The following is a 288,358-nucleotide window of genomic DNA, read 5'->3' as shown; positions in this document are numbered from 1 at the left end:
TTTCTTCTTTGGACTTGCCCTTGTCCATAGCTTGGTGCCGCCCATCCTGCTAAGGGATCCTTTTCATGTGGAAATTGGCCTTTTGCTGTCTTGCTTAACTAGACCTTGAAAAGGTGCAGTGAGGTATAAGTTCTGACAGTTTTTGAAATTGGCCTGGTTTCATCTTGCTCCTAAGACTGGGGATGGGAAAGAAGGTTGACCTCTACCAGTAAGGTATTCTTATAAGTGTCTGTCCTGACCTGCTAATGGAGGTGAATAGCTTTCTCATAGTAAAGTCTGGACTTGATAAAATTGTTGCTTTCTGTTCTGGATTCTATTAAAATGGCTTTGCACCAAGAGAATTCAGCCTTCTGCCTCTTAGACCCAATCATATTCTTACCCAAGATGTCTGGAAACAAGCAATGTTACAGTTGATTACCAAAAATGGTCAAATTTCTCACACACCACTGGGGTCCAGTCAAATACTACACCTTCACAGCAACTGACAGCACTTGAATTATTTCTAATATTTTTCCATCTGGGTGACTTCATAAGTATTTAGCAGTTTTCTTAATCTGAGATTAGTCTGGTGTGATTTGCAGAACTTTGCTTGATTGGGTAAATGTGTGCAAGGAGTAGTGATAGGAATGACACTTGTGAACTGAGATGCTAATTTATATGTAAACTCTGATTTCTTTTTCAAAAATTTTTTTTTTTTTGCAGATTAGAAGTTTTAATAAAAACACTGAAAAGAGATGCTGTACATCTGAACAAGCTGAAGAACATTTATTAAGAAGTTAGCAAAACAGTAAGTAAGTACTTAACTGGAACATCAAATTGGTGTGCCTAAAATAGCACCTTGTGACCCAGGTCCAGATTTCTGGATACGCATCTTTGACAAGCACCATTTCAAATATGAACTAAGGTTTAATTCCTGCAGGGTGGTACCATTCAAAAAAACAGAGTGGGAGGGCAGTGTTTGCCGATGTGTGAACCTTTAGAACAAAAGAATGATAAGTAGCTCTGTTTGGTCCTGGGTTTTGAGGCTTTTAAAACTTTACCCTTACAGGATTTGGGAACCTTTTTTTTTTTTTTTTTAATTATTTATTTCTAGGTAGTTCCTTCAGTTTTCAGAACAAATTGATAGAAACATATTTGGTTTTAGTACATTTTTGAAACTTGCTAATTTTCTTAAGGTTTGTTGTGAAGAAAGAGGGGAGATTTCAACCTGGATTAGTTCAAAATATTACTTTGGCAATATCCAAGCACCCAACACTAGTGTCATTACTGAGAGTTTTACCTGACATGCAGCCTATATCACAGTTACGCTTGGATAAAATTCAGCTCACCAGATACCATGATGATCATCTTGCAATATTCTCCATTTAGTATTCTAATTTATGATGTGTTCTGAATCAAATAATAGTTTTGCAACAAACATCTAGCATTCCATTTACAAAATACACTCTTATTGATTAAATTAAGGAAAAAGGAAAAAACGGAGGTATTCAAGGGGAGCAAATCAATTAACTAGGATTAATAATTGCATTTTAAAATGAAAATACCAATTATTTTCTGAAGATTATTGTACTGAGTAACTCAATTTTTGTAGTTTCTGGACTAGATCATATGTAAACTAAGAGACTATTTTTCTTAAAATTTCTTAAAATAATCACTTAAGAGTTGTTTAAAGGCAGCAATGTATCTGTTCCTTTAATGACAGGACCTTTTTCTGATTCATGATGATAATTATTGAAAAGCAGTCCTTTGAAGACCACTTAGTTTTCTAGACATCTAGATAAGCTGACTTTAACCGATAATAATTATTACTCTGAAGTGGAAATTATTGAAAACATGTAGAGAAATTCCAGGTGATACTGAGCTGTCATCAATGATATTTTCTAGATTGATAACCTAGAGATGACTTCCTTGGGCAGTCATGCTGTCTGTGTATGAGCATGTCTGTCCATCTGTCCCTGATAACTTTTTGTGTTTGTTCAGTTTGAAATAAATTTGATGGAGAGCTAGAGATCTTAAAGATATTTCAGTTCTGTGAATCCTAGGAAAATAAGCAATGGTTAGAAGAAAAAGCTCTTATTAATACTCCACTGAGGGGAAGGCTATAATGTGATCTCACCCTTTATTAGAAACCAGGGAAGCCACATAAGCTATCAACCTTAGGGCACAACTCTGCAGGAAAGCAGGCTTCATTAATTTTGCTCCTCCAGAAACTGGTTGGCTTGGTTTGGAATCAGATTTTCTTAAAATAAAAATTCCTATTTCTGTGGGAAAAGCCCACACAAGCAGCATAGAAACTGACCAGCTAGTTTACAAAATTTACGTATAAATAATGCTGTCAAATGTGCATGCTAATTTGGAAAAAGGAGTAAGATACTATATCTCTTTCTAACCTGTATGTTCACAGTAGATTACTAACAAAAAAGCTACAATTTTGAAGAGTAAATAATTTATAGTCAATAAATTCCCGATCAATGATATCAAAGTAGTTTACTGTCATATGAATCCTGTGCTGGTAATGTTGGGTTATAGTGAAGTTTGTTCTACTCATGATAAAAGTGTGGAGAAATTTATTATAGAATCTCAGGAGAAAAATGTGTCTGAAAGAGAGCTAGAGTTTATCTAGTCCTACCTCCTGCTCAGAGCAGGGTGAGCTTCCTAGTTAGATGAGGTAGCTCAGGGCTTATCCAAATGAGTTTAGAAAATCTCAGAGGCTGGAGATTCCACAGCCCCTCTGAATGCCCATTCTAATGATTAAACTCTTACTTCTTCTTTATGTCCATTTGTAATTTCCCCTGATGCAACTTGTGACTGTTGCTTTGTATCCTTCCACTGTGCATCTCTGAGAAGAGTCAGGTCCTCTTCTCTGTAATCTCCCTTTCCATAGTGGAGGATTGTAGTTAGTTCCTCCTTTTCCCACACAAACCTGAAGTCCTCTTTTTCAAGCTCAACAAACCCATTTCCCTTAGCCTCTCCTTATGTGTGCATGTGCTTTAACCCCGCAATCATCTTTGTTAACCTCTAGACTCCACTCTTACACTGGAGGGTCTGGACAGGGTATCTCAGATGTAGTCACTCAAAAGCAGAGTGGAGAGGAATAATCACTTCCCTTGATCTGCTGATTATGCTGTTGCTAATACAGCCCAGTCCGTGGCCAGCCATAGAGGGGTGCACCCTTGTTTGATTTGTCCACCAAGGTCCCCAAGACCTTATCCTGCAGAACTGCCACCTACCCGGTTGGTCCCTAGCCTGCCCTCCTGCATGGAGTTGTTCCATTCAAAATGAAGGCCTTTGCCCTTTTCTTTGAACTCCGTTAGGTTTCTGTTATCCCATTTTTCCAGCTCGATGAGATCTGCAGACTTGCTGAGGGTACATTACATTCATCATCCAGGTCATTGATGACATTGTTATTTTTTGATCTGTTGACAGCTGTCCTTTGAGTCTTTCACATTTCTCACCAGTTTCAACTCCAGCCAAACTTTGGCCTTCCTGATTCTGTTCCCGCTTGCTCAGGTGATATATCACTTAGATATATGGCAAATTAGTCTGATTCAAGGAAGTAAATGTTGCATCAAATCTACTGAGTTCCTACAGTGGGAAAAAGCATCTCCATTTCCTCATTGGATTCAAGGAACTTGATTAAGACTTGCCTTTTCATGATTGTTCATCCATGGAGTTCTACCAATCTTTGAATTCATATACTCTGTAAAAGAGAATTTGGGGAGATAGCACAGATATACTTTTGAATCTTCTCTTTATGACTATGATGGACAATACTTTTGTACTTGGCCCTGCTGTTTGGGAGAATCTGATGTTACATATCTGGAAAGTTTCTGTTTCTGACAACAGATTATCTGGGGGGCTTCGAATCCGTATAAAACTTGCTTGTTATCTCAGGAGCACATGGTGAAACAGAATTTTCATCTCATATACAAAAGGACGTATCTGGCTCAAGTTTTTGTTTGTTTGCTTGTTTTTCTTTTCCATAAAGAGTTCTTGTTACTGAATTATGCATGTCCTAGATAGGAAAGAAGATATTCTTTATGGGAATCATATAATATCTCTGGACTTCACACGCATGAGGAAAAGGCAGCAGCAGTAGGGTCCAGTATGTTGCAAGAGTTATCTGATCACATTCTACTTCACTAGTTAAAACTAGGGAGGGAATTTGGGCTTAAGCAGACCAGCCCATCATGAGGAGTTGAAAAGTATGCTTTACAAGTAGCATATATGTAGTTGTAGCGTATATGTAGTCAGAAGACTTAACATGCATTAACCTGGAAACTCAAAGGTGAAAGTCATAAATTAACTTGCTGTGGACAGGTGTTAAAACTGTCACTTACTACACAGGTAGTGTGTACAGTAGCTTTTAAGTCTAGTCAGAAAAACATCAAAATGGGGATGTTGCATGTTACATCACCAGAAAACCCTCTTTCCTTGTCCTTTCTACTTGCCGTTCTTCTACTTAGCAAAGCTAAGAGAATTGAAGGATGGAATTTTGCCATCATTCAGAGTTCTCATTTTATAACTTTGTCCTTTTTTCATATTTTCTTTTTCATATTTTTTAAATTTCTTGTAGTATGTACTGGTGCCTATTACTAGATATGTAGCTATGTGTTTGCAAGAACCTATCTACTTTCTCATTTCTTACCTTCTCCTTCAGGTTAGGTTAGAACAGCCAATCATGAATTTAGCACAAGACAGAGTCTTTGAGTTGACTCACCCAGTAGCACATTTATGCCTTGCTGGATGATTATACTCACAGAGTATTTGAGAACTATCCATGATAAAATTAGGGATTTTTGTGCACTGATCTAAAAACAAAAATATTCAAAAACATACTTGTATTATTCTTTCTATATTTATCCGAAAGCATTGTTTCTGGTATGCTGTCAAAATTTTCCCTATTGGAGAAAATATTTTGAAAGATAAATGCTTAGTATCTTTGGAGGCACTAATATAAATGAAACCATTAAGGCACTTATTTTTATGATACGGAATATCCTCTGAGCTCTTGCAGTTATGACCTTTTATTAGGTGAAAGCTTAAAATAGGCAAGGAATGAATGCTTTAAGGTACTGTTTCATCAAATGACTAAACATTGTAATACATCTGTCCTAAAAATCTCATTAGAATTCCTACCAAGATACTGTAACTTATTCCTGCTTTTGAGCTTATGAGTGTTTGCATCGATTTTGATAGGCTTACTGACACTTAAAGTTGTGCAAGTGCTCATATATAACCTTTGTGAAATTGTTTCAGTAGTTATACCAAAAATCAATATACTATCCTAAAATATTGAAAAATAGGATTTTTCCACTAGTTACATGCACACCATAGAGGTTTAGTAAGAATTTTTAAATATGGAGCTTGCTGGCAATGGCTCTGAGTGCAATCTTCATGTCTTTTTTTTGCTGGGTTCTTCACTTTGTCACAAGCTTCTACAAACATATATTACAATTGCTCTAGCTCTTCATGTAAATTTATTTTCCAATTTGAGTTACTTTTATTTATGGTGAAAGGAACGAGGACTGTAATTAGTCCCATGGCTTGATCCTTTAAGGTCCTTTTGTAGTAAGCTGTACTCTCTCAGCAGTCCATAATGGCAGCTTCTTTTGCAAACAGACAAGGTATCTGTTGTTATTCAAAGTAATACATAAAATATCACCTGAAGTGACACTAGTTTCCTGGCTTCTGAGACCAATGCTGAGGGCTTTGAAAATTGCAGTCACTGATGTAAAACATGCTATGATGGAACTCCTTGGGAACTGTAAAAGTTTTTTTCTTCACACATTCATCCAGTAACAACACTGATGCAGTATCTAAGTTGTGCATTCATAATAATTATATATATTTAGTGTATGTAGATTAATTCATCCACCAAAACTGTGTAAGCTGCAGGCACAATACACATGCATTACTTCAAGTCACTCTTGCAAATGCTGCAATTGGTTGCAGAAGTTAGAGTATTTATGGTACTGCATCAGTAGAAAAATTAGATGCCACTTTTTCAGAACAGCAAAGATCTGTTTGTGTTTATTCACAATAGATTTTTACATTTGTAGCTGGTCATAAATAAGCAATGATTCTAAATCATTCTGTATATGAATATAGTGATATCAAATCTTCAGTAGTCCATGGGCAATATTTACCAAGTGTGATATGCTTAAACCGGCATCTTGCTTTTTTTTTGCCAGCTTCAGTTTTAATTTCCTGTGACCATGGGTAGTAGCTTGACAATTATTCTGTTGGAGAATGTTGAAGTTTCATAATAATGCCATGTTATCGATAAATACGTCTACATTAGCTCAAAGTAATACAAATCTAACTTGCATACAATTAAATGATACTTGGATTCTAATAAGTGATACCTAGCTGATTTTTTTTTTCTTTTATAATGTATGCACCTGTTTTCAGTAAAGCTGTTAGATAGCAAGGATTTATTACTGGCTTAGTTTGAACAGTATTTAATCAAAATGCAGTTTTTGACAGGACTTGTCTTGGCTGCTGTTTGGATTTTTCAAGCGCTGTGCTTGCTAGGCACTTGGCAAAAATGCGGAAGAAATGCTTCCTGTCCCACAGAGTCTATAATACAAAAGTCTAATCCAAAGTCCCTTTAAATTAGGGAAAAAAGAATACTTCTTCTTTTTAGTTATTTATAAGAGATTTCTCATATTGTTTTCGGATGTTATGTTGTGTTAAAACTTCAAAAAATTGAAAAATAAAGCTGGAATTTAATGTGATTGGAAGTAGTCTGTTATCTCTGCAACATTATTCTTTAAATGGAACTCAGGAGAAAATGTCCAACTCTGTCTGTGGTCCTAGACTTGTCACTTGGGTTACTAGGTTCTTGGCACAAATTGATATGCAACATATTTGCAAGATAATATGTTCATAAAAGTATGCATTTAGCAATGTTAAGCCAATATGTTTTGCATAGTTTAAAACATCTAAATATTAGTATGGATATTAGAAATTAGGAAGAATGTAAACATATTTAAAAGATTGGAACTCAGCACAGTCAAGCTAGTTGGACATCTCTTGGTATTGACACATAACATTTTGTACTTCAGTGATATACTAAACTCATTTCTTTACAGTGACAGAAAGGACTTAAGTTGTACTATGTGTTGATGCTGTAAAGCTGCTGACACAAATTCTGTTTTAGGTTGTGCTGAGCAGATAGTGAAGTTCAGTTGGAGATACTACTTCTGGTCACTTTAAAAAACAAAAACAAAAAACTACTGTTTACTGAAAACTGGTGCAACAAACTTCTATGGCAAATCACACTGAGAAGATTGCAAGTCACTACAGTGACAGATGAAATTACACTTAACTACCAGCTATTGAGTCACTAAAGTTAAAAGGAAAGAGGCAGTTTTATGTTATAATTTGAAATAGAATTATATTGTGGGATGAATGTCGTCAAATAAAACTTTGTAAAAATATTTATGTAGTAGAGAGTATCCGAAACTTAAGGTATTTTGTGTATTTGGAATTTGCCTGTCCTGACATGTGGTACTGCTACCAGAGGAATCTGTGATAATGCCTTCAATCATCTGTATAGATCCTGCTATTATTAGAATTATTGGAATTATTGTATGTCTCCACATCTTCAGTTCTGTGGTATAGAAAAGTAATGATGCATTGCCCTTTGGATTTACAGGGCTTTACAGACTCTCATGCTGGCTGCAGGAGATGGTAGGCAGACAGGTTTGCTTTGTAGTTTATTGAATGGAAACACACAGCACTGGATGTTTCTATCTCATGATTTTCTTTGTCTTAAATAGGAAGTAAACTACCTCCACTAGTTGGAGATATATTGATGTTGCAGATATAACAAAACATTTGATCATGAATTATTGGGGATGGGATGAGGAGGAATTCTTCTGATTCTTAATTTTGTGCCCTGAAGGTGTGATGCAACTCTTCCTGAGACTGATGAGAGTGTATGTAGTTTACCAGGCATTGAATTGAGTTCTAACCACTCTTATCTTCGACACCTTGGCAATAGGATTTTCGAAGTAGTCTTCCCTGTTATTCTGAAATGTTAGTTCTGCTAACATCAGTTACCGGTTTCTTGCTCATGTTGCCCAGTGTGCGCTGCATCTTCCAAAAGCAGGCCAGCTGTTTATCATCAAGCTGTCACAGAGCACGTCATGGCTGGGACCCCACAGTGGGTGCTAAATGTGTGAGATTTTTGGTATGCACATGTACTAGCTAAGGCCTCTACACATCTCATGAAACAGGCATCAAGTAAACAATTTACAGGGGAGCAGTCAGAAGTGTGAGGGGAATCTGGGTTGCCATCTATAGAGTTCTGCTGCCGCCAGTCCGGAGGTGTCACTGAGGATGGACTTTTAGACCTAGCTTTGCAGTCTTAAACAGGGAGGGCGGTACTTAAACAAGCAGTTCCACTAAGGTTGCAGGATTTTTGTCTTTAATTTTTACATCAGGTCTATGGCTACTGCTTGTATGAAAGCTACATTAAAAAAAAAAAAAAAAAAAGCTTAACAATTCAGAGGCCTGGATAGCGACACTTTTGGTGGAAATTTTATATAAATTATTTAATGTTTTTGTGATGATGTGGCAAACAATTCTTGTTAAAGTGAGCTTGACTGTAGTTTCTTTTTAAATAGCAATAAAAGAGAATAAAAATGTACATTTAAACAACTACCAGACTTGTTCATCAGTCTTTTTCAAAGAAAATATTCCTGAGGCTGTTTTAGATTTCATAATGTTATAATGATAGCATTCCAGTTATCACTTCTTTTTAGCCTGTTTGCGTATATAAAGCCTGGACAAAATGAAAAGATATTCTTTATCACTTACGCTTATATGTTTTTTTCCCCAAGTCTTTATAGCTAAAAATAAAATAACTGTTTCTGAATTTAGCATTTCTTAACTTATGATTAATCTAGAAATTGTTGTGAGGTTCTTGGTTAAGGGGAAAAAAATTCTTGATCCAACAACATCTAAATGCTTCCTAGATTTCCTTCTAAAAAGAAACATACCTAGATTGAACCAAGAATATATCATCCATGAGGTAGTTCTAAATGAGCATTTCCCTGGACTATGACAAAGGAAATTCAGCTTTCTTTTCTCTTCAAATAAGACCCTCCTGCTCAGATTTCATCGCTGTATGATTTTCAGATGTCTTTATGTGCACATCCGATGATACTCCTTTTCTCTGTCTGTCTCTCGTTGTCTTTCTGTTTGTACAGTGAATCTATGCAGAATCCTACAAATCCTATGGAACTAAGGTGAGTGGAATGCCTTCTTTTTAGATTTCAGATAACACTAAGAATAATTGTGCCGGGTTTCTTGGACGTGTTGTCGCCAAAGCCCACAGTTGAAACCAGCAGATGGTGCTGTGCAGCATCTTATGAGTCCACATTATCAAACAGAGCATTTTTGAACCAGGAAACTACTTAAAGTTTCTAGTGCATTTCCTGAGCTGAAACAAATGTTTGTGGAATTAAGTAGTGATTTCCTTTAGTCTGGGAGACTATTTTACTGGGTATGTTTTCAGTCTTTAGATGTTAACATATGCCATATACTGTTTAGTTTTGTTTTTTTCCTGATAGAATCAGGGGTACCCAACCACACTTAAACCAACTCATGTCAGTTAGTAAAGGTTTGAATTTTCTGATAGAATAACTAATAAAACTTTCATATTAGGATCTAAAATGGTTTAGAAGAGAGAAATTCTGAGAACTGTAAGTAAAAACATCAGCTAAGCCTTTTACTTATGGAATACAGATGAGGGAAATATTTTTTTCCCTTCAACAATAGCCTTAGCTGCGTGAATAGTTGAAATGTTCAATTATATACTACATACTAACCAAGGGCATAAAAAATGTACAATGAGGTATGCATTCTAGCTATCTTTTAGTGAAAAACTGTAACACATGAAATTACTTTGTATTTAGTTTTAAATTGCAGGGTAGCCAAATATTGCCATGAGATTCAGTTTTTTAACAAAAGGGTTAAGTAAAAATTCTGATGCAAGAATCAAATATGGAGCACTTGAATTGTAAATAAGATTGTTCCAAGGTTTCCATTTGCTGTATTAGTCAGTGACAAGTACAACGTTTTTAATGCATGCCATAAGATTAGTCTACCCGAAGTAAACAAGCAGTTGTCTGTATGCATCTCCAGCAATTGGTTAGGGTTATATGTATGCAGCTTTGTTTCTGATAATGGATTCAAGTTCAACATAAATAAAAACAGTGTACATTAAGGAGGATAAATATCTAATTGCCATAATCTGCATCTAGAATGGATGTAAACATGCTAGCCATGGAAAAAACAATTCTTCAGAACAGAAAGTAGCTAGTTGGATGATTATTAACAAAATATCTGTACTGCTTTTGTCTGTTAAGCATTTCTTCTTCAAAGATGGAAACGATAATTTTTAGGAGGCTTTTTTGAGGTCACAGGGTTGTATACTTTTAAACATGAGATGTAATTGTAATGCGGGCTATCTAGATTTTGTGGCACTGTATTAAAGTAAATCCTTTGTAGAATTTAAAATCAGACCTACGTTGTTAAAAGTTTTATTATCATTTAAAGTAGCTTTAGTATGTAGAATTCAAATTTAGTTAAGAAATCATATTGCTTTTTAACTTAACATTTTAAAGAGTGAAGTATTATCTTTAATGTCAATATGTGTGGACACAGTCTAAATAGTATTTTTTGTATCTTGGGTTTTAGCATAGATGTAGAAGAGTCCAGGTATTTGCTTCCAAAGTGCATGATATAGGCCCAGGCAGAGTTAGGGTTTTGCAGGGCATCGTGATTACTAAAACTTATCTGGCAGCGTTCAAAACTGTAAATACTAGGGTGAACTGTTGTAGCTGAATATATTAATTTAGAATACTACTGGGAAAATGTGATGATGGTTTGAATAACATAGGTTCTTTTCCCAGGAATCAGAGTGAGATTTGGGGGAGGGGGGTTGTTTGTATGTGTGTGGGGGGTGTTTTTAAGATAGCTGCAGAATACATTTATCTAACAGCAGTCACCTGTTTACTGACATTAACAACAAACAAAAAAACCTCTTTGACATTAAGTACTACACTAATAAAAACTTAAAAATCAAGTTAACTTGTATGGAATAATATTTGGCATTCAGTAAATATACTAAAATATATTTGTTCCTTCCAAAGCTGTGGCTATCTTGGATTAAAGTCTAAATCATGTAAAACTTTGAAACTGACTGTCTTGTGTGCTACTGATATTGCAAAACAATAAATGTAATAATGTTTTATTGATAAGTTACCAACTAGAAGCATGGATTTGAAAAGACAGTTAAACACTGTCAATGTTCAGACTTACTGTATCAGTTTTTTAAGTCTTTCTTATGAAGCTCATGATTAGTAACATTTTGGTATAACTTTAAGAAAATCCACCAGTAAACCAGGCACTTCAGAACTGAAAGCTTCATTTGAAATTACTGAATAATTATGATACCTATTGCAAGTTTTAGCATTTAAAAAGTCTAAAAGAAGAAAATTCTGACAGCTATTTGTAAATAAATTACTTCTATTGGCTGAGTTATATTTTTGTATAATTAAGCACTCGATTAAAAAAATTAGGTATGGAATATTTGTGCTGCAAGATTAATGGATGAAAAATTGTATTTAGGAGCTAAGAATCAGTATCATATCTTCAACATTGTAGCAAAGCAGTAAAAAAAAAAAAGAAAAAGAGGAAAAAAAAAAAAGTATTTCAGATATACTAATATAGGCCTGTTCACGCTGGGCTGAAAAATGCACTTGCTGTCCACATAAAATTAAAATTATTGTGTAAAGGGAGTATTAAATCTTGTAAAGAGACATTTCAGTGCTTTTCTAAATAAGAAGTATATATTTGTTTCTCTTTTGGGGAAAGTAAACTGTCTTGCATAGGGTAAACTTTTTAGTATCATCTTTAAAAGATTAATATTTCAGTAATGTGCATATTTAACTTCTATACATAAATGATTATATAATAAGCTGATTTAAATGCTGCATGAATATCCTATTTAATATCCTGAAAATGAATAGTGAAATGACTAACTCACTTGTCCTTGAACTCATTGCATTACTACACTTCATCTCACTTCATCATTTAATTTGTATGGCTTCCAAATCGTAGTGATTATCATCTATTAGTACCCCTGGTGACAGAGGGCAGGACACTGTTGTATCAGAGTTAATAAAGCAGAAACACAAGCCTAATTACTATGGGAGGTAAGCCATGCTGGCAAGATTTACCTTTCACATAAGATCTATATATGGTTAATACTTACAAATAAAGATGGATAGATAGATACCTCTGTGTATGCATTTCTCTTTCTCTCTCAGGTTGAAGTAATTCATTTTTCTACAGTTATTACAATTTTTGATGACATTACCTGTTTTTTTTCTGGCTTGTGTATGTATTAGAGTAATAGAATTCAGGTGCTTACTGTTCAGTTTTGAAAACAGCTATCTATGGGACTGTTCCTCTGAGCTGACTCAGATGATCAGGCAAGTATAGTATAGATGCTCTCAGGCATTGCTTCTGTCTCTGCAAATTTATATAATAGAAGTATGTATAGCATATATAATCTTAAGGTGCATCCAGAACTGGTGTGTGCATTAAATTAGAAATACTTGTCATGGGATTATTTAATATAATAAGTATAGAACGTTGAACAGGATTTTGTATGGATTAATATTTCCTGAAAGAGGCACATTATATATATGAGTATGTGCATGCATGCATATAAAATCAATGTTGCAAACACTTTTAAGTTCTATTTTACTGTCATCTCATCACTCAAATATGCAGTGTTAGCCAACAGTTCTTACAAATCAGTGATTTTAAGGAGGAAGTGGTTTAATCAGAGACTTCAAATCTCTACAAATAATACTTTTTTTTTTTTTTTTTTAAGGGAAATAAGTCTCACATCTGCAAAAACAGGTTTATTTCATCTGCTTGTTTGTCTGGGTATTATGTGTGTCTGGAAAGTTTTAAGTCAGTGTCCGGATGGTATTTGTGATGATTTGTTCTGAAGTGATGAAGTCTTTATTAAATAGAAAGAAATGCACATAACTTTTTATGCTATGAGATTGAAAAACGTTGTGGTAGTTTATACTAGACTTTACATAAAATGTTTTATTGATTGACTATATGTCAATTTTAATTTAAGCTTTATGATCCAATCTGTGTCTATTTTTAATTTAAGTGGATTACATTCCGTAAAGATCCTTTTACTGTATTGACTTGGATGTACCATATTATTAGGTACAATGAGTTCAGCTTCTACAAATCTGTTAATACATAAAACCATAAGAAGCCTCTTATGCTCAAACCAGGTTAGAGTGAAGACATCAGATTAATATTTGATCATGTAGAAGTACTCTTAATCAGATTTACTTATTTCTCAGAGTGTTTCTGCAATTATCATAATTGTTGTGCTAAATATGTTTGTCTTTATATCTGGCTTTGGGCATAATCTTCTCTCTTGAAACCCTCTCATTGTGGACGCAGATTCCTGCACAAAACCCAATTAATATTAAGATGACAGTCCCTGATGAGTTCCCAAGGAGCCAGCAGCTGAGCAGAATCTGTAACGTTCTTAAGTACAGACTACTTGAATGATCAAGAGCATCTGAGGGAGACATACAATTCAATAATCCCTTTCTCAGGAAAGTCAAGAGTCCTGTGAGATAAGAGTGAAATCAAAGGAACACATCAGAAAGAAAATGACTGGTATAGTCTTGTAGTGTCTCTATTAAAATGCAAAAGTTATGGATTTTTTTTAGGGGTGATGGGAACCTTTTCTGTTTTATTGATTTCTTTTTATAGTTTGATGATTTCTCCAAGATTATCTTAAAAGCTTAAAGAATAAAGAGGCTTCATCAAAAGGTATCTCGTGTGACAGAAGCATACATACTTTCTGTTGCCATTATATTAACTAAGAAATATATTGTACATTTCAGTGGTTCCTGCTCTGTGAGACTTAAATTTACTTATTTTATGAATATGATGTATTTGCTGTGTATTGTATTCTAATGGTGACTTAAATGAATGATAAATAGGCCACACATGACTTTCTACAGTAAGAATTGTTTCTTGAAAGTATGAATGTAGTTGGAAAAAAGCAATATTGTTTTCTGTGCTTTTTGCAAGATGTATATATTAAGACAGCAACATCTGTTCTTTTCCGATTTCCTCCTCTATGGTCTAATACCAACAACTAAATTTACTGTCTGAAGGAACATGCTAACCTATTGATTTGTAATCAGAAATTGGTTTCCTGTCACTTTAAAAGGGAAGCACTAAGGGGCAGTAAAAACAAGCTTGTCTATTCTAAATGGAGCTTTGGTTTAGGCTCCGTGCTCTCTCTCTCTATTTTTTTTCTTTGAAGAATTCACAACACTTTTTTTTTAAGAGAGAAAATTCTAAAGTTAGAATGAAATAGCCTATTATGTTCTCCTCTATGATACTGTACCGAGTTTGTGCATTTAAATTGCTTTTGAAGTCCTTCCCTAACAAATAGCCGTAACTAAGGTTTTTTGTCATTAATGATTATATGGCTGAAGCTGATATTTCTAGTGGTAAAAAACACAAAATCCAAACAAAACATCTCAATGCTGGTAAGTGCTCTTTCACTAGACATTTACATCATTAAGAAACTTTCACCATCTAGAAGTTAAACAGTAAGATAGTAAAACCTTCCTTCCTTACTTCTTTTTTTTTTCCCCTCCTATATCTTAGTTTTCCTTTATTGTCCCTTAGGTTTCATTTCTATCCATTTTCCTGAATATACTTGCTCAAATAGTTACATGAGATTTGTTTTGAAATCAGTGAGATTGTAATGAAATGCAGCACAAGCACTTTCTGAATGCAGATTTTTAAGTCTTGCTAATCCTCAGTTTTTAGTTCAGTTTATTAAATATTATGGTAAACTTTGCAGCTGAGGACATTATCCTAAGAAAAAGTGTTATGTTACATTAGAAGTGTGACTGGCCAACATAAGCATTTTTGTTCTTTCCCCATGCCAGACTGTACTAAATTATGAAGGATGTGGAATAAAATGTGCCTTCCAGTTTTCTTCTACCTAATTAATATTCAAAAGAATCGGAGAGGAAAAAATGAATATCTAAATCATACATATGTATATGCCTTTTGAGCTTTATTATAAAGGCAAAATAAGCCCTTACTTGGTTAAAATCCAACTTAAAAGTCAACATACAAAGGTGACTGCTCTATAATACTAGACATATCTGTATTATGTGGGCATGTTACAGCTCCACCAGAATCTCTCAATAGTAATTATTATGCCAAGCACCCTGTTGGCACAATTACACTAAAGCTCTAATTAGTAGCAGTAAGATTAGAACCCCTACATGTTAAATCTGTAGAAGCAAAGCTGAGTGAAGGATTTAAAACAGTTTCAAAACATTGTATTGTCTTTATTACAGTCTTTATATTTCAGTAAAGAAGGGTTTTCTATAAAATGCACTTAAAATAATCTGGTCCTGTCACTAAAAATAGGAAAGATAAGGTAATTGCAGTCAAACCTCGGTACTCTGCTTCTATCTAGGTGTTTTATATCTGAAGTGACAAATATAGTGAACTCTAGTGGAAGTTAGATACTTCCTTTCTCTTAGATGAATTGATATTTTTTGGATGGATAAAAGTTTTTCCTGGTGCCATCAGTTAATTCCTAATGACCACTGAGTGTTCTGTGGTGTAATTTTCTGGTATGCGGCAAGTCTCATGTCAGAACTTCATCAGCAGTTAAACCTGATGCTTTTAATTCATGCCTTTCTCAAATTTACTCTACACCATCCTCTTCTCTGTAAAATAATGAAAATGCAGTTTGTTGTTCAGCTATGGCTTTACAGACGGAACACAAGTACTGGGCAATGGCAGCCTGAATCTGTTAGCGGAGAAGGAACGATTAGAAACCTGCACAGACATTGTCAAAGGTTTGGTTTGAAAAGTTACGGTCTATCACCTGTCCAGTAAAAAGGGCATTTTAGTTGTTTTGAAATGACTGATAATGTATCTTCATGTAGGTTTAAGAACACTTAAAAATGTCTGCTCCTGTATATCACTTTATATATAACAAGGTCTTTTTTCCCTACATTGTTGGATATTGGTATATGCAAGTAACACATCAGCAGTTCACCACTAAGAGGAAATTTGTGTGTCTAAAGTTATTTCTCTACTTCTGGTTCTCAGTAAAATTTGTGTGTTGGTCAGGGAAGGGGGAAAAGAAGCTACTACTTTCTGGATTCTTTGTTTTAGGAATGAGTCTCTTAGCAATAGTGATTGGAATAACTCCTCTGATATCAAGTTATTCTTACTTATAGCAGATACACATTTTGCACGGAGCCTTATACTTCTTTCTGGCCTGAATAACATTTCCTGCACTATTAATTTTCTACTTAACTACAATTTTCTTATTTTAAAAAAATTGTTTTCTTTACCTAGAGATACACAAGAATATAAATAGCTGCTTCAAATATGGTACAACACCAATGAAAATGATTGTGTGAATATTTTTTTTAAAGTTTATTGATTGGATAGTGCCACTCCCCTTAATGAAGAAAGCCTGATGCAAAGCCACCTGCACCTGGTAAATACATTGCCACTGGCTGCAGTAAGATTTGAGTCATGCCTGGAAATGGACTGTATGGAGCTCCCTTCAGGATTCTCCAAATAGAGTTGAAGGGACGAGGACGCATTTTGCAGTTCTCCTCTAGGTTACTTTGGAGCTAGAGTTATAAGCAAAGATGGGAGGTGGGGGCCTGAGAAGTAATTTAATGAGCAATTTTGAACTTCACCTTTTTCATTAGAGTACTCTATTATTATACTGTTGCACATCTCAGTTACTTGGGCTGGTAAAATACATAAGGACAAAATTAGGAGGGAAGGGTTTTTCTACTTTTAAAGGCTTCGCCTACTGTTTGTGTTTCCCCCCACACACACACACGCACACACGCAGGCAGTCTTGCATGATAGTACTATCATGCTTTGTCAGCCTAGGAAGAGGCATTAAAGTATTTTTCAGTGCAGCTTCAGGCTGCTTCAGAGGCTTGTGCTGCTGCAGAGAGAAGCACCGTCTCCATTACAATGCACGAACTCGGGCAGCCTCCTATAATCAATCTAGTTAAATACCTTTCTTCATAAATGCATAGATGTTGAGGGCACAGGTGAAAATCATCAGTGTTCCAAAGGTATTGGGTTTTTATATGCATTATTCAGACTTAATTTATATACACTCATTGCTCTCTATAACGTGTGGCAGACTCGAGAGCCCGCTGTCTTAGTTTCAATAATTACCCTGTAGATTTTTGTTTTTTCTTTTTTTTTTATTCTTTTAGTCTCAGCTTTAGAGGAAAAAGGCCTGTAATGAAAAATGAAAGATATTTAAAAATAATAAAATAGCTGTTATTAAAGTTGTATGATTTTTAAAAAAATTTAAATTAAGTTCATGTTTCTCTTGCTGTTAGTACTATTAAATGCATATTAGCATGGTCATTTTTGTTTAATGGAAACAAATAACAGTTAATCTTATTGGGAGGTTAAGTGGATTTACTCTGTAAAGGGCAAATCCCAGATGAATGTTTTCTTTTTTTAAAGAATAGCTTTAGTCACTGACAGATGGTCTCTGTCTGAGTCTCTCTGTAGACAGATACAGTTTCTTTTTACACATTTATGAAAGTTGTAGATACAGATATTCAGTAATATGCTGTTGTACAGGACAAAGAGCAAGCCTGCTGGATTGATAGGATTAGATTACAGATCAGTGACAGATGGTTGGTTTACCAAAGCAGACAAAATTTGAAAGACCAAAAAAAAGTTCTATGTAAAAAGTTACAGCTATTCACATAATGGGAGAATTTTAGATTTCACCAATTTCCTCTTACAAAACACAGTATGGTAGCTCTTATTTAAGTCTGCTCAGAGTTGGGTCTGTCATTATTATGTCCTGATTGTGTGCATTTTTGGCTTTCAGATAATTCTACAAACAAATTGCCTTGAGATTTTAAGTGCAGAAAAACAGTAAAACAGTAATGTTCTAATTCAGAATATTGATAATTTGCTCTCTGACCCTACCCAGTCAGATAGCAATTTTCCTTACATTGGTATTGCAAAGTTGTTTTTTAAATACAACTAACAGTCTCCATAATCCTACATAGTAAGCCTGCATTTTGTTTACCCTGTATGCTACATATGAAGTTATAACAGCATTATAAGCTTAGTCAAATAAATATACAGCATATTTAGTGGTAATTTGTCATGCTAAAATTATTCATAGGTGTCTTGAGTAAGTCCTGTTGTATTTATGTGCTATGCCATACCATGTTTTTTGGCAATGGAGTTTGCTAGATTTCATAGATTTACTGTGTGTGCTTTTTTTTTTTTTATGACTGACATAGCAATAACCAGATTGCAAGGATATTTATGTTGTTTGTGGCTTAGCAAGATAATTAAAGGATATAAATTAATCAAGTGCAATTAATTAGAAACTTTATGTTCACAGCAGTCCTTCTTTGCATGTATAATTTATATGTATTGATTTCCTGGCTTTCATTAGCCTATGAGATAACAGCAAAAATGCATTAGAGAAGAAAATGTACAATTAGCGTGAGAGTGAACCCTGGCATAATTGATAGATCAGCACATGTTTGGGGCAAATATAAAGCTTTGTTAACTGTCATAAGCAGTTACAATTGATAAGTGGTATTTCACTACATATCTCTCAGCTGATTAATGGTGTTTTTAAAGAGTCCCCTTAATGGGAAGCTGAAGGTTGGCTGAATTTACATTTTAATCAGAGTATTTATGATGGAGGCAGCCCTAAGAAATTCATTGGCACAGTGGTAAGGACCTTTCCCTGAGGGATTTAGGGAAAGGGAAAGCATTTTAACATGGCTACTCACCTTTCCCTTCTTTATTCTTGTGACCTGCTGTGTTTTAGTTATAGTTAGACATTATAGTTTAGTATAGACACATAACCCTGTCTTTAGGTGTTGGATCTATTACAATGTCTCAGTGTTGAAGCAGAGAGAAAGGTAAATCAGCTCTTATGGATGCTCTTCCCTTTTTTCTTTTTTTTTCTTTTTTTTGGCTGTCCTTTGCATTGGTGCTTACTTTTATCTGCAAGAATATCATGTAGGTAAAACTGGATCACATAAAACACAGATGTGTGGAGATTTAGAAAAAGCTGAGGGATTTTCTAGATGTATGTGTGTGTAATGTTATTTTTTATGTATATCCATCCCCCAGGGAAAGGAAGATAAGTGATACATGAGGAGGTATAAATACTAGGAGCATGTACTAATGCTTCAAGTTCTATCCCAAAATAAGAAAGGAATTAAAACTAGGCTTCCCACCTTCCCACTCCTATCTCACTTTTTCTTAGAGCTATGTTTTTAAAAGAACGATCTTCATCAGAAGCGGTTCAGAACTATAAATCCCAATTGGAGGCGATGCTGGGGGTAGGCACAGGGCTTAAGACAAGTGTTTCCTGTTGATTGTTGAGAAAGTCTGTGCAGGAGGGCTGTGCTAATTCCTTCAGAAAGCAGTACAGAATAGGAAAATCAGGCATATAATTTGGAGCAGTGGCTTCTGCTCTTAATTTCAGGTCCTTAAAGAGTTAAGGATTTTGATAACTAAACTCTTCTGTGAATCTAGGCTTAAGTGACATAATAGAGAATTGAAACAGAAGTCCTTGTGGACCTGAACTAAAATGAGCCAAAATAAATGGAGATACAGATTCTCATAAGCTTGGCATTGGGCTTTCATTGGTAGTATGTTAATATGGAAAATGTCATTTCATTTAGGTTTATGAAATATGAACCACTGAACCACTGAAGTCACTGTCCATTTACCTGGTGTCTGGATTGGGCCTGATATGAGATCCTGTCTAGGGAAAGGAATGGATGTGTTCGGATTCTGGGAGAAGGAGCAGACTGAGGTGGACTTCAGAAGGACTGAAATCAGACAGACTGACCCTCCTTCATTAAAAGTTACTTGTTTACTTATATCAGTTTACAGTGCTTTTATTACACAAAAACTTGTCTTTTCTTTGTTGGCCACTTGCCCATCAGCTATAACAGTTAGAAAGTTTTTGTTTGATTCAAATAAGATAGACTAAAACTGAGGTAGCGAGTAATCATAAAGATCCTGTCTGTGTATGGATGGCTGCTTTGATGATCATTAGCTTTCTGTTACTGCTGAGGTTGGAATTGCATTAGGGTTCATACAGATACCAACCTCTTTGTAGTAGAGGTCTTGGTGGGAAACTAGTCTCTGATTATCTGTTGAGCAAAGATTTAGAATAGTTAGGTATGGTGGAACAGTCTCAGGGAGTTTGTAAGTGGGGCTTGTGATTCATGTCTCGGGTGTCCTTTGTTAGAAGAACTGCCTGTGTGTTGCTTAACAAAAAGAAAATACTCTTGTGTTATTTGCAGATACTTTAATGTCTGAGACTAGAGGTTTCACGTAAAAGAAAATTTTCAAATTATACTTTCTATTTTATATATAAAATCAGAAAATAATCTCTATATATACTGTTTAAAAAAAAAAGTCTATAGTTCATGCACATATTATCCTTGTTATACCAAGCTTCTGTCTAGCAAATAGAGTTTTGTGTTACTTAGACTAGTTATTCATATGGAGAGGAGAGCCAGAGTACCAAGTATCACGCTTTATTATTTTTACTGGCATGTCTCAAAAATGAATAGACTCATACCTCACTTTATCTTGGTGAATTCTATTTGATATTCTTTTTTAATACTTATTCCACAAAATGAGCAATAGCTGGGTTTATTTTGTACAAAATAGGTCAAAAAAGGTTTTGTGGTTTGGGTTTTTTTAACAGTGTAAAATTAGAGTAACTAATGGATAAAACTAATTCATAAAATTCTCAATAAGTATTTCTGGTATAAAAGTAGAAATGACATCTAACAATGAAAAGAAAGGAAGCATGCCATGCATATCAGATAAGAATCTCAGGCCACATATAAACATTAGGTTTTGCATTATAAATGTCTTAATTATTCAGAGTTCATTAGTTTCCTTTTTTCACCACTAGGAATAAATGCAAGTTGGATGTTTTTTGCTACTCAATATATTTAGCATCATCAAGTGACTGTTTCATAAACACCATGGAAACAGCTTAATCCTTAAGATATAGAGACTTAAATGATATAATAATAATCAATGTTATTATTTTAATGCTGAAATGAGGGTTTCCTACATTTGTAATTTAGATGCATCAGTCGTCACCTCAGTGTAAAGTCATCTTTTGTATCGTGTGTGCTAACTTGCTCGATTCACACTGTGCGTGTTCCTTAACACAGTGTGTCAGATGTGTTCCATTGGCATTGCAGAAGTGAGGACTGCTGTTTTATCCCACTACTGGCCACCAGGGAAGGTATCAAGCACTGTCTAAAAAGTAATTCCCTTTTTTATGTCTAGTTGTCAGAAATATAAAACTGGAACAGAAGTACTTTGATATCATTTGGGATGAATAACATTCTAAATGTAAGTGAATTGATTGTAATCTTGCAGGTCTTTTTGTCCACAGTTACAGGAAAATGAATGTGTTTGGGGTACAGACCTAAACAGTATTTATGCGGCCTATATTTACTGTCATTGGAACCAGTGAGTTTTCTTGCACTGCAGGGGTTCTTTTCTCCTCACCACTTTATCTTCTCTCTGATATATTCCATGTCTCTGTACCCTGCTACAACTGGTATCCATCTGAAATGACAGGCGCTTGCTCAGCCTTTTCTACGCTAGCCCTTTTCTCATATGCTTATCTCTTCTTGCCAGTTGCTGAGGGTCTCAGCTGCTCCTCTACCAACCGTTGGTGGAAGCAGGCCTCTGCCATGGCTGCCTGAGCCCACTCTTAGTGGCCCTAAGAATGGCTGTTTCTGGAAGACCACATGTTGGAGACTTTCTCATTTCTTTAATCTTAAAACAAAACAACCTTCATATGAAATTTGTGAACCAGGACGTCTAAGTTGTGTACATTGCAGTCCCAGAAGTAATGTTAGCTTGTGTCCTGTTGTAGAAGCCTAGTCACTGAGTTCAGATCAGGCAGAAACAAGCTGATACTGGATTCTGACAGTTCCACTGTTGTTGTCTAATTTATAGTAACTTTGGCACAGGCTGTAGAAAGCTAACAATTGCCAGATCTGTGTTTGAATAAATGAAATGTATATATTTTTAGGAAGGTTTTAATAATTATGGAAAATAATATGAGTAGGGATGGTGTATATATGCATGCTAGATATTGAGAAATCATTTCCAAGTGAGCCACCTTCATATGTAAAAATTACTGTGGAAGTCGAGCTTGAAAGAAAGAAATAATTAAATCTGTCTACACACATTCTAAAATGAGTGAAATGAAATACTGCTTTTAGCTATGGTATCTTACGGGGATAATAAAATAAATAAATGTTTCCATGGTTCTCAGTTCACATTGAAAGTAAGATGTAGAATAGATGGCTGTTGCATAGCAGGTGTGTTGAATACATAATGATGCAATCTTGTTTGTATGATATATTCCATGTCCTCTTAAGAATAAAAATGAAATCTACTCAGAAAAAAATATTCCAGTATTTTTTGCCAAACTATGAAAGATGACAACTTTTGAAAGTGTTTAAGTGGCTGGATAGTTTTCTAACTAAAAATACATTTATTTTATTTAAAATATTAAACAGGTAATATATGAGTGGAACGCTTTTTAGAAATACAATTATTTGTTCATAGATGCTGTGTTTTAAGTGGATTGAATAAGTAAAGATGGGGATAATAACTTTATATGAACCAAATACATATCTATAATTCCTGCCAAGTTGCTGCATGTTTTCTTTAGATTTTTTAACTGCAAGATCAGGTCCTTTTAATTTTATGAGAGTTTGGATTCTCTCCAGTTTAATGCCAAGAACACTCTAGAAGTGAAAATGTGTCATTATTCCCATAGGAAAGATGGAGTGTCAGTGCTGTGATAAGGGTGTTGTATAAATTGTTGATGTGAATGTATTAAATTAGTTTATATGCACCAGGAGAAGAGTACTTGAGCAAGGTATTACTGTCTGCTAACCACTATAAATTCTGCAGTCAATGGGAGCATGTCCAGGATTTTACATGTGTGGGGTATTGTTTTGGTTTTTTGTTTATTTGTTTTTGGAGGGTACCCATCACTGGCTGACTTAAATGGAGCTGTATTCAGAGCCTGGTACGCTAAAGGCAGTCTGAGCATGCTGCTCTAGGCTGGCTGTTGTTTGGTACAAACAGTATATTAAGAAATACCTACCTGGATGTGATAGTTTTATTGAAGATTTTAGTGATTTTTGCATATAGCAAGAAGCTAAAATCTGTCTCCTGTGCAGCACACAGGAGCCTGATACTCATTTCTGAGAGGCAGGACATTGTTCTAAAAGTTTTAATGGAATTTCAGTGTAGAGTATGCTTCTACTATACCCTCTGCAAATGAACACATTTTGCCCAGAATTAAATATCCAGTTTAATAGCTTACATAAAAACTGTGGGGAAGCCAGCATCTATCTAAAGACTGTGTTCTCTCTAAAACAAAAGATAATGAAAGCTTGTTTCTGACCACAGCTGCTTCCTGCACCTTTTATTTTTATGATAGTTGATTTAAATTCACAAGTTAATAGGAGTAATGAGGACAGAACAACTCTATTGCTCAGGAAAACAGGCCACTTATTCTGAAAGAAAGAGGGACAGTGTATTATAAAGACCCAAATTTTATGTGTGTAAGAGAATTTGTAAGTGAAGAGGCACCTAATCTAATTGGCTTGACTGGCTGTTTGAGCCAAACTTTCTAAGGTTCTGAAGCAAAATGAAAAACAAGAGCTTGCAAAAGAGAAAAGTCTGTGCCTACATTAGAATGGAAAGGGTTGTGATATTTCAGTAAAACTGAAAAATTTTACAATGCATACTTAAAAAAAACCCCAAAACAAAAAACAACTATTATTAGCAGTTTGTAAACAGTCCTGTTTCATCGCTGAGTAGTTCTACAGGTGTTAGTGAGATGGGCCATGGATTCATGCTTTTATTTCTGCATGCGAGGGTATTGTTGTATTGAAACTTGGCCACTTTCATCACAAATGAGAGCAATCAGACATTCTGTCTGAAAACTGTAGAATGGAGGACAAAGTTGTCCTATTCTCCAGACTGGATGTATGTAAAATGTTTTGCCATGAAACAGAAATATTATCAAAGACTTCATGCATATATTAAATTTGTTTGTCTCTCTGTGGATAATGCTGGTTCACAACAGTAAGTAAGAAGTGGAGAGTATTTACTTGAGTTATTTAGCTAATTGTGAACTTACTCCCATTAAGTAACTTCCTTAAAGGTGTCTGTTGGTGCTTCCGTGTGTAAATATTATTTGAATGTGTTTGAGGAGGTTATGAAATTTTTGACTTCAGTGAACATTGCATCATTGGATGCAATGCTTTATATAAAGTGTAATGATTTAAAGCAAATTGTCAAATATTTTGTGAGTTAGGAGTGTAAGATGCCCTTTGGTCTGAAGATGGTTAAGCATTTGTTTTTAATAGAATGTGTCAAATGCGACTACAAGAGAAGAGAATATCAAAATCTGCTTTTGCAAAGATGAAATCCAAAATAATAAATCTGCCTTTGGATGATGAACTCAATTTTTGAAGAAATATCTGAAAAATGCTTGCCTATCTTCATAAGATGTGATAATTACATCTTAATTTCTTTTTTTGCTACGGTCTTGCTCCTTTAAGGATGGAAAAGTTGTAGCAACAGCCTTGTCTGGCTTCCTTCATTATGTTTCCCTCTAATTTTATTCCTGGATTGCACCTGCTCAGTAGTTATCTAATCTTTTTTTAGAAGTTTACACTCACTAGTAAATGCTTTGAAGTTTACACTGATCAGTGTTTTATGGCATAAAAGATTTGTATATATCCTTCTTTTGCAGTGTTAAAGCTATTATGCACCTGGTGAAAAGATAGACATTAAAGCCCAGATGACAAATCTTTAAAATATTTAGTAGATTAAAGTACTGAATTACTCCCCACTCCTTCTTCAAGGTCCTTAATATTATTAAAAATATATATATCTGCTAGTTTGGGTTTTGAAGACAGGGACCTTGCGTTTGTAATTGCATGCTGGCAGACATCAGAGCTTTTGCAAAAGGTAGCAGATAGTTATAGAAAACCACTGTTTTATTAGAACTGCATTAAAACGTTGTTCATTTTAAACCTCTACGAAAGTATTGTATTTTGCATTTTTTATTAATTTACATTACCGTTATTTTTCAGCAAATACTTTTTGTGCTGGCAGAAAGCGTTGTATTCCATAAGAATCCCATCTCTGTAAAATAGATCAGATGATGCAATTTTCAATGTAAAAGTCTAGAAGGGAAGATGCATGTTTAAGCCATTATTTGTATGCATGTAAGAAAATATAAGTCACTTGAAAACATTTTTTTTTCCTAATATTCAAAAGCTGCTATATAAAATATGTAATGGCCTAGTATGCAGAAGCTTGATTTATTTATTTATTTATTTTTGCTGTGTCTCCTTCTCTGAAAACAAAGGACAAGGGAACTACTTCTGTAGAAAACTGAATTTAATATAAATGTGCAAAATGAATGTATTGTGTATATATAAAAATTAACGAAGCACTAGGGAGCTTAAATGTTGTCATCAGAATTAGAAGATGCTAGAGTACAACAGGTATGCTATTTTAAAGGTACTGATGCAGACTTTCAGTTTTGGAACTCAGGTTTAATAGTAGTAGTAGAAGAATGTAAGGAAAAAGCAGATATGCAGTTTTAGGTGTCAGAAAGGTCTTGAATACGTGTGAAATCAGGATTTGTTAATCACTGGAATCCACAGGAGAAAGACAAGTAATTTAAATGTCAAAACATTCACTGTAAAGATTTTTCTTGGATTTTATTTGTGTTTTAGCATAGTTACATAAGTTTGTATCTTCACAAAAAAGGATGACAAAAAGGCTCCAAAGATACCACATTTAATATAGTGTAATATGCCATTAGAGAAGCTTCTTGTTAAAAATTAGGTGAATTCAAAAATAGATATGGATCTATATATAATCAAATGATTATTTAACTATTAGTTATGAAAGTTTAATTAGTGCATAATAAAGCTGAGAATTTGAAAGATGTACAGAGATCTTAAAATGCCCCTTCCATTAGGACTGAACCTTAGTAAGGCAGCCTTGATTGTGCCAAGCACTTGGGAACCTGTTTTATTTTACCTTAGGCTGAACAGAGTCCTGTGGCATATTGTTTCTATAAAATATTTTCCTGTGCTTTTCTCTGATGCTCAGGAGTATTGACTAAAGAAAACCAGCTTGACTATGTCTCCCGACCCCGACTCATTAATATTGTGTGAAACTCCTATATCAATATATTAGCTGATGCACAAATAGAAAAAGTTTCTGTATCTGAATCTTGCTGAGCCTTGTGTAAAATAGTTGCAAGCACCCTCCCCATTTAAAGTGGAAGAACGATCTTTTCCTTTCAAGTGTTGCAATAAATATAGAAGTTTCAGGAAATTTTGATCAAAATGGGCAGTGTTTTCTACTTCACATAATTACCCTCTGTCTCTGAGACTGCCTAAGGTGGTGATGCTGCTGCTACCATGACAGTTCACTGTATTCATATATTCTGTCACAGAGTAGCTCCTATTTGTTCCCAAGAGATATGTTTGCTTTGGGGACCGGGAGAGAATTCCACCAAGGTCTCTAAATTTGAATTTGCCTACACCTGACTAGAAATTTTGTGTTGTAGAATGACTGTAGTTTTTTCTGTGACTTGCTCAGTATTTTGCGTAAGATATTACACATTTTACAGTGATGATAGTCTTTTCTCTTATCCCAAACCACTTTATTATAGCGGATGGTTAGTCAGTGACGCTTGTGGTCTCAGTTTTCCTATAGAAGACCTATAAGGGCTAATAAAGCCCCCTTTTTAAAAGAAAAGGAGCAAGTTAAAAGGTTTTTGCATAATCTCGGAATCTGCGGAGATGAAGTTTTAGGGAAAACTTCAAGTACTGGAAAAATGTTAGAGTAAAGCCTTAGCATTGGCAGGATGGTCACACAGGCTATATGGTAAAGCAGATGAAAATAAACTCAGGATATTGGTGAGAATGGTCAGGTGCTTCAGTACTAAAATCCGGTCAAGAAAGATGGCAATGGAACAGTCTAGAGAGATTTGGTCAGGCTGAGGTTCTCATGAATTGAACTTTAATAGAAAAGGAGGATGACTTGCTCATGGAGGTCAGATACTACAGTGAGAAGCTCAGTAAAAGAGCCCTGAATGAAATAAACCTAGGAAAGTAACAAAGGATAAAGTCCAACTGGAAGGTAGATACTGCTGTAGGAAAGCCTGTTATTAAGATGAGAAGAAACAGCTGAAAATCTGTGAATTGTTAAGCCAGTGGGTTAGTAAAAAGTGAAATAATCAGCTTTTTTTCTCAAAATGATTGGAATAGGCAAGGGTGGTGTGGGTGGAGGGTTCCTGTGGTATGAAATGAGAAACTCTTTCAGGGCACCTGAATAAGAGATTTACCCTAGATATGGGAATTCTGAAATATCTTTGGTAGAAACTTTCGCATTTACTAGTAAAGATGCTTTTAAATTAAAAAGCAATCTTGGGCTTCCCTAACTGGTTCAGAACTGAAGGCTAGAAATTCCTGCTGAGTCTTGCACCCTGGTATGCCGAGCTAGCAGAGTCACAGGTGCTCAGGCACGAGTAGTCCTTGGTACTTCAGCTGGGATCACACATAACTAGCTCTCCCCATCCCTCAGACTGGGCTGTATGAACTCTGACTGCTTTTGAGTCTCCTGTGCTTTGCTTTTAAAGTTGAGCATCCATCTCAGTATTTGTGCTTTCATGGAAACAATAACAAATTTCAGGTGCCCTCTGGAATAAAGAGAGCTGGGCTCTCTGGAAACAGCTGAATTGCATTGACTGTCAGTAGTGTGCCTAGGAACTGGTGCAGAATCGTTGACTGTTTCATGTCAAACCTAGAACATTCTTTTGGAGGTAAAACAGTCTGGTTACTCGAAGTATGAATGTTTTGGGGATAACCTCAGGCAATTTAGACTTGTAGTACCTTAGCATGTTTTCCTTTGAATGACGTTACTATTTTGATAATTCATGTAGAATAGAAAATACCATCTAAATCTAATGATTAAGTTCACAGTTGCATTTTTTCTAATAGGATCAGCTGCGCTAGAGCAGTAGATGCATTAGATGACACCACTGTTATGTATATTTCAATGGAGAGAGCATTTGTATGGACCGAAATAAAGAACATATTTAGGATTTTGTCATGGAAGGCAATCTCAGTTGTCAGTTATGACAGTTTTCCTAGTCTTAATTATCTCTACTATGGTGCTCTAGTAGTTCTGGGAGTGGATACTGAGTTTTCTATCATTGTTGAAAGTGCTTGAAATAATTAAGCTCAATGGAACAGTGTTTTGAAAGCAATCTTGATAGGCTTTGACCCTTGCATGTGCATTTAAGGGAGCATGTATGTATTTTAGTATATTTGTGATGGCCTAAGACTGACTGAAATCTGATATTTATGTTAATGAAAGTATTCGTATACTCAAAATTGAAAGACTCCAAGTATTTTGCTGAATTGAAATGAGGGGAAGGGAAAGGGCAGACATCACATCTACAATGTCTATGCTATTCAGTGCACTAAAGCAATTTGTTTGTAAAAATCTTCAAAATTGCATGAAATATTTTGGCACATAAAATTGTGCAGGTGTCTCTAAAGACCACTTTTTTTTTTTTAAGGCCACCTGTATCTTATATAAAATACATAGTCGACAATAATTGAAATAAATATTATGCAGTCTCTTTGGATGCAATTTATGTGTGCATAGTGAAGCAAGGATGTATGTTTGAACACACACAGTATTAGGAAAGTGGGCTAAAATTATGATACAGATGAGAGAATTTGCTGCAAAATCTAAATTTTAGATAAACCTGCATCAATTAAGTATTTATTAAGCAAATTAAGATCTAAATGGAATAATTTCTCTTTTAAGACCATTTAAGCAATCTTTCCTTAATAAAGCTATTTAAATTCCAATGTGGAAACATCCCAAGTGCCTGGGATTAAATGGAGGAAACAGAGCCAGTTCACTGAAATACAGGATTCCTGCCTTCTATTTTAGGGTATTAGTATTAAATGTCATTTTACATCTCATTCAATTTCTGCTAGCATTAATGGAGGGAGAGTTGCAGTGACTTCAGAGTTTGACCAGTGCTGAGAATTCCTCCAAATTCCAATGTTTTAGGTAAGACTTCCTAGGAAGAATCTCATAAAGAAACAATTTGTAAGTAGTAATTTTATGCTAAGGTAGAATACTTTTTCCTCAATATTGGAAATCAGGAAAGAGACAAACATGTTTGAAAAAAAAAAATGTTGTACTGGAGAAACTTTGTGTTAAAATTTCTGTGTGTGTAGGTGTGCAGTTTTGTGGGGGGTTTTTTCTGACAGCTGATAGTGTTCACTGGAAACTGAAGGTGAGGTATCTGCATTGTGCTAAGAAAAACTGCAATTTGATCTAATCAAGGCTTGGCCTCAGAATGTAATAAATTGTCAATGTTGGACTTTTGCATTCATTTACACTAATATAGAGTATCTTATTTCTGAGAAGTAAATCACAGTGGCTTCAGTACTTTATTTTCCATCTTGTATGTAAGTAAACTGCAGGATCAACTGAGAGGTTGAATCAATCTGCTATTTATTACCTTGAAATGTGACACCCTATTTTAAGTGCCTTATTCCCTTATGATTTAGTCTGAGTAGTGCATTATGTTCAAACAATATAGAAACCAGCTTTACTGTTAGTGGATTTTTCACTTCAGACTTGATGGATTTACATTTGTAGAAAACTTTCAGTGCATTGATATGTTATTAAATAAAATAGAGTTGAAACAGAATGATATAGAGAGAACAAGGAAAATAATATCAATTACTTTTTCCTGGAATTTAGTAAGGATTAATAATTCTGTAGTTTTCTTTTCTAGGATTTTATTTAAATACACTTGAAAAATGTACTATTGACCAACTGTTTCATTTTTATTTTTTATCTAGAACAGCTTGATATTTCTTAGGAATTAATTCCTAATAAAGCTGTTTCTTCTTGCAGAGTAGGGCATTTCAATCACTTTTCCAAATTGGCTCTTGTATTTTAATGTAACTTTTCTTCATCCTTTTAAGCAAGGACACAGCTTAAGTGTTTTTTCTTTTTCTTTCTTTCTTTTTTTTTTTTTTTCTCCTTTTCCCATGCAGAGCACATGATGAGAACTAACGCTTTCCTCTTTGTTCAATAGGATATTCTGGGCCATACACCATACTGTGATAGCTAATGATGTCAGCTCCTGTCATTGGCTTTCATTATATATTTAAACGGAGTTTTCATGTATTAACATATTGTTTAAGGTACTGATGGCAGCAGACAGGAGACTTATTCTCACATAAAATTCTTATAGATGTAGTTAAACAGAAAGATAATAAGACCCATAGTAAAGAAAATGTTTGAAGAATTTTGACTTCCTGGTCGCATTATATATGTCTTATTTGGGTTAAAAGTGGGGGCCTCTATTATTCATTTTGTGTCTTTCCTCTAATTTTCCAAATTCTAGTTAAGTTCCATCAGCTCAGCAGTGTTAATTCTCATTGACAATATTGGTGTTACACTTGGAGAATATTTTTATTGAACTGATCAAATTAAAGATGTCAAGATTTGCCCATAGAAATGGAAAATGAACTTTGAAACAATGTTTTGTTATTCAGCTTGACATCTAATTTACATGAATTTGGGTTTTTTGTTTGCTTTTTTGAAAGCTTCTTTTAAAAGTGTAGACCTCCTATACACTTATGAACCTTTAAAAACTCTAAAATTTAAATCAATTAAACATTATGAAGTTTTAGCAAAGTTTTGTCTTTTTTTTTTACTCTACTAAATATCACTAGTTCTCTTGCTTTCCATTTCTTTCGTTTTTTAAGAAAGCTCTTATGCTTACACTGTTTGCAGCTGTAATCTTGTAACTTTGACAGCCTCAATTGTCTTGGAAGTCAGTTTTATATTCACAGTAGGAAATTTGAAGTAAGGAGGAAATATATTGATAATACCAACTTCCTTCAGTTATTTAGCGGTTGAGAAATACCTACTATTTGGGAATAGTGGCAAAAAGGCTAACTTTTATTCCACAGATGACAACAGGTGATTAAAATACTAGTATAGAGATTGAATGATGAGATAAATTATGCAATATTCAGACATACAAAATCATAAAGGTATCCTGAATGTTTACCTGGTACTTGAATCATAGTTTGCTTTGACTAGCACACAATTCTTTACCTCCCTGTTTTATTACATGCATACTGTATATTCAACAGTAAAGAGAGGGGAAAGCATATGGCCTCCTGTTTGAACTTCTGTAATCCTTCCAAATACTATTTCCTTGGAAAGTTATTTTTAATTTTATTACAGTCTGTTCTTGTATTCTCCCACACAATCACTTGGGCAACATTTGTATCGATGAAAACGACATAAAGCAGCTCTTAACTAAAAGGAGACTGCTGTTTTACACAACATGTAAATGATTAACTGATAGATTTTTATTACTGTTTGTGTGCATAGTGCACTACAGCATTTGAGCATTAACCCTCCACTCCCTCCCTAAATCTGTGCAGTCCTACAGGGTGTGTTTAGGATTATGTTTGCTTTTAAATTTTTATGTCTTATTATTTAGAAAGCTTTTTTAAAATGCTAATTATTTCTTTAGGGGAATATTGATACTTCTGTATATATTGTGTGGGTTCTTGCAGTTATGCAAAATAAATTCCTGCACTGAAGAAGTGGTAAGAGAGAGACTAAATTATGATTATAGGTGTACTTGATGGAGGAGTATTGGCAAAGGTCATAGTAAAGGGTAACCAGGTTGGTCCCATCCCAAAGCCTGTCAATAGTTTGTATTTAAAAAAAAAAAAAAAAAAAAAATTGTCTGTGTGTTCTTAAAGATTTCTTTGTAGTTTGCCTGCTTACAGAATTCCAGATGTGTGCACTGAGCATGGCTTGCTATTTATTGGCAAGATACTGGATACTGCAACCCTTTGAGGCAATGTATGAATAAGTTACCAGCAATGGAGTAGCAATGCAAATAAGATGATGTGATGATAATGAGAGCAGCAAGAATTATGCTTTTGAGTTTGCTAAAACATTTTTCAGAAGTCCATGCAGCGTAACTAAGGTGACTCCTTTGGTACTACAGAGAGCTTTAATAATCTTGATTCCAATAGCCTGCAAAAGCATGGCATGATCACAAATGAACAATTTACTTCAAAATTCTTTGCAGATATTTTCTGAGGTTGTCTTTATTTGCAATTCAAAGTTGAGAAGAAACCTTCTCCCAATTTAGCCTTTAAAGAAATAGAATTATTTTAAATTCTGAGCTTTTGGAAAGTTTACAATAAAATCCATGCCTTTAAGAACCCACTGTATGTTTGTTTTGTCTCTTCCCTCCTCATCCCTATCCATTTCTCACAAGATTAAGTACACGGGGCTTTCTACTGTAATATTTACCTGAATGCTGTTCCTTATAAAGGATATAATTGGGAGCATAATTTCAGTTAAGAGCTCTACTAGCAAGAAATTAGACCGAATAGAAACAGCAGACATAGAATGTGGTTTTATTCAAATAAACAAAAGGGTGAAAGAGAGGTTTAAAAGATCTCTTAGCAACTTAATTCCTATTCAGGGATCATAAGAAGATCACATTTCCACAAGTGTGATCAAGGTCTGCCTCTTATGAATGTCCAGTTGCTTTTTTTTTTCCCACAAAACTGAAATTGCTGTATTGTACAAAGAAGACAACACAGGCTTCATTTACATAGGCGCAGTCCTTGTTAATTCCGGTGGAGTATTAGGTCCGCAGCTCTGAAAATCAGGATTAGATAGTGCCATGTCTGCAAATTCTGTTGCTTTTTTTCTTTGAAGATATGCTTTTCAATTCTGTCACGTATGAATGCCAAGTTGAAACAGAGCACTTTGTGGCTATATGAACTCATGCTTTTACTGAATACTAAGTTTCTAACACTTTCTGTTGGCCTACATATGTGAACTCATACACATGAAATGGAGCTGTCTGAAGGTCAGCTTCAAACTAAGGTGGTTATTTAATATCACTTATCAAGATTAGCTAGTATAGAAAGGTTTAAAACATTTCAAAGCAATATTCCATTTATCTAGGATACCCATCTAATTATCATACTTAATGAGGGCCTTATGTATTTCAGTGTAATTCATCCCAAAGCATGTGATCTTGTCATGGTCTGTGCTCTAACCAAAAGTATATAGCGTCTAGGTTAGTTTCTAGAATAATCAGGCTATGATAACTTTAGTGCGTTGCAAGCTGTCTAAAAGGTTTTAATTTTTGTTAGACTTGAACCCCATTTTAAAGGAATGGGAATAATTACAGCTATAAATGTCATATACTTAATGGGAATCTTGCTTGTTGAAAAGTAAGCTAGATCTTATTGCCCCAAGTTAGATGATCAGAAGGTGGGGAAACGTTCCAGATCCTCTGAATGATCAAATGCTCGTTGTCTTAGAAGAATGAAGCGCTGCTAATTCTCTGTGCTGTTAAATAAGTTTAAATGAAAAGTTTAAATGTGGAATTTATTGCTGCAGGATTTTGGGGATGCTAAAAGTTTACAAAGATTCAAAAAGCTAATAGATAAATTCAAAGGAAAAAAAAAAACAACACTTCTTCATCAGGGAGTGTTGATGGAGTGAAATTGCTCTTGAAGATCACTGGAGTTTGGGGAATGTATCATTTTATGCTGTCTAAGAGACAATCTTCCCTGCGCATATGCTGCTATTAACTGTTGGAGAAAGGGCCAGTCATCTTGCCCTTGGCATTTTGTATGTAGCAGCCAGTTTCTTTGCATGGAAGCAAGAAAAGAAAAAATTGTGACTCTTTAACTTGTATAGGATTAGTGTTTGGGGGTTATCTGCTTTTCTTTGAGTGAAATAAAAATAAGTAAATTAGAAAAGTGCTCATTAGTGTTAGCATTCCCATTGTGTTTGAAGTGCAGATGAGTTAAATATTCCTCAACTCTGAGGCCTGACCTCAAAACTGTGATTTAATAACTAACCATAGCTTTATTAAATTCCATCACAGTGATCTCTGTAGCCTGGTATGTCAGAAGCAAACCTAGTGTTTCTTTATTATCTGTCCTTCCAGACAACTTTGTCATTGCCCTCCAAGATGCTGCTTTTGCTTGAAAAGTTTTTTCTGCCTGGATTCAGTTTAACTGGGAGCTAATTTTCATGCTGCAAGAGTAAGAAAGAGATTATTTTCATATATTGCTTGCCTTCTGCAGCTTATGATTTGTTACAGAAATTAGGTGAAGGGTAATAAGTCTTTCAATTCAGATCTTGAGAAACTGTGCGCCCCATTCCTAACATTCATGAAGAAGTTTTTTATTTAACAGCAGGAGAGGAAGACAGCACTGCATAACTTTTCATGGATTTGTGTTTCATTTGTGCACTCACAAGTTTAATCTGCCTTCAAAATAGATGATGAATCTGGCTCTAGTTACAAGCGGTGGGAGGCTTTACCTTTAGCAGGTGAGTCATTACAACATAACATTCCATTTTAATGCTGTTATGCAAAATCTTTTTTGATGTTTTCCTATGATGTATGGATTGTGCAAAATTTATGAAAGAAGCAATTAACTGGGTGGTGCCTGTGAATCAGGATGTTATTTGAAAGCATGTTCATTTACTGAAGTAGTACTATTATTATTCTGAGCACTCCCACCTGTAAGCCTTTAACATGGATAGATGATGTTCTCTTACCCTTTAGTAGTTTTTTGCCCTTTCTGCTGGTGAATTCTTTCTTCCCAGTGTAAGCTAGTGCTAGTAAAACACCGAATTCAACCTACTCTTGTAGTCTAAGACAGTTTGGATGACACTTTCTTGCCTCTTAATATATATTCTTTAATATGCTTAGGTTGAAGCAAGCTGATTATAGGAAGCTGACGGGTGCTCCTCAGTGAGATATTTTAATAACAAAACAATTTCAGTGGCTTGTGAGCTAACAACCTCGCAGGAGGTAAGACATAAGGCTATGTATTGAATGCAAAAATGTAATCCTGTATGAAAGCTTTCTGGAAACAGAGGATTCTTGAGGGGGTTTTGTTTGTTCATTTGTTTTTGTGTTTTGCTAAATAGCCCACCTAATACAGTTTGTGCTGTTCTTCTAAAGGAAGACTGCTTTTTTGTGAATTGTGGGTTACATTCTACTATCTTGAAATGGTCTGTCAGCTGTGTGATACAGAAGTTTATTGTCAGTCTGGTAATAGGGCTTAACTTCTTTAATGAAAGAGACCACCATTTTTGAAAAGCACAATGTATTTCTTAACATTGTAGGATAAATTATTATAAATTTTAGCTCTAGTCTGCCGAGCACTCAAAGATATTTATTAAGAAGTAAAACATTCCAGTTAAAATAAGATTTGCTCATAAATGATTCATTTGGCAGTTATTAAATCACCTTCTAACTCCCACCTGCTGTACGGAGTTTATCAGAGTACTTTAATGGCATGGCAAACAGCTGGCTGTCTATTAGCCATTTAAAGTTGGAAAGCCACTGGCCAGTTTACTATGTTAGATTCGTTCTTTACAGGGAGTTATTTTACAAGCTGGATGGTGTTGGAAGGCATTTTGTTCTTAGTTTATGAATACTTTATTTCTGTGGTAAAGGAAGGATAAACGAGGTTTGCATACCAGGAAATGTTTTAGTACCACATAACTAGATGAAGTGGCAGTTAGATGGCCAAAGGCCACTTCAGAATTAGTGTGCCATTTGCTCTTGCTGTAAATGAAAACCGAATCTGCTTGCTCTTGCAAAGCTAAGAAAATTAGCTTTCTGCCTGGGAGTTCTGAATGGATTGGGAAGATAACTGTGAAGCCATCATATAAGAACTGCCTCATAACTGTGCTTTCTCCTCCTTTAGTCTGGTGCATAGTCATGTCTAAACTACCAGTGTCATGTTTTATACATACATGTGAGTACAGAACAATTTTGACAAGTCTGCAAAGCATGTAACTTAGTGTCCCTATATAGTGCAGGCATGCAGATATGTGATGGACTTATCACAGGACCTTTGCCACTGAGATGAAGATGACAATTATCTTAAAAAGAAGTCGCTAGTGGAATAGCATGGTATGTTTTGGTCTAGTTGTTGTTCCTTGCCTGCATAAAAGACAATACTGCATAGTCTAAATGCTGGTTCTATTTAGCACCAGTGGTGATCATATGGTTAAACACAGCAAAGACACGAGTATTTCATAAGACTTCAGCTCTCAGTTGGTTCATAACTGCATGCTTCTTAAGTAAAATGTCTTTTTTTATTATTATTATTATTTTTTGTTGTGGGATCACCAGAAAACTGCTGTCTATATACAGCACCAAATCGGTTCATGTTGCCCTGTGATTGTAACTTCAGTGATATAGATACTTTTAATTTTGCAGGTATTTAAGAAATAGAGATTTCTCAATGTAATTTGCAGTTTACTTCTATTGGTCTAGAATTCGGACTATGTCATAAATAAGAGATCTAGTTTATACATGAACTTAATTCATCGGATAGTATCTGCAAATATGATTGATTTGCATTGTTGAATTCTTGGGTTCAGGCAGAGCCCCTGAAGAAATTGGTAGGGCTCTGTCGGGATATAGTGTTTTCTCTGTGTGGATCTAGATTAAAAAGTAGGTTTGCAAATGAACTGAAGAAAACAGATGCTCCATAACCTTGAAATAATTCATAAAGAATAATTAAAGTTATATAGAAGTATGGACGTACATGTTTGCATTTCTGGGACAATTCTTTAATACTATTCTGAACTGAGAATTTTTCAGAGCAAGAGGAGGAAGGGCTGTGTCTGGCACGCTCTTAATTTTTCTTTTGTGATGAAATTATTTGATACGAGGAAGAATGGATTGCTGCTTCTCTCTGTTCTTGTATATAGTTACTGTGCTTCATTTGGTTCTGGATTATTATGATTTTTTTTGTACTCAGATAAGTATTTTTTGTCACTGGTGTCTTTTGGGATCATTGTTTTACACTTTGTTCTGTTTTTGAGACAAAATTGGTCCAAATTCTATAATACCGGTTGCATAAGCACACAGTCAAAACTACATATTTGTATGTCAGAGGTGTGGCTTTTCTACATAAGAAGTTTGCTAATAAATAGCACAAATACAATTAACAGTTGGAGACAGATTAGATACTGTCTTTTAAACATGATCCGTTTCAGTTGCAGTCCTTATCTAAGACTCGCACTGGTATATCCATGACTTGGTCACTGATAAGATAATAAAGAGAATTACACTCAAAGGGCCTAGCAATGTCACTTAAATCAGTCACTTGTTTTTAGCATAAGCTCTGTGGAAACAGAAGCAGAAGGACTCTTACATAAGACTCAAAATGCTAAACATGGTATTTAGTTATACGTGAGGCTCATTCGGGGAAAATCTCAGGTGACAAGGAAAGATGCTTCAGAGCATTAATTCCAATATAGTAACACACTATATACTGACAAATATATCCAAGCTTAAGTAATTAAATCTCTTTTTTGAAGGCGTACTATGATAAGGGGTAAGTGTCCTGAGCAGATTTATTTATTTTTTTTTTTCCCCATCGCATATTAAAATTCAGCAGTGATCATTTGAAAGGTGGTGTTTCCTTTTCCCTTCTTTCCCCCTGCCCCTCCTCTTTTCTTACAAGATCCCTGGGGACTGCTTGAACGCTTAGTGCTATGGGTATTTAAAAAAAGAAAGAAGAAAAAAAAAAAAACCCTACATTCTCTGATCTCTTAAATACAAATTTAGCATCTCGCATTATTTGTATGACACATTATTGCCATTATTTAATCTTGTTATGTTATTTTCCTTTGAGTAAATCCAGCTTCTTCAGAATGACAGTCTAAATATACCCTTATTTAAAACAATAGTATCCTGTACCTTAGATCCAAAATCTTCAGTTCAAAGAAATTATTATATCGAATGCCTCTGTTTCACAGGTGGAATGATTTCGTCAATACTTGTCTTGACTACTAAGACTAGTTTCAAACTCATTACATTGTTTCGTTCCTTGGAATTCATTTTGATTTACTCTGGTATAAGTCAGGAGGATCAAGCCCAGATCAGTGTCAGTGCAGCTGTGATGTTTCGACTCTAGCTGTGTTCATGCATTTATTACAGGACAGTTGTGCTGAGCAGCCTCTGGAGAGTTCTTGTTGCATTGCCTGCTGTAAAGAGGAGAGTTAGCTCTGGGGTTTTGTAGGTGTGGGCTGTTTTGTTTTGTTTTGTTTTCTGCTTCTGTGTAATGGCTTCTTCCCCTCTGCTTGAGAAAGTAGTAGCTTTAGTTTTTAAGAGATGCTTTAAGTCCAAACCTCTGCATCCAACTGTACATCCATATTTTTGTTGGATTTAGCTTTCTGTGCTTTCTACATCCTGCGTTGGAGAAATGAAGGAATACTGAAAGACATCAATTCTGTATCAGAGGTTTAGACTGTGCAATGATTTCTGGAGGCATTGGTATTCAGTATTTTTAAATGCTTGTGTTCTCCCCGTTCTTTAAAAGTAACAGGGAAATGACAGAGTTTTAGCACAAGCCACCCCTTTGTCCTCCAAACAGAAATATAAATTTAATGAAGAGCTTGATGGGTGTGTATTCCCTTTTTAGATGGTGTAACATATCCTCTCAACTGCACCTACTGAAATTACTTCTTTGTAAGGGGCTAAGTGGGCACCAGGTAGAGTGGAGTACAGACTATGTTTTGGGGGCTTTTGCATGGTGTAATAGGCCTTATGAGGGTACATAATCTGCTTCATAAGGTTTTCATGCTTTTTGGTTATTTCTGTCATATGATACATATGATTCTGCTATGTGATACAAGTAACATATAACACTTGCCATTATTCCTAACTGTTTGGCTATGTTAGTTCTAAGAAAATATTAAAATAGAAAAAAAGAGCCTTTACTTTATGAACTGAAGGTCTAGTGTTTTTTTCTCTAGACATCACTTATATGATGCTAGTTAATATATAACTAATAACCTTAGCTAATATGAATAACTAAATTCTACTTACACTTGTTACTGACTGTATTTTGTGTCAAAATCATAATTTTAGCATGTTGTTTCTGTAGCTTTCCCACAAGAAGACACATGCTGGAGATACTTACCGTGAAAGTAAGTTAGATGGTGCTAGAGTATACAACTGTGAGCTGCTGTATATATGTATCCAGCTGTTTACAGTGTAGCTTTATTGTTTTTGTGCTTTTGGGGGAAAAAAATCAGATGCACTGGGGGAAAGAAGTGTTGAGTGTCATAAGGAAGTACATAAAAGACAGTACTGCAGTTAATACAGTTGAAAGAGTTGATTTGTAGTAGGAGTAAGTATCACAGTTGAAGACATTGTGGGGTTTTTTTTATTATTATTATTTTTTATTTTTTTAAAGAATAGACTGGCAATGTGATTACAGCTATTCCAGGCAAGAGATCAAGAACAGCTCCAGCTGAAGATCTGTCACTGGATACAAGAAACAGTTTTTCTTCAGTTTTAATAGCATGGAACCTAGATCATCAAAAAAGATCTTGGTCCAGACTAAAAGTAATGTATTCTCATGTTTTGAAACAGATATGTGACAGTGCCTATTTTAAAAACAAACCTACAGCAATTCTGATATGTTAACACACTTTTTTAAATGCATCCTTCTTTTTTCTTTTCTTTTCTTCCCCTGGCTAAGATCTCGTGCCTCCTAGTAATTTGCCATGTTGCAGTCAAACAGCAGATTTTATCCAAAATTATAGATAACAAATAATTTCTCAATGTGTGACAAAACAGGTACATGACTAGTGGTGAATGGAAAAATAAAATGTTTAATTGAATTAGTGTAGGCATTGTGTCAATGATACAGCCCTTGTGATTAATGAAGATTAATTTCCTTCACAATGAATATTTTAAATAAGGGTCCACTCTTGTCAAAGATGAAAAATATCAATGAATTTAGATTTATTGGAGTAACATACAGTCTGACTAAAGTACCTAGAAGTACAAATTATCATTTGTTGTTTGTAGTTTTGCTGCTTTGGTTATGTTGTGGCTTTAAATGCTCTTCTTCATGGGCTGCTGAGAGTGTAGTTCTAGGTATGCAAGACTAAATTAAGCTACTTCTCAAATTATTTCATTGTAGTTGAGGGAGACGATTGGGGAAATTGGAGGGTTTTTGTCTTCGCCTCCCTACTTGTGAACGCAAATGTATGCTTCTTTTCAGAAAACTCTTCTTGCTTTTGGGAGGGCAGCCAACAGTGAGTTTCTCTGCTGAAATGAGCTATTCTACCACAATGGATTGATTTCAAAGTCTGTTATCAGTTAGGCTGAGCAAGAAGCCTTTCTCAGTTGTTGAGAAAGGAGTAAAAAAAAAAAAAAAAAAAAGGATGTATTTTATATGTAACATAAATGATAGTAAATGGACATAAGATTCATGTATTCATGCATTCATGTATTTTGCTATGGAGGTTTTTGAAAGTTTTTATCAAAAGCATATTTATGACAAGTAACAGGTAGCAAATGTTCATAAAGAAACTTTTTCTTAGCTCAATTCTTTTCATAATTTTAATTTCTCTTTTCATGGTGTCCCAGTGTAGTTTATCACATAATTATATAATAAGTCTTCTGTGAAGTTTTTATGAACTTTTTGGGTCAATGATGCTAAGCTTTAATTAAGAAAAACCAATAGATTATTATACTGTTAGGTAGAAAATACCACACATTTACTATATTTAAATATAATCTGGTTTATAAGCATTTTGGGGCACAATTTTTGTAGATTGCTTTTATTTTTTTATTATTATTATTATTATTTTAAGACACTATCACATTCCCCAAGGTGGTACTTAACGGATTAAAATATATATATCATTTACTATTATTAATAGCTACCAAAGGAAGATTATGTCTAATAAGATGACCACTTCTCATTCCTGCACAGCAGTACTCTGTACAATTTTACAACAAAAATCTTTCAATAAATTACTGAGTTTGTTTTACTACACTAAAGAAAACATGAGCATGTTAAGAAGCTTAAAGATTTGGGATCTGTATCTTGAAATCCTTTGCTTTGCATCTAAGAATTTCTTAATCAAATATGAAACTAGTGTCTACAGCTAACTAGCTGTAGAGTGGCAGTTGCTGAAGAGCCGTTAAAGGAAAACAACTTCTGTATCAATTTTAACTTCTTGGTTTTGTGAAAGGTAATGAGGCACTACCAGTTCTTTCCACTAGTTTCAGCAGGAATAACCAGTTATTTGGTTCTGCATTAAGAATATTATTAAACCCATTGATCCTCTTAGCATTTCAATAATCTGGATAATAATTTTAAATTTAATCTTTCCTTTAATAAAGAGATGACTAGTCTTGCCAGGTAATATCAGCATACCAAATTTTCTCTTTGATTTACTGATGTAATGTGCAAAGGGAAATGGATGTTTGTTTATATAACTGAAAGGATTATTTTGCAAAAAAGAAACCATTCCCCTGGGAAAATAATTAGGACTTGCTGCTGGGTGTTTGTAGGATTCCTTTCCTTTCCCCTCATCCCCCTTTATACTGTTTAAAAAAAAAAAAAAAAAAGTAAATCTTTTGAAACTTGGAATGCAAAGAAACCAATCAGCAAAACCCCCCACCCCTCTTATGCTATACATGACCGTATGCAGTTCACTTCATTGGAGCTGAAATGAGGAAATGCTTCATCTTTCATAACAGAATACTTCATGATTACAGATACGATTTTTTAAAGTGCTGCTAGTTACAGAAATATTTTAAAGAAAATACTCAATACTTTGTTTTTAATGGATGAAATTTATTGCTGCCATGTAAAATATGTTTTTTTATTATTTTATTTTAAAAGGAATATTCATAATACCCCTAATATCTCTTCTAGGCTACAGTTAGTCCAGTTTGAATACAGTAATTAGAAATAACAAAACGGATGAAGCATTACTCATAGCACTTTTCACTGGTGTCTTAAGATGCCAAGAATTACTAATGTGTGGAAATGGGTGGCAGAAACCTAACAAGGTCTAGGATATGGTATATTCTGTTGTCTTGGTTAATCTAGTGTACTTTGGTTAAACATGCATAGATGAAGTCACCCAATATGAATTAATGTATTTGACTGTTCTGGCAAACCCAGACTTCTTATTGTATGCATCAAACAATATATATATTCACAGGGTTAAAAAGGTACTGAGATTTCTAATCCTATTTTATTGCTTAACTGTAAGAAATAACATGATTAGCTCAGGGTTTTCCTTGAAGATTCAGTGTGGTGAAGAAGTTTTTTTTTATATGTAGTATCTTGAAAATAATCTCCCACTTCTGCTACAAAAAAGGCCCAGCACTATAACAAAAGCAGTATTGTGAGACAAAGTATTGGGAAAATTGTATGAAACTTAAGTTTACACCGATAAACATAAGGTACAAAAGTGGTATGTACTGGCCCAGATTTAGACAACAGACCCACATTCTTAAATGTGAAGGTTTTGCAGCAGCACGGAGAAAGGGGGCAGGATAAGAGTCAAGGTGCTTGTTGGTCTGATAGAACAGCTCGTCTCCGAACATCGGAACCCTGCATCCGCTTTCCAGTGGCAGTCCGGTTTCCAGTTTCTTGAGGCGTGGTGTCTAGCTGGCTTAGTGTAAATCTCACTTTTGACTGTTTCCTTTGCTTCTCAAGCTGTGCTTGTCTCTTTTAAAGTATGTCTTTTTTATTAAAAAGATAAAAAGCTCAGATGAGATAATGGTTCATTTCATATGTAATTAGAAGAGGGATGAAATGTCTGTGCTTTTATCTTGAAAAAAGTTTGGCAGATAGATTTCGGTTTTGCAGCTCATCTGCAGATGCAACAAAAACCAGCGCTCGATTAAGAGTTCATGTTACCTTACAGAGAAAAAAATCATGCCTTTTTCTCTGATGGGTTAAGTGGAAATGTATTTTGTTGTGCAAAAAAGTCAGCATTCAAAGGAGGTATTTTGTTTTTAATCCAAAGCCAGGAGTATTTTCGCTGATATTGAAAATGTTATCCAAATTACAAAACACGGCTCCCAAAATTTCAGTTTATTCTAATTAAATTGTGGGTGAAGGAGAAAGCAATACCATGAAAAGGTTTGGAAGGTGAGAAAAGTATGTTGACATTTTCTTAGAAGGAAAAAAAGTGAGAATAAGTGAAGTTACCTCAAAAAAGGCAAAAGTCCTTTCTGTACTAATTGTGTGTGGATATTGAGAAGGAGATGGAATTTTGTGACTCTCTGACTCCACTATTAGGTGGAAGGGAGCGTGTGTTGGGTTTTTTTTTCTTTTCTTTTCTTTTCTTTTTTTTTTTTTTAAATAGAGACTCTCCTGTAAAGAAAGAGGGAAACAATAGCTAGCTGTCACAACAAGCTGATATATACCTTTGATCAGCCAAATGAATGTTGCAGGCATTTCTTATAGAAAGGAGATTGCTTATCGATCTATATCAAAATATGCATGCTAATCCCAGGCAGCAGAGAGTATTTTCAAGTGGAGTTAATAATCTGATTGCTGTCCTGTCTGGTGCAATTCACTGAACTCGGAGCTCTAATCAGTCTGGGGTCTTGCAGTCAAATGTATTTTGCTGTTTAAATTTGGATTTGTGACATTGATTGAGGAGTCCTTGTAAAGGTGTTGACAAATCAAATTGTTTGTTCCAGTAGTGTTTTGCTAGAGATCAAGTCCAAAGTAATAAGCAGTGAATTTGTTCATTACTAGTAGGGTGAAAGGAATGATAAAATTCACCTGCATCATTATCATGGACACAGTATCAATAAAAGATATGTTTTGAGTGAAGAAAATGTAGTGGTATTTGTGGGTGAATGTGATGAGTGATGAAAACTAAAATACAAAGCTATAATGCAAGTGTTATTTAATAATAGTTGGAAGGAAAATGATAAAGCTGTTATGTTTTAAAAGTTTACAAAGGAGGAGAAGGGATGACGAAAAGGCAAAAACCCTTTTAAAACCCTTTTTTGTTTTGGATTTAAATGGATTTCTCAGATTAAAATACGTAAGTAGAACATGCTGATTTTTACAATGCAGGTGTTTGAATCACTCATTTTAAAGCATTGTCACTGTGGATATTCTCCATGCAAGCTGATTTTAGTTCAGTTTAAATACTGTTCAAGTGAGATATGCATACAGTGTTCATTCAGAATTTAAGGTTTACTCAATATTTCTTGAAATAAGATGTCAGAACAATCAATAACAACCTTGTCCTTTATGCTAAATCTTCAAGTGGGATTTCTGAAATAATGCTTTATTCAGTTGATTTATAGAGCATTAATTGTGCTTTATTATGATTTGATGATTGTCTACAACAGTTTTTCTTGAGGTCCGTGCAACTTGCATGCTCTGCTACAAACATTATTCCTGTGCTTATTAGGTTTTCCTATACTTTCTTAAAAACTGAAATCTTCTTGAAAGAAGAGAAACTTTAAATGTTTCATGCCTTCCCTGTGTATGTGGCAAACACCTGATTAGTTTGGTTATTCTGATTTTTATATTTGAGGTATGTGAATTAAGGTTGCATGCAACTCTTCCACGTTGTTCTGCTTTGAGTTTCAAACAGGTGCATCTGGTCAGCATGACAAAATTATTGATCCTGTAACTTGAACTTTAGTATCAGAAATCATGAGTGTGGGACTAGCTTCACGTTTCCTACATTTGTTCCAACTAGCTGTAATACCTTGTGCATAGAAATTGAATTTGTGTCATATTGCAAAACATATCAGCCAAATACTCTTCTGCCAGTGGTGATGCACTATTGCGCATTCTCCCAAACATGTCCCTTTTTTCCCCACCCAAACTTTTCATCTGGGCAGGACTGACGGTGTTTAAAGTGACCAAATCTGGAGCCATCCAGCAACAGGGTTGAAGTAGTAGTTCTCACTACATTCACTGGATTGTTGTCTGTCTGAAAATTCTATAAAAAAGGCCACTGGCATGTGTGTCATTCAACTCTCCATTGTGCATGTGTCCTTGAGTGTCCTACATTTGCTATGCGTTTGTGGATTACTTGTGTGGAGCATGCCTGTATCTTAATGCAGTAGAACTAAAATGTAGGATGTCTGACAGACTTACGGCTAGTCAGGTATTTCTTTCTAGTACAGTCTAGATCGAAAAATAAGTCTTTTTTTTTTCCCAACAGTGGAATAAAACATTTATAAAGCTTGGTGAAATTGTTAATTTAACCAAAGGAAGAAAAAGATTGATTTTGGTGAGGGGGGAAAGATGTGGAAGTGTTTAAAATACAAAGCCATTTAAAAATAGCAATTCTTTTTAAGTTTTGATCTTTTATACTAAAATAAAACATTGCTATAGAGACATTAATTAAAATAAGTTACTAAAACATTACTAAACTTTACCACTAATTTTTAAAATGCTCTGTTTCCATTGACTTAAACTAGTTTTCAAAAACAATTTTGAATCTTTAGTGTTTCAGACAAAGTTGGAACAAAGCTAAATTTTAATTTTGGAGTTTTTTGAAGAATGCTTTCATTTTACATATTCCTAATGCTGCTGCTTTGGCTACTCTGTTATTGATGGGGAAGGGGGGTGTTCCATGTCATATCATCAATGTTAAACTTGATTCTTGTTCTAAAAGAAATTTTGGAACTGTTGTTCAAACAACATTTCTTTTGGCAGGTTTGGAAGTGTTGAGATTTATTCATATTCTGCATCAAAATAAAGTCAAAATATTAAAACTAACCTTTTGGGAAGGTAAAACATTAGTGCTTTAGAGAGATGGGAAGCCAAACTCAATTTGCTTTACTATAGGAGAAGTTCTTATTACTGAATCAGATTGGGATTTAAACCTAGAGACTTACTCACCTCTGGCCAGCTTCTTGGTGAGTCAGTCTCTCTCTCTCCCATGAACCTCTTAGCTAAACATATTGTCAAAATATCTGCAAAATACTCCTGCTCTGATTAAACAAATTAGTATGTTTCGGCATATTTTAATTGGAATTTTCATCCATGTTTGTTTACTGTCCAGTCAGCTGTCCACTGACACTGTCTTTTAACTGCCCATCTCAAAAATAGACTGGCTTAAGAAATGAGTGTTCCTGGGAACCTCTGTGGTTTCCAAGTAATCATGGGGTTATTCAGGTTAGAAGGGACCTTAGGGGTCTCTAGTCCAGCCTCCTGTTCAAACGAGGGTCAGCTACAAGATCGACCAGGTTGCCCAGGGCTTTGTCAAGTTGAGTCTTGAAAACCTCCAAGGATGGAGACTGGGCAGCCTTTCTCAGCGACTGTTCCTCTGTTTGACTGTCCTCATGGGGAAAAATGTTTTCTTTATATCCAGTCAGAACCTCCGTTGTTTAATTTGTGTTCATTGTCTCTCATTCTTCCACCACGTGCCTCAGTAAAGAGCCCAGCTCTATAATCTCAGTAACCTTCAATGTCAGACTTGCTGTAAATTCGCATTGATGTCAGATGGGATGGTCAAATGGGTGATGTGCAACTTTAAAGCAGACTGCATAAGCAGGGGTATATCATGTGCTTGGCAGCAAGTTTGTGTTGGGTGTGTGTGTGTGAATAATCAGAATCTCTAGGTGAAAGAGAACCAGCGAGGCCCACTGGGCTGCCACTCATGACCACCTCCCTCCACCTTGGAATGGGTGCTCTGGAACCAGCGCCTGACACTTGCTGGCTGAGAATGGTGACCATGATGGTCCACCAGTGGTGTTGTCATTCTCAGCCAGCAACTGTCAGGCACTGGTTCCAGAATTTACTTCTTCTCTGCTTAAACTCAGTCAGGAAGATTGGCCATCCCAAACCCAGAGGCTTTCCAAGGTCTCAATGGCCTCTTTTCTCTCTCTGAAGACAGTGTGCTAGGAAATACTTAAAAATAATAATTAAAATAAAAATAAAGAAAAACCAGCTGCTCCAAAACAGGAGGTTATGATAGAAAATGGAGTGGCAAACTTCAAATTACAAAATACCTGCATTAGTCATAAATATTTTTTTCTTCTTCTATTTTCTAATTCTTCCCTTAATTGGGCTTTGAGTCCTTTTTATATTTGGGCCTTCCTCCTGCTGTGTATTGATTTAATGACTACCCAAACATTATCAAACTTTTTTTGCTTTTGGAATATGAATATATTCTCAGTTTGATAAACTGACTTTTTTCTTTTTCTTTTCTTTTTTTCTCTTGATAGGTATGTAATTCATCCCATCAAACATATTTCTTTTAATGTTTTTGTATTCTCTTTCCCTATTTAATTTGTGTCTAGGGCCCCCTTCTGTTTCAGAGGAAGGCAGTGAAATGCCTAAGACTGTGCAGTCTGAAAGCATTTTTTTCTTTATAGTGGTAACTTTTCCTTTATTACTAAAATGTTTCTCTTTTCTTGTGAGAAGGTCTCCTAGATTCAGTGACGTGGATAATTCTGCTTTCTTTTTGTATCCTCAAGTAGTCCCTCTCTCTCCCACCCACATACCCCTTGGGTTTTTTGCAGGAGTTTTGTGTCTGAGAACCATGCCACATCCCACACAATCCTTTATGAAAAAGAAAAAATGTAAACTATATAACCCTTCCAGAACATGTTTCGAAACCACAGCAGCCATCTGGTTTTCCAGAAGGCCTGCTGTTCTTTTCATGTTTGGAGGAATAGTTTGATAACAAACTTGTCTAATAAATACAGAGCTGAAAGACAACAAATAAGTGTTCACTGTCTCCTGACACTTTTGATGTTTTCCTAATTTATAACATTAAAAATGGTTAAAACAGATGGGATTTAATATATTCTCCTGTACAAATACATGGCTTAAGTTGCGTACAATATCAATGTGTTGGATTATGCATACTCTATCAGATTTCACTTCATTCATTTATCCCGAGTTTCTCTGCAAGAACAGTGTTTAACTACTAGTAAGAATTTTTTTGTAAAGGTAATTTGTTAACAGTCATAAACCAAGTTAAATTTGCACATAATACAGCATAATATTTAGTGATCTGTATAAACAGATTGTTTTATTTTATGACTGAGTTAATCCTAGAAGATAACTTTGCTGGTCAAGTTACAAACTTTTACTTGACCATATTTTGTATTATCTGGATTTTAGGATCTTCTCCTTAAACCCAGCATTGTTCAATCTGATTAAATACTTAGCTGAAATTTGTCTTGAAATACAGAATAGTGTACTAATTTGAAAGCACCTGTCAGGAGTTGGGGAGCAGGCACGTGTTAAAGGATGTGGCTAATTCAGTATCAGTAAATTGATTTGGCACAAATTCCGGATGTGCCTATGTACCGTACCATTCTTCTCAACTTCAGCTCACTGAATGCATACATTTCATAACAGTTTGCAAAATGTTGGAATGAGGAGAGTCGTCATTTATTTGGCTGAATGAAGCCTGCTGTCAGAGATAAAGGGAAAAGAGTAGGTGTTATGAAATAAAATTCAAACAAATAACCCATCCAGTCATTAAGCTAATAGCACTTACCTATGTTATTATGGAAAGTTCCACCCCTATAATATTATGACTCATAATGGTCCTAAACAAATTTTGAGATCAGCAGTGGAACTCAAGAAAAATGTATCTGTCTCCCACAGCAATTTGTGTTAAACATGGGGCTCTCCTGATTTGAAAATGTCAGCATGTAGAATCCTTCTGTAGCTAATTCCATTGCTTTTGTACAGGAAAAAATCACTGACTCTTGAATATACCCCCTTTTTGAGTTTCTTTACTGTTGCAGAGCATCTTAAACAACTGCTATTTTGCAGAAGCAGATCTGTTAAATTGTGTAAATCTAAACTTTTCTACTGTCCCCCCCCCCCCTTTTGGGGGGGCTCATTCCCTCAGGTGCTGAAAATTCTGGCTCTTATCCAGCAAGACACTTAAATGACCTGCTTAACTGCTTGTATGCTTAATGTTAATTAAGTACTGAGCAAGTTTGAGACCAGAGCAGTCAGCATCTTTCAAGACTTAATTTCAGATCAGGAGAAGGTTTGTGTAATCTAAATTAACAATTGGTCTAGTCTGATTTTTCAGAAAGACGTACTCTGGATTGACTTTGCAAAAACTGGGAACATATAAAATCGCTGTTTATTTTGCTTAAAAATGAGGTTTTCAAACAATTTGCTATCTTCATTTTAGCAGTTTGACTCTTTTGTGTGCTAACAAAAAGAAACATGCAAATGAACTACCACTCTGCTTTGTAGCAAAATATATTTCTGTGCAAACACTTGACTTTATAATATACTTTGCAGTTCTTTCTTGTAATTACATGTTAAAACTCCATTTCACTTTGACTTAATTGTTGGATTGTGAGGCCATTTATACTTGCATTTCAACTTTCTCTAGTTCTCTGTCCATCTAAATATTGATTACTTTACTATATTTTACATTTGCTTAGTTTGGTTTATAGTAAGAGAAGTTTATATATACGTGTGTTTGTGTGTGTATATATATGTTTATATGTATATAAATACTGCACTTCTTCCAGTATCTTTAAGCATTTTTCAGTACAGATACTCTGTTGTAGTTAGTGAGAATTTTTCCTAAATATAACCTAAATTTTATGGAACTTCTCTACTTTTTCTGAAGTTGATTCAATGAATTAACCTTGAATGTCCCAAAGTACCTTTCAGAAGGAGAATACCTAGGACTGTATTTGCTACTCTCTTTTCTCATCTATTTGGTTTTAAAGCTTCTGTGGAAGGCCTGAGTTAAAGAAAGTGCTTAAATATGTATAACAATCCCCAAAGAGCTGTGTTATGGGTGTATATAGATGGCTTTTTGTTGGACCAAAGTTGCCTCAAGATTGTTCAGTCGGTGGTCTGAGGTAACTGGAAGACACAGTAGCCACCTCACCTAGTTTACCACTGCTGTCAGAAGTGTTTGAATTTGGGATCAGCACTGACATAATCGCTGCCACAGAGTTTCCGACTCTGGGAGGTTGAAGAGGGACTTTCCATCTGATACACGTAATGCAGGTATTTTGCTCAACTGCAGCTGTAGTGTGGTGGACTGAACTGAATCTATCAAGTGAAAGATGTCCTCTTTTTTTGCATGTAAATTTGTTAATATCAAGAAAGAACAATTTATGCAAGATGTAGGTCATGATGGATTTTTTTTAATTATTACTATTACACTTATTGCACAACTCACTAACTTTTAGTTATGCTTGTGTATGTTTTAAGCAGACTTAGCACTTAGGAGATTTTTGCCTCAGTCTGTACCCATGCAAAATTCCAGTGAGTCTCAAAAGGAAGTTTTTTGTGAACTGCAAGTTTTGCAGTTTCATATAACTTTATTTTTTGTTTCCTTGCTGTTGTACTCTCTGAAAAAGACAAAAAGGCATACATATTTAAATTGTGGGTTGGGATTGAAGCTGTGCAAACTGTGAAAGCTTGAGATTTGCTTTGCTTTGTAATCTTGTATGTAGTGTTAAGTTTTATATGTTATACCATTGGAACTTCATCTATAGTGATATCAGGAAATCTGAACTGAGATTCGATTTTTTGATTCTGGGTGTTTTGGAACAGCTTAGGCTTTCTTAAAATTTCATTTTAATTGGAGAGTTTTTATTTTCTTATGAGCGTGTGTGTGTGTGGTTTTGGGGTTTTTTTTCTGTTTGTTTTTCCTCTTCTCTCATTTTGAAATACTGTCAACTGTTCAGCCCAATGCTTAAAGTTGTGCTGTGGATAAAAAGTTCTGATCTGTTTTCTACACTTGTACTTAATGTGACTATATTTTTGTTTGTATGAACAATTTGTTTGGTTGATTTTTGCACCTTCTGTTTTTTTCTGTGGGAAAATGTGTGATTATCAAACCATAACTTGCATAAGAATATATTGTTTCCTAAAAATAATAGTTTTGATTTTTAAATAATGCTGCAAGCTTTCATAGTTTGCATTGAAATAATGTATGAATATTTCTCTCAAATATTACTTTTTAGTTTTAGCTGACTACAAAAATGTAACTGTTAAGTGTTGTGTGTGCAACAAATCTATAAGCTATAGGCTGACTCAACTGCGGTTTACATTATGGACCACCAGGAAATGTAATTGTATGCTGTACACTTGATGAAAAGTGCAATATATATCCTCTCAGTAAGGGTTCTCTATTATAAAAGGGCTAGGTATTGCTTGGGTATTAACTATACTGTACTAAAACCCATAAACACCTTTTTATACATAGAGTGCGCACTTCAATGCAGCGATCAAATACTTTTCTATAAATAACAAACTTATGGAAAAAGAGGCCTTTGATTGCTTTCCAAGAATGCATTGAAACCTTAGAGGGACTTTATTTGATTCCAGGAGTTGAATGTTTGTATCAATATCAGACTTCTCATAATTATAAAGTAAGCTTTTATTTTAATATTTGAATCTTTATTACTTGCAAATGTGAGTTTGTCATACTCTGATATATTTCAAATATTTTCAGGTAATGCTGTGAATACTTTAACATAGCTACATGCACAGTAGGCAAGTTTTTTGGAAAATGTGATATACCTGCCAAACACACAACTAGAAATAGTGTGCAAAGTGAGTGGGTGAGGTTGAGGGGCAAATTTCCTTTGGTGGTTACTTGAAGTCACCTCTGTGCTGAGCTTTGGGTGAAGTGTCAGACTTTTTCTCTGCAAATAATTACTGCTAAAAAAGCCCATTTTGTTTTATGCTTGGAACAGGTGAAGACTAAATGCTAAATGAACATTTGGTTGAATGTTAGATGGTGGCTGCACATGACATCAATCATTTAATTTCATTGTCAGTCCGTGAGTAAACAGCAGTTGTTTTGTCTAAAGGTGGGATTGAGTTATGTGTAGCCTAACTGCATGGCAGATGGAATGTGGTTGCTTCTATGTGTGAGTAGTATCATCTAGCTATTAACATACATAGTGCAGATGGTAATTTGTAACCAAGTATGTAAAGCTGAAGACTACAGCAGAGTAGTGTAATTCATGGAGAGCAGTTTGCTTGTCTTACAGTGCCTTGTCTGTCTGTCTATCTATCTGTCTAAGAAAGATGGCTAGCAATGATATCTATCTTTATGGGAATTCTTACTCAAACACAAATTCTGAAGCTAAACCAAAACACTGTAATTATTGCTTTAAAGGAAATGTGAAAGTCTTTTGGGTAGTAAAATTTAAAGTATTTATTTACTTGTCTGCAAGAGCTCACCTTTTTGACAGAGCATCTGTTTTTCATTGAAAATGTATTTTTGCCTAACTGTACATCTGGGAAGCTTGAGGCACAAGAAAGTTAGCAACTTTCACAAAATGACAGCTGGACTTAGATTAGGGGTCTTCACCTCCTAATCTTGGTGGTTTGCTCTGGTTAGTAAATCACATTGCTTGCTTCTGATTTTGTAAGACATACAATTAAGAAATAGATTATACTTTTGTGTCCTTAACTCTGATTTTAATCAATATGAGTACTACTGGCTGGAAGCAGTAGCTTCACTGGCTGATTTTTGTTGTATGGAAACATACTAGTTTCCATGTACTTTTGTTCAAAAATGGGAAAACCTTGGTTTTCCAGTGACAGGTTTGGTGGGTGAAGGAAGCATCAGCTTCTCTGCCTTTTCCCTGAGGAGTGACTTGGAGCGTGGCAACTGGGATTTCTGTTTTCTGTGTTCTCAGGATTTCTTGGGTCCTTTTTGTATTGTCAATACTGGGATAGGCTTTGGGGGATATGTAACTGTATGAATACTTGGAAATATGCATTTTTCCAAACTGATTCAAGGTAATAATTAGCTTCATAACAGCTCCATTGGGCAGTCATTTTAAAGAGCTAACTCCCCAGGGATGCCAGATGGTGTTGACAGATATAGAACCAAATTGTTTTGCTGTAAGTAAGAGTGATTTCATTTGCAAAGAGCTAGCCATTTCTTTTTCTTTTGCTCACCAGTACTTAGTTACAATTAGTACAGTAATCCATTCCTGAGGGATTTTTTTTTCTTTAAGGTTTTTGTAGTTTCAAAACTTTGCCAGATGTCTGACACTTTGGTTAAGATGTTTGATTAGATGCTTCATTTGCAGGGAATGACACTGGCTTATGGTATGACTTTGGCCAAACCACTTTCTCTTTCTGTCTCAGTTCTGTACTTATAAAATTAGGATAATCTTTCCTTTCACTATCTTTTCTCTTGTATAGTGAGACTGTAAACTCCTTAAGACATAATGAGCTTTTACATTAACTGTGTTCTTGGCTAGGACATTTAATTGTTCAGTCCACTTTTCATTATAGGAAATCTTTTTAGAACCAAAATTCTGCCCTCAGGTTCATGGACTTCCATGGAAAGATTTTCTTCCTATGGCCATGCAGATAAGGACTTAAACCTGCATGGTTTTCTGGAACTTTTACTAAAGTTATTTGAGAGCTACTGTATGGGCTATTTATAAAGGCTCAGATTGAAGAAAAAAAAAGAAAAAAAAAGCTTTCTGTCAAGGGACTTGCATTCATTACCATGAGGAGCTGTAAGTGAAGTCTGAAAATGCAATGCAAAAATGAAAACTGCTGCAAAATACATCCAAAATGGGTCTTAACATTCCCAAACAAATATAAAGAGAGTGGAAAAAAAATAAGTATTATCTCTCAAATGCCTCACAGTCTTTAAAATGATAATAGTGTTTTTTAGTAAATGCAAGTGTTCTTCCAGTCCTATTTCTTCCTTGATAAGTGAGTGGAATCATGGATTTATAGACAAACGTGCACACACATACACATGCACACATGCCTGCAGGTTAAACATGACAAACAATTGTGTATGTGTGTATCTATGTTTTGGATTTGTTTCTAATAATGGTATAAAATTTAGTTTCCACAAGCTGCAGTGCTATTTGTTGTAATTAAGTCAGGGAGGAACTTGCTGGGTTTTTTTTTTGTTTTTTTTTAGTTTTATGCTACTGTAAATATTTAATCGAGTTTTAAACATTAAAGGAGCACTTGGGCTTTTCTTGTTCTCTTTTCCCAGTAGTGTTGTAGATCTTATTAAAAACATTCATTATGTTGGTAGGGTAGTTTTAAATGAATCAAGCTTAATACCCTGGTTCTTCACCTCTGGAGGCATGGGTTCAAAAGTCTGGCTCAGGTCACAAGTTAAATTAGCTTGGTAACCCTAGAACAGCCCCTTGTGGATGGACATACTGCTCCTTGCAATTCTTAAAAATAAATAAATAAATAAAAATCAGTGTTTTAACATTTACTTGATACTTAAACAGAAATACAGAAATTAGGTTTGCTTATATTGGCATGTTTTGGCGTTAAAGATAACTGTAATCGTGTGCTCTCTCTTAACTGGTATCAAGGATCCAATTTTTACACAAAAGTTTAAAAAAAAAAAAATCAGAACAAGGAAGACTTTTTTTTTTGAGATTCTTTTGAAAAGTCATCCATATACTAACCATTCTGTTATGTATTCCGTTAGGATACGGAGTCATCTTTTTCAAACTGCAAGCCTATTCAATTTGATAGTACATGTTCGAGTATCATTATAGTCAATCTATATTACTTTTTCTTTTTTTGTTTCCTATATTACTTGGTAAGTAAACTTTAATTATTTAAATCTAAATACAAATAAAATGCAGAATATGCAGTAAGATGTAACATAAAGTTGCTTTTTTATATATGACATTATTGTGGATATATTTTTAGATGGACAAAAACAGTCTATCTGGAAATATAACTGTGGTAGTTCACATCTTTTTGAAAGCTTCAGTGAGGTTTTTGTATTCCATATTAGCAATTTCTCTCAAAATGTGGTCTTTTGATGTGTAAACTTCCAGTGGTTATACTGTCTGCCCTACTGCTGTTTGAACCCCCTGATCAATTCAGTAGTTCTGCATTGTAATTGTTGTGGTGTGGTAAGTTTTTTTTTGTTTGTTTGTTTTCAAAAATACCTTTTATAAATACATACATACATATGCACATACCCACACGCACCTGAATCCTTCCTATGGCCTCTAATGATACGTGTTGACCAGTTAATCTCTTCCTGTCTGCCTTTGGTAAATCACACCTTGCCCTACTTCAAGTCATTCAAAATACTGCTATAAACACTTTTTTCTGGCTCATAACCTCAACTGTGTGCTTGCCAGCTCTTCTGTTTAACTATACTTGCTCACCAATATCTGTTGTGTTCAACAGAAATTACTTTTTTCCCCTTCGAAGGGCCCCTTAAGATTTTCTTTTTTTACAGTGGTCTCTTGTACGGTTGTCATCCCTGCCTCTGTTAGGAAGTGGTGATGGCCAGCCTTGATGATGCAAATCTGCTTGTAAAAAAAAAAAAAAAAAAAAAAAAAAAGTCTTTTCTCATAACTCCTCTTTCCATGCTTTTCTGTTGTATTTCTCAAAAAAAAAAAAAAAAAAAAGTTAGGTTGTTCAATTTTTCTCTCACCTGTAGAAAAAAGGAAGGGTTTGAAGCTTCTGCTCCCATTATGAGATTATGAGGGACAATTTAAAGGTGCATTCCTCAGCTGGAAATGAAATGGAAGATACAAACAATAGGGAAGATGCATTTTCAACTAGCTGCACTGGAAGGAAAATAAATATCTATGTCCCTATCCACCTAAATAAAACGATGGAACACAAGTGATATGCTGAGATTAATTTTAATGATGAGCACTGTCATCCTGTTACATTTTGCTCTATTGTCCACAGTAGCCGACCTGCCATCCTTGAAGTTTAGAAGCTTTCATAGGGAGGGGACCTTCTCTTTGCATGTTTGTACAGTGCCAAGTGCATGTGAGTTCTTGCCTATAGATTCTGCTGTAGCACATCATTATAAATGTTTTATCCATTTGAAGCTTTTTTTCTTTTAAAGTAAGTTAGCATAAATGTGAATTGGTCTTACAGATTCTTGACCTTAGCATCTAGTCATGAACTCGAGAAAAATCTGGAGAAAACTTAGGCACACCTGCAAAATTGTGCCAATAACAGACAAATTAAACTGAGAGAAGATTCATTTGCAGCTTGTTTTTTATCTTTGTTTGAAGTTCTTAATTTTATTTAATTAGCATAAAGAGTAATTTTTTTCCTTTTCCAATAGTGCTCTTGAAAGAATGCAGAAGAAAGAATTACCTGGTGTCTATTTTGTACTGTAAACCACAACAGAATCTAGTAGTATTCACAACCAATAAATAATGCAAAAGCTGGCAGACTGTACAGCCTTGTTTAACAATGAAAGACTTTAATGAAAGAACTTAAGATTCTATGTGCTTTCCCATTTTTGACACTGATTTGTCATTAAGAAAATATATTAGTTAATTGATCTGGAACATCCATTAATATAGGTGATAGATTCCATCTTCTTGTTTTGTTTTGTTTCACTTGCTTGATATCTCAAGCTAAGCAATGCAGAAAAGCTAATTGTACAGAATATTTTCTTCTGATAAATTTGTGTTCTGAAAATAGGATTGGTGATCTAGAGTGACAGGTAGATACAAGTCTGTATTAAGGTTGCTATTAAAAAGGTCAGGTGTAGTTGATATCATCCATCTATAAAATGGATTCAACACTACTTACTAACACATACAGAACATGTTCACAATCACGTCCAGAATATTAATAACTCACAAATGCATAGAGGTACTTGGATGGAAGGGCCATTTCTTCTCACCCTTTTTGATATCTCACATAGGTTTACTCCTACTGTTGCTTAACCATATAGTTTGTGCCAGTTAGAACTACTTAGTGTTCTCCACATGGTTGAGAATCCTCAAAGACTCCTGTTTTTTTTTTTTTTTTTTTTTTTTTTTTTTTTTTTTTACAGTTGAAAGCACTTCTAGAGCTCACCACTTTCCCAGGGAGGATTTCTTTCTCTGTCCCTTCACTGAACTCCTTTGCTCCTTACTCACTTTCTTCAAATAAACAATCATGCTGGCCTAGGAGGCGAGACAGCAATGCACTTACTTCTTTAAAATTGAGAGGATGAAAGTCTAATGTTTCAGTTTGTTCTTTACAAAGTGGTTGTTTAGGGGTTTTGTTTTTTATTTTTAAGCTATTGTAAAACTTTATTAACCATCTATTTTGCTCTTCCTAAGAAGTTGTCTCAATGAAATGATATAGAAAAATGTGGCAGTGAGTCATAAGTAGTTCTGTAAAATGTGTGATTTTGGAGTGTATGTAGCTGTATTTATATGCTCTCTAGCACATCTGTATTTTGAGAGACAAATCCCTAAAAAAAAGTGTGGGGGGATGCTTTGGACAACTTCTTTTTAGAATATAATTTTATATATAGGTTTGGTTCTGTTAGGCAGCTCAGTTTTTTGCTGAACATAAACCAAAGCAGACCTGAGAAAAACAGCTCAAAAATATTCCTAATAACTATCAGTCCTTGAAGCATTCTGTGCTAGCTCTGAACATGTACTCATTTTATTACCTGAGGAAAAAGCAGGTACAATGAAAGTGAAGTAAAGGCAATGGTATTTGCCACCAAGGGTGTTGATACAGTGGTACCTTTAGCCTTGCTTGTCTTGATTATAGGATTGTGATTCAAGTATCAGTGGTGAAACACAACGACATACAGTAAGGGGGATTCCTCAGATCTTATCAATTGCCTTTGGGGTGGGGGATGGAAATCAAGGTGGGAGAAGGAAAATACTTATATCAACCCCAGGCAGGTTGTGCTTACCAGCCACATGGCGGGGTGGGGGTATCTTTATTACTATTAACTACTGTTCTTGGTAAACAGAGCTAGTGCTTGTTTGAGTGTTCTTAAGAGCTGTGTCTTATCCATCCTCTCTTATTCATATTCAGTGGCATGTTAAACACTTCATTCATTGTTTTTTATGGTTTTCTTATTATATAAATCTTCATTTAGTAGGAGACTGCTTGAGGTATGGCCCATTATTCTACAGTAAGTCTGTTGGCAGTATTTCATATGTATATATGTATGTATGTAAGGTGGGCATTCTGTAGAAAATATTCCTCCCTAAAGCAAAACATGATTTTAAAACAAAACAAAAACATAAACTGTAAATCCTAGCATACTTCTTCTAATGTCTGCAGGTTGAATTTAGCTTGGTTAGAAACAGCTCTCTTTCCTGCTGTACTTTAGTAACAAAGCGCTATAACTGCAAATACCTTCACTTAAACCATATCTTAGTGTCTACAGGATACAGCCTTAAGTTTTGAACTGTGAGGGAGAGATGCTATACTTAACATTCTGAACCATGTTCTAAGCAGTTTTGATAGGTCTTTCTTACTATGGAGGATAATTGTGCAATGTCAAAGCTTGCAGATGTTTCACTGTATTTCATGACATCTGGGCCTAAAAAGCTATCAAACCTTGTATTTCGTATTTTTGCTTATATTTCAAACTTCCTCAGATCTGGAGATGATCCAGGTGTGTCTATTCAGATTTCTTGCTGTCAGCTAGGATATGGAAGGAGGAACACTCAGTAAGTTTAGGACTCTCTCTGACACTCGTCAACTACAGTTATAATAAGACTGAAAGCATGGTATACTGTTATTAATGCATATTAACTTATCAACTTTGACTGAAATTAATTTTGGTACCAGGAAGACTGTTCATACATTTGGCATATGCTTAAGTTCTTTCCTGAATGAGCACTTTTGATATTGCAAAGGTAGACAGGGAAAAAACAGTTATAGCAAGAGTAAAGAAGGCAGAGGAAGAAGTTGTCTGTCAAAATAATATAGCTGTTTAGCTGCTTATGACAAAAATAAGTTTAATCTGTTGCATTTTCATTGGTATACAAAGATGTAGAAATTTGTTTAATGTTGACTAAATAGATGTTACTGTACTTATGTCAAAACTTTTTGCGTTGTAATAAGGTTAGCAAAAAATATCACTTATACCTGGAGTTGACCACATTTCCTAATTAAATAACTTATTTTTCTAGATAATGTACACAAACAATATCCCACAGTATTGTAATAAAACAGTCGTCAGATTTCAAGTAGATTTTTTTCAAAAGAATGTGCTGATGGCAAAATATCATGATCAAGCCTGTATCTTAAATTTGTTTTGTCCTTAGCATCAGACTTGTAAAAATTTTGGTACTGTTTTTTTAATTATTTACTATGTCCATTTCCTTTTATTCACAGCAGTGATACATATTCATGCAAGTCACAGGTATATAGTTTTATGCCTTTCTTATCTTCAGGATAGAATTAGCTATTTTTAAGAACCAATGATGCCTAGGTAAAATCGAGTAGCTCATCTTCTCTCATCCACCATTATTGATGGCTCTAATCAGAGAACTCTGTTTCTACAGATTTATTTTATATCCATGAGTTAAGCTGAGGTCATAAGCAACAATAAAACAATAAATCTCAAAAAAAAAAAAAAAAGAAAAAAAAGAAAAGAGGAAGCAACTATGGCTCTGACCTATGCAGCCAACTTTGTAGAAGCTTTCTGTAGTGGCTTTTTGCTGCTTGAGAGAGAACACCCAGTATAGCTCCATATCCTTGTCTGTGTAGGATTGATATCAGTCCAGGAGTTATGTTGCTAATGATCAAGACCGCTAAAGAACAGTGCATGCACCTTAATGATGGTCTTTTAGTTGTGCGATGAGTGAATGAAAGAGTGCGGCAGAAAAGTCAGTCTGTGTTCCCTAACCAGATTTCCATGGGTTTTCTGGTGTGGTGGTGGTGTTCTGTGTGTTTTTCTTAAAGTTCCTCTTGACCAAAACCAAACTATGAATATCTAAAAGGTATTTTACCCACTTCTGATGGTCAATATGATGCATTTAGATAGATTGTTAGAATAGGGGCGAAAATCATAATCTGTGTTAGTGAATAATGTTGGAGTTTATAAATTCTTTTCCCTCCACCCCTGTCTTGTTTATTGTTGTGTGTTGCCTGAAACATGCTATTTCTGGACTGACCAGCAAAATGTCCTAGAGACTTCCTTTAAGTTTTTAATTATGAATTGGAGGGGATACCACAAAATAAATATTTTAAATGTCAAGCCTGCAAGCCAAGAAGAATGGTAATTAACTTCAGACATTCACCTGATACTGTCAGATTCTGCATGTTCTGGAGAACAGCTATTCCTATTGAGTTTTCTAGTGAACACCATTTCACCTGTGTAGTACGTACATATTCCCTCTAAAAGGATAGTCTCACCACCCACCTTATGCAGAAATTATTGAGCTTTGGCTTGATATCAAACTTTGGCCACGGAGTTTTGAGGTGTGAAATCTTTTGGCTTCTGGAACATGGTGGCAGGATATGAAAGAAGCCGAAACTTCAGCTTCTGATCTAGAGCCATAATATATTGAAGTGAGTCAACAGCAAGAAGGAGAGAGGGAGGAAAAGGGCATGTAAAATATAAACTGCAGCTTTATGGAAATAGGTTTTACTTGTGCATTAAATAGAAGATTGAAAGTGTTAAGAAACTACTTTGCTGCATCACTAAAGTGCACTTTGATCACCTGCTTGCAATGAAAAATTCTGATATTGGAGGATAGATACACAGGGCAATATTTTGTTTTCTGTAAGGTTTCTGTGTCTTCAATTTGAATAAAACTGTTGTTTTCTCTGTTATACAACATACATATATAAAAGTTGTTTAGATAAGTGAACTAGGTGAAATAAATCCAGAACCTTTCGCATGGCCTTTAAAGGAGCATGTATATCGTTATTTATTTATTCATATGTATAGACTTCTTGATGTTGGAAAAAGTTTCCAGCAGATTTTTAAGGTGTTAGAAAATACCTGTAAAGCCAGCCATTGCATAGTAAAAGCTATGGGTGACATTTCCCAACATCAAAAATCTTTCATAAAGCAGATCTTTCATATACACTCTTGAAATGAAATGAAATAATTAAAATGCATCTCACTTCATTCTGTTGCCATTTTATTTTAAATCAAAGAATGTCATATTGACACTTGATTTTTTTTAATAATCTACCATTTATAATGACCATGTTTAATTGCTCTAATTTAAAAAGGCGCTATCTGATTGCCTGCATGCATGTAACAAAAAACGTAATTGTCTTGTGCAATCCACTGAATAGATTTGGGAATCTTCAATAACAAAATTACATTAATAGCATATGCTATTAAAGATGATTGATGGCAAAATTGGAAGCATACTGGTTTTACACCACACAAAAGCATACCGTGCTTTGAAGATGGTTCTGAGAGTGTCAACGACAGTACAGAAGAAAAACAGTGTAATACTGAAGTCCCACTTTAAATGAAATAGATTCAGTAATGAGGTAGATAAATTTTATGTGAAGTAAAATAAAACTTGTTTCTCTTCTTTTTATGATTTTTTTTATATGTGAATACATATTTCAATATATGTTGTTTAAACCTGTTCAAAGACCTGCTTTATCTCTCAGAAGAAGGACAAACTTAACTTATAGCCAGGTTACCAGAGCCTGGTAATCAGGAGTTGCCCAAGTCTTCTAGCCCATGAAGTGTCTCTGATTGTACATGGACACAAAAATCCAAAGGCAGAAGATGCTGAAGACCAGAAATCTCAATTCCAAATTACCTCTCAGTTAGTTTTATCCATCTTTTACTGCATTTCCTACTGGGAACACAAATGAACATGAGTTCAGTTAATCCACTTGCAACATTCTGTGCTTTGAAAACTTGATTCTGATTTTAGAGGAAATCAAAACTCCATAGAAAAATGAATGAGGAAAATGGTAAAGAACATACTTCTAATGCGCAAGTTGCTTTGAGAATAGCTTCTGTGTTTATTGGTAACATGGTTGTTATGTGAAGAGCTCAGATGTCAAGGTCCAACAGGCAAATTTTTAGTACATGTATTACTTCTGCAAGGACATGAGTATAAAATGTATCTATCCTACTGCAGTTTCACATTATGCTTCTTTTTTTTTTTTCCATTTTAAAGTAGTACTTAAGTTTCCATGTCATTCCATGATTTACAGTGCAAGTTTTAAAGGACATCTGATACCATTAGCCCTCTAAACACTGGTGTCTTTTCATTTATATACCTATCTAAAGTAATTTTTGGAAATGGAGGTGCATTGTTTTGAGGATTTTCCCCTTCTCTACCACTTTGCTTAGTAACAGTGTATTCATGAGCACCACAACTTTGTGAATGAGTTTCTCCATAACCTCAGTTATTCTTATATTGCTCACTCTTCAAGTCAGCAAGTTATTGTGAAGTAGATTTCATCTGTCTGTTGTTACTGTAAAATGAGTTGTGTATTGTACATGAATGTATTTGCATGTGTAAAGAGTGGGAAAAAAATCACCCTTGTTTTAGAGAATAGCAAAAATTCTTACATTTGTTTTTTTCAAAACCTATATAAATATTTTAGCTTTCTCTCACATAATACCAATACTAGTGAAACACACCTTTGCTAGTCATGCATTGGTATCTGCATTAATGGTAGGGGTTATATATAGCCAGTTTGAAAAGAAGCATCAATCTGAAAATATTTGTGTGATAGTTTTTGAAGTTTTGATAGTTTTGATATTTTGATGCCTGCTGCAAACATTTTACGTTCATGATTACTGGAGAAAATCCGTAGGGTTTCCATTTCTAACATATAAAAGTTGTGGAAGGAGGGAATATAGGTCAGAGACATGCTAAGATCAGCTTCTTCAGTACCGCTAGCTCTTTAAAAGGGCCTCCAAGTTCCTCCTGTCAGGAGTATACATCTGCCAACCTCCTAGACATCCCTTCCTCCCTGCCCACCTCTTGAGGTGTGGAGATTATCCAGGGGACAGAAGTTATCTTGTCCTCTTGGTGTTCTCCGTTATGGTGAAGTCCAGCCCTGACCTCTTTCTGTTTCTGGCTGCTTGAACTGGTCAGTCATTGTGCAGTGGCATTCCTGATGCACACAGTTAGGCTATTAAGGGTACATAGTTCCTACTACTATATAGTCGTTATTTGTCATAATATAATTTCAAAACCCAGAAGTTTTGTATTTTTTCTTTTTCTACAACTTTCTTAGGTAAACGAATGCAGAAATTAGGTTTGCTGTGTTCAGGTCGCTTTTTGTATGATAGTTCCCAGAACGTAATCTTTCACATGATCTTTAAATTTAAAACGCAGTCACAGTAGTTTCTTTTTTGACAGCTTCAAGTTAATGAAATGTTGTTACAAACATCTGATTAAGAATGTGACTTTTTTATATATAATGCATAGCATTACACTATGTAAACAGACATGCTATTTGGAAAACTGTTGAAATTAATAATTGTTTGTTTTTTTTTTTACTGGAGTGTATTTCCAGAAGCACAGGTTTAAAGTGCGCGCATAGTTGTCTCCTTCGTGTTGTCTGTGAGTGTTTCTCTCTTCTATTGCTTTGGTTTGTTTCTTCCGTTCTTGGCTGGTGGTCTGTTTGTGAACCAGCTATTTTGTGGGTAGCAGTTCAGAACGTTTATGGATATCACGGCTAGTTTATCAGAGGCCAAGCCAAAGCTGCCGCAGTTCTCCAGACTGCCCTTCGCCCAGGTGCTAGCAAAATGGGCAAATAGTCTTTCTTCTCTCCGTGTGAATTGAATTCTTTGTCTTAGGTTTTGTGCTTTGTTTTTTCCTCTTGTTAAGGACCTACATGACAGTATAATAAAAACGGTTTGGGGGGATTCGGTTGAGATTGTGACATTGCTCGTTATGAATATTGTTAATACATCTCCAAGAGCATTTTCTATCCATAGCAATTACTGCTGAAAAATATTATTTTTGGTTTAATCAAAAAGTTATTTAGTATTGTAGAAGATCGTTACTGGAAATATCAGACACAGAATCTTTCCAGCTTGCTTATACTGTTGTAGCTGTGCTTTTAATACCTTGTTAAAAGATTTTTAAATATTTTGAAATGGAGGATTTTTCTTTTTCTGGCAGGCAGGTGGAGAGGTACTGCCTGCAGGACCCACTTTGCCAGCATGAAACCAGTCTCATAAATTTTTATTGAAATGAGCTCATTACTTTTAATTTTTACTGGCTCTTTAGCAATTGAAGGACCAGTTTTCAACTTTTGAAAAATAACCAGTCAATTACTTAAATATATGCATTTGGTGGGGGCATGTCTGTTGGCTTTCCCAAGGATGCTGTTAAACAAAAATACTTTGTTGACAGTTAGGCTGTTGTTGGAGCGCTGCTTCCGTGGTTAATGAGAAGCAAGAACGCTTAACTGTGCTTCGTCTCCCGATTGGCTCGCTGTTGCCTCCTCCAGCCCACTTCCTGCATCAAGGTATAAACTTTATTCAGGCCATTCTGAGCATCTCTTATCTATAATTAGCATTTCTCTGAATGTAACTGATTCAGTTATCAACTTTGAGGAACTATACCTTCAGGTGGAAGAGTTCATTAAATGTGCAACTTTTCTCATAGCTGTACAGTATAAAGGATTTTTTTCAGTGATATGGTGAGAAAAGTACTTTTATAATAGTAACTCGCTGACAACGCTTGAAGTGAAAATTGCCAGAGTTCTTGAATCTTTACACATTTCCGTGACTGATCATCATTTCCTTAGAATTCCAGAGACTTGTGTGAATCATGCCTACAGGGTACATATGTTAGATGTTAACGAGCAAATACTTCCCAGAAATCAAATGTAAGATTCTTAAGGAAAGCTTTTGAAGTACACCTACAAGGTTGAATGATTAGAGCCTTGTAGAATAGAATGAAGAAATAATTCATTTGAGGACGAAAAAAGTCAGAATGACATAAAAAGGTGTTTGCTATTTATCAAACAAAATAATTTTTACTGCATAAATGTATCTATTTTAGGTGTGGTAAGTGCTTTAGAAATACTTAGAGATGCTAATGTAGAGAACTGATCTCTGATGTCCGTTCGCTAATTTACACTAATACAGCTCTCATATCCTTTTAAATGCAGTGTAGCATAATATATGTATGTAATGGTTATACAATCAGAAGAGTCGCAATTTCAAGCATTCATCTGAACACATTAGTAAAATGAAGGTCTAATTTTTATATTCAGTGCAGATGACTCACATCCTATTGTATGTATCATTTCATTCCTCCCAGCTACAAGCACTCTTATAAATTTCTCAGCTGTAAAATATTATTATGAATTCCTTTGACACCATATTCTGGTCTCTTATTATTATTTCAATAGTTCGTCCTATGTTAATATTTATCATAACTTTTTTGCAGTAGGATTCAGCGTAACATATTCAGTATAAAGTCTTTTAAACTTTCAAGCAGACCACTGAAACTGAAACAAAAAAAAAATCCCCTTGTAAAGCATGCATTCATACATGTATGTAAAATTAGATTTTATGATACTACCAATTTGTGTATTATGTTAGACTTTAAAGTAGGCCTGGTCCTTACCCAGGGCTATATTGCTGCCCTTAATCATGCTATGTAGGACTTTTTTCCACAAGTGATCTAATTAAAATCAATACACAAAAGAATTTACCTCATTAGTAAGAGTGGCAGAATAGAGCACTACCTTGTTACTTCCAACACGGGTATTTAGCAGATGTGCAAGATTTAACTCAATGCTGTACTTATGGTGCATTCACCCTAAGCATTGCTACTATATATAGCGGGAATACGTTAAGCTGTTTTGTCACTGCTGACAATAAAAGAAGAAAATACAATAGTAAGGATATTACGGTCACTTTAAAATGTACCTGTATGTTTTCAGGTTCCTACCAAATTCTTGTGCAGAGAATACTGTATTGCTTGTTGGAATAGTTTTGCATAAGTTTTGTGAAAACTTAAAAATGTATTAAGGCAAGCTGTTAAATAGTAAGTGGATTTAAATATAGATGCAGTTGAAAACTGAAGGAAGAATTATAATCTTGCTGGGATGACACAGTTGGTTAAGATTTTCAAAACGGCTCAGTCCCTTTAGTTGTGTTGGTATTTGCCTATGGAGCTATCTTAGCCCAAATTTTGGAAGAATGCTCAGCATGTACTTAAAGTCCAGTCTTTTCAAATGTCATTGAGAGAATTTGCAAGGCATTAAGAGATTTTGCAGTTAGATTAACTGAAGGTTGGGGCTTAATTTTTGATATATAAAAATAGGCAACTGGTCAGGATGCACATTAAAAATTATATTTTTCCCTTTAATGTGAATGATTAGGAAATCTTGTATAAAGTTTTAGTGGAAATCTCTGTTGGCTTGGGAAAAGTGAGGCCTTTAGATAGTCTGATTGTCCTTCTTAACAGAAACACTCAAATGCTAATAATCAGGATGTGTTTATCTAAAGAATGGAGTAAAACTACTAGGTTAATCTAATCTAGTACTCAATTTCAATGTTTTTGTTATGATTGAGAACAGAAGACAACTTTGTAGTGATTGCAAGACTGTGCATTGAATAGTCTTTTTTCTGAGTTATTTTCAAAACATTTTTCAAAATGTAGCAGTTCTTATCAGATTCGTATGCATTTTTTTAAACTCATCTAAATCTTTTGTTTCCACAAAGTTATGCTGCTTTAAGAAACTCACATTGCCGAAGAATGTACTGAATCTAGATATCCAGTATACTTGATATGATCAGGTTATGATGTACTGATGCCTTTTGTCTTAAGCAGTCCTTTTAGAGTCAGCCAGTTGCTCACCAGTGAAAATATATGATGTTTTGGTTACTTAGGTTAATGGCCCAAGCTGAGTATCTTAGAAGATGTCAGTCTCCAGCATAGGAATTCTGAACAGGTACACAAGAGCCAGTTATATCTATATAATTGCTATAAGTCCTTCATGTTTAAACCAAATCCAAAACTAGTTTTGAATCACTTCAATTCATTGCCAGACCGCTTAAAAAAAGAAATAAATTCTGTAATCTTTTATCCTGGTTTTAACATTCTCATGATGAGAAGCATCTGTAGCTTGGTTGCTACTGTGGATTGTTAAGCTTGGTTAGGTGTCACTGGCATAGTAATTGCTACTAAAATGTTGGATCAAATTTTAAGGCTGCTGGTAATATCTGGATTTTTCTTTCTTAATTTCTCACCATGCATAGCAGACTACTGAACTAAATTAAGAACAGGGGATCCAATATTTATGTACATGCAGAAAAAAATGAGAAAGTTTCAAATGGTCCTGATTTTAATTTCTTATAAAGATTAGTACCTTGGGGTGTTTATATATTACAGGATTATGTTACAATTCACAAAGTTATTCCTCTTTCCCAAAAGATTCATAGTTTTGCTAAAATGTTTTGTGAAAACCTTTTCTCCACTTCTTCCTCCTCTCCCTCCCAATTTTTGCAAAATTATCTGACTAACTTTTTTGTCACATAAGTTCTTTGAATGTAGCGGAAACACAGTGTTTAGGTATATGTGCCGTATTAATTTAAATTAGTAGTTTCTTCTACCACCAGAACTCAAGTTAAAAATATTTCTACTGAAGGTGAAAAACAGAAGTTGCTTTCATTCATTTTAAAAAAACAAAACAAAAAATCCTTAATCTATAGATAAGATAAAATTATCAACCTTTATGAAAAGGTATAAAACACTTGTCTTTAATATGAGGCAATATGGTATTAACTAGATACAGTAAAATTAATTTTATATTGTGTTGCCAGACACTGCTATAATACAGTGTTTATGTAAGGGATAATAGCACTTCCAATGTGCAGTAATAAAGATCTGGAGCGTGGCTTTCTCCAGTTAGGAGTGTACAGAACTTGGCTCCTTTGCCATGTAGTCTACATGAGACAGGTATATACATCTTTATGACCATGCAGCCTGTTGCGTGTTTCTCCTAAAATAAATGTTACATTGGTGTGTCGCCTGCTAGCATAGGAGGTAGTGAAGGGCCTTTTCCAGTTACTTCTTTTGCAAAACTCTTCTTAAGAATATTTAAAAAAAGAAAACTGAAAAGAAACTGAAAAACAAAAATCTTACTTTCTCATTCCAGAATTTTTAAATGAGATCCAATACATTGTTTTTGAAAGCACTATTGAAAGACTTCTAAACAGGTTTCTTCTGTTTCTAAACAAGCCAAAATACTCCTGTATTACTCTTATTCTTTCCTTAGTCATTTAGTAAAATAAGTTGTACTAGCTAAGAATATGTCTTTGAGTGATACTGAGAGTTTGAAAACCATCATCAGACTAATTCCTGTATCTGTCTGGGAAAGCAACTGTTTATTTAGTTTACTTACTTTTTAGACATTTTTATTATTATAAACATTAAGGAGAAGGTACGTAATTGGTGTAAATCAGCTGGTGTAGCTCAGATCAGTATCTGAGTCACTGAAACAATGTCATGTTACACAGTCTGATCTCTGATGTGCAGGTGGTTGCATTTGATGTAGGCATCTGTATTTACTTCAAGACTTTGGCCATCTATTAAATCTTGAAAGTTTTGCAGCATACTACTGGTAGATGTCTGTACATTCCCTACAAGCAATCATCCACTGCTCTAAGAATAAACTCCTGTAAAACACTCTAAAACTGCCCAGCTAATTGTAAGGTAGCTAGAGCCTTTATAAAGAGGAAGCTGTAACATAAAATCATTTTGGAAGATAGGGTTTGTACACTTGCCATTACCCGTTGAAGAACATCTGTGAATGGCCTTTGGAAGTGGGTAGTGTGGGCTCACCTTATATGAAATAAAAACTGTATGTGCTATGCTGAAATATGAATGTTTTTATTAGAATGAGCTTTGCAAAGAATATATTCTTTTCAAATCATTAAGGAACAAGATGTCCCAGTGTTTGTCAATAAAACTATATGCTCTCTCATTTTGTATTGTGCATAAGCTGTAAATACCAGAGAACAACTATCTTAGGACTAATTTGGTGATCTTTCCTAAATTTTATTAGGTCTACTTGTTTATATCCCCCAATAAATGCAAGTAACAGTGTTGCAACTTCAAAGTCTAGTCTCTTCATCTTCATACTTCAAGTCTGAAGTGTGGGGATCTTTCCTTCCCACTGGGACTGAAGTCTTTGTTGTCTTTGTTGTCTTTGTGAGAGCAGGACTACAGAGCTGCTAGCTTCTGTCTTAACACTCTAAATCATATAGAGCTCTGTGTAGTGCAGAGGTGACTCTAGGTTATCTCAGTCTTTGGATCAGCCCTCTCTGTGGTGGAGAGGGAGGGGAGAATGGTTGATGCATTTTAGTCTCACTTTTTGCAGGAAGGTAAATATATACAGTAATGTTAAACTGATTTCTTCCCTGAATTTGTTCAGGAGACTGGAATGTGAGATCAAATGACAGAGTTGACTGAATGACTTAGAGGAAGTCACCAAGGTATAAAAAAACTTTCTGTTAGGACTTACAGTGAAGATTAGTTCATTTAGAAACAGTTCTACTGAAAATAGTAGGCAGTGAGGTTAGGTGGTCTGCATTATGCTTAAAGTATTTTTTCTTTCCTAAAAGTCTAAGACTCCCTATGCATGTAATGGAGGCTGTCCCTGTTCAGACAACAGCAGTTCTGCTGAAGTATTAGCAAACTGCACATTGTGAGTCCACCACCATCCTTTTAAAGGACTTGAAATCTTATGCAGAGTGTACAAATGAAACAACAATGGTGATGGATGGATGGAGTATTAGAACCATTTGAAGAGTGAGATTTTCATCCTTAAAATGGGATTTAGCACCAGTTTCTACTGTTGACATGTTTCAGTACCTTCTATTTTAGGCTGAGATATGCAGAAAAGTATTACACTCCATCGCAGTGTGCTTGAGTATCATTTTTATATATTTAGAACATTTTTGTGCCATTTGAAATTTTTTGTACAATTAAAAGTTAAATCCATTTTTAGATAGATGACAAAGAAATGAATACTTAGTCTTTAAATAAATTATCCTTATTTTACAAATTATTCAGAGCTATGATACTACAAGCCATATGGACTTAGTATCTTGAAAAACCACCTCATGACTGCCCTTCTCCTGCTTTTTAGGGACTTTCATGTGTTTTCTAAACGTGGTTGCTTATGATTATGATAGAGCAACTTAAAATCTGTCTTCAGTTTCTACAGCTGCCACTGCCTTCAAGGTACTTTTAAAACACTCGGAAATTGTTGAGCTTATTTCAGTATTTATACATATCAACACTTGTCTGGGATTGGGAGGCATGTCCTCATGATAGGTTTCTCCGGCTGCAGGTGGCATGACTTATCTTTGGAATATGGCTAGCATGCTGCATCTGTATTGCTTCTATCAGGGAAAGTATTTCAGACGTATGCTGCAGTACTTCCAACAAAATCACCCAGTGTTCAGCTGTATGGTAACTCTTTTGAGAGTAGGGGGGGAAAAAAAAAAAAAGAAAGGTTGAGTATTTTAGTGATTGTAAGTTTTGAGCACCTTAGTGATTGCGGAAAAAATACTGGGCAGGGACATTCATATTTCACACCTTCTGTTAAGCACATCCATTGGAAAGCCATGAGATATTTGTGTGCATGATCACTGTTTAAAACTGGGTTGATAGAATGTAAGAAGAAAATAAATTTTAAATATATATATTTTGCTCACAAATCATTTCAAATATTTTTTAAAAATAGTGCAATTGTTGGTGATCCGATCAAAGCAGATTCAAAAACATAAGGAGCTATAAGAAATATGTATATGCTTAAAGAGTCTGCAAAGTTATTTAACTGAATAAATCCAACATTGTTTCATTACATTTAACCAGCTGTTAGGCACAGTCAGGGTGCCAATATAAAATCAACATATGTAATCCTGGCCAAGTTGGGTTTTTTTTTTCCCCCTCAAAGAGGATATTTGTGCCAACAGTATATGCTGCAAAAGGGCTAGAGTACAGTCCCATTACCACTGCAGGATACATAATTACGTGAATTTACCTAAATATGGAAAAATTGTAACAAATAAGGAAGGCTTGGCAGATATTTTAGTTTCACATTTGGTATTTGGCATAACACAGTGTCCTGTTTAATTCCCATTGCTGCTACTTAGTGTTTCCTTTAATTGTGGAGCACATGGCAGCTCTTGTTCTATTTAAAATGTGAGACCAGCTATGAGAAAATTGGCTTGAGGCACATAACATGAAAAAGCACATAAGTATAGATTATACTGTACTTACACCCTAAGGGGAGAATGTACAAAAATAGTTATTTCTGATGCATTAAAACCTTCTTGCATATAGAAGTTGATCGGTATTTTATAAAATAAAAACAAGACACAATTCATATGTACACATGCATTCAGAATAGTTCTATTGCCCCACATTGCCAAGGGGAAGGAAGGAGGGAGAAGATCAATTCTCAGCCTTGATTAGTAGCATTTGGACTGTTGGCATCCTTTTGCATCCTGAGTCTGGGGACTAATGTTGCTTCTTTTTCTCTAACAAAGCCATTATTCCTGCTTTTTACTACATTTGAATTTGTGTATTTTATAATATTAAAGAAAATCCTAAAATGCATTAAGACTGTCATGGACCTATTTAGTGTAGGGTCAAGGATGTGGTATAGATTTAAGGAAGAAAATTAAATATGTAGATCAGTGCTGCACTCAGTTAAAGCATGTGTATTGTCTGTTACGAGCTGAGACTTTTGTTTTGATTTCAAGGAGTACTATATAAGTAAATCTATACAGATAAATCTTGCATGTTGCATTTATCATATTTTTTACTTTCTCCCAAAGGTCTCGGAGGTCAAAAAACACTATTACATCTTTCCCAGTGTTTGATACAGAAAAGGTTTTATGGCAATTTGTTGTCTCTTTCTTTTCCAAACTCCGTGCGTGTTCCATGCAATCCTAGTAAAACCTTGTGCTGTAGTACTTGCTTGTCATCACTTACAGGGATGCAACATAGAAGAGTTGATTCTCAGTTGAAGAGTTCTGCAGGACCTCATTGACCGCATTACCATTATACAGGTGTATTCAATAAAACAGATTCATTATAAAGTCATATTAAATTGTTAGGAGGAAGTTCTTGCTTTGTACCTCTGTAGAAACTTAGTGGAGAAGTTATCCTGCGTTCACCTGATGCTGCAATGATGCTGCAATCCCCTAAGCAACCCCCTAATAAAGGGTGAGAGTAATGAGAGGTTGATAGCTTGAAACAGTATCTTGCAAGCCTTCAAGTATTTGATTTTTGTAATTAAAAAATAAATATCTTATTACAATGCTAGATACATTGATCATTGCACATTTAAAAAATAACAGAAAGCTACAGAATAGAAAATGTGTCCTTACATTTCCTGTGTTAAACTGATCAGAGCATTTATACAATGGGAAGAGTTGAGAGACATCTGCAGTAGTCTCATGTATTGGACTTTTACTCACTCATGAGGATGACTACAGCAGGCTGTCGTGGTATAGCCTTGTCCTGCTGCTGAATTCAATGGCCAGTGGGCCCATCCTATCCAAAGCTTTGAGAGAATGAATGTAAAATATGGATAATAATTGCATAATTATGACATCTGTTACTCCAGCACCTCTTTGGGAAATTAACTGAAGAAACAGCAAGTTCAAAGATGTGTTAACACTCCAATAGCATATTTAATTGAAATATGAGGTGGGGGAAGGGTAACGGAAATGAAATCGAGCTCTCAGATAATCATTTGACACACAGGCAATTGAGCAGCTATCCAAAGCACTGATGAGCACTTGTAAGGAAATGTATTGGTTGCTACGTGGGATATTTTACCCTGCAAGGAAAGTAAGGGGTCTGGGGGCGCGCTTTTTTTTTTTGGTAGCTATTCAGAGTCTGCAGTCTCAAATTAATATGGGTAATTGGAAAATGAAAGGATTTAAAAAAAAATAGGAGAAATAATTCTCCAGTGTAATGCCACCCTTACTGGTAAATTGAAAGAATCTTATATGGATTTCATCCTATCAATAGCCTAGCCTGGGTGTTACAATATATAAGTAATCACATTCGCTTTGAGATGGCTTGTCAATCTGAAGATCTTTTTTGTGTTAAGAAATTACCAGTCAAGTTCCATATGTACTAACAGCAACTTAATCCATAAGGAGCCAAAGTAATTTTTTCTTCTTTGTTATATTTCTCTAAATAGCTTGTAATCATATTTAGTGATTTTATTTGGAGAATGTCTGCATGTACATCTCTCCAGCATGCAAGAAAGGCTATCAGAAATATGGAAGTATATGTAATCTATGGAAAAAAACAGTCAACTTCATTAAGAAAGGTTATTGCACCTATAACAACTTCTCTCAGTGCTCATTGATTAGAGATTAAACATTATCCTTTGTGCTATTCAGATTGGGATTTTTAATTAGGATGTCATTATTACACAGATATACTAAATGCTAAATTGATTTTTGAGACCTTTTGAAATAATGGCACTACTTCTGCAAAATGAAAATCATAATAGATTATTGACTTATGCTTGGCTTTTGGTCCAAGGGCACATCCCCAATGTCAACATTTTCAATATCTTTAGTTTCATGCAAAGAGACACTCATAATTAGGCTTATATTAAAAGTTTGTGCCTATTGACCCATTTTTTATTAATGACAATAGTATAGCATTGATTGTCCTTGAATTATAACAGCAAGCAATGATGCCTGTTGATGACGTGTAAACGCAACGTAATCTTTCTACTTGATTAGTATATTTTATCTAAGAGTTTGTATTCATACAAGCAGTTTTATAAAACCTATTGAAATTTTAAAGCAGATTATTTTCTTCAGTGGGAAGTTGCTCTCAGATCAAGAAATTCTTGTTTCAGTACAAAATGTGTTAATGCGTGGTTTGTATAATGAATGCTTAAATAGCTTTCTACACAGAAATTTACCCTTTCTAAGCAGACTAATACCTTTGTGTGTCAGTGCCCATTTACTTAAATTAGGTCCAAATATAGTTCTTTCATGATCAGACATGTTGAACCTTTGGTTTATAGACAGACTTCAAAACAAGCTTTTCTATGTTGCTAAAGCCTTTTAAATTCTGGCATTCAGGATACCTTTTGTTTGCGGACAGGCTGCAAATATGAAGACTGCGCCCTTTCTCAGAATATTTTGAAAAGTCCAGCAACTGCCAAAAGCATGCAGGAGTCGAGAGGGATAAGGAAGGGAAAAAGTGATGTATGGCAATTTTCCATCTTTTTGAACTAATTCTTGTGAAATTCAAAAATATTTAGTTTGAATTTTTTGTGAAGGGGAAATGAATGTTTATCCCCTTTTCTTTTGTGATTTATTTAATCCATCTCTACTGAGTTCCAAAAGAGTTACTGCTGCAAACAGTGGGATTGTTAGCATCTGATTAAACTGAGCTCAGGTGGGACTCGGTTAATATTTATTGCTTTCTCTAGGTTTGACTGATTTGTGAACATGTTTACTTCAGCAGGGACATTCTTTCACATTTAGAATCAAAGATTCACTTTTATAAAGCAAATCCTTTCCAGCAGTTTGTTGCATGCTCACTCTTTGGCTTTTCAGAACAGATGTTAGATATCATCTTGAAAAAAATTCCCTAAAAATTCCTCAGCGCTGTCCTTTTAAAATATGAAACATAATGTGTGTTTTTATTTTAAGCTATACGTATCATATATACGAGACTACATTTGAGTACCTCCTGGTTAAATTCTACTTCCTTATGTTTATGTAGCTTCCACTTAATTCAAAGGATCACTGAATGATTATCTTAACAAAATCCTCTGTTTCAGAACAGTTGAGTTGCATCTTATCAAAACTGTCTTATGACATGATGTTGAACAAATGCACAGGAACCTAACTTAAAAGATGTACTAGATCAACAGTTTAATACATCTTGCACCTTTTTCTCCTTTTTATTAATAGCATATAAAGTGCCTTTTCATTTGTTAAAGGCAATTGAAAAATGGTATCTGTGAAGGGAAATATTTGTTATTCCTTTAAAGATGCAAGGTACCTTGGAGGATAGTTGAGACATTACATGATGTGATGGCAGATATCCTACAACTGATAAAAGCGGAAAAGTACAAGATGGGAAAAAGATTTGTATTATGAGTATCCTAATTAAAGATATGTAGAATAAACTAAAATCAATAGAATTGTATTTAGTAAAGAACTGTGTATTAATAAAGGTGGGTAAAGGAATCGAGAGAACCAGAGAAGGAGATCAGAAGACACAAGACAACAAAGAGGGAGAAAGGTAGTTGAGAGCAGGTGTTCTGAGAAACCCTGGGAGCATGCTAAAAAGCTATGAGAGAGGCCAGTCCCCATCTTGCTGACATACTAGAGGAAATAGGAATGTTTTAACTGCTAAACGTAGCACAGAGTGGCACTGCAGTGTTTTAAACTTTCTTTGTAATGATGTTTCAAACTTTGTAATGAAGAAATTTTTTTGAGAGCAAAAAATTAAATTTTTTTTCTTGAGGCTAGTCTTCTGTTAAATCTCTTTCAAACTCTGGTGAACAATTTTACATTACTTGTCAAATAATTACAAATCCAAATGAAGAGGTGGTGTTGACAAACTTGCATGTTAAGACAAGTTTGGAAATCCTTGGAACCTGGACTGTATTTCCTACTAGATTGCAATGGTTGTTTGGTGCACTTTTAAGTTTCATGACAGGGCTCTCCAGTATCTCTCTTGAAAAGGGACAAGTAACATGGTGGGACATACAAGACTTCTCTTAACTTCTCTATCTGTGACTGTTCAAGTCTATCTGTTCTGATTTTCCCAGCTTTTAGGTGGGAAATCTGCTTTATCCCTCTCAGGATATTCTTCCTTTGTCTCCGGAAGGCCTTCAACTTCAGTTTGCTAAGAATTCTTTTGCTAACTAACCCTTCTTTTGCCCTTTCTATATGAATTTTCTGAGGCCTCCATTTTGCATTCTAGGAATCTCTGTAGCCTGAATCTCTCCAGAGAAGATAAAACCTTTCTTTCTTTGAGAAAGCATGTTGCAAGAAGGATAGGGAAGTTACCGTGTGTGCTTGCCTTGTTTCTATACTTTTCCCTATGCTCACTCCTAGAGACAGCATACTGAACAATGGATGTCTGATCTGACCCAGTGCAAGTGTTCCATTGTAAATATCTTTAATTTAACTTGTAGCTGTCAGACATGAAAAAAACAGCCAGTGAAACCCTAAAAAGCTTGAAACATTACATAATACATGATATTGTATGTAATACCTAAAAGTTTCTTGTTGGCCTTTTTGTGTCAAAGCTGTTTTCTGTTGAGAAGACAGCAAATAAGAAAAGTACATCAAAATGGGTAAAAACAAATAAAAATTCGTGGAATGCAGTCAGCAGAGGGAAAATTACTGTATTAAAACCTGAAGGCATCAAATACCATTTTATGAGGTCGGCTTCCTATGTCTGAACAGGTTTGGAAAATTGTTCTCATATCCAACGGAGTTGTTGGTAGTTAAAATCCAAGTCATCCTCGGATGCTATGAACTGAGGTTGCAGAATGGTCTTACCCCTAAGTCAGTTAACTTACCCCTGTTAATTTTATGGGTAGTAATGCTTCCCAGCAAAATGCTTGGTCAGAATCCTGAAGAATTGGTTTTTGTTTGCTACTACTATTCCATGTAGGATCATCATAAAATATGACATCAGAAAAGTGCTAATAAATGATTCCACCTATACCTGGAAAGAAAACACAGCGGGGGAGACAATAAGTAGGTTTTATCAACAGTTAGTAGTTAATCTCCCTCCCTCCCTCTCTCTCACCTTTAATTAGAATTTTAAAGAGGGCTTTAAAAGATTTGTTCAAACTTTTAGGGATGTGGAAATTGAGGTGAGGGGAGAAAGTTACTTTTGTCATTGTTACCATTAGTCATTGACAGAGACGCAAACAATACAAATTTTAGTAAGTATGACATCCAGTGGGATACCTAAGAGCTCTAACAGCTCCTCTTAAAAAGTGGTAAGGACACAGGGGAATGGTGATACTAGTTACTTTTACTATGCAAGTTAGCTTCCTGCATAGGAAAGTAGGAGTATGTTCCAACTCAGTTGCAGTGATTTCTGTATATTCCACCTCTTTTTTCCTCTGTTATTGCAATTTTTGTCAGCACTTGACAGCATTTGACCTACTCTAGAGCCAGGGAATATCCCTTCTATAACTAACAATAGAATGTAGTGCACTTAAAATGCATAGAAATGCTCTCCTTCACATGGAGCAACGTGTGCCTGTCCTTTGCCAGTCTAACCAAATCTGGCCTTCGTACACACTTTCTCTGAGAGGGGGTCTGGAGAGATACTCCTGGCTCTAAACAAGCATTAGTCAGAATTGCTGTAAACCAGACTTCTGCACAAACCAGAACAAAAAATAAAACTTGACTTGGAAACGAAACCACAGAGAGCATTTTCATCCTGCATATCTTCTAGGGAAGCACTAGTAAAATTCGTTTCTAATATACATTTGAAGTTTGAATTCACAACCCATTGATTTATTACGTGTAGTTGTCTAAAAAGTGAATTCAGATCTATAGTCACTTGAAGGTACATACAACAGTGGCTTAAAGATAGTGTAAGAAAGTACACACTTCCTAATACTAGTTTAGCTGTATTCTATATTCTTTATTTTAATTGGAGTGCATTAAAGTAAAATGATAGTGTAGAAAAGAATGGAAAGTTTTCTGGGGGTTTTTTTGTTGTTGTTTTTTAACAATTAGCAAATAAGCATAGTTTATACAGGCAATAATTTAATTTTTGTGTGATGTCTGCTCCATGATTCAAGTACCAACAAATGATTGACGCATATTTTGGAAACATTTATGATAACTTTGGGCAAAGTGGGTAAGTGTTCTTGAATAATGCTGTTTCATTTGTCGGGGATGGATTAAAACTTGGGTTAGACACAGGACTTTTAGGAAAGTTGCCTATTTACACATTCCTTTACAGTACGTATTTCTTGTAGCCATTTAGCCACATTTTGTGTATTACTGATCCTGAAATAACTAAGAAAACATGCAACATCTTTTGCCTGGTTTTCTATTGTGTCCCTACTTGGTAATGGGAGTTGATGAGATTTCATGAGACAAAAGTGGAAAAGATCCTAAAATACAAACCCCAGAATCATAAACTAAAATGGGAGGATTGTTTACAGTTCTGTGGCTCTCTTCTTCTATGACTAATAGTCATCTGGAAGAATTATGACAGTCAATAAGCACAGCAGTTTTATGTCAGTGGGATATGTTATATCTCCTTGGTAGGTGCCTCTAACATAAGCAAAAGTATTCCATAGCAGGTGTATTTGCCTGAAATAAAAGTACATGAAACCGTCCATATGAATTCACTCACTGACAAATACAGACATATATTACCTTTATTCAGATTAGTCCATCTCTTTTCAATATACATACATAATTATTTATCCATTATATATATTTATATATGAATACAAAATATGCCCATCTCAACATATATCTATAAAAGATATACATGTGTTTCTCAAATGTGTATGCCATGATATTTTAATACCCACATCACCAAAGATTTTAGCAATGATCCTGTGCGCATTCTTATCTATTACTTTTTTGTAGTTGCATTATGCTCGTATGAAATTGTGGAATGGGAGAGCACTGAAAGCACAGTTGATGTATTTTTCACTATATACTCGGAGGCCTCAAGGCATAGAGCTAAAATAATACAACTTTTTTAGAAGGTTCTGAAGAGGAATCTCTTGTAGTATTGTACTGAGTGATAGACACCTTTTATTTTAAAGATATACACAGAAAAAAGATTGAGAGTATCAAAATTCAAGGAATATTTGAGAAGGAGGCCTGACTAACAATAGAAATGAAGGGATACAATAATTCTTCACAGGCTGTGAAACCAATCATGGATGAGTAGAATAAAAACTTCCCAAATAACATGTCAGTTTTATTCAAAGTAATATTATATTCCCGTGTTTCACTGAGGTGCCTGAGCAGAGCAGAGCAGCTGGTGAGAATGCTTCAGTAGTCTAGAAAGGCAAAGGCCTGGAAAAGGGGGAAGGTGCTTCTTCTGGTGGTGGAGGTTTTCAGTTCCCTGACTATGAGACAGTTCAAATCTTCCTGTTACTGTTGTAAACATTTTCAAGTATTTCACAATTTTTAATAATGGCTACCTTTACAAACTCTGAGGTTAGAGGACTGCCAAGGAGGAGCTGCTGCATGCATGGCTACAAAACTTTCACGTACGTTGTCCACTGACAGTGAAAAGGGACTCTTCGGCAGTCTGACTGTCTGAAGTAAAGCCTTAGCAGCAGTTACAGCAATGTGAGAAACTGTTAACTGCCCCCAAACTAGTATGTGTGAAGATCAGACGTGCCAATAGGTTAATAAAAGGTTAGAGGAGGTTGTGGTTAGGCTGAAAGTGGCATCAGTTAAATATTCATGCTTGTTTAGGACTGTTCACAAGTACTTATCTGAACCAATGCTCTGATTTTAAATAATAAAAATTTTCCTAGGTGATTATTCTTTTTTATAATTGCTGGACTTTGAATATGGAGGTTCAGTTTCATTAAAAAATTGAGACATTATCATTGTATGAAACGATTTTGTGGAAATGTTTCATTAATTCTTCTAAAGAAACCCTTTTCCTTAATTTTTTCATTAACTTCAGCATTTACTTGCAATTACAGTTGTTCAGTGAATACAATGGCAGAAATTAATAATTCATGGCTTTTGTCAAAGAACACAAAAAGGGACATTTATCCTTTCAAATACAGATTTAAATGCACTATCTTTAGTTGAACAAGTGCGAAAGTATAAATAGTGAGGTCTGTTTATTTTACTACTTGCAGTGTTGTTGTTTTTTCCTTTACTACATTGTGTATTATACACATGAATGCGAAGTCCAGGAATGAGTGCATTGCCCACTGATAAGTTCAGAGCGTGTGAAAGAAAACTTCACATACAGATTTTCTCACTTAATGTGCATGAAATATTTCCTCAGCTAGTGCTCTGATCAGTAATTTCTTATTTTGATTTGGATTTTTGATTGCCAGTGAACTCCTAGGCAAAGATTCACAAATGTGTGTAGATATCTAACCCCTACCTATAGGTGTGACTTGCAGTCCACTTTCTCCGCTTTTGTTGCCTTTGAATAGTTTTGTGCACACCTGAGCAGAGCAGTTTCATCCCTTTCAGGAGCTAGATTTCTCAAAATCAGCCTTAGTGGGAGTCCGTAGGCACTCAGTGGGAATCAGGAGTCAAAATATTGTATGCCAACTTCCCACAAGCTTACGTTCTTTAACAACAAGATGATAGACAAGTTTTTCCAAGCTACTGTTGTTGATTTTATGTAGCCAATCTGACCAACCTGAATGGGTCTGACTTCAAAGGCACTGTTCTTCTTTCCTGAATGCTTTTACTTCAGAAGACTTTTTTGTGCATGTTTTTATTTACAAATGCAGTTATTTGTACAAAGTGATATGAAGCCTACTTTTTTGGGAAGGTTTGCTATACTTCATCTTTCAAAAGAATTAAGGCATAGTACTGTAGGAATTATATATGTTTGATTTAATCCTAAAATCAAATATAGCTGATTCTCACATTTTTTGTCAGTGTCAAACTAAAAGTTTAAATGTAATTTGTAGGTAGAGAGCCTAGATTTGAAACTCTCAGGAAAATGCTTCTGTAAATCCCTTTGAGTCAAATTCAAAATGTTTTTCACAGATGTAGTGTTAGTTTAGCTCTATGACTTAAAATCATGAATGAAATTTAAGTGGTGCGGGGGGGTTGGAATCTGCATCAGTTCCATTTTAGAGAACGTGAAGAAGGATATATCACAATTTGTTTCACCAAAGTCTTTGGTTATATGTACTCAAATTATGCTGAGTTTTGATATGTGTTTGGGATCAATATAAAAATATGCCTGTATAGAGAGTTACCTGCAGGATGGGACTCTAAATTTATTTGACATAAGCATACTTAGGTGACAGTGTATGAAAGACCCATCATTTAAAAAAGTGAAAATTCAAATGTTGGAGAAGATATAAATAAATGTTCAGGAAGTCAATTTTACTGAAACTAGTTTTAAGTACTCTGAACAGGAAACCATTTACCATGGACGTTAGATCTTTCTAATGACTGTCTAACTAGAAACAGGCTATCTTAATTCTCAGCCCCAAGCAAGTACAAATGGTTTTGCTTCCAGACTTCATTACAATATTTATTGCGATTTGGATGGAAGACTTTTGACACCATAGTCATAAAAATTACAGGGGACCACTTATCTGTGTTTGATACGAGACAGAACGTAAACCTGAAAGTTCCAGTCTCCAGCAGGCTTTAACATTACTCTTTAATGGTCTTGAAGGCCAAAGACCTCTCCCATTCAAAAGCTAGTGGTGGTCCAGTAAATTTCCTTCAAATGTATGTCTTTTCTGTTATTCTGAAGAAAACTAAATTGCATTTTGTTCCTATGGATAGCAAGAAGCCTATTACTGAATTTAAGCATAAAGCATTACTGAATTTAAGCAGTGTTAGTGAGTACTGTTTGTAATTTCAGTCCTAACACATTTCTGCAATATTTATTACATATTTGTTATATAATCCCATAAAATGTAGCTGAGTATTATAACTTCTTCTGAAAAATAGGATTACAATTGTTCTTTCACTAGCTTTAGAGATTCCTAAATTTGTGCTATCTTTAGGCATGCCCATATACCTTCTCTTGAAGGATTGGGTATGGTGACATCTATTTCAAATAGAAAAAATGTCAAATTTAACGTGCTGGTCAGAACATTAACATCTCCCAGTCAAACAATGTGAACTAATACAAGTTAGCATACGCAAATAAACTGAGGTGAGACAAGAAGAATGACGTTGCATTTTCTTGAAACTAGTAATTTCCAAACCTCTCCTTTTTGGCAATTGTTACTTGAATACAGTTTTTTCACATCATCCTCCCAGATTTGAAACTGAGTCCTCGTCGGCAATGAATGGAAGCTGCTTCTGTCAAGTGGTTTTGCAAAAGCATTTATGGGATGAGTTTCTGGTCTCTTTCTTAGTTCGCAATAGGCAAAAATCATCATCATATTGGAACTTACTTTGCTGCTGGCAGGCAAATTGAATAGATTTGAACAGAAGTACAGAGGTTCATCCTTTGCATCACAGCTGTGGCATGTTTTCAGGATGCCTGGGGTTGGCAGCCTGGAACCTCACTTCGTGACTAGTCGTTGCCTAACTTGCCACTTTTGTAAATTCAGCACCTTTAAAAGACCTAATTCAATGCAATTAAGTTTCTTTTCATATTTTTTTTGAAATATATATACTGCTGTTTAAATAAGTTTATGCTAGAAGTGTACAGCAGTATTATCAAGGTCTGTTCTCCTGGGCATCTTGTAGATATACAGTGAGAAACATACATTCTAAACAATACAAAGGCAAGAATTAATGTTCCTGTTTTACAGGTAGCGTAATCAGAAGCAGTGTTACTTAATGTCACTGTACCTGAATTCTCAGAGAAACAGATATTTAATGTTGTCCTGGCATGAATTTTCCATCTTTATGCTTTAATGAGAACTGCCGTGTGAGTGATGGTGCATACATACAATATTGTTCCCCAGAAGTTTTTTTTTTCCCTGAAATTTAGTATGGTGCATCTTCTGTCCTGTTTCTTAGTCTTCTAGTTCAAGAGGATACATCCATCTTAGTTTAGATATGTCTGTATAGCTATATTTGTATGTTCTTTTGTATTAAAGCATGTAATAGTAACAGTGGGGGGGGGAAAAAAGTGTTTTGGGATGAGTAATACATGTAGGTTTTTCCCTATAATCCTGTCAGTTTTGGCAAATTGTTTCCGTTCTGCTGTTTTAAAGATTCTTATTGAGTTAAAGGTGTCGTATACCAAGAACAACTATTACTTTCAAAGATTTCATACACAATATTTTATATTTTAATTTTCTCTCTGTTTACCTTAAGACATGTGCTTCCTCAGTAACATTGTATTCTCTTAAATACTTAAAACTAATAGACTACTTAAACTAATATACACTTAAAATCTTTTGCTGCTGCCATGGATCACAGCGTAAGCTGATGTAGTGCTGCAACACAATACAGGACAGTTCCCAAGACAGTTCTGAGTTTCACTTCTTCAAGCATTTCCCCACCACCACCACCACCACCACTATTACCTACTTTTTTGTTACAAGAGGAGAACTATTTATAACAGTTTGCATGCCATTTGGATCAGCTAAAGACATATTGACTGTTATTTTTCAAGATATCCTAGAATTTTCAAATTTTTGTAAAAATGAGAAGCACCTCCTTGCTTTCAAACCCAGATTCCTGGGTGTTATATGCGGAGTTATTGTGGACTGCCTACATGGCCATTACTAAGAATCTGCCAGAATGTAGTTTTCTGCGTTATGAGTACTTTAGAGTTTTCAGGCAAAACTGGTCTTTTTTTACAAAATGTAATAATTAAGGAAACTGAACAGGAACTGAATAGCCACTTCTTTAGTCACCATAGTATTGAAATTATTTGCATTACTCTGTTCTTTACAGGTATAAAAATTAGTTTTCACCAATACCCTGTCTGCGGTTCCATTTGTACTATGAATTCTGATAGGATTTTATGCAGTGAATAGCGCTACTAAGCTTCCATGGGAATATTAACCTAAGTAAAGTTTTTCATATTTGTAAATATATGCGAGATCTTACATGAAATATTGCATAAAGTAAAGACATTATTCTTACAATAAAGAGCTGATCATTACTGCAAAGGATGATTTTGTTGTTGTTGTTAAAATTCAATTATGTGAGAATTAGGACAGCCATAAATTATTCATTTTGTCCTATTTTGTGTTTTTATACCAACAAAGAATAGAGGTGGTATCTGCTCAGTATTTCCCGGTTCATCAGTGTTAAAACATTAAAAAGGGGAATAAGTCTGCTTCTCTTCTAGTTTAGGCTATGCGGAAGGCTACTTTGATGCAATCAACATCATATTGTTTCTCAAAGCATGAACCAGTAGTTCTGGAAGTATTTCTGTGAAAAGAGAAAAAAATCCCTGTTATCAGCAGCCCCAAAAGTAGTAAATCTTTAAGAAACTATAATGTCAATGGAGAAAGCGCAAACAAACATGATAATAAGAAGTAATGAATTTGCTTTCCTGTTGTTTTCTTGACTTTCCTGCATCTCTCTCTCTGTTACTTCATTTCTTTTAGAAAAAGTGTTTGGAAGGTATTTCTAATACCTAGGACATTAATGTAATGATAGAGTTTAGCATGATTTAATCAGGGACTATTCACTAAACCAATTTTGGAGAAATTTTGTATAAAATCACCCAGAGTCTAAAAGCATTACAATTATTGTTCATGTATAAATTCAGATTAATATTTTTTGTTATTAAGATGACCTAGTTTAACAGTAATTGCAAACTCGATTAAGAGCATATGTGATCAATTTCTAATTCAAGTCTGTACATCACCAGTAAATGTTCCATATGTACATAGAATATATATTTATTTGCTTATATTAATAGCTATTAAATGTTCTCTAAATAAAGAGTAGGCTGACCCAGAACAGTGTCCACTGGCTTCTTGAAGCTGAAAGGTTAAAGTTTAAATTTTTGTCCATATGAGATCAGTATTGCAAATTTTGAAGTTGTCAGATTTGGTGTTTGACATTGATCCATCTCTAGTTTATCCAAACATGCCTCATACTGATCAATAACACAAGAAGCAGTTTTAGATCATTGAGCAATGGAAAGCAAATTATTTCATCATTCATCTCTGAAAGGGATCCCTTGGTGTCTAGTCAAATTCCTGAGTTAATTCTCATTTAAAAAACAAACTAGCTGGGCAGTTGATCATATGTGAACTGGACCTGGTCTTTATTCCAGAAACATCTTTGGAAGCTTGTAATGCTTCATTTATACTTTGAATTTGATGTTTGCATATCTCCAATGCACTGTTTTGCTGTTTCTATTTTTTAAAGCTACCACGGATGTCTTAACCTTACTTAGCAAGCATTTTATTTAATCACTGAGGCTGATTTTAACTTTTATTTCTGATTATAAGGAGCTTTTATGTAGTGCTTTCTGTTAACAGATCTCAGACTGATTTACAAAAGGAAAGTACATATTCTTTCTTCCACCTGGAGAAACTGAAGCAAAGGGGGAGGAAGTGGTGTTGAAGGAATTTGGGAGCAGAGCTGAGTTCTAATTAATTCATGTAGTTAAATTAGGAACTTAGAAATACTGTAGAAAGTTTAATGAGGGGCAAGAAATGCTCTTTAAAGTGGGTATAAATAAGGTAGTTGTTTCAACTAGGTTAAACATGGTTAAAATGATTTTGATAATCATCAAAAATCAGTGCATGGCATCAATTGTAGGCAAGCTTCAGAATTTCAGAGATTTAAATAAGAAGTCTAAGCTGGTATAATTTATAGTCTTAGTAGAAAATTAGGTCACTCAATATCCAAAGTAGAGAATCCTTTTATTCAAAATTAGGCATTAATTTAGCAACATGATTTTCTTGAAAGAAATCTACCACCTGGGCTTGACTGGGATTTTAAAGATACTTATTCACATTGTTCTGTTTTGGACTGATCTATTCATTCTTTTTTCCTTTTACATGACTTGGAGAAGCATTCAAGAATTTGTCACTAAAGAAATATTTTCATCATGTTAATTACTGATTAATGTTCACATTTTATAACATTGGCCATATTTATTATTACAGTCAGCAACAGGACTATTATTTTTACTTGCTCTAAGATGCATTTTAGTTAATTGGTCAGTAGGATTAAAAACATTCTGATGTAGTGAATGCATTTAATGGCCTCACACCTCACTTCCCATAAAGCTGTATTTCTATTCCTGTTCTGCGTCCTTTTAAAGCACTCAGCCAGCAATTTACTGATGTAACCAATTAGACTACAAAAGAGGTGCGATTTCAGAAGCTGTTTGAGAATCACTGGCCACTTTCAGATCTACAGCAAAGGAAGCTTATTTACAATTTTAATTATTATTACCTTTCTATGTTGTTTAGAAGTTTGGATAAAATATAATTTCATTTGCAGTAATTTATTTCAAGATGAAAGTTTAAGTGGAGATGTACATAGATTTTTGCCTAGACTTTTTGAACGGGACTGAACGGGACCCACGCTAACAGTTGTCTTAGATTAAAACAACGAGTAAAGAATGTAGGTTCTCTCTGTAGCTACGAGGCAGGAAGCTCTTTTGTAGGTACAGTAGTCCATTGGAGGGCATGTCTGTGTCCATATTATTTCCAGTGATCACTTTCAGTTCTGTCCTTGAGATCATTGGTTACCAAATTATCAACTTTTTGAAGGAACTTTATGTCACTTATGCTGAAATCTTGTAATATATCTTTCAGCTATTTCACATTTTTTAAAAGTAGAAAGATAACAATGTAGTATCAGTATCATCCCTAATTCCTGGAGTGAGTGAAACTCCCCATTTCCTAAAAGTGAAAGACTCTTCTTCTAGGGCTTGAATATGTAAGAGACATTTTATCTTCAACTACTCCAGTCGCTTTCTTAGGCTTTAATGAAGAAGTACCTTGAAGTACCTGTTGTGTTATAAAATAAGCATTGCAATAGTGTTTGAATAAGTGGCTAGATACATAGTAGATAAATACCGAATCTTCTTGGTGCTTATATGTCACTGTTGAGATACACTTGTTGTAATGCGTGCTTTCTGTAGATTCATTTATTGTTAAATTGTGTACTCTTCCATATAGATAAGATTTCCTCAGAGACTTGAGTTAGATTTTTAGTAATATATTTCCCTCTATACGCTGCTCTTCTCACCTCTCATCTTATGCGTATATTAACTTTGAAATAAGCTATAATACTTTTTCTTGACTAAAACAAGGAAACGATTCTGGGAAAAATGTTTGCTACATACAACGCACCAGAGGAAAGGGATTTATATTGGTGTTTTTCCCTGTTGCTTGTGTTAAAAATAAAAACTTTGTATTAATTACACTTAAGCTGACTTCAGGATTATATCTCAGAAGAATTTTAAGGACCAACATAAAAAAAAGATCCTTTCTAATAGCCTGGGAAAGTAAAGTAAATGCAGGTGATTGACTGATCATATTTCACCAATTCATTGAAAACTGCTGAATATTATACTATGAAGAAAATTGTTTTCTATAAAGAGAATTTTGAATGAAATATGAACATCCAATTTCACATGAAAACAAATGAACCTGAGATACTCTAAGTTATGTAATCTACACCTTTTCACCTTTCTGCTTATTCATTAAAGGTCATTGATTCACAAGGGGACAAAATCAGTTGGTTTCATGATGCAATAAGCTGTTTATTTGTTTAATTTTAACTGACAAATCCACTACAAAATTTATAAAGTTGTACTAATAAAAATAGGCCATAAAGGGTACCTCATAATGAGATGTTCAAAAAGCTTCGGGTTACTAAGCGTACAGCTGTCTGTCCTGCTATGCCTGCATCAGCTCACGGTGTCTGTGAAGCATTCTGGCAGGGCATGCAGTATCAGGGGCATCACCTTGGTTAAATGATGGATAGCTGACATTCTGTTAACTACCAGTCTTGTATTCAGCAATATAAGAGTAAAACTGGAATTGTAATAACTTTCTGTGGCCCTTTCAGAGTTAGCTACTCAGCTAATTACAGACATGTAAAATTACATGACAAAATTACATGAATTGATTATTTATTTTGGTTACAGTTAATATGGTTGTTGATTGTTCCTGCCCATCATGCTTCATCTTTGACTTGTGCTTCTCTGTGATCTTTCTTTATGTATTTTTATCATATGTTTTTCTTTTAAATCACATGAAATCTAAAGTGAAATTTAATGGAGTAGAGTGGAAAACAAGTGTAATATTAGCAGGAATTTTAAAATGCTTTTTTTTTTTTTTATGGGTGCTGTTTTGGGAAGGCACAAGATGCACAGTGTCTTGCTAATGTGTGAGAACCTCTAGCTGTCTTTGTCTGAGAAACTGTCTCCTTTGAGTAACTGGTTGTTAACATACCCATCTTTTGGAGGCTCTTGCTTATACCGGGGACCTGAATGGTCTCCAGGTATTTTCCAGATCTGCTATTTCTTCCTATATGCCTTTTCTCAAATACAATTCTGTCAAGTCCAATAATATTTCAGTTTTTAATTTAACTGATGTGATATCCTGTATAGACAAAATTGCCATTTAATGAACTGACACTGTGTATAGAGAGTTTCTTAGTCCCGAGTTCTGAAGTGTATCTTAAGAAGTTACACTGACAGGTTCCAAATAGTCACTAAAGCCAGGGCAAGCTTTGGCTTTTGTTGAATTGGAAGAGAACCCATTCTTAAATATTAATATTAAAACACACTTCCTACCATTTTTAAGTCAGTAGGTTTACTATATGCTGCATTTCCCAGGCAAAAATTGTATGTTCGTCTAAAAATGTCTGATGTTTGTCTTTATCTTGAAGACGAAAAATCATTTTGTACTTGTATTGTTTAACACAGATGTTTTTACCCTTAGTGTTTGCTACAGGCCAGTGTTGAGACAGGATGTTTGAGCTAGGTGGATCTGTGATCTGGATTAGTATAGCAATTTTTATATTGATAATATTAATAAGGTATTTTCCTTCTACCAGTCTTCAAGCATGTTTCATCTTAACCCTCTGTTTGTCGTACATAATATTTTCCCCATCAAATATCTCTCAAGTTCTGTATCATTTTGGATTGTTCCTGTCAGGTGTCAGTCTTGGCTGTATCTGAAGCTTGTGCTTGGAAGATATTGATCAAAGCGTACATGCAGGAGCTGAAACAAATGCTCTACTGCATTTTAATGCACCTATTGCTAATCAAGATCGCATTAATATACTATCCCCTTCGTAAACAAAATGTGGAGAGAAGTTTAATTTTGGAAATAGGAACACATATTAGTAAACCAGTAATTTAAAACCTGTGAATAAACTCATATACTCTTAAGCCATGTGTAATTGTATACCATTTCTGTATAATAAGTTGTGGTAAATAGCCTAGTCTTCCAGAGAATTTTTCTCCAAGTTCGGTCATAAGCCAACTTTCTGACTCTTGAAAATGTGCCAAATTCTAAGAATAAATGTCATTTCTGATGTGATAGTTAAGGTCTGTCATGAAGCAGAAACCTGTAAGTAGTGATTCAGTTCCATGTTTTCTTTTCATTCTCCAAACAGCCTCTGTTTCTAGTGGCAGATTTAATGGTATGATTTACAGCTCTAAAAGACCTTTATCAGGGCCAGAAAAATGACAAACAATAAATATATGGAGCATTATGTTAACAGCCACCACACAATACCTTGTCAGTTACAGCTTGATAGTGATACATTTTAATTTTGTCTTTCATAAAAATCTTGGCATGTATGCCTCATTTGAACACAGACTTGGAAGTCAAGTGTGTCATCCAACCATGCAGTTTATCACCCTCTATATTTTTTGTCCTTTTCACTTAATGTCATCTCTATGGCAACAGGCATCGCCCTGGTAATCATTTTCAAAACAGCTTATTTGTTTGAGGAGGACTGACTGAAGTTCAAATATGTTTGGATTAGAGGACCAGGTTTAGTTTATGTTTCATAATAATTCTGAACAGTTTTCTGTAAGCAATATCAAACTGGATATAGAGATTAGAAAGATTTCCTTGACAATAGGGTGAATATTTTGGTGTGCTGCAGAAACTAATAGTAAGAAGAACCATCTGACCGTTGAACTTCCCTTTGTCCCTGAATGGATATCGCTCTGAGCAGACGAATGCGTGTCCTTTACGGGCACCGGAATGGTGTTTGCACACTGTTAGAAGAGCTGCTACTTACCTCAAAAAGGAGCATACTTTACACTGGAATTCTGTATATGGTCCCTCATCAAAAGTTGACAAAGAGCTACATACAGAAGAAGGACTTGCAGTTTGGGCTTTGTTACTTGGGAAATATGATTGGGCTTGATTCTGTTGGTGTTAGGTATTTTGATTGATATGAATCTCCGTATATGTTTCTGTGGAAATCATCAATGCATGTAAGAGCAAAATTAAGCTTTTTATGGGTTGCATCAGTTGGAATCTGCCAGTGGCCGTATTTAGAAATCATGAGGAACTCAAGAGAAGTAAAATCCTAACTGGCTGATCCTACCCCTGTTGTTTTTTTACATAGATAAATAGTACGTGTTGCAAAATCATTGGTCTTTTAAATACCATGAATATTTAACCGGATGAATCCTACAAACATCATCTCCAAATATTCAGTACCTGCAATGAATTAGAGACCAAGATGTTTTTAGGAAATAGAAGTGCAGAATATTTTTAAAAGAGCAGTGCTTTTTGGAAAATAGTAAGAGACAGCATATAACCGGAAGAGAAATAAATGAGCCACAATAATTCATATAATACTTACTGTACTTCATAACTTTTCTTCAAAGTGACAGTATTTTTACTAGACGTGTTTGGAGTTGTACAAGGGATGCTGAGTTTGGTGGATCAGATGGTAGGGGTGTACTTGTGGCAAGGGAGATGCACGTGAGCCTGGGCTCCTGCTGGGAAGTGGAGGTTCCTCTGGTCCCACGGCCATGCAGCTGGTGCACTGCAGCGCTGTGGCACTACACTGGCTTTTCCTTTGCTCATGATGATTGTATTAGGAGCGTATTGGAGAAGAGATCGTTGTACTGCTGATGCATAGGTCGAGCTCATGGGAGTCACCAGTGAGGTGTCTACAGAAGACCTAACATATCTACATTTTGTAAAACATAGAATTATATAAATTGTTCCAAGCCATGGATTGAACCGATGATAGGGTGAAGAAGACTGTATGCTTTTAACTAGTCTTCTTTCTAAAAACTTCCTACTTTAGATAGGAGTCTAAGACAAGTTTAAGGACAGATAGATAGGTCCTTACCTACATAATTCTCATTGTTTCCCCCATCTTCTTTTGCATATTGCTGTGAGATAAAGTTAATCGGGAAAATAAAGAAGAGGTATTTTCATTAATGTAAGACTCGGTTTAGACTATGTCCCAAGCCTGAACATAGAAACATACATGATTTTAGTTGAATTTTAAAAAACAACCCATGATTAATAGTATTGCTTTTTTGTTTCTCGTTTAGTGAACTTTTTGTTCACTTTAGGGTGAATTACACTCAGTTTCCTCTCAGACTTCTGTTAATTGTTCTTCTCCATCATCTGTTTAGTTACATATGTGATTTCTAGCCTGGCCCTGGACATTGTAATTTGTTTGTAAATTTTGCTCCCATGGCCCTTTAAATAAGGAAATTCCACCTTAAGCACAGGGTGCCTTTGTTAGCTTTATGTAAAATGGTGGTTTGCTCTATATTTAGTAGCCTTAATTTATTGAAATTCTTTTCTCTTTCTCTGTTTCTTTGCAGCCAAATGGAGCTCCCAGGGCAGTCCAATGTGAGCAATGCTTGCCATCTGCAACTTAACTCTGAAGTCTTGTAAAGTATCAGATGTGCATAGTCATGGTTATGAGCACCTGAAGAAACCATTAATACTTCTAAATGTTATATTTAAAAAGACCTAAGAAATCCCAAGCCAATTCCATTATTGATATTCCCAGGCATAAACAAAACAGAAAGAACATGCCCTCCCCATACATACATAATGTTCTGCGCTGTTCTGCAGAACAAAAGTTGGTCTTCAAAACTCATTAGAGATGCTGCTCCACAGTGTAGAGGAAGAGGTCTGTAATTCTCTTGCCAGTACTGAGCAGGTCAGTGCTCACAAATACAAGTTTCAATGTCTTAGTACCTGGTGAAGGAAACTTGCCTTCAAACCATCTAGTCCCTGAATTCAGGAAAACAACAGATGAAAGAAATTATAGCATCTTTCCACATCATGGGGGTTGATGGCCGTCATTGCTAGGAGTTTGCTGTGGGGAACTGGTGCAAGAAAGGGATTATGTGGCAAATGGACTAGTGAAAGATATGATTAATGTAACCCCAAGGGAAAACCTCCTTTTTTGGTATTTTGCCATTATGTTAACTAATGAAGTTTTGTGGTTTCCGTCCTTCACCATGCGCGCACGCACACACACACACATGCGCACACATGTATTCATACTTCTAAAGAGGGGGGAGGGGAAGTAACAGTCGTCTTTGCAATAATTAAGAGCATATGGTAAAAAAAAGTTGTTTGTTATGGCTCATGGGCTTATGATGTTTAAATTAAAGTAGATTTTCCTAAATAAAAATAGTCTTTATGACATATGGCTATTAAAATGGTACCATTCTGTTTCTCAGCATTGTTAAAAAGTAATGTTTTTTAAATGTTTTATACCACCTTGGCTTTTTGGCTGGTATTCAACACAACTGAAACTTGCCATTCAGAAATAAAAAAGCATAGGTGACAGGGTATCTCTCTAGTCCAGTTATAGCTTCTCAGTCTTTTCATTCTGTGCATTTTTCTGCTTCCTATATAATTTCTTAGAAGTTACTTTTTCTTTGCAGAAAAGTTTTAGCTCAATACTCAAGTGAAATCAGTGAAGAACAGCTCATTGTGAAATGATGGGAGGGAGCGTTCTTGATGATGTCAATTCTCATTAAAATTGAACAGATTGTTTCCACAGCAAATATCTAATAAGCAGAAGTCCAGGTGCTTTCCTGCTTTTCCCTCACCTCCCCTTTTTATTTCTAAGGTTGATTTTACTTTCCCTTGAAACATTAATTCTTCCTTCACTAATTTGGAGAATTTCTAAGAATTTGAGAGGTATGCTAAGCTTACTATATACTTTAGAAGAATACAGTAAACAAATAATTTTGTAAGATTTTGTCCCCTTGTTAACAACAGTATATGTAATAAAGGAAAATAAATAATGAATATAACCACTTTAAATGTTCTCAGGGCCGAAATTTCAGATGGGTTTAATACCTGAAGTTCTCACTAGTTTTAACAAGTGTTATGTGTGCAAAGCTTTTCTGCTAAACAGATGCAGCTTCTGAGTATTTGTGTTAATCCAGTTTATTAAGCTTGCTTTCTCTTTGTAAGCAGAATACTGAACATAAGGATAATTGATTTCATAGCTTTATTTGAATAATGAGAAGATGATTCAAGTCTTGCATTTTACACGCTTCATATACTTAGAAGAAATTTAATGCTTTGCAGTTTTTACCTGGCTAACAGTAAAAATGAAACTATGCAGCAATAAAGAGATGGTATACTTTTCATATATTGCATTTATGATGCTACAGCACAACTAAGAACTCTAGCTAGAAACTGCGATGCTTGTGAAATGGTTTCACATTAGAATAAGGTAGAAAATAAGAGTGGATAATGGGATCTCGAAGTTGTCATTAATTCCCTTTCATTTGACTAACTGAAGAGCAATGTCTCCTTTCCTGATGGAAATGTATCAGTGCTGGACACTGAATCACTGGTTTACAATGTATTCACCTCTCTAATGAGAAATGCACAGGCCGTACCTGGGCTTACTTTTTTTAGTACAATAGTCTCTGTAACACCTGAAAAATATTCAGATGAATTAAAGCTTTGCATTAAAAGGAGGGTTTTTGTTTTGTGTTTTCTCCCCATAGGCCTTCTGTGTGAGAGCTAGTGCTGCAGAACAACCCTTTCCGTCTTTATTCAGACAGATGCAAGCCCAGGTAAAGGGATAGACTTAGGCCAGTCAGCCAAATACAGCCTTGGGAAAACTATCTCTCTCGGTTTGTCAAGTAAGGTATTACAGTTTCTCAGCCACAGATTTGGCAGGCATATTGGCCTATATAAAATCTAATGTTCATTCAAATGGATTTATAGTAAATTTTTACTCTCCACCTGCCTTTCTGGTTCTTCAATGTGGGAAAGCATTTTAAGAGCTTAAAGCAAGCTGGTCTTCAAAGCTAATAATTATTAGCATGCTGCTCTAAACATTGCAATTACAGTTTGCTATAGACGGGTGAATTTAAAGACTAATCCCAAATACTGCCCCCAGCAGGTTTTCTCTGAATCTTTGATATGTTCTTTAAGTGTGAGTGCAAACAGATCTGTTCCTCAATTTCGTGACTGCAGTTTACCGAAGTACAAAATGATGCCGCAAAACCGTACCAGTAAAAGGGAAGCTAGGATATAGCCATGCTGAAAATGTAGACTGAGCATTTAATCAATGGCCAAACTGGCAAAGGTGAAACTCTCAGTATATACTTCCATCTTTCTTTTCTCATGAGAAGTCACAGCCAAAGGGTTCTCAAAAATGTAACAGCAGCTGCAGCAGTGGCCACGTTCTCTAGAGAGAAGAAAACTTGTTGGAATCTCAGCAATTCTGTCGCTAAACAAGGCAGCTCTGGACCAAAAATAAATAGTCTGGAATCTCTTTGAGAGAGTCACTGCTTTGTGTACTAAAAAAACCCCATACTGTTGGGGTGCTAAACTTTAACAGTGCTAGATAATAAACTGCCAGAAATAAGAGAAAATAGGAGAAAGTAAATTGGACATGTGTCAGAACAATTTTCCTGTTTTTTCAGGGGAAATGTTTGCACCATGAACTGTTAATGAAGAATTTGGAAAACTTAGAAAGTTTGAAATCTTCCTGATAACTGAGAGACCTGCAAAAACCATTTCTACCTCTACTGCATTCTTTAATCTCCTCTGGTTTTTTTAGCCACGTAAGACATATTTTTCTAAAAATTCCATTTGAGTTTAATTCAAATTTTAAAACATTTTGAAATTAATGTTTTTCTTATATAGTGCATTTTCCTTCATTTTTAAAAGCTGCCCAGGTTCAATGGAGATGACATATACAAAGTGAGATGAGTATGTGATAGAGCAAATGAGAAGGTGCGTGGTATTTTTTTTAAGTAACTATAAATATACCATAACCTAAAAGAAAGTTAACATTGCAGTTTTTTAAAAGAGCTGCTAGTCGCACCAAAATAACAAGGGAAACTTGATTTTTTATTTTTAAAAAGATTTTATGACACAATTTTCATTTAAAAGCAGCAAACTATATTTTAAAGATTAATATCAATATAATTTTGTAGAGAAAATTGCACACAGCATATGTTATATTTTAGACTCTTAACTGTAGAATATTTTGAAGTTCAACCTGTTGACTGCTGTAGGGGCTGTTTGCCTACACCATCACAGTGAGCTGGAATTAAGCACAGCTCTTTAAATAATATGAACCTAGGGTCAAAATATTCTAAAGGCTAATCGTGGTTTTAATCACAATGAGCTTGAGTGGTCATTCATTATGTTTTTATGTCAATCGTTTCTTTCCCTTGAAAGTAGCCTATCTTTCCATGAAGAAGCTAGTTCTGAAGTTAAGTTCTGAAGTTAGTCAAAATAGTTAGTAGTTTTCCTTCACTGGAAAAGGATGGCCAATTTAAGGATGTAGCATGCATCAGAGATGCTCACAGGAAGGAAAACGTCGTGTTAGCTGTGGTTTTGTTTACATAAATGCTCTGGGAAAATCAAGAACATTGGTCTGTTTTGACAGAAAGGAAATAAAACATACTATTTTTTTTAAAAGTTTTCTAAATAAATAATCCTTTCTCAGTTAGGTCTAGTTTGAAATTTGTTACTGATATTGGGCTTCTACAGTCTCCTTTCCAACACAAATTTTTGTTTGTTTTTAAGTCTTATAGCATTGTAACAGATATTCTACAGCAGAAAATGACTTTATTGATAAAAATGTGTTGTACATCTCATGTTGCTTGAAGTTACAGTAATACTAGTAGGAAGTTCTCTTAAAGGATTAAAACAGAAATAACAAACAATAGCAGATTGTTCTATTAATCCCTTAAACCTCCAAAAGTATTAGGATTAAAATTCAGTCAGGTGAAAAGGCTAATCAGACATTCCTGTTTTAGCAGACTTTTTTTTTTTTTTCCAGACAAGTGCATAATATGCTTGCAAGTCCAAAGTTGATAGCATTGCAAAATAATTTTTCAAGTATTTGTGCCTCAAAGTCAGTTTGAGTTTTCGGTTATGGATTACTCTGACCTCTTAATTAGTGCTTATTTTTGTGTTCTACAGCTAAGAACATGTTGTGCTTGTATAACTAAGGACACCACCATAGAATAGATAGAAAGTGTTTCTTAAACAAAAAAAAAAACCCAAACCCACTATACTTGCACGTTTGCTTTTGCAAAAGCATTTGGTATGTCCAGAGACATTATGAATTAACTTGGTGAATAGTTAGCTTTCCAAGAGTTCTTTTTATAGAATGTTATATTTATATGTTATAGCTGTTTACATCTTGCATATGGTGTGTGTGTAAGCATTTTGTGGATGCATGCATAATGGTAGTCTTGGCATAAAAAAATCTAGTTTACAGAATTTTTCAGAGGACAAGCTGTAGGGTTTTCATTGTGTATGTGAACAGCAACTTTTCTTCTTTACATATCTTAAAGGAAAACATAAATTTACATAGATGTAAACCATAGAAACAGATTTACATTGATATCTTAATTCTTCTTGAAGCTGAAGCTTCTTTGCACAGGTTCGCTTCCTACTGTCGATGTAACTGAGCGATTGAAACAATTTACTTCGCACTATGCCCTGGGAGAAGCACTCCTGCGCTTGATGCGCGGGGCGCTGGCGCAGATGAGAAAGGGGTGTAGCTAGAGCTTCCCTGCTTCTCAATCATCGTAGCCTGCTGTAATGATACTTCGACTGATGGCTTCTCTACACTGGGAAGTAGCCCAAATTTGTGGGCAAACAAGTGAACAAAGGGCATCTTTGTGTTGTTTTTCCTTTCCTGTTGAGCCATGTCTAACTTTTCCTCATGTATTGAGTGGGCCTGGGAAGTGCTGGACTGATTTAGATGAAGCAAAGTCTTTAAGTATAAATAGAATCTTCTTGGTTCTATGTTTTCTCTCTCCTATGATAAAATCAAAGCTAAAGACTACATCTTTGGGAGCCAGAGGGGAAGACGCAGCATTGTCCCCATTTAATTGATTGTGCTCCCCTTGGATTTTGCTCAGCAGTAATATTTCTGAAATGCTGTGCAAAGATTTAGTTAGTCTTTAGATTATCTTAAGACAATCCTGAATGTTTGTAATTCAGTAGACTGCTTGAGAAAACACAAAGAATAAGTTATTTCCGTGGCATTTTTTTTTCTTCCTTTCATTTATTTCTGTCTGTAAAAGAAGGTCTACTAAGTTGCATCAGAATATTATTTCATAATGTAGTGTATTGGTTGTAACTTGCCTGTTTTTCCATGGTTTTCATTATTTAATTCACAGCAGTGAAACGTCATTAACCTAAAGACTTTGGGGTCCTATCAGTATTTGGGCTTGTGGAAGTTTCTGTTATTGCCATATGATTGTTACTAACGGAAGTTTGAGATTTTTTTTTTGGATACACAAGTGATTTCTTTCACTGTCATTTTGTTATTTTAGTATTAAACAAAGTAAACCAGTGTGAAGCAGCAGATGCAGTAACAGATCAGTATTTGGCCATCAAAGTTGTTCAGTATAGCAAGTTCCAAAATAGTATGCTTACATTATATTTCCAGTGCCTCTGTCAGAGGAAGTTCTTCTAGCAACTGTTGAGAGTGAAAAAAATTGCTCTTTGTCAGTGTATCCATAGGATTTGTTTTAGCAGCCTCTGCCTCTGTCTCTGTATAGCAGGAAGGAAATAATAATAGGTGTAGAATACCTATGCAATATAGAGTTCTGGCTAAGCTAGTTTAGATCTGGAGACCACTTACAGTATACTGTAGCAGTACATTTCTCTTCTAGTACCCAAGTTAGCTCAAGTGTCTCTGCCCAGTACTGTCTTGTGCTGGGCAGACAAAACCATTCTAAGGAAACGTACAGCTCCTCTAAATATTTGAATGGTTTGTGAGCATGGGAATCTAGGTCCTAATTTGGAAATTTTCTGATATGAAGAGATCTTTTTTTGATTTGAAAGACTTTTGACATTTACTGAAATGTGCTTCGAACTAAATAAATTGCTTTGCAAAGTTGATAAATTAGAATTCAGATTAGAAGGTGAAATATGTATTTCTCATTGTCCTCAGTGGAAAAGAAAGGGCAGAATATTCTCAAATCACTGTTTTATTCTCTTCATCTTAGCACCATGTCAGAGGCACAAAATGTTTTCCTTTTTTTTCAGTGATTCCAAGTTTTCCTACCAGTGTAACAAGCAGGGCTCTGTAATCGTGGTGTCACTGTCTGTGGTGAAGTCCCAGGAGACTGCTCAGCATGGGCTGGATGGCTGCTTTCTGTTGTTTATTTAGAGCATGCTCTGTGTGTGAGTATTTTGCAGTGACTGTCCATCAAACTTGAGGTGCAGGAGAAAAAAAACTCTGTTCTAGCACTGAAATATCAATAGTACAGCAATGATTGCCACTCAGCTGCCAAAACATTTCCTCCTTTTCCTTGGATTTTTCCATATGTATCACATATGTATGACATTCCATATGTAGCAAATACATCCATATTCCTCCCATTTTTTCTTCATCCTTGTGTGTGTGTGTGTGTGTGTGTGTGTGTGTGCGTGTGTGAAATGAACTTTCAAGGGAGGTTAGTAGGTTGTGATTCAGTTTGTTTCACTAAAATATGGGTACGTTCCAAAATTCTATGGACCCAGAGGCCCGTGGGAGTTGCAACACATACCTGCCAATCTGGCAAACTTGAGATGGTTCAGATGCCTATTTGTGAAGGACTTTTACTCATTAGCGTGAAAAATATATTCCATGTGCGTAGATTTGTCAATCACTTTCTTGTTCCATGGAGCAGTAATTTTCCACCATAACATTTAACTCTGCAGTATTTCCTTTAGGCTGATTAGTCTAGATGATCTACACAAAATGTTTTTTTCTGTCCTGGACTCTCATAATTCAGGCCCCAAAACACAGATTCTGTTGAAATGAATGTATATGGCTCTGTTCACTTCAGTGGAAATTTGCTCTGAGAGACATCAGCTGAGGATCTTGCCCATAGAAACCTGTGTTGCTTGTGGAATTATGCCACACAGAAAGGCAGTGGGCAGGTACGTTCTCCTGGCACCTGTCAATTTGTTGAGCTATCAAAGCTGGTCTTTCTCAGAGGAGGCAAATGTCATGTTTCTTTAAAGGTGCTTTTCTTCAAATGCATCAGTTCTTTTGGGGAGTTCCAGTAGGCCCTGAACAGTGATGCTTTCCTGCTGTTTAAGTATATATGCAGAGAAAAGGGTATAGAAGACATAGGACAAGTTAAGTTAGTATTTCGTTTGGATATCTGTTGTTACATAAATGATAATGAGGCCAGATAATTTTTCAGATTAATCCAGTATAACATTATCAAGAGTGGCAAAGAGCAGAACACACTTATTAGTCTATTTTTTCCCGGTACTAGATCCTTTACAAGTAGACATAATTAACCTTTTATATGCCTGCTTCCTTCCTGTTGGAAGGTGAAGAATATAAAGAGAAATGAATTTGAGTTTTATAAAAATAAAGGGGGAAAAGAAGGGTTTGTATTAAGATTTTTTTTTTTTTTAAGCACAGTTGTATGAAAAGGAAACCTAGTAAGGAGTGAAAGCCTACAATTATCTGAAAACTCTCATATATTTATAAGTTCATTTTCTGTCTCTTCTACAGTCCATTTGTAGTGAAAGATGAACTGTAATAATTTATTGGAAAGAGTGTTTTGTTTTAGAAGGAAAGTTAGATGCTGCTGCTAAGAAGAACAGATGGGTGTTTAATAATCTTTTATTATGAATTAAAATTATACCTTGAGATAAAGTGTTCACTGCTTTTTAATTATGATTTCAATTTATATAAATTGTTGTCTCTTAATTCAGAAAACCTTGTCATGCTCAGATTACTGTCTGTGCCTTCTTCTGAGTATATTGTTAGCGCACTGAGTGGAGCTACACATATGATCCACAAGCTGCAGTTTGCTTTGAGATACCTGTAATTAACATATTCAAGTTTCAGCACTGCATGTATTACTGAAATCAAAGAAACAGAGAATTATGTTGTTTCTTAGATGATTCATCAATTCCTCCCCTTTTACCCCCAGATGTCTAAATTTCAGCTTTTTTGAAAAGCTGCAGAATACAAACTGGCATAAACATACTGAGTCAGAGTAGGCCAAGTGCGAACCTGTAATGCTGGCAATGGTTCCAGTGTCAAGAGTCTTAACCTTCTTTCTCTGAAGTGTGGTGCTAAGAGTTGTTCCTTGCCCTGGTGCGCTGGAAAAGAGGAAAAGGTGGGGGCGTTGCAACTCCAACCCCCCCTCCCAGCACCGCTGGTCTACTTGAGTACCTCTCTGAGAAGCTTCTTTACCGTTCTGAGGGGCTCAAGTGGAAGAAGCAAAGGTGTGTGGTTCTCTCTTCCTTAGCTGCAGTTGTAACACTGAGGATCCAGCCCTGCTGATCCTGACAAACTTCTCCTTGCACATACTCAGTATCAACTGAGAAGTGTCTCACCTTCCTGAGCAGAAACCAATAAGGATGTGTTTTTTCTCCATAGACAGGGAAGAGCCACCTTACTGTGTTTAATAGCAAATTTAAAAATAATGGTATTTTATCTGTGAATATAGTACTTCATTGTAACATAATTTCTCATGTTTCTCATACTTGACTCATTTAAATATTTTAATAATTAAAACAATACAAATCCTTTTTTTTTTTTTTAATCTTTAAACTTCCAACTAGAATGTAATGACCAGAATTGTTGTAAAAGGCTATGCTTCTAGAAAATTAGGGTGTTGAGGATTAGGAACATGCAATGATCAAGTCCCCAGCAGACATTTGCGACCACTGCATTTGCTCAAGCCTTTCTCATGTGCTCAAAATTCATACCAAAAAAAAAAAACAAAAAAAAACCCCTATTTCATTGTTGGATTTAAAAATTCATTGTGTTACTATGGACTGACATACAGAAAAAATAGTTTGATCTGCATATTAGTTTCCCCATGATTAATTAATTTTTATGAATGACAGATTGACAGCAGGAAATTGAATTTCTTTTTTATACAGTTGTTTTGTGGTAATTTGAAGAATATATATATATATTTTTAATTTATGAATTGTGTTAGATAGGCTATTCTCTTTGCATCTGTCAGATTGCAGATTCTCTTTCAGATACAGTATTGTTTGCCATCTCCTCTGTCTTTTGTTTCCATTTTTAAATAAAGCCTTGAAGAGCTTACAGAAGAAACTTTTATGCCTGGAAAAACAAATTATGGACAATCATCCATTTAGATGTGGTGTGTTTGGACAAATGGATGCTACTGCTCAGTGCAAAACAGTGACTAAGTAACATATTGCTAGGCAGTTCTACCATGATTATCCGATTATACTGATCTACAAAATCACCTGTTAGACACATTCGTAGATTTACCAAAAAAAGAGAGGAGAGAAAAAAAAAAAAAAGACTAGAGATCAGAAGCAGAAAGTTGAAGTTCTTTTCTTAAAGAGCACAAGGTTACGTAGAAGGGACCAGGAGTTCCTTAGTGATTCCGAGTACAACTCAAGGAATACTGAAGAATGCTGATGAAAACCTGAGTCAGGGAACTGATTCTGGCTTTAAACATTTGTTCAGGCTCTGTGTATCATGCTATCTAGGAAGAGTGGTTATCCTGAAACCTTTAAAAAAAAAAAATTTATACTGCTGCTCCCTAGTGCCCCAAAAATGCTTAATTTTCTTGGGAATGGGTTGTTGGGGGCTGGGACAGTTAGTCCATTTCTGGCAATAACCAGAGACATTCTGGTCATGATGTAAACCAGAGAGGCCAAGGAAAAGGGATTGGGTTGTGGTCCTCGCAGATTAGGGGGTGAGGCAGATCTAAATTTTAGGATCCAGTTACAACAGGGATATTTGTATTTGGGCTGTATAAGAAGTGTAGAAGTAGTAATGGTTTCTTGACCTCACTAACACCTGACATAGAGAGTCCTTTAATGATTTGCTCACCTAGAAAAGCATAGTGATTTTTTTTTTTCATATGGCTTCTCCATAAGCACTAGATCCTTCATCAAAGGCATTACATAATCTGTAAGTGTGTACATAAATTAGTTTAACTCAGTCTGGAATCAGACCAGCAACTCTTGGGGTAGACAAGAAGATACTGGCCAGAGAAAAGCCATACACTATATAATATATTAGTGTGTGATTGAAGGTGATATTGAGGCTCAAAGCCTTTATTCACTATTTCCAGTGAATCTTCTGAGCAAAGCCACTCTCAGTTGGCCATTTATGTTTTGATGGTTTTAGAAGATGCTACCACAAACTGTCTACTCCAGTCTTCTGCTTAAGGTTACTGAAAACTCAAGGTGTGAAGGAGCCGAGACATGCAAAGGCAGGAAGTTAATATATGCAGGTGTAAATGACCATCGGTTTCAGTTTGCACCAGTGCAGTTTTCAGGCTAGGAAATGTGCTTTTTTTTTCTACTAGCTGTATCACAGCCTAGAGGTAGGCTGTGTAGCTGGGTTGGTAAATTGGAAGCATCCAGCACAGCTTACTAGAGCTCAACTGGCAATGCCTTTTCAAGTAATCAAAATTTCCATAACCTTTCTTTTTTGCAACCAGTGGCATATTTGTTGTATTGTACGATATGACTGGGCAGAGAATGTTCAAGCTGGCTCAAACCAGTAATCCAACGTTGTGTGTTGGCATATGATGGATCTATCCTCTTATGTACTCAGAGTACTATACTGTGTCAGCTTGCTGGCTTGTGTGGCCAATGGCTTTGGCATCTGTATTGCCATGCACAGTAATGTAAAGAATGCATCAGAGATTTAATTGCTGATGGAAATAGAGAAGCAATCATCCTTCTCAGATGCTCTAGGAGGAAGCATAAAAGGTGTTTGTATGACCTCTCTCATCACCACTGTACTAGGCTTTTAGTAAAAAGGTGCAATTATTTCTTTCCAAAATATTTAATTCTATTTCCATTGCACCTTTTTATCATTTAATCTGTTCTATTTCTCTATTATTTCATTTACATTCCTTTAAATTCCCGTACAATTCTAGAATATCTGATATATGATCCCATTAATATTGTTCATGTTGTCATAAAGCAGGATCTGAGCCATTAGCTTATTGTTTGGGAGCACGGTATATTGTTATTCATAGCAGCTTGTAGATGCGTATGGTAAATTTCAGCTTTACTCGTTTGCTGTAAGTTGATTCTTAAAGATAAGGATACTTGGTACTCAGGTCCTCAAGGCGATACCTTTTTAAGTTGGCTGACCCCTGAGAAGATGAGCGAGTGTGATCATTGTGAATTGCTTTTATCACGGTCAGTTTAATGAATGTAGATGAAACCTGCATCATTGATGCTGACATTGGGTCTCAAGAGAGATGCATCTAAGTCCCTTTCAGATGGCTACTCACAACTGTGCCTTGTCAAGACTCACTGCATCTGAAAATCGTTGTACTGGTCCACAAGGCTTGCTGCTTTATGAGAAATGATTCTCTAATTTGTAATAATATAGAGACCATAATGGTAGGTTTTAGAATGATGCAGATTTTCAGTGTGCGTGCATGTGTTTTTATTAGTTTCATGTTAGACTAAATCACCAGCATGCCGGATATAGTCACCATTTATTCAGATGGATTTGCATATTCAACACAGTGCAAATATCAAAGGATGAAAGATGAAAGAATTTCTAAAGGAACATAAAGGAGAGTAAGTGTGGGAGTGACAAACTCTAGTTACGGGGGTATTGAAAAAACTTGTATAAAGCAGTAGTACTGCTGTGGTTTCTGTTGTCTAAAACAGTGGAAGAAATGGAAATTGTTGGCATTATTACTTTGTTTAGATAAGGGGTAATTCAGCAAGGAGGTTTGATGTTTGCATTTACCTGGTTTTGTAGCCCGGTCTGTTTGTTTAATAAATCCAATGTCAAGTACAATTTTTAAAAAATTTACGTATATGATTTGATGGGATTTAGTCAGACCAAACTGCACAAGAAAAAAGTTAGAGCCAGTGGGTCAGATAGTGCTTTTAAACAATATTGTTTATTAATAAACTTGTTTCAAAACAAAGACAATATAACATACCGCAGTTGTTCTCTGACAAAGAAGGGAAAGGAGAATATAGATGTATTGTAATTGTGAGAAAGTTCAAGCAAGACAGATAGCTTGGTGGTTGGTAGGTCCCATCCTGGCAATTCTTCCACTTTGTTTCATTCCTTCAATCCTAATGATAAGATCTGTCATTGTTTCATTCTTCTGTATACAAAAGGGAAGAATTGCATTAAGAAGAATTTCCTAATTCTGCAGTATTCATCTTAATTCTGCTGAATGTCTTAAAACATACCCAATTGAGGATTTCTATTCAGAGTTTAAAAATGTACTTAATTCTCCATAACTATGACTTCTTATGTATATATAAAATTTATGATTATAGACAAAATTATTTCCTTTAGTCTGTTGTATTGGTTATTATATTGCTAATCATTGCTGTTGTGTTTAGCTCTGGTACCTAGAAGCTGACACCTGCAAATCCTATTTCTTGCATTTACTGCTAAAGCTTAGAAAAAGAGGCATTGTCAACATCTTAATAATATGTTAATTATTTTATGTGCACAGAGTTAGCAAAGGAGTCCAAACAGCAGAAGGAAATTAACTTATGCATCTGAAATTACACTAACATCAGTTACTGTAGCTCTATCCAGGTTTTTTTGTAATTGATGTTTTGAAGCTACGTTAACCCATTAGAAAAAGTCCTGTGGTAAAAGCAACGTAAAAGTCACTATTGGTATTGACAGCTATGTAAATCTGTTATACTAAATCCAGCCTTTATTTGCATAAATTCAATCTGACCAAAGCCAATCTTGCTGTTTTATTGTGTCCCATGTTAGCTGCTGTTCTTCCTAAACGCCGTTGGTTGTTTTGGTTTTTTTTTAAAGATAAGTAATCATGGAATTTTATAAGCTTTCATTTGAAGAGAAACAAATAGGGGTCTGATCCTTTTATGAAGAGAGAGTTGTGACCTGAGTGTACTCTGAATACTCAAAAGCAGAAAGCAAAATAATAAATAAACAAATTAAAATAAATTTCATAATTTTGGAGATCTGGTTAATGATTATCTTTTGAGTTGACAGTAGTTTGTTTTGCATAACAGTTTAACAAAATTCCTATTTAAACCAAAAATACAGCTCTCTGGTCAGTGAGAGAAGGAGCAGGCTGTGATCAAAAAGGGAATTTAGCTCATTTTGATTTTGTGGTGGAAATGTGTCATAAAAAGACTTTTATATGCAGTTGGTATGTTGCATATGCAGTCCCCAACTCCTTTATATAAAAAGTTTAAATTTTCCAGAGGGTTGTTTTGAACTAAGGTATTGGAAATTCTTTAGTGGGATTACATGTGTTTGTTCAACTGGTAATAAATGTTTACTAAACTAGAAGATGTCTTGGGGCTCGCAGTTTCAGCCCAAGAGGTGTTTTCGTTTGTGTTGGCTGGATTTGTGCATATCAGTGGCAACTGTGCATTTCAGGTCGCAACTCTATGGGCACAACGGGATGTTCGAATTTTGGAGGGGCAGATACAGTTTCAAAACATGTAAGAGCTAGAACAGCACATTGGCTAAAGCAAAGTAACAATGTTCTTATTGTTTGTTTCAAGTACACTTCTGAAATAATCTGTTGACATTAACAGGCTGAGGAATTTATAGTAAATCTCATAAAAATCAGTGGCAGGTTTGGGCCAGCTTAGATTCTTCTGGGCAGAAGGGGTGGTCCCTGGATGATTAATATATCTGAGAAAGGTGTGGAAGGAGAGGACTTCACAAATATTTTTTTGGAAATATTTGTGTGGATCAAAAAAAGAAAACAAGAAGAAGAAGAAGGAGGAAAAAAAAAAAAAAAAGGAACTGGAGGTTTCGCAGACTCCAGGAGAAACTCCCGAGTACAAGCTGTAATTATCCTGACCAGCCTCAGCTTTTCTGGATGCTTTCCAGGATGAGCCTGAGCTCACGTGTAAGGTGTACTGCCTAAAGAAAACTGGAGTTAGTTCAGGATCATTATTGCTACAGTGTTAACAAGTGGTTGCTTAGTAATACCTTTGGAAGGTTGTATTCCCTGAAATGCTTGACAGAACAGTATCCTCTTTTCTTTACAAAATCTGCTGTTGACGCTGACTGTCAAGGAAGCTCAGACAATTCACAGTTGTGATAACCACATTTGATACATTATATATAATACGTGTATAGGAACCAAAATTCATTATGATTCTGCATGACTATGCATGTACTTTGCTTTTATTTTGTACTATGTAACCCATTTTGCTTTTTGAAATGTTGCAGTACATTTAGTTCAAATACAAATACAGTTCCAAGTGATTTTTCTCTGTTTGCAGATAAGGAATGTTTAAAAAAAGGAAGAAAGGATAAAAAACCAATTTTTTTCTTTTTAATAATAGCTTTTTTGAAGGGCTAAATTCCAAATGTCATATGCCAAAAAGAGTAACAAATTTAAAGTAGTGCCTTTTTCTGTTGCCCAGTTTCTGTGGCTTATGAGTTAGTTATTTTTCCTTATGGTGATTTTTTGACAATTGTAGAAGTACTAGGTTATCGAGCAGTAGACTATGACTTCTTGCAGTACAATAGAAATGAGCTCTAGTGATTCAGATCTAAGATAATCATCTCAACATTAAATGAAAATCAGTAGTACTTATATTAAAAATGTGTGGTATCAAAAGGCTGACTCTTCTTTAGATGGATATCCTGCCTCAAAATAAGATGAATTTGTTAGGCAAAAAAGGACTTCAAAACAATGGAGAAAAGAAGAGACTATTATTAACATTTTCAGAGTTGAACATCACTCTTCTCAGAGTCCTTTCATCTTCATTAGCATTCCAAAGGACATCACTATATCTTTGTATTTGATATATAATAATCCACATATCCTTAAAACCCACTATCAGCAACTTCCGATAGTAATAGCTGTACTGTCATTTACCTTGATATTATCATCATCATTACAAGAAGGGTTCAGTACATAACTTTATTTCTTGCTTAAAGAGACAAATGTAGGTGATAATCTTGTTTATTTTATTTCACAAAGGCAACCTTCGTAACCTAGATTGCTTCTTGTATGCCATCCTAAGCTAGCTTTGAACTGAAACAGTCAAGTATTAGAAATATCTTATCCATTAGCAATTTACTTACCAGATTTTTGGTCTTTTGTGAAATTCAGTTTCACATTCAAATTCAGATTCAGTTTCTGCGAGCTGACTTATTACAGGCTGAAAAAATGCTTCCTCTGAGGGTTGGTGTTATGTTGCTAATCGTGACAGAGACCAAGTGACCTGTGTAATCTTGGTGCTAAGAATGCATCTACCTTTAGTGCTCAAGTAATTCCAGTGACTTCGTGTTATTTACTGACTTTAGGCATGTGACTGCATGGCTTTTCCCTGCAATATAGTAGTTGTAGTGTATAGTACTGTAATGTTTTACACCCTTCATAGTTTTTGTATTTATTTGGGTTTGGTTTTTGTACCTCATTCACATTTCTTTCTGAAAATAGGAGGTCGAGCGAGGGTTTGTCAATAACTGTTGCTGGAATGGTTCGTTCTGTCTGAAAATGGGCACCCTTCTGCCTCCCATTGCTGTCAAGATTTGAGTGGCTCTTGTTCTCCAAGCTAAGCTTGACTAAATATTGTTTGACAGCCAATGCTTTTGCAAAATGTTGCTGGTAATGCACAGTGTTTTGGATACTGTAAGAACTGAACTTAAGAATTTTTTTTAATGTTCCCTCCAGGAAAACTGAAGAGTAATTTTGGAAAAATAGTTTTTATACTTGTAGATCACAACGTGTAGCTGAAAGAAACATGCATCTTAATTTCAAAAGAATCTAATTAATAAAACATTTTTAAAACAAAAATATAACTAATCGAAATAATTAGATGGAATGTACAATAGCAAAGTCTGGTTGTTCAGTGATACATATCAGCTAGAACATGAATAATTATGTTTTTTCTGAACCAAACTGGCAAAAACCAACTGCATTCATGTTTTATTAAAAGCCACTTTCATCGCACTGGCTGTTTTGTCTGAAAAGTAATTTACATTTCCATCTGCAAGTACTTATTTATAAAATTCTGCAGATAACTTCCAGTTGTCAGTAATTTTATACTAAAAACTTTTCCTTGGTATATGCTGAAAGTCTGTATGTGGATTAAACATGTTTTAAATATCAGTCTTTGTTAACTTACAAGATTGTAACACAATGTTTTTATGAGATTTGCTAAATTGTTTTCTGCCAACTTACTTTATTTTGGCACTCTCTCTATACCTTTTTACAACTCTAGATTTCTTCACATTTCTAGTGCACTGTTTATTTACAGTTCCAGCTAAAGCATAGGTTCCAGTAACTGGGTAAAGTACCTAAACACAAGTTCTAAATCAGAAATACAAGATGGCAAAGCAAATAAGGACCCAATCCTGTTCTAATATAAAATCAGACCTCCACATGACTCAAAATGGCACCCACGGTAGGCTTCAGTGCTGTTCAGTTGCAGCAAGGAAACTTGTTTAGCAAGCAGCTATATAACAAAAATGGTTAAGTACAAGAACGGATTACCCAGGGAGGTTATGGAGTATCGAACTCTGCAGACTTATGTCAAAGATGTTTTTGCTTTCTATCTCAATTCTTAAACAATTGTCCTGAGAAAGCCCTACTGAGCCTGCCCACGATGAGGTTTTGGCAGAGATGAATTTTCATCTCCTCTGGTGCTCATAAAAGTTTGGGAAGTCCCAGCATCCCTGGGATATGACATTATCATGTCTGAATAGAGTTTGGGGTTAGAACTTAAATCTTTATGGGAAGTTTAGACTATTCTGACAGTATTTGTAGTTGGGCAAGCTAACCATTTTGCAAAATCTTTATCAGGCACAGAGCACAAGTACTAAGAGTCTTACCTGAAATCCCTTGCGAGTTGATTAGTCTGTGTGCCCAGGTGAAATCTGTCTTATCTAGTTTCTCCATTTCTCCTGTTCTCTGCTTATTGTTAAATGTTTATCTTTCATGTAATTCAATTATCCTCATTTGAGAGGAAAAGGAGGAAGTTCTTTTTTTTTTTTTTTTTTTTTTTAAAGTTTATGTCCAGGAGAAGTTGCTCCCTTTGTTTTCCAGAAATATTTTGCTCAGATAATGGCCTCATTCAACAGACTCCAGACTAGGCTATTAAACGTAAATATTTTCAGGCATCTTATCTCTCAAATTAAGACAAGATTTTAACCCATTCACTTAGAAACATCATAACAGGTAGGCTTATTGAGGCATGAATATTAGCATAACAATATTTCAGAATAGTCTTATGCTTTTTACGTCATTGTTGGAGGGTTTTAAGCCCAGTAGCTTAGAACACAACTGATCCTTATTTAGTACAGTAGGATGGACTGGGCTTGCTTTCTTGCTTTCTATCATTATACAAAATTAATGCACAGAGGAGTAGAGAAAATAGCTAAGACTTCAAAACAGGTTAATTGGAACCAGAATATGAAGGAACATAGGCACATGAACATAGATGATCTTTCTAGAGAAATATAATAGGCAATAAATATGGATAGAGTAGACATCTTGTTGCCTGGTAGGGTAACATTTCTAGAGATATAGTAAAAGCTACAAACAGGGGGGAGATTGGACCAAGCTTTGTAAACATGGAAAGCAAGAAACTGATGGTTCCTGTTATACATTAAAAAGTGTATGATGATATTACCATTAAAAAAAGGGAGATCCTTTTCTGTACAGGGTCTTGATGATGAACAATACCTCCACACAGTATAAGTGTAATCTTAATACTGTTTACTCTTTTCTACAAAAAATCATTGCTGCTGTGGATACCTTAAATAATGAGCAGTTTTATAATCTAAGTGATGTCACAGTAATTTAAATTGGTTACATTGGGAAGCAGATAATGAAAAATGTGTAAAATTATTCCTAAAAATAAATTTTGAAATGCTCTCTGAGGCACAAGACCAGATAAACAGAAGCCTTGAGCCCATTTCTGGTCAGCACTATCAGTTTGCTTATCTCACTGCTATCCTAAAGAAGGAAAATTTGCACTGTGCTGCTCATGTGAGACTTCAGGTAAAAGTTGGCACAGAAGCATCCCTTAACAGATTGAGATCTTTGGTATCTTAAGAAGCTTGCCAGATCAATGTTCACTGTTCACAAATGTCACTGAAAGCAATTGTGATCTAATTATTAACCTGGCATAATTCTCAGTGAAGTGCTAACAGTGACGCTTGTGAATCGTACAAAATGAACCATGTAGCATGACCTAGAGAGATTGTTTTTTTCATTCAGATGTACAGAAATACCACTGAAATGTGATAAGGGGTTTTCAAGAGATCTGTGTCTCACTGGAGAACGAATTGGGGGGAAAAAATCTATCTCTTCACTCAAATTAGTTTGAAAATCCTAGCTTAAAATCCTGGTTTAACAGTTGCTCTTTTTTCTGAAGCAGCTTGAAGAATCAACATTATATGAAGTACCCGTTCATTTCTTTTTACAGATTTTAAATCCTGAAAGTTATAAGTTTGTTGTATTTACATGTTCTTAGCAGTGAGATCTTTAATTTGGATAAGTTCTCTGTGCATTATGATAATACAGATATTTGCTTCTAATACTACAGCAGGAAAAAAGCCCACCACTTGTTCCTCATGTTGTTGTCCTTTGTTAGTTATGGATAGGTTTTATACCTCTGCTTACACTGAAGAATTTTTGCCTATAGTAGCATCCTTGTAGTTTATAGTTATGCAGGTATGTCATGTAGGGAGAATGAATGTTTAGAAGAATCCTTGGACTTATTCTGAGAAGTCAAGGTACTTATAGTTCCATTGCTGATCGCAGTTCTGCCAGTTCAGCTTGCCTCTGCCTTATTCCTAATTTGACAGGGTTAAAGATTACAAAGATACTGGTTTAGTGAAAATTGGCAGGTTGGTGAATTAGCAGCCCCATATAGGGCAGTTTGAGCATTTTACCGTTTCTGAGAATACAAATGTCTTGGTCATTAATTACACATTTCCTGGCTAAGTCATCAGCAGGTGTATAGCCTTTGGACAGGTAGAGCACATGCTGCCACTTGCCCAGACAAATGAGTAAAAGATTTGTGGGAGGACACCATGGTAGGGATGAGTACTGCAGTAAGGAGAGTAGGGAATACTAGATTATGGATTGCGGCTGGAAATATCAGTGAAGAGATCAGGAAATGGTAATTCAAATTCAGTCCATCTCCCTGTTTAAATAAAGTAAATATTAACCTGTGAAAGCTATAAAGAAAACATACTACCGAGTAGAAGCTTGGTGATAGTTGTAGTGAGGCCATAGCCAGAATAAGGGTGCTTTAGCCATGTAAGGCTAGACAGATGATCTCTTAATTTCTTTAATACAGCACAATCTTTGGATGTTGTCAGCTTTGCATGTCACTGTCTCTATATCAGCTCTGATATATTAGAACTCTGTTGTAAAAGAAGTAATGATAAGAGATCTCAGAGAAAACCACTGTTGAGTTTACTAGTGGTATATAAATAGTTGTTTCAACTATCGTTGCAACTCTGTTGTAAATTAGTTGCAGAGAAACATTAATTAAGAAGAAAGGCATACAGTTTTCGGTAGCCTTTCTTTCCTTGGGTTAAAAGTCACCCATCAAAGCAAATACATTCTTTTGACTTAAGTGGCTACACATACTTATACAGAGAATGAATTTGCCTGTTAGGACTTTGGATCTCAAAGGATATAGAATCCAATTTTACCTAATGAGAAAACATAAATCTGAGTAAGCAGCTGAAGCGAAATACCTGTTTTGAGATGGGTACTGTACATATGCTTCTGATACTCTATCAAATTGCATTTTTAGTAGTTTTTATCTCTATTTTAGGCATATGGCTTGCTGGTGGGCTGTTCATTCATAGCATGAAACAGCTTATAAACTAGGTTTTCATTTTATTGCCTTAAATGAGCTGAGTCTCAAACTCTACAGATAATTAGATGATCACTAGAAAAATAAGTTATTTATTTTCTGAGTTTTTTAGTCACTTTTAAAATGTGTAGTGTATATTCAGAAGTAAACATGTATCAACATATAAGAGGCACAGCTGCACTTTGTAGGCATCAGGTAATATAATAAAATCTTTAAGTGGCTTTGAACCAGTGTCCCTGTGTATTTTATTCCAGTCCATCATGGGACTAGTATTTCTTCCCAAGATATAAGATAATTTTAGAATCAATTTTCACAATGGCAAAGCAAAAGTTACTTAGCACAGGTGTTCCTATGGTTTTGTTGGAAGGGAAGAATATATAGCCTTGAAAATTGTACTTCCACCTGCTCACAGTGTAACTTTGTGATACGATGTAAAGCATAGTAAAGTTAAAGTTGTCTGGCTCAAGCTGCTCTAAAGGGATTTTTTTCTTATACTGTTGGTGCTCCTCTGTTCATGTAGGTATATACTGTCTGCTTCTAGATTCATGGCAGGGGTGAACTTCTTTCCTGGCCAAACCATGTATTATAAAAATAACTAAATAATTACTATTAATTAATAAAAACTATTACTATTATTACTAAGTAATAGTAAAGCTATAATTGTTAAATAAAAGTGAAGCTAATTACTATTATTATTAAAAGCTGATGAAATTTTAGAAGAGCTGTCCTCCAGGATAAACTTCAGTGAAGACAGAGTTTCATCACACGAGTACAAATGCATACATTTTAAAAGATATTTAAGCTGTAAGATTAATTCTTATACAAATTTTAATAAGGAAGCTGTACCTTATTTATTTATTTAAGACTGGAGATGTCAAGTGTGGGTATCTTTGCACATGCATATCACCTACATCAATGTATATTCATATTCTGAAACTATAGAAATGCATAATGCCAAACACATACATAAACTTTCTTCATGATTAAGAAGAAAAGGAAAAAGCTGTCTTCCAGTATGTTATTTGCTCTAAGTACTGTAGAATTCAGTAAGCATGTCTCTAGAATTATTAAAACTGACCCAATGAATTCTACAGCATGAGTTGTACTTAAAACTCTCATATACTTAAAACTCATATATTTGGAAATAATTTCTGTAGAATGAATTTATTTTCCTATCTGCCTGCACCTACAGACACATTGCAAAATATATCATCTTCTGAATTCTCTGTAGCACCACCTGTCTTTTGAAGTCAGATTAATTACACACATAGTCTATTTTTGATTTGAGATCATAAATATTTTTAAAGATCATTAATTGTGTGAGTTTATAGGGGTGTTTTTCTTTAGGGAGCTGGTGACTTGCACCTACAAAGCAAGGACTTTCAAGCATGCATTTCCCTCAGTGCCTGAAGACAGTAAATAAATGCAGTGGTTATCATATTGCATTTTCCATTCTTGATGTTAATGGTAATTATACATACCTATCAAGAAGTTCATTATAGCCTAAACTTAACTTTTTAAACTTGATTGTAAAAATTCAGTTGTCTTTCAAACAATAATATGGGGGTTTGTTTTTGTTTGTTTTTTCCTCAAGGATACCAGATGGGGATGGGACTTACGTGCCTGTGATTAGTATCACCCCAGGCTGTCACTTCCACAAACACACTTCTATGGACTGTTGCATTAGAAGTGAATTCTGGCTACAGCTTAGCTCCAGTTTATTTCCAACTTGTGAAAAGTGGATTTTCTGATCTCAGCTAGATTGTGTGCTTTGTGCTGCAGCAGAATTACACATGTGCTGCTGTGAAATGTGAAATCAGAGCAGAGCTGGACCTCCCCTGAGAAACCCAGGCTATAAATTGTAAAACCTTTAAATGAAGGGCTAGAAGAAAAAGGGTTGCCTTGGGTTAGGGTTAATTGGTTTTGGTACAAAGTTTTATGTCCATAACTTACTGTCTGTCTATCTATCCTCTTCCTGATTTCTCTAATGTTGTTTTGCTTTGGGGCAAGTTTGTATTTGTTTTTCCTGACAATGATATGGTTGAAGTTGAACTGTTCTTCAGCTGCTGTGAACTTGAACTTATTTACTCAATATTTATCAGATCTTTGCCTTGAATGCAGATTCAGGGTTTTTTTTAAAGTGTATTTTCTGATTTAAGTTTCTTCTTCCTTCCAACATTTTCTGTTTCAAAGAGAAGTACTTCTTCCTTTCGCTTCGACAAGTCATATTGTTTAGTGAATTTGTTCCAAAGCTCAAGTACTGCAAATCTTGTATTACTAAGACAAGCCTTAAAATGGCATTAAATTGCCTGAGAAACAAGCAGTTCACCCAAATGTTGGTTAATGACAAATAATTTTTAGGGTCAGATCTGCAGGTAGTGTAAATCAGGACAGCTCTGTTTTCTTCAGTGTGGCAATACTAGCGAACTGACTTTAAAGTACGGATGGGTAAACCCAAGGAACCTAGAAGTGCTTTTCAAACCAAAGCATTCAACTTTGGTCTGGAATAAACAAATCAACAAGTGGCCTTTTCCTCTACAACTGCAGGTGCCTTGGAAAAACTGGCCTCTGACAGGTCCACTCAAGTGTCTCAAGCTTGCTGAGAAACATGAGCCCTTTAATATAAATTAGCAGGCTATTCCACAACTTTGTAATGAAATGGTGCCATAAGTGGTCAGAAGATTTCTCTCAGTATTTTAGTGGCAGTCCAATAATTTGTTAGAAATGCACAAAAATACGCTAACATTTGGCAAATGTTATTACTAGGGCAAAAATCAGGTAAGTTGTCACTGCTTCATGCTGTGAGCCAGAATTATGCTGTTATCACTCCTTGAAGACAAAGTCCATTTACTTTACACCAATTGAAGTTGGCCCAACATATTAAAATAACAGCAGACAAGACTAGACTTAACTGGATAAGAAGCCAAGAAAGTAGATGCATAAACTGTGGAAAGAAAATGGTCTCATGTTTGGTCTTGGAAAATTAGAATGTATTCCTGCATCTGCTATACAAGCTAAATGGCCATGTCCATATTACCATGTCAACTTATGTTCAAGACCATACTCAAAACCATACTCCTTGATTGTTCCCAGAGCTTACATGTTGACTTGCAGTCCAGTTTCTTGCCAGATGAAGAAAATTAGATGCAGGTTTGGGGACTGACTTGAGTTGAAATACCTGGTCATACAGGCAGTTTGGATGCAATTAGCCTGAGCTAGATGTAGTGGTGTACTCAACTTTTGGGGGTTTGGTTTGGTTTGGATTCCTGTTTGTTTGTTTTTTGTTTTTTGTTTTGGCATGACTAACACACTTGAGATATAGTCAGAAATGCCACAGAACTCTTGTATAACGCTAGACAAGTCACTTAAACTAAGTGATAAATGATCATTAATTAAGCATTCCTCATTTTGTGAGTATGTGGCGTAAGATTTCACAGTGTAATTGAATGCTGAATGTTCACAGCTATAGCTGTTGTTACTAGAGCCTGTGGTAACATGAAGTGCTGTGTTCTGCAAAGCCCTTTGAAGGACTTGAGTCTCAGGGCTCCCAAAGTGGGCACTTGGAATTATTGAACACTTTGACCTTAGCTTTCTCTTCTGCAGTTTCCATGCATTTCAAGCCATTGTTAGAAAAATAAATGCATGAATGCTTAGGAAGGAGTCAGAGAATATAGTAGGGATGGTTACAGAAAAGCAATTGAGAAATTAGCAGCTCATTTGTCAAAGCAGGAATTACAGATTATGCATTAAGTAAAACATGGATTCATATGTTGAAGAAGGAGATTAAAAAGAAGTATAGGCTATCAGCTCATCTGGTGATTCTCTTGCACTGTCTGGTGTGTGGAATGAGGCAGGAGTCTGGTGTAAAGAGTAAAACAAGAACAGTGAAAACTTTAGAGACTGTAGATATGTCTTAGGTATGCCTGTTTTCAGCCTACAAGGACAGTTCATCTATCCTGTGCATTGGTTCCCCATAGTCATTTCTGGTGGAGGCATTTTTCTTCTTGCTTCCATCTGCCTTAGGATCAAACATAGCTCTACCTGGGAAAGACCCAAGCTCAGGAGAGATGAGTAGTTTTTACTGCCTACCTGTTTGTGTGAAAGGCCATGGGAAAAAAAAAAAATGCTGTGAGAATGGCTCTGACGGTTGGCATCCTGACCCTGACTGCCATACTACCACAACCCTACCTAAAACGAGGCAAAAAGTAGGCTGCCACTGGATCTCTTGTGCATACCCAACACTCGATCTGCATCAATACAATAATCTGAAGCTGCTGGGAAGCACGTGATCTGCTGTTAAGTGCAGACTGAAGATATCAGGCATGCGGTCAATCTGGACAGGAAATAAGCCATGATCTTTCTTGGCCATGGGCAGGAAGTAGCATGGCCTGCTCTTGCATAAGGGTTAGCTCTGTTGGCACAATGTATTGGAAAAATGCACTTCTTGATTTTTTTGACTTTGCAAATTTAGCTTAAGTTTTTATATGCAATTTGTCTTTAAAGATAACATGGCAGTTTGCCCACAGGAAAAATGCAAATGAAATTATGAAAGGCACAGAAAACAGTTTTAAGAACAGCAGATACTCTGACTCCCTCTAAGTTGTTATTACTAAATACTGTAATGTCTCTTTATTCTTTCATATTTCGTACAGCATATTGGGTTTATAAATACTCCCACTATCTTTGATTGCAGTTAGATTGTTGTGTTGATTAGATGAATTTGGCAGGCATGCAGCAATAAGCAAAGTACAGCCGAGCAATAAAATGGACAACAACATTTAATTTAAAAGATTTTTTTTTACTAAAATCAGTAAATTAAATTTATGAAACGTGGATTTTGTGGTACATAATTTGAAACATGTTGGGAATAGGAAAAATTGGAAAAAAAGTTTTCATTTGTCACACACAACTAATAACTTTACAAATGAAATTTATGTAGACAACTGATTTAGAAATACTTCTATGAAAGAATTTAGTATTAATCTCGATTAAAAGTAGGGAAACTGGGGCATAAACTGAAGCAGTAAATTTGCCTAATTGTCACTTGGTGAATCCTGACTGTGAATACTGAGATTTGTTTTTTCCTTATGTTGAGTGCCCAGTGCAAATTATAGAAAGCAAGGCTATTATATTGTTAACTGCATACGTAATGTTAAAATACTTAATAAGAGAGGTACATTGTTATGATCTTTGCTATTAACAACTAAATTCTAAGGTTTATTTTGATTTTTATAGAGCTTTTGGGGAGTGAATTTACAATCCTCATTACATTGAAGGGCCAAATTATGATTTCAGTTTTATGCTGATGTAGATCTAGTGATCTTCCATTGAATCAGTCTTGCCATTCCCAAAATTAGTGTACTGCATTTGTACTACAAGAATGAAGCTTTCCTATGTTCAAATCGTGTCATTAAAATCACGAGACGTTTCATGTAAACTTCACTGAGATGAAAATTAGGTCTTATTTCATATATTAAAAGCTATAAATTCTTCATCTATTCATCCTATTTCTGGAAATTTGGGGGGTATTTCTGCCATCTGGGAGCACATCTGTCCATTTTACAGTTTGACAAGTCTTTTTTGCTTGATTCTGGAAGGGATGTGTTCATACTCCCTTAGGCTGTGATTCTGTCTCCAGTAGTAGTATCTCACGATGAAAAAGGCTTTAGCTAATGCAGCAGTACCTAGAAATTGTTAAATATTTAAGGCCAGTTGTTTTAATGTGATGCTGTTGTTCTGTGTCAGCTTTCTGACAAACCCTTAGTGAAGAGTTGACATAGCCAACGTGAGAGAGAAACACTATAATGTGAAGGGAATTCTGAGGAAGTAAAAAAGTGCCTTCAATTTGTCGTCAAACGGGTTGCGCTCACAGGCAGCAGGCAGGGGAGGGGGCAGGACATACTGGATGTCGGCCTTCCAGAGCCAATATCACTAATATTCCACAGACTACTTAATTTTTTTCAGCAACATATTGCTTCTGCATAGAATGACCTCAAAACTAAGGAAGTGGCAGGATAGTAGATGACATCTTCATTCCACCTTGCATCAAATGGAAGTTTAGTTTGCTTCAGTTTTAGAATCTGAAAAGTCTGCAGAAGCTTATGAAGGCCAAATTAAATTTTGAATAAAGGTAATATTCCTTCAGAACTGTACTTTGTTTTCACGTGTGAAATGTTTTACAAACAATTGCTGTAAAAATTAAAATGTGTGACTGTTAAAGTAAATGGAAGCTGAAAAACATCAAACCTCAAACATCTGTACTGTAGGTTTCATTTGAAGTCTGTCTGATCTGGTTATGGATTGTTCTGGTGGTGACTGAAGTGGGAGCTCTCAGATCTGTAAATCTACATAGCTCTCGGTAGAGACTCAGGTTGTATCAGATTCACACCCTTTGTGGTTTTGACATATACCATGCATCAACCAATTGGTTGGACCTATCTCATAAAATCTCCCATTTTGACAGTAGTAGCCTTGCACTGTGCAAGTTTCAACACCATGTGAAAGACCTGAAGAACTGAGGTTGTGGTGAAGTACTGTTGTTCTTCATGCTCTCACTGTCATAAGCAGAAACCATCAGCTACTGCAGGGCTGAGGACAAGCCTCCAGCATCAAAATATAGGATTTCGAGCTGTTGATAGCACATAAATTTCACTTCAGGAAAAAAAAAAAGAAAAGAAAGTATATCCCTATCTGTTACTGGAAATTTTATTCTACAGAAATGCCCAGTTGGTTCTCTGGCATTTAATAATTAAGTGGGGTTGTGCTAACTTGGAATGTCAGAGATGTGTGTTTCTTGGAGCCCAAGCCAAAGCCTGTTAAAGTAAATGGAAATGCTCCTGTTTATGTAAGTGGACTTTGGATCAGAGCTTCAACAGTCCCCTGAGAAGCACTTTACTACCTGGCTTTCTCTCTGTGTACTGAGAAGACTGCTGTTCAGATCGCAGTGCGTAGTATGCTCAACTAGCTACCTGACTATTGAGGGCATGCAACCTTGTGTTTAGGACCCACTGTTTTAAATCGTGTGTTAAATATAAAGAAATATGAAATAATTTTGCCTTGTTTTTAGGAAATAGACAGTAATTTTAGTATTTAAAATAGCATCTGATAGGATTAGAGCTCTATGAAGTGCATTACCATAAGTGATCATTAATTTCTGATCTGGTTCCTGATTGCTAAGGCATTAATGTGTACATTCTTGAATCACTTTTGCAAACTTCACTTTATAAATCATAAGAATATCTTGATGAAAATGTTCCAACTAGCATTTCAGAAGAGCGTCAGTTAGTTTATTTTCTGTGAAACCTTAAATAACCTTTAATTCTTGCAGTCATGGAATAATCCCTATTTCACAAATAGTTTCCCTAAAATGAATGCATGTGTTCAAATAGAAGGATCACATGCTAAATTTTTCTACATTTCCAACCAACCTGTGTTTTTAAGATCCCATTAAAATATCACTTAAGATGGGGACCTAAAAATACATATTCAGAACCTTAAGACTGAGAATTTCATATCGTATTACCATATCTCACTGGTTTGATAATCACAACAATCCCATCTAGAATAGTGGGGGAGTCCACTATGGGAAAGGAATTCACCGTTTGACTCTCAGAATTCATCTTATTTATCCCAACCAAAAATATATAAATTAACATTGTGATAGGGGCAGTTTGAAGATGATTCATGTGTCATTATGTTTTATTCTACCTTTATCTTTCATTCTTTCAGTAAAGCCTATTGTATTCAGTAAAGCCAAATTATGCTGGAGACCAAGATCATTCCATGCCTGGGATTCTCGGTATGTTCTCTCTTGAAGTCCCTCAAACCTTTTGAACTTTTTACATGTGAAGATATCTCCCTTGAAGCTCTTATCAGTGCTCACTTTAACTATTATGCTACTTCCACTGGAATATATATTAGGGGATTCCCACAACGATTTAAAAGGTCAAATTAAAATACAATGACTTTGTACAAAATTTAATTGAAAAAGCCAATAAAAAAGTAAAAAATGAAGACAAGGCCCCCTTCACTTAATTCAAAGAATCTGTCAAAGGCAAATAATATAGTTTAGCACTTGGTAGTTTCTTCTTTTCCTGGTACTATATTTAGAGCCTGTTGTTAGGCAAAGTCCTTGCTCTGGCAACTAGCCAGGTCAGAGTTTTGAAGTACAGTTTTTTTCATTAAAAAAAAGGTTAGTTTCTCATTAGCACATTACATACTGAATAATGAAATAAATATTAAGCTGAAAGGAGTCACATGCTGGATCCTACCAAGTGAGAAGACCTTTTAGATCTAAGTACTTTGTTTGCCTAAGCAATACTAAAACAGAAATGTTCATCTCATTCTGTGCTAGTAGCACTGAGGAGTTCACAAAAGACAGTGTATGAAGACAGATTTTGATTTTTCCGTACTTCAGTTTAAGCTTTTCAGGTCTTGGTGTAGATTTATGATTACTTTAATAGTTTTTTTCAATTGTTGCATTGTAAAAATGCAATTGTGTTAGATTCTAATATCTTTAGTAACCCTGAGCAGTAAGTAGCCCTGCTGAAAGCATCGGACAGAATCCTACTGACCATAACAGTGGAATCAATTACCAATTTCCAAGTCTGAATGTTTAGATACCAGTAAATAAAATACTGTACAAGTTTAATCCTGATAATTTGCATTGAATCTACACGTTGGCTTAATATATGATCAGTGACCTTCAAGGAGTAAAAAGAAAAATAAGTAATTCTAGTAAGATGCATAAATGTCCTAGTAGATAGCTTTAGGATTGAACACCTTCATTTCTACCCAGAATCTATTCAATTCGGTAACTATAATTATAAACTTTTAAAATATTTAATTTGTTCATTTGTCTAATACTCCATTTTTATACTTCCACAGGAAACTTGTGGAAATTAGAGTATACATATTTTCAATGAATTATGGATTTATATCCATAATCAAGGAAAAAAATTAATAATCACAAAGACTAATTGCAATCCAGAAAGAATAGGCATGTTCTTAAATTTCATTGGAAGTCTAGACTCTTGGTCTGTTTGCATCCCTCCCGTTGCATTGCTATTGATCTAATGTAGTATCATTGTACTCCAGGTAATGTCAGGAATCAAATTTGCTGAGAATAGTAAGTTTAATCGGTGAACTGCTAAGCTCCTGTGAAATATCTGGCCATTCATGAGGGTCAAATATATGTCTTCAGTGACTTCAATTGAAGTACATGTGCAACCAACCGTTGTGCACATTCTCCCATACGTTAGTATGTTACTTGAAAGATGTGATTCTCAAGAATTTGGCTGAAGCCTTCTCACAGATGTTGAAGGAAAGTTTCCACCGACTTCAGTGAAAGTCACTGAGAATTATCCTACCCATGTGCACTTCTGAAAATTCTACCTCAGATCCAACACAGTGTCAAGCTGTAACTGCACTTTCCTATTTTGCAGATATAGAGGTTTCAAATGAAACTATAACCCTTCCACTGAGAAGAATGTTGATGATATTTTCCAGAGAATGGAGAGTAAGGAATAAAATGGATTGATAAATGCTATTAGGCCGGCCCTGTGCAAGTATAGTACACCTGAAAATATTTGGTGCTTAGGGGATAATTTTTTAATATTTAGGAACCATGCAAACAAAGCAAATCACTTTTGACCTTTTCTTGAAATCATCTGACTGATTTGCATTGATGTCATGATAACATACTTCAAAGGCTGATGCTTGTCAAAAGTCCAAGGACACATACCTTGTGACTTTACTGCATATTGCTAGAGGCCATTTCAGTTGTTCCCACTGTGGTGTGGGGAGTCTTCTGCTTCGTTTATTTTTAACTGTTGATCTCCAAAGACTGTTGTTTGCATCTGTTTATTAAATTGCAAACTCAGCTGTGAAAATGTTTTTATGGTGTCATTTTATTACAGTCCCATTTAGAATTGGAGCTGAGCACAAACATGATAAATATTTTTCTTTGTGGAGGCACACATTGTTGGAGGGCCATTGAAATAACATGAAACTGGAATTGTTTGTTTACGAGATCAGATTCATTCATTACTTTGGTGAGGAGCTGTGAAATGTAAATCTCACGTTCCTCTGGACAATAACAGCACCAGCTTGAACTCATTTAGAGGTGTGATATTGCATTCAAAAGACTGTTGTTAATTTTATTGACCAAATTTTGGAATTGGGGTGGAACTGATATTAAGGAATGCTTCTGAATTGCTTTTACTTCCACACTATTTTGCTTATCTTTGGGAAGGAAAAGAAATTCAAACTTTATCTAAGAGTATTTCCATTTTGAAAAAGATACAGATTTATCATTATTATTTTTCAGTATTCTTCTGTTTTAAGTTTTCCCATCTTCCTCATAAAGCGTATGTCTGTGTGTGTGCACATGCAGAAAGATATGGGATGGGTATAATAATGTTCTTAAAAACAGCGTTCATTTTCTTTCTTAAGTTTGCACTTGTGTATGTTTTAAGCTGCTGGTTTTTAATTCTCCTATGAAGCTTTTTGATCAATTAGAAACAAAAGGCTTGGTATTGGTGTATAAACTTGTAAGGTAACAATTTAAGCCATCCAAAGTTACATTTAAAAAAAAATTTTAACTTAGTGACTAAAACATCAATGGTACTTCTAGTTTAAGGAATATTGCAGAAGTCCATAAGTTCTTCAGGCAAGAATATTTAAAGCCTAACATGTTCTACAATATGCTTGAATAAGATTAAAAGCAACCAAAAATTAGAGATTGACCATGCTGAAAACTGTTACAGATTTCAGCTAAATTACTGATGGTTTCAGTGACTCAATATGATACATCTTAAGGATACTGGTTAGCAAGTGGGTATTCAGCACTTTTCTAAAAATGCCTGCTTTATTCCTGTTGCTTTTGATTTGGCACCCACAAACAGGTACCCAAAGCCCCTAGTTAAGTAAGAAGATCTGTAATACTTTTTTTATTATTATTATATTTTGCCACTGCAAAGTATTTTACTATATGAAGAAAGAAAGTAGACATTGTTTTGTCCCAAAGCAGAGCTGACTTACTGTATTTTAAATAGGGAATTCAAAAGATTCATTTTGTGACTGCTGAATTTCTTTTTCTGTGTTTTACTACTGTGTGTGATATGCTGCTGTTTCAACATGAGACTGATACTAGTGAAGTAAAATCAAAGAAAAACTATCAACTGCTACTGCCTAAGTTGCTTGAGCAGTTTGAGCTTATCAAGGGATTTGACACAGTGCTAACCTTGTACTCCAGATAATACACATCTGAAAGAGAAGCATTAATAATCTAAATACATGATTATTTAAAGTGAATGATTTCAAATAGGTCTGCTTTGTGTTAGGAAATGTATATTTCCAGTTGTCTTTATGGATCCTTATTGTTAAGTTTTTCCTTTTCCTTGGGAAAGAAGGAATATTTACTAAGATGTTGGGGGCAGGGGGGAAAGGGGAGGATGCAAGTTTGGAGTACTGAATAGTGTCATATAAAAATATCAGTAATGTTGAAAAATCTGTCATGAAGACATTTTATTGTTGATGAATTGTAAGAACCATCTGGGTACTATTCCAGTGATTCAGAGGCCTCTGTATGGATGGTACAGATGCTTCTTTTGTTATTGGTGTGATCTTGTAAATAGTTAAAATATTTACCAAGGCACCTCTGAGCTGAAGCTATACCATTTTATTATTTATACCTTTTCAGAGGGACAAAAATGGAGGTGTCCACTAAATGTGATGGATTAGGCTTATAAACAGCCATTATTGCCATCAAACCTCACATGTCAGCTCCCCCTTTTGTGTCTGTGCATTTCTAAGCTAACCAGTGATCCATGCATAAGATAGAAGGTTAAGAATGTGTGGAGAGAAAGGGGGTTGACTCCAAGCAAGATGTATCTTCTGCTGATTAGAAATACAGCTGTAGAAAGGGGAAAGAAAAGAGTTTTTGCAACATGACACTCCCCTTTTCATTTCACACAACTCACTGTTTAGAACCTGCAAATCACTAACTAGCAGAGTCACTTTGCTGTTTCACGTAACTTAGTGCAGCTGCCTTTTGTTTTCCCAAGATAAAAATCAGGAAATGCAGAAAATTAAACAGGACCAGAGAAGAAGAGGAATAGCAGAGGGAAAGAGAGGAAAAAGGTTGAGCAAGTGACTTCACAACTTGTTGACAGAGCGGAGTACCATTTTGTTATAATTAAGTATGCTTTAAGAGTAAGAAAAGCTAACAGAGCTTATTCAGTATAATGCTTGTCAGTGCCTTAAAACTGAAAAAGTTATTCCTACTCCTAATGTGCATTAGGAGTAGGAAAAGAAACAACTTCCAAAAATAGTAATATATCTTTTAAAAATATATTTCCCTTCCCTGCAAAAATGTAGAGCTCATTACAGCAGCTTTTCCAAATGTCAATACCTTGTTGCTCGATATTCACCCCCCCCTTTGCTTGGTAAAAGTAAACAAAAAAGATTATTTTTATTTTAAAAGCTTTACATATATGAAGCTTTCTTTTTTAAACTTCAGATAAACATTGAAGACAGTGGGTTTGTTCAGTTTTGGTGTGAGACTGCAGAGTAATGTACTGTGTTCCAATTGTTTGCTCTGTGTTTTCGGGTTTTTATTACAATTTAGTTACTGAAAATTAATATGGCAGTGTGTAATTGCTAAAAGGAGAGAACTGATTTAAAAAAAAATCACATTTGATGATTTGATGGATTCACTTAAGTGTAATGGTGACTTATTTAGGCTTGTTTTTATGGTGCTACACAGCCAATTTCTCTTTTGTCTGAACCAGAACGTGATTGTAACATACTATTAGGTAATTCCTATGCATGTCTGAAAACCACAGAGTTATATACTACTTCTGTTACTGCAGCAAAAGTGGAATAAAATGGCTAGAAGATGCTTGTCTTCTAATACATTGAGAACTTCAAATTCAATGCCACTGTTAGAGCGGCTGAAATCTTTAACAATGAGTTAACAAATCTATCGCTTAGAAACAGGTGGTGAGACTGGAAGTATCGCTTCAATCATAAAATCACCTGGAACTGCATTTCCTGACACTAAATTGTGTTTTCGCTTTAATTTATAAATGCTAACAATGGCCGGTCTAGTAGCAGGGCGCATTAGTATGCTGGTGCACTGACCATCTTGTCTCTATAAGTACTGTGCTCTGAATCGCACAACCAGTGTGGCAAAGGTCCAGGTTTCGGTCGCCACTCCCACTGGGAAAGCAAAACCAAGCTTCTAGGCAATTTATGTCTGCAGTTGGTTCACTGTATATGTTGAAAAATCTTGTCAGCAGAATGGCATTGAGCCTCATTTTGGTCAAATGTAAGCTGTATCACACCACTTAAAACATTTAAAAAATAAAAAAGGTCTTTCTAAAACTTATATTATCACAGTGGTGTGGACATACAAATCTAGATGGCTTTTGCCTGCAATAATCCAGGTCTACTCTTTTGTATTGCTGTTGCATAGCATCTCCCACAAGAGAAAAATAACAGTAAAATGGCAAATGCCCAATAAACTTGCATCTAAACTAAAGGAATATTCCCATCTGTGGCCTCACAGTTTATACAAACTTGTGCAGACTTTGATTTAACTCACTGGAATTAGCACTTGGGAATGTGAAATGAAATTACTTAAAATGGAGAGTGTGGGAAGAATTTTAAGTCCCAGTTAGTTTTAATTAGTGCTTTTATTTTTCTGGGAGTTCTTAATAGTGCTTTCTGGGAGTGCTTGCCAGTATCACAGGTAAAATAGGCAAAGAAGGCAAATGACATGCCCCTTTAATCAGGTTTTAATTTAGGATGCAGTCATATTGCAAGAATCACAACTATGTTCTTTAATACTGTATTGCTAGTAAAGCTGTAACTTTAGTCAGTACTCATTCCTGTTCTGCAAAACATTTAAAGATGTTCTTGAATACCTTTCAGGAGGCCCCAGTCTTGTGGTGAAATATCTGCAGGTAGCTCTGTGTGGATTGACTTCTGTTAAAATTGGTGATGGGATATGGAAATTCTGTCTGCATATATTTTTGCAGGATTAGGTCCTGAAGGGCTATTGGCTTTGAAGCCTTTTTAATTTCAAAGAATGATGAGCTACAAACATTTAGGTTCAGTTTGTGATATTGTGCTCATTAACTTCTCATAATTTCCAGACTGTTCAATTACGAATAAAAGGGAAAGTACAAAAAAAACCTAGGAAAGTGCATTGTAGTAGTATTTTCATATTTATTGTATTTTGTGAATAAAGTTTTCTGTCAGGCAAGAGGCATACATCACTGCACTGATTTGTAGGTCAGCCCTGAGTGCTTGGAAAATGTTGAAACAAATCCTTCGCCATTGTCTCTTTATGGCCTACAGACCGAATGTTGGGTTATTCAGTGTCCTAGACCTCCCATTAGCCAGGCAGAATGTGGAATTCTTGGTTATGATTCAGTGATCATACAGGCAAAGTGTATGTTTAACTGAAAAGAGAATTTTCTACATCTCTCAGCTCTGATGCTGTTAGTGATGCATTCTGAATATATGAAGAGGGAAAGGCAAGAGAGGGTTTTTTAAAAAAAAAAAAAAAAGGCCCAAATCCCAAACTTTCTTGTAATCTTGTAGGTACCAGTGACTAATATCTCATGCAGACAAAAGCCAGTTAAAACCAACTTGAGATAAGCATTCTTCTGCAATGACTCATCTTCCCTAACAATAATGGCAATGCAGCCCCTGTTCATGAGATTGCTGAAGTGCAAATAGTAGTGTCCATGAAGCTGGGGTTAATTACAGGAAGGACTTTCATGGTAATTGCTAATAAACAACACTTGTCCTCCTTTGAATCTGTATTATTCTCTGAAGAGGAAGTTAGCTTCCTCAATTTGAATAGAAATTTGAACATTTGCTCAGGAGGTAGGCAGTAAGGGGGAGTAGTGAATAATAAAAATCAGCCATAAAAGGCAGGGAACTGACCACAGCTGACGTTTTCTCTCTTATAAAATGTAGAATTTTGAGCGGGTTACTAAATTCCCACAGATCGTCACTGTCTCAGCATGTAATGTGGTATGACCAAAAAGAAACAAATGCCTGCATCCATTCAGAGATTACAACGGAAAAGTAGCCAGTGAGGGAGTGATGGTGCCTGCAGAGGCACAGGAAGGTATTCTTGTAAAGGCTTCTTGCTCTTGGAGGTGTATAGAAAGCTGATTTCAGCTTTCAAGGGTATGTTCTGCGAGACATTAAAAATGGATTATAAATGCAAACAGAAGTGAAATCGCAGCGATTGTGTTTGGAAACATTCTGCTAGCATCATTTTAAGTCGTAAAGAAAGCAACTATGGCAGTATTTGGAAACTTATGTGATTGCGATATTCGTCTTATATAAGAAGTTAAAATGAATCCATGCCCTTTTGTGTATCCTACTTCTTAAAAATTCCTGCAGCACCTCCTGTAAAATCTCCTTTCACAAGAGATGCCTACAGAGCCCTGTATAGGGAAGTGCAGAAGGCAACCAGGTCTTAGGCTGCGCTCTTTACAAAACCACATAAGTATCTTTATCTTATCTATATTTGTTAAATCAATTAAAAGAACATATGGAAGTTAATCCGTGGCTGACTTACTTTTGTAGTGTGACACAGTATGAACACAAGGGATTTCTTGTTGGTACAGAAAATACCAAGTAGCTTCTTGGTAAATGTCAGCAGGTCAGATTTGTGGCTGTGTGGAAAACAAGTTTCCATTCTCTTTGATAAAATTATTCAACGTTTATTTTAGGTGGTTAATGATTTAAATTCCTTTTTGACCACAAGTATTACAACAGTAAAACAAGAATGGCGTGCAGCCTTTTTGAGAGATGGGGAGTTCAGTTGGCTTAGTGACAGAGCTGTTGGTGCTTATTTGACTGTTAGGTTGGCTGAAAAACGTAGATCCAGTTGTTCCAAAGTTAATCTATCATAATTCTTATTTCTAATCAGTCTGTGTGTACTTAGAACATTTACTTAAAAATTGTGAAAATTCAGCTTGCTTTTGTTTAGGCATGAATATACTAAGTATATTTTTTGTTTAGGCAAAATAAACATTTGCTTGAGTGGGCCCCAAAATCTGCAAGGAGCGGAGCTGTACCCCACAAGTGGATAATTGGGGCATTCTCAGGAAGGGGGAGGTTTAGGCTTGTGTTCTCCAAAGGAGACGGGGATAAGGTATGAGGAAAGACTGATACTTTGTTTTTTGACAGCTTTGCAGGTGTAGTTTGTCCTGTCTCTTGTTTTCCTTAGAAGTATCTCAAATGAAATGTCTTGTTTGGTCTCAAATAAAGCATTTAATATCAAATAAATGTTTGATCTAATTTCACTGAGAAAGCATCATTTGATCCAATGTTGCAGGGTGAGTTCAGTGCATCCTCCAGTTTCTTCATGGCCTGTCTATTCATATTAATAATAAAGTAATAATAAGTGAACTTCTTTTATGAAAGTATTACGCAATGCGTGGTACCTCCATTGGTGGAAAATAGGATTGGTGAGTGTTTTGAAGTCTAGCATAGTCCTAAAATCCATCTGCAGACAAAATTATTGCTACAAGCAGTAGGAGATTTAGTTGCATAAGGATCATAAACTTTAATATGTAGGCATGTGTATGGCAGGAGCTGTGATAATTGGTGGGGAAAGGCAGGGTTGTACATGCAGCTAGCCATGCAGGATTGAGGGTCTCTTACTTGGACATATGCTCAGTGGAATGGAGAAAAAGGAGGCTATTTTTTTCTATAATAACTTTAAAAGGGGACTGAAATTTTGGAAGTTCAGGATTCCTACAGCGATGCTTGCCAGGGAGAGCAGACATTGAGCAAAGGACGGTGGGCGAGAGGGAGAAGGCTTTTTCCTTTGCCTCTGCCTGGGGGTCTCTCGGAAGGGCTTTGCTGGGGGCACGTCAACCACGCCATGCTGCAGGGGATGCAGCTCCTGGCCCCGCGCGGGAAGCTGGAGAGCATCTCTCCTCTGGCGGAGTAACGTAACCACTTCCATAGCTGTAAATTACCTTCCAATGGGCTTCGAATTTTCAGGTTTTTATTTATTTGAAATTGTTTGACAAAGAGTAATACAAGTAAATTACAATATTTTTTCCCCCTTGAACTGTTAGGCATCACTCTTAGGCTGAGCACTAAGCACATATTGTACTCTTGATTACTTCAGATTTTGTAGTAATATTTAGATTTTTAAGAGTGATCATAGAATTAGCCTGTAATACTTCAAATTTTGACTTGCTAGGCCATCAGGAGGTTTCAAGATATTCTGCCTAAATTCGCAGTAGAAATGATTTGCAAAGTTATATTTACACTATTGCGTAGAGCTGCAGAATTTTCTAAAAAGCAAAAAAGCAAGGTCACAGATAACATAGAAGTATTTGTTTTTATTTTAGCCTCCTTACAGTGGTCTATTTTTAATATTTTCTCAGACTTTTTTTAAGGAAAACTAGTTTTTGATTAAATTTACATTAAATGGACATTTTCATGAAATAATTACAGTTTCACAGAAATAAAACGAACTGCAAGCAGTTCTTGAAAAGATAAAAGGGGAAGACTGTTAACGTCAGCATAAAGCTTGGAAAGCCAGATCTTTTACAACAATTTCTGTCATATTGAAATCTGATAGTGAAGCTGTTGCTTACAACTTAATGCATGTATCTTTGAGAGAGACCTGCAGAACATGTCAGAAAGGCAGGCAGTTTTAATGGCGTCTGAGACAATAAAATATTTTGATTCCCTGAAATAGGTATATAATCATCTTGTTAACATAGTTTTATTTAAGATAAATGGAAAGTGGGCAGAAAAGAAGGCTAATTAATAGTGACCTTGGAGAGAAAAACAGGAAAGAAGGATGAAGGTCAGTGATCAGCAAATAATTACAAGGCCTTCTCTGGGCATCTTTAATTTTCACACCCTGACTTATGTCTGTGAATTTGTGGGGTCTGTTTCAACTGGGCTCTTTTCCTATGTTATCTGCTGTCTCCTTTCAGCTTGTCTTTGCCCCAGTCTCATACTAGACTTCTCACACAGCCAGGCCAGAACTCCAGGTGGCAGAATACCAGTTTCATATAAATTACACTGCAATGAAACATTCACTATTTTTTTCCTAAATCACATTTGAAAAATCAGACTTTCTCAGAGCATAAATCTGGACAGAATCTGAATGTAAAGTTGCTTGTATATTTTATGGTGTAAACACAGAATTAACTGAAAAGCTTCTGCTCCGATAATGCAAACCCCATTTTTTATCTCTTGTGAATAGAGTGAATTATTTGGCACCTGAATAATGCAGCAGCAAGGCCAAAATTAACTCCTGTTTCACCAGGAAACTTGTTGCTAAGAAATAGTCATATAGCATTTGACTGTCAAATAAATTGATTGGGGATCTGCTTTTTTCTTTTATGTTAATAGTATATATTGTTTTTGAATTAACTGAAAAAGGTAGCTTCAGTTAAAAATATTCTAAAACACACAGCAGTATAGTCAGATGGCTCTTTTACAGCTGTATTAATAAATGTATTGGTCATGCCTCTCAGAACAAGAAAATCATTTACCATTTATCCATACTTCATTCTTTTGGATTTTAACCCTCTACAGATCTACATGTTTGTTTAGATCTGCTATGTGAAATATTCAAATAATTTTAAAGGACTGTACAGAATGAAGCCACTGCAGAATGTAGCAATTGGTTCAAATACATGGAAGTGAGTGGAAACGGTTCTGTCGGGCTCATAGACTTAAGAAAAAATAATTCCCACCAGTGCCATAGTGCTTTAGTCATTGATTTTAATTGGATAGTATACCTGGGCCTGTACCTGTTGTTTGAAAAGTCTAGAGGAACTATTTGGAAAGTAAGGAAATTCAATGTGAACTGGAACTTTTTAGTTTATAATTTAAACAAATGCATGAAATTAGTAAAATAAAAATACAGCAGTAGCCGCTGTTCAAAGTTAAACATTTCAAAATAATTGTAAATAGTTTTAGTTTCAGAGGTATTAATTAGTCTTATTTCCTAAAGCTGATAGTTTTATTAAAATTATTATTTCTATGAAATCTTGGTTTCCATCAAATATTTTTAATAATCATGGCAGAGATCAGTATGAAGCTAGCTTGTATCCCTTCTGCAGGCTTCTATTCCTTTGAATCTCTTTTTCACCTTTCTGTGACTGAGTTTTAATATTTACCTACAATTTAGGTGATATGGAAAAGCTCTGCTGCTCCCCGGTATGCTTTTCAGTAAAGGATCGCATTAGGCAGATCATGTCTAATGTGAATATGAAGTTTTCATTACAGGTATTTGATATTTATTAGTTTCCATAATTGTAGATGTAAAGATACTGTTTGTTGTGTATTTTATATGTTACACACATTTATAAACCATGCATGTGTGTATATATATTCTTATTTACAACATTAAAATAGCAACTTTAATGTTTTAAAGCCCATAATATATATGTAGAACATTCACTGAATATTTTGCAGTTACATACGGAAGCATGTGTGTTAGTTTTCAGCCAATTTTGCATACAACATTAATTTTTTTTATATTTAAATGCTGTTCATTTATTTCATTTATTTGTGTAAACTAGACATAGTTCAACTATAATTGAAGTAATACCTACTAGAAGAAAAACTTGCTTAAAGAAAAACATGAGACAATGGTGTGCAGAAAGAGAATAAAATTGGAAAGTGTATTCTGCCCCTGCACACAGTATATGGCATCCAGTAGAGAATAAGACCTTACTCAGAGCTAATATTGCAAAGCTATTTCTTCTTTTAAATTCCAGTCTCAGCTTGCTTGAGACTATCCTGCACAAATAAGAAATAACTGTGACTGAAAATCTATGAAGTTACAGCAGGGTAACTTGTGTATATATATTAGATTCAAAATCAATCAAAAAACCCATAACCCAATATTAAAAATAGATTATTCGTTATCATTTAAATAAGCAATAAAAAGGAATTCTAATGTCATGGAAAGCTATTAACCACCAATTTGGGAGCCTTTCTAAATTTTAGGATGGGCATGAGGCCTGGATAAAATATCAGTGCCTTGGTTTCCCTTCCTGACACTTTGTCTGTGTGCTCTTTAGGCAAAAGAATACTTTACTGTTTGTTCAAACAGTGCCTGACATTTGCTGTAATGGAAATAAAAGCAATTAAAAATATAAATAATCAAAAAGATCAAAAATAGCGGTCTAGTTTCATATATGTAAGCATAACAGAGTTTTGTGGACAGCAGAATGGGTCGGGAAGGGGAACTTCTCCAGCTCCAGTCCGGAGCCTGGCGTTGCCTGGTCTCATAGCCCTGATGCAACGACATCAGCGACCAGCCAGAACAGAGCCCACGTTAGGAGAACGCTCTGCGATAAAGCTTGTGTTTAGATAAGCATTTCCACATTTAGATAAAGCTTGAGTCACGGGTCACTCAGACAACCTATATTTTGCATTTTTTTTCACATATGTATAATGATAGTCTCTAACCAAATGCAATTGTCACTGTTTTTCTGTTGGACTTTGACAGCTCTTTTTTTTCTTTTTTTTTAGTATTAATGAGAATTTGATTCAGCAAGTCAGCAAATAGATTTATTTGTGTTATGAGATTTTAAAAATTAGTATATTTAAACCTAAAAAATACAATTTTCATTTATAGTCTGGAATGAAGTTCACATTAGCCATTCAGTGATGCCTGAAAAAAATGCCTGTGGTTATTTACAGGTCAGTGGTAATTCTTGAGGTCTCTGAGAGATGCAAGGTCACACCTAAACTATTTCTTATGAGTGGCTGTACATTTTTTAAAAAACACTCTTTGCTATTCTGTGCAGTGTCATTTGCTTAGCCTTAGACTGGCTTGATCTTTCAGGTGCAGCTTTTCAGTGCTTCTTGAATAGAAATGATTCCATCCACACTTGGTTTTGCTGGCCTCTTTCTGAGCTGTTTAATGGACAACTAGTTTGTTTTATTTATCTGACAGGGTTTCTTCATATTGTTACAGGTTATCAGCACTCTTGGCGATCATATTACAGCTTGTGCTAGGATTTGACCCTCACTAAGGTTCACTTTAAATCAGATCCTTATCATTAATGCAGTGATAAATAGAGATGCTTTGGAAGCAGTATACAGATTATTTATTTAGTGCCTCTCTGTATCATGTTTTATACAGCCAGGGATCAATGTCAGATCTTTATGGATATAGCTTAGGTTGCATTCAGTAAGTACAACCTAAAGCCCTTTAAATAATGTTAACTTAATAGCTGACACTTTTATGAAATAAGTCTGCAAGGGGGGGAATGTAATATTGCTCTACAGTGAGGAAGATTTTGATTTTTAGTTTCATCCCAAACCTACAGGGATGGTTTTGGTTTAACAACTGCCTCTGAAGTCTCCACTTTAAAAATAAATATAAAGGGAGACAAATGCTTTTAAGAAAAAAATGGAGTGCTCCACCACAAGGGTGACCCTAAGTTATTGCTTTTGTAATGATACTTTTTGGGAGCCTCTGAAGAACTTCATGTTTTAAGGTTGCTCTTTCCTACATTTCCCCCCTCTAAGATTTGTTGGTCCTCTTCGGTCACAAGTGATTTTCTTTTCTCTTAAATAAATTTAGGCTAAATTAAAACATATTAGCCCACGTTGAACGTTACCTTATTTTTGCAGTCTCCTAACTTTCTGGAATACTTTTCCTGGAGTGTCTATCTTGCCAGGCAAGGTGGTAGATTTGAGCTCTTTGTGTATTTCCCGTCTTTGTAGTATTTGCATTAGATCTGAATTCTCCTTCTAAGCAGAGAACATGTAAACTTGAGACTGCAGACAAGTTTTTCCATTAGAATTCTCAGAACTCTGTTCACTATGTAGCAAATAAATTAAATACTGCTAGGTTAATGAAGTAATTTACCTAAGTTTTTATGGTGTAACAGAACATTTCTATAGAAGACTTTCTTAAGGAATTTCATAGGCATATAAATAGAGGGAGGTGTCTGGAGGAAAATGTTTACATACAAATTTATGTTTTGGAAAAAGTAAGGGACTTAGGTTTGAAGCCATATCACGGATAAAATTGGATTCAAGTTTGGGCATAATTACCAAAATCTCAAGAGCAGTTCTCATAAGATTTCAGCTCATTTAATAGAAATTCTAAGTATTCAATGCCTTCTTAAATTTTTTTCAACAAAAATTTTTATGGAGGGGTTGGGTTATTAGATTCAGTTAGGCTTCTTCTCAGAGAAAAGACAAAATATCAAAGGTCTTCAGAATGCAGGAGCAGTTTTGAGATTTGCAGCTGATATATTTCATCTTCCATATTGTCTTTCAATGTAGAAATGTAGACTATAATGTATTAAGCATTTGAGTTTTAGGAAGTTCAAGGAAAGCAGCTATAGGGGTTTTGTTTCCTTTTTCTTCCACTTGTGGCTTTAGTTCGAGCTGGGAAGCATATGGCTAAGATGAAGAAACAAACCTGAAACAGAATTTGAGTCCTTCAGATTTTTTTAGCTACAAGGCCTTTCATCATATTAGCCATAGCTACTTAAAAGTTTCTCTGAAAACTCATGACCTCCTTTCATAGGTTGTTTCTGTAGTAAGTATGAAATATTCAACCTCACTGAGGCAAACAGGAACAGAGTATTCCAGGGAGCTAGCTCCAAACTACCTTTTCATGATGGAGGCAGGGAGCAACTGTCTTCAGGGAAATGTGATGGGTATTAGCTTAGCCTGAACTATACGAGAGGCGTACGTTGTAGTGATGAACTCCAGTACTGTATGCTAACCACAAGACAGTTGTGTACTTGTACCAAAATCAAAGTTTCATTTAATTGAAAACTTGGAGAGATGTTTGTGTTGTTTACTTGGACTGTACTGTAGTTTCTCTTGTAATCTCGTATTGCTGTAATAGCACTAAACAGCACTATTGAATGCTAAGTAAAGAAGTCAAATGATCATTACAAAGTTATAGTCAGTTTTACTTTTTTTTCTTCTTGCATGTTAATCCTACGATTTGTTACTTTTTCATTTCTGCAGCTTTGGTTTCTGTTAATGGCTGTTAGCTTTATAGGTATATTGCCTATATATATGCCATTAATATTGCCATTAATATGTCTATAAATAGGATTCTGTGGCAGAGGGATGGATGCTTGTGAGTGTTCACTTTGACTTAACACAGCATTTGAAGTTGTGGCTGAATTAAGAGTATATTTCTTTAAAAGATACTTGTATTACTTTAATAGATTAGTATATTTTATTGTTTAATTGGAAATCTATTACTGGAGAATGATGTTTTATATAACAAGTTACAGTATTTATCTTGGAAAGAATGAAGTGATGTTTTTCATAAGAATCCAAGGAAATGTAGAAGTATCTTACAATATACTTTTCACATGTTAAAATATTTCCTTTTGCTCACAATACTAGAATTGTTCAAGTATGTTTCTTCATAAATGAAAAAAAACAGCAGCTGGAATCATGCTGAACCGTTCAAATACTCAGAATTTTGTTGATATACTGGATTCCTGCTAAATAAGAAAACTGGAGGTACATGATGGATATAAGTGGCTTTTTTTTAACAAAATGCATTTCTGTTAAGCAAAGTGTTAATTCCACCCTACTTTAAAGTTATTATTCCCAATCTTTTCATTTGTCTGGAAGTCATCCAAAAGAAACAGCTATCATGGTTAAGTTTGTTCTGATGCTGTAAACTGTATTACTGCTTGTTTGTGAACTAGCTTAATAGCTTACTTAGCTGGATTCCAAAAACACTATTGACATTACTGCTTAATTCATTCCTCTATAACTTGAAATTTCAGAATCTCTTAAATTCTGTTTTTGTGAGGAGAGAAAGTATCTTTTATTAGATTGACTGATTCTGGTGGGAGAGGAGGGAGGCTTTTTTCCAACAAAAATAAATTTTCTTTAGAATCTGTGTTTTCAAAGTACTCCCTACCTCTTTCCATCTATATTGGACCATATAATAAGACATTAATTACCTCTCTGTGCCTCCTCTTGCTTACATCCTTGAATATTATAGTTAAAACAACACTGCAACACCTATTTGTAGTCATCAGTGTTTTTATTACAGCATGTCACTTGTCTTCATAAGTTTCAGCATAATGCAGAGAATTATTTTGGTGCTTGCTAATCCAAGCTTCAAATAGTCTTGTATAAATGTCACTTCCAGGTCATTATTAATAAATCATATACCTGTGTGGAAGTACATGTGGCTGCCTCTGCTCCTGGCTTCTGTACACTCGATAATGCCATGTATGAAAGGGCTGGATATGAAAGATGGATATTTAACTGTATTAACTGTAGTTGTTAGCATGTCATTTGGTCTTAATGGGTCTTGACAAATGCTGAATTGAAGATAATTGAGTGCAACAGATGGATCATAAAGCAGTCTAAAGACTTAAACCCAGATTTTCACAGCAAAGGCTGAACTTGGTATACAGGAGGTTATTTCTGTTATAGCTCATTGTTAGACCAAAAGTACTGTTTGCAAAACTGCATTGTGCTACTTTTCCTAATGTATTTTGTGCATTTGGAGGTGAAAGGAATCAAACATTTTGTTTAAGACAAGATATTTTAAGATGAAGGAGAAAGTATAAACCCAGGCAAGGACCTTGTGAATATTTTGTTTCTGAATATATTTCTTGTGAATATTTGAGGAAGATGAGTTTGCACAAAGAGCTTATTATGGAAAATGATCCACAGTTATCCCTGAAGATGACAAAGTGAGAATCTAGCTGTGATGTGCTGTGATGTGCTAATTCAAGTCTTACACAGCAAAACAAGAGAGTGTCCTTAAGCTTTCTTATTGCAGATCAACAGGCATTATGAAACCTCTATAATATTAAGCAGTGGGAGATATAATCCCCTTGTCATTAATTTTAGGTGAAAGATGTATCGATGGGCTTTAAATACTACTTTAAAGAGGAAGGTGTATTTAAATCTGGATTCAAGGGGGAAGGGCAAGAACTTTCACTGAATGACGGTTACTGATATTTTCTCACCGCAGCAAGCAATTGCTTTAACTCTCACACCCTTGTGAGAACATTAATATTGCTCTGTTGGCATGGAACTGAAATATCCTATAAATCTCCATTTAAAGCCAAATTTGTAAACAATAAAATGCAGAAGCAGAAACATTTTAATTCGCATTGAACATACTGTGTAGCATGTTATTTACAGTGGAGTGTTAAATGCTGAAACATTTCAGAAAATCATCTTATAGGCTCTTACGATTTGGGGGCTGGAATTAAGTGCCAGCAAACTGTGTTTAAATAGCATTAGGGATCTGACACAGGCTGACAGCAGCCAGGCAGTTCCACAGTATTCCCCTCACTGGTCCACATCAGGCAGCCCTTGTGCCATCAGGATTGTTACTGAGCTCCATGGACATTCCTCCTGCTTGAAACCCGGCCTGTCAGTCCCTCGCAGGCAGGAATTTTCACGGGACCATATGGGAGGGAAGCACCCAGTTGCTCTTTAGAGAGCTTTGACTATGTTCTCCAACTGTTTTGAAAGGAGCTGTGACATAATAGAAGCAGTGGCCTGCGGCTTTTTAAACGTTTATAACAATTATAGGTGTTGAAGTACATATAGATACTTCATGTAGATGCACGTTGCAGAGAGCCAGGAGGAGAAGAGATGGGCACCACAAGCCCTGAAAGTTGTTGGGAAATGGAGATGCACAGTTTACTGGAAGCTCTGCTGAGGACAGAAACCAGGTGTCACGGTCTGGAACTGATGAGTTGGCTCCAGCTTGATTAAAATCTTTTAATCTTTCTTGCTTCTGCTGACATTGTTACTCACTTGAAATGCCAGTATGAAAGGTTGGTGCTGATTAAAGGGAACAGAAAAGAGCATATGTGGAAGATGTTTGTTGATAAACCTGCAGGAGTTTTGGAGCACTTATCCACTATGCTAAATTTAAGCGTATTTGATCCATTATCGTCTGTCTGACCAGAGGCTTCAGAAGTAGGTGAAAGAAACGGGCAAACCATCCCACATCATGACGATGGCATAATGCCCATATGGAAAAAGGGAAAATCTTTCCTAAACCCTGAAAGCCAGTGAGATTCTGCCTCGATGATTATCTGATGATCCAGTTTTTTACGTTCTTAGCCTAAACCACCTGAATTCCAAACAGATCTTTTGGCCTTTACATTTCTCTTGGGCACACTTACAGCACTGGGTCTGGGTATTTTTTTAGCATCTCTGGTACATCTTCTGTTTCCTATTCTCTAATGTAATCTCTTCTTGAAGAGGGATCTGTAAGTTCAGCTTCCCAAAGTAGCCAGGACTGCATCCCTGCTGTGAGATTCTGATACAGTCCACATATCCACAGTATCTTAAGCCAGAGTGCCAACTATGGGCACACTGATTTACAGTTTTCCTCATTCCTTGTAAAAGCAGTTACAATATATTTAGCAACCTTAGCAAAAGCATTTCCAGGAGCAACCACCTAATCACCAGCCCGCTTAAGTGATTATTAAGTTGGTTGCTTCTGAGTAAAAGATTGCTGAAGTTTAGTGATTCTTAATTTGGTGAGTTTTACCAATTTCAGACCAAGACTGAGTAGAAATGATGCCAGATAAAGACAATAGGTCAAAATTTAATTTTGTAGCTGAATTCTCTTTATGAAGAGAATCTTTAATCTGTAAAGCTGTACAAGGATTTCTAGGGTGTCATAATCCTAGCAGTGTTCAGTTTCAAATTTTTTTCTAGAAAATTCACACTTTTCTTTAAATGTGACTGCTTTTAGAAATGTAAATTCTGAACATTCTCCCATTGTTCTACCCTTATTGCCAATAGACTGCTAATAAACTTCTACCCTTATTGCTAATAAAGATTCAAGGAATCTCTGTCCAGCATTTCTATTCTGATAAGAAATAAGATTTTGTTTAATCCGTATTAAAACTTAGAGAGAAAAGGTTTTTTGACTGTTTCATGAAACCAAAATTACAGAAAATGTTACTGTTTTCATTGGGCTGAAATGAGATCTTTCAGAGTCTCATTTTGTATATACTTTCTCTGCTCCCTCATGCACTGGATTTGCAGGATAAGTGTATTCAAGTCACTGTTCTAAATCAAGCAGAGTAATTGTTTGAAGGTATGTCTTCAAAAGTATGTGATTACCCTAGATGGTCCTAGCTATTTTGGACTTTTTTTTGCATTTGACTGGAAACTCCAGTGCATTCTGAGAAACTTCTCTTGATTAAAAGTTTGTTTGGTCTGGGCAGGCAAGAAGTTACAATTTTGCCTTTTTCCTTGAAAATATTGTTTTCTCTAATACATTATTGAGAAATTCAAGCTGAGAGTAATATCTCATTTTAAAGAAATAAGATTTTCTATTTTGGAATGGTTCATGATGGGAGAATTAGTCTTTCTTGCCACCCTGGGCACTCATGTATACTGTTGCAGAAAAGGTTAGGTGCATGAGTTGGAGAGTTATTTCTGCCTTTCTGAGAAGGATACTGTATTGACCTAGTCTGAAAACTGGTTAATTGCCCAGATGATCAATTTAATGTTGATATGTAAAATATGTTTGATATGTACAATTGTCCTTTGTTGCCTCTTTTTTAGAAGATTTTATATTCACATTGTCCTGGCAAGTTAAGATTAGCTTTTTATATCACTCGAGAAGACATCTAACAGATACATAAACACTGACAGATTTTTTTGCAAGAAAAATATTAAATAAACTGCTTTAACAGCAGCACAATGTTTGTTCAACTTTCAAAGTTTTAATCATGATTTGTATTTCATATGTACATAATTATCAATTACTTTTTTATCTTCTTTTAAACATTCCTCAAATGCAATTGTGTTAAGTACATTTGCTTTTTTCTTTTCCCCAAATAACCTCTTTTTATATTTTACATTTGTAGTTCTTTCTATCCTTTAAGTCTTCTTGCATATTCTCTTGCCCTATAGTTTCTCTAAATGAAGCCACCTATGAGATGGCTGGCAGGTAGTGAGAAAATAAGTGCTTAATGAATGAGGAAACCATTATACCAGTCAGGAAAGGGAAATTACAGCATATGTAATAGGACGATCATTACTTTTATAAATTTCAGTATGAAATTTTTAATGTCTCTTGATAGTTCTTTAGTAATTAAGATTTTGTCTTGATTGTCTTTCTGTTAACATGAGAATGGTATAATGATTAATATTGTTTAAATCGCAGTGTTAAGTGAAAGAAAAATCATAGTGTATAAGCCTCTAGATAATATTTGTAGAGGCTTTTGATGTTATATTCAACCCAGTTTAGAAAAACGTTTCTTCATTAACTTGTAGGTGAATGTAAATTTACAAAATTGAAATACATATTGGTATTATCATATTTACATAAGCCATGTATGAACACACATTCATATACTTTTCTAGCTTTTAAAAAATATAATTGTGTAAATTAAGGCTAATTACGGAGTATGACTAAAAGCTAGACTTTCAGACTAAATGGTAATCCAGTGAAACTAGATTTGCGTTAAAAAATTTGTAACAAATGAAATTGCTCCAAAAGGTGTCTGTGAGGCAAGTAGACAGATATTTTATCATCACTGTAGCTGAGATAGTATTTCACATCAGATATAATCTAGATGAGAAACGTCAAGGCAAGAGTCAGGCTAAGCAGGTGCTTACTCAGAGGATAAAGGATGTCATGAAAATCAATCTATCTCCCACAGAGCTGGAAGAGACAGATTTAGAACTATTGCATCTTGTCATAATGATACATGACAGAAAGACACAGCCCCCGTATGTAGCAAATAAAACAGAAACTTACCACCACCCAGAAAACTATGAAGAGCACATTGACAGAAGTAATATGAAAATGAGCTGACATCTACAGAGAAAATTGATTCAACTCATTTCGTAAAGAACAACAGAAGAAAGGTCTTTTAGCAAAGATACTGTGCTCAGATTTAAGCAATCTAAGTTAAATTTATGACTGCCAAGACTTATTATGTGTTTTTTGGAAAGTCACTTAGTGCTAAAATCTGCTAAAATGCCTGTTGTCCTCAAAAGATCTACCATCAGTTTCTTGATTTCTGTGTTTTTGTTCCCCAAGTGTAAAATAGGAGTAATAGCAATTTTCTGTCTTGAAGGCTTGTCACAAGCATGAATTCATCTTACAATGCTGGTATAACACAACAATGACAGAACACATCTATATAGTATGATAAAAAAAAATTTAGCAGATTCTTTAGAAAAAAAAAAAGAAAAGAAAGAGAAAGTCAGTATCACAGACTGAAAGCATTCCCAAAGGAAATTATGGTCCTCTGATTCCATAACTTTGTTCCTCGATTTAGTGATATTGTATCTGAGGCAACCCACCTATCAGTCACACCCATGAATGCTGTCTGATGTTCACCTCGAGAACTTTTCAGACATCACTCACATGTTTTGTCCATGAATAACAGAGTATACAAATTACAAGCTTTTTCCAAGAGAAGCTCTGATTTTGACATTTTGCGTTTCATTGCAAGGTTTTTAAGAGACTCTTCCCTAACTTTGTTTGGGGGACACTGTCACACAAGTGTCCATTCTCAGATGAAATATTATGGAAAGCACTGATTACTTACAGTATGTAAGGTACATATATGTAAAAATCAGTAGGGTTACTGCCAGGAACATAAAGACTTTCACTATCAACCATTTAAAATCAATTTGAAGGCATTTGGAAAGCATTTTAAAGAGCAACTAGGCATCAATAAAATTTAATTAATTGGGTCTATGGATGCACATGTAAATTGAGTGTTAATTGTGCTAGCAATGCTTTTCCATTAAAAATTAAACTCATGATTAGTAACAGAGAAAAAACAAGCCAATCTTGTTCCATAAGCAAATCTTATTTTCTTTAATTGTGTAGTTTAGATACAATCATAATTCTCCATTTGCTTTGTTAAATGTTAGCATCATGATAGCATGGAAAAGACTGACCAATTGCCAATTGTTTTTAAATTTCATAGAAGTGTCATTCAAAACTTTTGATACAAATTGCTTATTTAAATTGCCTTATCCTTCCTCTGAGCAAGAATGGAAATTTCTTTTTTCTTAATATCAGACAGACATAACATATTAAACATATTAAGAGAACATACGAAAAGAAAAAACAAGTTTATGAACCATATTTTCATAAAGATTTAATTGTTACTTGGGTAATCTGCTTCTATTTATTTACTTATAGATCTGTATATATACAGATGAGAATTAGTATGAAAGGCCATGCAGTCTAGGACATAGGTATTTGAAGCTTCAATTCAGTTCCTGCTTTTTCCACAAATTCCACTCCTGTAACTATGCTTTAAAAACAAAAGCAAAAAATCCAGAAAAGAATATGTGCTACATTTTTGAAAAAAGTAAACAGGCTTAAGGGGTGATGAGTGTTAGCATCTAGTGCTTGTCAAACAGAAGTATGTCCACACAACCTGCAGTGTGAGTTTTAAGAATAAGTACTCCTAGTGGAGTATTGTAGGTACCTCTGCAGTTCAGGATTTGGTTTTCAGGTGACTGAGAATTAGGAATTAGAGAGCTCAAGTTTTATTAGCCAGATCCAGTGAATGATTTAGGCATGCATTCTCCAGTCCCTTCCCTAGCAAAATGAAGATACCACTTCATTATCTCACTGTTGTGAAGATAAATGCATTGAAAACTGCAAAGTCCTCATGGGAGATAGACATAGATACCGTATAAGTAGAGAATAATGGTGGTGGTGTCATTGAACACTATATGGAGAATGATGACAAAAAAAAGTATTAAAAAGAGAGGAAAATGAAAAGAATCGGAAAACCATCTAAAACAATATGCTATGAGGACTCTGAATTCAAACCTTAACTCATCCTTTCATTCACACAAGCTTTACTGCCAGAGTGTCACTTAACCTGTGGAAAAGGTACTCTCACTTGGCTTTGTCCCTCCATATGAAGAATAATGTCAGGAAAAATTAGCTTGTGATCACGCATTTTTCATATTCATTCTTAACTCATGTATTTTATCTCAAGATTGGATTGTGGATGATCTTTGTTTAAGCTGATACTATTCTAAAAGGATTTGAAATCCAAATCAATTAAGACAGATGAAGTAGTGTCTCACTAGAATCTAAGCAGATTAACAGCCACCAGTCTGTCATAGAGTTCTAGGTTTGCAGAGGATCATACAAAAATGTTTAGGTAGTAGTAAAAAGGGACTGGAATAAAACACCTAGGATTAGCAGGATTGACTATTTTATAGATATTTCAAAATCAATCAAAACATGAAGAGTATTTTATAGTTTCAACAGTAAGCTTTGAAGTTCCTCGGTATCTCTTGAACTCAGGATTTATTCTATCTGTGTAGCGCCCTCATTTCTCAGTAGTTTCTTGGACAGTTTTGAGTAGAATAGCAGAAAACAGAAATTTTGAGAAATGTCACGGTCTTCCTTCTGTGACATTGTATGCCTTCTCGCAGTTCATATTAACATACACCGGCAGCAGAGAAACTGGGGTGTTCCGTATTTACATGCTAAACTAGGCAAGTCCAGTTCAAATTCTTCATAACCTCAGGGGAAAAAGCAAGAAAACTCGGTTAGTGGCAAATTTTCAAAGGCAGAGAATTGATTTTTTTTCTCTTGTTCTCGAAAAATCAGGAAAAAATAGTATACTAGAAGTGATAAAGCCTTGATTGCCTAAATCTCACCATTTTCAAGATAAGCGTGTGCTGAAATTATTGATTAGCTTCTTTCACCTGATATGAAACTTGGAATTTTGGTAGGTGAATGAAAATGTCCTACCGATTGAAATTTGTCCTCCACGAGTTTGTTGTTTCTCCTTTTTTCACATAGCATTTAGGTGCCCTTTCTTTCTAACCTCAGCCTTCCACCCCTGAAATGCTTCATACTCATTTTAAGTACTTTGTGTTGCCTATGCTTGGGTTGTGACTCACGTGTTGGAGAAGGTATTTAGTATCTGCAGCATCTTCAGCAATAATATGAAGCCATATAAGAAAGCAATGTTCTAGTTCCATGATTGCTTCATGACTAATTCAGCACAGGTTGGTTTGCTTGTCCCAACTAACATGCCATATTCATCCTAACAATATCTTCAGACCAAAGCAAAGGAAATGTGAGTGTACAGATTTAGTAGAGGAGGTGATCAAATCATTGCTGTTTTGAACCTAACCACGTATTTTATTTATAACAGCCATAATGATGTCCTTCTCTGAAACATATAAAGAACTGTCAATTCTTTGTTGTAATTGATTTTATACTTTGAAATAAGACCAGAGTGCTCAAAGAAAGTATAATTTTTATGTATTTCATGTAGACAACATCCCTAGGAAATCGGTGCGTATGTAAGAAATGGCTTGTGCCTTTTCACTGCGGTTCAAAGGGCCAAACTCCCAAATTCCACTGAATTATTAGAAAGCAGTACAAAAGGCAGTATCAAGAATAAAGTAAGTTACCTGAAATCCTGGCAGTTAGTCTGCAGTGATCATTTGTCTGATCCCAGAAATGTCTGACCGCTAATGGATTTTCAGTGCACACAGATGTTCATGCAGGACTAGACTGCATCTTTGTCTTACCTGCTCAGACAGGAAAGTGAAGACTCTTTCATTGTATTTTGCCTCGCACCTAAACTACAGTGCAGATCCTGCTTATTTAATACTCCTGTTTTCTGTTAGATGAGCAGAGAGGTTAGGAGTAGCTTGTCTTTATTTTCCCTTCTTGCACTCTGTTGGAAGTAAGGAGAACAAAGTGTCTTTTGGAAGGCAGTAGTAGCTGACCTTCTGTTAGGAGCAGGGAGAGCAAGGTACTGCAGAATAGACTTAAGAATATTGAGATCTTCAAAAGAATACTGCTTTTAACTGCCCCCACCTCGCATGTTAGATAAAGTTTTCAAGCATGATAAAGCAGCTTAAGTCTCCTCCTAATCTTATAGGAGAAATTGAATTATTTGCTGTTGCTGATATCTACAGTGGCTTCTGTCTCTTTTGTCTGTCATGTGAGCCAGGTCTTAAACCTCTTTGTAAACTTCCATTAAATGTTTAGTCATGGATTTGGGGGTGTGTTTCAGACAAGCTTTGGTGAGAGTACTAGCATGTTTTGCAACACAGTAATTTGAAATGATAAACAAAATAGAAAATTTTCTCTGTTAGACATTCAGCTGATTTTCACACACTGATCTTCTTTTTATGAGTGCAAATGATTATGCATTCAAAATTGAGGACACAAATTTAAGTGTCCTTTGTTAATGTGAGCCTTATACTCATCATTGTTCAATCAGAACGGTTTAAGAGATGGAGAAAGTTTGCAGGTGAGACTTAGAAATTTGCTAAAGGGTGGCAGAAAGATGACTAACTACTATGCAACTCCTTCAGATGGAACCACTTGTTCCTGTTGAAAGCTACAGAGAAAAAACAGTTGTATTGATTCTTATACAGAGTGGGCAAGTGGTAGCTTCTCTTTCTTGCAGATCTTGACTGCTGTTCAGGCTTTGTAAATGACGATGACTCTGTACTACTGAATTTGGCAGAGCGTTGCAAGAGATCTGTTCTCTTGTCCTTGATCTGAAGTTAGTTGGGTAAGCAATTTTGTACAAGTTGCTTAAGCTTCTTCATGGTTATTTTTACTTTCTGTTAATCGTTGGGATGGGACTTACTAAACTAGTAGTAATAAATGAATCTTCCAGTTCCATTTCTAGAATGGAATGTTGTCACTTTCAAAATACTACTTTAAGGGGAAATTAAAATGCCTTTTTCTGAATTTTAATATCTTTTAAACTATGCAAAATGCAAAGATCCGTCCATATTGTGAAGTAAAAAAATATTTTTTCCTTGGAAAGAGAGTTCTTTGTTTGGAATATGTACTATCATATTTATTTCTATTGTAGTAATAACTAAAGCCAGTGAAACATCAAAATAATAACTTTCTGTTAGTAAAATAATAACTTTCTGTAGCTATTTCAACAAACTCAGTTTTCAGACATTATATTAGTTTTGACAAAATACTTGTGAAAAAAGAGAAGGACAAAATGTAAATAATTTGTTGGGGGAATTTTGAAATGACTGTTTAAACTAAAAAAAAATTCATTTCAATTTTTTTCATTGCTATATTGAGTTTTATAAACTTCACAACAAACCCAGGTAATAATGCATAATGTGCATGAAGATCGCCAATTATTTCACTCTGGTGGACATAAAGGAGATTTTGAGCTAGAAAAATAGATAAGGTCGTTCAATCAGTGCTAAGTAGATTTTCAAAATGGAATGAAGTTTTCAAATTGTAATCTATTCATTGTCATACTATGACGTCTCAATAGTAGTAGCATTACGACAGACTAATATTCCATAATATGTTATAGTTTATTGTATATCAAATGACATGTTCAGATATAGTGTGCTCATACTGTTATTCTATAATATACATTACTGCTGCTAAGTTATATAACATAAAAGTAATGATAAATCTATAAAATGGAAGTATCCATTACTGCTCTCTGAAAGAGGACATCAGCATCTGATTGATTATAAAACAGATATTTTTGAAAATGCATTTAATGGGAAATTAAAAAATAATTATTTTTATTGGGAATAGAACTCCTATTGGGAATTGAACACATTTCAATAAATTGAGTGTGGAATTTAAAACAAAAGAAGTTCAAAGAGTGAAACCATCTGTATTAGTAGCTGTCATCAGGATGGGAATTTCATTTCGATATTAGGTTAATAAATGCAAAGAAACACTAACCATGTGAGACAGTTGTTAAAATAAGGCTCTTCTCAAACGTAAGCATGATATTTCTTCAAAATATGAACCAAAATCTCATTTTGTTAGCAACTGAACATACAGTAAGCAGGCCCCTGTTCTGAGTATCTTGTTATCACGAAATATATGAGGCAAAGATGGGGAAAGAGTTGAGAATGTTGAAGTAACTTTCCTAGATAGAGTGACAAGAACAGAAGCTAGATGCAAGTATTTATTCTCAGCGCAATGACCTGTTATACCAGTTTGCTTCTAACTTATTTTTGCAAGCATTATTATTTTTATTTACTGCATAAAGGACAAAATAAAGAAGGGATGTTTTCAGGAATGCACTCCCCCCCACACACACACACCCTAATCAACTAACCCCCAAGCTGACTGAGTTTCAGCAAGCATAGTCGTTTCTTTGATGCCTGAACTATGCTCATGGTAGTTTGATGCTCTTGTGCAGGTGATATCCCATGCTGGAGATTCATTTCACCTGAGTTATATCTAACTTAATTCTGTATCATGTAGTAAGTTTGGGTGGTGATGTGATAGAAAGTGGGAATTATTTCACACTATCCTGTGACCTAGCATATCATCTACAAAAGGAAAAATCAGAGCTCTATGAAATCTAGGAAGATTTCTAGAAATTAGAGGGAGGAAAAGTTTCTGATGTGTTTGTTTTTCTCATGCTGCGTTGCTTGTGTCAAGTTTCAGGCCTTGAATGCCATTTGGTTTGTCCATGTACTTTTTGTTTGTTAAACTTCATGTGCTTATCTAACTTCCTAATCTCCTGTGGGGATTTGATAACCTCAGTGTTTTCTTCATCCTGCCTAGTGCCTCTGCCATGATTAATGGGATAGATGACTAAACTGGCCACCTCCAAAATTATGGAATGTGTTAATCAGATGGACAGATGACCTCAGGGAGTGCAATGACCCTCAGGATCAGAGGTCAGATTTATACAATATGACAAATACAAGGATGTTGTCATTTCAAACTAAAAAAAGGTAAACAGATAAGGAGTAACATGAAAGTGACATACATTGCGTTTTTATTTCTTGCAGATTATATGTATAAAAATCAGCTTCTATCATTAAATAGCAAGTAATGTATCTTCTGTGGCTTGCTGCATAAAGTCCAAGTTACAAGGGGAAGATTGGGAGTAATGTACAAGACAGGGAATATAAGATTTAGCTTCTCATTTTGGCATTTGGAGTACACATCTGTTCTTTTCCTGTGCCTTCATTTTCCTCTCCATACGTATTAGAGAATATGTTCTTCTGTAAAGTCCTTCAAAAATCACTCCTTGATGATACTATAGAAGGGCAATGCAGTGTTGATACTAATCCTGCTGTTGAGCAGCTGTTTCATATATTGTCCATTTAACTGGAAACATGATACCAACTAGTATATTTAGTTTTAATATCAAATTGTATTCGCCTTTTTTAATTGTTAAAGTAAAGTGATCTCTGCAGAGCTGTAACAGAGAAGAAAAAAGGCTGACTTCAGCTTGGTACAGCTGAGAAGAGAAACAGCTAAGACAAATTTGTGCTTCCCACTCACTGGCTACATACCGAAACAGACTTTGTCATAATTTAAGATAGCTCTAAATTATACTGGCTGAATAAGTTGGGAACCTGTCAGAGCGTTGTATGATTTGTCCTGAACATGGCCTATCCCAGCCTTCAAATAGGTCTCGGAAATAATTAGCATAGAAATGCATTATGTCAAGGAGAATTGTCTGTTACCCTTGATGGCAGTTTTTTAGTCACAGCTGTACAAAGCAGTTCAATGTGGGACTGGAGTTTGAAACGTGTGTCCAACCAATGAACCATCAAGTGCAGACAGTGCTATGTTTTCCATAAGGCATCTATTCAGTAGGATTTTTAATGGTCAAAGTAGTCTACAGTAACTGTATCTTGGTCCAGTTATTTAGTATTTATTTCTTTTACTCACATGAGTTTCCATCTGCATGGCTAGGTACTTCACAAATGGTATAAAAAGCAACACTGAAAAAAGCTCATCTCTAAATGAACTGAGTATCAGAGGAGTTTTAGAAAATTATTCCTTTTATGACGCTACTGCTGTCACAGGTATGATGGTCCAAAAGCATCAATAAGGAGTTTTATGCAGAGAAGTAGTATCTTTTGCTGTGATTAACATATCTGCTTAGAGTAGTTCTCAGCTTTAATTTCCTTTAGAAGTTTGCTGCTTCCATTTCAAACTTAAGAAGTTGTCAAAAGCTTCCCTGCTGTTTTTTTAATTGTCCCTAGTTATGTATTGACTGGTTCAATAAAAAAAAATTTCTTCCCCCCAGAAGCCTAGCCTAGTTATTCTATCAGGAATGCCCGGATGCTGTGCTATATGTTGGTTGTATTGACATTAAAGGAGACAAAGCAGTGAGGAATAACTCATAAACCATCAATTGGCGTTTATTACTCAGATGGAACTCTAACTTGGTAGTAGCAGTATGATTGATTAAAGAATGTAAGTCAGAATAGAAACTAAAAAGGTTAAGACATGTTGGAAAGGTAATGCTATAGAAATTTTCAGCATTTTCGTTCAGCATTAAGGAAAAAAAAAACCTTAATTCTTCAGAAATGCTTCCTAAATATGTCTTCAGATCATTTTTATTTTGTAGGTAATAACTGAAATAAGTTCTCCTGAATATGGTTGATTGAGACTTGGGATGGAATGAGTGTTCCATTCTGAGGGCACATGTATTTATATCCTACGTTCAAAAAAAAAAAACACCCAAAACAAACAAAAAAAACCCAGATAAATCCTTTATAACAATAATAAAAAAGGAAAGAAACCATTTTGCATGAAAACATGTTTTAACTGTATTTGTAACACTCAGTAAATAAATTACAGGTTTTATATCATTCAGAAAGAGCTGCGAATGATATATTCAGTTATTAACTTCACACGCTTGGAAGGATGAATTAAATACCAGTCCCTGTTGAAGGCTTTTGGATTATTCTGCCAGAATATACCACTGAAAAGTTTTGGCAGCTTGGTGTGAGTTGCATGATGAGCAGGAAGATTTTGGTGGAAGCTAAAGCAGATGAGTCTATATTCTGACAGTTTACAGCATCTTATAAATTCCATAAAATGAAAATGAATTATGTATTATTGGGTTTACATAAGGTCACCAGATGAACTCTGACCCTTCTCTTTTCTCATTTGGCTCAATTATTAGATGAAATGACAGATCTGATCTCTTTTCAAATTGTATTAGAAGGGGCCTCTTTATTTTGCCCTCTAGCAGCAATTCTCTGACAGAACTAGGCAAGTGCATTAATTATGATTGATTTAGTGGGTCTATAAGGTGATTATTTCTCAAATTCTACTTCTGTGCCAAAACCTTTTGACCTCTCTCAGGCCACACAGCAAATGAAATCCATAAGAAGATTTAAGAGGGGACTGACCAGTGCTGCAGTTTCCTTCTGCTGTTTGCACTCAAAACACTTTGAGACACCCAAGCAAATCCAAAGGATTGAATTACCAGGACATACTGTGGTTAAAGTGCTTAACAATTTGATATCTCTGTTTAAAAAAAAGTGGCATGAAATTGATGACAAGGGAGAAAAGTTCCTTTTTTGTGTGTGTGTGAAGTAGCAAAAAAGATTTTTCACTTTGTAAATTAGACTCAAGAAAAAGGTCAAGATGCCTCATATGAAGACATACAGAGCTGCTCTTTTCAGCATACACAAAATGATGATGCTAATCGCAGAAAGGGGACTGCTGTGAATTCCAGGTTATAGGTTTGAGCTACAATGTGGTTGAAGTGAGCAGGCGGAACTTTGCTGAATGTGAAGGTATCACACCCCCGCCACTTGTGAGAAGAAATCTATACTGATAAAAAGCACAAATTGTGTAGCCCATCTGAGAAGAGAAAGTTGATGCGTCAACATAAATATGAGTTCTTCTTTCTGTTGCCAAATATTAATTAGGAGCACTGTAAATTTGTTTGGGAGTTTTTCATATACTTTCTAGAGAGGGCTGTTGTTATTCAAGTAGGGCTTTGAGGAGCTCTGAGCAAAACTCTTGAGAATCCAGCTAATTCACATGAGCTTTTAAGAGTTAATTTTAATTTTCCAAATTTAAAACAAAACAAAAAGAATTATCAAAATCAAACTAGAAGAGAGTTTAGCGCAAATTTCAATACCCCATGTGTAAGGAAACTTTCACTGCAGTTTAAAATACTAAAATGAAATAATTTATTAGGACCAAAAGCTGATGAATTAAATAACAATAGGTTATTTGCAATGTTTGGTGTTGTTCCGAAGATATTTTTAATTCAGCTTCATATTTTATTTTCTTCAATTTGCTTTAAAAAAATTCAATTTTGAATTGCAAAACTAAGTTACCAGGCAGTGCATATAAGTTTCATAGATGGACAATTAATTAGGAAAGTTAACTTCTAAAAGTTCACTTTATGCTCATTGTAGATTACTGTGAATAAAACTTCAACACCTCTATCTCCCTGAATGGAATGGAAGATAACTTTGAATTTTAAGACTTGTGATTACACCTGGCAAGAACAATTTTGCCAGAATTTTGAATTACCAGAAGTATGCCATTCTGTTAAAATTCTTATGTTTCAACAAAATATTCATGAAGCAGAGGAAGAAGGGAGAAAATCTTTCACTTTTTAATGTGGAATAGTTTGGAATTGCCCTAGGATGTAGGAGGTCTGTGTTCATGTCTCTTCTCTGCTTGAGGTGGAGTGATCTGAGATTAAAATCTCTGCTTCAGATCAGGCAAAGGAAGACCACAACCAGGAAGCATCCCTGCTGTTTAGTACACGCATTCATGCACATACAAGAAAAATGGGAACCATGAAGCAATTCTTTTTCCATGGAGCTGTTCAAAACGGCATCTGTGATACTTTTGACACTAGCCACGAACTGTGTTGGTCGTCCTCTATCCAGGTTTGCCAGTGACACCATTTCAGGGAAACAAAATTGTTGGGCAGGGATGTCAGCTGCGGTCAGGCACTGAGGCCTGGGCCCTACACCCTGCTGTAACCTCACCTGTTTTGGTAGCTTTTTTCCCCACAAGTAGTGCTGCTGCTTGCCACTTATTTCTAAGTCGGTGTCGTCCCCCACCCCCCGTTTTGTGTTAGTAAATCGCATGTGGTACATCACCAGGTATTTTGGATTTGTTACTTTACTAGCATAAATGAGAACAGTATCAACAACAACATTTACAACCTTTGCAGTAGGCACTGGTGCTTCCACTTGTCTTCTAAAATAAGCACCGTAATACTTCAAGTATGTGTTTTAGACAGAAAACTGCCTGTTGAACGATTACTGAATTTTGTGGGGGATTCCTTCCTGCCCAAGTTAATCTCTTCAGCCTTGCAAGCTTCTGCGCTGGAGCATGTGCAGAAGAAAGAAAAGCACAGCAGATGTCTTTGTGTTACCCATCAGCTGTTCTCCCGGCTCTCTGCAGGAGATCCTAGCACAAATCCTGTCATGTTGAATGGTTTGGCTAGTTTATCGCTATGCTTTGGTAGTGATCGTGGTGAAGGCATAACACCTGCATTAGTGAATGCTGCTTCTTTTGTTCCTTTCTGATGTTACTGCTTGTATTGAATTTAATAAGGACATAACTTTACGACTGCTCTCAAAGATTTGCGGGCATGGGAACTCCAGCTATGATGTAGTATTTCTGATCACCGCACTTTGCCTTTGTATTAAAAATTAAATAGAAGTTACAATGTCCAAAGATTTGACACTGGAGAAGTACAGCGTGGCTAGTGAAAAGAAGCTGATAACTGAATTTATGCTAAAGAAATAAAGTACTGTACCCTGGGTTAATGTTCAAAATACTGACTTACAGCCGCACTGTATTTAGTAGCGTTGTGTGGGGAGCCATAGAAATGTCTTAGCTGTGCAGCTTACTGATAGTTTCTATTTTGTTCTGAGTAAGCGAACCTCGATAGAATGAAGTAGTGCGATGAAGTAGTGGGGCAGGTCAACCATCTTGCTTCATTTTGAGCTCATTTATACACTCTGCTTCAAGCATAAGATGCTTTGAAATGCATATGTATTTCAAATGATTCTCAACTGTTCTTGAACTTCGTTGCTTTTCAAAAGGCAGAATATAGCTAGTAGGAGGTATTTCAAAACCACCTAAACAAGATTGGATGTTGATCTGGAAAATAGTTCTGCTTTCCTTTTTCTTGTTATTTACTAAAATCTTTGAAGACATCAATATTTTGAAAGCTACATGATTTTGAGAATCTGGCCCTGAGTTTCCTAAATTCTTAAGTGGTTGTCTCAAAAATTTTTTTGCATCATTTTGGGTCATGTAGCTTTGTGAGAAGAAAAATAACTGGGGAGAAGTAGAATATAATAAAGAGGTGGTTCATTCTCAGAACGGATAGTTCAAACATTCAGTGCCACCATTAGAATCTTGCAAAAGATCATGTTTGTTTTTTACTGTAGTAGAATATGAATCTGCTTTTTTTTCTAAATTATACAAAATCAAACCAAGTAGTATTCTGTTGTTGGGTTTTTTGAGGGTTTTTGTTTGTTTGTTTTTTGGGTTTTTTTTAAGATGGTAATTAGTTCAGCTGCAGCTGTTTTTCGCTGTGGATAGAACTGTGGCAATCAAACATGTAGACTTGCTTATTGATCTTTCATTAAATAAATAAGAGGTCTCAGCCCTGAAGTTACCATCTTCACACATTCGTAAACAATACTGATGTTTTTCCTTCTTGATCTGTACCCTGTTCTGTTAGATGACAAATGCTCACGAATAAGAACTCTATAGAAAGAAGATATCTAGTCCATTTTTAGACACTAGGGATCTCCCATGGGATATTTATGACTATCACATTTCTTAAGACATAAAATAAAGGAGATGGAAAAATGGGGAAAGCTGCTCCTACATTAAAGGCAATAGATGTATAGCCATTGTGAAATTAAATGATGTTTCTAGGCATGGTATATTATCAGGTTCTGTGGAATTGTTAGCGAGAATATAATGCTGGGCTTACCAAATCTGTGATTTAGTAAATAATTTTTTTAATATTCTGAAAGTCTTTAAATGTAAAGACTTTTCTAGTGATTTCCGCAAGCATGCAATGGATGTCTTTTTGCAGGTATGCTGATAGTAATTTCAGAAAAATAAAGTACATACTTGTTTCCTTTTCTGACAAGTTTTTGCTGCTGTGGTTGCTAGAGATTATTCAGATGTATCAACTATATGCTTGCTTCCCTTCTCTTTTCCTCCCCTTTTGTGTAGAAGGATACTGTGAAAAAGAAGAGGGGGAAATGCTGATCTTTGGTCAAAGTTTTTTTTTTTTTTTAAGTAATGATTTCCTGTGGTGGTGGGAAATTTTGCTCTGAACAGATTAATGAAATATCTGCTCATATTCCACATACTGATTTCTCAGTTAACATTTTAAGATATTCTAAAAGTATCTACACAGGAAAAATATCCCTCAAGTATCACTTTTCAGGAGACCAGTGGTAGCATCATATACCGTCTTGTAGCTGTAACCAACTGCTTGTGTGATGCTAGCCTGTCTCCGGGTGAAGTCCTGAGGAGCAACATAAATTTGGGGATGGCACATAGTCAGCTTCCTTTGCACCCAATTGGCAAAAATGTGCATGTTCAGTCTAGTAGTTGAACTTCCTTTTTTCTCCTGCAACTTTATATTCATAAGTCTTCTATACACGAATAGACTCTTATGTTTGATATGGATATATGGTTACTAAGGTGGGCTTTATACAGTATTAAGCTGTCCAGCTAGACAGGCTGGAGAATTGTTTATATGGATTCTGCGTGGCCCAATATTCATTTCTGTCTTACCGTGCTGATAAATCAGCTTAATTTCTTTTTGAGAAATAGATGTTAATAATTACAGTGTCTGATTATGTCAGGCTAGGCCCCTGAAAGCCTTAGTTTTACAGTTTATAACTCCTCTGCAATGAAGCGTTATTTATGATAATGAATATTGTTTATTTGTGAGCAACTTGATCGGTTTAGATCTGAGCTGAGACTGTTGTTCTCAATACACCTATGAGCTGGTGCAAATTGGAAATGATGTTGAAAGGTTACGTTCTAATCTTTAAATTTCTTTTGCCTTGTTGTTCAGAGATAACTTTCTGCTCAAAAAGCTCCCGTCACTTGGCTTGAATCTGAAAAGAAAATGTATTATGTTTTAATACTGACACAAACAAATGAGTTGGTTTTAGTTTCTGTCATCCACAAACCGCTATGTTTATAATACCACAAGTATATTAATGGACAGATTTAATGATATATATATTATTTCTGTCAGGATCCTCTAAATTACTTTTGCTACCACAAGGCACAAAATGATGATGTATTTCAGTGAACAAAGGAAGGTAGGTTACACTTTTAGTGCCCATAAATTCTTTGTTTTAAAAACATCAAGGCCTTTGATACAGTACAGTGCTTTTCAGATTTTCTAATAAAAATTAACCAGTGGGGTGGAAGAAGGTTTCCTGAGGTGCCTCACTATCACATTCCCTCGGTCCGTTTTCTGCCACTCTAGAGATGGCTTTGCCTGACCTCCTGCTTTGTTACAGTTTCTCACTTTGTGCAGATGCCAGCACAGCTAACGTGTTAGCATCTCAAACGTGTTAAATTGGAACATCATTATGTTTTGGGGCCAAAATCCCCCTGCCATAATAATCCTGGAAAGCTTTGTGTGTCAAGTGATTCACGTGGGAGGCGGGGGGGTGGTCTTGAATGTGCTTCTCTTCTTCGAATGCCTGTTACTAAAGGTTGTTCTCCATATTGTAATGGCTTCCCATTTTCACTTGTGATAGTTGGCTGGTCTCCTCCTGCTGCTGTTCTACGTTGTGTTTATTTCTGGAAGGGTTTGAGGAACGGGGGGATGATGGTAGAGGTAAGAAAGAGGGTCATTTGCATATTTATTATACCGGCTCTGTAAGAGCCTTGATCACTTCAGCATTTTGCCATTAGTTTGCAGCTCTATTTCCATCCAAAAGCTGGGATTGTTGTTAGAGATTGACAGTAATTTCAGAGCCTGTAAATCATGAGAAGAGGGGAAATGTTTATCTACTTGTAGTTTCAACCTGAACGCCTATGCGAAAAGAATGTAATGCTGCCAAATCAAGCATTCAGAAGTTAGGAAAAAGCAGTGTTACTCCTGCCTGCGCTACCTCTGCTTAATCACTTGTGAGAAAAACAGTATGTGCTCATGAAATTAATGCATATAGCAAGAGAGCTAAATTAAGGTTAAAGGGCAGCTTGGTAGTGCCCAACTATTTACAATACAAAACTGAATACTTGGCGTTTCTGAAACCAGTTTTAGTGCAGTTTTCAAATAGAACTTGTTTTTTAACTATATCTCAAAAACATATTCACACCCTCTTTTTTTCCTCTCAGTTATTGTTAAGAGCAAGATTCAGACCTATCCACAGCAAAGATCTTTCCTTTTTGAGTCAACAGTAAGTAGATGGACGTAGTAGGCAGTTTATTTAGATGAAGCTAAAACTAAAGGTAGTCGTTATGGCAGAGCAGGCATAACAGTTCACAGTTGCTGAAAAAGAAGATTTCTGCTCCTCATTTCTCCAAAGTTATTGACAGAAAAAAAACAGTGTAATCGTGTCTTGGCACTAAGCTGTGTAATAGTCGCCTGTAAAGGTGTGTTTTGTTTAGTTTAGCTTTATAAACTATAGACTGGTACAAAGACATTCAGTTTTTAAGAATTAAGTATATTTCAGTGACACAGTGCCATACTTACTGTAGGAGATTTTGAAACGTGATTTGGCAACAGTAGGAGCCTTTGTAATTTACTGAGCAAAGTATACCAAGGCCCTTGAGAGAGTACCACAGAAAGCGGGTGTCCCACTCTAAAAAGAAATACCTTATACATCCTATATACATGTTTTTGCCAGCAGCTATACACACAAACCCAAATCTTCACCTTCATAAGGACGTCTTTAATCCTTCCTAACAAAGATTTGGGATATTTTATCTCTGATCTTCTCAAAGGACCTTGATTTCTTCTGTTAGACACTGCTTCAAGTAGAAGAATTCCACCAGGCAAATGGTCTCCTGTGAATAGGTTGCAAACTCATTCTGTTTTGAGCTCTACCTCAAGTAGAGTAGAACCTAGTTTGTCAATACTTTTTAATTGTTCTTGCCAGAATTTTTTAATCTAGCCTGAAAGCATGTTGGGGAAGAGAGAGACATCAGATGTTTTGGTATTTGTCTTGGCTGAACTTAATCTCTGGTGTATTTATTTAGTTTTGATTGTGGGATGAATAAGAAGGCACTGGTTGCATTTTCAGCTTGATACATTTTTAACTTATGACAAAGACAAATACTATCTAGTTTAGCTTCTTTTTTGTGCATTTTTGAATTGTTAATCTGAGTAAATGACATTCCAAATAGTAAGTAGCAGTTTGTTGAAGACTGCAGACTGTGTGCAAATGGAATAAATTTGTCAAAGTTTTTTTAAAACTTGAATAAACAGTTCGTAAAAGCAACAGATAATTTTACATGGGAGGGAGGGAAAAGGGTTGCATGTACTAAATTATTTGCTGCGAGCTGTTTACTCATATTTATTCATTATGTAATCCAGCATCGCAGACCAGGTACCATTCTTCAGAAAATAAGTTGTGAGGAAGATTGCTTGTATATAAGTTGTACAATGGGGTGGGGGTGTAGGTAATTGCCTAGAAGTTTAAGAAGAAAAAGTCTTTGAATCTAAACAAACAAGATAATGAAACTGTTTAACTGAAAGGTTGTTGAACTGTTCCCACAGTGTTGACTAACTCTAGAGAATAATTTGCTTCACACTTTCAGTAATTCCACATGGATCTTCTTTACTCTGTCCTGCAACATTTTCCTTTGTTAGAAAAGTAGGACTCTTAATAAAAGGGGAAAAAATGTTGCAGCAATGTAGTGCAAAAGTGGGCTTGGGAAAATAATCTGAGCAGTTTTATATTCAACAGAGAAATACAAATCCAAAGCAAGATTCTGAGAAAAGGAGAAAGGAAAAAAAACCCAGATGTTCAAGTGTTCATTACCCAAATCTTTGCAGGAGGTGACTGAATAGAATTACCTACAAAGAGAATGTGGCATTTTAACATTATACAATCATGTTCCTCATGGCAGGTGACATCTGTCTCCTTGACAGAGACTGTATCTCAAAAATACATTCACCGAGCTGTCTATAAATTCAAATAAACCCTGCAATTTAATTTTCAACATATCCATATGTTTGAGAATCGAGCTTTCAGCAGTTGAGTACAGTTTGTGTTGATACTACTGTACCCACTGAATAAGGAGGAAACAATGCAGTGCCACTGTAGCTATAGCCAGGTTTGGCAGGGGGCTGCAGGAAAGAATGGATTCGTCCCAGTGTTCTGGGTCTAATTCAAGATTCAGTGAATAGAATTTCCCAGAAGTTCATCCTTTCTTGTTTGGTCAAACGCAACATTTTTCATGGTTTAGAGGAACTATGTCATTACTTAGTTAGAAACACAAAGAACCAAATGTGTCATTGTGTACCATGGAAATGCAGCCAAGAATCTTTTAAGATAAAATAAAACCTTTAATTCCTTAAGAAAAATAATATAGTAGAATGCGTATTCATTTAACTTCTTAAGTATATATTTTCAGAATATCTGATCAGTTATATTATATGCCAGAAAGAGAACACCTGAGACAGCTGCTGCAACAAAAGGAAAAATGCAGTAGTTATTTTTTGTTTTTTAAAAAGGCATTTTCAAAATAAGTCTCGTTCCTTTGTGCATGTCTGATTGTATTCTTGCTAATGAAAAATGATATCTTCTTATAAGCTATATGAGGGCTGAAGGAATAGCTAGAAATACCAAACAAATAAGTAAAGATTTTAACTCTGAGGATTCATTTACTCTTCTGGAATGTGACTGATACTGTAGCTTGAGAAACACATAGCCTTGCACAGGCAGTAGCATCCATGAGAGTACATTGGGATGAGCCATAAAATCTGGAGTAGTTTAAAGCATTTGCAGATGCTCCTGATAGTAATAACAAGCAGAGCTGCAGAACATTGGTTGGGGTATCAAACGCTTAGCAGTTTCATTCTGAGTTTTCGGTGCCACCCATTGCTCTATAGTGGTAAGGTGAAATTTTGCTTTGAAGTATCTGAGAACAAAAGCGGTTAACTTCTAAATATGTATTAGGTCTAGACTGGGCCTGAAACTACAAGCCAAAAAAGGAAAGGCAAAAACTCCCCCTATACCCAGTCTTGATCTACCCAGATGTTAGTGTTGGGAGGATATGTGAGTTTAAATCAGTTCACCCTTTTGTGTGCTCCCAGAGACGCATAATGACAGGCAGAGTTTCAACAAGTATAAAACTACTTTGTTTTTCCTGTGAATAAAAGAGAAGCATCGCTCAGAGAGGTAGACCTGCATTACTAGGTTTCCTGGGACTGTGTTTAAAATGCATCAGTTTGCACATCAGCTTTTTTTATTGGGGTGATGCCTATTGCTATAACTTAGCCTAGAGAAAGTGCAATAACTGCTCATGAATCAATGGAGTACAAACTAGAGTGTGAAAGCAGAACTTAGCCAGCCTTATCAAGTTTAACGTATGCTACAGTCTCTCTACCTGAACTAGGGAGCATTCCTACTTCCTCAGTATTACTGGTAAAGATCCTAGTACATAAAAATCTTCAGAAATGTTATAGTGGACACTCCAACACATGGAAATATTCAACTTTTTTAAAAAGCAGATATGTGAAAAATCAGCAAATTCTGGACTGAAAATGCCTGAAAACTGTTTTTTATTTACTTTTTTGAAATCACTACAGTTTTATAACTTCATTATAGATTTTAAACCAATGCTCTTATAAACAGTATGTCCCTATAGTTCCCCTGAAATATGTAGTGTCCTCACCTTTTCCACCTTTTCTTACTACATCCAAGATATGCGCATCATTTGTTTCCATATCTTAGCAGAAGGAAGCATAGATGGATACCATGTCCAGGCAGTATGAAAAGGAAAACGTGTCTAATGGAATGAAATACTTCACCCTAGGGAATATTCTTCCTGTGTAAAAGGCCTGCCTTTCTCCAATGCGAGGGAGTTTACTGCAAGAGTAAAGACCTAAAGCCTCTTGGGTTATGGAGTAGGGGATCGATTTGAAATGCCTCACACTTTATTCAGACAGTCTGGAAATGTCAGATTCTGTGAAACTCAACAGTCAAGAACCTAACCTGTAACATAAGTTGTTGCAAAAGTATTACTGGTGACATGTGCGTATTTACCTTTCATAGCATTGGCAAAGCATTCCCTTACGTTTTGCTCATGTTATTTAAGCTTTCTTATTACATTCACACCTTTTAACATTTTAAAGGGCACAGTTGGGATGCCACATGCATTGGAGGAATATTTGTATGACACAGGGAATTGGGGAATAAAATGAATACAAGTTGGCAGGAGGGCTCTGGGGAGGCAGAAAGCCTTAATGCGAATCGGGGCAGGGGGTAGAAGGTGATGAGCTGCAGGAGCTGTTGCCTTTCAGCATTGGCCGGGGGAGACCAGTTCAGAGCTGGGTCCAGGGTCAGCTCTTTCCACTAGAGAGAACATCACAATCTGCTGTCAGCCCAGTTGTTAGCAGGTTTGTTACCTGATAGACCAGCAGATGCTCTTTTTTAATGCCTAGGATCATAGTATGCTAATTCTGTTCTGCAGTTAAAAGGTTTCTGGCCTGTCCAAAAGTACCAAAGGTTTGTCACTAATAACTTTTTTTAGGACTGTAATGATCACTGTGTGCAATAATTCTTACCTGCTGGATATATATTTAATCATTTTTTTAAATAGAGGGTAATTTTGTGTTGACTCTTTTGGCATATCTAGCATATGAAATGAGGCATGTAGATTTAATTAATAAATTATGAAAATATATATTGAGATGAGTTGATGTTGAGATAGATCTTTTCATATCTTTTCATATCTTCTTCATACTACTGTTGTGAGACCTTCAGATCTGAACCCTGGCCATTGGTATTTTTTTCAGATAATAGAACTATGCTGACTTTTGCCAAGCATATGGTCCTTGAATCTGTGGAAGTTTCTGCATAACATTTCCTTGGCTCATTCTTCAGTGATGTTAGAAGGTTTTTGTTGTGAAACAGCCGCAGAGGATATTTACCTCATTCAGATCTGACGCAGAACCTTCCTAGGTAGCTTAAAAAAAAGGTGATAAATTATTTTAGAAGTTAATAAATTGTAATCCTTGAAAACAATCCTATAATATACAGTTATATTTTATTCAGATGTAATTTTTTCTTTTTTCGGTTTTCATCAGCCAGGATCACCCCTAAGCATAGGAATTTTCTTTTGAAGTCTTATGTTGTTGTTGTTGTTGTTGTTTGTTCTATTTTTCAAAAATATTTTAACTAAAAAACAAGGGAGTAAATGTTAAAAAATAAATATGCAGTTGTGTAGCTTTGAAAATTTATTGCACAGCTGGGGGCATTTAAAGAACTTAATTAACAAGCTCCAGCCTTAACATTCTCTCTCTTTAAGGGGAAAAAATCATTTAAGGTTTGTCCAATTAAATTTTAGGAGAGTTTGTTGATAAAAAAAAAAAAAGAGAGAGACTGTGACTGTGAGCTTACAGTTTAAAAAGAGAAGCTCCAGAATAATGAAAACTTGCAAGCTGATTAATTCAGTGGAAAGCTGTTCTGTGCATAGTTTCCACAAACTCATAAGCACTTGGGCATTTTTAGCCCAAATTTAATTATAGCCTTTGATAATCAGGCTTCGCTCAAAAGAAATCCCCTTCTTCCCATAATACTTGATGATGTAATGCTCTATTATAACTCAGAACTCTTCCCCCAGCACCAAAAACAAGCCGTCTTCATGTCAATGGAAAAAAAGGTGACCTCTCCTCTTAGAGTTTTACATTTCATGTTCTGCAAACTGATATAGATCATCCAAGGTTGTGGGTTGTTTTTTTTGTTTTTTTGTTTTTAATTTGCTACTGGCTGAAAACAGCTAATAAAGGCTCTGTTCAAAGCCGTCTATTTCTTAGTGGGGGGGAAAAGATGTTATTCTGACATCATTGCTCTGAATGAGCAGCCTGCGGTTCATACAGTATGCGCTCCCCTGGAATGACAAATTTTCTGCCTTTTTCTGGGGGGAATGTTCAGGCAAAAGGAAAAAATGCATAAGAGAAGCAAAGAAAATTCATTTGTATAAGCTGGCCCCCCTACTGTGGAATTTTCAATTATATATATCTAATTATGGCTGTCAGTTGATGAATTGAGAAAAGACATTTTTTGTCCCCCCTCCTTTTTTTTGTCTCTTCGTCATCTCTTCTGTTAGAATGATTATAGCACACTTACACAACTAATTGCCTTACTGCTTATTAGTGATACAATTATGCAGGCCAGACTCCTTGTGTGAACAACCATCTGCAGAGGAAAAAAAAAAGTGACACTATTCAAAACTATCCATAATTTAACCAATGTTATTCCAATGCACTGAGCTCAGACAATTGTTGGGCCTTCATATTTCATACCCGCTCTGGAAAAAGAGGGTTGTGGGTTTTTTCTTTTTTCCCCTCTCTTTCTCTCTTTTTCTCTGTGCACTGATTCACCTCTTTAGACCCACTGTGAATTGGAAAGAAAGAAAGAGAAAAAAAGTGCTTCATATGTCAACAAAAAGGAGGGAAGTGAAGCATGGCTAATGCCCATTCCTCCTGTGGGCAATTTTTCTTCAAATTTTGTACTAATAGGCATTTTTTTCTGCTTTAGAAACAGTTGAGAAAGTGCAGATGTCCTGACCACAGAAATCTGTGTATGTACATTTGCTGGCTTTTAAATGGTTTTAAAGCAACTGATGTGCAACACAGAGCAGAGTGGAAAGTTTCCAGTACATGTAATTGGTTCTTACGAGAATGTGAAATGAATGTCTTTCTATCTCAGCTTCCAGAATGGTAGGTGTTAGAAACCAAACAGGTGAAAACGCAGGAGTCAAAACAAAGCTTTGTGTGTTGCTGATTAAGCTAATGTGGAACATTTAAATGTCTAAAAGATACTACTTTTTAAAAGTAGCTTAGAGATAATGTCAGAATGGCTGCTGTGGGGGGAATGGATTTATTTTTGTCATTTACTTTTTTAGTTGTATTTCTCAGGTCTCTGAAATGTCAGAAGACTGTCAGAATGTACTGTATTTTCAGAATAAGCAGGAAGAAAGCAAGCTGGTGTGGAACAGGGGGTGCCAGGCAGAAGGCTTTTAACTCTTTTGACTTAGTAGAGTTTACTCTGACTATACTGTAAAATAAGGAAGAATGGAGAGATTTACAATCAGTCAGTTATGAAGATACAGAACTGCACAGTTCTTATATTTCCAGACTTTTAGTAATACCAGTGTGTATGTGAAGGAGAAGCCATCAGATAGTTTGAAAGGGGAAACTTTTCCACTGCCTTGTCATCTTTTTTCTCACCTTTTAGTGCTCCCGGACTGTCATCCATAACAGCAAATATAGACTTAAGCATATGTATTTATGCTTTTGCTGTACATCTAGAATTTTTTGGCTGGATAGGTGAGTGTACTGATACAAGCTTTGGCTTGAATTTGGACCTTTGGATCTCAGAGACATAGGATCTAGATTTCTTTATTAACATATTTACAAACTAGAAGTTAGAGCAGTTTTGTTTTTTTCTGAAGATATCCTCTGTTATCTCCTTCAAAGAGAGGAGATACCTTTTTTTGGTAGTTGTTCATCCTGATTCATTCAAAGTAAGTGTAGTGTCATTTATCTGTTACAATTTTAGTGCAGTGCCCTGTTTCTGTGAGCATGCCTGTTAGAACAAGAATGAGCTCTATTTGTCTTCAAATAGGATTCCTGCAGTTTTGCTCATGGAGTCTCTGAGGGGGCTCTTTTAATCTCTGATTTAAATGCACATTCACATGAGATCCAGAAAAACATTTTGATTCAAAACTGAAAAGCCCAAATTCCTTAAAAATGACTTACTCGTAATGTCTGGTTTTTCGGAGGGGAGAGTTACAAATCCAACTTATAATAATTCATTTTCTCTGCCTCTAGTCCTGTCAGCTATGATAGGAAGGAAGAGAAGCCTTGCAAATTTTTATTTTACTTGTGTCGCCGTTTCATGAACTGGATCATTTCCACTTTTGAATGAAATTGTTTTATTTCAGGGCATGCATCTCAGTGGCATAGTGAAAGACTGTGGTTTTGCAGTTTGGGGATGGTGGTGGTGGTACTGGTGGTATCTGCTGTATGATTTCCTTCATCTTCAGTGTATCAGTAGATCTTGTCACTTCTGTTGTTGTTATGTCTCAGTACAACAGTTCCTAATAATGCCAGTAAGAATCTGGCATTAGGAAAACTTGCAGGATGTAAGCTAATGTGTTCTTCAGGATATTCATTCACATTTACCTCAATACCATCTGTGATGCAAAAGCTGAATAACTCCATTTTTGTCTTTCCTTTCTGTTCTGGAAAGTAAACCTCATTTTTCTTAATTTTGAAATTAAACCCTGCATCAGAGGAATAATAGTGGACATAGTAAATTGCCCAATATCTCATGGAATACTTGTATACCAAAATGTCTCATGTTGCTGACTGTAAAATGTCTATTAATACTTTAGGCAACCTGACCTTCTAAGAAGCTTTACAGATTTGCTTCTTCACTTAAGTATGAATGACAAAATCTCTGAGCTGTCTCAGCTCTGTTATACTGTTGCACTGCTCCCATCAGTTAAGATTTGTGATACTTGATGTTTCTCTCAAAGGACGTGTTCTTGGTACTCTGTAGAAAGAATTAGCTGAGAATCTAATTGTGCAGATTAAAAAAAAAAAAAATCCTACCTGTCAACATGGCACAAAGAAAGAAAACTCTGGAAATAACCTCACATACCCGAACAGTGGAGATCCCAAAAGGCAGATTAAGAGTTTCTGATGTTACAGCCCATGTCATAGTTCCTGGAGCCTTCCCTAAGATGTTTCAGTGGTTGAGGCAATAAATACTGCACTGAGCAACAAGAAGAAAAAAAATACTGGTGGTAGTTAAAAATTCTATCATAATGCAAACATGTAAGGCAGCCTAAATGCTGGATTATCCTACATTTTGTGTGCCTGACTTACGCTTCAGTCTTGGGTTTGGGGAGTTTTGGGGGGGAGAAGGAGGGATTTCTATGCAAACGTCTAGACTGTCTTAAAGCTATCTAAGCACAGTAACATACAGCTCCACGTGAGCTCATTTATCTGCTGAAAAAATACTGTGGACTATTTTCTCTTATTATATAGTTTTATACCTCCCCTTTACTGACCTCTAGAAAAACATACAAAACATGCAAAGGTTTAACAGATGCCAACCGTGGGGATGTAGTAACGCGTGAGAAAATACCACTACAATATTTCCATGGTTTCTGTGGAGGCTCACAGACATTTGTTCCACAAATGGACCAAAGGGGTGACAAGGGCTGAAGGACAGTTATTTAAACACTACTGTTTCCCAGAAGAAGCTGGCTTTTTAACTTATTCGGTATCTGTGCTGCTAAAATATTTATTGAATTCTACTACTTAAAGACTTTCAGGAAGAACTAGATATGGGAACTTTCCTACTTGCAGAGGAGTTACAGTAATAACAGAAAGAAAAAAGATGAAAAGAAAGAGAACAAGCATGAAGTAAATATATGCCCTGTATCATTTCAGACAGCTCAAGATCTTCTGGAGTGTTTTTCCATATATTATAAGCATCATCTAAAAGCAGTGGGTGGGGCACACCCTAATGGTATGGGAGATGTATTTTTGATCTAGGACATGAACTTCCAAAGTCCTATAAAATTTTGATGAACACCTCTGACCACCAAACTATTGAGTAGGCTGGGTGTCATACTTTCTGTCACAATTTTTTCATGTTAAGTGCTGTAAGGTATTAGTTTTGTTTCTCATTAAAATGCAATATAATTCTTGGTCTTAATTTTTCATGAAATAGATGCCTTGTTCCCTGCTAAGCCCTAATGTTAAGGTGGTGTGCTTCTTTCATGACTTTTATTATCTTCAGAATACCTATTCTTGGGTCTCCGATAATTCCTGTGATGCCTCATAATGCTTTTGTTTTGAAGGCATGCTGTGGATATGTATGGAATAAATAAACACAGATAGCTGTTCTTGCAAATTATTTGATTTTAACATTTTTAGAGGTTGCTGGGATATTTCTCTTGCAATCTGCTTCAGTTCACAGAAACTTTCATAGGAAACAGTGGGTTCTAAGGGACCTCTGTTCTCTTTAGTTTTGTCTAGTCAGTTGGGAACATATACGAATAATCACACACTGATGTTTTAATATGCCGTCTCCTCCTCCTCCTCCTCCTCCTCCTTTTTAGGTAATAAATTAATTATCTATAAACCATGCTTCACAGTCCTTCTAGTTTCTGGTCCATTTTACAGTGGAACATCTGTGGGAGCGTGCTGATTGCAGAATCTATTGCCAGAAGAAGTAATGGTTGTCAGACATTTGAATTAGCTTATCTAGGTCAAAATGCCCAGAATGCATTCTTGATTATAAATAGATGGAAAATCTTTTTTCTGTTATGAGGAAGTATTCAAACAGGTGGGAAAAATATTCCTATCCCAAGAGAGGGCCAAATTTGAAATTTTAAGAAGCCACAAATGTATAATTTAAAAAATTTGCTTAGTCAGTCAAAGTGCTATAATTTAACATCATAATTTTTAACAAGTTCACATTTTAAGATAAAAAGTAATTTTAACCAGGAGATCGCAATATATTTCTCCATATTGAGATTTAGTTCTTGCTTGCAAGACATGCTTTTACAGTAAAGTGATTTTCTCTATACTTTGTTCTCTCTCAGTCTGCATGTAAACTTGCTTGTCTCTTAGTTGCACTCTTCACAGCATTTTAGACCTCACCAAATTGACCATACCACTATAGTTTATGTGAATGTGCTGATCTGAAAGAACTCTCTGTTTAAAATTGAGAGCTTTGTTGAGACAATTTTAATAGAGGTATTACACTGGGAACCAGCCTTGCAAGCATGTACACATTTACTAGCTGCTGTTCTGAACTTTTCCCCCTGGATTTTGTGATTCTCCTATCGAGTTCCATACACAGTAGTAATAACTCAGTTGTGCCAATGGAAAATAACTTTAGTTCTGCAGTTTTCCCCATACTGCTTTGCTGTCCTACTAATGGGGGCAGATAGCCAGAATGGGAACAGGAACGTCTGTCTTGCCACTTTATAACCACAAAGTACTGTCAGGGTTTATGATATGGTCCTATATAGTATATTAAAATAATTGAAAAACAGAATGAAGATGTGCTTTACTTTGTGTAAGGAAAGAAAGGTGGGTTGGTGAGGTAGAATAGGATAACTCACCTGCTGAACCAAACAAAAGACTCTTTACTACTTTCTACTCAAATTCACTAAGATGAAATAAAGTGAGAAAGCCTCAAGTTTCCTCTTGTGAGAGGAGAACTTTCAGGTGTTTACAACATTTTATAGAAATGATTCTTTAAAAAGTTCTCCAAATATGTACTTAGATTCTGCAGGTAACGTTTTGCATTTTTCTGAATTAGATAGTGGAAGAATTTTTAATAAATTTCTGTTCTTCATCTTTTTTCCTCTCTTGGCTTTGAAGAAGATCAAACAGTAGTTTGGTTCACCAAAGGTGCAAACTTTGCATGCAACTCTTACGTAAAAAGTTTTCTGAAGAATGATTCCCATAAGTAATGTCGGAGTGACTTGGGTGGGTATGGAGTAAATAAAGTAGCTGGCAAGAGACTGAATGTTAGAATTTGGGCAAGAAAATTCGAGGCATGAATCTGCTCACAAAAGATTTGAGTCTTTCAATTCAGCAGCCTTTTTATTATGGATTAAAAAAATATATAAGGAAAAACAAAAAGTAGTTACCATGGACAAGCGACTCTTTGAGTTCGAGTAGAAGTCTGAACCTTAGAGCAGAGGCATAGGAAGTTGATTGCTTTCACTTCATCTAAGGAAACAAATTTACTGAGCTACCTGCAGCTTGTTTATATGTTTCAGTATCTGTAAATTCTTTGAATCTTAGTTCACAACACTTACAGAAATCTTTGCCACCATATTGTTTACCAATATTCTTCTTAAGCGATTTAATCTAGTACTAGAAGAGATCAAATTGTACAACTTTACTTGTACTACATAATTTCAGAGGTTTTAAATGAGGATGTATTTGCCCCCCTCTCCTTTTTTTTTTTGTACTGCTATAGTAATTCAGTAAATGTCTCTGGGGCATGACATTCAAAACTAAAGTGCATTAAGAACATTATTTTTGCCATAGCAGTTGTAATACTTCACATAACCCTTGGAACAAATTGTATAGTAGTATGAAAATAAACATAGTCCAGAACTATCATGATTGATGTATTACCTGCATGAAAGAAGAGATTTCTGATGTTTAGCTCTTTAAGACCTTACAAAAGGATAACAAGATCCACTGGTTGGATCTTCATCTAAGCTGATGGGGGGGAGTGGTATGTTTGTGTGTATACATATGTATGTATGTATATACACGTGTGCGGATACATATATACATGCATCACATTTATATAGTACTCCCTGTATACTGCCTTAAGCTTTTCACTTGATTCTATTTTTCTGAGCTGTCAGTCTGTAAACCAAATCAACCCCAATGAGTTTGTATGACCCTGTGTTAAAGCCTTGAAAGCATTTATTAAAAAAAAAACACCAAAATCTCTAATATTAGAACATGTAAGAGGTGTTACCATAATTAACTTTGATTAGTCAGACATTGCAGTTGCATTTCTTTTCCCCTTAGTGTTTCTGATTTTCATGTTGACCAGATCCAGTCTGGGGTGTGACATGATTGTGCCAACACTGAGAGCTTATAGAAGCTATTCACTGTCACCACTATTAAAAAAAAAAAAAAAGTGGCAAGTGAAATAACTTGCTTTCATTGAGAAATCATTTATCCTGTCATTATTTTACACAACCAAATACAGTGCTGGCCATAATCTGCTGCCTTTCAAGTAGGAATAAAATACATTACTTATGCAGTGAATGTTTTTAATGTAACAAAGAGAAGGAATAAAAATGCCTTACAACAGTTTTATTAAAAACAAATTCCCACAGTAAATACATATACACTCTGGTACCATGGTGAAACAGCCAAAGACATCACTGTTAAGTGCTATGGGAAGTACTTATAAATTACTTGAAATAAAAAACATTGTTGCCTGGACATCGGGGTTGAAATGCTGCAGTTTGTAATAAATTAACACAGAACTTCACTTCCCCTCCTCTAACAAAGCAGCCATTTGTCTGAATAACCCACATTCAGCTGTGAGTTATATTTTCACAACTGCAACGGCATTCATTTGCAAATCATTCTTCAGTTTTAATGCTCAAGTTTTAAATACCTTAAGAACTAATAAATAAAGCAAAGTAGAGCAAACAGTTGGCTTGTAGCCTAAAAACTGGCCTAATTTCTGGGGGGTTTTCTTTCTTCTTTTTCCCCTTTCACAGTAATTTTGTACATGCCTAACGTTCCTTTAAGCTGTGTTTTGTTTTTAGTATGAGTGTTTTTTCACAATATTTAAATTTAGTGAGAACATTTCATATCACCAGCAAAAGTAAAGACTATGGTTTTTCAGTTTTGAATATTAATAATGCTTTTAAGGATTTCATTCCTTGACTAGTTCAGAATAATCTTGGAGTTACTTTGAGCTTTTTCTGTTGTAACTGACTTTTATCTTGTGCAAGCAGGTTTTTATTTTTGTTGATCATGGTGTTTAGGTAGAACTTTTACTCTGGAGAGTGAAAGTCTCATTTTACTACAATGATTTTGAATATAAATCAGAAAGATATTTTGTACAAGTACCTGTTGGTTATAAAGGAAATACAATACTTTACAGACATTTAAATAAGCTGTTTAAAGTAGTAAGAGAGGAACATTTATTTACAAAATTTGCATTTCAAGGTTATTTTCATGGCATATTTGAAGCCTGGTTTCTATAGCTGGAATCTTAGGCTTTGTTCCACTTTCTCGTTTTGTTTTGAATAAATTACTGTGGGCATGCCTGGAATGGTCGGTAGCTGTTCTCAGGAAGTGAAATTTAGGGAGCAAAGTTCCTTGCAAAGACTACCTTAGTGTAGAATTAATCAAGTATTCATAAAAGATTTGAAATACCTATAAAATCTCTTTTTTTCCTTTTGCAGTCTGCATTGGGAAGTGTTTCTTGGTGTAAACACAGTCTCCTAGGATTAGAAATATAGAATTTTAGTGCAAAATCTTAATTTAAAAAAATACACAGTTTTTAATATCTTGCATTCATATTAGTATTGTATTCATTACTGTAGATAAACGAAGAACCTCAAGGTCAATTATTTGAAACAGTTTCTTTTGACTGTAATTGTGCTTGTTTGTAAAAGATTAAAACTGTTATTGAAGAGAAAGGATTCTGGTCCCAATTCTGCACATTTTTTACCCACATGGTAAATGCATGTAAGTCAGCAGTATGCAAACCAAACACCTATGTGTTTAAATCTTTGCAATAGTTTCATTTCTCTGCAGATTTAAGTAGATAGACTGTAGTGTCTTGTTTCATACAATATCTGTGCTAGTCTGAGAGTGAGCTACCACTGAAGGGGGTACTTCTACACATCTCTTCCCTCCCACCCCCATTTTATTTAGGGATAAATGTGTTTTCTGGCTGTTCCAATGTAAAACTATTCTTTTTCCTCATCTGCAGAAAATTATCTATATTGTGCTATATCTCTCCAGTTAAACTAACTTGCCATCACTATATCTGGTGGAGAAGAAAAAATGGAAATGTGTGGTTGGGAAGGGAAGGGACTTCCACTTTTGAGAACAGGTCCTGGTGAGATTGCTTTGACTGTGATGTGAAACTGTTCCTAGTGAGAAATATTGTGGAATTGAAGATGGGTTGAGAAAGTAAAATTCATCTTTGAAACTGGATTAAAGCTGCGATGCCGTAACACCTCCGGCGTTTCTGCAGTCTCTCAGCTGAGGAAACTGAGGCTGCAACTCTTCAACTAATAGAGGGGGTTTTTTTAAGGGAAATTCTGCTTAACCATCCATCCTGTGGCCTGACCTCTGATCAGTGCCAATTACAGTCAAAGCTCTCCTACGCAGGCATGTATCTCTTTCTAAAGAAAATAAAGGCTATACAAGCCTCCCGCTACCTGTGTGCCTCCACATAGCGCAAATCTCTGTAAAGCTGCACAGGCTGCTGTGTGTGCCGGGGATCCTTTTGACCTGAAGTGCAGCAACGATGTATAATAAAATTATTATGCTTAGACTACAGAGCCAAGCCTTGCTCACCTAATGAAACCAAATAATTTAAACAGAATTACTGAAAAGAAGTGAAGCAAGACTTGTCTATGAAATCTTCAATGACTTTTTCTATTGCACACTATCAGTCACGGAATGGATTAAAACCATTCATGTGAACCTTTCATAAATTTTTAGGAATAAATAACATAGAGTTATCAAATGGCAAGTACATTTTCATTACTCATATGAATGTTTGTAGCAACCTAAAACTGTGTTCCTTTTATGTGAGAGAGATTTGTGGGAGGAGAAAAAGATTGGGGTTAAGATTAAGAGGTAATGATGTGACAGGCTTTAGCTAAGACAAAATCACTTCTCTAGTTAGCAGAGTAATTTCAGCAATACATCTTCTGTAATTTTTTTTAATCACTTAGTGATTACTTGTGTGGTGCTATTTGATTCATTGGCCATCAGTACCTGATTAAGATTCTGTGCTTAGGCCATCATTACTTTTCAACAGGCCACCCATATGGTGTTAGTGTTGAGCCACTGCAAATCTCTCAGCTTAGCACTGTGTATGCTGTTAAAGACGACTATGTGCAATGCTGACATTAGCATATGTTCTTCTCTTATTCTGTTGACCTTTATCCATGGCATTACGCTAACACTGGATGTTTGGAGTTGGTCCAGTAAGAAACTGGGTTGAAATTATGAAATTAGCCATCTGTCTATTGAAAACTTTACCACTGACTGAGCTAGGAAGCTGAAACAAATGAGCACAATGACGCAAGGAAATGTAATATCAGATATGAGGTGGACTTCGGTTTTCTGTATGTTTTCATTTCTCTCGATTATAAATGGACTGTTTTTCTCTAAGTCTTGTATTGTGATTTCCTATGACAATACTGGCATTATTGATGAGAAACTGCTTCTTGAAATTTATTAGATATTAGTTTTCCTTCCTATATATTATTCCTATTTCATGTTCTGAACATCTCCCTCTTACAATTAATAGTAAAGTGTTTTTATAAATTTGATATTCCTGACATCCTTCTTTAAGATGGGCGAGTTTTTCCTTTTGGTCTCATGGTTTCTGTGATTTTGATTCTAGAAATACTGCAGGCAATATAAAATAACTTAAAACACTGTTGCAATAGCAATAATTAGTCATTCATGAGCTACAATTTCAAAGAGCTTGAATATTTTCCCTCCACTATTGCAAGGTCTCTATTAAGAATAGGAACTAGAGTAGTTTGGGCTATGAAGAGCCTAATGGAGCATTTAAAAAATAATAATTCATTTACTAATTAACAAAATAGTGTTTGTTTATTTACAGTACATAAAATGTTTCCATCAGGAAACAGCCCACTAAGACTCAACAGCAAGCTTGCTGCGCTGACAGCAGAACATCTGCAGTTTAATTTAATACATTTACTAAATGAAGTGGGTAAATAAAGGGATGTTAAACAGCTACTTCCCAGCCTCTGATATTTTTACTTCTCTCCAGAGGTCAGAAGCACTGATGAATGATTCCCCTTCTTCCAGTTTGCCTTGTTTATGGAGGTTTCCCATATACAAACATTGTTTCCAAGGGTGCCACGTTGCAATTGTGATTGATTAAATTACATTGGCTCATCATACCTCACTTACATGTTCTGTATGTTACTATCCGGGATTATTTTACACAAAGCATTACTTTATGCCTTTTAGAAAAATATTTTGTGTGGTATGTGGGCACCAGTCACAGCAAACGAAATAACTCTCATGAGGATTATGTGTTCTTTTGCTCAAATTCTGGCCTACTGAAATCAGAGATTTCAATGGGTCAGCAATTCAATCCCAGCCAAAACCATTCTTAATTTTTTTCTTTCATAGAGCGTCTTAATATTTTTTGCTTAGAGATTATTATATGTAAAGCCAGGTGTGTATAATCCATTTTTGATAGAATTTTCATTTTCCAATAAAGTGGATTTAAGGTATCCTTGACCCTTTTTGGTGGTAGTTGGGATAGCTTTTGTAAGTCCTGGGTCCTCATCATATTTCAGGGTTTATGTAAGCAGGTGATAAACCCAGAGGAAGAAACAGTTTTCTGTTGAAAGATACCTATAAGGGGATATTTTACCAAAGACAGTATTTTAACCAAAAATGACTTTAAAATATCCATCTTTGGCATATTATTTTTCAGCCAAATCCAGTTTGCCAGGTAGATCACAGAAAATGCTGTAGTCATAATGGAAGTTTAAGCCACTGCTCCCTCCAAAAAAAAAAATTTTATATGGCACATTTTTATGGCACATAAATTTATGACTTGAATCACAGATTTACTCCACATCATATACGAGCTCTTGGACAAAGCAGAGAACAGAACTCAGTTTACTTCCTTTTCAGTCATGTATCTTAACCAGAAGTCTCTTCTTATTATTAAGCCTTTCAATCATTTTCATGGGAAGGGTTCAAATGTCCATTTACGTGAGGCTGGCCTCTTTCCTTTATACCTGGTAACATGAGTCTTGGTAATTCATTCTAAAGATGACTAGATATAAACTTAGCCTATTTTCCATATGGAATTGAATTCCATACCCACAGGTTTTAAGGAAAAAAAACAGGTACTTCCATTAAACCTGTTAATGGAGACATGAATATTTGAAAAATTCAATGAACTTAGATGCTAACTTTTTTGTTTAGCAGATAGGCCACTACTTGACTGCAATTTCTGAACTTAATGGTTGGGAGCCTAGTTAGGGCAGGAGTCCTTGCCTAGAGTAGCAGTACAACTGCCTTATGGCTGAATCGTGGTACTCTAATGTTAGTTCCACATTTTAATGACTAGAGTCTGTAAAATAAAAAACCAAACATTTTTAAGTAGTAACTAGGAAAACTTCAGCAGCATACCTTAAATGGATACTGAAAATGCTATTGTTTAGATACTAGAGGGTAATGTAAGAGCTTGCAATACCTGTGAGAAAAATCAGTATAAATACAAAAAATTGGATTATCTTGTAGTGAAAGAGTGAATTAGCATGTTAACATCCCACTCCTCTCCCCATTGCTATTAAGCAAGGAGTTTAAAAGGCTTATGGAGAAGGTTCATTTTTGATAGATGATGAGCAGGGTGAAAACAAAGTGGTTTTGGTAAACTAATAAAAGCCTGTCTCAGGTTCGTAAGTACTGTTGAAGTAATTAACAAGCATGAATTTTGTCAAAAGAGGTATAGGATTGTACCAGCAGCCTGTGATTTTGAGTCATCCTCATGCACATCTAGAAGTACATATTTTTCACTTGTGAGTTTGAGCTGCAAAGAACAGATGGACAGCAACACCTTCACTGCCACTTCTTTGAGATTACACTGTGAGGATTCACCTTTATATTTAATACAGAAAAGTCTCATGAACAGTTGTGTTTTGGGAGGTCTAATGAATCAGAACTCACATGAGCACGGTCCGTTCTCTGGCTACCACAGCCTTGCAGGCAGTTTGGCCCCTTTATACAAAAGAGATTGGGGTGGTTTGACCATGGTTGCTAATCTCTGTTTTGCTTGTTTCATACAGAACTTCCCAGAAAATGAACTTCACCATGAATCAAGTACAGAATGCTTAATAAGGGTAACTATTTTGTTTCTGGAGCAGCTGTTTGTCAGAACAAAAATAAAAGTTATTTATTAGCAAAAACTCACGTTTACATATTCATACAGCAGAAACGATTTAATTCAAACTCTGTTGTATGCACACACATACCTATATCAAAGATTCTCCCAAACATGCATATGTATTCTTTTTTATTTTAAGGAAGTGCATAAAAGTTTTCTAACCATGCTTTGAACTTATTCATAAGATTTTATGTGTCTACCTGGAGCAGATTTGAAATTGCTTTTTATAAAATATGCTGCATTTATAAAATGCTTTTTTGGATGCCTTTTTATTTTTCAGTGTTTTTATCAGCCCCAACTCTGGATTTCATAGAGCTTAGGGAATTTACAAAGGAGCCAACTCAGAGTAAACTTAAGTCACAGATATTATACATACAATAGTCTGTCTGCTGACGCCAAGCCTCACTTTCCTCCTCCACTAATAAAAGCCAGTAACAGTTGTCTGATCTTTTGCATCAAAGACAGTGTTTATGAAGTGGCCTGTATCGTTATCTTGAAATATACATATAATTCCTGCATTAAAAGCTTGAAAAGAATTATGAATCAACATTTCATAGTAAATTGTACACAGATTTGAGGACTGAAATAGTATGTTTCATTCGTGAGTACCAAACCTTCAAAATAGGAGCACCCATGAAACAAGCTCCGTTCTGATTAATGGCATTTACTTACCAGAGTGATTTTCTTTTTGTTGTTTACTATTTTAAAAATTTAGAAATAATAATGATCCTAAGTTCCATATTCACAGACTTGGGATATTAGATTCAAATTTAAGTGGAGTCCAGTTTTTACATTAACAGCTTTCAACTCAAAGTCCTCTGATTATTGGTAGAGCAAGTACAGAACGGACTGCAAGACTGTTATTCCAACAGCATATTACAACTTTTAGGGATCGCTTAGAGCACCTAGATATGAGAGAGAGCTCTTGGTCAGTTGGGACCATTCAGTCTGGTTGACAGTTCACTTTACCATGAAGTTCTCAACAGTGAGCTATGGTCCAGGTGAATTGTCACAGTGGTAGCAGTCTTCTCCTAGCCACTTACTTGGAGCCCCTCCTGCCCCCAGTTATAAACAGGGACAACATTAATGGTCTGTTTTTGTCATGGGAAAGAGAGCATCAGCGAGTACCCATCCTGCCCACTCTCATCTGGACCTGGACGGTCCCTAGGAGAAGAAGGGAGCCAGGAGTGGCCTGTGTTGGCAGCCCGGCCTCGTTTGATAGATTTCTAGGCACTCGCGCTGTTGGAGTGGCTCAGGATCAGGTAGAGGGGCTGGAGGTAAAGCCTGTCCTGTAAAACACAGTCAGCGTTCCCAGGAGGTTCCTGTCCTAAGATGCACGTGCAGGTGGTTCGCCTGTGGCTGCGTAATAGATCAGATACTTCAGAGACACCTATATGAACAGTAGGTTTGAAGATGATTCTATGGATGATAGAAAATCATATAGTTTATTTCAAATGTTATTTTTGTTCTTCTGTGGTAAATCTTTATAATACACAGTCTAAGGGACTTTACTTAAGGTCCTTTAAGTAACAGCAGATCTGGATTACTTTTTTTTATAATTTTTTCCTGGAAACTGAGAACTCTGTTTCTTGACACCTGAAAACATTGATGAATTCTGGTTGAATTCAGTGAACACATTCGGGTAAAAAATACACCAGAACATGGAAATGTTGAATAAATGCTTTTGGTATGTTCAGAAATTCTGAATAAATTTGTCTGGATGTGACATAATGCATGAGAACAGGACATTTCCCCCTTTTTCCCTTATTGAAGTGGTTAGCTAGTGTTACTGTGCATAGAGGAGCAATATTTTGAGGAACTGAAGGAAATGGCAAGGAAGCATTCCAGCTTTGGATGCCTTGTTGGCCAGATCTCAAATACAGTCTTTGAGCTTTCATCTCCTGCCTTTCTGGCTTGTCTCTGGCTATTTGGACTTTGTGGGAGTGCCTGCCTCCTTCCCTTCATGCACCCTTACTTCCAAGGTGTAGAAGCTTTTATTTATAACAAGTAATTAAAATGCCCCAAAGAAAAAACAAAATCTTCTGCCAAAGAAACATCCTGGCTTTTTTTTAGTTTGCTTAAATAGAAACTTTTTTATTCTGGAGAGTGAAAATTATCCCCCAAATTTACACAATTCCCCAACTTTCATTCTAGAATTGAATAAAAAACTGGTGTCGAGCTGGACATCTGCAGCTAAAGGAGTACAAAATTGATAGTTTGAAATTGTAATTTGAATGGAAAGCAGAAGAAAACTAATGTTTGGGAAGCTTAATCTTTATTTTCTTTGGTGGTTGCACTGTATAAATCAGGTGCTTTGAGTAGGCTCCATTGTAGATCTATTCTGAAATCAAATACTTATTTATCATCACAAATATGATAACTGCTGAACAAGTTTGGCAAAGCTTTTAGAAAAATCTTGCAGAAACTCTCATATTTTTGCCAAAGTTTTGGAAAATCTCCAAACGTTTGTTTAGCCAGAAGAGCATATCAAACAGCACAGAGCAAAACAAAATAAGAGAAACTAATTTGCATTGGAGAAAAAAAAGAAGTCTCTCATTTTTCTTGTTGCAAAATACTGAATTGGGAAATTTGTTTCAAAACAAGGAATAATGGGGAGCAGAGGGATAAATCAAGGAAATTCACGTTGCCCCGTGAAGTGTAGCAAAACAGCTAACTCGGGATATGTTTGCCAAACCATTTCTAGACTAGAGAGTCTTCAGATAGCTGCATGTATTGAAACACTGCGATGTGTAGTCAGTTATTTCTGTTTCAATGTATGAATCATCTTAGGTCTGGAACAAATATCTCTACCAATTTCATCTTTCCTTTGTTCAGCTACTATAAATACAGTATTTTTAATTAATTTCCAAGTAGAGAGGATAACTTTGATTGCTTATTAGCATATATTTAGTATAAAAATCCACAGAATATTATAAATTAAAATGCATCTGGTGTTCCTGTTTCATAGCTCATGTTATAGTTTACTTAAGTCTTAGTCATTTGCATCAATTAAATTGAATTAGAATATTTTTCTCCTCCTAGTTTAGTCCATCATCTTCAGCTGTCAACAAGCATATGCCAGTCAGCAGTGTAGCTGTCAAAGCTGACATCAACATCTATAGTTGTATTTTTCTGGTGTCTGTATCTGTCTTTCTCTGAGTATTTCTTAATGTTTGTCTTACTGCTAATAAAAAAACTTGCGAAGAATTAAGTTTCTGCTTTCCCTGTCCTTAAGAGCCATTGGAAAAGGGGATTTCACTGTGGAAGTCTGACTTCAGCAGTTAACTCTGTTCCCATCATTAGGGTTAAATTCTAGAGGGTTTCGGTAGTGTTTTCAGTGGCAGCAGGGAATCCTAGCTTCATTGAGGTTATTAAAAAAAAAAAAAAATAGTATAATTAAGCCCATATTTTTATATTCCTAGTATTTCAGTTAACACTAGAGCTGTGATATTTCTTATGAAAAATATAAGTGGAGGGCCTATTCATAGAAAAAAAGCGTCTATGGAAATATCAGTAGTAGTGTGTAGTGCCAAAACCAAGTTATGAGAATATTATTGCTTAAAATACATCCAAGTGATATTCTTTCACTAAAATGGAAAACATTATCATTTGCAGTACAGTGTATGTATGCTTATAGATATCTGAGATTGAAACAGATGAAACATTTCAAATTTAAGATTTTTCTTGTACAAATCAAGAAAAGATATTAGAAGCAGCTCAACAATAGAGCTATTAAAAATAAAAAGAAATAATTTTCAGGGAAAATGAGAGTGAATGATGAGTGATGTGCTCCTAATGAGGACTGAAAAGCTTGCAGTGTAAATAATCAGATGGTAAAAATACTTAAGCTACAATTTTTTTTAAACACAGTTACCTAAGCCACAGGTCTATACTACAAATTTCACAGGAAAACTTTGCATCCAACTTTTTAGCAACGCTGACCTTTTCTTCCTGTTCACAGAGAGATAATAAATTGATACTTACCTCACAGGATAGTTGTGAGGCTTATTGAATGTCTGGGAAGCACTTTGAAACCTGAAGGGCTCTCTGTTATAACAGGTATTAGTAATGCAGGCAGAGGGGGAGTTCGATCTGAGGATTTGTCACAGGAGAGTATTTTTAAGCTGAATAGCTGCAAAAGCAAGTTGTGCCCATGGGGGCTCTGGCCCTAGTGATTATCTTATTGCCCACCAGAGACATACAGTGCTAGCATCAAATTTTCTTAATTATCGCTTGCTGTAGAAAAGTGTTGGGACCCTGCTTAAAAAACTAGATATTTGTGTGAAACAAGTCTCATTGTAGTTATTAATCGATCTCTGAGTTACTCTATGGCTTTATGCTAAAGATAGCTCATAGATAAGTAGCATATACTACAGAAAATAATGGCAGCATCTGTGGGAGATGGATACATTTTGTTCTATAATTAGATCTATATCGTTCCTCAAAACAGAAACAAAACTGAAAGGATTTTTGTCACCATGACCTGGGAACCAAGTTACAGCTTACACACAGCGTTGTTTCTAACGTCAGGGGTAGATCAGGTAACTTTTTTGTCTGTAGTGAGTTTGTGGAAAACAAGTCCCAGTTTTAAAATTAAATTAAATTAAATTTTAAAATTAAATAAATTATAGATTAGAATAATAAAATCTGTTGCAGGTAGGGTAGAATGTAAAAGACAGAGACTGTCTTTTTCTGTCAGGCAGCTTCTCTTAAAAATATTACAGTAGTTCTATAATGATCAATTCAGATGTTCACATTAGCTCCAAGTCTCTGCGGTACCAGAATCGTGTATCTGGAAGGAACCTTGAGGTGTGACCTACCCCATTCCTCTGCTTCTGGGCACTGCCAGCTCTCCCTAAATCACTCGTGATGAGCCTGTAACTCAAATTGTTAGAATCCAGTGGCAAAGTTCCCACAGCTTGCCTCAACAGTCTATTGTAGTGTTCACTACAACTTTCTTTTCATAATTTTTTTTCCTAATATCTATCCTAAATCTTCCTTATTGCATAATTTCCTCACTTTTCTCTTATTTCCTATCAAACTAACCATTTCCATTTCCCATTATCACCATCTCCTTTTCAGCAAACTTTTATAGTTTTGAAGGCTCTTAAGCTATATGTTATCTAAAATGAAAGACCCCCAACTCCTTCAATTTTTCCTCTTGATTTTTTTCGATGTCTGATTATTTCTGTTGGTCTGGGCTGGGCTGTCTGTGTCAAATTGTTTCATGTCATTATTAAATTATGATGCCCAAATCAGAACTCAGCTGAAGTCTTGCAGGGCCAACTAGATAACCTCCTTTCTTTTATACTTGACATTGTCATTGACATTTAAATTTTGATCAAGAAAAAAGTATGGGGTGGTTAAATAGGATTTATTTCTTATTTCCAAGTATGAATCCTGATCTCATGCCCTGGTCGATCGCAATACACTGTTTTACTCCTTTTCTTAGCAGGAAATACCTGAGAGTCTGCCTCAGTTAGGGGAAGGGACTGATTGTTTCATTTGGGTCTAGGCATGAGTGATTTCTCAAGAAATCCCTCTGAGATTTTTTGCAATGTTCTTTATTTGACATGTTCCAGTAGGAAAAATGATAGTAGGAAGCAGTTTTGGTCACTCAGTAGTTGTTCGATTGCTGTTCTGACTCGATTGTTGTATACACAAGTTTCAATTTTGTACCTACTCCTTTAGCCAAAATCAGAAATGAGTGACAGGTGTATCTAATAAAGTTGCTCCTTGCACTGAATTGTTGAGCTGAACTCAACAGTTTGTCGTTTCAGAAAAGTCTAAATGACTCCAAAGGTATAAGAGTAAATTCCTTTCATGGCAAGGAGCACATGAATGCTGTTTTCTCATCCCAGGTGGCTGATGTTTATTGTGAAAGCAATCTCCTTTATGGAAGCTGCCGAATTTATCTACTTTGCATTCACATGACAAGCGTTCTGAATGGTTTAGGTCCTGTTGCAGCTAGGTGTCTGGTTCAGAATCCTGCTCCGGAGTTTCAGACCTGCTCCTGGTACTCTTGGATTTCCATCAGTACACTGCAGAAATATTGCCAGAGTCCTGTGGCAGGTCATGATTATCAAAAAGAGTGTGAGGGAACTCTGCCTGAAGAAAACTTAAAAGACCCTTTTTTGTAGTTATCTGCATGTAAAGAGAAGACTACAGGCTTGCATTACCTAAAGAAGTGAAGGGTTTTGCTTCACTCTCTCTGATAACCAGATACCCCAGACAGCCTGTTGTAAATGACTCAGTGGCATCGTTGGTTCCCAGCAGGAAAACTCTGTGAACTGCTCTTCGAAATAGCATCAAACCTGCAGCTCCGACAGGTATTTTTAGGTCTGTCTTAAAGACAATCCAGCTTCCATACACTTCAGCTTCTTTGTCTGGAGTCACTACAACTCCAGACATATCATTGAAACGGGGTATAATTGTGGTCTCATCCCTTCTCAATCCACCCACCAATCTCAACTGTTTTGAAGGAGCCTCCTGCTGTGCTGCAAGGAGTATTTAGAGCTTTTTTTTTTTTTTTTTTTTACAAGATATGTTGATCAGAGTGGAAATGCATAGGAACAGCCTGAATATAAAGACTGTCTTGGAGGGAGAAGAAGTGCAAATATCTTGTGAAACCTTTACTTTAGAACAATATAATTTATTATAGTGGAATACTTCAAGCCATGAATTTCATTGGAGGTATGTGACTTACACTACTTACCATTCTGGCACACTGAGTTTTCAGTCAGTATTTTTTGCCATTATAGGACAAATGGTAAGACATTATAAGACTAATTAATAGTAGAATAGAGGTCAGCTCCATGTCATTATAAAGGTGGGTGTCTTGGTAAGAGGTAGGAAAAAAGTCGAGCAAGCACACATAGATGTTCAAACAAATTTACCGAGAAGGACAAGACAGATGTGGAGCAAAGCTCCTTCCACTGCTCCAGTTAGATCAGGATTGTGTCTGCACTAGAGCACTAGAACTTTTATTCACAGAAATAATCCCTTTGAACTTAGTAAGGCTAGTAATTGAAGTTTTGTTTACAGGCTGCATATAGCTTCACTAGCCAGCTGCTGTTTATCCGGTGCAGTTTCAGTTTTTTTCTTTCAACAACTGGCGGATGCTTTATAGACAGTACAATAAAATGGGAAATACATATGAAGAAAGAAGGGATTAATGAGGGGTTCGAGAAGTCTAGAAAGGAGACTAAGATAGGAAGATGTTGCTTTATTTTTACTTCTAATATGCAGCCCAAAGGATGAAATCAGACTGGAAACTTTTTCAACCGGTGCTGTATTTTCACATTTAAATTATAACTTTCAATCATCTGTAGCTGTTGAAAGATGTGGCTCTGGCTGGCTCCTTGCTTCTAATCAATGAATGACATACAAATACCACCAAGTCTGTCTTTCATCATGCAAGTGAGAAATCTGTATGGTCACACTAATACATCTTACCAAAGAGCAGCTGGAATAAGATTCGTGCTTTGGCAAACTGATTTTTTTCTTAACTGCTGGAATAGAGCTGGTTGAATTGTTGGCTTTTTAGAAAACATGTTTTTATGACTTCTAATATAAAACAGAAGATAAAGGGGAAACAATGCAAAATAGTATATCAATAGCAGATAATGTTAACCTGATAGTATATTCTATTGAACAGTTACAGGAAACATTTCAGACTACTAGAAAAACCCTTTCCATCCAGTTAAATTAATAGTTGAATAAAGCCATATTAAGAGTCAGAAAAAAATACTAAATAGAAATCACTGCATTTAATACAGAGACTGAAAGAATGATAGTGTGGATAAAGTTTTCAAAAGAATTTAAGGTATAGAAGCTAATCTTGTAATTTATATCAACTCTTGTTCACTCGAATAAGGCTAATTACTTGTTGGAACAGTGTATAAAGACAGAGGGAGGAAGCACAAACATGAAGTCAGTAACCTAAAAGCATAAAAGGACAGTATGTATTTTTTCCAATATGGAAAATTCAATTAGATTTATCTTTTTAGATCTTTTTGGAACTAGAGCAGTGTAATAAAAAAGCTAGGAATACCAACCACAATGATGTTTTCCATAGATTGGAATTAATTTGATATAACTAAAAATGAACTTTTTCCTCAGTAAGTATTCTGTAGAAACAAGATCATACAAAAACAATAGAAAGAAAATATTTACTTGTGTTAAAAATCTTTCAGTTTTGCTTTCAGTGAGCAATTGAGTTATTTAGCTTAACTGGCACAAGTGCACATAGAGAATGAAAATTAAGTCTATCAGAATTTTCCTAGAAATAAAACCAGCACATGAGCAAAGATGGGAAAAATTTATCAGGTAATGATGTGGTAAATAAGACATGCAGCAATAGAAGCACTTTAGAGAGAAACTGTACTTGTTTGGAGATATGGTAACATCTACTTCCTACCGAGGTAAATGGCCTCGAAGCAGAAGCCCACTGTTCTCAATGGTAATCTTTTTCCATAAAGCCAGTGGGCTTTAATTAGGCCGTGATTTTTGGCTTACCTCTCTGCTTCCCTTTGTCAGCAACTGGTGCTTTGTAGAACCTGCCAGTTTTGGTTTTCTAAAGGTTTTCCAAATTTAAACAGGAAGGATAGTATTTGGTTAGATCTCCCACGGTGCTAATGACCATTCAGCTAGCAACAAGGTTCAGCGTCAGTTCTGAACTTACCCAGTCATCGCTGGAGTGTTTCATGGATCCAAGAAGCTTGGACACCCAAGGCTGATCTGCAGTGTCTTTAGCTGCCTTAGTTCCTACTTCAACAGAATATCAGCGTTAAGGAACTATCACAGTGGAGTTGTATTTAAGGCACAACATGTCAGTGTTACATCAGTCAGAACCTGTTTCCTTATCCACTGTTTGATACTTTAATATCTTCACAAGGTCTTCCGGGCAGGGATTATTTCTTTGTATGGGTTTATATGAAGTTAGAGGTGGTGGACACTGCAATAATAAAAATCATAGTAATACAAAATTTAAAATAGAGTATTATGCTCTCATATGAATTTTAGTAATTAAAAAGAAACAATAATTCCAAGAGAATATATTCAATTTACTCCTCTAATACGTCAGTGATTGCATGCAGTTTAGACTGGGGAAATGTACATTCTGTTCTCCTTTACATGGAATTAAATCGAATGCAAAATGGACACATTCATGAAATGTCTATGAAATTAAATCCAGAAAGGTTTGTGTAAGGCATTAGATTTAATGATCACTATACAGTATAATTAAAAGATGATGCTACCTGAATATCAGATTTTCTATATGCATGTTTATTTGGAGTTTTAATTGAAAATAAACAAAATCAGAAGTGTAAAAAAAACGTAGAAAAGATGTGTGAAATGTAATGATAATGGTTGACTTCTAAACAGCCAAGGAAATTATAGTCATCTTATGTGTGGGACAGGAACAAACACCTCTTAATTGCACTTCATTATTACGTACCTTTCTCTTCTCAGTTGTATATATTAATTATAAAAATCATGTTTCAGAGACGAGAAGCTGTACAATAGGGTTTTTTTTCCTCCCTCCCTTATGCTGTCTGCAGCAGGATGGAAGAACAATATCAACTGTCATCCACAGAAAGAGCTTAAGAGCTTTCAAAGACGAATCATAAAAAGAATGAAAGGCTATTATAAAAAAAGGAGGAAAATGCTTTGATTTCACAGATTTGCTACTTATTAATGTTTAAGGTTCTCTCTTCTTTTTAGAAGTATCTTCTCATATTGTTTTGTATGTGTTATGTGCAGGTACATCACTTTTTGATGACTATATCACATGACATGTGGATTACGTAGCTAATTATTAACGGATGGAGGTTGAGAGGATAAGATATGGGAAAAGATACTATAGCAGCCCTACAGGACTTGCATCAATTCTTCAGATAAATTGTGGAACATATGAACATGACTCTCCTGACACAAAGTGGCACTCTCTTTTGGTTTTTTTTTCATTTCATTCATTTGTTTCCGTAGAGGAGTACTTTAAAATCCTTGGAAAGTCAGGACATAGTTGTCTCACCTATTTTGTGTTTATCTGGGACCACATTCTTTGTGGCTTCAGGTCTCTTTCATAATTTGGATTTTCAGGGGTTCTGTTTCCTGTACCGTTAGTCTTGATGTTTCCTCAAAGCTTGTATTCTAGCTGACAGAACTGAATATCCTGACCGGCTTTGCTGAATCCAGGAGCTACCTTCCTGCTGAAGATTTAGTGAGTGCTGGATGTGGCCTTGCAGTGTAACGATCTGTGTCACACTTGCTACGCTAGTATGTGTACCATAAACCAAAGAGCCATTATCCAGTTATACTAGCCTTTAGTATCCTCTTGAAGGTTCGGCAGTTTCTTTCGTCTTCTGTCATTTCACTCTAAACTTGAATATGTTTTCCTGAAGCAGGAGTCCGTGATGCTAGGTCTCTCTTGTGTGTCCTAAGGCTGAATGCTTCATCTCGCCCAAGCCCTGCAGCAACTCACTCAGCTTCTGCATATCTTAGAGATGTGATGTCACTGTCACAGTTATAAGCTGACCATTTCCTGTTGCATGCGTGGCCTACTAATAGCAGGATGAAGACCTCAGAATATGTATCATTCTTGGAAAAAAGAAATCAATGATCTATTTCAATAATAACCACAACTGTCAGTGGTTCCCTACAGGGTATGTACTGACGGAGGTACAGGGGCTTTGATGATGCTATATGCTTCTCTGCATCTGTCTTCCAAACTTTTAAACTGTGTCTCCTTCAGACAAGAAAGAAAGGGAAAAATCTTCCTATTCAAATGGCAGGTTTGCTACATCGGTAGATATATTCCTGAAAGGTGGATGCAGACTTCTGTCAGTTGAAGTCTCCCTGTTGATACATTCAGATTTAAGCTGCTGCTATTTCAGGTAGATCAGTTAACTTCTCCCAGATCTGCAGTAACCTTTACTAGGCCTTACATTTGCTCTGGTGGGAAGGAAATCCTTCATGTCCAAGAACTTGAGGCTTATTACATGTAGCGTGAAAGTAAAACATATATGAAGGAGTTAGGTATGAAGGTCCAGTCTGATAAGTCAAAATATTAGTTTAACACTTGACATACTGATAGACTTCCTTTTTTTCCCCCTCTCTCTAAAACAATTATTAGTGAAAACTATGGTAACTTTCAAAAGTATGACCCCATTTTCTCTCACATGGACAAACACAGCTTACATACTGTTTTAATGGATTGGTCAATTTATTAAAAAGAAAATAAACAGTAGAAAAGGAAGGAGGAGTGCTCTACAGAAACTGCTCTAAATTACAAGTATGAGCTAGAGTGGCCTGCAGATAGCCCTGAGATCTAAGAGTAGCAAATATGTTATATTATCATTGAGTTTCTCTGCCATATCATGAGCAGTTCCCTAAAAGGAACATATGTTCCTCTGGATGTATTTCCTTCATTCTTCCTATTTTTAACTTTAGTCCATATTATATGTCAGAGTAGTTCACTGACATAGTGTAGTCAATAGAATTTCTCAGCACAGTACCGGTCTCCAGCACTCCTCTCTACTTTAATGTCATTTACAAAGTAGTTTAACCATTAACATATATGAAGCTATCTAACTTCATGGAGAATAATCACATGATACAATTTTACTGAGGAAATATTAACTTTAATGGAAAATAAAGCTCAGAATAGTGATTAACCAGTTCATCTGAACACTACTAAATAAACTGGGATAACCAACTTCTCAGAATTCAGATAAAAACATGAGGAAGTTAATATTAAATAAAAAGCTTGTACAGTCTTATATTTTTACAATATGTGCAGATGTATCCTTGATCTAATCATGTTTTGTTTATGATTAATGGATGATTCACTTTGAAGACCATTTAGTTTGTTCATACCTCATTGAGAATTTGAAAAAAATCATTGGTTTAGATCCTAAAATAAAACTGCATTGTGTGTTACAAAGTATTAAAAATTTAACACAATACACATGCAGCAATAACATGGGGAATTGAAGCAGACAGAACATGGAAAAGTTTCAGTTATGGCACAAGTGTTACCCAACCTCAGACTATTAAGGAAAACTTCAGGTATAAATTGTGTGTTTTCAACCGATTAAAATTTCTCTCTTCTTTCATTCTCTGTGATGTTTTATTTATAAATGTAAATTTATGCAGCTGAACTCAAAATGTAAGCATGTGGAGTTTTTATTTATTTTCAAGACTTGTATTTATTTATAAAGCAAAAATTAATACATTCATAAACACAAATGGCTGGAAATATGACCAAGTTGCTTTTGTTAAAGAATATGCAAAACTGTGCATGTTCAGAATTTGTATTTCATAAGGGGATATAGCCATTTCTGTGACATTTCACCTAAATCAAATATTATTAGGAAACAGGTCGGAGAAAAGGTATGAAGTAAGACAAGATAGTAATGAAAACATCTGTGCAAAATTCCAGAGAGCAAAATGATTTGGCTTTTATTATATATGCGTATCAATCTTAACAGGATTTTTCTTCTGATCCTGAAGTAAGGATTGCTTTGAAAAATGCCGTGTTGGGGTTGGGGGGATAAATTTGCAGGAAGTACTATTTATAAATAATCCTTCTTGATATAATAGGAAGGCCTGCATGTTCCAATAACCTGAGATCTGCATTCCTGTATATTTTAATTTTTAGAAGTGACACTTAGTCTAACGGTATCTGGGGTGAACCAATAGAAATAGTTAATTTGATAACTTAGGCATTCGCTGTGTGATAAGCTAACAACCTCTTTGGCAAAATAGTTTTCTTGTAGTGATGCAAGATAAATGGCCATTCTGGCTGTGTATTATTAGTGGCTGACGGAGGATTGTTTATGCCCTAGAATTAGTGATACAGCAGTTCTTGTCCAAGAATAGTCACATGGCAAACTTCACCTCTGTGTACAGAAATACATATCTGTCCTTAATTCTTCAGTAAGGAGTGAGAGTGGGTTTTGCATAGTGCTTTGGCCTGTGCTGCATTTAATTTCCTCAGAGTAATTTATCAGCAGTAGTGGTACATGAGTGACAAAATGAACAATTTAAAAACACTGGGCATATTCAGACTGTGTCAGGTGACTTGCAGTTTATATGATAGTTCAAAATTTGTATCTTCAGACAAGTGTATTCTTGCTTTCCTGTTTAATCCTTCTCTTTTTTGGTTTTTGCCATTTACTCTTCAGATATTTTAACAATCAGTTCCTTATCTTAGGTGACGTCTTATAACCAGAGGATAATAGAATTAAAGTTGATTCCAGCAGTGTAACATATTAGAGCAACATGAGGCTAACGGAATTTTTTGGTTGATTCACTTTCCTGAGAAAATTGCCTGATGCTTTCATTTGTAACTTGGCATTCAACTCTCTGATTTAAAGTTTAATTGAGAACTTTTAAATTTTTTTCCATTCTCTGCTTCAGTGACTTCGCTGCTGTTCATTTAAAAACTGCTCATACTTTACTCGGCTTTTGCATTTCATGACTCTCTGTGGCATCTATGATTCAGGCTGATTCACCTTGATACTGGTAATACAGAGTTCAATGAATTATGTATGGTTTGTGTCACCACTTAAAAAATAATATAGCTCTGAGAATTTAGACTGACCTTTAGCCCCTGGTTTGCATAATTTTATGGTTTTATGTTTTACTGATTTTTTCAGAACTATTCATACTTTGGTTATTATTCTATAACTAAATGTTGCCCTCTGTGTTCATATTGCTGATGATATTTGGAACCAGAGCAAGTTATTCTCTTTTCTTTAAAGCTGTGGAAAGAATTTATCTAAGTGCTTGATGTGAGTTTCTTCTTACAGTCATTTTGGAAACATCTCAGCAGTGGACAAAATTAGCATGGGGCATTATTAGTACCTATGCTACTTCTGTGTTTTACACACAGAAGCATTGAATATCCTGCCTGAACAAAGCCTTAAATGGCATTTTGTCAGGTTCTCATTACCTGGCAGTAATGCATCCAGCAGAAAATAGGTGCCTTTACCTAAAAGTTACAATTCAATGTAAACTACGGTCAGTTACTCTCTGAACTAATTATGTAATTCCCAACAAAAAAATGGGAAGAAAATATCCTATATCCCAAGGAACTGGTAAGGAAATGAACCCCAAGCTACTGCGTGTCTGATCCCTGCTGCCTCCAAGCTATCTCCTCCCGCATCCCCCAGAGAGGGCACTTCGGAGCGTGATAGGAGTCATATTGAAGAAAATTTACTTGCTCACTTTACAGTTACTTAAGTCAGAAGCTTTCATCAAATTCTAAGCTATCAAGAAAATATTTTAAAGAATAAAGGGAATATGGTGGAGGAAGGGGAAAGTGTAAACAGAATATCAACATCCTCATAATCATAACTAGCATCTTTAAAAGAGTGGATTGCTAGTAAGTTATATGTATAGCACCATGGTTGTACAAAAGAACAAGAACAAAAATGCCAAAGTTTCTCTTCCTCTGCTCATTCTTCATGATGAGATAAGCAGTCTTTCTTTCATACTTGCAGAATATTTAAGGTATAGCTCTGAAACCTGTCTAAGCCAAACCAGTTCAGAGTTTTTGAGAAGCATGTACGTGATGCCTGGCAACAAGTATACTTAAGCTAATATATACTAGTGCACACTGGGTCGAATTCCTTAGTGTTATAAAATATGATATAAATGGTAGTGTGCATTTCTTTAACATAATAAGAAAATTACCCCCAAAATGGGGGTAACAGTGTGAGAAAAATCTGACTCCCACAGAAATGAAGTTTTGGATGGTACATTTTGTTGTATAGTTCTTTTCAATGCAAGTCTGCAAATTACATTAGCCATCAAACAGGGAATTAAACAGAATCTATCTCACAAATATTAGCTGTTTTAGATCGACTTATACCAGATTTGCAAATGCATGCACGAATAGCTATAGAATAGGGCACAAAACTAAGATGTTTTATTGTGATTTTGTACCCTGTACTGAATGGGGCCTAATTAATTCCTGTCTATTTACAATTCTAGTAACCATTTTGTTCTGTCCGTTCAATGCAAGTGCAGCATAACTCCACTGGAATCAGTCCACCAGATTTGAGCAGTATAAATGAGAGCAGAATATAGCCCATTATGTAATAATGCAATAAAGAGGGGATCAATATACCTCAAAAAGATTTTAAATAACATATGTTTGCAAACAAAAATAGGTGCCGTAAATTACACTGAAAATAAGACTGCACAGGCCTTTTTAGACAATTTCATTTCCTTGAAACAGTTAATTTCTAATGGCTTAATTAGCAATGCAACAAGCTAATAAAAATGGAAGCTCATATTGCTTCATAGATGCAATAACGTGTTTGGATCCCTTTTAGTTCTGCTGTTGTTCCTATGTAAGAATCAGTACTGCAGGCAGCAATTATGTGTTGTTTTTTGGCTAAAATTCCCACACATCTGGGATAAACAGATATTCTGTTCGAACTTCCTCTGTTAACTCCACCAGTTTCCATGGAATGACTCTCTATATGCTTGTTAAGTAAATGATTGTTATAAGACTATGGAGACATGGTCGATCAAATTAACCCCTTTTGTCCAGCCTCCAAAATGGTTCCCTTCATTTGCCTAAATTCAGCTGCTTTGGGGAATTTTTTCAAGCTTGAAGGACTCTCTGGATTCATCACATTAGCAAACTGTAACCTGAGAAGAGGGTCTTTGGAGCAGCAGGACTTCTTTGGCCCCCAATTGTTTTGCTAATCAAGATTATTGCCACTATTGAGATGTGGAAAGATAGCCTAGCTGACAAAATTTGTCAGCTTCCCATGAAATAGTTCTGTCAGTTTAGTCAGGGTGCCGGCTAATATTAACATATAAATGAAGTCTCTACCCCTCACCCCTTAATAGATGCAGAGAAAATATAAACACACACACAAAAAAACCCTCTGTGCTTAAATCAAACAAGCTTCTTTTCTCAGCTCTAACCCATGTCCCTGGAAATCCTGTGAGTACTGGAGCTAAAGGGAGGGGGGAGGGAAGGAGAATTTGCACAAAACTACTTTTAAGCCATAAAGCAGCAAAGCTCCACTCCCCTGCTGATAGCAACAGGAGATTGATTACGCCTGCAAAAGTACAAATGGTTGCCTGAATGCAAGTGGCAGACCTCCAAAGCAGTATGTTCTATGTGCTGGTTTTACATTTTATAGCAGAGGACTTGGATACAAAGTGGAAAAGTGGAACAGGGGGTATGAAAGAGTTATCTTTGCCCAGAGGTCAAGCCTATGAGAACCGCCCCTGCTAGCTTTGGTGTCTGACCACAGAAAGATAGCAGAGGGAATCTAACCTCTGTGCAGCAATCGTCCCCTCCGGTCATTCCTCACACTGAATCACCCAGCACCTGTTTTTTGCCTTTCACTCTGTTTTCTCATAATCAGGGTACATATTGTATTTTCCAGCTGACCTACAAGGTGATATAATCTGATGCTCTTTCGCCCATTTATACAAATTTTGCATTATTTTGTCAAAGGCAAATGCCTCACATCATTCTGGCGGCAACTCTTTCAAATCCCAGCTGTACAGAAGCATAAAACAGTAGTTCAAACTTATACTCGTTTTAGTTGTAAGTGGATCAACTGAAAGTTCTCTCTTAATCTTTAGCCTGATTTACATATAAATAAATTAATATCTTGTGATATTTGTAATCTGCGAGTCAGCAATATTGATCATTTGGTACTAAATTAGCTCTTGAATGGCAACTGTGCGGCAGCTTTGTGTAGTTAGTGTACGCACCAGAGATGACTCTTCTAACCAGTTCAATAGGCTTTGCAAAGCATAGCTTTAAATAAAAGAAATCCTTCAATCATGATTTGTTCTTGCTTTATGAGAAACAATCAGATTATTCCTTTGTGCTGAACTGTGACAATACTCTAAAGCATGAATGAAAACTTAGAATATATGTTCCCCCAGTGGATTACATCAGCCTTCTTGTTCATTAGGCTAACATGAAAAATAGATTTAATGTGTAAAATATCTGTCACTGAAGAGAATATTAAGAAAGTGACTTGAAAGGAGTTTGTGGGAACTTTGAAGATAGTGAATTAATCACAAAGCACAGTATTTGTTAGGTAGTTCAAAGCAGACCACTCCTAAACAGTTCTAGGCGACTAACTAGGCTCCCTACTTCATTACTTTTAAAAGTTTACATACTGAGTTGGTTTCAGCTTCTCCAAAAATGTTGGGTAAAGTATTGCATTAGTTACCCAAAATGTGGAGCTAAAGAAGTATAATCCAAAGAGTACAATTGTTACCTATTGTCTCAAGTTTAATGGCACATGTAATGTTTACACTCATACATTTGATCCCAACTTTACACTTCAATATTCTGAGAAACTTTAATTAAGATGTGTTAGACTTCCTTTCTAAACTGAAAAAAATAATTGGGAGCCACAATGTTAAATCTTGTTGGCAACAGGATAGAGTAAATAATAAAATAAAATCTCTTATGATTAAAGTCATAGTCTGTTTAAAAGTCCAGATCTCAGAATCTTTGTGAATTCCCTGGATTTGCGTTCTAGCTCCACAGTTTCCCTAGGTAGCGTCCGTCTCACCCCTGTGCTTCAGCCCCTCTTCTGTGGGGTATGGGGTGGGGAATGGCGGAGGGTGTTCTTATTCACTACCCAGTGTGGAGGAGGTCATTGCTGACGTTTTCATATAAATGATTGAAGCAGTCTCTGCCCTGGGGAGTTTACAGTCTAGAATAGCTTTTGGTTATCCCTTAACAGTGTCAGTTCATTGAAAAGTTTATTTTCTTACTTTGTGTTCCTCCAGCTCTAGAGCTTCCCACAGTTTGGCTTCTGTTATAAGCATCAAATCTAAAGCTTCTTAGATACCTTTAAATATCTTAAGGATAATATTAACAGTAAGAGGTCAGTCCTCTACTGAACAGATGCCTTTCAGGTCACTGACATTTAGAAGCAACCTTGTAACACAATCATTTAGATGCGCTTGACCATGTGGATTTAAAGCCTCAATTTACTTTGCATGACTCTTTCTCGCTTGTGTCTCTGGTCACAGTCCCCCATCTTTGAGTCTGCAGCACTTGTCAGGTGTGTAGTTCCACTAAGAAAAAGAAGTGCTGTCCAAAAGGGAAGTATGTGGAGATTACCTCTGCTGTGGTGACTGTCTGGCTTGCAAACTTGCCTTGGAACGGGTGCTGACTGTTGTTCATAAAGGAGTCCTTCATACCTTAGAGAGAACAGCTGCCTCACACTTCAGTGCACACAAACAAAACACCTGCTTAAACCCATAAAAAACAGTAAGCAATGGGTTTGACTATATGTTGAGCTTTGTTTACGCTTTCTTATCCTTTTTGAAATATTTTAATGCATTTTTCTGCATTTTTTGACATTTTGAAATACTGCATTTTCTTTTTTGCAGAAACATGTTTTTCCTTCTCTTTCTTTGGATCATGAAAGACACTGCCAATATTTTGCTTTTCATGATGAGTAAAGGTAAACCTCCATGAGTTTGGTTTGAACAAGCCTCCTGTAATTTTGGCTGCCTAGCTTTCAAGTCTAATTCAAATTTCACTACATTATTTGAATACAAGCAGTCCTTACTTCTTATCTATCTTTTTTCCAAATACTGGACAGATACTGAATGTTGCATAATTTGGTATTTTTCTCTCATATGCTGTAAGTATACGTATGCATTTCACATATGGAGTGACTGTAGAGTTTCATCCATGCTGTTGAAGGGTTTTTAGGGTAACTTCAAGAGGTAGCAAGGAATCTTTATAAGGAAATTGTCATGCTGACGTTCTAGTTTTAAGCCATATTTTTCAGTGGATGAGGCTGGAAGATGGAAATGGCTCTTCAGGAATGGCAGTGAGATAAAGTTCCTGTTCTTATCCCTATTAGTGTAAAGTGGAAGTAACTCCATTGAAACCAGTATATAACACCGATTAAGAGATGATGAACTTATGTGTCAGGATCACTCATAACATTTATAACTTCTTGCTTCTGAGATCTATTTCACACAATCTGATCCTAGTTTCTGATGGATTTCCATTGCTTTCAATTGAAATGCTCACCAGTGCAGGGAAGCTGTGCGTAGTGGTCAGACTCTGTTGGTCGTGTCAGTGGCTATGGTCATATGGTAGCTGTTACCATCTGGTCTTTGTGATACAAATTTGTCGTCTCCAACAGTTCATAATGAGCCTGACTGATATGATAAAATCCTTTACTGCCACCGACAATAATTGCCATTCTCTTTGGAAATTGTAGAAGAGAGATTAAGGACTTAGTGTCTAAATTTTAAATGAAATATTCTCTCACCATTATGGGTGGTCTCTTTCCTGGACACTGGTAGGACCGTATATTAACACTACCCAATGCTATTGCCTGTACTATGCATTAAAAAAAAGTTGCCCTTCAAAGCTGTCAACCTTTTCATATACTAAGCCGAATATCCATATAGAGTATATTAATCAAAATGAGTTTGAATTTCCTTTTTTATTTTTAAGCTTGCCCTGAATTTTATTGGACTGACTAAATCTAAATAATAAGCATAACTATTTTATTTAATCAAGGGAAACAAGTGGGAACAAGTTCCTAAGGACAATGGCTCTCTGCTGGAACCCGCAGAAGCAAATGCAAGCAATGTAGTGGGGAAGATCAAACTTGTTACACTGCTGATATTCTAAGAGTTTGAACTCAGACTCCCTGCTGGCCTCAATTTTACAATGATAATCATTTCCTAAAATGTCTTCATTTTGTAAATGAAGCTGTACCTCCCTCTGAAGCTGGGGTTTGCAAAGATTAAATCATTTACATTTCAAAGCCTTCATTTTTTTGCCAGTGTGAGAAATACTCAAGCAGGAAAAATGAGTGCTCCTTTTAATTTTTGAAAGCCGGGGGAGCATTCATAGTGAAAATAATCACAGCCTATTACAGCAGCCTTGCTTGCCCAGTCCCACTTCAAAAGGATGAGCCTATCTTTTCCCCGCCCAGCAGTGAATGACCACTTAAGTGAGTGATGGCTTATTAATACTATGACTCAGCCACTTCTCGATAAGGAGAACAATAAGGGGTCAAAGCTTGAGCATCCCTTACAGGAATTAATGAGAACATGTTGCTGGTAATTTGGTCTTTTGGAGATTACATTTAAATTAAAAGGTTCTTGTGTCAGGTCTAATGGTGTGAGCAGTGTCGCCACTATTTGAAATCCAGAGATGACATTTTTGCTCTGTCACACCTGTATAATTTCATTGACTTTATTAAGAAGGTCAAAGCCTTGGGGGTTGGACAGCATTTAAAGAAAGAATCAGAGAAACTGATAAAACAAAACTTTAAGGAAGTTACTCGGAAAAGACCCATAAAATATGATAAGTAGTTGAAGGTCTCTTAAACTATATACTTGGGTATATTGTTGTTTCCAGAGTCAGAATGTATTATTACAAAAACACATTTATGTGTAAGACTTGCAATTGGTTCATTTTTAAAGAACGCTTACTCTGAAGTTGTAGCCTATTCCTTTCTGAAGAGCAGTTTAGCCAAGCAGAGCTAATACTGTATGTGCAAGTGTGGGGGCCTTTCCTTCAATTCCTCATCCCTCTTTTCATTTTAAAAACTTAGATCCTGAGATGGCTGTTTTCTATTGCTACTTTTTATTTTTACATTTTGTTATTGATATTGAAATTTGTCATGACACTTTAAAACAAAGTAATAAAATGCAGAGATCAAGGTTATTTGGAAGAGTTAAGAATACAGTTATATAAGACAAGGAAAAGACAGGAAGAACTAGAGATATGTGTGCGGTTGCAGGGCCATGATCTCATTGCCATTACAGAGACATGGTGGCATGGTCGCATGACTGGAGTGCTGTCATGGATGGCTATGTGCTTTTTAGGAAAGACAGGCCAGGAAAGCGAGGTGGTGGAGTTGCTCTTTATGTGAGAGAGCAACTGGAATGTATTGAGCTGTGCCTAGGGGTGGATGAAGAGCGAGTCGAGAGCTTATGGGTAAGGATTAAAGGGCAGGCTAGCATGGGTGACACTGTTGTGGGTGTTTACTACAGGCCACCTGATCAGGATGAGGAAGTCGATGAGGCCTTCTACAGACAGCTGGAAGTAGCCTCACAATCCCAGGCCCTGGTTCTCATGGGCGACTTCAACCACCCTGATATCTGCTGGAGAGACAACACAGCTAGGCACAAACAGTCCTGGAGGTTCCTGCAGAGCATTGATGACAACTTCTTGACACAGGTGGTGGAGGAGCCAACAAGGAGAGGTGTGCTGCTGGACCTCGTACTAACAAACAAAGAAGGACTGGTGGAAGATGTGAAGGTCGGGGACAGCCTTGGCTGCAGTGACCATGAGATGGTGGAGTTCAGGATCCTGCGAGGAGGCAGCAGGGCACCAAGCAGGATCGCAACCCTGGACTTCAGGAGAGCAAACTTTGGCCTCTTCAGGGACCTACTTGGAGGAATCCCATGGGTTAGGGCCCTAGAAGGAAGGGGCGTTCAAGAGAGCTGGTTAATATTCAAACATCACTTCCTCCAGGCTCAAGAGCGGAGCATCCCTATGAGTAGGAAGTCAAGCAAAGGAGGCAGGAGACCTGTATGGATGAGCAAGGAGCTCCTGGCAAAACTCAACCAGAAGAAGGAAGTCTACAGAAAGTGGAAAGGGGGACAGGCCACTTGGGAGGAATATAGGAACGTTGTCAGAGTATGCAGGGATGCGACGAGGAAGGCTAAGGCCCGTTTGGAATTAAATCTGGTGAGAGATGTCAAGGACAACAAGAAGGGCTTCTTCAAATACATCAGTAGCAAGAGGAAGACTAGGGAAAATGTGGGCCCTTTGCTGAATGGGGTGGGTGCCCTGGTGACGAAGGATGCAGAGAAGGCAGAGTTACTGAATGCCTTCTTTGCTTCAGTCTTTACTGGTCAGGCCAGCCCTCAGGAACCCCAGACCCTGGAGGCAAGAGAGAAAGTCTGGAGGAAGGAAGACTTTCCCTTGGTGGAGGAGGAGTGGATTAGAGATCATTTAAGCAAACTTGACACCCACAAATCCATGGGCCCTGATGGGATGCACCCACGAGTGCTGAGGGAGCTGGCGGATGTCATTGCTAAGCCACTCTCCATCATCTTTGAAAGGTCATGGAGAACAGGAGAGGTGCCTGAGGACTGGAAGAAAGCCAATGTCACCCCAGTCTTCAAAAAGGGCAAGAAGGAGGACCCAGGGACCTACAGGCCAGTCAGCCTCACCTGCATCCCTGGAAAGGTGATGGAGCAGCTCATCCTGGAGGCCATCTCCAAGCATGTGGAGGAAAAGAAGGTGATCAGGAGTAGTCAGCATGGCTTCACCAAGGGGAAATCATGCCTAACCAATCTGATAGCCTTCTATGATGGAATGACTGGCTGGGTAGATGAGGGGAGAGCAGTGGATGTTGTCTACCTAGACTTCAGCAAGGCTTTTGGCACTGTCTCCCATAACATCCTCATAGACAAGCTCAGGAAGTGTGGGCTAGAGGAGTGGACAGGGAGGTGGATTGAGAACTGGCTGAATGGCAGAGCTCAGAGAGTTGTGATCAGTGGCACAGAGTCTAGTTGGAGGCCTGTAGCTAGCGGTGTCCCCCAGGGGTCAGTACTGGGACCAGTCTTGTTCAACTTCTTCATCAATGACCTGGATGAAGGAACAGAGTGCACCCTCAGCAAGTTTGCTGACGATACAAAACTGGGAGGAGTGGCGGGTACACCAGAGGGCTCTGCTGCCATTCAGAGAGACCTGGACAGGCTGGAGAGGTGGGCAGAGAGGAACCTCATGAAGTTCAACAAAGGCAAGTGCAGGGTCCTGCACCTGGGGAGGAATAACCCCAGGCACCAGTACAGGTTGGGGGTTGACCTGCTGGAAAGCAGCTCTGCCGAGAAGGACCTGGGAGTGCTGGTGGACACCAAGTTAAGCATGAGGCAGCAATGTGCCCTTGTGGCCAAGAAGGCCAATGGTATCCTGGGGTGCATGAGGAATAGTGTTGCCAGCAGGTCGAGGGAGGTGATCCTCCCCCTCTACTCAGCCCTGGTGAGGCCCCATCTGGAGTACTGCGTCCAGTTCTGGGCTCCCCAGTACAAGAGGGATGTGGCACTACTGGAGCAAGTCCAGCGAAGGGCCACAAAGATGATTAGGGAATTGGAGCATCTCTCACATGAGGAAAGGCTGAGAGAGCTGGGCCTGTTTAGCTTGGAGAAGAGAAGGCTGAGAGGAGATCTTATCAACGTGTACAAGTATCTGAAGGGAGGGTGTCGAGAGGATGGGGCCAGACTCTTTTCAGTGGTGCCGAGCGACAGGACACGAGGCAACGGGCACAAACCGAAACACAGACGCTTCCATCTGAACATGAGGAAAAACTTTTTCACTGTGAGGGTGACAGAGCACTGGAACAGGTTGCCCAGAGAGGTTGTGGAGTCTCCTTCTCTGGAGATATTCAAAACGCTCCTGGATGCAATCCTGTGCAATGTGCTCTAGGTGACCCTGCTTGAGCAGGGGGTTTGGACTAGATGATCTCCAGAGGTCCCTTCCAACCTCAGCGATTCTGTGATTCTGTGAAATAGGGCTGTGCTGAGATTACTTCAAAAACTTGTAAGAAATGAATGGAAGGATATTCTTCCTATACAATGCCAAGCCAGAGGTAAGATTCTCTGTTAGAGTCAAGAAAGATCTAGATTTGCACTGGAGCAGAGAAGAATGGGGTCCAGTGCAAGTATACAGAACACTGAATAACAGCCCAGTGACTTTCCTTACTAGGCATTAGGTCAACATTAGCGTGATTCTTGGAGAACCTGATAAGATGTCATTTTGAGCAACAGTGTGAATCCAGGAGGTGTTAGGAAGCCAGGAGGTGGAGAGAGGCTAAGTCCACGTGGCTGTATTATGATGGCAAGTGACACTGAATTTTGTAACTCCTTCCATTGTCTGTACAGATATATAAAAATGTATCAGAGAATGCATACTGCAAATGATCTCTTCTATAGCTTTTTCTTCCTTTTGCCATTAAAATGGAGTTTCTGGGTCTCTGAGGCTATTTCTTTCTCCTTGTTTGCCAGACTGACAAGATTTCTGGATTTTATGATCAATCTCGGCTAACATCTCTGGGAGTGTCACTAGTCAAATGTTCAAAATATTCTGGTTGAGTGTTTATGAAAACTGTGCAACTCAGTTCTTATAGGAGCTCTAAGCCTGGTAGGCTCTTAAAGAACTAGAAGTCATCCAGGCTCCTTATTATGGCCCTGGCTTGGGCCCCAGTGGTAGTTTTTGTCATTTATTTAGGCAGTTAACTGTCGGTTACTCTTTGCTGCCTAGTTGTGATGCAGTAGGCTTGTATGTCTTCCTCTTGCCGAAGGCAATGGAATCTTGTACCATTCTGAAACACGAAGTATGACTAATCTGTAATCAGGAGAATGTTTCATGCCTTAGAGTCCTCCAGGGCCTCTCTCTGTTATACAGCAGCTTTTAAATGGAAGGTGATCCAGAGCAATGGGAAGCAGAGGTACAAAGAGCAGGTTCAAGCAGCCCAAGCAGCGGTGTGGGGATACAGTGGGGAGGAGCTGTGGCATGAAGCAGCACTCATGTCTGTTTTGCTGTGAGTACAGGAGGGAGGCCCAAGTTCCAGCGGGGAACCCTCTAAGCTTCTCATAGCTTAGAAGTGATAGTGACTTAAACAAGCTAGAGGTAATGAGGATGTTTGTAAATCTATGAACACTGAGGTCTGTTACGGCCTAGGTGAAAAAAATACCTGACATCCCTTTAATACCATTTATCAAAATAAGAGCTGGGCTAGAACAGGATAAATGTTGGAACTGACAAAAGTATTAATAATAATTTAGTTTGGAAGGTTGTTGGATGAGTTTTTGATCTGAAGTTTGAGCAATTTAGAAAGGTAACCAGCCATTATTAATTATTCTGGTGTTTAACTTGACTTTCATTTCTTAGAGATTTATAAGCAAAAATATACAGGCTGCTCAATCATAGATCAGTAAATGATAATTGTGCTTTAAAATACTTATAAAAAGTAAAATACTGGTAATGCAGTAAATGACTGGACCATGAAGACCAGAATCAAGAAGTGTAAGGAATGAGACAAATGAAAGAACAGTTGAATAAAAGAGAAGAAATTATGTGGGTATCTATTATCAGTAACTTTCTTCCATTCTAAGCTGTATTTTATTCAGGTACACTACTGGGAAAATAAGAAGAAGCCTGTTTGAGTAATGAATAACTAGTAGTTCAAACCAACAGTGAGCTGCATTGTAGTGCCGTATCTGAGTCTCAGAACATGGTATGTGTTAAATGGGACCTCACGAGTGCTCAGGGTCAAGGAAAGAGCTGAGGAGCAGCTCTGGGCTTGGTGGACCTGCCCTGGCACCCCTGCACTGGGTGTCCAGCCTGGGGGACAGCGGGGAGGCAGCTGAGCTGGGGCCAAGAAAGGCCCCGTAGTTCCCCTGGGCTGGGCATCAGGGGAGCTGGAGCTGCCTGGGACTGCTGCCTGCCAGAGCCTCCTAGGGGAAGGTTGGCCTGATGCGGGTATCCCTTGTTTTGTTTTGCAACTAGGGACTTGCTGCTTCTTGCTGAGAAAAGTGGTGACAGCCAAATAAACCCCCTTTTTGTGCTTTACTTCCAATGGGGGACTTGGTAGTGGGCTGTCACGAGCCTAGGCATAATGCAGTCAAAGCAAATATGCAAAATAGCCTTTTCTACTCTACGTATTTCTCTCTTAGGAGGTGGTACTCTGAGTTAGGTACTATGCATTCTTTTATTTGAGGTTTTGGTCTGATTTCAATGCTTCTTTTTGTTGTTTTTTATTGTCTTTTAATCAATATCCCTTCCTCAGTATCAGCAGTCCATTAAATAATTCTGATAGTGTGTACATAACATAAAAGAGATATAATTAGGAAATAGTAATTTCTATGACTAGCCATCCTTCCTTAATGTAAAGTCCAATATTTTTCATGATCAGAAATCTCCAAAGTATAGATTTACCATTTAATAAAAGCATTAGCAGCACAGACTTAAATCTCTGAGATAAATTATACCCATTTTGAACTGTCATCACAATAGTCTACTACCCCTGGTTTTATGCCATTGTAGCCTTAGTTACACTTCTCTCCATATGTTTTTTTATAATTATCATTTTTCATCAATTTTAAGGTACTCAAATGTAATAGACCCAATGCTATTAAAAAATCCATCTTAGTTGTTTTTCTGTAGCTATTGTGAGATTTTGTGGTATTTCCCACAATTTGTATAGTCTATAAGGAGGCCGTAATGGAATACATTGTCCCTAAGATCACCGATCTTTGATAATCATGACAAATATGTGGCAGCCAGAGTCCTGCTTTTATTCGTGCTCAGTAGTACTTCTCTGATACAGTATTCCAGTTAAATTCAATCGAACATTATAGGAGGTAAGGGGCCATGCAATACACTGTAACCGATAAATTTGTTTTAACTATCTTTTCTCATGACAAATCTGTTTTGTAGACCAGTATTTAGAATCTTTTGAGAAAATAGTTTTTCATCAGCAAATGTAATTTCATTAAAACCAGAAAGTTTCATGCAGTCCTGTTAGTTTCAAAAAAATAATTCTGAAAAAAATTTATGAAATCCAGATTACACTGGCTGGTCTAAATGCGAGAGTATCTCCTACCCTAGAGTACAAAATGATAGGACTTCCTTGTATGTGGAAGCCAGTTTTGAATCTCTGTTCCAGTAAATATTTCTACAACATCCCCACAATCTTGCAGGAATATCTCTACTATTTTTTTTTTCAAATAATTGTAGCAAATACAAACCAAAAAATAACTCTAATATGAGAAGTTGAGAGAATTGATACCGAATTGTCAGGAGGTGGTTAGAATATCCACCTGGGATCTGCAAGCTGGGAGAATGCTGTAGCAACCATGTATCTCATTAGTCCAGGTTGAGTGCCTACTTTTTCATTAAAACCTTGCAGATCTCCCTTCTCTTCTTGTGCAGCAATAAGGGGGTAGAGTAATAAGCACAGCTGGAGAACAGGTTGGATTTGGACCCCTAGGGAGAGAAGAACAGGTGGTGCACAATTCTTTTTAAAAAGTATCTTAACTGTAAGTATCTTCAATATTTGGTACTCTCTTGTAATTTGTAATAGATCAGATATGCTTATCTTGCTATGTAATATCAGTACTATACAAATATGATACAAGACAAGAGGTATTGTTTTTTCTTAGGGGTAAGCACTCTGGGTCTAATCGAGATTGCTTAACTGAACATTTTAATTCATTGAAATGTTGCTACTCATGCTTGAAGTCAAGTCTGTATATATTTACTTTATTGTAGTTGTCAAAATGCTCTGTGTTTATTCAAGATCAGTTCCTTCTTGATTATATTAAGTAGTGTGGTTCCCAAAAATGTGTTTTAGCATTTCTCTTCTGAGTAACCATGAAACACTAAGATATTTCTGTTGAGCTGATTTAGATTTTGTATCTTGTAGATCCTGATCCCTCAACTGAACCATTTAATAGGCAAATGTCTGGGAGTGCTGTTTTTTTAAACAAAGTATTAAAGAAATGTGTATACTCTAGAATGAAGTGTATTATTGACAGATTCAGCAGGAATCCCATTCTGACCTTGGGTGCTTTAAAAGATTTGCAATGTAAAAAGCTCTGAGAGCAAGGCCAGGCTCACAGTGGATTAATGTCGGCCCACTCCCCTGAGGTAAAACTTTTTGATAACTGATATTATTTCCCTTGATGCAGAGAGAAATGCAACATAGTCTCAGTTACCATCTGATAATGAACCATCTTCTGGAACACGGAGCAAATTTGATTGTGGGACACTTAGTCCAGGTGGAATTTCTCCAACTTGCTGTAGTTAAAATGTTGCCAGGATTGTGTCCTATATATAAATAGAGGAAAGAGATAGTCCTGCTGGAGACTTGATTCTCAAAAAGGTTTTTTAAACAAATGGCATTTCTGAGAAATTGAGGAAAATGTTTCAAGATAAAAGAATGTTAAATATAGCTAGAAATAAGAAAGCCATATGTTCAAAACATATCAGCTTTGAAACCATGCACTTAACCCTGGGACTCCACAAGATTTCACATTTTAAATAAAATTTTTTACTTCCTGAAAAGATAAAGTTCATTCATCTTGAGGGTAGCCTAGAAAGAAAAGAAGGAAAATATAATCCATGGAGAAGCCTTTCACTAAGATAAGCATCTTTGACATTATGAAGAAAAGAATATAATATGTGAAAATAAGATGGGTTATATCCCTTCCTAAAGAACTCTGTTGTTATATTTGTACATCAAAGTAGGACTAAGGTTATGTTCTGAATGGGGTTTTTGGCTAAAAAGTACATTATCTTCCAAAACCGCTGCCAGAAACATAAAATCTTAGTTCAATGGGAAAGAGATGCACCATTTTAGCACTCCTATTTGAAACATTATACAGAGCACAGGCCGTTGTAAGTTCAATGCGAATGTTCCATAAATATATCCATTAGAAACTGGGTCACTAGAATGAAATTATTTGGTTGCTTCTAAATGATACTGATAAGTGTCAGCATGCTGTGTTTGTGTATGATCCTTGTATATCTGAAACTACAGTCATCTATGTTAAATTAAACTGATTTTCTTTCCTACACAAACTGCGCTTTCATCCTGGAATAATTTTCCCCTTACACAGAGGCAGATCAGAGATGTGATCAGGAAATTTGTAAAATGGATCAGTGCCCAAAAGACTAAGTTATACATCCATTCTTGGAAAAAGCAAGGACATATTGTTTTAAAAAGAAATGCACAAATTAGAGCAGAGCTTGTATGGCTTTTAACTTGAGCCTCAGTGCTTGTAGAAATACTCATTCCATTACTGAATGTAGCATGTAAGTTCGTTATTAAAGGTAGCTACCTAAATACGCATAAAAAGACACAACTAAATGTGGCTTAATTTTCAGTGAGGATATGGGCACCTTTATCCTACCATGAAGTCAGGTTTGGCTTTTTGTAATATCACATTTTTATATTAATATTATAGGCATATTTACCCCACAGTAGGCATATTTACCCCACAAGAAAAAAAATGGAAAGAAGAAATCAAGTGAAATGTTTTTTATTTTATTTCATATACTTTGAACCGAAACTTTGGAAAATGTATATAATACCACACGACCTGACAGTTTTCTAGCTCTGGCTTAATTATGTTGGATTGGTAAGGCACCTGGAAAGGTATTGATGCTGGTACCTGGGAAGGTATTGATGAAAAAGGTTTCAAGTTACTGTATGACTTTAATCTTAATATAAATTAGCCTAACTTGACTAGTCCATTGACATATATTACAGAATATATGAGCATCTGTTTGAATGATAAACTTTACAGTTGTCCCTTTTGCTCTTCTCCAAAATTGCATGTATCAAATTGACATTTAAACTTTTAATGGAGTTCTCTACAAATGAAAAGTATGATCAAGAAGCCCATTAACAATATGATGGAAACTATTGAAAGTGATAGAATATGTAACCCTATATTCAATCAAGTGTCAAAATACGCTGATGACAATTCTGCGGAACCATTAAGTCATTAGCACTGTATTATCGTAAGAAAAACACCCAAACCAAACCAGAACATCAAAAAACTAGTCACATTCTTTCTGCAGGAGCATTCCCATCCGTGGGTAGACATAGCAGAGATCATTTGCCAGAGAGATCTGAAATCAGAATGAATAAATATACATATCAGTTAGTAAATTTTCAAACTGTCAGAGCTCTTTCAGGCTCAGGACCTGCTTTTTCATGCAAGCAAAAGAGATACAAAGTTTTTGGATGAAGGTCTTATGTTTGTAAACTGGATTATATAACATAATTGCCTCCAATAGCAATGGATTGGGCTCTGTACAGAGGAGGTAACTTCTAGTGCTGTGTCTCAGGTCCTGTGTTCCTGTTGGTTTTATTCTGGTTCCAGCAGAGCCAGTTTTTCTCACCTGCCTTCATAAAATGTCAGCTTCTTTGAGTCTCTGAAGACATTTCAGGGCCAGTGAGTGTCACTGGACTAGAGTATTGATCAGCTTCCCTAGAGATCTACTGATTTTCATGGAGACCCCAATAAGTAGCCTCACAGATCTCAGTGGTTTGGTAGAATGGAGGTATTCCTTCTCCAGTGGAGTTCCCTTGCATTCAAGAAGCATCTTGCCTTTTGGGACCATTATATATGCTTTCTAGATTAAAGTCTAACAGGTCACATTGGCTGTGTCTAAACTTCACAGCAGGTGCCCCATGACGTACCTAGAAGTCCTGGCCTGCCGATCATCCAGGCTGTGAGTGAGCACCAGAGCCCTCCCTGCTCAAATATCTGGTCACCTTCTAGTGGGAGCAGAGTTACTGTGTGTGGCCCAACTCGGACCCTGACAGCTCCTTCTGGTTTCCAGTCATTTAGATATACTCAGTTAAAATCTGTTGAATTTGCATTCCTTGTTTCAAAGATCCTAACAAACAGACTGTTACCCTGTTAGTTGTGCCTGCATACAAGTTAGTCTGAAGTTCTTTTAGAAATCTAGTTCACCTTTTCACTTTTGTAATGAACATTTCATAAAACCTACTAAGATTGCAGTCATTGTAGTGAGGAAACAGCATACAGCACCGCTGACGACAGTTTAAGACAGAACGTGAATAGTTTATCTCTGAGAAACAAGGAGAATTTAAGGAATGCAGGATACAACAATCCCCAATAAAACCTGGCTGGTTACTTAGGGTCATTAATGCTTTTAGAAGAAGTGTCAGATCACGTTCATTACATAGATCAAAAGCAGTGAATGCACATTTGATTGTCTTATCAAGAGCCAATGTAATATTTTTCAGTAATCTACTGAAGCATTAGTTTAAAAATGTCTGAGAGCATCGCTGTTTGAATAAATATAATGCTTTTATAGTGCGATTGCTTTCTCTAGGTTCCCCTACCTTCTGCTGATCAAGTCTAAGGCTATTTAAATACATTGACAAGATTCTTGCCTGAAGTAACATTTTTAAATAGTGTTCATGTTTGTTTATGTCTAGATATTGAGGAGAAAATAACTAAAAGCTCTGGAACAACTGTTGAGTCTGCACTTGCTCTAAGCTGGAAGAAAATAATTTTTAGTATATGTTTAAAATTATATAACACATTTCAGATGTTGGTTCAGATTACTGTTAAAATTGCATTCAAATCTGGGAGTGTTTCTTGCTGGTTTTATCCTTTAAAAAATTTTCCATAGTGCTTTTTTTCATCTTTAATTAAATTTCAATTCATTTTATAATACTAATTATAGTATTTACAGCAAGAAATTCTATCCATTTACAAAAGTGCAACAAATGGGAACATTTTCACAAACAAGTGAACTTTTTAGGAGTTTTGTAAAATCTTTATCTACTATTTGTAAGACACAGAGGGCTAGATCATCAACTGGTGTAAATCACTGTCATTCACTGGAGTCAGAAGAGCAATTCTGATTTACAACAGTTTAGAATTTGACCAATAATCTAATTAATATAATCAAATCCATGTACAGACATCAGAATAAACAATACCAAACAGTAAGGCAAGTAACCTATCTTACAATGCAAATAAAATGAATGTCCCAGGCTTCTTAAATCACTGTTTCATTACATAGCTTTGCTTTCTATCGGCTTTGATCTCCTTCATTTCATTAGAGCAAACTTCTCATTAGAGGCATGAATTTCTTCCTATGAAATTGATCTCACATTCAGCACTGATATCTAGTGACTTTTTCCAGTTTCAGCTTTAGTCTTTTTATATAGCACTAAAAAAAAATCCAAACACAAATTATTGCATCATAAGTAGAAGAACATATGGCATGTCCAGAGCTGAGTACACAATAAATATGTTTCTAATAAATACTTTGGTGCTGAGTAAATTACAGAAGAGAGAAGACAATAAACTACCATTCTGCTATTAATTCGTATTCTTAGCACGGTAGCAGTTATTAAATTAGTTTAATCGTGGCCAAGCAGTTGAGGTGCAGGAGCACTGTTTATTACACTAGCTATTATCATCTCACTGTTACCTTGGGCTTTTCTCATCTGCTTTTTATTCCCCCTATCTCTCAAATGCATAGGTTGTAAGATCTCTCATTTTATATAAAAAGTAGGTGTGTTTTACCTATCACAGTTGGGCCTTGATATGCGATTCTGGCCTTCAAGCTTTGTCAAAATATAAATACTAATTATAATAATTTCAGGGCAACAGACAAAACTAATTTATCCTCAGGATAGAATGTGGTGTAAAAATTTTCTTGGTTAGTCTGCATTGGTACCTAGATCCATATAGAAACAGAGGAGGTAAAACTGAAAAGGCTGTGTCTACTGTGTACCATTTTGATGAATTTTTCTACCCCAAGTTAATTTTATGATGTTATTGGATGTTTCTTTTTTTTTTCATTCCCCCCCATGGAAGTTATACCAGTTTGTTTTCAGTATTGCTGAATTCTGAGTATTTGGACAAACCAAGACATTTCCAGTGGGCTTCCTTATCTGTAGTAAGAGTAACGGAAAGCCTGCCTTTTGACATGTGACAAACTCTGCATTTAGGAGTGGATTCTTACATCTGTAGACTGGACAACTGGCAAATACACTGTCCCATTACAGTTTTCTAATTAAATATCAGCTGCAGGAAACAGTAAATTTAAAATAGTGATGACAGTATTAAAACTTTCTGAGGAAAAAGGAGACTATTGAAGATAAGGAGGCAAATATCCTATTAGAAGAAATAAAATTAAATGCTCTATAGTGACTCTAAAGCACTGTGCAAGTATTCACAGTAGGCTATAGATGAGAATATGAAAAAGATGAGTGTTATAACATCAAGGGGTATGAATGACAAACAGATGCTAAACAGACAAATGAGCTATGGCTGAAGGAGGCCAGTGCTGTTGTATGCTCAGAGAAGAGAGAGGAGAGGAAGAGGTGGATAAAAAAAATATAGCCCCAGAGAAAACTGAAAACCATGCTGAGAAGTAGTCTGGAGAAGATCACAGGAAACAGCTTATGGAATTAAAAACATTTGGGAAATTACAGCACTTAGGAGGAATTAAATATAAGAAATAATGGTCATCTATGAAAACAGAAACTTCAAAAAGGAAGAGACTGCAGTGCAGAACCTGAAGGAGAAGAGCTAGCAAATCAGTAGATATGATCTCAGCATGAATAAAGAGAGGCCCCATGCAATGTATCAGAGTCACTAAGAAAACCTTTTATGAACAGTTAACAATAGGCTTTGGCACTAAGGAGCAAGGAAATATCTGAGAGAGAGGAATATCTGAAGTGATAGTCTTATATCAGTCCCATCATGACTGTGAAGAAAGTGTATCAGATATAAATAGCCTCTTAATTTTTTTCAAGTGGATATAACTTGTTTCTTACTGATGCTCCTTACTGTTAATTTGTTACAGATGCTGAGATTATAGAGATAAATATTAACATAATTTACAAATTAACATAAAATTACATTGGAAGCAGAAGTACTTATATTATGTAAATGTACTTTTTATTCTCTTAATGAATCAACCATTTTGAAAGTATTGCTTTTGGACTTTGGTTACCCATGTAGACCAATGGAAATATTTGTCAAGTATTCAGATTTAAGAAATGGACCCTACTATCTATTTCCATCCATGTAAAATGGATATTTTCTTATCTGTTAAGCATAGATTAGAAAATGAGTTCATAATGAGAACAGATGCTGCAGAGACAAAGGATTATCTTCAAAAAAATCCTATATGGCTTCATCTCATAGCCATTTTCTGTATATATTCAGAGTTTAATTTTTAAAAGTATTTAACAATTGTTCTGCTCAACACTGCAACATTTGGCTGATTTAGGAGATGAGTACATCTGCAAACCTACTTAGTGCTTACCTCCCTGCTTATGCCAATTGGGTATCTTTTTGGTATGCGTGCCAAGTCATTTCTGTACAGATGACGACATGAAGTGGCATGAAAGCCCAAGTTTCATCTCATTTCCTTTGTGCAGAGGTACCTCGGGGTGCAGACATTAGGAACTAAATACCAAATTCTCACTGGAATAGACAGGAATTAGGCATGTCAGTACCTTTAGAAATCTTAGCCTAGCCCAGAGTTTCATAAACAGGGTCTAGATCACTCAAAGCTTAGTACAGTGCATTGTACTACTGTCAGTGTAGTACCCACTTTTAAGTGCTTAGTTACCCGAGTATAACTTGCTTGTTAATTTGTTAAAAGTTCTGTGAAAGACATAATCACAAGGCTGGTTAGGCCCAGTGTAGAGCAGCATCGGTGGAAAATGGTGAAGTCATTTTCCCTTCCAAATGATTCCAGAGGTGGGAAAGTAGGTTAAAATTACTTCAGGAATGGCTTCCAGCTCTTCTGTATTCTGGGCAAAACAGGTGAACCAGTGAGGAAAAAGGAGGAGTGAGGAGCTGTGCTTGGACAACGTTTGTTTGGTCAAACCATAGAGGGATTATAGGTATAAGAATGTCTTAACTGTGGATTCTGTGAATGATAGTCCAGGACACGGAAGCATGCCCAAAAGCAGAAGCTCAAGTTTCTAGTGAAAATTTATGTTGAGAACATGTATGGTTTTGATCTTTTACATGCCTCTGGGGTTAGTTGCCAAGCGAGAAGGGTTCAAGCTTTTTGGTTTTGTACTTTTTGGCCTGAGACCATGTATGGGTCTTACCATAAAAGCTTGTTTAAAAGTTACAAAAATCATTCAGTGCTTTCAAAACTGTAGTTGTGGTCATGTTTTAAGGTGGTATTGCAAAATGGCTTTGTAAACTGAACATCTGTGTGAAATCCATCAATGTATTCAAGAAATGTAACAAACATCTGAGTAATGAGAAAATTTGGAGGAAAAAAGAAAATCACATGAGCTATTTGTTTCACCTTGGCCTCCAAAGAGGAGATGTAGCAAGATCATCAGGGAGACCATTATAGTAATTGATTTGACAAAGACCCTAGACTTACTCTTGCAAGAGTAAGCATAGATTTGGGGTATGTTTGTTAAACACAATTGACAAGTGCAAATGGCAGGATCAGTATGTGACAGAAACATGAAACCAGAGTCAAAGGCTACACTAGATTCCATATGGCAGCAACAAGTGTAAGGCAAGCCGAGTCTACCTCGTACAACAGAAGTCTCAAGTGTAGAAAGCCAAGTTAGAACCAAAAAACAACATTTCTGTAGAAGTTTAATAGCCATTCAGCTGGAGAGACAAGAAGATACAAAAGAGAAAATTTAAAGATAAATGTGTGCTAATAGGCCAATATTTTCCTCCTTTATCCTGCCCCAGCCAGTTTCCTAATTCAGACCTCCAAGCCAGGTTTCCCAGCTCTCTCTTAATTCCCCTGCAGGATTCTGGCAGCAGGAAAGTTCAAAGGAAGGAGGTATGACTGCATTCTTCAAAAGTTCAGCAAACTTTACTGCAACCAGAGCCACAGCCAGAACCACAGCAGCATTTGTCTATCCTAAGGAAGCTGACAGTAATTTCACTCCCATAAGGTCACTTTGTTCCAACTTCTGTTCCTTCAGTACTTCTCTTAAACCGTAAGCACCTGCAGCTTTGCTCCTGGGCTATGGAAGCTCATTACAGTACAGTTTTCCTGATGATTTAGAAACCTGAAATGCAGATAATTTAGGCTGCTGGATCACTACTAGCTGTGCTGAGCTCGTGGCTCCTTTTTCATTCTTAAAAATGTCCTCAAGTCAGCAATACATAATTAATATATTCCACATGTTGCAGTTTTGGGAGACCTTGACCCAGAGTTCTAGAACTGTGAACACTCTTGTCTCTAGTTAACCTGTAAAAGCATCAAACATTTCTAGGCACAGAATACTAGGGTATGTGGCCCAGTGGCATGATAAATGGTATAGTATCTTAATCACATCAGCATAATACAATAACATTTTGTTCTTAGGTAGCCTTTTTCATTCAGAGTGTCTCAAGATGTACTCCAAATTTTTATGCAAGCTGCAGCATAGTTGTGTATTGAGGAAGTAGAAAAGAGGTGAAGAATGAAGATTTCCAAGCTTTTCCAATAAAGCCTGTTTCAATAAATGCATCTAGTTATGGTATTGTTCAGTATGGATTTCATATTATTTGAACAGCCAATAGTGGTAGACTCTGTGTGTGATACTGTGGTGCTTCTAAAATTAGTTGTCATTGTGATCCATTGAAGTATAGCTAAGGAAATATCTATCCTATAAAGTCTGGGATTCATCAGACTGCAAAACAATTATTAACATAATAATATAAAAATTAAGCAAAACCACATTATATAACATTAGCTTTGATGAATTTTATTCCATAGAATTGGTTTTTGAAGTAGACATTTACTAGGCTGGTCATACAAGTATCTGTTCTGTAAAAAGTATATTTGCTCAAATTTAAAAATATCTTTCTTACTGAATTGGCTATAAGTGCTTTTTCTTATCTCCTATGGTTTCCAGTACTATGTAAATTCATAGCTCAGAGGAACAATATCATCTCATATAATGAGTTGTTAAATTAAATATTTATATATGTGTATGATATATTGAAGCAACTGTAATGTTATGTCTTAGTCTGAGAGAGAATTACATTACTTTTCTCAAATATTACTTTGTTTCTTCAACATTATCATAAAACCCCATTCAGATAACGTTAAATACCTTATTTAAAGCTTACAAAGGCTACAGAACCGAGGCGATATAGATACAATGCAATCCTTAGCTCACTCCCATTGTGCTGACACATAACAGGAGCTTCAAAGCAGTTGGGGGTCGTACATATCTCATACGTGCTGCAGCAATGCAACAAATGAGGAGCGGTGCTTAAACCTCAACTCTGAGTTCTTGCCTTTGTGAGTTTGTGTCTCATGCGTGGAGAGCATTCATTTTACAAGGTACACAGGGATGCTGTGGCCTGTCTGTCTGTGAATAGGACCAGATGGATTATTTTCTAAAGTTTGACATTAATACAGAGTATATCTCCTTTTTGGTCTTGTACCTCCATTAAGTCTGCACAAGGAATTAGAGGATAACATTAGAGGGCTTTTTTATATGAGTTAAATTGTTTCAGTAATAATGTATACGTATTGATAGTAACATAATTGTTACTCTCACAAAATGTAACTCTGCTCTGCTTTAAAATACTGTAGAATAGAAAATGCAGTTGTGATGTTAATGGGGAAGAATCTAAACCCACCCTAGTTTTACGCTGAGCTGAAGAAATTGTTATAAGGTCAAAGATGCATATTCAAAGTTATTTCACAGAGAAAAGTCTGAAATGGTAGCCAGTTTTGCAAAATGTTTCAAATTGTGTACTGAATTGGCTGGTAAAAGAAATTATGTTGCATGGCAAAAGATTTATGAGTTTTCACAGCCTCAGCACATAACCTAACTGCAGTCCCACAAATAATACAGAGCCAGGTTACGTTAGCTGCTATTCAGATGAATTTGCTTTTGGATAACCTCCGTGGGTTTACCCTGGGATGAACATACTGTTCGTGTAGAAGCTAACCTTTTAGCTGCTCAGAAAACAAATGCCATACCAAGCATAATTACTTTAGCCATCTACTTATGACCTGAGAAAATCTTTAACAAACCAAGTATTCTTAGCTCGGCTCTTGCCTCGGCTGTACGCTCTTTCACCGAATAGTCATAGAGAAGTGTTGAGGTCAGTGTTGTTGCTGTCAGTTGTTTCATTCTTTAGCCAGGTAATGAAGCGCAGAGGCAATTTCACTTTACCCTTCTGCCTTAAATTTTGATTTGGTGACATTATCAGATTTATGGAGATGAGCTGATCTGTCTCTGCCAATACAAAGAAGTGAACAGAGGGAGAAGATGGCATTATAAATAAAAGAGGTCAATAATTATGGACCAAATCCTGCTCTGACTGAAGTAGCACTATTGGCATGACTTTCAATAAAATTAGTAGTCACAAATCATGATATTAAAACTAAATAAAATTTCTTTTCTATTCAGGAAATTGTTCCTAGTTCATATTTATCTTCTATGAAGCAAATTTCAAAATTCGTTAAAATATAAATATATTTTATATGAAAATTATATTTATATTCATATATGTATATGAATACATTTCAGACTACTGTGAAAGAAAACATGTTATATGTTCAAGACAATATAAAAGAACTACTATGGTTGATTGTTTCATTACACATATCCTACAAGAACATGCATCTTAGCATAAGCATCGACAGCTAGATAATGTTCCTGTAAGTCAGGCAGAAGTCTTATCTCTGATTTAAGCAGAGTCTCACAATTTTAGGACTTTGAAATAAGGGTTTCTTAGAACCTGAGGTTCAAAATTCAGTATGGATGGCTTAACCCCTCCTCTTTCTGAAGCAGAAAAATTGAGCATCATGAGTTTGGTTATGGAGCTGCTCCTTGTAATTAGTACTTAAAACTTAGTGTGAATCTTAAAGATATTGTGACATTTCTCCTAAGAAGTAGGTACAGGATACCTGTTTATAACTTGTTGGGCTATGCTTTGCATTCTTTTAAATGGCCGTTCTTTCAGTGTGCTTTGGTGACACAAATGTGAATTGTACAGTGGGATGTTAATAAACTGAATAATTGAATTATCAGTTTTTAATATACCCACTGCATTTCAGAAAAGCAGAGGAAAGCTCTTTTAGATTTGTTATAATTATGGCTACATGGCAGCATTTTCTCAACTTGTTAATAGGGCTCTGCTTTCTTTTTTCCTTAGAAGTGAAACAAAATCACTGGCCTGTTCTTCATGGAAAAAAAAATCTTTGCTTTCAAGGCTTTTGCATTCAATAGGGAGGTTGGACTGTGCTCCAACAAACAGAATTATTCAGCAAGTCATTGCCTTCAAGAAGTAATGTTTAACACCTTGTTTTGTTCCTTGGTTCAAAAGGCACTGTCACTGTTGTACACCAGTGTTTTTTTTTAAAAAAAAGACTATAATTCATATGCAAACTAGGGGGGGATTCATGATTTCATAATAAAATGTTGAAACGCTTTGATCATGAGCTGGAAGGAGGTGTGAAACAGTGCTTCAGAAACCGACAGATATTTGTGTAATCAGCCTTTATATATTGCCAGTTCAGAATAATAACATATAAAAAGCCCCAACTTACCTCATCTGCCTGGTACAGCCAAGGCATAAATAAAAGAGAACAATGGAATTACTATTACTCACTCACTGAGTCCCAGCTACATCACTGTATTCTTTATAATTGCTGGCAAGAAGATTAATGTTTTGTTAAATATCAGAGTAAGGTCACAAGGGGGCTTGCAGGGCTGTCTAAACATCTAGGCTTTAAACTCCTTCCTTCCTTCCTTGCTTTTTTTCCTCTTTTTATATTTTTTTAGCTTCAGGGAAATGAATTTGTAGCATTTCCTTTAATTACAGTGATTTTTATGTTTTGTGCATTTGAAAGGCAGCTTCCATCTTTGACAGTGCAAAAAATAGACAAGGGCAACAACTGGTGTATGGTTGATATCACTTAATCATCATGTTGATAGGAAGATGGTGATTTTTTTATATATTAGGAGCGGACCACTGAGTTCCATTTTGTCTGTCATCTCTGTTCTTTCATGTCTGTTAGCTCTGTATTCGGATGAGGAATATTTTCTCATCATATCGATGTCCCTGTTATCCTAAGCCGTGATATTTTCATTTTAAAATCTGTCTTTTCAATTTAGCTTGTGAACACTGATACAATAAAAGTTCAGGAGAAAAACTCATAGTTTTGCAGAATTAAGAGATTCATAGCCAATCTTCCCCATTATTCTTGACCTGAGGGCTCTATAGGAATAGTCAAAGAAAAACTCCATCATAATTTGACTGATTCTTTTAGAGAAATTACTTTGGATGATCTGCTACGTGTGGTAGAACAGCTTAATTGGGAGATTTCTGTTGAACATAATCGCTGTTGTTTCTGGTGCAGGATCAAAGAGAAAGGATACGCTCAGTCATCTTAATCCCTTGTTCAGATTATTGCCAGGTATTTGCAGAATGTAAATATCTCTTTGGTTTGGCTGAGATTATCTTCCAAATTGTATAGGAGCAGTCTGGGCAACAACAACCGTTCTTTTAAACAAAAATGGTGTGTATGTTTACAGATCTTTCTGTGTTCTCACTCCTTAGAGGTGAGTTGCCCCAGATCCATCTAGAGTATCTTTACTTTTTAGAAGGATGCTCTGTAGCAGGTGTTTTTAGTTCTGAAGTGATCAGCGTGTGGGCCAACATGATGACTGACACCTGAGTGCCCCTGAAACCTGCACCAACAGATTAGAATTGTCCCCTCTTTCCATCTCATAATACTGAATAAGCACCCAGAGCAATCACTTCTGTCAATGCTGAGGGGGGCATTAACTGGACCAAAACCACAGAGAGATGTAACTGGTTAGCATTAAAGACAAATGTCGCTAGGTATCATTTGCACATTAAAACATCCTTAAGTCAAAAATTGAGAGGACTCCTTAACAAATTGTCAGAATTAGGAGTCCTTTAGTATCTTTTATTGGAACGGGTCTTTTGTTGAAGAAAGGTAATTTTACATGGCATTACTGACTTTTATAAACAATGTCTTCAGTTACCTAATACTAAACAAAACTAAAGACTTGAAAAAACAATATATGGACAGCAGTGGTGAAAGCTGTATATTTAAATTTTACCATTGTGCGTAGAAATTTCAGTGCTGCAAAAGAGCAACAGCTTTATAAGCAGTCTGTGATACCTGGACAGCTCTGAGTGGTTTCAGAAAAAAAGGCTTAGTGATCTGAGCTAAAGGAGATATGAGATTCAAGAAACCCTGATCTTGATCCCGTGACTCTTGGTTATTCTGTCTTACTTAGTTTGCCTGTTAAGTATGAAAAACCTGCTCCTATTTTCCTGGTTGGTCTAGTACTGAGAAAATGCTATGTCAGTAATTATATATCAGCAGGCATTAAAGTGTTATTATAAGAATCCCTATTGTCTACATTCTGCTATGTGAAAACGTGAATATTAGCTATAGAAAATATGATTTGAGGACTATCTTGACTAATCCTGAAAATTTCCTTCAGTTTCATCGTTTCCTGATGTCACCATTAAGTGGTGACACCATGCCATCATGGTGTAATCATTGAGTAAATATTGGAGATTTTCCCTTATAGCTGTAATCCACTGCAATCCTAAGAGGTGGATAGGAGCCTGGAAGGAATGGGAGTGAATGGTATTAGTTAAAATAAAGAAACAACCAAAAACGTTTGCAGCTCAACTCATGTCATTTGTAAGAATTGTTTATGGGTCATCACAGTACTGGGAACAAATTACTCCAAAATTTCAGTTTATAAGGTTCCTCCGAAGACATGAGTACTATACCAGTTTATATCAGCCAAGATTCTGGTGCAGTTTTCTGTTCTTAGTAAACAGTGTAGTGATAGGCATGGACTAATGGGCTCAGCAGTCTTGCCAAAAAAGAAAAGGCCAATCAGTAGCACCCATTTTTGCAAGAGTAAGATTGCTCAATATCAACCAATAAATGTTAAACATAAATCTGCCCTCTCTGGTGTTCCAGCCTCAGCAGGACGTGCAAAGAGCCAGAATGTCCAATGGGAAGATGTTTCTAGTTAATAGTGAGGTTGGTTGGGTGGCTGCCCTTCCTGGCAAAATTTGAACACAGTCGCACACCCTGATATTGTACTTACTTATTACCCCATCTGTTCTCATTACAATTTATCTAGAGAGAGGAGCTGAAGCCCAAACCTGTGCAGGGAAAATAAATGAAGTAGGAAATCAGGAAGGGGAATAGTTTTAGGGAACAGTCCGGTTCCTTAGCTTTTTCTTAGCACTGGCAATGACAACTTGCATGAAGATTTTATTCTAGTTTCAGAATGCTTAACCCAGTAACATAAATCTCCTCAAATATGGGGTTTTCTAAAGCTTCCTCTCTTGGAGATACCAGTGAGGTTGACTTTTGTCAGTCCAGTTCACGTAAGCCTTAATACTGCTCAGTATTACTTGAATGTGCCTGGTCATGAAGTTCATCTGTCAAAAGGCATTTCCCCTTACCTTACCTTTTCTTACTTGTGCATGCTTCTTTGGTGATATTTCTCTAAGAATTATGTCTCTGGAATTATTAATGAAGTTCGAGTAAAGAGACAGAACCTAGGTCTAACCAAAAATCAGAGTGGTTTTGAATCACACCAAACCCATGGACAATCAGCTGCGGTCTATAGTCCTGAGTCATTGCACTCATCAAGCTATCTCCTTAACAAAATGCTCAGAAAACATTCTTCTTAACCAGCCTCAATGGTTCTTTTCCATTGTGTGGATAAATTTCTTTTCTAGTTCCTCTGGGGTGGCAGAAGACAAGCCAAGCTACCATTGTAACATCACTTTGCTAAGGATCTCTAAATGGTAAGGAGCAGCTTCAGTTCCTCCTTTGTACAGCATATCAGAATCAACCAATAAGAAACCTCGAAAAGAAAGGTTTTAGCTTGTGTTTTGTTTTGATTTTTTTCTTGGTCAGGATCAGAAAGGAAATTGGTAACAGAGTAAAGGAAAGGAGTTATTTTTCAGGACTTCTCTTTCTGAGGTCTAAACATGATGCCTACCAACAAAACCCCTATCTTCATTGTGTGTGTTAAGATGTAAGGAAAGATTATTGTTGTTTAGTTGTGAGCATTTTTTCCATTGGTTGAAAAAAAAAAGATTTGGTTAAAAGTATATATAGTCAGTAAATGAAAGTATTAATCAGTAAAACCTTAAAAAAATAATAGAACATCCTTACTATAGACATTACTTAATAACATATGGATAAGCAGACATAGTATGGAGGAACAGCATTCATAATAAATGCAGATATGTATGTGTATATATGGTGTGAATAGGAGAACAAATAAGGTGGAGGAAACAACCCTAACAGTTGTTTGTTGGACATCTGACACATATTAAATCTTCAAAAATCAAAAGACTGTTCAGATTAAGGACCTTTAAAAGGTATTAACATTTACAAAAATGAGAATGTGAAATTAATTAGTCTTGCTTTGAAGGATAGTTTTCCAAAGACTAGAGTTCTCATGATTTATGTTAGGCAGCTATGGAAAAACATAGTTCTGCTTATTTGTTGACCCATTCAGCTAGGCTTACTGTACTTATTTATCACCTTGTTAATTCAGACAGATGTGTTGTCATCTCTCACTGCTCTCACCCAGTCTCTCTCAGCTGCAGTTAAGTTAAATCATTGGAAAAGAGCAGTTGGGAACATAGAAGGATGCAGTAATTGAAAATAGGTGCATTTTCCAGTTGAACATTCCTGTGATTTGAAAAAGAGAAAGTGAATATACAGCTCTGTCCCTGGAGGGACAAGAAAGGAAATTATTTTCTCTTGTGAGTATGACCATACTATACAGTCCAATTCAGTGATCATGTTTTAATAAGTACCATCTTTTCATTATTTCCATTACTTTGAAGTGCAAAAAGTGTTACTGTGTCAACTTTTTTTCTCTAATGACTTGTAAACAAATAAACCTCATTAAATGCCTGTAAAAAGGTGAGATGCTATTAATATCAAAGGTAAGAATGAGTAAATTCAAGAATATAGTGTGAAAGTGATAGACATAAGCACAGAAACTACCAGTGATATCATGGCCCTGTTAAAATCATTTTTGAACCAGAAGACAATATTGCTTTCCAGGATTCTACTTTGTCCATCACCTTGTGATAGCTACTATTGCTTTTTAGTAAATATCAAAGAAAAGAATAAGACACTGACAAGCTGAAGCAAGTTCAGTGGAGGGCCACCAAGATGGTTGGGGCTAGAGCACTAACCCTGCAAGGAGAGGTCCAGGCCACAGGGCTTATCCAGCCCAGAGAAGGGGAGGCTTTGGGGGAGCTAACAGCAGCCCCAGCACTTGCAGGCAGGTTATCGGGAAGACAGCCAGGCTCTTCATGGTGGTGCCTGGTGGGAGGACAAATGGCAGTGGGCAGAAGTAGAAACAAGGAAGGTTCAGACTGGAGATAAGAGGAAGGTTTTTTCCCCTGAGGACAGCCCGTTACTGGAGCAGGTTGCCCAGAGAGGTTGTATAGTCTCCATCCTTGGTGGTTTTCAAGTCCCAACTGGCTAAAGCCCTGAGCAACCTGGTCTAAGCCCGCAGCTGACCCTGCTTTGAGCAGGATGTTGGACTAGGGACCTCCTGAGGTCCCTACCAACCTGAATTATCTCATGATCCTAAAAAGGGAATAAAATAATGTCAACCTTACTTGTGAGAAAAGATGATTGAGGTTTTAGCATTTTGGAAACAGATTGCAATTCTAGACTTAAAAGTGAGCCTAGTTTTCCACTTTATAAAAATCTGATAATTCAGAAGTTTTAAAACAGGTGGGGACTCCAGCTCCCTCTTCTGAAATGCTGTGTCAGGACATGAATGAGCAGAGAGGGTAACTTGATTAGAGACAGTATTTGTGCAAGCTGTATGTACCAGAAATATATCCTTGAAGCTTATGTGCCTGATAATAGTGATGCTTCTTAGTTTATGGATAGAGCTAAATATAAAAGACAGGTTGCAAAACTGATTAGTGAGCTCCATGGGAGTGTTTTCCTGTTATATTTTGTATGATTTTATTGATTTATACATTGTTCATTTTCCCTCAGAGGTGCATGCATAACTCCTAGGTTCACTTCCAAGGCCAGATCTGGTTATAAGCCTGGTCAACATATTGTATCATCATCTGAATTTTAGATTTGTTCTTGACTGAGTACCTGGCATACAAAGATACAGGTTTCAAAAGCGGGTATATAACTTAAAACTCTATATATCAAAACTGATCTATCTGTAAAAATTGTATGAGATTTCGATTCACGTCCCGAAAGGCATTAGGTGGCTAGCTGCCAGGGAATCATTGGAATTTGGGCACATAAATACCTTTGAAGATCTGTAGTACTCACTTAAGGATCTGAGTCATCTTAACACTTTAGAAAAAGTTATCTGCAAAAGCTATAGTGATATAAATCAGATAATCAGATGAGAATTATATTTTCCTATTTAGAAACAAGTTTATAATAAAGTATTTGCTTTGTTGTTAAATCTTGGATTGAGAGAGAAATTCTGAAATGGAAAGAGATAGTTAGGTCTCTTCCACAAAGAGGAATGTGGCATGGATTTTAAGTCACAGCTGCCCTCAGAATCTGATCCTATGAATAGATTAATAGGGATAAACTTTAATTTTAGTTGCAAGACAGGTTAGACAGCTTTTACATCTCTGAGGAGCATTCAGCAGGACACTGTGGCAGGCCCTGAAATACCATAGACCTCTGGCTCCCAATGGCCATCACATTACTTGATTCATAAGGTCAAACTTTACAACCCAGTTACTACCATAGATAATAATTCTTTCAGAGATATGCTATTTCATCTTTCCTATATTTGAACTTGAGAACTACTTTTGCAGAATTACTGTTTGAAAAGATAAACCACATGCAGTTTAATTTCTTAAAATGCCAGAAAAATATATTGCTACATGTAGGCAGAAATCAATGATAACGGCAAATATTTCATACCCATGTCTCTCAAGTTTGTAGCTGAAAGCATACATTTAGCTTTGAAAGACTACAAACCCACTCTTTTGCCTAAATTCACTCATGAAATAGACAGGCTGAGTCCCCAGAGGTGCATAGAGTTCAGTTGTGCTGAATGTAAACCGGAAAGCCCTGTGGAAGCTTTTAGAACTAGATTTTGAGTTCATTTCCTTTGTTCTGAACGTATCGCCTGTCATAAGCAACTATACAATGATCTAAAACTTAAGAAAATGCACAAGAGAAATTCAAGTGTATATTTAATTGGTACTATTATTTTTATACTGAAATAAGCAGTTCCTAGGCTTGGAAAATACAATCTAAAAGATTTTTAAGAAACACTGAAATAATTCCAAAAAGAGACTATAAAAATAAAGGAAAAACAAGCTCACCATTGACAAGGAAAGCTAAGTATGACCAGGGATGACAAAAGAGAAAAAAAGCAGAACCTCCTGGATTATTAACAACTCAAAGAGAGGCATTAGCATTCTGAAAATTAAGATTTTTCTTCCATGATTTCATATACTCAAAATCCAAGATAACAACAAATATGAAAACTATATTGCAATAAGAAGCACAGAAATGAATCTAAATCAATTACAGTGGGCATAACCCTTTGAGTCTTGCCATACTCCAGATTCACCTTCCATATAGATACATTCTTTTATATCCCCAGAAATGTTTTTTGTCCTTTTTTTCTTCACATTTAACAATAAGGAATTCAGGGGAGATGCCTACATGTGTTGAAAGGCTTTAGGCTCTGTAACTCACCATGGTAAAAATGTATGACAAAGTCAAAAGCAAAAGAATCAAACGGGTTGTGTTGAGAAAAGGTGGTCTGGGAACTTCACTTGTGTAAAGGTATTTGAAAATGTGTAACAGAGCAGGTGGAAGAGTGAGACTCGGAAATCTGGTATGGGTTAAAAAGGGTGGAGATGAAGGTAGATCTCCAAATTTTCCCAGTAATTACTCAACTGAATTATTCTGGCTATCAGAATTTCTGGGTGTTTATATACTTCCATCATTTCTTGAGCGCCACATTTGGAAACAGTGCAATTCTGACTTTGCATCAGAGCCTCTGCTACTTTGCATCTAACTTGCGTGTGCCGTTCAGGGGGGCTCCAGCCCTTGTGGCGGGAAGCTCGCCAAACAGCAAGTGCTGGAGTGTCTGTTACTGGGTGTGCACACTGGAGGGTGCTAGTATTTAGAAAAGAGTATAGTAATAGTGATGGGGGTCTTCTCACACAGAGAAATGGAAGTGGAAGAGCTGAGTTTCTGTCATCTAGTTGCTGTAGGAGAGCAAGCTCTGACTCTGTCTGCACTTTGGCTTTGCTTGTCATTCCAGCTAGACAAACATTAAGTAATTTTTGATGTTTAATCAAAAATTTGAAGTCAGATTATGATTTCAATTGCTTATATTACACATGCTTAATGTAGGTATACACAAGGCTGTATCTTACAATCATTTTCTATTAGTGTATTTGTGCTTGTTTATATGTGTATTTATTTGTGTTTTCCTGAGGCTATTTTGAATGTCATTGTAGAGGTAAAGAAGATGTATAGCATGTTTTAAAGAAATGCAATAAAAGATAATATAGCATATTTCTTCCATGCCTCAGTATATTAATTCTTGCTTACATAAGAAAATATGCAGAACAATTGTAAACAAGGAATTGTTTGGAATCAGATTATGCATGAATAGTGATACACAGACTCATCTCAGATATAAACAAAAAAAATTCAGTTTTACTGCTAATGGTTTTAGGAAACATTTTTCTTTTTCAAAGGAAATTACTCAGTGTAATAAAAGCATGCTTTTTAAAATAAATGGATTAATTTACCTTTTGTTTCAAGAAAAATAATCATAAATACTGCACTTAGCCCTAAAAGAGGTATAACTCTTTCACACATAGTTGTCTTGGTGATGGAGTTTGACCTTGGCTTTATGACACTCATGTCTGTTTTCCTTAAAAACTCTTTCTGGCTTTTATGGCTGCTTCTTTGCCTGCAGTCCTTCCTCACTGTTGATCACTCTGCACCTGATTCTGAGCTTATCAATGGGGAAATTCTTAGTAGCTTCACTGGGCTTTTGTATCAGGCTTTGTAGGTTTGATCCTTTTGCCAGTGAAGTATATTGCAAAACTTCCACAGACTTCAGTGTGTTTTCTGACCTGGACTTTTGGATCTAGTTACATGCAGTCACACTTCATTTGCTGACTTTTCCTAGTCTAATGCAGCAGATCTTTCTTCTTCCATACAATGGTTTAAAAAAAAAAAAGATCAGGCCCCAAAATAAACACATCAGGTGTAATTTCAGAAAAGCTGTGGGATGGGGGGGTCATTTGCTTTTTTTTTTTTTTTACAGTAGTGACATAGAATTTCTTCCTTAACTATATTGTTTTAACTTTAATTCTAGACAAAAAGCAAACATAGTATTTAGGGTACAGATTCAGATTAAGTGTAAGTATTGAAGGAGAAATTTTTCTTTAATGGGATTGCTCACATCTCATATGAGTAAAGTTTCTCAAGTGTTTGAAGGACTGAGATTTTAATTTGTAGCCCAGATCTGGCTGCACGTACAATACTAATAAAGTTTAATGAACATTATTAACAACTTTATATGCAGGCAAATAGAGTTGCACATTTGGAGTAGTCGTTACTGCCCTCCAAAACAGAAGTAGCCTGAGGTAGCTCCAATTTTCCATTCATAAGAATAGGGACATCAGGACAACAAGACAGAGAATAGGATCCCCTGATTTTCTAAACAAAAACCTACATTATTTTGTTTTTTTAATTAAAAAAAAAAGTGATTCTTTTGCAAAGTAAACTAAGTAACAACATTTCCATGTAATAGGACTTCAAGGTGTAAAAATACATATAACCTAATAAAGCTTAGACTAATATTTAGTAGTTTTAGAATGCAGATAGAGAGAGAAGGCAAGGCGTCCCAAAAAGAAACAACTTATTAATGCTAGTGTACTGTAAAAAGGAATACACACACAAAATGCTGATTCCCTGTCTCGCCCTGAGCTATGTCTTGTAGCTGTTTCTCAGTCACTGACTAACTTTGCTCTTCCAGTTATTGAGAAAATACTACCAATACCTGTAAAAGGCTTTAACTGAAGCAGACTTAGCAGTACAAAAACAGTTTAGCTTCACCCCTGTGTTGTTTTGGCTTCTCTTTATCATATATAACTTGGGGCAAGAAACTGCTGTAAGATTTGTTCAACAAAAATTATCCAAAGTCATGCAGTTATTCCTGTGAACTAGATTTACACCTTCGACTTAAGACTGAATATTTCAGACCAGAGGGTCTGATCTGGAAAAGATAATCATGTAAATAACTTGACTTAAAAAATCTCATTGGTTCCAGGGAGGTTAGTCCTGCAAACGAAGTCACTTGTGTACTTAACTCTTTGCCAGATCAGGTATTGTAAACTCTCTGGGGGAGGACCCATTTTTTTTTATTTGTCTGTAAAGTGCCATGTATACCTATGGCACTGTATAAATAAATAATAATAATAGAAACAGTAAAAAACCATCTAGGGATTAAGCAGGCCTTTTAAAGAGGCCAAATGTTCTTCACATAAATTTTGGATCTAATTTGAGCTCTAATAAGCTCCATTTCCTGTTTTTCCAATATTTTTAAGCCGCATTGCAATAGCTATCTTTTTTTCTTTTTAACAGTTGTTTTAAGAGAGCCCTAAGGCAAGCATCTAATCAACCTAATGGAATTTTCCATGCAGTTAAGTGTTTTATTCAGCTCAAAATGTTGTCTTTGATTAGACTTACCACCTTTCCTTTTCCCCTTTTACATTATTTTGGCAGGCTCTGCAGGTGTAAAAGCTCCATCTCCGCTGCAGCTCCATCATGAGTGAAATAGCCTTGCTGCGTGTGCCTGTCTGGTTGTCTCTGATCTGCAGAGGACAAGCATAAGGTGCCAGCACCCTGGAATTGCAGCTCCAGCTTTGGATCCATCCATGCTATGCTCTCAACATATGGCAGCTCTTTGAACAACATACTCAGGTCAGCTTTTAATTAGCTAACTTATATCTTGGTAGCAGCCATGCAGAACTCAAGGCAACCTAGGCTAACTATTCTACAATATCTGCCTGCAGTCTGGGATAGCCTTTGTAAACTGTGTTGAACCCTAGTTGCCATGGTTGTGCTGAGTCCATACTAGATTAATTAAAGCTAGCTCAGATATGTCTGTGAGAATTACAGTCGTCTCAGAAGGTAATGTAGATTTTCCTGTTGATAGTGGCCAGCTCAGGTGCTTTAAATAAACTGTTTTAGCCTTTCAACCTTTTTGTCTTGGTTTTTGGGTATGAAAATGGGTTTAAATCGTATGAGGGTATGACTTAATACGTTCTGCTTAATATTTACCCTCTTCATGAGGTGTTGTGAGGATTTTTAAAGTAATATTTATACAGCATTTTGAAGATGAAAAGCATTGCATAAGTGGTAATTATTATCTACATTTATTTTCATGCCTCAGTTGAAACATTTTTTCTACTTTGTCTAAGATACTTAATTTCTCTTTTGCTCCTATTTTTTTTTAAATTACTGTGTTTTTAACTTTATGTGAGATTTTGGGATACAGTTTTGAAGAAGAAAGCTGCTATACAGGTTATATCTGTGTCAGATGGTTCTTCTCTTTCTTCTTTATCCATGGTTAACTGATACTCTCACCAATCCAATTTGCAACCAGAAGTTTATTCATGCCAGAACAAAAGAATAGATTGATTGTTCAGGCAATCAGCCAAGACTCAGAAGGCCTAGATTTTCTCAATTCTGACACAGGTTTCTTGTTTGACATTGGGAAAGTCGCTTAATTTCTTCATGTCTCAGCTGGCCATCTGTAAAGCAGAAATGATGTTTCCCTACTGTGTACTTGGGTTGCAATATTACTTTTCTGTATTAGGCAGCACTCATGAGTGTGAGAGGAGAACCAATATGCTTCAAAAGGTGTTGTTAATCTCCTGTGTGCACACCGCTCATAGCACCCGGTGACTTACAAAATGGATATTGGGCCTATATTTTAGAAATACATGCTTAATCTAATTAACTCTCAGTTAAGTAAAGGAGACATTTTCTATCATCTCTAGTGAACGTTGTTATCAAGATAATTAACGGGCATATCTTCAAGGTCTATGTGAATGAATGTCTGCTTACAGGAAAGACGATAAATACAGTACTTCTGGTTTGGCATCCAGAAAACTGTGGTAAAGTTGTTTGCCTGTAATGAAGTTGTTTATGTGTATTTTACTTTGGATACACGTTTCTGTGATTTTGTTTCAGATACAGGTAGTCATTTCGTTCTGTTATCTGGAGTCCACTCATTCTTGCCACGATATGCAAAGGTGTGTCTTCTGGGAAATGACATACATAACATTGATTACTGCTGGTGGACCATACTTTGGTAATTAGATACAGGAACATAGCTGTCCATCCACATTTCTAGGTGGAGGTTGCTGTATTCAAGTTATTCCCTGCTTTAAGTAGTAGGGGAAAAATATGAAGGCATTGTACAACATATGGTCAAAGACTTCTAAAGATAAAATTTATACTTTTATTATTGTTACTTGATCAGCATGCAATGCTGAAAACATGGGTAAGGCAGAGATCAAAATTTATCATATTTTAATTGAATTCAGTTTTGCCTTTCAAATGGTTCCTTTATCCCAGTGGGAATGATCCATGGCAAGATAATGTTACTTAATAGTTTTATTTCTAAAATGTGCCTTCTTCTCTCTATGCATGCAAGTGCTTTACAGCTCAATAAAAACCATTGTGAAACGACACTAAAACATTATCCTAAAAATCATTTCACTTCCCTCCTTAAATGTAACCATTAAAGTAATAAAAGGAGGTCTACTACACAAGTAAAAAAAAAGAAAAACAGGAAAGTTTGTATGTGGGGATAACAGATCATTCTAATAATCTTTTGCAGTTCTGTCTTGAAATTGTCCTAGATATACGCAGATCTAGCATTCCCCATTGAAATAAGGTTGACTGCTTAAAGAGGCAGCAGTTTGCTGAATGTGTTACTTTGGAAGAATGGAGATTAAGGTATAGCCTTTGACAGGCTATAAACTCTTTATACTTTGGCAGCTGGTACTGTTCAAAAACCTAAACTGAGTATTACTGGAGACTGAGACAGATTTCATCCTAAATTTCTTAAGTTACCTTTCTATACTAGTTAAAAGAAGAGATATAAAGGAATAACAGAATCTTTTTATTTTCATAACCTGTAGGTATTCAGCATCTAATCCTCTCTTCTCGAAAGCTGGTTTAGCTCTAGGTTGTTTGTTAAGCTTACTCTGGAATAACATCTCAACAAATATTATGCTGTATTATCAATTAACAATTAACTTAACATTTGCTTAGACATCTTACGTACTCCAGAAACATGGCAACAAATTTGAGAAGTGTCCCATCTCGTAAAATATTGCTAACACATAGTTTTCAAAGGTTGTATTAATATTCTTTTAAAAGCTGGTACTTGTTTCCTATCTATCCCCAGACTTTTCAGAGACTAGTTGGTACTTGATTAGGCTGTCTCCCCTTTTTTTTTTTAATGTGCATATCCTCACAGACACCCTACTCTGATCTGAAACTCACCTCTGAAATGTTATTTTCAAGATTGCCAACAATGCAAGCAAAGTCTTTGTTTCTTTTTGAGAAATATGCATTTTACATATTCTTTCCTTTCTCGGAATGAGATGCAAAACTTGTATTCCCTGTAAGTTTGAGATCGGGAAACCAGTGTTTTTCAGAATCCCTCTATGAATCAATAGATTGTTTATTGTGATCATAGCACATGGTGTCCTCTCACACAATTATTCTCTTCAGATGTGACTGCAAATGAGTTTGGCTAACATTTTTAACCTTGAAACATGATTTTCCTAACGTATTCTGCATCCTCTTTTTTTTATTCATTTTCCAAAAATATTTCAGCAGATCTGGATTTTTTGCCATAGCAGCTGCTAGGGTAATATTGTAGAGTATTTTCAGTTCAGCCTTCAACTGCAGTTATTCTCAGGAACACGATTCTGCATGTGTGTGTGTGTGTGTGTGTGTGTGTATGTATGTGCACATACGCATGCACACACGCATGCATATACCAATATACACAAACAGAGCCGGTTAATGACCATACGTCCACTTTGTTGTCTCAGTTTTTGGTAACACTTGCTCTGGAACCTGATTGTAACCATGAGCCATCTGTCTAAAAGAAATGCATCTCAAGAATTCATGATTTATCCATGAGTGGTCTGAATTATATGTTCAGATTACATCCACAAAATTTGTATGTTCAGCCTCCTTTTACAAAAAGAGCTATTGAGACAGAAAGGAATTTTGTCACACTGCAAAAGAGACACTCAGAAAGAAAACTTGTAGTTGTGTCCTGCAACCACTGTTTTTATGGGCAGAAATGGTAGATCATGATAAAACCACTATAGTAGTATGGCAGTAGATCTACTCATTGGATACTGTTCTCTTAGCTGATGGTATGACTGTCTTCATACAGCAAATTGTTTTCTATAAATTTTTTACCAATTTGCAATACAAAAGACACCAAAATACTTTATTTTGATATCTACTCGCTTGGGACTGATTTATTTTTTAGACCTTCACATTGTTATCATTAAGCTGTCTGAAAACTTGCTTTTCAACTGAAGCCTTTACAGAGCTGCAAAAGATAAAAATGACTCAAAATGAATTTTTTTGTCATTCACAGTGTGTGATGATGTAAGAATCACAATATAGTACTGTGAAATCTTGACTGAGAAAGAAAAATTTCCTTCTAAAATGCTTTGCTTAATCTTTTGCATAAAAATTCAAGCTAAAATTTCTTATGTGAAAACACTTAAGAAAGTAACAAAGAAAACTCATCAAGAAACAAATAATCAAAAACTGAGGTGTCAAACACCTCAGTTCATGTAGGCTTCATTCATAGGTTTGGTAGTTATTAAACTTGCAGAAAAGACACCTAGAACTAAAAAGCAGTTTAGTAAAATCTCACTGTTACAGAACCAAATGTGTACTTGCTAAACATGAAAGTAAAGGTTTACATGTTAGGTAGATCTTGGATTTAAAGGTTGTTTGTACCTAACTAATGTACACATCAGTCTTTTATACAGTCAGCCCTGGATAGTTAGCAAGAAACAAGAAGATGATAGGAAATTATATACTAGAGGTCGACAGCTGTTTGGTTAGATTGTTCAGTTTTAATGCATTGGTAAGTATTTTGATGCATTTGTCATGCATGTGTTGAGCCCAGAACAACCATGTGGGGCTCCTGATACACAAGTCTTTAAGCTGAAATCAAGCTGAAGTAGTGAATCCACTGAAGAATCTCTTCAGTCCCTGAATGGAGCAGAAGCCCCAGGAGTTATCTGTAGTCGCTTCCTAGAGCAGTCCCTCATCTGAATGTCTCAAAACTAAGAATACTTTCCTAGTGTGAAAAATCTTCACACGTTATCCTAAATTGTTTTTTTCTCCTTCACTGATGGAGATCTTCCATTATCTTCTACTCTGTTTGTCACCTTGGCATCATTTGCGCTAATGATCTTTTCTCCTACTTCTCCACATATCATCTCTTTCATTATAGAAATGCACTTTGTTCAAGGAATTCAAGCCAAACACCCCCAAGCATTAAAGGTATTTGAGAGCCAAATCAACTCTGCATCCTAATTTTACTGTCCTTAAAAAGAATAGAAATAAAAAAGCATGGGTGAAGTGTTGGCTTAGTTATGTCATTAGCGAATTTCCAGTTGAATTCAGTAGGGCAGACTTGCTTCCAAAATATGAAAGGCTTTAGCCATTTGGAGGTTTTGAAATAAGGAGCTAGATGTGAATCCTGCTTTATTAGTTTCTGTTGACAAACGAATTTAACTTTGCAAAGTGTTTTCTGCTTAATTTTATTTAGTTACTACCCAGCTAAATGTGGCTTTGGTAAAGCAATCTAAGATTTTAAATGGGTTTCCTGTCCCTGCACATTTGTAATTTCTGTACTACTAATTTCTTTTTGATAGCACATTTTTTTATTCTCTGTCTTAAAAAAAAAAGAAAAAGAAAAGAAAAAGAGAAAAGAAAAACCTGACACGAAAGTGGAATTTTTTTTATTGCATTTCATTTTAACTCATCTTTTTAAAGATCTGTCATTTATACAATGACAAGAAAACTTTCTAAATTGGAACTAATTTATGAATTCCTTCTTTTTGGCATAATGTCACTTTGTAAGTTAAAATGATAATGACTGGAAAGATCAAATATGTTTATCTAAAAAAAGAAGAGGGGTTTTAAGAGTTTGCTCTCATTAGAAATCTTTGCAAACTCTGTACACAGCAGGCATTATAGATTTTTTGAGTGCAAAAATCCTTCAGGTTAAGCAATAGCTATAGCTGAGAAAGATAAAGCTTGAAGAGAGCTAAGAAGGTGGGTGAAATACCCATTTTTCACTTCTGCGATTGCTAGAATGAAACTTGACTGCGTTACCAAACCAATCCCTGACAATACTCCATATATGTGGGTGGATTCTTCCTATTCACCCTTCCCTTCATGTGCAATCAAATATTCACAAAACTGTGTGGTACTTGGCACTGTAAGAGATATGAGGTGAGAGCAATGAGGGGCACAACTAAGTCCTTGTGACGGTAAAGTAAAACTATGTGGGTTTTTTTGAATAACTTTTCACTTGTACCAGAGCAATTTAGGAATATGCATCCAAATGGTTTAAAATAGAACTTAAATACCCTGGAAAATTTTTTGACCTCTCACTTTTCGTCACATGAATTGCAACGCAAAGGAAACAACCAAGCTGTAGCAAATGAAGTAGAATTAATGCCATTATGCTCGCAATATACCCATTGCCTTGGGGGGAATGCAGTTGACTGATCTAATAATACCAGAATCGCATCCTTACACCAATGTAGAATGGATCCATATGTTTCTTATCAAGACCACTGGTGGCACAAGTCCTTGATCCAGGCAAGTAATAGTCTTTAAAGCTGTACAGAAGAAAAGTTTCATTTGGTGCTGTTGCTGTGTCCTGTACTATTGCTTCCTCTGTCACTTCTGAATTTCTTGTTACTACCAGTAATGTTGGCATTTCTCCATCTGTTCTCCCTTGCATGTCAAGATGTCAGTTTGCATTTTTACCCAAGTTTTAATCTCTCGTGATATGCTCTTCACCAACTGAAGCACTTTAGAAGTAATGTGAAGGTGTTAGTCTGTGATATAAAAAGGAAGAAAAATATTTCCCCCGCTCCTTTTCTTTCAATTAAGGTGTAAGTATTTCTAAAGCAGGTATTTAAAAAATAATTATCTAAGAATTATGAAAACACTACAGAATCTCATATGAGATTTTCTAATACTCTTTCTAGAAACACTGAATTCAGTACAGATTTCAGATTGCAAGTGAATAAGGAAATAACTTAATATTATATTAATATTATATATAATCATTATATTAACAGAAATAGATGTTGAATGGTCTAATAGTTTCACCTTAATCTCATTTTGATTATAGCTTTTGCACCAAAAAATCCTTCTAATATCTGATGCAAAAACACACAAAAATTGGAAACAAAAATATAAATATGAATAAGATAAGCAGAAAAAGATTCAGATTACTTATTTTCCTATTTAAATTACTTTGATGACTATGTTTTTCCTTTGAGACCATAAAATAAGTTGCAGAATTTTCTTATGACACCAAGTATAACTAATCGTTATGTCACTGAAGGAGATCACAGTTGAGTGATCTCTGAATATCCATCCTATTCTCAGAAGCTTCCACTGTGATGCCCTGATTATATTACTTTCATTGAATAAACACAAGTTTTGAGGATCGGGTCTTTTGGATATGCTGGGAAAAAAATTAGTGAATTTTAGTGGCTGATTCATAATATAATCCAGAGACAAGTAGATATGCCTTGTCTTTGTTTATAAAATAGTTGACTTTTTTCACACTTTGTGTGCAAAATTTTTAGGGTAGTTCAAATGTGATGTCTTTCTTATTCCTGTGCTCAAGCCTCTTAAGTTGCAACCATTCATTTTAAAAATTTGCAAAAGAAGCCTCTGCTGCTGGGCAGACCTTTTTGACATCTCCATTTGCAATGAGAAAGGCCCGGTTTACAGAAATGCATGTACCACCATCTGTACTTTGAGTTCATCAGTTCTAAAAAATAGATCCTACCTATTCTAAATCACAGTGCCAAATAGAGAGGATTTAACAATAAGCCTGCAAATGTGGGCAAAAGCCAGCCTTCACGTGTGGTGCTCGTATTGACACTAACGAAGCATACGATGGCTCAGTACTGTTCTCCATACTCAGGGCCTTGAAGATGCAGGCAACAGCAGGAAGACTACAATTAGATGATATGTCCATGTGAAGTGTGAGCAGTTATACACAACTTCAGATCACTCATGAAATATGAAAAGTGAACATAAAAGTAGGTATTGCAATTGCTTGATTCAAAAGGAAAGGAGGTGGTATTTCTGTCACATATTTGAAGCACAAGAAGATGGGAGTGTCCGTGATCAACAACATACTAAAAACCTTTTCAAAGACAACAGGGAATCCCAAGCTATCTGAATACTATCCAGATTTCTTTGGCAGTGCTCCAGTATGAGGATAATTGAAAGCCAATTTACTCTTAATCTTTATTCTGAGATCAGAAATCTATCCTATCACTGTACATGAGCTGGCACATTTATAGGCTTACTTCCTTGACTGGTTCTCTTTGGATTCCTTCATTTCAAAAATATTTTGAGAAATGTTGAGATGTGCTGAAGTGTATATTGTTAAGAATTCACAGTGTTCGTGCAACATTTTCAGGAAAATTTTCATGAAGCAGAGAGACTTGAAAAAAAAAGATGATATAAAATATTCCTGAACTAGATAGACAGTGTCAGTCCATTATCTGTAGCTGTGGGTGAAGATGACCTTGAAGTTGTGTGTTTAAAACTGTTATATTACTAGTTGGAAGAGCAGTCATTTACAGATGGTGGTGAGGCAGCATTTAGCTATTCTATTAGATCCCACAAAAATACAATTTTCACCAGCTACACCAGAGATAAATTTTTGAGTAATCTTGTCCATTCAATTTAAAAAAATGTACTGAACTAGTTAACTACATAGAGGACATAGAGGACTGTGAAAACCCAGCTTCATCCCCACTTTGAGAATTAAATCCCGTTTCCTCTTCTTTCCGCATCTCTCCCTATGTAGAGAGCTGGAGGCATAACGTTGGAGGTTGCACAAGGACTATGTGCTATTGTTATGAGCCTTCAGTTTGCAGAGGCATGACAGCATGCAAGAAAGATTACTTCATGGTTGCATCTCTGTTTCTTACTCATAAAAAGGAAATGAAGTAGAAAAGTCATGACGAATGTGCTGGAAAGATTATCTTGATGTATTTTTTCTGTTTTTCAAGAAGGAGGAAGAAGAATAATTGAAATTTGAAGTGTTGAACAGTTTCTCCTTGCTATAACAATTATCTCCATTTCCTTCACAGAAATTCCAGTATCTGACTACATGTGAGAACAGAAAAGATTTTTGCCTGAAGACTGATACTTGGATATTGCTTGGTGTGAACGGTGAGTTACTGCAGTGATGTCAGTGTGGAATCACACAACCGTGTCTGAGGAAAGGTTTTGGCCAACTTTTTTCTTTTGATGCGTGAATATAAGTTTCAGTGAAATCTTTAGAACCCTTCACTGCTGTGACTAGTCCTTATATTTTAGAAGCGGTATGTCTGTCAGGCAAGTGTTAAAAATGCTAATTTTGGAATTTTCTGCCCCCAACTTGTAGTGGTGACCTTAACTAGTAGTGACCTTAACTAGGTCACTTACCTGGTTTTCCTTCTCTTTCTTTTTTCTGCTTGTGCTCCCTATCTTGACCAATCTTTTAAGCAAGGACACCATAGGGGAAGTCTCCAGATAATTTTAAAGTGAATTATTCAGATTTAGCATGCATACAGTTTTGTTTTTGCAAATCCAGGATATATGTGCTTACTATGGACAAGTGCAGTTTTGACTCTGGATTTCCAAAAGAGGCTCTGCCAGAGTCCTAGCTTGTCAGACACAGTTACAGTAATTCCAACAGAACTTCGAGTGGAATCGGCCAGCTGGTTAAAGGTTAAAGAATCCCAGTCAAGCTGCCAAACCCTGGTACATAACAGCAGAAGTTTTTAGGATTCTTTTTCTTCTGTTCCTATTTTTTTTTTTTTAATAAACTTAGTTTAGTAAAAGTCTGTCATAGCCTGGAAGGTTTGTGCAGACAGAAGGTAGTTAGCAAAACGGAATTACATGCAGAAAAGCTTTAATCCCTGCAGCCCTTATATAAGAACATCTGCTTGAATTACAGGCCATACATAAATTGTGTGTGTGCTTGTTTTTGTCACAGATCCTTCCCCTCCGCCCTCTTCTCCCCACATCTTATATGATACAATGCAAAAAAAAAAAAAAAGCTAATTAGTACTTCCAGCCCCCCCATTAGTGAAACTTGATATGTTTACTAAAAAAATAATTACGAGATTCCATTCATAAATCTTTAGCAGTGTCAGCATTATACTGATGGAATTATGATGTCCCAGTACAAATTGTCTGACCTGCTTTATGTTCCCCAGCACATAATTAAGGTGGCGGTGTGTTAAAGGAAGTAATTTTGTTCAAAGCTTTGGCACCAGCCGTGCAATGTCTTTTGCTTGTATTACTAACAGTTACCAGTCTAAGTAAGGAACTGCACCATGTTTGTCTCTTAAGACTGTATTCTTGTAGCTCTGAGTATAAGGCTCTGAGCAACAAACACAAAATTAATGTTCTGTGCAGAGACTTTGTCAGGATTTTGGACAAAACAAGGTCTTACTCTCTTGAGGATTTGAGTGAGCAAATAAATTAATGAATGATGACAAGAAAAGCTTAAAAATAACAAGCTTTGAAACCTTTTCACATATCAGATATTTTGAAACGTAGCTTATTTCCTTTCTTTATAATGTTTGAACTTTCTTGCTCCGTTTTTTGAAGATGAAAGTTTGAACAGTGTTTGTAACAGGCTTTTGAAGCTGTGGTAGCAAATTCAATTTTGCTATCATGTGCATCTTCTGAATATTGATTATGTAAGACCATACCAATATATGATTCTGAGGGAAATATCAGTAACAATATAGCATCCGGATCCCACAGACAGCTAAGAATGTGTATAACACTAGGTTCCTGAGTAATCGCATTGACTATATTGAGGAACTCATTGTTTCTCTTTAGTTCACTCGTACAGCTGGCTACCTCCCCACTTGCAATCACTGATGAGGTGTCCAAGCCTGTCAACTGTACGTTGTGCCTGAGCCTTTGTAAAATCATATTTGATGATCCCAGGCCTTTCTCCACTATTCTCCATTGGCTTCCAGAGGGCAACTCAGGTTTGCAAAGGTTCCTTTTATGTTAGCTTGTAGGATTTGTTTCAGCATAAAAGAGTTGATAAAACACATAATTACTAGCAAGGCAAATGTGAATAAATGTGTTTACTTCAGCTTTGTGAAGAACTTGGACTTGGTTGGATCGTAGGGAAATTGCTATTGTTAGTTTAATTTGGGAATGAAAATACTTAGTACCTTGAAGACTAAAATGTTGCCTTGACTTCACGGGTTTTGGGATATACCTGTAATGAAGACCTCTTTTTTCTATTCAGTAGAAAAACTGCTTTATTTTCTTTAACATCTCAGAGGAAGTGATGTTGATAATGATTAATTGTAGAATCAAATTCCTATCACAATTAGCACACAATGTAACATTTGCATTTGTCAAGAGGAAGAAAGTCAGCTGCATGTCTAGAAGTTTGTGCTCATATTTGAGCATGGCTGAAGTTTTCCCTGTAAAGTTGGAAGAAGACCATTTAATCTGGTAGTTCTCTTCAAATTGTCTTTCCAGCTAATTACGTATCCTGATTGTATGTACCCCTATGTCATCATTTCTATGGAGGCTGGTAGTGGTTTTTATGTAACATTCGCGTAAGGTTTCAGTAAAGCTTGTAACATGTATTTTGAGATCATTGGATTCTCTGCACATTCAAAACACAGAGAATCTTAATAATCCAGAATACAAAGTTTAGAGCCATTTCCCTGCTGTAAAGTGGTGTGATATTGACAGTTCTACTCTGTTCTCTAAATGAAAACACACACTGACTAAAAGACCATGGAACTGATCATTTCAGCTGATCTGAATGATATAGGCATTTCATTTCAGCATGTTCTTTTTTTCTCGTTGATTCAGAAATCATAATTCAGAAATTCATTTCTATGTGATTTAGCTAAGCTCCTAAGTGAATTACACATCTAAACATGTAGAAATGAATCATTGAAATTCTGGATTATAATCACCTTATGTCCACCTGTTTTTTGAAGTCTGTTGCTTCTGAAGTCTGGGAAATATGTCACTGGACAGATTGCCTTGTGAAGCCAAAAATAGCCATTACTCTTTCTTGTAAAATATGAATTGTTGAATAATATCTAGGCAAAAACACTAGCTATTATTAATTGCATTGTAATGACTTGGCTGTTTATAGTCTGTAAATTGAAGCATTAGATGTATGTAAATATCTTGACTATAGTGGGAAATGGAAAGACACTACTTAGTAATAAAAGCTGTCTTAATCAATTAGCAGAATGTTACATATCCTGTTTCCTTCTGAACACCATAGGGTCCTCTAAACACGCACAGGGTGGGTGTTGACTAAGCAGTCTGTTGCATTACAGATTACAGCAAGTCTCTTCCTTAAAATTGCTATTTGAAATAAAATAGAACAAAAGTTCTGGGTGTAAGTAGAGCTATGGCTGAGCTACTTGAAAATCAAAGCTGAGCAAAATAAAAAAATGAAAAAAAAATCAGCGAAATGTATTTCTGAACACAGAAGTTTCAGAGTGGCTGAAACTATTTGACAAATACTCTGAGTAGAAACAAAACTGACAAAAGCGTTTCAACACAATGTTGAAATGCTTCGTTTTGAAAATGTCAAAATGAACTGTTCTGATGGTTCAGAATGTTCTGGTTTTGTGCATTGTAATGGAAGCCAAGGAAATAAAAGGCTAAGTTCACAGAACTGCTTGAAGTTTATGTCCTCTCTTACCACATAACTGCTATGAGATGCCTTGGTTCAAGCACATCCTGGTCTTCCTGCCTTCCCAGAGAGCCCCCTCGCCCTGCCGCAGGAGGACGTGTGTTAGTGTACCCCGTTTCTCGTCCCAGTGATGGTGACCTGCTTGGCATGGTCTGCCTGTACGCCGCTGGGCAGAGAAGGGGTCACGTTCCTACGCAGTGGCGAGAACACGTGCTCAGAGGGCAGAGAAGCCTGAATTCCTGCCCGCGCGCCAACACGGACGGAGTCTGAACATCAACCAAGGCCTCTCACATCTCATGTGTCTTATTCCAGGTCTGGGTCATCTGACAAGCATAAAATAATCAGCATTCATACATTTCTTCTCCAGTTGATTGTATCTTCCAAAATAACCATGTAACAAGGTTCTGTATTTGGCTTGATGGAAGTTTCTGGAATGTGTCTGGAGTAAGAATTTGTCTTCCCATTGATCAGGTTGGTGTCTCCGTAGGTGTAAATCAGCATAGTTCTGTTCCTGTCGGTAAGCTGTGCTGTCTCATCCAAAGCAGGGGATTGACTCACTGTGTTTTGACTTTTATTAGGTAAGATCACAAATGTGTGCTAATGGGCTTGCGTCTTCTCCACCTTGAATTTAATGAGTAAGTCCCTACATGTGGTTATGCATCTGCTTAGCTTTAGACACATAAGCAGTTTCGCTGACTTAAAAGACAAACTCATAAAGTAATTCATGCTGTAAGGTTCTGCAAGACTGAGGTCTAGGATGGTAAGTCTGGTACATTTTGAGAAATAATTATACCTGTGTTATACCTGTGTGTGTGTATGTACACATAAATTGTTAAAATGTATCATTTCAACCTCACATTGAACAAGACACAGAAAAGCAAATTTAGCTTAGAGAAATTGTATTAGTCTCTGTTTGAATGGTAGTATAAACCTTTCATGTCAGTAGTATGGCTATAAGGAAACAGCTTTATCTTTTCCTCAGAGTTTTGTTGTTCTCATCTGCAACTGCATAACTGAAGAAACAGGGCCAAAACTCTTGCAGAGCAATATTAGATGGACTTTATTAAAAAGGAGGAGTATACCTATGTAACAGATGATTTCATAATGTTGCCAATCTGCCATGTCCTCCCCTTTTCTCTCAAAGAAACTCCCCCACTGCAAAACACATTATAATGACACTTTTATGAAAACAAAAAGAGCCCATATTTATTTTTCAAAAAAGTTCTTTAAGTGTTTCATAAGGTTACTTCATAAAATGCTAGACTGTACCTTTTGCCTTTTCCTCTCATCATTTATATCTGCTGAAAAAATGTGTGTAAAATACTACTAAAGCAGAATCACAGTGGTGCACAAGGCAATGAAGAGCTGCCCTAACCACTTACAAAGTGCCAAGAGTCCTAAATCCTCTTGTTTTCAGCCCCTATTGATGACAGCATTGTACTCATGCCTGACTGAAGTTTAAATATATGCCATGGTCCAGATTAAGCTAAACACTTTTCTGAAAAGGCTTTTCTGAATCACAGTCTCTTAACTGCTCTTCCATAGTCCAGTAAATTCAGAATATTTTGGATTAATTTCACTGTGCTGTGAGTCAGGCCTTTAAGTACATGTTTAGGGAAAAATGGATTTTATTCAGCTGAAAGCATATAACCCGAGAGCTTTATGCACTGAGATGGTCCTGTTAAATTATGTCCCATTGCAAGGTTGCATTGGCCCTGAGATCTTTAATATAAACAGCAATCCAGATTTAAGGACGTGAAGATATAGGTTAATATCTGCTAGGACTGTCAGAGGAATTGAGTTAAGCACTTGTGAAATGTCCCTATATGTGCTTTTTGAGCCTAGAAGGTTCTATAATTTTAAGTCCCACCCTCTTTAACACTGGTGAATAAATTAGTTTACTCACTAAAATATGTACATAAAGATTGATGAGATACATTACGGATCATACATTTTTTTTAAGCTACAGTAGATCCCTAGCAGCATATATATATATATATATATATATATGTATGTATATAACATTAATGAGTAATCAGTCTAATAAAAACAAATGGGGAACACCAAACTATCCCAGTTTAAAGTCCTTTGCTGGTATATTTTTAATATCCAGGAATTTTAATAGATGTTTACAGAAATTAAGAGAGATATTTATGCAGTAAATGATTTCATAGCTTTTTCCTGTTTGATTCAGCACATTTATGTGTGAGAAGTTAATTTATGTTCTTGCTATGCATAGATGTGTTCGCACATGTACAAATACTTTTGTATATAAAACAAAATACCTTTTTAAGAAATGAAGGAAGTCAAGCCTATACTTCTAGAATAAATCACTTTTTTGGTTCAATTTTGTATTAATTGTAAATATACATAAACATATAAGCCAATTGTGAGAGTTTTATGAAAAGATAGTATGTGCTTCATAGTCAAAATATTAGTTTACATTTCTCATGCTTGTCTAATTAATTGATTGTTGCTTTTTAATGAATTTTGTAGTAAATTTTTTACATACTTCAGCAATCCCATTTGGTTGAAATCAGCAGTACTGCTGAAGTGAAATTGTATCTAGAGGAGCATGGTATTACATTCTTAGTATTTCTCTTCCTTCTACCTAGAATCAGAAGCTGGTGTACAAGATAATTTGTGATTTTCTTTTGAGTAAGAGAAAAGCATGTCTGTGGGAGAGTATACTGTACAAAATTAAACAGAAGTCAGAAATGTAAGCGTATGGGTTTTTCTCATTTCAAAACATAGTATAAAATAAATATTTCATTTTGATTTTTAAAACTGTGTCATTGTTATGCATAGCATAATATGAATGTCTAGCACAGCATGCATGAAGAAGATCTAAATTTTCATATCCTAGTTGTGTCAAAATGCTTTTTATTCAATATTCAACTAGATACTGCTGGTGTATTAGCTTATTACAATGGTACAAAGATGACTGGGAAGGTTTCCGCTGGCTCCAGGCCAAGTCTTATATTGGCAAAAGTAGCCAACCATATGCCATTTACGTTAATGTTCACACATAAGAAATTTTAGGCTTTATTTTAGTAAAATGTATGCTTGTATTATCCTTGCTGATGCAAGGATAATATTCCTTTTTTGGTATGTGTTTGGGTTGTGAATGGACATTATTTTAAATGCAGGGAACAGAGCTGAAATCTTTGGTATAGCTGTGTCCTTGAGAAATAGATATGTCTTGATACTCTGGGCTTGCTTTGACATCCAGTTCTGGTTTTGGTTTTTGGAGGTTTTTAAATTGTGTTTTACCTGGATCTTTGTGAACTATTTGCCATTGACTGCTGCCAGCTGTTCTGTGAAAAATGAATTCAGCCAGGTGACTGCAGGCAGCCTCCAAGGACCATACAGTGAAAAACCTGTCCATGGTTGTTCTCATGAATCTTTGAGCCAGCCCTTCCTTGCATGCAGTTGTGAATACAAACATGTTGTAAGTAGGGAGCATTTGGACTGCTATTTGTAGGGCACTTGGCTGGGACTTGGTTCCACTTAGTTTGATTCTTGGCTCACCTAGTACGTCTGTGAGTAGATCACTTTGGTAACTGTGTGTTAGCTTCCCCTCCTAAGACTATAACAGCACTTTTCTGTCTCTCAACAGTGTTGCAAAGATAAAATTTAGTTCATGATTGTAAGGTGTTCAGTCTGTACTCTGCTGAGGATTTGACGAACACGTCAGGTAACTCATCCACTTGTCTATCACAGGGCACTGACAAGTCGGTGGTAAAACTTCTCCCCTTTTCTCTGTATCTAGGCATGGGAAAATTCAGTAACAGTTTTATATGTTTACTCTCAAGTTTAGGCCATTGGAGCAACACATCAACCGGAGGCCAACACCATCAATAAGTCACAAATCCACGTACTTTTAAAGCATAAACGTAGATAAGACGGGCAAGATATTGAGCTCTGCATAGGCCATTAATGCCTAGTTTTAAGCTACTTCAGATCGCTATATCTATTGGTTTTCCTGCATGTAGGACATAATCATATTTTGGCATGACTTTGTAAAATACAAAGCATCTAAGAGTTTCTGGAATCTTGTGGATCAGTTTGAAAATATCACAGCCGATCAGCAAACTGACTCAGTGTTTTTGGTTATTTTCTTCTGATGCCATATCTCAGGAAAACCCACCAAATACATGCCATGTATGTACAGCAAAATACTGGATAAGGTTCTTTGGTCCGTGATTTTAGAGGAGTTCAGACTAGCTGATCATAATGGGTCTATCTGGCAGAAAAATCTCTATCTCCTTTTAGCTTAGTGTGCATCTTTGAAGAGCCAAGTGCCTGCATAAGCGTCTTTCAGATATGCTTTCCACACGAGGTCTCTGAGATGCATGAGCAATGAGGGACTCGCATGGTTCCTGTCTACCTTCACTCACAGCATTTGTCAGTATGGCATTGTCTATTACCACTGATTCTATATAGTTTTTGGATAAGCTTCGTCCCCTGTCCCCCCATCCAGGTACAGAATTTGTATACAACCTCCTGGCCTTGAGGCAGGAATGCTCCCTGGTGAGATATCCTGACACTATAGTACATCCTGCCTTGAGTTTTAACATCACTAGAGACATTTTTTCCCCAAAGGAAATAATGACTTGCAGTAACACAGCTTGTTGTGAGATCTTGTTGGAAATCCAAACATGTGGCAATTTACGAGTGTCAGCAGATTTTTTTAGACTTGTGTGGCAATGCGTGCTGTGCGTTAAATGTTGGAATCTGACCCTTCGGCTTTGCCACAGGGGTGTCCCAGGAAAACCATGTAGAGTTCCTTCTACTCTCTTTTCTATTTACTTTCTTTCCCTTAATATACCACAATATAATCTACCTATAAAGAAATCTGTATATGTCCTGCCTGTAGATCGTTTTTCAGGGTCTGAAATCCTGCCAAAGGCCTTTTATTTTATCTGATCAATCAGTGTTGCTCTGTGGTATTTTTGGATGCTATTCATGCTTTCCTTTTATCAGATTCTTGAATAACTCTGATGTAAGGGTGTAAAGTAGTATTAGAATTAGGATAGTGGGTTTAGGAAACAAATGGGAAGATCATTAATTTAGTTTCTCTCTCTTTCCCCCAATCTTGTAATAATCAGTATTTTTAATAAGATGTGAGGTTTTTTCCCTACAAAAGATGAAACCCAAATTCTAAAATCCAGTTTGAATACATTCATTCTGCCTATCTGGAACTGAAAACAGTATAGATCTCAGACTGTTTCATGACAAAACAGTCTTTGCCTTCAGCCCTGAGAAAATAAAGCAGTTTCTGGTTATTGCTATTAAAAACAGCAGAAATAAATCTGAGCACACTGCTGTGTAATGTTCAAGTAGAAAATAATCTTGTAACAGACTGCCTTGTCCGAAACTTGGTCTTGGCATGTTGAGCATGTTTTACATCATCAGTTTCTGTTACAGCTGTTGGCACTAGGCTGCAACATGATTGAGAGGTTTTGAGGACCTCAGCTTCTGCAGTTTATTAAGTCATCCAAACAAATAGAGAGGCTCTGTCAAGTAGCTCACTCCCAACATCTGCCTTACCTGTACAGTGTTATGGTCTAGTAGTAATTGTAATGTGAATTTTAAGTGTCTATCTGTGAGGGAGGAAGGAGAAAAAGCTACTGTTCCATGACTGGAAGGAAACAGAAAAATACAGGAACCTTGACTACCATCTTTACAGAGTACATGGTGAATGCCTAAGAAAATAATCTTCCAGTGGCCTCAAGCTTTGTCTCTATTAATAAAATAAGCTATTTTTCATTGTGAAGAAGATCAGTAACAGTCTATTATTATTATTATTATTGTAGGTATTGCTCAAGCTACATAGAACACATCATCTTTATTGCATCAGCTCCAAGAAGCAGTGAGAAAAGGAATAATGTATTCACCTGAAGGAAAAAGGTTGAATTCTTTAAAGTGTATTTCCTTGGACCAGTGGCATATCTAGTGACTTCAAGTTCTCCTTTAGTATCCAGATGCTTCTGAGTTGCAGAGGGAACAACATCACTTTTTAAAATAGTTGATTAGTTTTTCAGAGTTGGAGATTTTCAGAGAGTTTTTTCATCAGTTCTGTTGAAAGAGGACTGATAGGGCTAGGGCAAACATCTTATGAGAAATTAGAAAGCTTGAAAACTCAAAAGCTTTATTTTTCCAAATTAAATGAAACTCTTTGACTTTCATATGGAAATCCATGTGTTATGGTGTAAAACTGATGGTTTAAGCCAGGTTGAAATTAGAGTGAAAACAGATTTTCTGCTAGTATTTCAAAACATCTGCTCAGGCAAGTAGGCTGGCACAATGGGGAAAGGGGAATACCAAAGTAACATTAAGCAACTCTGGTGATTCCCAAAACTCTGTTCAAGCAGAAGTCAGAAAGATTTACCACACTGTGAGGTCTGTACCCAGTTTCCATTCCCCTACCCATGTGCTGCCTGGAAGTGGCTGTATGTGGCTGTTGCATTGGGATGATCCTCTATGCCTGGCTCTCAGTCCTAACCCTGCCATTTGAGATTGGACAATGCTTAAGATTACCTTCAGCAGGCAGGAAAATATTTGGAGACCATATGCTCCTTTTTTCTTTTTCTTTGGGAAAAAGTAGCATAGCATATAATGCTAGTACAAACTGACTATTACATTTTCAGATGAAAAATCCCTGAAGTCAACAGCAAGAACTTCATAAAGCCTCTGGAGACTCTGTTGATTTGCAATTGGAGGCAAAAACAGGCTAGAACATAGTATGGCCTCTTAACTTTGTGTGATTACTCTGTGGCAGAGTGCTACCCAAAGTACACACTGTTGTCTCCTCCTTGGAGGAATTCCAGCTGACTTGGATTGTCTGATGTTGGTCTTGGGTGGCTGTGGTACATGAGTCTTCTTGGCAAGTATAGCTATGGCTAGATCCCACAGTTCTAGCCGTAGCTATACTTGCAGTGGCTAATTCTTAGGATTGAGTTTTTAGATAAGATCTTTTCTTCCCTGTGCCATGCCTCAGAGGTCATCCAAGGACTTTCTCATTATGTGTGCTTAAATCCAAACAGATGGTCTTGAATGGACCATCACAGACTTTGGACTTCAGTACTAGTACTCAAAACACACTGTAGACTTTGGTGAGACCAGAATAGGTCACGTGCTGGAGATCGTGTGAGAAAATACAGCCTGTTATTTTCTTACAGAGCAGAAGGGAGGGTCAGAGTATTCTGAGTCATGACAGAAAAAGCTCTATTTATTCTTAAGTTAGGAATTTGCTGTGTAGTAGTTAGGACTATCCTGTCACCATCAAGAAAGTGCTGGCACAGGACACTAAAATGACAGTCTGCTTGGCTGGATCTCAGTCTGGGGGAGTTTGCAGTGATGCCAGCAACTCAGAAGTGCATCAGAAGTTGTCGTGGACAAAGTACTGAAAAGCAAGATATAAACAGTGAGTAAATACGTGAGTAAATGGGGAATGAAGTTGTCATCGGCTGTCCTTCTGTGGTAGCAGGGAAATGTGTGTTGTAAAATGCAGCTGAAAGCAGATTTCTCTTTTATTTACTGCCTCAGTGAGTACCCAGCTTTCAGAAATACAATGCTGTTTCCAAATCCACCTGCACAATATGTGAGCATGTCTGCTTAATATGCCTCCAGAGTAACCATTATGGAAAAGGGTGGAAAAAAAACAGTCATAATGTCCTCCCAGTCAATATTTTTCTTGTGGTTTTAACCTAGTTCCTGGTCAGGAGCTAATAGGATTTATTTTCCTTTGACTTCAGCAGTCTTTGAGTCTAGCCCTTATCTTGCATGGACTCATGAAAAGCTGGCGAGCATGTTTATTCTCAAAGAGAACCAGTCTTGTAGACATTTCTCTTTTTCTTCTAAGGCTGCCCTTCTTTCTTCAGAATAAAGGTGTGGGCAGTAGGCCATGCTTCAATGTCTGGGACCATCTGCCAACACAACCAGAAAAAAAATTAATTATGAATGGTGTCTTCCCATGCTAATCATTTATTGTAAAGGAGTGTTCCAGCTTGTTTGTAATGGCTGTAGCCTAAGGGTGCATGCTATATAAATTGTCTGATTACAGGATACAGAACACTTCTTAATAGGCCTCAGATGATTAGGAGAGGGGAAAGGAATTAAAAAGGCCATTTCCCTTTAGGTATGCAAATGGATTGCAGAACAATAGACAAAGATATGATAGACTATGATAAAACACACCCTCTTTGCTTTTACCTTAAATTATGTACTAGTCAAGTAGCAAGCTTCATTACATGTGTCAGGCGAGATGTGAATTGTTTCATAATTGAAACAATGCTGTTGCCAGATAGTGCATGTTAGATTTCAAGATAAACTACCAGTTTTTATGTCCTCAAGCAATTTAGGGTTTGCTGCCTAAATCTGTCTTAGCAATGGTTACATTCTGACCTTGGTTTAATTTAACTCTGCCTACTTTAGCCTCTTTGAGCTGCCTATTCAAATAGTAAACACTAAATTTGCTTTTGTCACACTAGATCCTCCTCTAAAGTCATAGTTTACATGTCTGCATCTCCTTAACAGCTAGTATTTCACGGCCAGTTTGAAAGTAGCTCGGTGTGTTTAAGCAGTTAAGTGAACAGCAGGAGTCGTCTCCTAGTTGAGTGTCACCCTCTTACACATATATGTATTCCTTCTTTCCCATATAGTCACACACATATACATCTTTGCATCTGCTATTTCCTGCAAACTTTTCTCTGTATCATTAAACTTGAGTATTTGGGAAGATGTAAATTCATGTTTCATGATACTGAAGTAACTTAGCTGTTTCAATACTCAAAAGCAGCTCCTAGGGAACTGAAAGGTGAGAGGTGGTAGATAATATTGTCTTTAGCAATTGCAGGGAAGCTTTTCAATGGCATATATGGCTCTTTAGAGTCTAAATCACTGTAGAAGTCTGTTAGAGGTGGGTGCTTCATATCTACAACCCTTTGACGACCCCCCCCCCCATGAAGCAAGGTTTTCACAAAACATGGTAAATTGCACTGGAAATAGGTAACGAAAGCTCTGAGTGCTAACAGTAGCACATCTGAAATAAGGATTACCCTTGCATCTGACTGATGAGTGGGTTCGGACAGCCAGGTTGCAGTGTTGCCAAGTGTTCAGAAGATAGGATGGTGAAAATCACCAAATTGAGTTTAAAAATCATGAAATTTTTAAGACTATGAGCCTTTTGAAATATTTTTATTCTAATAGATGAGCATTTGGGCTCATGTGCTTAAGATTTTCTTTACAAATTTGAAGTGTTGAAAGTAGCAGGGGTAGGGACCCCAAGTCCAGTCTGAGTCTAATTTTTTGGATAGTAAAAGCTGGAATTCTCACATAATTAGAAAAGGCCAGGAGCTGGAACAATGACAAAAACCTAAATTATGAAGCTTGTCCTAAAGCTGTCGGATTTGAAAACTGCCTACAATTAAAACTGCCTGCATTTTGCTGTGTTTCATTACAACTGCACAAAAACTGATAGTAAGTCTACGAGCTGAGCCGGGGAAGCATACAAGAGCAGAAAGGACTGAACTGTGCTTTAGAGTCACAGGAAGCTCATCTGTGCAATAAATCAAATTCAAGATTCAGAAATTTTTCAGAAAAATATTTTGTTTTCTATATGATAAGTAACCAAACAAAGAAGCAAAACAATTCCCCGGGTGTGTGAACTGTGTCCCTATGGCATATTTTCCAACAATTCAGTCTCTCTTACTTTCTCACCTCAGTCTTCCTCCAGAGGAGAAATTTATTTCCAGGTGCACCTTACATGTAGAGCTCAATCCTCTGATCCAAGCTCAGGGTATTAAGTGCAGGCCTGTCCTTCCTCCCTCTTGGAAGCTGTTGATGGTGATACTAGACTGCACTTGGTTAGGTAAGGCTGCCAGGTCAGCCTTTAGCTCCTGGCAGTAGGCAGTTATTCTCTCAATCTGATGCAAGGCAGAATAGAGTTTTGTGGGAAGGGAAAAGAGAATTTTATGATACAGTCATCTGGGGCTTCCAAGGGCTGTAAATTGGGATTTAGAGTGATATTGCTGTTCTTTCATTTATTTCACCAAGTAACAAGGGAAACAGCACTTTGAGTGAAGTACTAATGAATAAATAATGCGCTTATTTGAAAGCTGGTGTTAAGACTGAGAAATATATTGGGTATTTTTTAGTGGCCCTGGAGTTCCATTAATGCTACAGGGTCAATGGCTGGAGACTCACAGAAGGGCATACGAGGTGCAGGTGTGGCAGTGACGTGCCCCAGCAGCCTGGATGGTAACTGGGCACGTGCCTAGGCTCTTCATGTGGTGTTGATCTTTTCACGCTTAGGGTTGTGAAAGAAGAGAATGCAAGCTTAAATATTGTCTGAATCTCTAATCCCTGTTGTTTGTTGTGCCACACACCACACACCTGCAGACTCGGGCTTGGTTGCACCCTGCATTATCCTTGGCCTACTGGCACAAAGCACAGTGAGGGATGAACAGTGTCCCCCTCTAGGGAAGAAGCTCTGACCACTTGCTTCATTTACCTTGTCCTTGGATGGTGTGATGAACTTTTCATAGATCATAGATTTCATAGGTATTCTGGTCCATATGGTTGTCAACCAACAGTGTTGTCACTGCGCTAATATATAAATGTACAGAAGCATCTTTGATCTTTTTAGAATATGGGAATGTCCATAATTGCACAGGTCAGAATATAAATGCCTCTCATGTATAAACTAACCACTGATATCAGCCAGCTGTTAATTAACTATTCCATAACTGTTGTTTTGTTTGATTATCTACAGCTGTCACAGGGGACAATCAGTGTAGTCCTTTGGTGTCTGCAAAAGGTCTGCCAGTGACTGTAATTTCCTGGATTAGATGAAACTCTACCTGGTCCTTTAAGGCAATGGCTACAGCTTCACTCAGGCATCGGTGAGGACAAGCGAGTGAATGAAGCGGTGGGAAATGCTAGACAGGGGCATGAACAGTTGGTGTATTGCCACTTGTTGCTGTCTAGTATTTTCTAGCTGAAACTGAAACCAGACAGCAGAATACTTAGTCAACCCTTTAAAGACTGCCTTTTCTTCATTTTATGTCTAGACCAGTCTGTTTCCAAAGCAGCGATGGTACCAATGCACTCATCCTTTTCTTATGATTAAGAAGAAACTGAGGGAGGAGAATGGACAAAGTTTAGAGGTAAGTGGTGCTAAGGAAACCCCAAAGGATCCTGATCCATTTGAATTGTTTATGATATTTGGCACATTTGTGACATGAGCCCTCAAGAGATGTTTTGGTCAGTGTTGGCTGATATTTTGAAACATTGCTAGGGGAATTTTAAACCCCACCTACACCAACATCATAGATGATCAGAGAGCACATCACTTTAATGGTTGCCTCTTCTAATAATTTTTCGGTTCTGCATTCTGCATCTTCCTTCACATTGCTTTCCATTTACCCCCTCTAAGATGCTACAGACTCCCTTACAACTGTCCCTTGATTGGATCCTTTCTACAGTATTTCTCTATTGGTTCAATAACAGTGGGACAGAACTGTAATTTTTTGCCTTGTCCAACTTCAGATATACTGTTAATTTTCATAACAATTTGCAAACAGGGTGCAAATTTATGTCTTGTGCATCTTTGTTCTCTTTTTAATATACCCTGCTAGTACAATCTGTAAAGGAGTAGAAACTATGATGTGATGCGATGCCTCTAAATATTTGTGCAATTTTGGGAGAGGAATAACTTCCACAAATACGAGTGTGTGGAATATCCCCTCTCCTCTTCAGTGGACTGTAAATTCTTGGTGAATAACTGAGATCAGGTCAGAATGGCATGATAACTGTGAAAGATTGTTGGTTTCTTTTAGAAATAAAGAAATCAGTAAGCATTTTAAGATAGTCCTGCTTGGCCCATCAGCTGCTGACATCACTGATTCTGTATGGATGCAGGCATTTCGGGATCTCTGCCATCATTCAGAAAAGAAAAATTATTTTAAAATGGATATATAATAGACTAATAATTTTTATAAAATGAGTATTTGCAGTTAGCATCAACAAATACATTTCATTTCATTTGATGTTTGTGTTTTTCCTTGTTCTTAACTATTAGATAGATGAAAAGCTTTGAATCCAGTTTGAAATATGGTATTATATATCCTACATTAGGTATCTTTGAAATAGCATGTGTGGGTGTTTATGACATTTTTGAAGACTGATGATTGACAGTCACTGCCTTAAAAAGTAGTAATATGAAGAATCACTTGTTCCAAGAATATTGAGAACAGTCCTTACTTTAATTTCTATTCCTTCATTTCTGAAACCTGAAAAACAGTTCTATTTTTTAATAGGAAAATATGAAAAAAGACACTCCGTTAGGCTAATCTACTGTTTTTTTCTTTGACTGTACAATCTAAAAAATCAGCTCACGTTCTGGATCCTAATGTCATACAGAATATTTTCTCAGGTCTTGCTGATTGCAAAGTCAGTGCTAGATAATCCTTATTACTCCACAAAACCTATGAAAGACAAGGCAACTAGAGAAGCAATATGAGGAAAGACTTTTTTTGTTAAAAATTTTCTGTGAGGGTAGTCCCTTCCAAAATAGGTGTAAAGAAAACCAGAAAAAATTAGTGTTAGCAGAAGTGAAAAACATCATTAACTTCTAACAACACTTCACTGTGTCCAGAATAAATGTCAAACAGTCAGTAGCATTTTGGACTCCCAGAAAGCCACAATGCAAGTAAAGCTGCCTGGATATTAACCTCCTTTCTCCATTTTAATGCAGACAGCTCTTTGAGCAAAGTTAAAATCTGCATGATTCTCCTGTCTCCTCCCCCTGGTGTTGATTTGATCAACCCTCTGTTTCTACTCTGGTGGTGAAATACGATGATACAAAGTATCATATTCTGGTGATATTATGTAAGATTTATTGGAATCTTAAAATGTTTTTCATTTGTTTAATTTTTAGGTTTGTGGCAAAAGTTTCAAACATGCATGCACAAAGTTTGTCCTTTTGGAAAGTTCCAGGTGTGTAGGCTAGGAGGATATTGGAGGAGATTATAAAAAAAATAATGGCGCATGCATTAGCTTATTTTCTTATCCATTGCAAGATTTTTACAAGTGAAATGAGTTTTTAATCATAAAATTGAAATTTCACTCTCTCTAATGTTTAGACTAAGACTTATTATTTCCTCCTCAGGTTTCCAGTGGATTCAGCTGGCTTTGACGCAAGCCAGACGTAAAGCTTATCTTGTTTATTCCAGGTTACTCTTCACTGTAGACAGCCCTTATTAACTAGTATTAAATGATATGGTTAAAAAAATTACCATATAACATAGGAAAAATGCTAAATGTAGTGCTGTATTTTGCAAAAATAAGCTCCTTTCTTGTGGGCTTTTCTGCCAAAGATAGACTGACCCTTCTCTTTCCACAGCACTGATGCAGTACGTAGTAACTGAAAGAAGTGCCATTTTAGCACTTCAACATACCAGCTTTAAATAAAGGATCAAGACAGATTCCAAGGCTCGAAAACCATTCTTTTTGTGAGTGAATCATTTATGTCTAGCAATTAGAAAAGATCTACTTATATTTTTAAAGATAATATACTTATATAAATAGTCAGACAGAAGACTAGTTTATAAGAGGGTGGAATAGAGATGTAAGTAAAATTTTAGCTCTGCCTTTGCCCTGTTGTATATACTGCTTAGACTGTTTGTGGGCCAGTTCCTATACTATCTGTAAGAGTGGGATGGAAATGTTTACCTTCCTCAGAAAGTGCTTTGATACCTGAGGACAAAAGAGAATATCTAGGATCTAAAAATTATTGTTGTCATAAAAATAACAAAAAGGGTTTTTTTGTTTGTTTTATAGGACAAATTACTACAAATATTATGCATCTATGCAGAGAAGAGGTAAGATCCCCTTTTTGACTCTGTGTTTGTTAACTTTATCTTTTCAAGTGCAAAATGGTGGGATGAATAGCACTGCAAAAAATGTTAGTTCTAAGGCTTGCTGAATCCTATTTGTCAATTGTCTTGGACATATGTACTTGCTGATTAGGAGGAAATTCTATATAAGCCTCTTCACATTAGACAGCATGCAAATTGTATACTGGCTCTGCAGAAAAGGAACATTTGTAATCATTTTCTAATAAAGCAATTGGGCATCTTGCATCCTACAACTCTCTGTGCTTATTAAATACAATGAAAAACATATATATTTCGGGGCTACCAGTACTTTAGTCTGTATTGTGTGAACAACAGCAAAATGCCACAACTTGTGCTAGCTCCCAGGTGATAACTAAGTGATTTAATAGAAAAAAATATGGTAATCTGTTGACAGATTAATAAATAACTTGTGGAAAGAAGTCAGTCACTGGCTTACTCTCAAATGTCTTTCGTCTGCCATCATAGTGCGAATCACTGAGCAATCCAGAAACAACGTATCACAGGTAGCATATACCTTTACATTCCAAAAGACTGACAAACATGGTATTTTACAGTGCTGTGGATGAGTGATGATGCAGGAATATGTAGGAGTAGGAAGTACACTGGAGTTATAAAGATCTTTCTTACAATAAAATCTGAAAATAAATGAGCTACAGGAGTTTATTTGCGATTCTTTTGTATTTGAGATAATGGAAGAAAAAAATGTGTATCATTTCAGGTCCTCAGGCATGATTGTACTTTCCTGACATGCATGGATCCTGCTTCTGTATTTGAAAATTGCTTTGTGTTACTGGGTCAGTTTGCTTATAGGTATGCAAACCAGTGCCAGTGTAAGATTTTCCCCTGAAAAGGTTGTTCACTGGTGAGGTTCAAACTCTGCAATTTTTTCCCATTAGGCAAAAAGTGATCTGTGATCTGTTTGCGAATTTAGTTACATAAGACACCTCAAAATACAGTCAAAACTTAGCAGGGAAAGGATAACCTTAGGTATGGTCCACTATTTCCTGTGTAGCACAGCTGATTAAAGAGATTGTTGCCAACCTTACATCTCCTCCAGCCAGTCATTCACAACGGTTTCTGAACCTGGATCATTTCACCAACCTACTTTATAGTGTGACTTCATAAACAGTCGGAATGGGACAACTCAGAATAAAAGAAATTGTGGCAGGAGGCGGGAGCAAGTGCTTAGGGGCAGGAGACTTCGTGGTGGGAAGCTCTGAGCTGAGGAGTAGTCGCATCTCTTCTTTTAGTTTACTTCCACTGAGAGTAGAAACAAGCAGCAAAGGGCCAAAGCTGTTTCTGAAGTCAGTGTCTGACCATGAGTTGATGTATGAGAGCATCTACCAATAGGCTGAATGTTAGTTTATGCATACTGATCTTTAGTTGATTTGCTTTCATTTTTTCTGAGTCTTCGTGCATACCAGCCATAAGTGTCTTCAGAATATTTATGTGTTTGGTACCAGACATAAAAAAAAAAAAGTATGTTATATTCAAATACATGATCAGATATTGGCAAAGAGAGAGAGAATCATTGATGCGAGGAAATTTGCCTAGGCACACAGTTTTAATAGTGAGGAGACTGTGGTTTATGTAAAATGTCTCAATCCTGTTCTAAGAAAACAGGTGTTGCCCTTCATTAAATGCTTCCAGTTTAACTGCTTGAACTATTTTACTTGATAGGGTAGACTTAGCACAGTTTGGAATGAAAACTTTTACTAAAGTAGCCTTTAGGACTTTGTGTGTATTCAACCTAAAACCAGTTTAGAACTTGATCAAAAATTAAATGTGTTGATGATGCAGTTCTGTGATCTATTTTCTTGCATGATGATGTCAGCTTAGGAGCTTCCCTAGCTCCTGAATCACAGACCCCACCTCTGTTGCACTAATGCAGCTTTTTGTGAGGCTACTTCTGTTGGTTTCAGCACAGCAAAGATGATTGAATGCAGCACAGGAACAGAAATTAGCAGTCAGTCCGGAAGGAAAGAAAAGAATTTCTGTGCTAGCCTCACTGTCAAAGAATATATCACGTAATTATACCTTGAGCAATACCAAGATTGCATTTGGCTGATTATTAAGATAACAGATATCTTTGAACTTGTTTCTCAACCATCTCTTGCCTCCCAGGGCAAGTTCATGGACAGATTCACTAATAAATTTAAACAGCCTTTCTTCTATTTTCAGATTAGTCATAACTCTGACCTGAACCATTGTCCAAGTGTGTGATTTTTGAATTGTGAATTCTCTGTGAACAGAGAATTTAAAAATATTTATGTGTGAGAGTTAAGGAAGACACAGATTTGGAAGCACTCCCGGAACTTGGACCTCTGTGGCGTGTTTGGCTTTGTCTACACTCAGACATTAGACCTCCACACTTAGTGAAGTCACTCACTGAAACAGTGTGACCAATGCACGTGTGTGCCTTTAATGCATAAGCTATACTTTGCTATACTTTGAGTGGTTTGAGAGGGTTGTTTGGGGGGGGTTGGGGTTTGGTTTGCCTGGTTTTTTTCCATTAGTAAAAAGGGTCCTGTTCAAGAGTACACCTAGCTGTTAATGGCCCTGAGATAAAATGTCCTGTGCCTGTGCAATTAATTTTTCTCCAAACAAAGGAAAATCCAACTGCTAGAGTCTTCTAGAAGTCAGAAAATATGATTGTTACCTATTAGTGGCTTTTATGATTGCTCTTTTAAAAGAAATGAACCAAGCAAAACACTTTTTCTCCATTCCAGCTAAAGTGTTCTGGGATCAGCCTGTATAAGTAACATTCACAGACTGTAGCTAACAATTTCTTGACAACTGTCCTTTTTTCAAAAAAGAAGATACGATTTCATGCACTCTTTTACCTTGGCTTTCAAGCATCATGTATTTGTTTAAAAGAAAAGGACACACACCTTGAAAGTTGGTTGTCAAACAAAGCAGGTGGAATTCCAGCTGAGCAGGATTCCCAAAAGAGCAATCATTGCCAGTTCATATTATGGAAAAGCCTAATACCTACACACTTCTGCGAAGCCTTGCCAACACGCTATAGCAGCCTGAATTAATTCTCATGTTAGAGTCAATCAGCTTGAGAGTTTTCCTGAAGGCAGGTGTTTCAAAGTGCATGCAGTTTTAATGAAAAGTGAAGATAGCTGTTCTCAAGTGTGTAGACCTAGAAAGAGAATTTCCCAAAGGTTGCTATAGACATACCAACCCATTAACAGTTAAATAAGTTAGAGTCTCTCCAGTGTCAAGCGTGTCTGGTAAACTGGCTTTGCAAGGCAAGAAGTTTGTCTCTCTTCTTTCTTTTCTCTCTTTTCTCCTTTGTCTGATGATGTTATGCAGGCCCAATACTAAAATATCATATTTTGTGTTTTTGCTGTGGCACCATTTATCATTTTGGTATTATGTTATTTTTTGACTCTTTGTTCTCAGTGAATTTTGTTTCTTATTGTGATGGATTTGCTGTTCTTCTTTAAGAAATTCAGAAAATACTTTAACAGGATTAGATTGCCTACCATAAAACAGGGAATTTCCAAATGCTAGAAACGTATACATGTGAGATGAAGGTTCACTGACACTGAATATTAGCATCTGCATTGTGCTTGTTTAACTAAGACAGTAAGGAGGAAATTTGGTTTAAGAGAGGTAAGCTGATGTGGGGACAGCCAGTTCTTAGACTTTGCTTATATTTATGTAGTTGATTAATTCACGTAGTAAATGAGTTTCAGCCACTATAAACTGTTTTCAAAAATGATTTTAAGAGTATCTATGTAAGGTGAGCTTGGGTGTAGACAGGAACAAAATGGTATCACAAGTGTGCCGTGTATATTCTAAGATTAATAGAAGAATCTTTCAGTGTGGTCCGATTGCATCACCAATGCACCCTCCCCATTGAGGCAACTTGCTTTTGCAGCTGTTTGATATAAATTCCTCGCATATGTCTTAGTCCAGTTGGTTTATTTTTATAAACAATAAATAGCTCTACATTCCTGCAGTGTTTCCCTTCCCTTGGACAATCTCATGGAGCCATTTGCCATGAAGACGGTGGCTGCGATTAGTGGCGTTTGCACAGATGGCGGCCATCATTTTGGGAATCTCATAAATAGTGGAACACGTGGACTTTTTTCCTCCCCCTTCAACATGATCACAATAGATTATCAGGGCCTACAAATCACTACCAGATGATATTAAGTTGCTTTGATAACACTCTGGGTCCCTTCCGGTGTGATATTTTTCTTCATTAGAAAGGATAGCTCAAGCACACCAAATCCTCTTACTCTTTTCTCAAAATTTATAGATCTCAGTCTCTAAACTAATTGTTAGTTGCACAGCATGCCTTAAGCTGTGCCCAGACAGAGCAATTACATCCCCCGGCCCTGATTAAAGGCACAGAGGAAACAGAAGTGCAAAGAAAATGAAACACTCTTGGCTGTTTGGGCAGGATGTCATTGCTGTTGTTTGCCTTTTTTGACATTTGTTGATAAAAGTGAGAAAGGAGGTCAGTTATCCATCACTGACCCTTGTTCAAAGCCAAAGATGTGACAAGCTTGTCTCAGGCTACTGACTCCGTTTATGAAATTATAAACAAAAAGGGTTTTCTAGGCAAACGTGCTGCTCTTTCCTAAGAGCAGCACAAGAATTTCTTCATTTTTCCCTTGCTAAATTATATTGCTTTCTGCATCTTGTAAACTCATTTACTTCCCTGTGTATTCTTAAAAACATAAAATTGCTTTGTTCATGGAAGACCAGATCTGTACTGTCATATCAGCTCTGTGAATTACCTGGAACAAGGGAAAAATGATATATAGATGTTTCTGCCTATTCAGGCATTTCTTATTCAATGTTTCTCACATGCAAACTCAGGCTTTTTAAAAGATGTGTTTTCCTTTTGTGATTTACAGTAACTTTATGGCTGACCATTCCTACACTTAAGATCAGGTTCTTCAAAGAAAAATGGAGAAGCACTATTTGTTTTCACTCAATATCTTTTTTAAATGAACCTGTTTAACTTCTTAAATTTATGAAGCAGAAGTACTTATTTTTAAAGTACTGAAGTGGCTTAAAAATAAATCATATATGAACATTTAAAAAGCAGATGACTGAGAGCAGCAACTTTCTTGTGTTAAATCTGTTTATGCTTTCAGTGACATCTCTGCTAAAGTTTCCAGTGTACTGGGAATTTTCTGTTTTGTAGAGTAGTTTGTGTGGAAAAGGCACAGTATGCTATACTGTATTTGAAATATTTTTAGCCAGGACAGCCAAGGTCTTCACACTTTGAAGTCTTTGCTTAACTAGTTTCTTTAGTTGCTTTACATGATAAACTGACACAGACTGCTTCATAATAAACAGATGGGTTGCACAAAGGATCAAATCTTTAATCTCATGGTGTCTATAAGGAGACAGAAAGGAACAGATTAACTGTTTTGAAAATAATAATAGATTTGTGTCCCAAAATTTTCTCACTTCTTCATATTCCATTTTTTCATTTTTTAAGACACAGAGGGATTTTCTATTAAATGACCACATCTGGTCCCAGATGATTAAAATGTCTGGCAAGTTCAGGGGTACGCGATATTCCATAGGTAGTATTGCTAGTTGTTGCTGTCCTTTGTGTCACTTGCATACAACTGAATGAAAGAGAAGTTTTCAGCAGTCATTGTTTCTTAAAATGGGCAAACATCAAAGAAGTTCAGTGAACTTGAAATGATATCAGGAAGTACATCAGACAAAACCTTACTTGGGTGCATCTACAGTTTCCCCAGTTTTGTGCTTTTAGGTGGATTCAGTTTCAGGTATTCTGTCTGTGGAAACAGTACACTTCCAAAATTAGAGCTCACTCCCCCATCAACTTTGGTCCCATGGACAGTTTTATTATATTGCTGTTGAAGGCTGACTGATCTGGTACTAGTGGAATAATACAGTAAACAAATGACATGCAATAAATTAGGGCTTCACACTTTGAAGTCTTTGTTTAACCAGTTCTTTAATTGCTTTATGTGATATACTAACATGGACTGCTTCATGGTAGAAAGATGGGTTGCACCATGGATCAAATCCATAATCTCATGGTGCCTGTAAAAAACAAAAACTCTTAGACAAAAATCTTATGGTCTGGAGACCCTCCCAGAAAACTGTAACAATTAATGGAGAAGCATTATCAGTATAGGAGTTTCTGTGTTAAGACTCTACACATAAAAAAAAGCATGAAACCTTGTGTTACATTCCCACAAGGAATAATGTTGAGCCATAGTTTGTTTTCAAGTGCAGTGATTTCTATGCTTCTCAGATAATCGAAGGTATAAAGACCGACTCCAAAAGAAGTGTAACTCTGTCTACCATGATTTGCTAGGGCTCCGATGATAATCGCTAAATGCAGATTGCCTCATGGTTAGGTGGTTCTTCCTTTAGCTAGATCCCTTAAGGAAAAGTTCTGTCCCCTGTTCAGGCCACTGCCATTATCAGTTGTCTTAAAGAAACCAGCCAGTATTGCCAGAGAAGCCCTCCAAAATATTCCAGTGCCCTCGCTTACAACCCTAACTGACCCACACAACTGTCGGGACATGTGCTTCAGATTAAGGGATGACTCCTCTTTCCCTGCAAAAGCCCACATAGATTTGCTCTGCATTGCCTCTTATAGCAAGTCTGGTTGAGTATTTATTTGTTCAGCTCAGAAATCAAAGAGTCTATTGGGTTTGGGGATTTTTTTTGACAGGCAGGCAGGAGTGCAAAACTCTGTTTTTTTCTATTGCCTTGTTATTTATGAACCTTGCAAGGAAAACAAAATCCCCTCTGACATTCTATTTTCACGCTGTCTATAAATCAGTTTCTGGTACAATTCCTGAAATAAACAAAATGCCTAAGGTCTGCCAGCTCTCACCGTGTCCTTTTGGTGCAATGGAGGAATATAACTACCATTCCCGTAAGACAAGGCAGAAGTGAGACGTTACGTGCCGTGTGGGAGAGGCTGTTAACAAATTGGTGGAAATGGCTAAGGTTTTCAACTTGTCAAGCATCATTTTCTTAGCTTGATGACACCTTGTAAGACCAATAAATAATTTATGGGGTATCTAAATGTTTCAAATAGGAATTTAAGGACTGGAGGAAAGAGGTCTAGGGTCTCATAGTTAATCCTATTCGAGCAGCTTCTTATTAAAACAGCCCTTCACAAATTGATTACAGCTGCAATCCCTTTTAAGAAGGATTATTTAAAAATCCCAATTATAAAGACTATTTGTAAAGAGTAAAATACTTAGTGTCAGTTTTGCATGGAGACTGTGGTTTGACTCAGTTGGCAGAAGCGGGTTATCCTTTTCCTGCCTTTCTTCACAGGAGAATCTGCTCTCGGTGGTCTTGCACATTTTAAACAGTGGCTTTTAAAAAGTAGCCACAAAGGAGGTTATCTTCTTTTCCTTCTCATTTGTATTCGCTGGCTACCTCTGCCAGGCCACCTCTGCTAGCCGCAAGGTTGTCCTTTGTCTCCTTTAGGTCCTTGCCTTGACTTCATCTGCCATAATGAACAGATATTTAAAGTCAGACCTAATTCAAGACTTGGTCCCGAGATCCTTTAATACTGTTTCCCCAAAAGGGACCTCTGCCATTCTTATGTGCAACCTGCAGTAAATGCGAGTGAATATAACAGAAGCAAGGGGCTATTATAGTGATGTTTTGCCTCATTTTATATGCCTGAAGCCAGCTCTATGAGGCTTCTTTGGACCATTCTGTTGGCGTAAGCAGGAATAAGTTGGCTGATAAAGACAGTTTTACAACTGTTCTCTGTCACTGGAGCCATGCAAAAGAACCAGAGCAGGTCAGTAAACCTGTTTCGATGGTGTTTATCCGGAAACATTTCTAACAATACGTGCATGCTACTATGTTTCAGAATATCTTAGTGAAATCAGAGGATTTCATATAGTATACCTTAACTGCTCTAAGAAATAGTTTTCTTACAGCTGAGCAATATGATATAGCGTCACATTTGCATTTTAAATAAGATTACCTCAGTTATATTCAGTCAAACAAGCATTGCGCCTTCTAAAACTTCAGTCACTGGAGACTGTTGCTTGAACTGCTGTGACAATGCTTGTTTTCTTATGGCGGAAATGTTTGAAATCATGTATACTAAATAAATATTGAAGAACAGTCTTAGAAAGAGAGTTGGAAATCTGAAAACATGAGTACTTAATCAAGAAACTGAACACTAAGAGATCCAGTCAGGGACAGAATCTCAACCTGTAGCCATTTATCTAATCAAAATTAACCAAGTGCTTAAAGAGTGAATGCTTGTAATGATCTGCTTGTGAATAAGCTGGCAACTGTGCATAATTTTCTGAGTACAAATATACATTCAAGGAAATGCTAAACTGCTTCTGAGAAGTTAGTGAATAGAAAAACAAAAAACAGGTGGCATTTGCCAAATAAATTATGTGTTTTACCCACTTTTGCTGACCATGACAGGAGTGATAAAGACAAACAGTACTTCCTTTCATAGATAAAGAAAAAGGATAGCTGAGAAAGATTGTAGTTTGGGCAACTTTTATTCGGTTCTCCATTTAATCACACACTTACCATTTTGTTCTAGTCTCCCTGCTCTACCCTCATGTTTTATTCTGGGGACCTAGGGTCACATTTTTCAAGGTTGAAATCAGCTCCAGTTAATTTTAGCAGGAGTTAAATGCAAGTCTTAGCATTCCTGTGTCTGCTTATATATACATTTGTTAATATACATAGTAGCACTTCCCTACTTCAGATGGGCATTGAAAAGGTACATGTATTGAAGGTAGTGAAGCATGTGAGTAAAATATGTGAGATATCTGGCTAGATAGGCAGGTGTTATGGAGTGTTAATGTCTCTCCTCCTAGACTTGTAGGATAAGTGCTGGATCAGGTCATTCATACTTGATTTTTTGCTCTCATTTATGTTTAATGATTGTATGAATACAGCAACATCTTTTGCATCAACTGTAGGAAGTTCTGATTATTGGAAAACTTATGAAGTATATATTTTACTTTGCTAGCATTTTCTAAGCAGGATTGGAGGGGAAGCCGTAAAAAGGAGATTTTTATTTATTTTTATTTTCTCTGGTTTTGCCTGTCAGTTTTTTAGAAGAAAGAGTGCAAATAAAGCTTTTAGTCTAGCATCTCAGCACTATGTAGATTGCTTTGTGGGCTTCTTTCTGCATCGGCATATACATATCTGCACGTGCACATGTATGTATTTCACAGGAGTATCTAGTCATCATTCCCTTTACAGTAGTTTTAACTTTCTGCTACATGTGCTGAGCTGCAAAGTATTAAGCTTTATAATCCTTCAGCCCTTTAGATGTGGTTTGCTGGTGGGGGCAGAGGGCTGTAAATCCATGGTGGCAAACAAGAAAAGCCTGAAGCTGTGAGCAAACAGGAAACAAATGATCTCAATCCCAGAGTGTAAACTGCCATTGACAGAGATGCATGAAAGAATCATAACAGGGAAACCTGCTGCAATTTTTCATCCAGTTACTAGCTGAATCACTGCCATTAAACTGAAGAAGCGAGCTGCCAGCCCAATACTGACATGGCAGAGTTCTTTAGATATCGTTGTGTGCACAAAGCAACCATATAGCCTGACTGGCATTTACTCCTTTTCATGCTTGCAGACTGATAATTATTGTGCACTGCCTCAAGCTGGCAATTAGAGGCCACCAAGAAACAAAAAATAGCTGAATTTCAAGAGTAAGCCTTTTTCATGACTAGTCATATTTTCCCAGCATGAAATATGTTGTTGCCAGTAAGAACAGAAATCACCTATGCCACACTGTTGCCAGATTAAGGGACATATTAGCTGCAGGAACAAATGGAGAATTTACATATAATAAAGAGTAATAATAACTGTCATTGTTACTGGTGACACAGTTAGAATTGATTTTGACTCCTCTGTCACAGTGCAGCTTTTAAGGGGGATGAGATAAAACACTGAGCTCCCAAGTACCTGTGATTATATATTCCATAGTGATTTTGCAGTAAGTATATTCACTCTGTGTTTTGGGCATAGTCCGGTTCTTCTTTCCCAGCCTCCTCTCCTGCCTCCTGAAGCCTTGCAGTTTTAAGTGCATAGGAGATACTTCACTTCCTGTTGTAATGTATTGCATAAAAATGTGCCCTGCTAAGTGGTTGCCCTGTTTGGCTCAGTTTCAGTGGTAGGCAGCTTGATCCAATTTCAGAGAACATATAAAGCTAGTAATGCATTAGAGAAACTCTTAGGACAAAATAGAATAGATAAAGAAGAAATTGTTATGAGGAATATTAAAGAGAAGGTTTTCAGTTTCTGTTTTACTCTTTCATTTTATGATCAGTTACTTTTTCTGTGTTGTATGGTTATGACTAAGAGAAGTTGCTTTGGAAAACTGGAGCTGCTTTGCAATAATCAAATCATTCTATATGTGGACTTGCTTAGCGGAATGTTTATTGTGTAAATACATTGGTTTCACTTAATGGAGGCTTTGGGGAAAAAAAATAGAAAGGGGAAAGAATGGCCCCAATAGAAACCTCTCAGCACACTTAAGAACTGTTTAGGAAAATGCTATCGACTTTGAAGGTATTGCTTCCTCTTCAGCTGTTCAAACCAGGATAGGAAAAGTCCCACAAATAGAGGAGAAGAAAAGAAGAATAGTAGTTTTCAAAGGATGATATATTGAGAGAAGAGTTCTTGTGGTTCAGGAGAATCTGACTGAGGTAGAGTTATTGTCTGAGAAGAGTTAGAGAAAGTAGACCTGCTCAGAGTGCCAGGAATGACTGGCCTTAGGTGAGAGCAAGCATCTAACTACTATTAGTAAATAATGCTTTTGATTTCAGAAAGTTTTCTGGTCACTGTTCATCACTGAACACAATCTGTAGCTACATGGGCTTAGTGGACTTGATGGACAGGAAAGGTAGATATGTAGTCTGACTAAGTCAAGCTCCAGTCTGAGGGTGTCATTTCTGCCTTGTGGAGAATATACAGAAATTAATAGCTTGCAGAAAACTAAACCATCTCACTGAGAGGTTTGGTAAGTGTCTGCACTAATTCTCAGGCGGGATCAGTTAGGTGCAATGGAGGAGAAACAAGAGTAAGACCACTCTTTTCTGAAGTATACTATTACATTAGTTCAACTGGCTCATGAAACCATACCTAAGAGTAAGTGGAAGAGCAGAGAATAAAGGGCAAAGTTCCAAGACTTGAGAATTGCTGTAAAGGTATTTTTGTACTGCAGTTGCTTCTGGGACTGTGGATATAACCTAGCCCAGAAATCAGCATCAGCCAACAACAGGACCGTGACCCAGGTTTTCAAGTGAGTTTTCTAGCTGCTGTGGAGGTGTATCAGGGATGTCTACACAGGTTTCAATGACAGAAATAATCACAGCGTGGACACTACCAAGAAACTAGACAGAGGCAGAAATACCTGTGGACTGTGATAGTTGTTCCCTGCATCTTTCTGTCATCTTTGCTCATATTATTTTATGGGAACACACCCACATCATAACCCTTGTGAAAAGGAAAACAGTTATGCCTGGTCAATCTGGGATTGTGTGCATGTGTGTGGGTGGGTGGGTATGTAAAAAATAGGAAGTAGAGTTTGGTCCTCTGGGGTAACCTTAACTCCACCCCTTCACCATATTTGCATGCTAAGCCTTGTTGGATAGCTTGTTATTTGGAGTGGGTATTGCGTATATATTTTGCCTATCACCTGTTATTTTGATATGTGATTATTATAACACAGTGTAAAGCAGCTGCACCGGGGAAAAAGTAGACAATGATGCACTTTGTCCGAAGCAACTGGTGCATATCTGCCAAGTCCCCACTTTGCAGTCACTGATGACCTGTGTTCTCCTTGCATCCTGACTGGGTGCTACTTTTCCCATTTAATTGCAGAAACACAAACAAATATTGTCCTTTTAAGGTTCCAGCTTGGGAGAGAGTTCATCTGCTCACTAAGTAGGAATGCCTCTCATTCAGCCTGCTGAAGTTTTTGACCCTAGTTCCTTGGAAACCGCAGAGTGCTCAATTTCCTTTGCATGGCATTTACTTATGTATTGGTGAGGTATATCAGTGAATGCAGCGTAAGGCTCTGCCCACAGGACAACCTTTAGCTATCAGTAAAGAAAGACAAATCCTGCATTGAAGGAAATCATGAACTGCAGCAGTACCCTGTCTTCAAATACTGGAAAAGCATGCTTGCTGAAGCAAGCATCATTCAACAGTGCAACAGCAAAGGACCCTCTTGAAAATTATAGCAAGTGGATTAAACTTAATGACTGGCAGAGATCTGAACTGGAAGCAAATTACTTTACATAATTGTTTTCTGATAAAATGCACACAACCATAGAGGGAACTTCATTTATTTCTGTACCATGAAGATGGCAAAATGCTGATTTATGATAACCCTTACTCTGGAAGTTTTCTAGATCCATTGCTCAAAACTGTGATTCTTCAGAGAATGAACCAACTCTTCCTACTTCATTTTCTCTTTAAATAGACAAATACAATGACTGTTTCAAAGTGCTATGTCTTCCACATTCATGCATGCCTTCCCTGATACTTACAGCACTTTCTTGACAATGGCTGCATCAAGTGCATTAGCAAGGAATGATTGATTTAAAAGCAGATACAGAGGAGGAAAAGCACTAGAACAACTCTTCTGTCTCATCTTTTTCATTAATGACCTCAGCTTTGAACTGCTATGAGATGTTGTCACTGCTATTTTCCAAAGGAAAGTTATTTCAGATCACTTTAAGGAGATAAAAGGAAAGAGCAGATTTCTGTGCATTTTGCAATGTGAGTTTTCTTGATCTATAGGTAAGTTTAAAGAAAGAAAAAAAAAAGAATATCTTGCCAAAACAGAGTACTCTTTTTCTGGTTTGTTATTGTGAGGACAGCTCCTATAACATTTGCTACCATTCTCATAGAAGTTCAGAGGGTAACAAACTGGCAAACCCCAGAGTGGCATATTTTCTTGGTATGTACATAGATGTTTGAGCAGCTCTATTTTCTTCTTTTGTATAAGCCTCAAGGTTATTTAAGGGTACATGCATAAGTACACAAGCAGTTAATTCCTAATACTCTCATTTGCCAATGACCCCATATGATGTGTGCATTCCAAGTAGTGTTTATCAGCCCTTTTCCTCCAAGAGCAAAAAGTTGTTCTTCACTGTCATTGCTCTAGCTTTGCTCCCAGAATTACTTGGTTCTTTCTAAGCAAGGTCAAAAAACTTCTTAGAACTTTTAGGCTGAGAAGAGCACAGAATTGCATAACTGAGGGAAAAAAATGACTCTTGAATAATTTAGAAAATAATTTATCCTTTGTTTCTTCTGTATTTCCCAATGCAACCAGTATGCTAAAAAGGAGAGGAGAGAGAAAGGCAGGGAATCAGCTAGCACATCATAAACATTGCTGGGAATGGTGGAGGAGCTTTGCAGAAGTTACCTTCTCTGTGGGCAACAGCTTGTAGTTCTGTATCTAGCAACAGCTTTTAACTTTGCACAGTATTCTGTACATTCAGTGAAAACTTTTACTGCTCCTAGTGTTGTTTAATGTATTTACAGTTATTTATTTAAAAATCACTGAAGATATTTTTACATTCATGGTTTTGAGTAATGTGCAATTCATTGAAATGCCTGACATCACTTGTCATAAAATCCATACAAGCACTACAATAAACCTAAATGTGCACTATGCTAAAAAAGCACATAAAGTGTGATCAAATGGACATATGAGGCAGGATTAATTCCTTGCATAGCTACCTATGCACATGAAGATGTGTAACAATATGTACCTATAGAAAAGTAAGTATGTTCTTCACAAAATATCCTAGACTTGAAGCATGAATATAATAGCTAAAAGAAAGGTTTTTATAGAGATCTTCTCTTAGGCTGCTCAAACTATTTAGCAAGCTTTTCCCAGGGCTTCCTCCTGTCTCTTGCAAGGCAATTTTTACTCATCTCCTGTTCTCACAAAGATTGTGTATAACAGACTCAGCTATTATAAGACTCATCAGCTTCCTGTCTCGACATCAGGCTTTTCCTTCTCCCTTTAGTTTTAAAAATGCACATTTCACTGTCATCCTGAAACTGCTTATGGTATGGTCACACTTAAGGCATCATAGCACTCTGCAGCAGATGGGAAGCTGTCTCTCGCAGAATGAAGGAAAAATGACAGAATTTCTATATGGAGGAGATCATGGGCATGAAATTGTAATTTCCCACTTAAGAGAGCTGCCCAGAAGATCCTGCAATCATGAGTCTTTCAAAATCAGTTGATGACCTGATCAGAGATCCCTTGTATACCCTGGAAAAAATGCCTCTTTTTTTGAGGAACTTGGAGGTCTGCTCTGGGAGAAACAGCACATGGCTCCTATTCATGACTCTTACACAATTCAGGAATCCAGTGGTGTAGATCCATAATAATGTCCCATGTTTGGCTCGGCAGACTTCTTAGAAGCATCATATGGTAGAGTTGCCAACTTTGAATTGGCTTATTGAGTGATATCAATTAGGGTAGCACATTTTCAGGTCACAAAGAGTACACACTTTTCCAGACTATGAAGAATTCATGTTGAGGTTCTCTTGCTGCCCATCATGGATGCCCATGCTTCACGAACGCAATTCAAGGTGGAAGTACTTTACTGGAAGAGTGCCAGTGTTTTGTTACATTATCCAATTGGACATTTAACAGGTATTTGCAAACTGCACAATGTTTCATGTCTTAAGGAGAGAGGAGAGTGATGGTAGCATACCATCATCTTTGAAGTGCTTGAATGGAAGTGGTACAGACCTCCACAGTAAAATGTTTTCAGAGTTTAATACTCTTTATGTGTTTATTTTTTAAATAAACTTCAGATATGAAAAATATCTGTTCTACAAACACTTCACCGTATTATTTGCTTATTGAGAACAGTGGTTTATAAGATAGCACATGCATTCAATTCTGTCCTTCCCCCTGCAGCAAGCAGTGACTGACGCATTGTTTGTCATGAATGCTAAACTTAGCAACTAAAAAATACTTTAAGGTGTGTTCCCCAAAGTAAGCAGTTTGTAATTCAATACGTGTGCAAATAAAAATATAGATGTGTATATATTTATACATAGAGACCTAATTTTCATTTTAATTTATACTAAAATAGGTCCCAGTGGAACTGTAAAGTGAAGTTAGTTTGGGCCTAACTGCTTACTGCAAAAGACCCATTTTATGTGAGAACTTACTCTTACTGGAAATCAATGGGAATTTGCTCTTGATTTTAATAGGATTAAAATTTCACCCATACCATAATGTAAAGTGGCTTTGATATGAAACAGAATCAGACACATACAGTTACATGTGTGTGTACATGTATGGTCAGACTTACCTTTGATATGATAATATTTTAATTCTACTGGTTCTGAGTTGTTGTATCTCTAAACTGAATTTTTCATACTGTTTGGAGTAAATTGTAAGGTTCTTATCTATGGCTCTGACTTTATTGTTCTGCCAGGATGTCTTCTTTTGTCATAAAAACAATAACTTGGTGTAAGTAGTACTTTTTAGGTTTACTATTCAGACAGACTAATTGTACCTTTTAATCTGGGTCAGTCTGCTCTTACTTATTACAGTTTGGCTCCAAATCCCCCCCCCCCAAAAGGGGAACATTTGCAAATAATTTAGTGGCAGAATCACCCACATATAAACACTGCAAGCGTTACTGAAAAGCCCGACAAAAACTCTCTAGAATCATGAATCCAATTGTCTCGTGCTTTTCCTAAAAGGAATATTCTGTTCACTTGGAGTGAACATGAGTATGTGTGTGTGTCTGTGTCTTCAGGTGGACATATAAAAGGACTGGATAAACAGTCAGGGAAGGGGGTCTTGTCTTTATTTACAAAGCTGGGACTATCAGACAGGGCATTTTCCTTATTAAATCTAGCAACTAAACTTAGACCATACTAATATTCAAATTTTAGCTTAGTCTCTATGTCTGTACAGTCCCTGCTTAGATTGCTAACCAGGGTGATTATTGCTGACTGAAGCTGTTAAAGTTTTGGTTGGATGTTTGTCTTCTTGAAAATGGACTGAAACATTTTTCCCTACAGGCTACTGAATTTTCATTGCACCTTAACTGTTTAGGTTATTTTTCAACTCCACCACAATCCAGTACTGAGAGAAAGTACCTACAACGGAAAAAGAATAGGCAAATTTGTCACAGAAATTTTGAAATTTACTTGATCCCTAGGAATATTTTATTCACATACTCACATGGAGGCACTTTATTTATAACTCAAGCTCTGAAACTGGGGTTGCATTATGACCAGTATAAGGCATCTGTCCTCAGGAGGCAATAACTTTATAGTGTAACATAAAAAAGCTTCAAAATGAGTTTGTAAAACTAACTGTTCTTCTCACCTGTTTGGAAGTGTGACCATACCTGCAGAAACTAATATTTTCTTTCAGTTAAAGGATGGTATTACTGTCATCATAAAGAGGAAGTGGTATGGAAACATAGATTATCTGTTATCAAGCAGGCAAAAGACAGTCCAGAATAATGCCCGAAGTTTCACAGCTCTCCTCTCAGTCAGGGGAGGTCTTGAGAAAACATGCTTTACCATAAATTACACCTTTCTTTAAGGACAGGAACATTGAAAGTTTTTTTTTGACAAATACGATATAACAGATTAGTTTATTTGATTAGAGAGAGAGAGTGCTTAAAGATGTAGCAGCATGCAGATTTCTTATGAAACTACAACTGACAGTTGAAGAGGAAACCTAAAACACGATTACAGAAATTATTCAGGTGGCACAGAATGGTTGACATTAATGTTTGTACTTCTTTGTTTTGCAACTAGACTGTGGAGGAGTTTTCTTATATTGAAATTTTCATCTACTTGTACTTGTCTCCTCACATAGTCAAGTACTTTGTGAGACAGATCAAAAACCCTTTGTGACAAGCTCCTTCCCACGCTTCTCCTTTTTAACCTGCTTTTTTATTGGGTTTCTCCCCTTTTCCTGAGCGCTTCCTCTGATGAAGAAAGCTGTGCTTAAAATCTATTTCAGTGGCTACATACCTCTTTGGCAATCAGTATTTAACTGAAATCATGGATATACACAATAAAAAATTAAAGGATGGAATAAGGCAAGTTCCGCTAGGCTGATAAATAGATTTGGGAGCATGGGAAGAGTGTTGAAGGTGCAGGTTTCTGGTCCCTGAAAATATTTTCTGCTCTGGCCTCAGGTTCTATATATTTTTAGAACCAATTCAATTACAGGCCTCGGTAATTCTTATTTGAATTTTGTTTATACTTTAATTTAAATTTGAATGTGGCTTGTCAGATATATGAAATAGACTGTTAAAAATGACTGTAGGATTGTTTTAAGATGATAATGTCTGTACAGTGTTGATCCTAATTGGTAAAAGCGTCCTGCTGGTACAGTGGAGCTGTGGTTTGTCACCTTACCCAGGCAGGAAAGAGGTGAGAGCGGCTGTTTCTCTAGAGATTGTGGCTTTGGGTAAGGCAGTCATGAGAAAGAGGCTGTTGGATGAACTAAGGACCAGAACGGAACTTTGTAATGCTATCAGTGATTTCTCTCATGTTCCAGGATCTTTCCTTATTTTACAAAGAATGTGGTATCTGTTGGAAAAGCTCTTTCATCGCTATACAAAAAATGTCTGGAGTCCTCCCACAAGAAAGTGAGAAAAAATGATATGATTGAGCATAAGATTTCAGTGAATAGGTTTTTTCACTTAAGTGTGAATTCACTGTCTGTGTGTATAGACCCAAATTATTATGTCTAGAGTAAGAATTTTTCCCTTTGAAAGTAATAATCTTCATGATGTTTTACTGCCATAAGTCAGTTAGGCTGTGAAAACATTCTCCATTCTGACACATTTTTTCATTAGCCTAGTAAAGAGCCAATAATAGAACATGCTTAGAAACCTAGTCTGGGGATAATGTCATACCCAGGATGCTCTGTGGAAAACCCCTATGATCACATCTAAGAAGGCAGAGCGTTTGGAATATAACAGTGAGAAAGAAAGTATAGTATTTTATTGTTCACAATGAAGTTGATAGCAAATTTGATATTAAATTCAATAGTGAGTATTAATGCCTGTTTATCCCAAGAGTACTATCTGTTCTAAGACTTGTTTTGAAAGGAAAGAGGAGATACGAAGTCCCTCTATCAATACAGAGCCAAATTCAGAAATACTAAGTGTAAATAACAAAAATGCAGGCAGATGTAAAAGAACGTAGTTTAGACTCCGAGGGTTGGAGGACTGACATTCTAATTTGCTTTTCTTTTTCTGCAAACTTTCCTCCTTGCAACTTATGCTAATTTATGCATCTTGATGGGCAATAGGAGTTGGATTGCCAGTTTATTCATGGAGCAGAGGACTACTGAGTATAAGCAGAGGCATCCAAGACATGACGTATACATCGCTTCTGTATGTTCTGTAAGTCTCTCTTCTTGCATGTGCACACTCCTGTAATTTTCCTCTTTAGACTTGCACAAGAAATAATGGCTTGTTACAATTCGAATGTGATAAATTTTATGTGCTAGTCACTTTCCCTCAATGGGGAACATTTATCCTCTCTAAATTTTAGCCATTTCCACACAACTTCCATTCATGCCCTTCAAAGTCTTATCTGTCAGAGAATATCTTGTCTTTTTTTCCTACTGAACTATTTCTCTATAATCTGAATTTAGACAATATTTGAAGGTGTTCTTAAAGCTTCCTCTTTTTCATCAGTGCATGAACAAATACTCCGCTTAAACAACTGTCAGATATTATCATCATGTATTTTACAAATACCTGGGCTTTTTATAGAAGCGTATGTACACAAATAGTGTACATACTAGGCCATATGGAAAGCTGTGTAAGTGACTGCCATGCTATCTGCCACATAAAGTGTTACGATAATTGGCAATAGCCAAATATAGGGAGTGCAGGGAGCTGCAAAGCTGCATGAATTAACACGCACTGTGTGCAATAGCCATCAATCAGGAATGAATCTCTCTTTGTGAAATTTTATTTGCATGGAGTTTTTGTTTAATCCACCTTTGCTTTTATGGAGTTTCTTTTATGCAGTGATCTCAAGGAAGCTATTTTGATGCCTTTACTCATGCTGAGTAGTTTCTTGCCTTGTAATTGATATGTCTGGAGTTAATAGGTGAGGTGTAGCTAGGTGTGAATACTGGTGCCCGCTGGTCACCCCACATGATTACGTTCATAAAAACCTGTGTTGTAAGTAAAATCGGTTGAATTTCACTGATGAAGAAACTACAGCACTGGACAATTGATTGACTTGTTCATTGTCACAAGTGGCATCTTCCAAGAAATGTTGGAGTTGGGAGAATAATACTTCTCTGCTGTTGTATCTGCCCGTTGCAGCCACAAGCTCCGTGTTACCCATTGTCACTTCCCCTACGCTGACGCAGAAAGCTGTGCACCCCTATTTGTTGTAAACATGTTGACAAACAGTGTCATCTGACAGAATAGTCCTGCTTTGTTGATAATGGTGTTTAAAAGAATTAGAAAACACTGAGTTTATGTGCTGTAACTGGGTTTGATATATTCCATAAAGCTGACCATAATGCAGCTTTAATTTATGCATCTGCTCTATGTAAACATTGTCTGTTTGGTAAAGAGGTAAATACATATGGTATATGTATACACGTGTTCTTTTGGAAGAGTCTTATCGGTGAAGTCATGGCCTCATTTTGAAGATAAACACCTGGTTTATCATAAGTACTTCTTTAAAGCTGTAGTTATTTCAGACAGAAAATTATTTGTATTGTAACCAGAGGCTGCTATGATTTTTAAATAGAACTTCCATTGATTTCTGTGGAGAGTTCTGCATTTAAAAAAATGTCATTTTATAGTCCATCATGATTATTTATTGTCCTTAGGAATTCAGAAGGATGAAACCAAGTGATACCAAGTAAAATCAAATGAAAATTGCACAGAAAATCTTTCTAAACCTTAAAGAATTTCATGAAGAATGTCTTTTTAACTTTCAAAATACCAAATATAATGTAAAATTATAATCCGGTGTAGATTTCTATAGTTTGAATTTATGTGTACATTTTGAAAGTGCCTGTTGCTAGCTAGGTAATAATATTTAGTATTACCGGCATTAAAAATTTGAACTTTGAATAAATAATTATCCAAGTATCAGGATCTGGGACAGGAAAATCCTGCTAGCATCTTGCTAGCTATAATGTGGCATAATGGGACCAACTGGATCAGTTTTCAGTACGATTAGGATCATGTTTCTACCTATAAGAATCTCATTCCAGTTAGTGAATTTTCTCTGTTCAATCTATATTTCTCTCTGTGATCTGCGATCTAGGGGGATACCATTTTATTCCACCTTGCAGTATCATTGAATTTGCTTCTTAATTATAATAATATAATCAATTCAGCTTTTGAATATCAATTCAACTTTTCTGAGTCAACTATGAAATTATTTTGGCTGTTTGTGTGTCCTGGCATCTCTCTCTCTCTTCCAAAACTTCAGCTTTGTCTTGTAACATGCTGCGGCTGGGACTGTCTTGGAGATTGCACTGTATTCCCTTCATTTCCCTATGGTGGCAACAGTCATCATGGACAGAGGTCTTACAGGCTCTGAACAGCAGCAGGTGAGTTCCTCTGTCCCCCATGCGTGATTAAAGTTATTTTTATTGAAGCAGAGTCCCCTTGAATATTCTAGGTTTCTTTTGAGCTGATAACTTTCATGATTCACAAATACTTGGGAAGTATGTCCCACTTAAATCGAATGTATTGCCTAACTATGTGCATTCCGGTTACTTTGTGCAATATATTTCTTTACGCAAGGAATTCTAGAGAAAGGATATATGAACTTTTCAAAATGTATCCTCTTGAAGGGCCTGTGCAAAAAGATCGGTTTCCTTTCTTCAATTCAGGCCGTCGCTGGGAGTGCACTGAACATGTTGCAAGGTTTAACACTGGTAAGAATCAACAGTGAGTCAAAGGAAGGTGCACAGTTAATTACAATTCCTTCCAGGAATGTCATCCTAGAACAGTAACACAAATTTATTTGCTGGTGCGCCCACATTCAGACTTGCCCCAAATATCGTCTCTAGAATTAGGTGTTAAATTCTTTGACTGTTGAGCCTTACAGATTCAGCATCTGGTGTAACCGTGGGAGGAAGAGCATATCTGAGTTTATGAGCTTGGCTTTAGAATGAACAAATTTGAAATTAAGAAAATCTAAACTAAAATCCTAACTAAAATCCTTCCTTTATAGGTATGTTTTGAACTGATCTTGTAATTTCTTTGAGACTAGGCATGAGTAAATATAAAGTTCAGACACAAGACACTCCTCTTCACTGATCCAGTTTCAAACTCTCTGTCCAGCTGGTCTCTTATTCACAGTCATGTGTATTAAAAAGAGGGCATGATGTAGATGAGAATGGCTGCAGAGAGCTATGCGTCATAGCAATGAGGTTTGCCTTTTCCTCTGAAGCCCTATATCTGCCAACGGGCAAAAGAATCTGGTGATTGCACAGTAATGTGTTCTTTAACACAGGATCAGTTTTTCCTGTTCTGGGCCTGTTCATCATTTTCTACTTTCTACCTATGCTTGTAGCACTGCGGACCTATGCTTTTCAGCCCAGAGTATTATTCTCACTTGCTCTTCCGCAAGGGAAATCTGAGTTTCTTTAAGGAGAAGTTTATGCTGATAGAATCCTAGGACAGCATAAATCTGCCAGTTGTATCAGCTCCTCTTACAATAAGTACAGACAGTGTGTATAAAGCAAATACAGAAGTTGTACATTTTTCATGAAAGCCTGTATAAAAAAATATTTTTAGGGTCTTTAATTTCTGTAGCTCTCCCACCTAGCATTTCCTCCAGAGGTTTGATTACAGCATTGTGATAGACACCGCAGAAAAACCCAAGACAGATAAGATGGATCTAATTTCTAACCCTGACATCTCTGCCACCCATTCATTACTCTTCTTTAGAGTTCTTGCTATACCCTGTGAAAGCAAATGTGTCAGTTACGTCTGCAATTTCTATCAGAAGGAGAAAAACTGTTGTCTATTAACAGCAGAGCTATTAAAAGTGGAGCAAATTGTGTACAGTTCAGAATCTCCTCACTTCAGGTGAATAATCAGTCTGACAGCAGAGGATCATTCTACCTGTTTGTCAGGAGTACAGGCTTTGTTAAGTAACATTTTTCACCACAGAAAAACAATCAGCCTCGGATCAATAAGCCCCAGAATGGATTTACAATATCCACTTGGAATAGATTTTGGCTGCATCTGTTCTTGGTGTCTCAGTTACAGTCGCATATCCACTTAGTCATCTCCTTATGAACTAATCACGTCATCTCTCTTTTCCTGGTTGTTTTTCTTTTGCATCAACTTTCTACTGTAAAGTTAATTTTAAAAAAGAAAGAGACACAAGAGAAATACCTGTTCCATTGCTTTTGTTTGTTTTAAACACATATTTCATAGCTATAGACTAAAAAGGCCTCTCAACTCTTTGGGCAGTTTAGGGAATATTTGGGATCAAGAAATGTTTGTTTTATTATACAAAAATTGAGTGTCCCTGTGCTTTTGCACCATTCCTTATCTCCACAGTGACTCTCACTTGGTAAGTTGTGAATGTACAAGAATGTCTCGAAACGCATTTTGTAGGAAAAAAAGAGAGAAAAAAAAAGAGAAAGAGCGACTCATCTAAAGTTACACCAGCATCTTTAACAGCTGTGCGCATATTAAAGGAAGTAATGGGGGAGTGAAGGTACTGCATATTTCAAAGCTGAACTGTTGCAGTAACAATAAGAAAGGGGGGATGTTGTGCAGAGTTAGCCAAGTGTTTGAAGTACATTACCGTAAGCCAAACCAATGAAGTGGACAAGATTTCTAGCATGTTGCAGTGGTGCCTCTGCGTACTTAATAACAGATGTTTGGTCTCTCTAGGCAGATAATTGTCCTGCTGTAAGGTTGGCTTGACCTGTGTGAGCAATACTGTGTACAGCACTGAAGCAGTAACAAATGATCATAGCTTTTCTCTTTTACTGGTAGAATGCTTAGCCACGCTTCCTTTTAAGCACATAATTACTCCAAAGCAACTGGAGCCCATACATCCTCCTTGCCTAATGGCTCTGAAGCCATTTTGCTATAATTTATGGGGACAGGGTTCAAAGTTTTAATAATATTTGGATAATATCATTGCCAAAATGTCTTTGAGCTGTGATGAATAGAATGAGAGTGGGCACATTTCGATTCTGTGCATGACGGTGCGAGTGTTAACAGCACCATACTTTGTTCAACCTTTATGGAAACATTCATGAACCAGTTTGCTCATGAATTATAGATATGAGCATGAAGAATTATAAACAGCAGTGGAAAACATACAGGGTTCCTTGTTCATAAGGAACTGTCCTGTTAGTGGCTCTTCCTTATGCAGATAAATGAATTGCAGGGAATACAAAAATGGTTTAAATAAACCCTTAGCAGATAATGTATTAGCACATCAACATAAAATACGCATGCACTGTGGCATGCTTTTGGATATTTATGTTTATACTCTCTGCTCAAGTGGCTCACTGATTTTTTGGCTTCCTATCATTCACCTAATAATTTCAGCATCCTAACTGCACCTCTGGGTATGTTTATCTGACAATCCAAGCTGTTCTATGCTTTATGTTGCTTGCTGAAATTGGCTTACCAATTTGCTCTGCAAGTCGCTTCAGTGTATGATAGGTTAATGATGTTAATCAAAGCTAAATAAGAGTAGACATGATCCTTTCAGGATCCTTTCAGGCCAGAAATTGCTAGCATTGATGGAACAGACCAGCCTATCAGATAGTTAGTATGAGATCACAAAAATAACATCAAAATACTGAGTCACTAAAGCTAATGTACATCTGCACCCTAATCTAAAGCCTACTGAAGTCTGTAGGAGTCTCTAGTGGTTTCAGTAAGGTTTAGAGCAGGCTCATACAATTCTAGATCACTTGGCTAAGAATAATTTTTTTCAGTTTTCTTGATAGTATGTGCAACTTATCATGAACAAACTGGCTTGAATTCTGTAGATAATTCATTCATGGGAGGTTAACGGTTTGTTGAACAAAGAGCACAAGCATTTTTCATTACATAGGTGATATAGAAATGCTGTCTTTCTCCATGTGTAACAGCTGCTCTCGGTGATAAACAAAAGGAAATACAAATATGAACAAGAATTATTTAAAATGTTCCCACCAGTGATGGTAGCTGGAAACAAATTATTAAGCACTCTTTGTTTAATTCCGTTCAATGATATTCAAGCAATTCTTCATTAAATCAAAGGGATGTTTGATTACAGAAATAATCAGCCAGCAGAGTCCCAATTTACTCTGACTACTAAGAATACATGTAGATATCTATATGTGACATATATGAGGTTTGATAGTTATTTCTGCAAAACTGTTAGGATGACCTTAATGACAATGGTCTGATTTCACATTTGATAGCTCTGCTTGAAAATCTTAATGTTGATTCTGAAATATTAATGTTAATTTCCTGAAGATTCTTTTAAATATAAACCTTAAGTGGCTTGCTGTGTAAATACTTTTTTCTCAATGGGTTGAACAATGCTCACCAGCTAATTAAAATGATTTCTTCTGATTAAGCTGAGGCCTAAAGACACATGAACTTCCACAGCTATTGAAAAAAAATCAACCAAGAAAGGAACTGATATATGTGGGTTTCAAATAATCTTCCAGTCTGCAAAAAAAAAAAAAAAAAAGATAGTATAAAAATTTGATTGTTAGCTGCTGTACTTATCTTAAAAATAATCTATGGACCATTTTAATTCCGTATTAAATTGTTGACTAAATAATTAAAAAATGGCTATATTTCTGTATTGGGTTATCACTGGAAGATGAAACATATATTTTATTCTTCCTCCTTCTAATTCTTTTCCTCCTTCAACTTCAAAGAGAGTCTGGAAACCTTCAGCACCAGAAGTTAAAAATACAACATCTCTGTATTTTTCTTAATTGATTTCTGGAAAAACTATGTTCTCTAAGAATGAGTTGAGAGACAGGAGTGATAAAGGCAGAAGTAGTTTTACATTTTGAACAATTCCAATAAGGGGCTGAATATTCAACCACTGATAGGCCAAATAACAAGTTGTTAACTTCATAATGCACAGTCACAGAGTACCTATGTGTCACTTTGAGCAAAGATTGAAAAGACGTTAGAATTAGAGATTTAACAGCCAGTTTTGATTAAATCAAAACAATCAGAGTAGTTGCATTTGCAACAGAATTAGATTTTAAAACTCCAGACTCAGAATGCTGTGCCAGACCTCACATTTCAATCTTATTCAAGCATAATTTTCGTAGGTGATACCTTTGAAAAATATATATCGCAGGATACTTGAGGACTCCTTTTGTAAATCACAGAATCACAGAATCGCTGAGGTTGGAAGGGACCTCTGGAGATCATCTAGTCCAACCCCCCTGCTCAAGCAGGGTCACCTAGAGCACATTGCACAGGATTGCATCCAGGAGCGTTTTGAATATCTCCAGAGAAGGAGACTCCACAACCTCTCTGGGCAACCTGTTCCAGTGCTCTGTCACCCTCACAGTGAAAAAGTTTTTCCTCATGTTCAGATGGAAGCGTCTGTGTTTCGGTTTGTGCCCGTTGCCTCGCGTCCTGTCGCTGGGCACCACTGAAAAGAGTCTGGTCCCATCCTCTCGACACCCTCCCTTCAGATACTTGTACACGTTGATAAGATCTCCTCTCAGCCTTCTCTTCTCCAAGCTAAACAGGCCAAGCTCTCTCAGCCTTTCCTCATGTGAGAGATGCTCCAGTCCCCTAATCATCTTTGTGGCCCTTCGCTGGACTTGCTCCAGTAGTGCCACATCCCTCTTGTACTGGGGAGCCCAGAACTGGACGCAGTACTCCAGATGTGGCCTCACCAGGGCTGAGTAGAGGGGGAGAATCACCTCCCTCGACCTGCTGGCAACACTCTTCCTCATGCACCCCAGGATACCATTGGCCTTCTTGGCCACAAGGGCACATTGCTGCCTCATGCTTAACTTGGTGTCCCCCAGCACTCCCAGGTCCTTCTCCGCAGAGCTGCTTTCCAGCAGGTCAACCCCCAACCTGTCCTGGTGCCTGGGGTTATTCCTCCCCAGGTGCAGGACCCTGCACTTGCCTTGGTTGAACTTCATGAGGTTCCTCTCCGCCCACCTCCCCAGCCTGTCCAGGTCTCTCTGAATGGCAGCACAGCCCTCTGGTGTACCCGCCACTCCTCCCAGTTTTGTATCGTCAGCAAACTTGCTGAGGGTGCACTCTGTCCCTTCATCCAGGTCATTGATGAAGAAGTTGAACAAGACTGGTCCCAGTACTGACCCCTGGGGGACACCGCTAGCTGCAGGCCTCCAACTAGACTCTGTGCCACTGATCACAACCCTCTGAGCTCTGCCATTCAGCCAGTTCTCAATCCACCTCACTGTCCACTCATCTAGCCCACACTTCCTGAGCTTGTCTATGAGGATGTTATGGGAGACAGTGTCGAAAGCCTTGCTGAAGTCTATACATACATCAGACGATGTATGTGCAGTTATTTTGCTTCCTCTGCATGACTTAGGACAGTCAATATAGCCACACCAATATTGTTGTTTGCTTTGCTATAGAAAGAACTCCATCTTTCAGTCAGGTAATAGGAAATCCTGATTTTTTAGCTTATGTGGATGGTTATGCTCTGTGGAATAAAAAAGGAACACAGATAAGGCTGTATTATCCATGCTATAAACTGAGAATATTTCAATTGAAATCATTAGAAATCAGCTCCCAGTCCCTTTTATCCTTATTTACTAATTCATTGCTAATTCTTTTGTCAGTACTTGCTTTGATCAAAAATGTCAGCTCTGTCTCTTCTTCTCCCCCCCCCACACACCACAAAACACAGCTATCCATCCCAGGATGGTATATCACAAATAGATGACATGTCAGTGTAGGAGCCTGAAAGCCTCAAAAATTGCAGTGTGCCACAGGAAGAGAGCAAGCCTATGCCCAAATAACTGTCATTTCTACCTGTAGTTGGACAGCGAGACTTCCGATTTATCTACAACCCTTTTATCCCTGAAACAATTGTATTACTGGTCTTTGGAGAACTGCTGATCTCTGTTTTCAAATCACATCTTGCTGAATGTCCTAGTGATGTACTTTGATATCATCACATCAAGAGAAATTAAACCAGACACAGATATGATATCAACCCTTTATTCTTTCAATCTGTATTGTTCTTCTGTCAAGGAAACATGTACTCCACAGGCAGTAGAAGGATCTTAGTACCTACATCAAATAAAAAGCCTGAGGGAAGTCACCAGAGTGCACAAGATGCATTGACGTAGCTTGGTGGTCCATAAGCTCCCATGAAAAGCGTAAGCACTAACCTTACTCAGGAGCTCAAGTAACTGCTACTCTGGGCAAAGTGCGTCCTCCCTCGTTGCCTGCCTGGGAGAGAGGGATGTGTTCTATCCCCAGATCCCACTGCGTTTGGGGTAAGTTAATGCACGATGAGAAATGACTGGCAAATCTCCAAGAGCTTTGAGGATCATGGTATGTGGTGCTTCTGGATTGTGAAGTTTATTCAAAACCTCCTTGCTCAAGTAAATTTGGCTTAAAATCTCTTGAGGATGGTTCTTCTCATAAAATTTGCTAAACTTGTTAGTTTTGCTTTGATAGGAAGTACACCCAAGGCTTTTTTTGCTATTAAACAGAACCAAGTGAATGATTCTTGGTGAATTGCCTCGATGGGAATATATTACAGCGTATGTAAAAGGCTGAAAGTTCTACACTGAGTCAAGCATCTCTCCATGCTTAAAAATATATATGAAATGGCTATCTAATTTGACAGTATGTAAGTCAGGAACATGCTGAAGATTCTCCCAAAATTGAGCACAAAAATGTTCAAGGTGATTTTTTTCATTTGTTCCCATTTGTCTCCTTTATTCCTCCCATTGTGCTACACAACTTCAACCCCTGAAAATTGGCGCTGTAGGTTCATGGCAACATGAGAATTCCAGCATTCTCCACTGTGCAGTACTGGCAGATGTTTAAACTTTGGGAAGACTACAGAATATTTTCATGTAGCCTTAGTTGACTTTAACTAACAGCTGTTGTGCCTAATTCTGGTGATATACCTCTCCAGCTATACTTCTAATTCCTGCTCATGCAATGCATTTTTGAATTCCTCCTCGTGCAGTGGAATTTCAAGTCACCTGCTCCCTCTAGCTCCATGGGACCTGTATTTGATCACCCTGTCCTTTAATTTGGCTCTCCCACCTAGAACAATGGGTGATTAACACAAGGCCAAACAAGAGCATAAGGGGAAGGCAGCACAACCCGAGGTGGTGCAGCTGCTCAACTCCCGTGTTTGCCTGCTGTGCAGCAAGCAGCATGTTCCGGTCACTGCCAAGCCTTGATCTCCCCTCTCTGTGTCAGTACTCCAAGGAGCCATCCTTTAAGCTGCACAGATCACACAATTATACATTGTTGGAGAACTCCGGTGTCACTTCTAAGCAATACATATTCTGCAAGTAGGAACAAAAGTGAATTAAACAGAACTACACCAGCGACATTTAAGTATTGTTTTGGTTTTGGTTTTTATTCATACTGCTGCTTTTATTGCCACTAATGCTCTTTTTTCCAAGTTATTGAAATGCCTGTCTGCCTATTTGTCAGACATTTCAGTCTTACCTTTTTTTTTATTTTTATATTGATTGTAATGCCAGCATAATATCTCATCAAGGTGCACCTTCCTTAGATCAGAGTATGTTTGAAATCTCACTTTAAAAGATTTGCAATTCGATTCTGGAAAACCAAAATTATCCTATATTTTTCTGCATATAATTCATTGTTTCAATGCAATTCATTCTGGTGTTGGCCCAAAGCCATATAATGTCAATGAAATTAAACTAGGTGGTTTAAATGACTTTGACTCGGGCTCTGGGAAGTAGATGTGCAGTATCAGCACTGATAATGACCTTTTAAAAACCCTAATGGAAACAATATATGACTTAGGAGGGATGAAGCTGTTGAGCTGTGTAGACTTTAGTTTTAAAAACTTACAAAATCTATTAGAGAGCAAAAGCATTTCTGTTGCTACTAACAACAAAAGCTCCCAAATGAGAGTAGTTGTAGGGGTTCCTGGCTAGATTCCTGCATAGACAGTAAGGTGCAATCTGTCCCAGAAGGTTTATTGTCCCAGTTCTGCAAAGATTTAACCATAGCTTTAACTGTACTTCTGAATACCAATTTATTCAATGTGTTAGCAAACACAGTCTGCCAGTTTTAAAATAGTATGGATAAATGTCACAGTTTTCCTTTCCAGTCTCTGAGAGAGAGCATATAATGCAGCTTGCTTAGGCCCAAAGCCCACTAAGAGCAATATATGTCGTTCCCTTACACTGGTAATCTTCGAATCAAGCCCTTGGTTTTCTTTCAAAACCTGACAGGCGTGCACTCATTTTCATATATACATAATATGACTCTAATGGAAAAACATAGAGTCTTTCACCTGTGAAGACAAATAATCATGCTTCAAAAAGGACAGGGTTACTTGATAGTCACCAATTAAAATTAGGCTCTGCGTACCTGCTATGTTTCAGTGTTTGGAAAACAAACAGATAGGGTTAGATCCAAACAAAGGATTCATTTTGATAGTAAACATATTTAAGAGGGTGCCTGTGTAAATGTGAATTGTTTAGGGAATGGATTACCATTTTGCATACATTTTAGACCTCTGAGAGAAGCCATTAAGGGATTAACACCTCCAATTTATGAAAATGCAAGGATGATAAAGAAACAATAGGGGTGACAGCATTGTGTAAACGACATTGATTCATTTCAGAACAGGGCTGTTAACTGCTGGAAATGAAGAAATAAATGGAACAATGGATAGATGCTTTTACCAGCTTGTCATTAATTAGCAGTGAGCACAATTCTTTTATTGTCCTTTTTGAAAAATACAAAATTGGTAGGAAAATACAAGCACTGAGCAAATAGATTACTCTGTGTCACTAGGCTGACATCTGCTTTTTCTTTCCTCTCTAATATATTTTGTTTTTCAAATGATATCGAACTTCTAGCCTGGCAGCAAGCCCAAATTTTACCTCCTTTGAAATTCCTAAAAGGACATGTTTTCATCTGTAAAATCTTACTGTTTTGTAAAAGCATAACAAAAAACATGATTTGAAGAAGGGTTAATAAATGTTAGTGAATCCCCTGTAACACAGCTTGGAAACACAAACAACAGTTCAATGCACTATTCTGCTGACCTATTGCATCCGATCAACTGTGGTTTTATTTCTAGCAATGCCAGCAGGTGGGAACTGACAACATGTTTCTTTGGAATCGTAAAGAAAGATCGTCTCTGATGGAGAATTAGCTGGAAGTAAGGGAGGTTGTTTGGCACAGATCTAAGCAGGGACAATGCTTGATTATGGCTATCACTCTCCAGCTGCTGTCAGAATGTTAAGTTAGCTTTCTCGAGGCCTGACATCTAACACATTTCTTTTTCTAATTAGTATCTGGTACTGTAAGATGCTGATATTTTACTTCATGTCAGATGCGCAGGACTGAAGTACATCACTGAACTCGGAGGTAGGTTTGGGTGCTAGGAATTGGTTTTTACCTTTTGCAGTGAATTCAAAGCATCTGTTGTGTTTTAAAAAAGGCAATGTGGATGGAGAAGTTAGTGTGTATGCACCTCCAGTGTTGTTGCCCAAGAAAAGATGCAGAGTGAAGCTGACAAATCAAACGTTTGCTAGGCAAAATAGCCTGAACACTGGTTTCATTTTCATCAGCACGCTCAGGCAATATTCAGTTCATGAATATTTCCTCATGCTGACAGCAGAGCAGTGTGTTTCCCAGCTGCGGGTGCAAGGGTACAGAGGTATTTACACTATGCTGAAGAAGCAGCTGCCCTGCCCACCAGATCCTGGTAAATTAATTAAGTACAGTATGTTAAGTATTTGCCATTTTGCCAGCTGTATAATGATATCGTAAGAGATGAGGAGTCAGAGCTTCCATCTGGGAGAAGTATCAAGCACAGCATGATGGGAGGAGTGTAGGAACTAATGTTTGGGTGCAGGTGCGTCAGAAAAATTAGACCTTAGGTATAAATTCAGCCAATGCTTATCAGAAGTCTGCTCACATTTCTTTACTGCAAAGCTCCATGAAATTTTGCTGTATGTTTAGCGGTTTTGGTTTTATTTTCAGGATGACAGCACAGGGTTTCATAAATCACCTTAGCATATTGAGGCAAAGCTGGGAGCATTTCTTATCCAAGTTGAAGCACTATTTTCCCACCTTAAATACACATAATAGATTTCATCATAAACTCTGGTTGTTTGTAAGAGAGGCTTCTTCAGCTATCAGGAAGTAAGTGAGCTGAATCTTGTTCTTTCACTGAAGAAAAAGAGATGGATTGACATTCAGAAGGCGAGAGCTAGCTGGATATCATTTATTAGGTGGTGCCTGGGCAAGTCAGAAAAGGTATTTAAGGGACAAAAATTGCGAATTCTATTTTTGCTTCTTGTTTACTTTTCAGATTTAGCCTATCCAAATTTCAACAATATTATTCTCCCAGAGAGAATACATGTACTTATATTGTAAAGCTGTCGGCCTTGGTAGTATAGCTCCTAGTATTCAGAAGACGTTTGCAGTATTTCAAGGGCACTTGCACTATTCCAAGTCAAAATGTTAACAGCCAGTGCTCATGCAAATAGTCTGGCCACACCTTGTACCTGAGCTCTCAGCAGTACTGGATCTCTAAAGTGTCTGCTCGTGGTCTGTAGGGTGTAAGTCCTGTTAAATGCAATTTTCATGAATGGAATTCTGTACCCCAGAGAGTCTCTTCAAAGACAGTCTTGCAAAGATACAAGTCTTTTACTCCTTGGGAAAAGAAAACTTTTTTTCAACATCAGAGCTAAGTGAGCCACTTTAATTTTTGCACATATAATTTATATATCTACAACTGTTCTATTATTTATGTCTATCCTGTTTTCTCTGCTTGCCAGGAAAGGCTTCCCTTTTGTACACGTATCTAATTGCCTCTGCTTATGGCTAATCTATGTATCCAACAAGGCAGGGACACAAGGCTGTAAAACCGTAAAAGAGGTGTTTAGTAAGGTTTCCTCCTACCTATAGCAGAGATTCTTCATCATATGTGAAAGTCATTGAGGCTCTGTGAGGGTTCCTAGAATTATCTGTACAGAAGAAAACAGTTGTAAAGGTCCTATTGTGGTAAAGCACTGAAGCACATGATTTACTCTCAGGCTCCAAGCAGTCCCATTGATTTCAGAAACCAGTGACATGCAGAAGGTTAAACATGTGCTTTGCTGGGTTGGGGCCAAAACTGGTATCATTCTTCTGAACAGTTTACAAAAACTGTTATAAAAAAACTGTTACAAAGATATGTTATATTTTAAGTCAGGATATAAAAGAACCAGCTCTGCTTCAGAAATAAGCTCATCATTTTTGCAAAAACATTAGGATTTTTTGGCTTTGTTACTGCTTGATGCACAGCAGGCCCCCTGTGCATCATCTCTTGTGAGGCCAGACGAATACTGTGGTTGTATTAACTTTCCTTCACAGGTTGCCTAGTCAATGGAATTTACCCTTCAAGAAAGAGTTGCAGAGAAAGCTAGAAGCACTTGGAGTTGTACTGTCAAACACAGGATGGAGATTTTAAAAACTTTACAACTGACCTTGAATTCTGAGCGGGTGAAACTCAGCATCATCCATAAGATTCATGTTAAACTCAGGTTTGAGGAATATACCGGTTAGGAGCTCTTTATTCACTGCTTCATTCTCAGAGGCAAACTGTTCTGTGACGTTAGAATGATAAGTCATACACTTAATATGTGGAACTCTGAAGATTTTTGTGGGAGAAAAAATCTGGGTTTAGATGAATTATAAAATTTATGCTTTGATTAGGAAAAAAACCCCCGAACTTTTAAAAATGTAAAACCTAGTCCATAGAAGGAGAAATCAAGTGAGCTAATGAGCTGTCTTTGTATATCCCTTTAATTTATAATCCCTTTAATGATCTTTTACCTTGATTTATAAAGCATGAGAACTAATATTCTTTATAGTTATTTCATCATCTTTCCTTTCTTTCATATTGACCTTGATGAAACTTCAGATGTGTCTACCATTCTGACTGACTCTCTCGTAGCTTCTATGAGGATCTGAAAGGAAAAACATAATGTGTGATGACATTCTTTTTCTGTACTTCACTACTATGCATTCAACAATTATTTGTCAGCAAAACTTGAGCAGTATGAGATTCTTAAGTTACCAGAAACTGCATCGCATGATTGCATTAATTCCACCATATGTTCTCTTTCCTTGAACAGGTTACTGACAAATGAACCTCTCATAACTAACCCAAATGCAGCGATCATGGTCAGTTTAATCAGGATTTTGAACCACTCACTACCTCATTTCTTTAATAAGAACAAGCACTTCTGACAAGCCTCTTGTTTAGTGTGATACTTTGGGGGTACTTCAGGCTGTTTGTATATAAAAGCTATTCCAAAATCAAGGGCTGTGGTATGTTTTCCACAATCAGTCCATGAGTTGTCATTCTCGTTGTAGAGTGAGAGTGGATTAAAAAGTAACTCAACAGATGGTTTCAAACAGCATGTCTCTAATGATTTTATATACTAGTAAAAAAACAGTTTATCTGAATTTAGGGGTAGAAGATTATACTGCACAAAAAAAAAGAGAAAAAATAGCACTCAGCTAGTAGCTTCAATAGCATGATAGCAGAGAAATATATTCCTTATTTATTTTTCTCCTTAGAATAAAGTGTGTTAGAACTCACGTGGATTAAAACAGCTTCTGTGTTAAGTTTCCAAATCAAATCCTACCAAACTAACTTTCATACTGAAGTTCACATTTCTACCAGTTGAACTCACCTGGGACATCAAAGGCATGGGATCATTTTTTTCTCTCAGCTGACACTCCTAAGTGCTCAAGCCACTTGACTGTAAGATAGGAGGTGGTTATGGCATTTGCCAGAAAAGCAGGGAGGGTGCATGGAAGGTGACGTGTAATACATATACAAGCCTTGAAACAGAGACTGGACCAGTTCTCCCTTCTCCGTTGCTGCTTGTCTGCAGAGTCTCACTGAAAGCAAGGTCTCCCATTGCCACACAGTAGTGAAAATTGCTTCCACATAATGCATTTTTTTGCTCTCTTTCACTTGCACACAGATTTAAGGTGGCTGCTTCTCAGTATTGGCTCTTACAGTAGAGAGGATTTTTTGTCAGGTCTTTCTGATGAAATGAATGTATTTCAAAAAAAGTTCAAAGTTAACAATAATATTCTATTTCTGTAGGAAAAACATCACAGAAAGGAAGAATCCCAATAAATGTTAGAATAAATGTCGGGATAAATGTTATTGCTGTTACCTTATGAGCTCCAAGATGGTGCTCCGAGTAAATCAGAATATGAATATAGATGTTTAAGCCCTTGTTGAGAAATCTTTTCCACTCTTTGGAAGTTCTTTTGTGTAATGAGAAAGCAATGTAATATCCAGCTAATAAAAGGATGGGGAAAAAACAGCAAGGTGAATGGAAAATCTGCTGACTCTTTCATGAAGGAAGATGGAAAATGTCCATGTCTGTTGATGTCTGACATTCTCCAATCTATGGACTACAGGAATAGAGCTCTGAAAGAATTTTGGCCACCTTTGCATTCATGTACTTAGTTTTACTCATGTCCTTATAAATAAGTTATCTTTAACGGCAACCAAAAAAGGATGTTGTACAGTTTAGTACCACTTTATGGTTGACATTGATTTAAAACACTCCATAAGGGGCACAGTACTGCAGGATCAATTAAAAGTAAATGCAGTCATGAAAGTTACATGAAGTAGTGTCTGCCAGAGCCTTGCAGACACCATTCTTCATACGGCTGTTTGCCACCTCAACTAAACAGAAAAAGCAGCTGTATATTTAGTTTATTTGATACTAATTAATGGCCTTATGATAGGAGAGCAAAAGTCCCTGACCAAATCAAATCCTCTCAGCTAAGAAGCTGAACCAGTCTTAAGAGGCTTTTCACTCATCTCTAGTCTGTTAAAACAGTTAGTTTTCAGTCTTTCAAATGACAAACATTCACCCTTTCAAAATAGTCACCAGACAGGTATCCTGATTGTCGGGGCTCACCAAGGCAGGTGCATAAAACATTATTGTTGGTCAGTACCTTTATGCTAAGAAAAAAAATAAAAACAAAATCCCCCAAACAACCTCACACTGATTTGTTCAGTTCTCTCTAGTTCAAACATTTTTTGTTGTTGTTGATGACCTGAAATACAGAAAGAGAGAAACAGGAAAGAGGGACAATAATTTCAGATATTGTTGCCCATTTCAGGTAGCAGTCAAGCTGACCAGAAGCAAACTGTACTCTGCTATATGCTATGGTACATTTTTAACTGCAATGGCTTTTGTAGAACCCTGAGAAAACATAGCAATAAGAAACCCATTACAAGTTCTTTGAGCAACACTAGCATTATATCTTCTTCCAGTTGTGGGAAGTTTTATCCTGAAGGGCTGCCTGCATGGTGAAAGAAAGGACATAACTTCCTATTCCAGAGTTACGCTTGGAAAGATACTGGAGGGAAGCATTCAGCAATCTCCTAAGGACCTTGTAATCCAAATTTCTGTGTTAACATTTGAAGGAAACAGGAAACCTGAATTAAGTAGTACATCAGTCGCCATCAGTTTTTGAAAGATGAGCTTTTCGAAAGTCTCAGAGATGTCAAATGTGTATGTGCCTTATCCTCACCTCACCTTTCTTTTTTTTTTTTTCTTTTAATCTGGCAAATATAAGGGAAGAGCTGTGAAGAAAGTGGAGTTCGGAGACCAATTTGCATCATTCCTATGTAGATGCTTCTTTGTCCAAGCTTTTCAATCAATATCCTTTCTTTAGGTACATGAGAATAAAATATTTTCTTAATTAGTCTCTCAGATAATATAGTATTTTACTAATTGATTAATAAAATCTTTCTGTCAGCCCTTCCAATGGTAAATGAAAGGAATATCTGGATTTCTCAAATGTTATTGCTGATTAACAAGAATATAACTTCTTGCCTATTCACTTACTCAGCTCTGATCTCCCAATATTCTATTTCATCAGAACTGTTTTACCCATTTCTTGAGAACATGAGAGCATCATCTATGAAATGCCACTTTGTTGGCAAGCAGTTTGTTTATACTGCAAGACCAAAGTGTTTTGTAGCTGAATTTATTGCACGAGTTTCTAGATAGTAGGTGTTTACTAAGTACCTGGGAAAAGTATGCTAGTAAAGTAGATGGGCCAGGATTTGTCAGTTTGATCTTATGTTGAGTCCCAGTCATTTCAGTGATACATGATACGGATAGACTCAAAGCCAGAGATTGAACACAACTTATTATCTTTACCTATAAACAGCTGTTTATTGCATTACAGAAAACAAACCACTGTATAGCTATAGGACAAACACATGTTTAATTCTATTCCCCAGACTAGATGGTACTGTAAGTTATATAATTAGAGGATGCATGTACTTACGTTAATTGCCAGATAACAATATTAAATTGTTGCAGTGTGGTACAATATGTGCCAAGAAAATCCTGTCTATTTTTGTTTTCTGCTGGTAACACAAATATATGTACACTAAAGCATAACAAAAACATGCACGTTTGGAATATTTTCTTTCTCCTTTTGAGGGACTGTATTTCACCTGCTTAAATTTCATTCCTGAAAGCTCATATGGAACCATAATGGAATCCAGCATGACTTGATGTAATGCATGGTATCGGTAATGAAAAGCTAGACTGTGAAAGAATACCTTCTCTTTGTACTGTCATTGTACTATCTTTACATTGTTGATATCTATGGATAATTTCTTCAGGTCTTTTTTAATTTTCTTACTGTTCTTGTCAAAAAAATTATGTCTGTGTCAGTCTATCCATTTAAAATAGCTTTTGCAATCTAAGACAGCGCATGTTTGGACATCTTTTGGCAAGACTGAGGAGTCTTTATTCACCTATGAAGCAGTTCCAATAACATAATTGGGATTATTCATGCAAATAATTGATAGCCAGTGAGTAGTAAGAAGTTCATAATCTGGTCCAGTGAGTTATTTAATTTAAATAGTATTCTTCACAGCTGAAGGTAATATGTGGTGTGAATGAGAGAAGCAGATTTGGGTCCAAAAGCTTGATCCTCAGGATAGCTGTCCAAGGACATAATACAACGTGTCAATTTATAGCAGAGAGAACTGGATGCAGAGTGTGTCCAAATACATCCAAATGCATTTCTGTTCTTCAGATTCTAATGTAGGAACTGCAGAAGTCATCGTGCCCGCTGGCCAGTTTGTTGTCATTTTGCAATGCAGAACCTCCTCGCCCTGACAAGTGACAGCCAGGACTAGGCTAGTTTGATTGCTTCCCACCGATGCCTGCTCTCCCAGCATTCCTTTGGTGTTCCTGAAGCTCCATTTCTGATGCACAAAGCAACGACCATTATCTTTACTCTTTGTGCCAGGCACAGGACAAACAGGCTTGGTTTTAAATATCAAGTTGAGGTACACTGTTTTCAATCACTGAGTAATGGACTTGCCCCTCTTACAAGTCACTGTGATTGTATATATGTACACTGTTACCTAGACATCTACTCCATGGATACTTGGTCAGAATCTTAGCAGTATAAATGCAAGACAGCTGCAAATGTATTTTGATAGCGTTTTGCAGTTCTGATAACATAATGCAATAATTGACCGTGATACATCCTTTGGAACTTTGCACGGGTTTTATTTAAAAATATAATACCATAAATAGCTCTGTATGCAGTACTTTGGCAGCTTTTATGAGGTCAGAATGAGAACTTTTTTGCATTGTCTTTGTAAACAAGAATTAATTTCCTAACTATTTTGCTTTCAGACACATTCACTTACAATTTTGGGGGGCAAAAACTCTAAAATTATTTCAGATAATGTCCTACCCTTCAAAATCTTGAGGAAAGCAAAATCAAAAAAATCCTAACAGTTCACACCAATCTGATCTGGGGGAAACGCTTCACTGACCTCACATCTGAGAATTGATTTAGTCTGAGCAAGACACCCCAACTAGACACCTGATGCACTCCGAAAGGGGAAGAGCACCAGCATATCTATCTGACATCCTCTGTCAGCTCTACTCATGGTCAGTCTTCAATACTCTGAGGAAAGCAAAACAAAAAATAGAAGCCAATATACATCAAAAGGGAAAGTTCCTTATGCATTGCAGGCAACCAGGGTACCACCTGAGAATGGGATTAATATAGTATGTCGCAAAGAAACAGTCAACAGTCTTTTCAGTCCACACCACCCCTTTATCTACAGCAATCTGAATAGTCAAGAACTCATATTACAGATTTATTTTTTTAAATTCCAG

The sequence above is a fragment of the Apteryx mantelli genome, chromosome 10 (genome assembly GCF_036417845.1).
Source record: "Apteryx mantelli isolate bAptMan1 chromosome 10, bAptMan1.hap1, whole genome shotgun sequence".
NCBI lineage: Eukaryota > Metazoa > Chordata > Aves > Apterygiformes > Apterygidae > Apteryx > Apteryx mantelli.
This window is presented reverse-complemented; position numbering follows the sequence as displayed.